This window comes from Salmo salar, chromosome ssa21, assembly GCF_905237065.1.
Source record: "Salmo salar chromosome ssa21, Ssal_v3.1, whole genome shotgun sequence".
In the NCBI taxonomy this organism is placed as follows: domain Eukaryota; kingdom Metazoa; phylum Chordata; class Actinopteri; order Salmoniformes; family Salmonidae; genus Salmo; species Salmo salar.
In genome coordinates, this window is record NC_059462.1 from 10,237,957 (window position 1) to 10,526,314 (window position 288,358).

General features: G+C 41.9%; 1 protein-coding gene and 1 pseudogene across 1 annotated transcript; both read right to left on the minus strand.

Moving 5' to 3' along the window:
* Positions 1-11,041: 11,041 nt before the first annotated feature.
* Positions 11,042-218,467, minus strand: LOC123729587 (inactive dipeptidyl peptidase 10-like). Its single transcript, XM_045704877.1, has 23 exons — positions 218,444-218,467; positions 217,583-217,694; positions 216,833-216,928; positions 196,770-196,861; positions 194,907-194,981; positions 126,601-126,653; positions 126,410-126,491; positions 95,332-95,452; positions 94,766-94,920; positions 46,833-46,930; positions 46,584-46,707; positions 46,442-46,480; positions 46,054-46,161; positions 45,543-45,634; positions 44,029-44,076; positions 26,465-26,586; positions 26,312-26,359; positions 17,322-17,391; positions 16,385-16,579; positions 16,200-16,254; positions 15,940-16,039; positions 15,308-15,366; positions 11,042-11,176 (listed from the first exon to the last, which is right to left on the minus strand). Exons 1-23 carry the CDS (start codon positions 218,465-218,467, stop codon positions 11,042-11,044), a joined length of 2,103 nt encoding a protein of 700 aa, XP_045560833.1.
* A 36,236-nt stretch (positions 218,468-254,703) lies between these two features.
* LOC106581718 (desmin-like) lies at positions 254,704-256,008 on the minus strand (annotated as a pseudogene).
* Positions 256,009-288,358: the final 32,350 nt, after the last annotated feature.

Consider the following 288,358-nt stretch of genomic DNA (forward strand, 5'->3'; position numbering starts at 1 on the left):
GTTGTTCTACTTCCACGAGTACATCCAATGTTAGCATCAGTAATTCTACATTTGTTCTTAGCCCAGCTAGCATGGACACTGACAGTTGTGAATCTGATGCAGCCGAAGAGCTACTGCCCCCTTACCCGGGAAAGCACCGAACAACAGACAGGGACATTGGACCATCAAAGAGGCACAAATATGACGAGAACTACATTGATTTGAGCTTCACTTATATTGGGAGTAGTACCTACCTCCTCAGCCACAGTGTGTTATATGTGCAAAAGTACTATCTCACAACTCGATGAAACCTTCACTCTTGCGCAGACATTTAGAAACAAAGCATGCCAATTTTAAAAATAAGCCACAGGAGTTTTTTGAGCGACAATTAAGACGACTTTCGAGTAGTAAGACATGTATAAAAGTTACAGATACCATTAATAAGAGTGTTTTATATGGTGAGCTACCGAGTGGCTAGGACAGGCAAGCCCCATACTATTGTGGAGGACTTAATTCTTCCTGCTGCCACAGATATGACTGGGAAAATGCTGGGGGAAAAGGCCCAAAAAACTGTACAGACAATTCCTTCATCAAACAACACTGTTTCACAACGCATTAGTGACATGGCAGGAGATGTTTTGAAACAATTACTTCTTCGCGCACAACACAGTGAATTCTATGCGTTACAGCTGGATGACTCAACAGACATGGCGGGTCTGGCACAGCTCCTGGTATATGTCCGTTACGTTTCTGGGGGGTCAATAAAGGAAGACATCCTCTTCTGCAAACCACTCGAAACCAGGACAACAGGAGAGAATATTTTTAAAGTACTGGACAGCTTTGTGACATCAAATGGACTTTGGTGGTCAAGATGTGTTGGCATCTGTACTGATGGTGCAAAAACCATGACAGGGAGACAGTGGGGGCGGTAACGCGCAGGCAAGCAGTTGCTCCCGACGCCACTTGGGCCCACTGCAGCATCCACCGAGGCTCTTACTGCCAAAGGAATGCCTGACAGCTTGAAAGACGTTGTGGACACTATAGTGAAAATGGTTAACTTTGTTAAAGCAAGGCCACTGAACTCTCGTGTATGTTCTGCACCATGCAATGATATGGGCAGCGACCATGTAACACTTTTACAACATACAGAAGTGCGCTGGTTTTCAAGGGGCAAAGTATTGGCACGTTTTTTTCAATTGAGAGATGAGCTTAAAGTTAAATTTACTGACCATAAATTTCACTCGATTGACCGCTTGCATGATGACGAGTTTCTCACACGACTGGCCTATCTCGCCTGAATGATCTGAATCTAGGATTACAGGGACTCTCCGCAACTACACTGCTCAAAAAACTAAAGGGAACACTTAAACAACACAATGTAACTCCAAGTCAATCACACTTCTGTGAAATCAAACTGTCCACTTAGGAAGCAACACTGATTGACAATAAATTTCACATGCTATTTGTGCAAATGGAATAGACAACAGGTGGAAATTATAGGCAATTAGCAAGACACCCCCATTAAAGGAGTGGTTCGGCAGGTGGTGACCACAGACCACTTCTCAGTTCTTATGATTCCTGGCTGATGTTTTGGTCACTTTTGAATGCTGGCGGTGCTTTCACTCTAGTGGTAGCATGAGACGGAGTCTACAACCCAAACAAGTGGCTCAGGTAGTGCAGCTCATCCAGGATGGCACATCAATGCGAGCTGTGGCAAGAAGGTTTGCTGTGTCTGTCAGCGTAGTGTCCAGAGCATAGAGGCGCTACCAGGAGACAGGCCAGTACATCAGGAGACGTGGAGGAGGCCGTAGGAGGGCAACAACCCAGCAGCAGGACCGCTACCTCTGCCTTTGTGCAAGGAGGAGCAGGAGGAGCACTGCCAGAGCCCTGCAAAATTACCTCCAGCAGGCCACAAATGTGCATGTGTCTGCTCAAACGGTCAGAAACAGACTCCATGAGGGCCCGACGTCCACAGGTGGGGGTTGTGCTTACAGCCCAACACCGTGCAGGACGTTTGGCATTTGCCAGAGAACACCAAGATTGGCACTGGCGCCCTGTGCTCTTCACAGATGAAGCAGGTTCACACTGAGCACATGTGACAGACGTGACAGAGTCTGGAGACGCCGTGGAGAACGTTCTGCTGCCTGCAACATCCTCCAGCATGACCGGTTTGGCGGTGGGTCAGTCATGGTGTGGGGTGGCATTTCATTGGGGGGCCGCACAGCCCTCCATGTGCTCGCCAGAGGTAGCCTGACTGCCATTAGGTACCGAGATGAGATCCTCAGACCCCTTGTGAGACCATATGCTGGTGCGGTTGGCCCTGGGTTCCTCCTAATGCAAGACAATGCTAGACCTCATGTGGCTGGAGTGTGTCAGCAGTTCCTGCAAGAGGAAGGCATTGATGCTATGGACTGGCCCGCCCATTCCCCAGACCTGAATCCAATTGAGCACATCTAGGACATCATGTCTCGCTCCATCCACCAATGCCACGTTGCACCACAGACTGTCCAGGAGTTGGCGGATGCTTTAGTCCAGGTCTGGGAGGAGATCCCTCAGGAGACCATCCGCCACCTCATCAGGAGCATGCCCAGGCATTGTAGGGAGGTCATACAGGCACGTGGAGGCCACACACACTGCTAAGCCTCATTTTGACTTGTTTTAACCTCTATGGGCTAGGTGGGACGCTAGCGTCCCCCCCGTGGTGCACTCCATCAACAGCAGGTGCATTTCAAGAGCGGCAAATTTGAAACCAAATAAATGTCAAAATTCAAATTTTTCAAACATACAACTATCTTACACCCTTTGAAAGATAAACATCTCCTTAATCTAACCACGTTGTCCGATTTCAAAAAGGTTTTACGGCGAAAGCATAAAGTTAGATTATGTTAGGAGAGTACATTGACAATAGCTGTGTGTAATGTTTTGTCAATTCAAAGACAGGGTCACCAAAACCATAAAACCAGCTAAAATGATGCACTAACCTTTTACAATCTCCATCAGATGACACTCCTAGGACATTATGTTAGACAATGCATGCATTTTTAGTTCTATCAAGTTCATATTTATATCCAAAAACAGCGTTTTACTATGGCATTGATGTTGAGGAAATCGTTTCCCTCCAATAACCGGCAGTCAAGTCAGCACCACAAATTAAATAATTAAAATTAGAAAACATTGGTAAAATATTATATTGTCATTTAAAGAATTATAGATTTACATCTCTTGAACGCAATCAACTTGCCAGATTTAAAAATAACCTTACTGGGAAATCACACTTTGCAATAATCTGAGCACTGCGCCCAGAAAAATACGCGTTCGCGATACAGACTAGCCGCCATGTTGGGGAGATCTAAAATCGAAAATACTATGTAAATAATCCATTACCTTTGATTCTCTTCATCAGATGTCACTTCCAGGTATCACAGGTCCATAACGAATGTAGTTTTGTTCAAAAAAGCTCATCATTTATGTCCAAAAATCTCCGTCTTGTTAGCACATGATCTAAGCCCGCCGGACTTCACTTCATGAACGAGGGGAAAAAATATATTTACGTTCGTTCAAACATGTCAAACGTTGTATAGCATAAATCATTAGGGCCTTTTTTAACCAGAACATGAATAATATTCAAGGTGGACGAATGCATTCTCTTTTATAACGTATTGGAACGAGGGTACCCAACATGAACTCGCGCCAGAGTCTAATCGGCCATCACCGTTCCATGGCTCTTGTTCGGTCAGATCTCACAGTAAAAGACTCAAAACACTTTGTAAAGGCTGGTGACATCTAGTGGAAGCAATAGGAAGTGCCAAAACATTAACCAACCCCTGTGTGTTTCAATGGCATAGGCTTAAAGGTAATTCAACACATCAGGTATCCACTTCCTGTCAGAAAATGTCTCAGGGTTTTGCCTGCCAAATGAGTTCTGTTATACTCACAGACACCATTCAAACAGTTTTAGAAACTTTAGGGTGTTTTCTATCCATATATAATAAGTATATGCATATTCTAGTTACTGGGTAGGATTAGTAACCAGATTAAATTGGGTACGTTTTTTTATCCAGCCGTGAAAATACTGCCCCCTAGCCCCAACAGGTTAAGGACATTACATCAAAGTTGGATCAGCCTGTAGTGTGGTTTTCCACTTTAATTTTGAGTGTGACTCCAAATCTAGACCTCCATGGATTGATAAATAGGATTTCCATTGATTATTTTTGTGTGATTTTGATGTCAGCACATTCAAGTATGTAAAGAAAATAGTATTTAATAAGATTATTTCATTCATTCAGATCTAGGATGTGTTATTTTAATTTTCCCTTTATTTTTTTGAGCAGTATATATTCAATGTGCGGGACAAAATTGAGGCTATGATTAAGAAGTTGGTGCTCTTCTCTGTCTGCATTAACATGTACAACACAGGTCTTTCCATCATTGTATGATTTTTTTGTGTGCAAATGAACTCAAGCTTACGGGCAACGTCAAATGTGATACAGCGAAGCACCTGAGTGAGTTGGGGGCGCAATTACGCAGGTACTTTCCCGAAACAGATGACACAAACAACTGAATTCGTTATCCCTTTCATGCCCTGCCTCCAGTCCACTTACCAATATCTGAACAAGAGAGCCTCATTGAAATTGCAACAAGCGAATCTGTGAAAAATTATTTTAATCAGAAGCCACTGCCAGATTTCTGGATTGGAATGCGCTCAGAGTATCCTGCCTTGGCAAATCGCGCTGTTATTGTATATTGTGTGTGGCAGACTTACAATGATGGAGAAAAAAAAACATTTGAGAGTGCGCTGACCCTAGTGCAAGAAGGGGGTACGCAGGTTAAAGGTTTGAAGGGATCGGGACTATAAAAAGTTTGGGAACAACTGATATACATGATTAACAATTAGTAAAGCTACACCATAATAACATTAGAATTGTACATAATTTATTCAGGGATATACATGTTGACCGAAAGTTGTGTGTTTTGTATAGGATTCATACATTTAGGCCGGGATTTAGTGCTGGATTCAATCCGTATCACTGAAGTATCGAGGAAGAGTCACATTATAAAGTCGCTATGGATAAGAGCGTCTGCTAAATGACTTAAATGTAATGTAAATGTAATTATAGTTCGATTGAAAATTAAAGGCAATGTGCCCGCATTCGCCGAGACTGCATTTACGGTAAACGCTACGTGCCGGCTCAATCGGAAATTACCTGCGGCTCTTCCGCGTTACGGATTGAGTCCAGCCCTAACGTTTACAAGGAATGTGATTTCTGCAAACGACGGGGAAATAGCCTTTAGCAGGCGCATTTTTCTCTCTATAGTGTACTGCTCTATAAATCCTGGCCCTACTGTCCACCCTGACCCTTTATTTACATTATTTGAAAGCCATATATCTTTTCAACTCTTCTCATACTCTTCAACCAAAATATATTCATAACTTCCACTATATAAGAGACACGGGGGTCAAGCAAGTGGTACTGCTAAGTAACTAAAGAAATTGACATTTGATAGGATCTTTATGTGTACTTCAATATAGCATGGACCTTCGTGGACTGAAGGACTGAGGTCAGGTGGAGTGGACTGTCAGTATCTGACTTGAGTGTTTGACGACTAATGAAAGGGTTGCCAACACAAAGGCTAGATTAGGATTGCAAAATGTGTAACTTTCCCCAAATTCACAGGATTTCTATTTTGGATTCTCTGCTTATTCCCTCCTGATTCTAGGAGCCTTCCAACCGGGTTCTCGAAAACCTGGGTATTTTGGGAAAGTAACGGGAATTTTTGCTAACCTGTGTGTGATCACAGACAAATATCCAGAGGCAAAAGTCACAGACAGGAATCTAAAGAATTATCTTATTGCTTCCCCATTTTAATTGCTTCTTGGATGTACCTGTTCTACCATTGTGCTATCATACAGGTCATGCTCATCTAGTTGTAGGCCTACCCCACACTTTGTGTGTCCTATTAACTGGTGAAGAGTGATCAGAATTAATCTTTGTCATACTGTATATAAATCATATTCATCAATTAATTTATGTTACAATGAGTTCAATCATGCTATACGATTAACCATTCTAAACATTATTCTGTTTTCATAACACTTAATTAAAATGGAAATTACATGCATGGATATCAAGTTAGGATTCCACCCTACAATGCCATCATTATTAATGATCTGTAATTCTTTTCTATTGTGGAAATATGATTTGAGTTTGCTAGTGCAATTTCAATTTCTTTGTTTCGTAGTGATGACTGGAATGAGGTAAAGGCCCCTGTACTATGAAATAGAGGCCCAGTTGGTAAAGTAGCAATGGTCATCAAAATTGTGAAAAGGTTTTAAAAACAATTCTAAAAATGCAACAGTTGGACAATGGATTATTTTTTTCAGTTATTGACTGAATTATAGCTCATGCAATTGTTTACTGACACGGAGAAATAATGAATGAAGTTCGTTTTTTCTTAGAACGCACTTATATATACACTGACTGTACAAAACATTAGGCAAAAGCTAATATTGAGTTGCACCCTCTTTTGCCCTCAGAACAGCCTCAATTCATCGGGGCAAGGACTACAAAGTGTCAAAAGCACTCCACAGAGATTCCCTGTGGCTCAGTTGGTAGAGCATGGTGTGTGCAACACCAGCGTTGTGGGTTCGATTCCCACGGGGGGCCAGTACAAAAAAAAAATCCACATTAATGCCCATGATTTTGGAATGAGATGTTTGATGACAGGTGTCCACATACTTTTGGTCATGTAGTGTATGATAACATTTCAACTGTAGCAAATTATAACTGTTTTCAATTCCACAAAAAAACATAAAGACAATGTATCCTATTGAGCCCATTTCAGCCATAACCGGGGTGTGTTTGACAGAACTTTCCATGGTCGTAACGTTAGCGGGAAAAAACGACAGGCTCAAGCAAGAGAATGAAAGAAAGTGTTGCAGGTTAAAGCAATAAATCCAGGGAGAAGTGAAAAGTGGATATTTTCACCACTCAAAAACAGGAAATTAATGGCTGAAAAAGACAGATCCTCAGGTTGGAGGGGCATGCATGTTGCTAGGTAAAGCATGGCGCTTTGAACATCAGGTTTGTGGGTACGATTCCTACTGGGGCCACCCATACCAAAATGTATGTATGATCTACCTTAAATTGCGTTTGGATAAAGCGCCTGCTAAATGGCATATATTATGAAAGCTGAATAGGTATCTAGGTATCAAATTCACAGTAGATCACAGCAGTCTGAAAATAACAATATTCTTCAAAAGGAAAAATAAATACATATCTTTCTTTCACACTCTGAAACAGTAAAGACAACATACCTCGCATACAAAGAGCTAATCCAAACAAGTTTAATCACATTTTTATTTTGGGGATTTGTGTGTATTGTTCGGTATTACTGCACTGTTGGAGCGAGAAGCATAAGCATTTCGCTGCACCTGCGCTAACATCAGCAAAATATGTGTAAGCAACCAATACAATTGTATTTATTCTCGTTTCACCACGGTACTGAAACGCTAGCATGCTACAGTATGCTTTTTATATTTGGAGCACACTGGTAGACCTTAATAACCCCCTAAATGTTCCTAGATACACTGTTGTTTGATCACAGCATTAAGAAAAATTACACATCCCTGTACTTTTTTAAATTTTATTTATTTCACCTTTATTTAACCAGGAAGGCAAGTTGAGAACAAGTTCTCATTTACAATTGCGACCTGGCCAAGATAAAGCAAAGCAGTTCGACAACATACAAAAACACAGAGTTACACATGGAGTAAAACAACATACAATCAATGATGCAGTAGAAAAAAATATAAGACTATATACAATGTGAGCAAATGATGTGAGATAAGGGAGGTAAAGGCAAAAAAGGCCACGGTGGCAAAGTTAATACAGTATAGCAAGTAAAACACTGGAATGGTAGATTTGTAGTTTGAAGAAAGTTCAAAGTTAAAATATAAATAATATGGTGCAAAGGAGCAAAATAAATAAAATAAATAAATACAGTAGGGGAAGAGGTAGTAGTTTGGGCTAAATTATAGATGGGCTATGTACAGGTGCAGCGATCTGGGAGCTGCTCTGATAGCTGGTGCTTAAAGCTAGTGAGGGAGATAAGCGTTTCCAGTTTCAGAGATTTTTGTAGTTCGTTCCAGTCATTGGCAGCAGAGAACTGGAAGGAGAGACGACCAAAGGAGGAGTTGGCTTTAGGGGTGACCAGAGAGATATACCTGCTGGAGCGCGTGCTACAGGTGGGTGCTGCTATGGTGACCAGTGAGCGGAGATAAGGGGGGACTTTACCTAGCAGGGTCTTGTAGATGACCTGGAGCCAATGTGTTTGGCGACGATTATGAAGCGAAGGCCAGCCAACGAGAGCGTACAGGTCGCAGTGGTGGGTAGTATACGGGGCTTTGGTGACAAAACGGATGGCACTGTGATAGACTGCATCCAGCTTGTTGAGTAGGGTATTGGAGGCTATTTTGTAAATGACATCGCCGAAGTCGAGGATTGGTAGGATGGTCAGTTTTACGAGGGTATGTTTGGCAGCATGAGTGAAGGATGCTTTGTTGCGAAATAGGAAGCCAATTCTAGATTTAACTTTGGATTGGAGATGATTGATATGAGTCTGGAAGGAGAGTTTACAGTCTAACAAGACACCTAGGTATTTGTAGTTGTCCACAAATTCTAAGTCAGAACCGTCCAGAGAAGTGATGCTGGACAGGCGGGCAGGTGCAGGCAGCGATTGGTTGAAGAGCATGCATTTAGTTTTACTTGTGTTTAGGAGCAGTTGGAGAGTTGAATGGCATTGAAGCTCGTCTGGAGGGTTGTTAACACAGTGTCCAAAGAAGGGCCAGAAGTATACAGAATGGTGTCGTCTGCGTAGAGGTGGATCAGAGATTCACCAGCAGCAAGAGCGACATCATTGATGTATACAGAGAAAAGAGTTGGCCCAAGAATTGAACCCTGTGGTACCCCCATAGAGACTGCCAGAGGTCCAGACAGCAGGCCCTCCGATTTGACACACTGAACTCTGTCAGAGAAGTAGTTGGTGAACCAGGCGACGCAATCGTTTGAGAAACCAAGGCTACTGAGTCTGCCGATGAGGATGTGGTGATTAACAGAGTCAAAAGCTTTGGCCAGGTCCAATGAAAACGGCAGCACAGTATTGTTTCTTATCGATGGCGGTTACGATGTCGTTTAGGACCTTGAGCGTGGCTGAGGTGCACCCATGACCAGCTCTGAAACCAGATTGCATAGCGGAGAGGGTGCGGTGGGATTCGAAATTGTCGGTAATCTGTTTGTTGACTTGGCTTTCGAAGACCTTAGAAAGGCAGGGTAGGATGGATGTAGGTCTGTAGCAATTTGGGTCAAGAGTGTCACCTCCTTTGAAGAGGGGGATGACAGCAGCTGCTTTCCAATCTATGGGAATCTCAGACGACACGAAAGAGAGGTTGAACAGGCTAGTAATAGGGGTTGCAATAATTTCGGCAGATAATTTTAGAAAGGAAGGGTCCAGATTGTCAAGCCCAGCTGATTTGTAGGGGTCCAGATTTTGCAGCTCTTTCAGAACATCAGCTGAATGGATTTGGGAGAAGGAGAAATGGGGGAGGCTTGGGCGAGTAGCTGTGGGGGGTGCAGTGCTGTTGAATGCAGTAGGGGTAGTTAGGTGGAAAGCATGGCCAGCCGTAGAAAAATGCTTATTGAAATTCTCAATTATAGTGGGCTTATCGGTGGTGACAGAGTTTCCTATCCTCAGTGCAGTGGGCAGTTGGGAGGAGGTGTTCTTATTCTCCATGGACTTTACAATGTCCCAGAAGTTTTTAGAGTTTGAGTTGCAGGAAGCAAATTTCTGTTTGAAAAAGCTAGCCTTGGCGTTTCTAACTGCCTGTGTGTATTGGTTTCTAACTTCCCTGAAAAGTTGCATATCGCGGGGGCAGTTCGATGCTAATGCAGAACGCCACAGGATATTTTTATGTTGGTTAAGGGCAGTCAGGTCTGGGGAGAACCAAGGGCTATATCTGTTCCTGGTTCTAAATTTCTTGAAAGGGGCATGCTTATTTAACCTCTATGGGCTAGGTGGGACCATGTACAGTAGGCTACAGGCAATATGTTCCTCCACTGTGTGAGTCATAGAAATTATGATCTTACATTCGGGTCTTTCTGACAGTGTTCAGGGTTTTTATATGCGGGTGGCATAAATTGTACAATTAATTAAGATGGTGAGGAAGGCATTTTTTTAAAAATAACCAGGCATCCTCTACTGACGGGATGAGGTCAATATCCTTCCAGGATACCAGGGCCAGGTCGATTAGAAAGGCTTGCTCGTTGAAATGTTTCAGGGAGCGTTTGACAGTGATGAGTGGAGGTCGTTTGACCGCTGACCCATTACGGGTGCAGGCAATGAGGCAGTGATCGCTGAGATCTTGGTTGAAAACAGCAGAGGTGTATTTAGAGGGCACGTTGGTTAGGATGATATCTATGAGGGTGCCAGTGTTTGCGGCTTTGGAGTTGTACCTGGTGGGTTCATTAATAATTTGTGTGAGATTGAGGGCATCAAGCTTGGATTGTAAGATGGCTGGGGTGTTAAGCGTGTCCCAGTTTAGGTCACCTAGTAGCACGAGCTCTGAAGATAGATGGGGGGCAATCAGTTCACATATGGTGTCCAGAGCACAGCTAGGGGCCGAGGGGGGTCTATAGCAGGCGGCGACGGTGAGAGACTTGTTTTTGGAGAGGTGGATTTTTAAAACTAGAAGTTCAAATTGTTTGGGTACAGACCTGGATAGCAGGACAGAACTCTGCAGGCTATCTCTGCAGTAGATTGCAACACCGCCCCCTTTGGTCGTTCTATCTTGTCTGAAAACATTGTAGTTAGGGATGAAGATTTACAGGAAAAATACATCTTCAATCTCATCTTGGTCTATCTTCACCCTTCATAGAGCGCAGCAACATTGTCCGACCCCTCTCTCCTCCACATCGTCTCGCCGTATCTCACCACTTCTCACTGGTGGCTCCTCAGACAAGCAGCTTTCCAGGAGCAACATCTGCTACAAAACAGAGTTATGGTCATGCTAGTCGTCCTCAGACACAGGAGGAGCTTCAGGGATTTCCTCTAGGAAGCATTTCCTGAAGAAGGTCAAGACAGAGTTCAGCATGTACTGTCGACTCTTCAAAGAGTCAATGTTGTGGCCTTCATCTGGGAAAATCTAGGGAATAGAGAAATAAATAATTGTTCATTATGGTTATATTGAATTCTATAGCAGAGCAGCTTTACTAAGGGTGTTAGGTGACGCGATAAACAATGGACACGATGCGAGAATATAAATTTTAAAATGCAGTAAACTTCCAAAATGTGGTCATCAAAATACATAAATCCTTTGAAAACATGTGGCAGTTATGATATTTATGTGATATGAGCCCAAATGTAAAGCAAATCTGTGGGATAGCTCTTTTTGTGAAACCTGCAAAATCGGTACGTTTATATTGGCTCTTTGCTATAGGTATTCCTTAACCTACCAGTAAGATCGATGTGAGATTGTATTGCCAAGAAGTACGGGAAAGTCCTGAGAGTGTTTCACGATCATCTGACATCTCTTGAATAAAATATTAGGTAAAACGTTATTCCTTCGCTACCGTCATTCGGATGTTTTCAGAGACAAAAAAAAACTAACAGGTTACAACGTAGAGCTTCGTAGCTACGTTTTGATGTATAGGTTGTCAGGGATTGGTCCAAATTCACATTTCACCACCCCCATTTCCATGACGAGTGCTAGCTTGATAGCTGTGTGCGAGTGCCTGATGCTGTTCACTGAGGCAACGAGCCAGGCGAGATGCAGCCCCGCTCGGGGTTGGCTGTATTGTGCACCAGCTGCAAATTTTGTGATTGATGTTTTTATTCTTTCAAGTATATACTAATAGAATTCAGTGGCTAAAACCCTACAATTGATTAAAAAAAAAAACATAGGTAAATACCAGTGATTGAAAATGTGTCCCATCTATCTTTCTGTGCAGCTGGCTAGCGGGAGGCTCACACCTTCTCTACTGTGCCTAGGCAAATTATTTGCTGCAGTTTATCCTCCCATCACCAGAGTAACTCATCAACACCAAAAATAACATTACAATGTATCCCAACTCAAGTGTAAACCTACTTTAGAAGTAAGCTATGTTATTAGATTAGTAGCCTTCTGTGTTACAGTTCAGATTTAGTGAGAAGTGTGCATCTATGTTAGGCTGTGTGTGTCTGTGTTAGGCTGGGTGTGTCTGTGTTAGCTATGTGTGATGTGGTGGGGGTACTGAGAAGTGTGTCTGTGATAGGTTGTGTGTGTCTGTGTTAGGCTTGGTGTGTCTGTGCTAGGCTGGGTGTGTCGGTGTTAGGCTGGGTGTATGTGTTAGCTATGTGTGATGTGGTGGGGGTACTGAGAAGTGTGTCTGTGATAGGTTGTGTGTGTCTGTGTTAGGCTTGGTGTGTCTGTGCTAGGCTGGGTGTGTCGGTGTTAGGCTGGGTGTATGTGTTAGGCTGGGTGTGTGTGTTAGGCTGTGTGTGATGTGGTGGGGGTACTGAGAAGTGTGTCTGTTAGGCTGGGTGTGTCTGTGTTAGCTATGTGTGATGTGGTGGGGGTACTGAGAAGAGTGTCTGTGTTAGACTGTGTGTGTTTGTGTTAGGTCGTGTGTGTCTGTGTTAGGCTGGGTGTGTCTGTGTTAGCTATGTGGGATGTGGTGGGGGTACTGAGAAGGGTGTCTGTGTTAGGCTGTGTGTGTCTGTGTTAGCTATGTGTGATGTGGTGGGGGTACTGAGAAGTGTGTCTGTGATAGGCTGTGTGTGTTGGTGGGGAGGTATGTGAGTGTGTGTATTAAGTATCACATTTTCATAAAGGTGTATTCTAATTTCAGAAATTGTTTCAAATTGTTCCAAACTCTTAGTTTTGCATAAAGCATGAAGATTTGTTATAATATGACCCCCCTACCTTTTATTATTGGGCATAAATTACTGTAATTATGTATTCCTAATTACTGCCTGATTTGCATATTAAGTACCCAATTTTCATAATATAGAATTTTAATGTAACAATTTTGTATTTTATTTGAATAGTTTCTGTGTTCTACATCAACCCTGAAAATGTCAAAACAATATGACCTCCCTAACTTGAGATATTGGACAAAACGTGTTGAATTGACTAGGGATTAACATTGATCTGTCCGCGACCCTGTTGACCTTTTCTGATAACTCGACAATACGATACCTCAGCAATGGTAAGTCCTACCCTCATGAAATAAAGTGTTGTGTTCATGAGAAGCTTCTCATGAACACAAAGTATAACACCAGAACCAACGTTTATTGTTGTCCCCTAACACCCTAGCTTTACAGCTCATATTATTACGACTTAGATGAAAATACTTCTATTTGACCTCTTCCCATTATCACTCCACTATTACTTTCTTGAATTCACCCTCTCCCAGTTACTTTTAAATGTAGGCCTTTTTTATGTATCAGACAGACTTTCCTCGAGTCAGGTTTGGCACAACGCAGCAGGTAATCATTTTCAAACTCGAAATAATAAATGATTCAACACCGAGGGAGGAGGCCAGCTTGAATTATAAATGTATCACTAAGGCCTCCTTTATCAAGGGCACACAATTACACTTGGTATAGGAACGGAGAACATAACTGGTCACCTGCAGAGTGTAGTTAACATTTGATATTGACAGCAGTTTCACCAGCTCCGCGGAATGCTGAAAATGAACAGTGGCTGAAAGAGAAATAATAAGTGAATCGTTGAAGTCCTTGTTCGACAGGCAATTTCATCCAACATTACTATTGTAGGCAATTTTGAACAATGGAATTGCAACGTGTGCTGCTCAGTTCGATTTTGTTAGTGTCTGACATTCATACCGTACAAATTTCATAAACAATAGTCTGAAACATCTATCTTTGAATCACCACTTAAGGCTAACAATCAGTTCTACTGAACACACTTCGACAGTAAGCCCATTGTTTGTCCTACAAACTGTCTGACAGATTAAACACTCATTAGATGACTGATTGTCTCCCATCTTTTTTATTAATCTTACAAAGAGCTCCACCTTGAAGTCCAACAATGGCGTGCAACCACTGTCTAGAATAGCTACTAGAAGAACTAGAACTCACCATCTGCTGTTCCATGGATGATGAGAAACCTCAGATGACTTGTGCCTGTGATGTTAGTCAACAGTCTTGAGAGCTGTTAGAGACACAATGCAAATGTTATATAACTGAGAGAAACTGAAAACATAAATAAAAACTATATTGAACAAAAATAAATGCAATGCAAGAATTTAAAAGATTTTACTGAGTTACAGTTCATATGCATCTGTTGGTCACAGATACCTTAAAAATAAAGGTAGGGAAGTGGATCAGAAAACCAGTCAGTATCTGGTGTGACCACCATTTGCCTCATGCAGTGCAACACATCTCCTTCGCATAGAGTTGATCAGGCTGTTGATTGAGGCCTGTGGAATGTTGTCCACTCCTCTTCAAGGGCTGTGCGAAGTTGCTGGATATTTGCGGGAATTGGAGCAAGCTGTCGTACACGTCGATCCAGAGCATCCCAAACATGCTCAATGGTTGAAATGTTTGCGTATGTAGGCCATGGAAGAACTGGAAAATGTATAGCTTCCAGGAATTGTGTACAGATCCTTGCAACATGGGGCTGTGCATTATCATGCTGAAACATGAGGGGATGGTGGCAGATGAATTGCACGGCAACGGGCATCAGTATCTCGTCATGGTATCTCTGTGTATTCAAATTGCCATCAATAAAATGCAACTGTTTTCCTTGTCCGTAGCTTTTGTGACAAAACTGCACATTTTAGAGTGGCCTTTTATTGTCCCCAGCGCAAGGTGCACATGTGTAATGATCATGCTGTTTAATCAGTTTCTTGATATGTCACACCTGTCAGGTGGATGGATTATCTTGGCAAAACAGAAATGCTCACTAACAGAGATGTAAAAAACAATTTTGTGCAAATGGAAAAATGCATTTTGTGCATATGGAACATTTCTGGCATCATTTATTTCAGCTCATGAAACATGGGACCAACACTTTACATGTTGTGTTTATATTTTTGTTCACTGTTGTATTCTCAAAGATTTCACAGAGAAATGCATTCAAGCACAGATTGCTGTACTTTAACAAGGGTCTTGCCATGAGAGAAAAATCAATATATATGAGGCTATTGCACTGTAACAGGTGTTTATTGAATCAGTTGCTATGCCAAGATTAAATTTAGAATTTTCTAAGTGCTTCCACCTTCACCACCTCTCAATATTCTTCATAAAGACCATGGAAAGTCAATCATACTTGGTATTTATGCTCATCCTTGACTGGGAATCCAAAGTATCGCTCAGTGAAGGCCGAACCTTTACAAAAAAAGAACACAAAACATCACACTTAAATGTGTGAACATCTTAAGTCTTTGAAAAATGACAGGTAGGAAATATGGAGATTGATACCGTCAATGAAATATCCAAAATGCAGGTGAAATGAAAAGTGAGAAAAAGATTACAGTAATTGAATAGACAGAAATCAGGTATATTTTTCCTTATGATTACCTCTGCATTCCCTGTACTATCAAATTAACTTTATGCCACTGTGTGATGAAGATATTCAAATGTAGCTCTAAAGTAGTAGGAAACACTATTTCCTCCCATATGGAGGACACAGTGCCTGCCATATATCTATAGAGTAATAGTGCATGCTGGCCTAACCATTTACATGAATGGTATAGTCAACAACATACATCAGCCTTAGTGGATGGGGCCGGACATTCCAAGTCAATGGATGATTGTCACATCTGCCTGCCGTATTTGACAGACCCTGATGTATTAAGTAAATGGCCATCAGTATAACTCCTCAGCCCTATTGAGCAGGACCTGACAATCTGTATTAAATGAATGGCCGCTGAAAGGATTTATCTTAGACTGGTAAATTACCATAGAGTCTCCAGTCTGTCACGGGAGCGACAGCAACCCCACACTTGAACATGGAGCCAGAGGAGAGGAGAAGAAGAGAGCTCAGGAAGCCCCCATAAGCCTGGGGAAAACAGAAAAACATATTGGACATGCAATGTCGAATGTTGGTAGAAACCTATGTAAGTAAGAATACTAAAGACAACACGATTTGAAAGGTTATAGCAAAAATATATATACACAAATGCATATATCTTCAAATATAATAAATTACACTTCTTTACCTTTCCATAAACTGCCACCTTGTTTTTATCTACATATGGCAGCTTGGTCAGGTACCTAATAAAATATGAGGGTATAAGTCAAAGATTTCTGAAATGCAATTGAAACAACTCCCCACAAATCTATTGTTTTCTAAGTATCTACTAAGTCCCATGTGATAGCTTTCAGATCATGCTCCAGTACATACTCTACTGCTGTGATCTGGTCCTGGACCTCCACAGTTCCCAAACGCTGATGGACTTCATGTAGAACCCTCTGGCCCAGGAACCTACTCCCCCTGCCATCCAGACGAGCCACAATGACGTTATCTGAGCTGACCAGAACTGAGTCCCAGTCCAGAACAAACTGGTCACTCACTGCATGGCCACCAGGTGCACTGTCACTGTGGAACACCATCAAAGTTGGTCAAACTGAATTTACCAACAAGCTTTAAAATGAGTGACTTCTCTACGTGTTCAAATGATCCTTGGAATCTCGTATTTCCTAGTTGGTCAAGTTGGAAATACAACATGAGTCTGTTCAAGTGTTTATGAATGCTTCACCACTGACATATCAGCTAGCTAACTAAGCTAGCTAATAATGAGTTAGCTAGATTGCTAACATTCACAATATGGTCAAACTAGCTACATTGTTCACATTTTTAAGGTTGTAAATGGCTTTATTTTATCATCCTGTGTTTGAAAAAGTGAAAGGTCAGTGATGAAATATCTCACATCATACATTTGGTTAACAAATTCTGGGCAAAGTTTCCAACTTTGGAGCATCTTTTAAGTGGTTATTTCCATGTCGGAATGTCTGATTTCCAAATTTCCAACAGTACTTGAAGACACCATTCATCCCATATCTCAGATAAAGAAATATGAGCTTTTAGGAAATCACTATTTGGATAAGCACAATACACTTATTTTCTAAATCCCTGAAGAGATATAATAAATGACAATAATCTTTATCTTGATCCCTCAATCATCTCAGGAGAAATGCTGATCCGAAACTTTGGTTCCACTATTGCTCTCATACAATATTCAATCTGAAGCTAAGGATTGATAAAGATAAGGGTTTAAGAAATGACATACAGTACACTCCGAGATAAGGATGCAGAATTGGTAAAGGGGAAGGATACGTACAGGATCAGCAGAAGTGGATGCGCAGTGTTCTCATCAAAATCTATTGGCAAGGTCAGCTCCAGACGGAGCGCTATAAAATAAATTCACAATTCCCTTACACCTCAGCGGTCCATATTATGCAGGCAATAAAAATGCACATTGATTATGCTGAGTACCAATCAGCCTGCCAAATGCAGAATCTTAACATATCATGTTTATTTCTACAATGAGAATCTTGAGAGAATCTTTATATGTTAACCTGGTATGATTGCATGAAATCATGATTTGACAAATTACATATCACATACAGTAGCTCAACAAATGACCTAGCAACTGATTACATTGCAGACAGAATTACATCAAGACATAAGAGGAAAATAGGGTGGAAAAACATAGACAAAAGGCAAGCCTAGAAATTGAGGTACAGTCTCCATTCAGAAGCCTTAACAAAATGTAGCACATTGTGTCTAATTGCACACATGGACCGGAGTGGAGAAACCATATGGTGACCCTTCCCATTTAATTGGATCAGTAGATTGGCAAGCTTCTCATTCCAGAGCTGATTCACAATCACCTCACACAGCTGTGCACCTGTTCCATTAATTGTGTTTATCCCTGACCATGTCTCACACTCTACAGCTAAAAACCATACCTGTAGCACATGTCAACAGCTAACATATGTTTCCTGTAACTGTGCCTTTATTCCATGTGGATGAACCACAAGAGGGATAAGGATGATGATTCATGATGACGATAACAACTATAACTTTGATTACGATGACAGTGGTGATGGGGATGATGGTAATGATCATGACGATGCCCAAAGACAGGGGTTAAAGTTATCTGTTACTGCAACTGATTTCGGTCATATGGATTCTGGAGAGGTCGTTTTTGAGATCAGAGTAAGGGATGTAATTTTCCAGTGCTACTATTTTTGCCATGTAATGTTGTTGTTCGCTTACCTATTTACCTAGTTGGCTTATTGTTGTTTGTTCTATGTGAGATAAATATTCCTCTCGAAGCGCATTAAAGTTGTGAGAGCAACTTGTTATGAAATAGGGGAATCCTAGTTTTACATTGCTACCATATTTATTTCTCTACTTCAATTGTGCGTCTGGCATCATTTTACAAATTCAGTTTTACTGTCACGTCCTGGCCAGTATATAAGGTTAATTGTTTTGTAGTTTGGTCAGGGCGTGGCAGGGGGTATTTGTTTTATGTGGTTCGGGGTGGTGTGTTTGTGTAAAGGGTGTTTGATTTAGTATTTCTGGGTTTTGGTTTATGTTTAGTTAATTCTATGGTTAGTCTAGTGTGTGTGTTTCTATGTTTGGTTGATTGGGGTTGGGACTCTCAGTTGAAGGCAGGTGTTGTCTATCTGCCTTTGATTGAGAGTCCCATATATTAGGGTGTGTTTGTATGTGTGATTTGTGGGTGATTGTTCTGTGTTGAGCTTTGCTTTGCCAGACTGTTTGTTAGTTGTTCGTTTTTCGGTTTTGTTATTTTGTATGTTCATTTTTGAAGATAATTAAAAATCAAGATGAGCATTCACGTACCTGCTGCGTTTTGGTCCTCATTCACCGACAACAACCGTGACATTTACAGAGTCTTAAACCTTGGTTTAGAAACAGCTGCGCAAAAGAGCTCTGAAGGGAGCAATGACATACTTTGTAATAGAAACAAAATAATACTTTTGAGTTAATAATAATTTATATATTTATAATAATTTATAACAAAACCCCATTGGACACAACTTATTGTGTCCAATTGGGTAAATACATAAGAACAAACCCCATGCTTCAGCCTATGTAACTTTTATAGTCACTATGCTGCATCAGTTGGGCTACAGGTAATAATGATTATTGCTAATAGCACATAATATAGACCAGGGATCATCAACTAAATTCAGCCGATTTCTTTCTTGAGCGAATGACCAGAGGGCCGGAATGGAATTACAAATAATGTGTAGAATGCAAATTGAACGCAAGAAGCCCAAACATATGTTTGACTAAAACATAATCAATACAAACCTTCCATTTGTATATGACCACGTGTCTCTCTATTATGTGTGAAAATACTTGGGAACAGATTTCTTAAATTAAAATCACTTGGAGATGATTTCCTGGTGTTTTTACACCCAACAATGAACATTCCAGTTGGGGAATCATAATATATACCATGTACAGGATATATGCATGGTCCAATATGTTAAAATAATTTTAACAATTTTTACCAATATGTTATTGAGCAAACTTCTGGAGGTGGACATATTTTAGATGGTGTCAGCTTCATTTTAGTTTCATACATTTTGGAGTAGAATGTCCTTTTAAAACGTCACCAGAACTGAGCTTCTCACTCCTCCCCGGACCCCATATGCAAGGGGAATGAATTGGTTAAATTCACAGTTTAATACATGTACAAAATTATCCTCTTTCCCTAAAAGAATGATGGGCATGACCTTCTTACATGAAACGGGAGGTTAACTTGGCCTCAGAAAATCGATCTGAGATCGACTTATGTTTCAGTCTTTTGCGTTAACCTATATCCCAAATATGATTATGAAGATGATGGTCAAGATGATAGAATTCATGATAAAGGGAATGTCATACCGAAGTTGTTGATTTGTAGAGTTCTGATGTCTCTCCGAGGTATATTCCTATATATCAGCGCATCACTTAGTGCTGTGTTCTTCTCCAACATGTAATTCTCTATTTACAGTGAAGGAACAATACATAAACAAATAATTGGATTAACCAGACACATCAAAAAACGATCTCTTAAAATTGTCATGAGAAAGTACTATGTTTACATATCTGCATAAACTCCTAATTGCATATAATGTTTTTAATGTATTTGCATTTATATGATGTGCTATAATGTTCTGATATTCTAAAAACACATCTATGGTTGAAATTGAAACCCATATCACTGAAATGAGCAGCATAATCAAATCATATGATAGAACATGATCCTTTAATTAATCACATTACCATATCTATGTTCATACACATTTTCCAAACACTCCCACTCACCCAATGCACTCAGCTGCTTTAGGATGCATTTAAAGACTGTACAAGCTCCACATCTAGCTTAATGAGGATCAAATTGCTAGGAAACTGATTCAGCGATATACATTTGTTGTAGGCCCACAGAGGATATAATGATGCAACTTTAATGAGTGAATTAATCAACATCACTCATGCAATGTGCCTGCAGAGAAGGAAGAGGTTGATCATTTATCTACTGCAGTATCCTAGTGTATGTCTCAAATGGCAGCCTATTCCTTATTTAGTGCACTATTTTTCACCAGGGCCCATAGAGCCATTTGGGACGCAGGCCTAAAACTTCACTGCTTGAGGCCCTTGTATACACTGGTGTTCATTTAAACTGATTTATAATGCTTTAATTGGTCCAAGTGTATATTTACTGTTGTATTGTATTGTCAGTGTTGAGCATTTGCAGTTGAATGGTGGGGCATTGTGGATCACGTACAGCGTCTTCAGAAAGTATTCACACCCCTTGACTTTTACACATTTTGTTGTGTTACAGCCTGAATTTAAAATAAATTAAACATAGATGTTTTGTCACTGGCCTACACACTTTATCCCATAATGTCAAGGTGGAATGATGTTTTCCCAAATTTTCCTAAATTAATGAAAAATGAAAAGCTGAAATGTCTTCAATCAATAAGTATTCAACCCCTTTGTTTTTAATTTTTAATTTATTTCACCTTTATGCTAGTTGAGAACAAGTTCTCATTTACAACTGCAACCTGGCAAAGATAAAGCAAAGCAGCGCAACACAAACAACAACATAGTTACACATGGAATAAACAAACATACAGTCAATAATACAATAGAAAAAGTATATATACAGTGTGTGCAAATGAGGTAGGATAAGGGAGGTAAGGCAATAAATTGGCCATAGTGGTGAAATAATTACAATATAGCAATTAAACACTGGAGTGATGAGTGCAGAAGATGAGTGTGCAAGTAGAGATACTGGAGTGCAAAGGTGCAAAATAAATTAAATAAATAACAGTATGGGGATGAGGTAGTTGGATGGGCTATTTACAGATGGGCTATGCACAGGTGCAGTGATCTGTGAGCGGCATCCCACCTAGCCCAGGGAAGGTAAGAGCAGTTGGAGGCCATGGAAGGAGAGTTGTATGACATTGAAGCTCGTCTGGAGGTTGGTTAACTTCTATAGGCTACGTGGGACGCTAGAAAATGTATTCCCACCAAAACTCCGGTGAATGTGCACATCAATTTACAAAAATACCCATCATAAACGTTGACAAAATAGATAACAATTATTTAAAGAATTATAGATAGACTACTCCTGGATGCAACCGCTTTGTCAGATTTTAAAACAGCTTTACGGAGAAAGCACATTTTTCAATATTCTGAGTACATAGCTCGCAATCACAGCAAGCTATACAGACACCCGCCAAGTTCAGGGTCACCTAAACTCAGAATTAGTATTAGAAATATGCTCTTACCTTTGCTGATCTTCGTCAGAATGCACTCCCAGGACTGCTACTTCCACAAGAAATGTTGTTTTTGTTCGAAATAATCCATATTTATGTCCAAATACCTCTGTTTTGTTCGTGCGTACAGATCACTTATCCAAAAGCATAATACGCGAGCGCGGTACCAGAGACAAAGTCAAAATGTTCCATTACCGTACTTAGAAGCATGTCAAACGCTGTTTAAAATCAATCTTTATGGTATTTTTAACGTAAAATTGCGATAATATTCCAACCGGACAATAGCATATTCATTCAAGAAGAAAAAGAAGGAACGGCGCTCTCGCGGGACCGCGCATATCCAATCCCTTTGTCCACAGGCAGTCCACTGATTGACTGAGCTCCTATTATCTGCCCAGTGACAGGAGAATGCTGAAAGAACTTTCTGAAGGCTGTTGACAGCCAATGGAAGCCTTAGGAAGTGCAATGTGACCCCACAGAAACTGTAGTTTCGATAGAGAATCAAAAGAAGAACTACAATTCTCAGACTTTCCACTTCCTGGTTGGATTTTTCTCAGGTTTTTGCCTGCCATATGAGTTCTGTTATACTCACAGACACCATTCAAACAGTTTTAGAAACTTCAGAGTGTTTTCTATCCAAATATACTAATAATATACATATTCTAGTTTCTGGGCCAGAGTAGTAACCATTTTAATTTGGGTACGTTTTTCATCCGGCCGTGAAAATACTGCCCCCTACACCCCAACAGGTTTAACACAGTGTCCAAAGAAGAGGCAGAAGTATACAGAATGGTGTCGTCTGCGTAGAGGTGGATCAGAGAATCACCTGCAGCAAGAGCGACATCATTGATGTATACAGAGAAAAGAGTCGGACTGAGAATTGAACCCTGTGGCACCCCCATAGAGACTGCCAGAGGTCCAGACAACAGGCCTTCTGATTTGACACACTGAACCCTGTCTGAGAAGTAGTTGGGAAGCCTAAAAAAGTTCAAGAGTAAAAATGTGGTTAACAAGTCATATAAGTTGCATGGACTCACTCTGTGTGCAATAATAGTGTTTATCAGGATTTTTGAATGACTGAGTCATACCCCACACATAAACTCAGCAAAAAAAGAAACGTTCCTTTTTCAGAATCCCTCCGCAATAGGCTGAGGGAGGCTGGACTGAGGGCTTGTAGGCCTGTTGAAAGGCAATTCCTCACCAGATATCACCGGCAACAATGTCGCCTATGGGCACAAACCCACTGTCGCTGGACCAGACAGGACTGGCAAAAAGTGCTCTTCACTGACGAGTCGTGAATATGTCTCACCAGGGGTGATGGTCAGATTCGCGTTTATCATTTAAGGAATGACCATTCCACCGAGGCCTGTACTCTGGAGAGGGATCAATTTGGAGGTGGAGGGTCTGTCATGGTCTGGGGCAGTGTGTCACAGCATCATCGGACTGAGCTTGTTGTCATTGCAGGCAATCTCAACGCTGTGGGTTACGGGGAAGACATCCTCCTCCCTCATGTGATACCCTTCCTGCAGCCTCGTCCTGACATGACCCTCCAGCATAACAATGCCACCAGCCATACTGCTCATTCTGTGCGTGATCTCTTGCAAGACAGGAATGTCAGTGTTCTGCCATGGCCAGCGAAGAGTCCGGAGTTTACAATTATCTGTAAGGTCCCTCAATCGAGCAGTGAATTTCAAACATAGATTCAACCACAAAGACAATGGAGGTTTTCCAATGACTAGCAAAATGGGCACCTATTGGTAGATGGGTAAAAAAAAAAAAAGCAGACATTGAATATCCCTTTGTGCATGGTAAAGTTATTAATTACACTTTGGATGATGTATCAGTAAACCCAGTCAATACAAATATAGAGGCGTCCTTCCTAACTCAGTTGCCGGAGAGGAAGGAAACCGCTCAGGGATTTCACCATGAGGCCAATAGTGACTTTAATGGCTATGATAGGAGAAAAATGAGGATGGATCAACAACATTGTAGTTACTCCACAATACTAACCTAACTGACAGAGTGTAAAAAAAGGTAGCCTGTAGAGAATACAAATATTCCAAAACATAAATCTTGTTTGCAACAAGGCACAAAAGTAATACTGCAAAAAGTGTGGCAAAGCATAGTGGTGGCGGAATCCTGTTATGGGTATGCTTGTAATCGGAACTGGGGAGTTTTTCAGGATAAAAAATAACTTGAATGGAGCTAAGCACAGGTAAAATCCTAGACAACCTGGTTCAGTCTGCTTTCCACACTGGGAGATGAACTCACCTTTCAGCAGGACAATAACCTAAAACACAAGGCCAAAGCTACACTAAATGTACTTACCAAGAAGACAGTGAAAGTTCCCGAGTTACAGCTTTGACTTATATATATATATATATATATACTGCTCAAAAAAATAAAGGGAACACTTAAACAGCACATCCTAGATCTGAATGAAAGAAATAATTTTATTAAATACTTTTTTCTTTACATAGTTGAATGTGCTGACAACAAAATCACACAAAAATAATCAATGGAAATCCAATTTATCAACCCATGGAGGTCTGGATTTGGAGTCACACTCAAAATTAAAGTGGAAAACCACACTACAGGCTAATCCAACCTTGATGTAATGTCCTTAAAACAAGTCAAAATGAGGCTCAGTAGTGTGTGTGGCCTCCACGTGCCTGTATGACCTCCCTACAATGCCTGGGCATGCTCCTGATGAGGTGGCGGATGGTCTCCTGAGGGATCTCCTCCCAGACCTGGACTAAAGCATCCGCCAACTCCTGGACAGTCTGTGGTGCAACGTGGCGTTGGTGGATGGAGCGAGACATGATGTCCCAGATGTGCTCAATTGGATTCAGGTCTGGGGAACGGGCGGGCCAGTCCATAGCATCAATGCCTTCCTCTTGCAGGAACTGCTGACACACTCCAGCCACATGAGGTCTGGCATTGTCTTGCATTATGAGGAACCATGGGCCGACCACACCAGCATATGGTCTCACAAGGGGTCTGAGGATCTCATCTCGGTACCTAATGGCAGTCAGGCTACCTCTGGCGAGCACATGGAGGGCTGTGCGGCCCCCCAAAGAAATGCCACCCCACACCATGACTGACGCACCGCCAAACCGGTCATGCTGGAGGATGTTGCAGACAGCAGAACGTTCTCCACGGCGTCTCCAGACTCTGTCACGTCTGTCACGTGCTCAGTGTGAACCTGCTTTCATCTGTGAAGAGCACAGGGCGCCAGTGGCGAATTTGCCAATCTTGGTGTTCTCTGGCAAATGCCAAACGTCCTGCACGGTGTTGGGCTGTAAGCACAACCCCCACCTGTGGATGTCGGGCCCTCATACCACCCTCATGGAGTCTGTTTCTGACCGTTTGAGCAGACACATGCACATTTGTGGCCTGCTGGAGGTCATTTTGCAGGGCTCTGGCAGTGCTTCTCCTGCTCCTCCTTGCACAAAGACGGAGGTAGCGGTCTTGCTGCTGGGTTGTTGCCCTCCTATGGCCTCCTCCACATCTCCTGATGTACTAGCCTGTCTCCATGGTAGCGCCTCTATGCTCTGGACACTATGCTGACAGACACAGAAAACCTTCTTGCCACAGCTCGCATTGATGTGCCATCCTGGATGAGCTGCACTACCTGAGCCACTTGTGTGGGTTGTAGACTCCGTCTCATGCTACCACTAGAGTGAAAGCACCGCCAGCATTAAAAAATGACCAAAACATCAGCCAGGAAGCATAGGAACTGAGAAGTGGTCTGTGGTCCCCACCTGCAGAACCACTCCTTTATTGGGGGTGTCTTGCTAATTGCCTATAATTTCCACCTGTTGTCTATTCCATTTGCACAACAGCATGTGAAATTTATTGTCAATCAGTGTTGCTTCCTAAGTGGACAGTTTGATTTCACAGAAGTGTGATTGACTTGGAGTTACATTGTGTTGTTTAAGTGTTCCCTTTATTTTTTTGAGCAGTGTACTTACAAATCTATGGCAAGACATGAAAATGGTTGTCTGGCAATGATCAACAACCAATTTGTCAGAATATTGGGCAAATGTTGCACAATCCAGGTGTGGAAAGCTCTTAGAGACTTACCCAGAAAATTGTACAGCTGTAATAGCTGCCAAAGATGTTTCTACAAAGTATTGACTCCTGGGTGTAAATTAGATATCTGTATTTTATTTTCAATGAATTAGCAAAAATTTCTAAAAACGTGTTTTTACTTTGTCATTATGGGGTATTGTGCGTAGATAGGAGAGAGAATATTAATATTAAATACATTTTGGATTCAAGCTGTAACAACAAAATGTGGAGTATGTCATGGGGTATTGTGTGACATTTTTTCAAACCACTGACGCAGTTTAAAGACTAAGGGGCATCCGGGTGTATTCCTACAAACTATAAAAACCTTGACCTGCTGAAAAATGTCCTTTCTTCCTTTCTTCTCACTGTTCTTAATTTCTTATGCAAGCAAGCAGCATACACCCAGTGCCATGATCATGGTTGTTTGAATTGTTCATGTTCTTGTACTTACTGCTCATGTCATTCAGTTTGTGAATGGTACTTCTGGGTATGCCAGGACCTGCAGAAAGGAGACCAAGCATAAGACATTTTGTTCATGTAAGTATTTATAATCATTTGTTGAGATTGAATGGACTCTGATTAACTATATTGAACTATTTATTACCTCTACAGTTCAGCAGGACATACTGACAGTCTGGGCTGAAGGCTGCATCATAGTAGGAGCACTGTGGTTTGAACAGGGAGCAGGTCAGGCATTCACGTTGAGATGGATCCATTGCCGACACCCTGATTGAAAAAACAACAGAAAATATTGACCTCTAAACAAATATTTGTCCAGAGTTGATATCTGTTCTATTTTCTACTCTACAGTTTCTATTTGTAAAGAGCTACTGAACTTATCGATTCCCCATGTGTTTTTCTGTTGCTAATTAAGAAAAACGAGATTTCAGTCTTGAGGGTGTGGTTCGATGTGGTTTGATGTGGGTGTGTTACCGTATCTTGGCAGTTACTGTTGTTTATCGCTCCTGAGACACCGTAGCAGCAACATAGCCCCTAGACCACCACTTCCTCAAGATAGTTTGGATCTTTTCTTTATTTAACCTTTATTTAACGAGTAGTTATACATTAACGTTATCAAGTCTGCTGCTACGCAGGAAAGCTGTCACACTATCATAAATAAAGCACAAGCTAATAAATACAAATAATAAATAAATACAAATACAAGCTACACGCTGTTTATCAGGGCCCAAAAATCACTAGCTAGTTAGCTAGCTTAGCTCCATCTGTGTTTGTAAATGAAGCTAGCTAGTAGTATGTAGCAGGCAAATTATCTAGCAGACATGCTAGCTAAATCAGCTTATCAAGTCACTGGCAAGTTTGACGTGTGTGCTTCAGCGCCATTATGTTTTTACAACTGTCTCACTATCTATTACCAGAGTGTGTTTCTGTCTGGCACGGTTTCATAGCAAATCATGTTACAAAACAGGTTGCTGCAGGACACAAGATCATTGTGAATGGGTTTACAATATTAGCAGTTGGGATACAAGTAATTCATCGTTTCAATTCCAATTTCACCCAAAACAGAGGCAGACTCAGTGCTTGAATTGGGCAGGAGGTCATAGTAACAGGGTACTGAAACCTCAACTTTTTCTACTGGTTGATTTCTCTTTCAAATACTAATTTCAATGTCTCACTATGGAAAATTGCATCACAAGCAATTCTGTAACATCAGCAAGACAAAGGAGCTTGTGAACTACAGTAAACGGTCTACAGGAAATGGAGGGCCGAGCCCGCCCCCTTTCACATCAATGTGGCAGAAGTGGAGCGGGTGGAGATCTTCAACTTCCTCAGTGTGCACATCACTAAGGATATATCATGGTCCAAACACATCCACACAGTCATGAAGACGGCACGGCAATGCCTGTTCCCCCCCAGGAGGCTGAAAAGATTTGACATGGGCCCTCAGATCCTCAAAAAGTTATACAGCTGCACCATTGCAAGCATCTTGCTGGCTGCACCACTTGGTATGGCAACTGCTTGGTATCTGACCGCAAGGCGCTACAGAGGGTAGTGCGTACGCCACAGTACATCACTGGGGCCGGCTCCTTGCTATCCAGGACCTCTATACCAGGTGGTGTCAGAGGAAGACCCAAAAGACTCCAACCACCCAAGTCATAGACTGTTCTCTCTGCTTTAGCGGGTTTGAGGAGGAGTCTCAAACCTACCTCGAATTCTACCCCCCAAACTCCTTCCCCTCACTGTCTGACAATGTGGTGTCAGGGGAAGGCGAGGTAGGGGATGACAAGGATTCATCTCTTGGGTCTCCTCGACTTCAAGGCCGAGATAGAGGGTGAAGACCCCGTTCTTCCAGCAAGATTATTGCTAGGGGCTCGCTTAGCCAGGAAATGCAGGACATGGAGGTATCTGGGTTTTGCAACCCCCCCACGGTGGAACCCTTGATGGCCAACCATCTCCACCCCACGAGTCGTGTTGCTAACACTACCGCTACCTCTCTCCCTGGAATGACAGAGCGATTTACTGCCTCCATTTTCCAGAAAATGTATAAAGCCTCAGACACTTGGGCACTTTGGTTAAAGGTTCCACACAGTCATCCTATTTCCCAATTAAAATTAGCCTTTGAATGACTTAAACATCACCCATGATATTTTTACGCCATTGAAATGCTCAGAATTTCTCTCAGCTCTAACTATCAGGAAGCCTGAAAGAACAGGCTGAGTGGGAGGGAGCTTATATTCATGAGCTTGCCTTGCCTGACAGCTCTTTGAAATGCCCTTGTGGTCGTTGCCAGGTAAGAAGGTAAACAATGGGCCACGTTATAGATTTTTTTTAAAAACTTTTTTTTACCTTTATTTAACTAGGCAAGTCAGCGAAGAACAAATTCAGTGGGTTAACTGCCTTGTTCAGGCAGGGGCATATAACAACAGATTTTTACCTTGTCAGCTTGGGGATTCAATCCAGCAACCTTTTAGTTACTGGCCCAACGCTCTAACCACTAGGACACCTGCCGCCCCTGACAACGTGGTGTCAGGGGAAGGTGAGGTCGGGGATGACAAGGTAAACTATGTGCCACATGTCATTCAGAGCCTAACTAGTATGCCTCAACCCATTTTCTCTGTAAAATGCTCTCATGGTCAACAGAGCTGGTTATGGACTGTTGGATATCAGACAAAGAGCAGCAATACACAATTGCATTTCTATTGTTTTGTAACTACAGTTCACTGATATACTGCTTTACAATAATTAGTCAAGCCTGACTCACCTTGGACATATGGGGATGTACATGAAAACAGTTTACTATAAGTGTACTGGACAATTTATTGGTGCCTCTGCATTAGCATCATACTGTCACGTCCTGACCAGTAATAGGGGTTATTTTGTTATTATAGTTTGGTCAGGACGTGGCAGGGGGTGTTTGTTTCATGTGGTTTGGGCTATGTATTTAGGTAGAGGGGTGTTTGGTTAATGTGGTCCGGGGTTTGTTAGTCTATGTTCTATGTTAGTATTTTTCAATGTTCTATCTAGTCTATTGTAGTTCTTTGTTTAGTTAATTGGGGTTGGACCTTCAATTGGAGGCAGCTGGTTATTGTTGCCTCTGATTGAGGGTCCTATAATTAGCAGTTTGTTTTCATGGGTTTTTTGTGGGAGATTGTGTTTGTTTAGCTGTGTGCCTGACAAGACTGTCCAGTTCGTTTGTTTTTCTGTATATGTATTTGTGTTTTCCTTCTTCACCAATAAAAAGATGAGTATATATTCTCCCGCTGCGTCTTGGTCTACAACACATGTGACACACATTACAATATGTTCAGAATTGTATTTATTTTGTTCAGAATTAATTAATTAAAAAAATACAAATACAAATAGGCCAGCATAGCCGAAATATTGATGAACATGAACACTCATGAGAAATAAGGTGACAAATAATGGCGAAACATCATTTGACCCCAAAAATATATACACTGCTCAAAGAAATAAAGGGAACACTTAAACAACACAATGTAACTCCAAGTCAATCACACTTCTGTGAAATCAAACTGTCCACTTAGGAAGCAACACTGATTGACAATAAATTTCACATGCTGTTGTGCAAATGGAATAGACAACAGGTGGAAATAATAGGCAATTAGCAAGACACCCCCAATAAAGGAGTGGTTCTGCAGGTGGGGACCACAGACCACTTCTCAGTTCCTATGCTTTCTGGCTGATGTTTTGGTCACTTTTGAATGCTGGCAGTGCTTTCACTCTAGTGGTAGCATGAGACGGAGTCTACAACCCACACAAGTGGCTCAGGTAGTGCAGCTCATCCAGGATGGCAAATCAATACGAGCTGTGGCAAGAAGGTTTACTGTGTCTGTCAGCGTAGTGTCCAGAGCATGGAGGCGCTACCAGGAGACAGGCCAGTACATCAGGAGACGTGGAGGAGGCCGTAGGAGGGCAACAACCCAGCAGCAGGACCACTACCTCCGCCTTTGTGCAAGGAGGAGCAGGAGGAGCACTGTCAGAGCCCTGCAAAATGACCTCCAGCAGGCCACAAATGTGCATGTGTCTGCTCAAACGGTCAGAAACAGACTCCATGAGGGTGGTATGAGGGCCCGACGTCCACAGGTGGGGGTTGTGCTTACAGCCCAACACCATGCAGGACGTTTGGCATTTGCCAGAGAACACCAAGATTGGCAAATTCGCCACTGGCGCCCTGTGCTCTTCACAGATGAAAGCAGGTTCACACTGAGCACATGTGACAGACGTGACAGAGTCTGGAGACGCCGTGAAGAACGTTCTGCTGCCTGCAACATCCTCCAGCATGACCGGTTTGGCGGTGGGTCAGTCATGGTGTAGGGTGGCATTTCTTTGGGGGGCCGCACAGCCCTCCATGTGCTCGCCAGAGGTAGCCTGACTGCCATTAGGTACCGAGATGAGATCCTCAGACCCCTTGTGAGACCATATGCTGGTGCGGTTGGCCCTGGGTTCCTCCTAATGCAAGACAATGCCAGACCTCATGTGGCTGGAGTGTGTCAGCAGTTCCTGCAAGAGGAAGGCATTGATGCTATGGACTGGCCTGCCCATTCCCCAGACCTGAATCCAATTGAGCACATCTGGGACATCATGTCTCGCTCCATCCACCAACGCCACGTTGCACCACAGACTGTCCAGGAGTTGGCGGATGCTTTAGTCCAGGTCTGGGAGGAGATCCCTCAGGAGACCATCCGCCACCTCATCACGAGCATGCCCAGGCGTTGTGGGGAGGTCATACAGGCACGTGGAGGCCACACACCCTACTGAGCCTCATTTTGACTTGTTTTAAGGACATTACATCAAAGTTGGATCAACCTGTAGTATGGTTTTCCACTTTAATTTTGAGTGTGACTCCAAATCCAGACCTCCATGGGTTGATAAATTGGTTTTCCATTGATTATTTTTGTGTGATTTTGTTGTCAGCACATTCAACTATGTAAAGAAAAAAGTATTTCATAAGATTATTTCTTTCATTCAGATCTAGGATGTGTTGTTTAAGATTTCCCTTTATTTTTTTGAGCAGTATATTTACAGCCATAAGCCTAATATAGTCACCCGGCCACCCAGGTCCCGTTGATTCATACAATTTCTAACACTCATCTCTCGTCCGAATGCTTGAAAAAAATTATACAAAAGTAACAAAATGTGATATCATATCACATAAATGTTAATTACTTAGGCTTTAGGAAATGTACCCCGCTTCAAGCAGACTTCAGTCAGCCCTAAGATTGAAGCGGGAGAAAAATCCAGCTCAGGCCTCTCACACTGGGCAGACAGGGGTCCTAGAATGGACAGCTCTCACAGCTTCCCCCACTGGATCAAGGGTAATGTCCTGGAAGAGGAAATCCAGGAGCCTGTCTACGTAGCCTGTAATGTTTTTGAAAAGGGAAATGCTTGTTAAATGTCTAGTTAATTTTATTTACTGTTCTGAGTTATGATATATATTATTGATGTAGTGATCTACTCATTCTACAGTGTGTTTTCTTGTGATTTAAGTACTAAGTTTGAAATATGCAATATTTGATCGTGCACCAGCTACAGTATTTTACCAAACTTGGTTCAGCCTACTTTGAACTGTTTTCATCCAAATAGCATCTCCTTGTTACGCTACCAGGGGTGCCATCACCCAAGGTGAGCGAGGCAAGAAAACCTGCTAACACTCTCCCTTTTCTTAAGTGGATTCCTGCTGCTTGAGGGCAGTTCACCCCCAGGTTGTGTGTTTGGTTTCCAAGGGAGCATGCTATCTTGACTCACTACAAAACTCCCTCAGCACAGACGCTTTTTTTTAGCGGGGGGGCAAGCCTACGGCAACTCAGCTCAATTGATGGAGAACCCTCTCTCTGAGGAAGTGGAACAGTGTAGTGTTGGCCTGTGTGCCTGCCACTACGCCTTGGTCTCTTTTTCCGAGACGTTAACAATAACTCCTTCTCGAAACTCCATCTCGATGCTCCATTCTTACTCTACCCTTAACACTTACACAGCGCCAGTTAGAGAAAAGGAGACATTCTTTGCCACAGGGTTGGGGGACAGTCCAAGAAGACTGAGCTAGGTTTTCAATAAAAATAACTCTACTCATATGCCTTGGACTCATTAGGAGGCTTCTCCATTACTGGGACACACTCTCTGCCCCCTCTGCTGCATTGTTGCAACCTGGGGTGCGCATGACACGCTAGCACTGGCTGTTTACAACCTCCAGGGCTGTGCCTGCTCTTTTCACCTGTCCAGATTGATTCCCAGACTGTTAAAAGCGACAAGCATCTTCCTCTTTAAGATCTATGGCCAGGATAGTGCTCCTTTGCGTTACACTACCTGTGCACAGCCCTGGCGGCTCCGTTTGCAACTACAAATGGAGGATTTCCCATCCTTGTTCGGGCGCCCCGTGGCAGTAGGAATCCTATTGCGACAAGCCGGATACTCAGACTTTTCTGGATTTCCAGGACCCCTTCAACGCATTTTTCATTCTACGAAAATGCATTAACAGATGGTATAATTTAATTGTCACTAGAGCAAGTTTAGGGTTTACCCTATTGGCTCAATGCGTAGGGTGTTTGCCTTTCACGTCAGAGACCCAGGTTCACTTCCTGCACTCTCTGCTGGTTTTACATATGCTTTGGTATACCGTTAGCATGGAGACAAGCTTCCCCACCGGTCAGGTGGATGCTAGCTGTCATCTCTGCCTCGACAGGCAGCAACACTGAACAGAGAATTTCCACAATCTCTGTGTTGTATTGCTTAGGGAGGACATATGTCACGCCCTGACCAGGTGAACTCGGGTATTTTGGGTCAGGGTGTGTCATGTTGGGTATTTTTCCTGGGTTTGTTTTCTATGTTTGCGTTATAGCCTTGTGTTGGCTCTATGGGGTTTATTTCTATGTTGGGTTCTGTGGATTCCCAATCAGAGACAGCTGTCGCTAGTTGTCTCTGATTGGGATCACATTTAAGTTCCTTTTTTCCCCCACGCTGTTTGTGGGGTGTTGCCTCTTTGTGTTTTGAGCAGTTAACGTATCGGCATTTTCTTGATTTTGTGTACGTGTTTATTTCAGTGTGAAGAATAAACATGTGTTCACTCCCAGCTGCGCTTTGGTCCGCTTCCTCATCACCCGACGACGATCGTTACAGAACACCCCACCAAACCAGGACCAAGCAGCGGGAGGATAAGGAGCGCGAGAGATGGGCTCGCGAGGGGAAGGAGTTCTGGACCTGGGAGGAGATCATGTCGGGGAAAGGACCCTGGCGGAAGGATTCCCAGGTCGAGGAGGTAATGCCAGCCGGTGGACGGAGTCGCAGGCGGCGGTCGAGGAGGCCCGGAAGACACCCCCAATAATTTTTTTTGGGGGGGGCTAATGGGGTGGTCCAGAAGGGCAGAGGAAGAGCCCAGACCACTGCTCTCGTGGGGGATGACGGCGGAGGAGGAGACGAAGATGAGGCGGTTGATTGAGGACCTGCTGAGGGAAGATCTGGAGGAGGAGCCATGGGATGCGGAGTTGCGCGCTGTGTCGCCAGTGCGCCTGCACAGCCCTGTGCGTCCGGTGGACATGCCCAGCACATGCCGTGCTAGGATGGGCATCCAGCCAGGACGAGTGGCTAAACCGGCTCCACGCTTCAGTTCACCAGTGCGTGTCCACAGTCCTGTCCGGCCCGTCCCTGCTCCCTGCACCAAGCCATGGGATGCGGAGTTGCGCGCTGTGTCGCCAGTGCGCCCGCACAGCCCGGTGCGTCCGGTGGACATGCCCAGCCCATGCCGTGCTAGGATGGGCATCCAGCCAGGACGAGTGGCTAAACCGGCTCCACGCTTCAGTTCACCAGTGCGTGTTCACAGTCCTGTCTGGCCCGTCCCTGTTCCCCGCACCAAGTCAGTGGTGCGTGTCCCCAGTCCGGCCCGGCCCGTTCCTGCTCCCCGCAACCAAGCCCACGGTGCGTGTCCACAGTCCTGTCCGGCCCGTCACTGCTCCCCGCACCAAGCCCACGGTGCGTGTCCAGAGTCCTGTCCGGCCCGTCCCTGCTCCCCGCACCAAGTCAGTGGTGCGTGTCCCCAGTCCGGCCCGGCCCGTTCCTGCTCCCCGCACCAAGCCAGTGGTGCGTGTTCCCAGTCCGGCCCGGCCCGTCCCTGCTCCCCGCACCAAGCCCACGGTGCGTGTCCACAGTCCTGTCTGGCCCGTCCCTGCTCCCCGCACCAAGCCCACGGTGCGTGTCCACAGTCCTGTCCGGCCCGTCCCTGCTCCCCGCACCAAGTCAGTGGTGCGTGTCCCCAGTCCGGCCCAGCCCGTTCCTGCTGCCCGCACCAAGCCAGTGGTGCGTGTTCCCAGTCTGGCACGGCCCGTGTCCGGTCCACCGGTGCCCAATCCTGTTCCGGTCGACGGCTCCGCTCCGGAGCCTGAGCATGCCGCTCCACAGTGGTCCAGTCCGGGCCAGAGGGGTAGGGCTAAGGTGGAGGCGGGGGAAAGAACACGCCCGGGGCCAGAGCCTCCACCGAGGGTGAGTGGTGCGCCGGGAGTACGCACCGTTGGGGAGGGGTACTGTCACGCCCTGACCAGGTGAACTCGGGTATTTTGGGTCAGGGTGTGTCATGTTGGGTATTTTTCCTGGGTTTGTTTTCTATGTTTGCGTTATAGCCTTGTGTTGGCTCTATGGGGTTTATTTCTATGTTGGGTTCTGTCGATTCCCAATCAGAGACAGCTGTCGCTAGTTGTCTCTGATTGGGATCACATTTAAGTTCCTTTTTTCCCCCACGCTGTTTGTGGGGTGTTGCCTCTTTGTGTTTTGAGCAGTTAACGTATCGGCATTTTCTTGGTTTTGTGTACGTGTTTATTTCAGTGTGAAGAATAAACATGTGTTCGCTCCCAGCTGCGCTTTGGTCCGCTTCCTCATCACCCGACGACGATCGTTACAACGTATGGTATGTCGCTTATGCCCAGTCTCCTAGCGGTGGCCCTGTTCAGGGTTTGCTATGGGGCTCTACTGCTGGACAATGCTGTAATACAGTGGGGTCCAAAATTATTAACAACCTTGATAAAGATGAGAAAAAAATTACTGTATACAATAAATAATTCAAATACTGAGTTTTATTGAATGCACATATTATATTATTTTATACTAATACAATTGCTCAGAGAAAGAGACTGTGTTTAGGAAGTAATAATGTTTTTTTCTCAAAAATTGTTGACACCCCTCTTTGCAATACCTTTCAATACCTCACCTCGCAAGGATAATGACACTGAACCTGGGAGCGATCTTAAACCATTCCTCCATGCAGAATCCTTCCTCGATGGCCTTGGTCTGTGCCCTCTTCAATTCATAACACAGGTTTTTAATGGGTTTCAAGTCCGGAGACTGAGATGGCCATTGCAAAATGTTGATTTTGCAGCCAATTAACAATTTATTTGTGGATTTTGATGTGTGCTTGGGGTTACAGTCTTGTTGGAAGATCCACCTGCGGCTAAGTTTCAGCCTCCTGGCAGAGGCAAACAGGTTTTTGGCTAAAGTTCATGATGCCGTTGACATTAACAAGGGCCCCAGTACCAGTGAAGCAAAATAGCCCCATAACATCAAAGATCCACCATCATATTTCACATTAGGTATGGGTTTCTGTTCTGCGTATGCATTTTCATTTAGACGCCAAACCCACCACTGGTGTGCGTGGCCAAAGAGCTCTATTTTCATGTCATCCAACAAATGTAAACCGCTGGAGTTTGCTAAACGACATTGGCACTTGGATTGTAACTGGTGCTTTGGTCAGATAACATGAAAATATAGCTCTTTGGCCACGCACACCAGTGGTGGGTTTGGTGTCGAAATGAGAATGCCTGAGCAGAAAAGAACTCAATGCGGCATCATGAACTTTACCCAGTACCAAGATATTTTAGCAAAAATCTGGTTGTGTCTACAGGGGGCTGAAACTTGGCCGCAAGTGCTCACCTCACCACTCGAGCTGTCTGTCTCCGCCAGACGTTGTGTGACTGGTACTTTCCGTACTGAATCACTTGTGATGCAATTAACCATAGTTACACATCTCACTCATATTCTCAGAGAACCGGGGTTATGAAAGTATTATAGTGTTCCTGCACCTAATTATACAACGGGTGGGTCTAATCCTGAATGCTGATTGGTTAAAACCGCATTCCAGCCAGTGTCTTCTCCACAAGTTTCCACTGGCCAAATCTATGACGTTAAAATGCCTATTTACTCTGTTCCATCTGACTGCGCAATCCACTGTCTCATCAGCCCAGCCAGGCCATTTATGAAGTTGATCTCCACCATAAACAGCATCTACACATTATCTCACATTCCTTTCACACTAAAATGTTGTTTTCAACAGCGGAGATTTGTATAAACCTTGCTGTTGTCTCTCCGATATTTGCTGTCGGATAGTAATGAAAGTGTCAGGAGACGGGATGAGAGACCGACAGGCAGACAGCGTTTCTCAGCCAGTCGAAATCATGAATCGGCATAATTTTATGGATATAAAGTGCATTCATAAAGTATTCAGACCCCTTGACTTTTTCCACTTTTTGTTACGTTACAGCCGTATTCTAAAATGGTTTAAATAAAAATATGTCCTCATCAATCTATACACAATACCCCATAACAACAAGGCAAAAACAGGTTTTTAGAAAAGTTTGCAAATGTATTACAAATAAAAACAGAAATACTTTATTTACATAAGTATTCAGACCTTTTTGCTACATGACTCAGAACTGAGCTCAGGTGCATCCAGTTTCCATTGATCATCCTTGAGATGTTTCTACAACTTGATTGGAGTCCACCTGTGGTAAATTAAATTCATTGGACATGCTTTAGAAAAGCACACACCTGTCTATATAAGGTCCCACAGTTGAAAGTGCATGTCAGAGAAAAAAATCAAGCCATGAGGTTGAAGGAATTGTTTGTCGAGCTCCAAGACAGGATTGTGTCAAGGCACAGATCTGGGGAAGGGTACTAAAAATGTTTTTCAGCATTGAAGGTCCCCAAGAACACAGTGGCCTCCATTATTCTTAAATGGAAGAAGTTTGGAACTAATAAGACTCTTGCTAGAGTTGGCCGCACGGCCAAACTGAGCAATCGGGGGAAAAGGGCCTTGGTCAGGGAGGTGAACAAAAAACGGATGGCCACTTTGACACAGCTCCAGTGTTCCTCTGTAGAGATGGGAGAACCTTCCAGAAGGACAATCATCTCTACAGCACTCCACCAATCAGGCCTTTATGGTACAGTGGCCAAATGGAAGCCACTCCTCAATAAAAGGCACATGACAGTCCGCTTGGAGATGGCCAAAAGGCACCTAAAGGACTCTCAGACCATAAGAAACAAGATTCTCTGGTTTGATGAGACCAATATTGAACTCTTTGGACTGAATGCCAAGTGTCACGTGGAAGAAACCTATGGTGAAGCATGGTATTGGCAGCATCATGCTGTGGGTATGTTTTTCAGCGGCAGGGACTGGGAGACTAGCAAGGATTGAGGGAAAGATGAATAGAGCAAAGTACAGACAGAGCCTTGATGAAAACCTGCTCCAGGGCACTCAGGACTTCAGATTGGGGTGAAGGTTCAACTTCCAACATGACAATAACCATAAGCACAAAGCCAAGACAACACAGGAGTGGCTTTGGGACAAGTCTCTGAATGTCCTTGAGTTGCCCAGCCAGAGCCCGGACTTGAACCCGATCGAACATCTCTGGAGAGACCTGAAAATAGCTGTGCAGCAACGCTCCCCATCCAACCTGAAAGAGCTTGAGAGAATCTGCAGAGAGGAAAGGGAGAAACTCCTCAAATACAGGTGTGCCAAGCTTGTAGCGAGAAGACTCGGTGTTGTAATCGCTGTCAAAGGTGCTTCAAAAAAGTACTGAGTAAAGGGTCTGAATGCTTATGTTAATGTAATATTTCCATTTTTTCTAAAAACCTGTTTTTGCTTTGTCATTATGGGGTATTGTGTGTATATTGATGGGGGGGGGGCAATTCAATCAATGTTTAGAATAAGGCTGTAACATAACAAAATGTTGAAAAAGTCAAGGGGTCTGAATACTTTCAGAATATATTGTATACAAAGAAATATCAATAGATAACAGGTCAAATGAAAAGAAATGCAGCTAGTTTCAGTCTTTCCAGCTTCAGTGTGAAGTGATTGTGTTAGCTGTGTTGTTGGCTAGCTCCTTTGAACCACAGTGTCCTGACGAGAGATCACATTTTCTATGGCAGGATCACTTTGTTATGAATGTATCCAAATAAATGTCACTAGAAAACAGCTAAAACAAATAAAAAAATCAGCTATTTTGTTGTTATTCTGGCAACACTGTTTGACGTGATTGTAAATTAGCCATAGTTAGCAAGCAAGGGATAAGAACATTGCCAGCTAGGGCCTCCTGAGTGGCGCAGTGGTCTAAGACACTACATTGCAGTGCTAGCTGCGTCACTACAGATTCTGGTTCAATCCCAGGCTGTGTTGCAGCAGGCTGTGACTGGGAGACCCATGAGGCGGTGCACAATTGGCCCAGCATCATCTGGCCAGGTTGTCCCTGTCCCATCGTGCTCTATCGACTCCTGTGGCGGGCTGGGCACAATGCACACTGACACAATCGCCAGGTTAGTGTTTCCTCTGACACATTGGTGCTTCTGGGTTAAGCAAGCATTGTGTCAAGAGTCAGTGCGGCTTGGTGAGGTCCAGAGCACTCAGGCGAAGGTTGCTACCTTTGTTGTGGCTTAACCAACAAGGCTCGTAATTTAACAATTTTATTCCTATTTACAGACCGCATACAAATTTGTTAATAAGGCACATGAAAGTTCACATGTTCGAGAAGGCATTTCTGCCAAAAAAACGCATTTTGATAAAAACATATTTTTTTACGTTCAAGTGGCTCGAAAATCTGTGAAGTCGTGACTTGCGACATACGCCTAGTTTCCTGAATCGGGTCACTTGTCATTTCATAGTTTTGGTGTGTTCACTATTATTCTACATTGTAGAAAATAGTAAAAAATAAAGAAAAACACTGGAATGAGTAAGTGTGTCCAAACTTTTGACTGTTACTGTATGTTAATAGATATTTGAATATGTTGGTAGCCCGTTGTATGAAAGTGATAATGCCATCGAAGCCAGTGTTTGGAGGATATATTGTCATGGTTTGCCGGTCCTCGACTTAGTCTCAGGCATAACAATATTTGTGCCAATATATCCTAAAGGTACATTTTTTAATTTTTTATTTAACCTTTATTTAACTAGGCAAGTCAGTTAAGAACAAATTCTTATTCACAAGGACAGCCTACTCAAGGACAGCTTGCTCGCACACGCTTTTGCAGTTCTGCCCACAAATGTTCTATAGGATTGAGGTCAGGGCTTTGTGATGGCCACTCCAATACATTGACTTTGTTGTCCTTAAGCCATTTTGCCACAACTTCGGAAGTATGCTTGGGGTCATAATCCATTTGGAAGACCCACTTGCTACCAAGCTTTAACTTCCTGACTGATGTCTTGAGATGTTTCTTCAATATATACACATCATTTTTCTACTTCATGATGCCATCTATTTTGTGAGTGCACTGGTCCCTCCTGCAGCAAAACACCCCCACAACATGATGCTGCCACCCCCGTGCTTCACAGTTGGGATGGTGTTCTTCGTCTTTTTCCTCCAAACATAACAATGGTCATTAAGGCCAAACAGTTCTATTTTTGTTTCATCAGAACAGAGAACATTTCTCCAAAAAGGACGATCTTTGTCCCCATGTGCAGTTGCAAACCGTAGTCGGGCTTTTCTTTTGGCAGTTTTGGAGCAGTGGTTTCTTCCTTGCTGAGTGGCATTTCAGGTTATGTTGATATAGGACTTGTTTTACTGTGGATATGGATCATTTGTACCTATTTGCTCCAGCTTCTTCACAAGGTCCTTTGCTGTTGTTCTGGGATTGATTTGCACTTTTCGCACCAAAGTACGTTCATCTCTCGGAGACAGAACACGTCTCCTTCCTCAGTGGTATGGCGGCTGCGTGGTTCCATGATGTTTATACTTGCGTACTATTGTTTGTACAGATGAACGTGGTACCTTCAGGGGTTTGGAAATTGCTCCCAAGGATGAACCAGACTTGTGGAGGGCTACAATTATTTTCCTGAGGTCTTGCCTGTTTTCTTTTGATTTTCCAATGTCAAGCAAAGAAGCACTGAGTTTGAAGGTAGGCCTTGAAATACATCCACAGGTACACCTCCAATTGACTCAAATTATGTCAATTAGCCTATCAGAAGCTCCTAAAGCCATGGCATCATTTTCTGGAATTTTCCAAGCTGTTTAAAGACACAGTCAACTTAGTGTATGTGAACTTCTGACCCACTGGAATTGTGATACAGTGAATTATAAGTGCAATAATCTGTTTGTAAACAATTGTTGGAAAAATGACTTGTGTCATGCACAAAGTAGATGTCCTAACCGACTTGCCAAAACTATAGTTTGTTAAAACCTGTTGGGGCTAGGGGGCAGTATTTGCACGACCGGATAAAAAGCGTACCCAATTTAAACTGGTTACTACTCTTGCCCAGAAACGAGAATATGCATATAATTAGTAGATTTGGATAGAAAACACTCTAAAGTTTCTAAAACTGTTTGAATGGTGTCTGTGAGTATAACAGAACTCATATGGCAGGCCCTGTCTGACAATTTGTTCTCCTTCTGTGGCATCTCTATCAAAAATACAGCATCTCTGCTGTAACGTGACATTTTCTAAGGCATCCATTGGCTCTCAGAAGGCGCCAGAAAGTGGAATGACGTCTCTCCAGTCTCTGGGCGAAAAACAGCAGGAGATTTTGTGAGTGGTCAGGCTGAGAACAGTGACACTGGAGATGCGCGTTCATGTGAATTCTCCATTTTTTTCTTTCAGCCTTTGAATGAATACAACATCGCCCGGTTGGAATATTATCGCTATTTTATGAGAAAAATAGCATAAACATTGATTTTAAACAGCGTTTGACATGCTTCGAAGTACGGTAATGGAATATTTTGACATTTTTTTGTCACGAAATGCACTCGTGCGTCACCCTTCGGATACTGACCTGAACGCACAAACAAAACGGAGGTATTTGAATATAACTATGGATTATTTGGAACCAAAACAACATTTGTTGTTGAAGTAGAAGTCCTGGGAGTGCATTCTGACGAAGAACAGCAAAGGTAATCCAATTTTTCTTATAATAAATCTCAGTTTGGTGAGGGCCAAACTTGGTGGGTGTCAAATTAGCTAGCCGTGATGGCCGGGCTATGTACTCAGAATATTGCAAAATGTGCTTTCGCCGAAAAGCTATTTTATAATCTGACACCGCGATTGCATAAAGGAGTTCTGTATCTATAATTCTTAAAATAATTGTTATGTATTTTGTGAACGTTAATCATGAGTAATTTAGTAAATTCACCGGAAGTTTGCGGTGGGTATGCTAGTTCTGAACATCACATGCTAATGTAAAAATCTGTTTTTGATATAAATATGAACTTGATTGAACAAAACATGCATGTATTGTATAACATAATGTCCTAGGAGTGTCATCTGATGAAGATCAAAGGTTAGTGCTGCATTTAGCTGTGGTTTTGGTTTTTGTGACATATATGCTTGCTTTGAAAATGGCTGTGTGATTATTTTTGGCAGGGTACTCTCCTGACATAATCTAATGTTTTGCTTTCGCTGTAAAGCCTTTTTGAAATCGGACAATGTGGTTAGATTAACGAGAGTCTTGTCTTTAAAATGGTGTAAAATAGTCATATGTTTGAGAAATTGAAGTTATAGCATTTGAGGTATTTGTATTTTGCGCCACGCGATTCCACTGGCTGTTGACTAGGTGGGACGCAAACGTCCCACCTTGCCCAGGGAGGTTAACAAGAAATTTGTGAAGTGGTTGAAAAACGAGTTTTAATGAATACAACCTAAGTGTATGGAAACTTCCGACTTCAACTGTATGTGTTCAGCCATAGGCTACAATTGGATAGAGCGCACCACCACAACTGTTTAACCGTGCATGACAATTCTCCCTAGGCGTTACAATCCTGTGTTAGTGGGCAAGTGGGTATGACCGAAATCCAAACCCAACCCCATGTAAGTCGTGATGAACTCAGTTAACCTGTTGGGTCTAGGGGGCAGCATTTGCACGTCTGGATAAAAAAAATGTACCCGATTTAATCTGGTTACTAATCCTACCCAGTAACTAGAATATGCATATACTTATTATATATGGATAGAAAACACTCTAAAGTTTCCAAAACTGTTTGAATGGTGTCTGTGAGTATAACAGAACTCATTTGGCAGGCAAAACCCTGAGACATTTTCTGACAGGAAGTGGATACCTGATGTGTTGTATTGACTTTAAACCTATCCCATTGAAAAACACAGGGGTTTAGGAATATTTTGGCACTTCCTATTGCTTCCACTAGATGTCACCAGCCTTTACAAAGTGTTTTGAGTCTTCTGGAGGGAGATCTGACCGAACAAGAGCCATGGAACGGTGATGTCCCATTAGACACCTGGCGCGCTACTTCATGTTGGGTACCCTCGTTCCAATACGTTATAAAAGGCTATGCATTCGTCCACCTTGAATATTATTCATGTTCTGGTTAAAAAAGGCCCTAATGATTTATGCTATACAACGTTTGACATGTTTGAACGAACGGAAATATATTTTTTCCCCTCGTTCATGACGAGAAGTCCGGCTGGCTTACATCATGTGCTAACGAGACGGAGATTTTTGGACATAAATGATGAGCTTTTTTGAACAAAACTACATTCGTTATGGACCTGTGATACCTGGAAGTGACATCTGATGAAGAGAATCAAAGGTAATGGATTATTTACATAGTATTTTCGATTTTAGATCTCCCCAACATGACGTCTAGTCTGTATCGCAACGCGTATTTTTCTGGGCACAGTGCTCAGATTATTGCAAAGTGTGATTTCCCAGTAAGGTTATTTTTAAATCTGGCAAGTTGATTGCGTTCAAAAGATGTAAATCTATAATTCTTTAAATGACAATATAATATTTTACCAATGTTTTCTAATTTTAATTATTTAATTTGTGACGCTGACTTGACTGCCGGTTATTGGAGGGAAACGATTTCCTCAACATCAATGCCATAGTAAAACGCTGTTTTTGTATATAAATATGAACTTGATAGAACTAAAAATGCATGCATTGTCTAACATAATGTCCTAGGAGTGTCATCTGATGGAGATTGTAAAAGGTTAGTGTATCATTTTAGCTGGTTTTATGGTTTTGGTGACCCTGTCTTTGACTTGACAAAACATTACACACAACTCTTGTAAATGTACTGTCCTAACATACTCTAAATGTATGCTTTCGCCGTAAAACCTTTTTGAAATCGTAAAACGTGGTTAGATTAAGGAGATGTTTATCTTTCAAATGGTGTAACATAGTTGTATTTTTGAAAAATTTGAATTTTGACATTTATTTGGATTCAAATTTGCCGCTCTTGAAATGCACCTGCTGTTGATGGAGTGCACCACAGGTGGCACGCTAGCGTCCCACCTAGCCCCAAGAGGTTAAACAAATCTCACAAAATTCAAGTTTGGAATATACTGACTTTATGACCAAAACTATCCTACTAACACTTTGTAGTACATTTTGGCAATGGAATAAATGTTTCTGACTAATATCGATGACCCATAGACTGTTTTCAACCAGAAGTTGTTATTGTGTTCAGTTCCCCTTTAAATGCATGTATACAGTACCTGTAGAGTTGTCTTTGGGTTGAACCATCTTCTGTGCTAAGGAAGTAACTAGAGAAAGACATAACAAAATATTATGTTAACGTTGGTATGACTTTCCTGAATATTATATTGCAAATGAATTCAGCTCTACATCGAAGGCATATCATGTCAGAGTAAGGTTGTAAATTCCTGGAAACTTTCCCAAAATTATCAAGTTTTCCAAAAATCTTGGTTGGGGGATTCTGGATTTCCTGCTTATTCCCTCCTGATTCTGCGAATGTTCCAGGTGGGATTTCTGGAAAACCTGAGAACTTGGGAAAGTTAATGGAATTTTGCCACCTTATGTCAGAGTATGGCCTTCAGAACATATTCAGACCCCTTAACTTTTTGTATATATTGTTACGTTACAGCCTTATTCTAACATGGATACAATATCATTATTATCTCAGCAATCTACACATAATACCCCATAATGACTTAAGTATTCAGACCCTTTGCTATGGATTCGAAATTGAGCTCAGGTGGATCCTTTTCCATTGATCATCTTTGAGATGTTTCTACAACTTGATTGGAGTCCACCTGTGGTAAATTCAATTGATTGGGCATGATTTGGAAAGGCACACACCCATCTATATAAGATCCCACAGTTGACAGTGCATGTCATAGCAAAAACCAAGCCATGAGGTTGAAGGAATTGTCCATAGTGCTCCGACACAGGATTGTGTTGAGGCACAGATCTGGGGATGGGTACCAAAACATTTCTGCTGCATTGAAGGTCCCCACGAACACAGTGGCCTCCATCATTCTTAAATGGAAGAAGTTTGGAACCACCAAGACTCTTCCGAGAGCTGGCCACCCAGCCAAACTGAGCAATCAGGGAGGTGACCAAGAACCAGATGGTCACACTGACAGAGCACTAGAATGACTCTGTGAAGATGGGAGAACCTTCCAAAAGGACAAACATCTCGGCAGCACTCCACCAATCAAGCCTTTATGGTAGAGTGGCCAGACGGAAGCCACTCCTCAGTAAAAGGCACATGACAGTCCGCTTGGAGTTTGCCAAAAGGCACATTAAGACTCTCATACCATCAGAAACAAGACTCTCTGGTCCGATGAAACCAAGATTGAACTCTTTGGCCTGAATGCCAAGTGTCACGTCTGGAGGAAACCTGGCATCTTCCCTACGGTCAAGCAGGATTTTGGCAGCATCATGCTGTGGGGATGTTTTTCAACAGCAGGGACTGGGAGACTAGTCAGGATCGAGGGATAGATGAACAGAGCAAAGTACAGAGAGATCTTTGATGAAAACCTGCTCCAGAGTGCTCAGGACCTCAGGCTGGGGTGAAGTTGCACCTTCCAACAGGACAACGACCCTAATTACACAGCCAAGACAATGCAGGAGTGGCTTCGGGATAAGTCTGAATGTACTTGAGTGGCCCAGCCACAATACATTTTTGAACAAGGCTGTAACGTAACAAAATGTGAAAAAAGTAATGGGGTCTGAATACTTTCCGAATGCACTGCATGTCACTCACACTGTAACTGCTCTCTCATCATACTCCAGGATCTGAGATACCTCCCAGTTACCAGAGGTCAGGTGGCGCATGTTGACCTCATCACCATTGAACTGGGCAGACACGAGATAAAAAAATAAAAAATAAAAGAAACGCCATTGTAGATGTAACCGATGTGAAATGGCTAGTTAGTTAGCGGTGGTGCGCGCTAATTGCGTTTCAATCGGTGACGTCACTCGCTCTGAGACTTGAAGTAGGGTTGCCCCTTGCGTTGCAAGGGCCGTGGCTTTTTGTGGCGCGATGGGTAACGATGCTTCGTGGTGTCAGTTGTTGATGTGTGCAAGGGTCCCTGGTTCGAGCCCAGGTTGGGGCGAAGAGAGGGACGGAACCTACACTGTTACATAGACTTAACATCAACTGCAGCTACACTCTAGACGCAACATAACCTTTCATTGAATAACAAAACCTAACCTAATTGCGTAAATGATTTGACTTCCTATATTACCACAACTATGACAGCTGAGCATCCTACCTGGTCAGATATCATGGCGATATGGTGGAATGACCCTTGTTCGCCATGTCTTATTGGCATGGTTAGGAAGAATGTATTCCCATCCTTGGAAAACACTGGCTCTTCATTCTGGAGGAAAAACGAGTGTAAACAACTGGTCAGACCAACAACTAAAAAGTCTTACATTTAATAGGCAGATTTTCTGGATTTGTTAGTTAGGCCCAAAAACTGAGACAAACAACTGGATAAGGCATTGCACAGTTGAAATGGTACTTCCCCTGTATCCCTTTCCAGTGAAAAAAGTATTATACAATAGGGAGCTAAAGAAAACATAACATTTTCTATGGATTGCACTGAAATTGTGAAATACCCGTGTAATAACTATATAATGAACCTTATGCAGGCTTACCTGACAATCAAGCCACTTCTCTGATGTCATCACATGTTTCTGAGGAGGAAGGGTATGTGTGACTGTGCTTTTCAAGCCATTAACTGACATGGACAACCCATCTGACCTCTCACAGTGCAAAGACAGTAACGTGTATGCAAACCTTTACACACGCCCCCATAGCGACCTCACATAGAGAAAGTATGGAGGTGTTCTGGGCTCGGTTCAACCAGCGCACCGCGATCTTCTCCTCTGTGACCCATTTTACCATGGTAATGTAGTAGTCACTAAGGGGAAAGACAAGAAACAACGTTTCATGTAGCAAATTCTAAATTACACGTTGTATTGGAGTTGCATTTTTTATTTATTGTTGTTCTTTTCAGTGTACAAGTGAACAGTGTTAGACAGTTACCTTTTCTCAAAGCTATTGGGAGGTCGCAGTTCAGTTGTCTGGGATCCCCCATCCAAGGTGACAACGTAAAGTTTAACTGTGGGATTGACCTTCCCCACCTAAATCACAATAGAAAATTCACATGCACTATTACACATTGTTAGGTTCTTATATTTCAGAGTAAATAACTCACGGACACTAGAGAAGCTTTAACCAAGTTTAATTCTTCCCAAAGGGTTGACACAGCTGTATTCAGACAGAAAACCATTTCTCACTATCACAGTTATATACATCCCACTTAAGACACTCCTCCTTCTCTCCAATCCTTACATTTTATGGTTCATCAGGAAGAAGGTAACCAGATACTAAACCCTGATTAGTCACTTAAAGGGGAACTGACCTCACCTCCTGACCTCAACCCCTCCTTCCCCTAGTCCACAGATGTCCATCTGTCTCCCCTATCTCAACCTGTTGCTCTCCTCCCTTCCACCCAACACATTCCAAAGTCTTCCTACAGAGAACCCTTTACTTCTGACATAAAAACCAGTCTCTTTCACCCTTCTATTCTAGGCTTCTTCTCTATCATTTGTAACCCTCTCACCAAGCTCGAATATGACTCTTACAATATTAACTTATGTAGAGTATCTCAACAGCATGGGATGTTAGGTGAGAAGGACATCTCCGATAAGAATTCCTATTGTAAACTATCAAGGGTTATGACAATAGGGTATTAACTTCAGATTAAATGATTATAGGTTTCTGTTATTGAATAAGGATAAACTATCCCATGCATTAAATTAAATTGAACCAATTAATGACTCCACCAAGGCAACATACATAAGGTTCCATATGTGTATTAAAACATTTTCAAACACATTTTCAGACACAACATCAAAAGAAATAAAAAATAATAAACCCCAATGAGTCGTGCACAACCCGTGTCCAAATTATTTCAAGTTTGCTTAAATAAACCGTTGGCGTGCATTGGAGCTAAAAAAAAAATGAGGACACCCAAAAATATCCAGAAGCAGCTCACGTTGTGGTTACTCACTACTTAGTAGATATACCCTCAGCGAAGTATGGCAGTTCCATGCAGGTTTCCTCACAAAGTCCAAGGCAAGCACAGCTACCCATACAGACAATACTCCTTAGCCGTAACCGATATCCCATGGGAACATGAACTTGTTAACCTCTATGGGCTAGGTGGGACGCTAGCGTGCCACCCGTGGTGCACTCCATCAACAGCAGGTGCATTTCAAGAGCGGCAAATTTGAATCCAAATAAATGTCAAAATTCAAATTTTTCAAACATACAACTATTTTACACCCTTTGAAAGATAAACATCTCCTTAATCTAACCACGTTTTACGATTTCAAAAAGGTTTTACGGCGAAAGCATAAATTTTGAGTATGTTAGGACAGTACATTTACAAGAGTTGTGTGTAATGTTTTGTCGATTCAAAGACAGGGTCACCAAAACCATAAAACCAGCTAAAATGATGCACTAACCTTTTACAATCTCCATCAGATGACACTCCTAGGACATTATGTTAGACAATGCATGCATTTTTAGTTCTATCAAGTTCATATTTATATCCAAAAACAGCGTTTTACTATGGCATTGATGTTGAGGAAATCGTTTCCCTCCAATAACCGGCAGTCAGCGTCACAAATTAAATAATTAAAATTAGAAAACATTGGTAAAATATTATATTGTCATTTAAAGAATTATAGATTTACATCTCTTGAACGCAATCAACTTGCCAGATTTAAAAATAACCTTACTGGGAAATCACACTTTGCAATAATCTGAGCACTGCGCCCAGAAAAATACGCGTTGCGATACAGACTAGACGTCATGTTGGGGAGATCTAAAATCGAAAATACTATGTAAATAATCCATTACCTTTGATTCTCTTCATCAGATGTCACTTCCAGGTATCACAGGTCCATAACGAATGTAGTTTTGTTCAAAAAAGCTCATCATTTATGTCCAAAAATCTCCGTCTTGTTAGCACATGATCTAAGCCAGCCGGACTTCTCGTCATGAACGAGGGGAAAAAATATATTTACGTTCGTTCAAACATGTCAAACGTTGTATAGCATAAATCATTAGGGCCTTTTTAACCAGAACATGAATAATATTCAAGGTGGACGAATGCATACTCTTTTATAACGTATTGGAACGAGGGTACCCAACATGAACTCGCGCGCCAGGTGTCTAATGGGACATCATCGTTCCATGGCTCTTGTTCGGTCAGATCTCCCTCCAGAAGACTCAAAACACTTTGTAAAGGCTGGTGACATCTAGTGGAAGCAATAGGAAGTGCCAAAATATTCCTCAGCCCCTGTGCTTTTCAATGGGATAGGTTTAAAGGTAATACAACACATCAGGTATCCACTTCCTGTCAGAAAATGTCTCAGGGTTTTGCCTGCCAAATGAGTTCTGTAATACTCACAGACACCATTCAAACAGTTTTAGAAACTTTAGAGTGTTTTCTATCCATATATAATAAGTATATGCATATTCTAGTTACTGGGTAGGATTAGTAACCAGATTAAATCGGGTACATTTTTTTTATCCAGACGTGCAAATGCTGCCCCCTAGCCCTAACAGGTTTTAAAAGCTTCCCAAGCAATTATCTCCCGGTGTCACACGATGCTAGGCTAACCACAAGGCTGGCAAATACCTCCACGACGAGACCGTAGCTTCAGTCTTTACTAAGTTAACAAAATTATAACAGCTCTTTTCTCAAATAAAATTGGTATTTCCCTTCATGTCTTAGTAGGTATGGGTTTTGTTCTAGTTCTGTCGTCTTCTTTTATAATTTTTCTTCACCAATGGTCCTAATGTAAAACGTCCATCCTCTTATCAACGTCTTTTTCCCTCTCTTTTTTTCCAGGCCTCCCGTTAACCAGGTCAACTCCCATTGGCCACAACTTATCAAGCGACCTTATTGGTCAAAACTTAAACTTCAAAGTAAACCAAACTATTCACTTATACATTAAATACATATTTCTTCAAAAAGCATAATGCATTAACAACATTACAGTTTAGGAGCAATTAAATCATCTTTTAAATATAATACCAATTAATTATAACAAATAAACTCAATACTTGGTTTAAACAAGAATAAACTCAATACCTAGTTCAAACAAGGGTATTACACATTTATTTAATATCTCAATGTTCAAAGTTTAGCCGATTCCAACAATGTCTTATAAGGATTATTGTTATACTGTACTGAATACTGTACTTTACAATAGAATTTGTGCTCCTCTAAGCTTAAAGCAGTCCGAGATTTCAGTGGTTTTCTCAAGAAACCATTTTCAAAGTGCTCAACCACCATTGAGAGCATGAAAAGCATGGACATGGTACATACCGTGGACATATTCTATACCTAGAAGGCATTTACAGTACGTGGTATACATCCCCTTATCTACAATATTCTGCCATAAATTTGTCATGTTTTGAAATGCCAGCATTCATATAAAGCACCTAAAATAATATAATGACCAGGGAGAGAGACAAATAGAGCAAATAACCACCTGGGCGCAAACTGATTTGATCAACGTTGTTTCAAAGTAATTTGTCAACGTGTAGTGAGGTTGAGTCTATATTTGAAACACCTTTGGATTTGCAAAAGTCAACAACCAGTACTGTATTAATTTAATTTCAGTCAGCGTATAAAACATTGAAATTAGGTTAAAACCTCAACTTTCAAACAATGACTTAACCTGACTAACAGTTTGTCACATCAATGAAATTTCAACGTAATCATCAAAACTACAGTATGTATAGGTTCAAATTGTGTTAAATTCCACTTAAAATGGCTCAGAACCTCACATACAATCCAACACAATTCATGTCATGTGGTGTTGTAAATAGGTTGAACATGTAACATCAGATCCATGTCACATTTTCATTATGTATTAGATTTGGAGATTTTTGCATATTTTCACTGTTTAAATCAACATATGTTTTTCATCCTTTATTCAAAATATATTGGGTGGTTGAAATTGTTTAATTTCATATTTGATTAGATATATTTTACTTGACCTTGTGTCAATGTTGATAGTAAAATGGTATGTGTGAATCAACATCAAATCAAATTTATTTATATAGCCCTTCGTACATCAGCTGATATCTCAAAGTGCTGTACAGAAACCCAGCCTAAAACCCCAAACAGCAAGCAATGCATGTGAAAGAAGCACGGTGGCTAGGAAAAACTCCCTAGGAAAAACTCCCTAGAAAGGCCAAAAACCTAGGAAGAAACCTAGAGAGGAACCAGGCTATGAGGGGTGGCCAGTCCTCTTCTGGCTGTTCCGGGTGGATATTATAACAGAACATGGTCAAGATGTTAAAATGTTCATAAATGACCAGCATGGTCAAATAATAATAATAATCATAGTAGTTGTCGAGGGTGCAACAAGCACGTCCGGTGAACAGGTCAGGGTTCCATAGCCACAGGCAGAACAGTTGAAACTGGAGCAGCAGCATGGCCAGGTGGACTGGGGACAGCAAGGAGTCATCATGCCAGGTAGTCCTGAGGCATGGTCCTAGGGCTCAGGTCCTCCGAGAGAAAGAAAGAAAGAGAGAAAGAGAGAATTAGAGAGAGCATATTTAAATTCACACAGGACACCGGATAAGACAAGAGAAATACTCCAGATGTAACAGACTGACCCTAGCCCCCCGACACATAAACTACTGCAGCATAAATACTGGAGGCTGAGACAGGAGGGATCAGAAGACACTGTGGCCCCATCCGATGATACCCCCGGACAGGGCCAAACAGGCAGGATATAACCCCACCCACTTTGCCAAAGCACAGCCCCCACACCACTAGAGGGCTGTCTCCAACCACCAACTTACCGTCCTAAGACAAGGCCGAGTATAGCCCACAAAGATCTCCGCCACGGCACAACCCAAGGGGGGGGCGCCAACCCAGACAGGAAGACCACGTCAGTGACTCAACCCACTCAAGTGACTCACCCCTCCCATGGACGGCAAGGAAGAACACCAGTAAGCCAGTGACTCAGCCCCTGTAATATGGTTAGAGGCAGAGAATCCCAACGTCATATCACAACCTAAATAGATACCTACGTATATTGAAATGAAATCTGAGGCCACAATTTACCTGTGGTAAATTCAATTGATTGGGCATGATTTGGAAAGGCAAACACCTGTCTATATAAGGTCCCATAGTCGACAGTGCATGTCAGAGCAAAAACCAAGCCATGAGGTCGAAGGAATTGTCCGTAGAGCTCCGTCCCAGGACTGTGTCGAGGCACAGATCTGGGGAAGTGTACCAAAACATTTCTGCAGCATTGAAGGTCCCCAAGAACACAGTTTTTGGCTTGGTTTTTGCTCTGACATCCATCAATCTTAAATGGAAGAATTTTGGATCCACCAAGACTCTTCCGAGAGCTGGCCACCCAGCCAAACTGAGCAATCGGGAGAGAAGGGCCTTGGTCAGGGAGGTGACCAAGATCCCGATGGTAACACTGAGTAACACTGAGGTTGGGAGAACCTTCCAGAAAGACAAACATCTCGGCAGCACTCCACCAATCAAGCCATTATGGTAGAGTGGCCAGAAGGAAGACATTTCTCAGTAAAAGGCACATGACAGCATGCTTGGAGTTTGCCAAAAGGCACATTAAGACTCTTAGACCATGAGAAACACAACTCTCTGGTCTGATGAAACCAAGATTGAACTATTTGGCCTGAATGCCAAGTGTCACGTCTGGAGGAAACTTGGCATCATCCTTATGGTGAAGCATGATTTTGGCAGCATCATGCTGTGGGTATGTTTTTCAGCGACAGGGATTGGGAGACTAGCCTACCTGTCTAAAATGGCACCGGAGCCGAAGGCAGACGTTTTACGTGCCCCCAACCGATTGTGTTTTTTTGTTCGTTTATCTGCGTTGTTTGTAACTTATTTTTGTAAATATTTTTGTACATAATGTTTCCGCTACCGTCTCTTATGACCAAAAATAACTTCTAGACATCATAACTGCGATTACTTACCACGGACTAGCAGAATCTTTTTTCTTCTGTCATGACTCTGACGAACAGTCCCCGACCCCAGTGACCTGCGTGAAGAGGAGGTTGAGAAAGAAAGGTCGAGGGGCGGGCGGCCTTCTGAGGAGTACGAGGCGATCGAATAAACCCCAATTCAACCTCAATTCTGCTCGCAAACATGCAATCTTTGAACAATAAAATGGACAGAGTTATGGGAAGATTAAACTACCAACGGGACATTAAAAACTGCAACATCTTATGCTTCACAGAGTCGTGGCTGAACGACGACAATATCAACATACAGCTGGCTGGTTATACGATGTACCGGCAGGATAGAACAGCGGCGTCTGGTAAGACAAGTGGCGGAGGTCTATGTATTTTTGTAAACAACAGCTGGTGCACGATATCTAAGGTAGTCTCAAGCCATTTGTCACGTCCTGACCAGTATAAGGGTTATTTGTTATTGTAGTTTGGTCAGGACGTGGCAGAGGGTATTTGTTTTATGTGGTTCGGGGGGGTGGTTTATTTAGTAGGGCGTTTGATTTATTATTTCCAGGTTTTTGGGTAATGTTCTATGTTTGTATTTCTATGTGGTCTCTGGTCTTTTGTATTTCTATGTCTGGTTTATTGGGGTTGGACTCTCAATTGGAAGCAGGTGTTTTCACGTTGCCTCTGATTGGGAGTCCTATATATGGGTATGTATTTGGTTTAGTGTTGGTGGGAGATTGTTTCTTGTTTTGCGTGTGTGAGCCTGACAAGAATGTTTTGTTGTTTGTGAGTTCTTCTTTTGTTATTTTGGTGTTTTCTTGGTTTTAAATAAATACAAGATGAGCATCCACATTCCTGCTGCGTTTTGGTCCTCCATTCCAGACGACAACCGTTACACCATTGCTTGCCTGAGGTAGAGTTTCTCATGATAAGCTGCAGACCACATTACCTACCGAGAGAGTTCTCATCTATATTCTTTGTAGCTGTTTACATACCACCACAGTCAGAGGCTGGCAGCAAGATAGGATTGAATGAGCTGTATTCCGCCATAAGCAAACAAAAAAACGCTCACCGAGAGGCAGTGCTCCTAGTAGCCGGGGACTTTAATGCAGGGAAACTTAAATCGGTTTTACCTAATTTCTATCAGCATGTGCAACAAGAGGGAAAATAACTATGGACCACCTATACTCCACACACAGAGATGCATAGAAAGCTCTCCCTTGCCCTCCATTTGCAAATCTGACCATAATTCTATCCTCCTGATTCCTGCTTACAAGCAAAAATTAAAGCAGGAAGCACCAGTGACGAGATCAATAAAAAAGTGGGAGATGAAGCAGATGCTAAGCTACAGGACTGTTTTGCTAGCACAGACTGGAATATGTTCCGGGATTCCTCCAATGGCATTGAGGAGTACACCACATCTGTCATTGGCTTCATCAATAAATGCATCGATGACGTCGTCCCCACAGTGACCGTACGTACATACCCCAACCAGAGATCATGGATTACAGGCAGCATCCACACTGAGCTAAAGGCTCGAGCTGCCGCTTTCAAGGAGCGGGACTTATAAGACCCGAAAGCTTATAAGAAACCCAGCTATGCCCTCTGACGAACAATCTAACATGCAAAGCATCAATGCAGGACTAAGAACGAGTCGTATTACACCAGCTCTGATGCTCGTCAGATGTGGTACGGCCTGCAAACCATTACAGACTACAAAGGGAAGCACAGCTGAGAGCTGCCCAGTGACACGAGCCTACTGGACGAGCTAAACTACTTCTATGCTGCTTCGCAGAAAATAACACTGAAACATGCATGAGAGCACCAGCTGTACTGGAAGACTGTGTGACCACGCTCTCCGCAGCCAATGTGAGTAAGACCTTTTAGACAGGTAAACATTCACAAGGCCACAGGGCCAGATGGATTACCAGGACGTGTACTGCGAGCATGGGCTGACCAACTAGCAAGTGTCTTCACTGATATTTTAAACCTTTCCCTGTCCGAGTCTGTAATACCAACATGTTTTCAGCAGACCACCATAGTGCCTGTGCCCAAGAACACTAAGGTAACCTGCCTAAATGACTACCGACACGTAGCACTCACGTCTGTAGCCATGAAGTGTTTTGAAAGGCTGGTCATGGCTCACATCAACACAATCATCCCAGAAACCCTAGACCCACTCCAAGTTGCATACCGCCCCAACAGATCCACAGATGATGCAGTCTCTATTGCACTCCACACTGCCCTTTCCCAACTGGACAGAAGGAACACCTATGTGAGAATGCTATTAATTGACTACAGCTCAACGTTCAACACCATAGTGCCCTCAAAGCTCATCAATAAGCTAAGGACCCTGGGACTAAACACCTCCCTCTGCAACTGGATCCTGGACCTCCTGACAGGCTGCCCACAGGTGGTAAGGGTAGGTAACAACACATCCACCACGCTGATCCTCAACACAGGGGCCCCTCAGGGGTGCGTGCTCATCCCCCTCCTGTACTCTTTGTTCTCTCATGACTGCACGACCAGGCACGACTCCAACACCATCATTAAATTTGGAGATGACTCAACAGTGGTAGTCCTGATCACCGACAACAACAAGACAGCTTATGGGTCCTCAGATCCTCAAAAGGTTCTACAGCTGCACCATCGAGAGCATCCTGACTGGTTGCATCACTGCCTGGTTTGGCAACTGCTCGGCCGCCGAGGGTAATGTGAACGGCCCAGTACATCACTGGGGCCAAGCTTCCTGCCATCCAGGACCTCTATACCAAGCGGTGTCCGAGAAAGGCCCTGAAATTGTTGAAGACTCCATCCACCCTAGTCATAGACTGTTCTCTCTGCTACCACACAGCAAGCGGTGCTGGAGCGCCAAGTCTATGTCCAAGAGGCTTCTAAACAGCTTCTACCCCCAAGACATGACTCCTAAATATCTAGTCAAATGGCTACCCAGACTATTCACATTGCCCCCCTCCCCTCTCCACACCTGCCACTCTCTGTTGTCATCTATGCATAGTCACTTTAATTAGCTCTACCTACATGTACATACTACCTCAACTAACCGGCACCCCCGTATATATTGTTATTATTTACTGCTCCTCTTTAATTACTTGTTACATTTATCTCTTATTCGTATCTGTATTTTTTCAAACTGCACTGTCGGTTAGGGGCTCGTAAGTAAGCATTTCACTGTAAGGTCTACACCTGTTGTATTCGGCGCATGTGACTAATAAAATTTGATTTGATTTGATTCATCAGGTTCAAGGCAAAGATTAACAGAGCAAAGCACAGAGATCCTTGATGAAAACCTGCCCTAGAGCGCTCAGGACCTCAGCCTGGGGCAAAGGTTCACCTTCCAACAGAACAACAACCCCAATTACACAGCCAAGACAATGGGACAAGTCTCTGAATGTCCTTGAGTGTCTAAAAACCTGTTTCAGCTTCGTCATTATGGGGTATTGTGTGTAGATTGATGAGGAAAAAACAACAATTAACAACATTTTGGAATAAGGCTGTAACGAAACAAAAAGTGAAAAGGGCAAAGGGTCTGAATACTTTCACTGTGAGAGCAAGTCTACCATCAAAATACTTACATGTATGTACCCTGCTTATCTTCGGAAACAAGCTGTGTTTGTTTCTGCTGAGCTATCATGTCAACACATTTGGATACTCATCAGCTTCCATACACATTTTTGTAGGTATGATTTACCTTAATAACACTGAGTAGTTGAAAGTATCTCCTCTAACTGTTTAAACAAGCTATGTGAAAGTAAATTCGGAGTGAGGTTGGGTTTATGTAGGCTACATTCAATGTAGTACATTGACATCTGATTTTCCCAAAGGACACTGCCATTTCAACGTATAGCTAGGTATAATATCATTGATTCATGATTGACCTTTAGAAGTAGTTGCCATTAGCCCTATAAATAGGATGCCAAATAGTAATAATAAAGTTTACCTTTGGATATTGTCTTTTATAAATATGTTATTCATAATTGTCACGTTCGTTTGTAGAAACGGACCAAGGCGCAGCGAATGTTGAGTTCCAAATTATTTATCAGAAAGTGAAACTTAGCAAAATACAAAACAATAAAGAATAAATGAACCGTGACTACAGAGAATGCTATGTGCACTAACTCAAATCATACAAACAATATCCCATAACCCACAGGTGGAAAAAATGCTACTTAAGTACGATCCCCTATTAGAGACAACGATAACCAGCTGCCTCTAATTGGGAATCATACAAATCACCAACATAGAAAATCAAACCTAGAACCGCACATAGAAATAAATAAACTAGATCAACCTCCAGTCACACCCTGACCTACTCTACCATAGAAAATAAGAGCTTTCTATGGTCAGGACGTGACAGTACCCCCCCAAAGGTGCGGACTCTGACCGCAAAACCTGAAACAAAAAGGGAGGGCTGGGGGGGTGTCTAGTGTCGGTGGCGGCTCTGGTGCAGGACGAAGAACCCTCTCATCCTGCGGATCCGCCAGCATTGGAGGCAGCTCTGGTGCAGGACAAAGAACCCCCCTCATCCTGCAGATCCGCCAGCATTGGAGGCGGCTCTGGTGCGGGACAAAGAACCCGCTCATCCCGCGGATCTGCCAGCTTTGGTGGCGGCTCTGGTGCGGGCCAAAGAACCCGCTCATCCTGCAGGTCCAGCCATGGACCCAGGCTGAACACTGTGCCTGGACTGGGCACCAACGCAGAAGAAGACTCTGGCCTTGGAGCTGGACTGGACGCTGTGCTTAAACTGAACATCGGCGCAGGGGAAGGCTCTGGCCATGGAGTGGGACTGGACGCTGTGCCTGGACTGGGCACCAACGCAGAAGAAGATTCTGGCCTTGAAGCTGGAGGTTCCGGGCCGTGGACCGTCTCAGGAGGTACCGGGCCGTGGACCGGACTGGGGACCGTCGCCGGAAGCTCTGGACTGGGGACCGTCGCCGGAAGCTCTGGACTGGGGACCGTCGCCGGAAGCTCTGGACTGGGGACCGTCGCCGGAAGCTCTGGACTGGGGACCGTCGCCGGGAAGCTCTGGACTGGGGACCGTCGCCGGAAGCTCTGGAATGGGAAGGCGCACTGGAGGCCTGATGCATGGGGCCGGCACAGGTGGCACTAGACTGGTAACACGCACCTCAGGGCGAGTGCGGGGAGCAGGCACAGGACGTACCTGACTGAGGACACACACTTCAGGAAGAGTGCGAGGAGGAGGCACAGGATGTACTGGAATGGGAATGCGCACTGGAGGCCTAGTGCGTGGAGCCTGCGCAGGTGGCGCCAGACTGGTGACACTCACTTCAGGGCGAGTGCGGGGATCAGGCACAGGACGTACCTGACTGAGGACACGCACTTCAGGAAGAGTGCGAGGAGGAGGCACAGGATTACTGGAATGGGAATGCGCACTGGAGGCCTAGTGCATGGAGCCGGCGCAGGTGGTGCCAGACTGGTGACACTAACTTCAGGGCGAGTGCGGGGAGCAGGCACAGGACGTACCGGACTGGGGACACGCACTTCAGGGAGAGTGCGAGGAGGAGACACATGACGTACCGGACTGGAGAGGCGCCCTTGAGGCCAGAAACGTGGAACCGGTACAGGTTGCACCAGAATGCTAACCGGATCCTCTGGTCGGATGTTGAGCAGAACACACTTGCACAACATCTCTCTCATCTCACTCTCTCCCAACTTCGCCATTGCCTCCCTGACAGTCTCTGGCTCCTTCCTCTGCTCAGTCGCCAGCTCCATGTGCACCCCCCCAAAAAAACTTGGGGTTGTCCTTGAGCTTTCTGTAGCCGCAAACCCTGTCGTCGTCGCTGTCCTCCATTATCTCCTTCCCATGTCCATAAAGTCCTCCACTCCATTTTCTCCCGTGCCCAGAATCCCTGCTCCTCCTGGACACGCTGCTTGGTCCTGGTTTGATGGGATATTCTGTCACGTTCGTTTGTAGAAACGGACCAAGGCGCAGCGAATGTTGAGTTCCACAATATTTATTAGAAAGTGAAACTTAGCAAAATACAAAACAATAAAGAATAAACGAACCGTGAATACAGAGATTGCTATGTGCACTAACTCAAATCATACAAACAATATCCCATAACCCACAGGTGGAAAAAAATGCTACTTAAGTATGATCCCGAATTAGAGACAACGATAACCAGCTGCCTCTAATTGGGAATCATACAAATCACCAACATAGAAAAATCAAACCTAGAACCCCACATAGAAATAAATAAACTAGATCAACCTCCAGTCACGCCCTGACCTACTCTACCATAGAAAATAACCACATCAAATCAAATTTATTTATATAGCCCTTCTTACATCAGCTGATATCTCAAAGTGCTGTACAGAAACCCAGCCTAAAACCCCAAACAGCAAGCAATGCAGGTGTAGAAGCACGGTGGCTAGGAAAAACTCCCTAGAAAGGTCAAAACCTAGGAAGAAACCTAGAGAGGAACCAGGCTATGAGGGGTGGCCAGTCCTCTTCTGGCTGTGCCGGGTGGAGATTATAACAGCACATGGCCTAGATGTTCAAATGTTCATAAATGACCTGCATTGTCAAATAATAATAATCATAGTAGTTGTCGAGGGTGCAACAAGTCAGTAACACAAGAGTAAGTGTCAGTTGGCTTTTTCATAGCCGATCTTTGAGAGTATCTCTACCGCTCCTGCTGTCTCTAGAGAATTGAAAACAGCAGGTCTGGGACAGGTAGCACGTCCAGTGAACAGGTCAGGGTTCCTGCAGGTCTGGGACAACAGCAGGTCTGGGACACGTCCGGTGAACAGGTTAGGGTTCCATAGCTGCAGGCAGAACAGTTGGAACTGGAGGAGCAGCACGGCCAGGTGAACTGGGGACAGCAAGGAGTCATCAAGCTAGGTAGTCCTGAGGCATGGTCCTAGGGCTCAGGTCCTCCGAGAGAGAGAAAGAAAGAAAGAGAAAGAGAGAATTAGAGAGAGCATATTTAAATTCACACAGGACACCGGAAAAGACAAGAGAAATACTCCAGATGTGACAGACTGACCCTAGCCCCCCGACACATAAACTACTGCAGCATAAATACTGGAGGCTGAAACAGGAGGGGTCAGGAGACACTGTGGCCCCAACCGATGAAACCCCCGGACAAGGCCAAATAGCTTTCTATGGTCAGGACGTGACAATAATATCCACTGAGTGTACAAAACGTTTAGAAACTGTTGAGTGTGAAAACCCAGCAACGTTGCAGTTCTTGACACAAACCGGTGGACCTGGCACCTACTACAATACCCCATTCAAAGGAACTTAAATAATTTGTCTTGCCTTTTCACTGTCTGAATGGCACACGTACACAATCCATGTCTCAATTGTCAAGGCTTGAAAATCCTTTAACCTGTCTCCTCCCCTTTATCTACACTGGTTGAAGTGGATTTAATATGTGACATCAAAAAGGATCATAGCTTTCACCTGGATTCACCTGGTCAGTCTATGTCATGGAAAGGTCAATGTTTTGTACACTCAGTGTATATGGATAAGACAATATCTAAATGTAAATGTTACCTATATCAATATCATGAATTCTGTTTGGTAATTTACATCTGCGTCTTGTCGACCTGTTCGCGACGTCATCTGACAGCTGCATCCGATTGGCCTGATTGCCTTAGTATGGGTAGCCTACGATAATTAGCATGGAGCACAACCAATTTCAAGCTAATCAAACCCTGTGGAGAAGAAAACAATCGCTGAAGAGGTACGACGCAATCATTTTGTCACTTATAAATGAAAATGGAATTTGGGTGGTACATGTGTGGAGCTGGCATCTTGGGCTAATGAAAACAACCTCACCAGGGGTGCAGTAAGTAGTTTATATGTAATTCTCAGAGAAGGGGGGCGTAGTGTTCCACACACTATGCATACACCCAGAGAGCACACTGTTGAGAAATGTAAGGGTAACTATGCATATTTTGGTGTTGAGCAGGGTATGGTGAAGACTGGTAGAGCGTCCAGATTTCATTGAGGATTTAATAGATTTGAAAATCAAAGTTGGTGGTTCCTCTCTTCTAGCTGCCAACTTTGGCTTGTTTTATGCAGCTTTAATGATTTACATCCCTTTGTTGTTGCCTTATTCTCTGGAGAGGCTAAGCCAGTTCCGGTGGATGATTACCTGAGTGATGTCCTATTTGTGTTGAAGGTGATCCTGGATTCAGGTATCAATCTCACAAATTATCATTACCATGACACAATCAAAGCTTTTCTTTGTGATGTACCAGTGCGAGCCATGCCAAAATCCATCAAATCCCATACTGGATATTTTGCTTGGATTTCAGGGTTTCCATTAGATTATATGCATATGATGTGCCTAGGTGTCATGAGGATGTTGATTTTCCTTAAATCAGGCCCACACAGTGATTCTTGGTAGTCTTAAACAAATCTACTTTGAAACAAAGTATACACCTCACATGTGGTTATGGACTTTAAAAAATGAAGGCACCTGTACCAAGTCAGAGTTGAAATCACAGAAGACTGATAACAAAACTTTGACATAGAAACACTGGATTTATGTTGGGTTTTTAAAATAATCTTTATTAAATATGAAAATTATGAAAAATATGATTTACATATGTGGTGGAATTATTCTAATCAAAAGGAGAGATTTTTTTAATTTCTCCTAATCAAGTAAACGTTATTATGTAATTACTGCAATAATGGAGCTTTTGTTGAGAGCCCAACCAGCAGGACTAAGCCACAGCATTTTATAGCACAGTCCATCCTCCTGGATGTTCATTTCAAATCACAGACGAGAGAATTTATACAAAAAGGTACATTTTGCTCTCATATCTGCCTCGTAAATGTACGCTTCCTTGTACAAAAATACTAATGCAACCAAGAGTACTAAATCTCTTTCTTTAACCTGTTGGGGGTAGGGGGCAGTATTGACACGGCCGGATAAAAAACGTACCCGATTTAATCTGGTTACTACTCCTGCCCAGTAACTAGAATATGCATATATTTATTGGCTTTGGATAGAAAACACCCTAAAGTTTCTAAAACTGTTTGAATGGTGTCTGTGAGTATAACAGAACTCATATGGCAGGCAAAAACCTGAGAAGATTCATTACAGGAAGTGGCCTGTCTGACAAGTTGTTGTTCATTGAAGACTGAGGATATTTGCTGTAACGTGACACTTCCTACGGCTCCCATAAACTCTCAGAGCCCGGGAAAAAGCTGAATGATATCGAGGCAGCCCCAGGCTGAAACACATTTACGCTTTTGGCAAGTGGCCGATCAGAGGACAATGGGCTTAGGCGCATGCACGAGTCGACCCCGTGCTTTATTTTCTTTCCTCTTTTTACCTAAACGCAGATTCCCGGTCGGAATATTATCGCTTTTTTACGAGAAAAATGGCATAAAAATTGATTTTAAACAGCTTTTGACATGCTTCGAAGTACGGTAATGGAATATTTCGAATTTTTTTTGTCACGAAATGCGCCATGCTCATCACCCTTATTTACCGTTTCGGATAGTGTCTTGAACGCACGAACAAAACGCCGCTATTTGGATATAACAATGGATTATTTGGGACCAAACCAACATTTGTTATTGAAGTAGAAGTCCTGGGAGTGCATTCTGACGAAGAACACCAAAGGTAATCAAACTTTTCTAATAGTAAATCTGACTTTGGTGAGTGCTAAACTTGCTGGGTGTCTAAATAGCTAGCCCTGTGATGCCGGGCTATCTACTGAGAATATTGCAAAATGTTCTTTCACCGAAAAGCTATTTTAAAATCGGACATATCGAGTGCATAGAGGAGTTCTGTATCTATAATTCTTAAAATAATTGTTATGCTTTTTGTGAACGTTTATCGTGAGTAATTTAGTAAATTCACCGGCAGTGTTCGGTGGGAATGCTAGTCACATGCTAGTCACCTGCTAATGTAAAAAGCTGGTTTTTGATATAAATATGAACTTGATTGAACAGACATGCATGTATTGTATAACATAATGTCCTAAGATTGTCATCTGATGAAGATCATCAAAGGTTAGTGCTGCATTTAGCTGTGGTTTGGGTTTATGTGACAAAAATGGGTGTCTGATTATTTCTGGCTGGGTACTCTGCTGACATAATCTAATGTTTTGCTTTCGTTGTAAAGCCTTTTTGAAATCGGACAGTGTGGTTAGATTAACGATAGTCTTGTCTTTAAAATGCTGTAAAATAGTCATATGTTTGAGAAATTGAAGTAATAGCATTTCTAAGGTAATTGAATAACGCGCCACAGGATTCCACTGGCTGTTACGTAGGTGGGACGATTTCGTCCCGCCGGCCCTAGAGAAGTTAAAGAAACTGGAGATTGTTTCTCCCTGTTACCGACAGACAGGCACACAGACACTAAGCATGGAATGTTGTCTTATCACCAATCCATCGTAAACCTACTGTCAGTGTTGAATCTCCCAGAGGCCCATCTTCAGTCCACACACACTGATGAGTGTCCTAAAAAAAATATGTATTCTGTTGCATAAAACCATTTTATGCAATAACAGTATTATAACATAATCTTGTAATTTCTGTTCTCACACATTCCACCCATGAGGCCAAAGATGGTTATTTTGGTCATTGACTGCAGGAAAGGGCTACACGAGGCCCTATAACATGCAGACTGTCTTCCTTTCAGAAAACCAAGTTGTCATAGGCTCTGACCTCTTTTCGAGGCATATTGCCAAAAGATTTTGCCCTACAACCTCGGTCACTGGCAGAACTTGACCGATGGAAGGCAACTGAGTAAAGGCAGTTTGTTATACACAGGTCCCATAGTATTGAAGGATGCTGTTTACAAAAAAGTCTCACTACTTTGTTCCTCAGTGTAGTCATGTTCATTTTGCTATATTCAAATGATGAAAGAAGGAGGCATTACTTTGATTATGCCAAACAGCTGCTGATTCACTTTGTTGAGATGAGCAAGAGTATCTATGGTGATACATTTACAGTGTCACTTGGCAGATTGTTGAATTTCACAACTGCTCACTCAATTACCTTAATTGCTTTGAGTATGAGAACCCTTTGCAGTCGCTTAAATGTGCCATCAAAAGCCCACAAACCATTGGTACAAGTGATGAGGCGACTGTCTGCATCAAGCCAAGTGAAACATACTGCCAAGAACACCCAACCATACATGAAGAATAAAATGTGAGATGGTTGCTTCCTCCTGGACAAATATGCATTTGTCAAAGAAAAAGGAGACAATGGATACCTTGTCTGTGATGTCATTCATCATACTCAAACTGACAACTTTATTTTTCCATTTGCGTCCAAAGACTTCAATATCGCAAGTATCTCAAATGTCCGCAAATGCGAAATAATTTTTATCATCCCGAGGACCTCATCAGCAAGGCTGTGTCTGCCCTATCATAGGCACTACATAGTGATCCCTATATTGCACAGTTTTGCCAAGTAAAACCATATGTATTTGAATAGTTTGGTTTGCAATTATGAATGAAATGCAGTGTGGATGGACAATGAGAAAGAAGTAGGTGTTATTCCAAAGCACTGGATCAAAGTCCAAACTGTGGTGGCCCCCAAATAAATATGACGCAATAAAGGATTGGTCCGCACCCTCTCTGAAATGGAAGTCATTTCAGCTTCTGAGGATTAAACCAATATCCGGTAAATAGCAGATACATTATAAACTGAACAAAAATATAAACGCGACAATTTCAAACATTTTACAGAGTTACACTTCATAGAAGGAAATCAGTCAATTAAATTCATTAGGCCCTAATCTATGGATTTCACATGACTGAGCAGGAGTGCACTCATGAGTGTGCCTGGGAGGGCATAGGCCCAACCACTTGGGAGCCAGGCCCAGCCAATCAGAATTAGTTGTTCCCCACAAATGGGATTTATTATGTACAAAAATATTCCTCAGCCACCCCCCCCCCCAGGCCCTGGACTACCTGTGCTGGTGTGATGACATGTGGTCTGCGGTTGTGAGGCTGGCTGGATGTACTGCCAAATTCTTTAAAACGGAGGCGGCTTATGGTAGAGAAATTAACATTCCATTATCTGGCAACAGCTCTGGTGGACATTCCTGCAGTCAGCATACCAATTGCACACTCCCTCAAAACTTGAGACAATATGTAGCTTTTTGATATGCCACACCTGTCAGGTGGATGGATTATCTTGGCAAATGAGAAATGCCCACTAACAGGGATGTAAACACATTTGTGCACAATGTGAGAAATAAGCTTTTTGTGCATCTGGAGCATTTCTGGGATATTTTATTTTAGCTCATATTGCATTTATATTTTTTGTTCAGTATACTTAAATGCAATAAATAAAAACCTGTGGTTGTTAAACATGACTGTTCACTTGTTCGAACCCTCACCCCAACATTCAGAATCAAAGCGGCAATGTGAAGACGTAGAAATCACTGTAGCCAGTGAAGTGGAGATCTCTAAGAGAAACCGAAAGATCTACATTCAAAGGATTTATAACTGGTATGTTTAAACACACATTGACAGTTTTTGACCATTAAAAATACTTTTGCATGGTTTTTATTCTGTATATCGTTGTGTGTTTACAATCGCATGAGGAATGTGATCTCCAGCCATTACTGCCTCCAAGTTATATAAGTATGGTAACCTGCCATGCTGATTACTGTGTCCCTAAATCCTAGCCACTGAATTACCACGTTGCCTTTAAAAAGACTTCAAGGACCTTTTACCGTATTACTTTAACTTATCCTTTCAAATCTACAAGCGTATGGCTAGTGGGAAGGTAAACTTAACCCAGATGGAGTCACCTCTTTCACCATTGTTAGTGTACTGAAACTGAGCGGAAATTTTTCATGTTGTAGAATTTTGGTTTATGGTTTGGTAATGTATTTGGGTTGACTTTAAAAGTCTTCTTCCACTTCAACAAAATGCAATGGGCCTGCAGAAATGTGTGTGTGTGAAGGGGCAGCTAACTTCATACAATTCTACACATTTTGCCATGAGGCTGAGAGAAGTTAGTATTTTACTTTTAAATAGGTGTGTTGACTAAGGCTGGGTGATATCAAATTAATTTGAATTCATGTATTAGCGCAATGTTCCAAATGCCTGTATTGCAAGAAAATGTATAATTTTATTAGTGTTTGTCTTTTTAATCTCATCTCCTTCACTCCTGTGCTGTGTGCACTGTGCACCTTCTGACTAGCACACAGATACCAAGCCCCTCCCCCTGCCACTCACAACAACAAAGATGAAAGATCACTTCTTATCTTCTGACAACAGCAGTTTCAACTCACTATTTGATGTTTGGCCCAACAGAAATCGGTCTATTTTTTTCCCCTTCTAACGATAACCTTTTTTTATGTTTCAACTCCCAACATGTAGAACAGAGCAGACCCTACTGAAACGAGAGTATCAATGAACATGACTGTGGAAAATTAATGCTCAGTTTGTCGCTCGCGGCATTGCGGCACCACAACATTACATCATTTTGCCACACATTGTTATGTGATCACTGTCTAGTCTGTGTTTTATGCAATTAGCATAAAAATACGCATTTATATAAATAATTGGCAACTCATTCTGAGAAATAACCATCTTAACCAGGTAGGCCACTTGATTAATATCTAAACAAATTGAACAGGCTGTGCTTACACAGTTGGACAGGTATTTTGGTATTTTATTAGGATCCCCATTAGCTGTTGCAAAAGCAGCAGCTGCTCTTCCTGGGGTCCACACAAAACATGACATAACACAGAACATTAATAGACAACAGCTCAAGGACAGTACTACATAAATAAAATAAAAATGACAAAAGGCACACAGCCTAAATATCGAGGTCAAATAGGGGAGAGGCGTTATTTTATCTGTTTTTTGAAACCAGGTTTACTGTTCACTTAAGCAATATGAGATGGAATTGAGTTCCATGCAATAACGGCTCTATATAATACTGTACTCTTTCTTGAATTTGTTCTGGATTTGGGGACTGTGAAAAGACCCCTGGTGGCATGTCTGGTGGGGTGTGTATGTCAGAGCTGTGTGTAAGTTGACTTTGCAAACAATGGGATTTTCAACACAATGTTTGTTATAAAAATAATTGATGCAGTCCGTCTCTCCCCAACTCTTAACCAAGAGAGACTGGCATGCATAGCACTTAAATCAGCCCTCTGATTACAATGAAAAGCAAGACATGCTGCTCTGTTCTGGGCCAGCTGCAGCTTAACAAGGTCTTCCTTGCAGCACTCGACCACACGACTGGACAATAATCAAGATAAGAAAAAAACTAGAGCGTGCAGGACTTGCTTTTTGGAGTGTGGTGTCAAAAAAGCAGAGCATCTCTTTATTAAGGACAGATCTCTCCCCATCTTCACAACCATTGAATCGATATACTTTGACCATGACAGTCCAAGCAATTTAGTCTAGAACTTAAGGAATGATTTGTACCAAATACAATGCTCTTAGTTTGAGAGATGTTCAGGACCAGTTTATTACTGGCCACCAATTCCAAAACAAACTGCATCTCTTTGTTAACCTGTTGGGTCTAGGGGGCAGCATTTGCACGTCTGGATAAAAAAAATGTACCCGATTTAATCTGGTTACTAATCCTACCCAGTAACTAGAATATGCATATACTTATTATATATGGATAGAAAACACTCTAAAGTTTCCAAAACTGTTTGAATGGTGTCTGTGAGTATAACAGAACTCATTTGGCAGGCAAAACCCTGAGACATTTTCTGACAGGAAGTGGATACCTGATGTGTTGTATTGACTTTAAACCTATCCCATTGAAAAACACAGGGGTTTAGGAATATTTTGGCACTTCCTATTGCTTCCACTAGATGTCACCAGCCTTTACAAAGTGTTTTGAGTCTTCTGGAGGGAGATCTGACCGAACAAGAGCCATGGAACGGTGATGTCCCATTAGACACCTGGCGCGCTACTTCATGTTGGGTACCCTCGTTCCAATACGTTATAAAAGGCTATGCATTCGTCCACCTTGAATATTATTCATGTTCTGGTTAAAAAGGCCCTAATGATTTATGCTATACAACGTTTGACATGTTTGAACGAACGGAAATATATTTTTTCCCCTCGTTCATGACGAGAAGTCCGGCTGGCTTACATCATGTGCTAACGAGACGGAGATTTTTGGACATAAATGATGAGCTTTTTTGAACAAAACTACATTCGTTATGGACCTGTGATACCTGGAAGTGACATCTGATGAAGAGAATCAAAGGTAATGGATTATTTACATAGTATTTTCGATTTTAGATCTCCCCAACATGACGTCTAGTCTGTATCGCAACGCGTATTTTTCTGGGCACAGTGCTCAGATTATTGCAAAGTGTGATTTCCCAGTAAGGTTATTTTTAAATCTGGCAAGTTGATTGCGTTCAAAAGATGTAAATCTATAATTCTTTAAATGACAATATAATATTTTACCAATGTTTTCTAATTTTAATTATTTAATTTGTGACGCTGACTTGACTGCCGGTTATTGGAGGGAAACGATTTCCTCAACATCAATGCCATAGTAAAACGCTGTTTTTGTATATAAATATGAACTTGATAGAACTAAAAATGCATGCATTGTCTAACATAATGTCCTAGGAGTGTCATCTGATGGAGATTGTAAAAGGTTAGTGTATCATTTTAGCTGGTTTTATGGTTTTGGTGACCCTGTCTTTGACTTGACAAAACATTACACACAACTCTTGTAAATGTACTGTCCTAACATACTCTAAATTTATGCTTTCGCCGTAAAACCTTTTTGAAATCGTAAAACGTGGTTAGATTAAGGAGATGTTTATCTTTCAAATGGTGTAACATAGTTGTATTTTTGAAAAATTTGAATTTTGACATTTATTTGGATTCAAATTTGCCGCTCTTGAAATGCACCTGCTGTTGATGGAGTGCACCACAGGTGGCACGCTAGCGTCCCACCTAGCCCCAAGAGGTTAAGAGTTTCAATGACTTCATTAGCGGTGGTTGCTGATGCATAGATGGTTCATTCATCAGCATACATGGACACACATGCTTTGTTTTGTCAGTGGCAGGTCATTGGTAAAAATAGAAAAGAGTAGAGGGCCAAGAGAGCTGCCCTGCGGTACACCACACCTTACATGTTTGACATTAGAGAAACTTCCATTAAAGAAAACCGCCTGAGTTCTATTAGATAGATAGCTCTGAATCCACAATATGGCAGAGGTTGAAAAGCCATAGCACGTACATTTTTTTCAACAACAGGTTATGGTCAATAATATCAATGGCTGCACTGAAATCTAACAGTACAGCTCCCACAATCTTCTTATCATTTTCTTTCAACCAATCATCAGTAATTTGTGTCAGTGCAGTACATGTTGCGTGCCCTTCTCTACAAGCATGCTAAAAGTCTGTTGTTAATTTGTTTACAGAGAAATAGCATTGTATTTGGTCAAACACCAAGAGCTGGCAGAAAGCTTATAGGTCTGCTGTTAGAACCAGTAAAGGCCGCTTTACCACTCTTGGGTAGTGGAATTACTTTGGCTTCCCTCCAGGCCTGAGGACAAAGACTTTCCTGTAGTCTCAGATTAAAAATATGACAGGTAGGAGCGGCTATAGTCAGCTACCATCCTCAGTAACTTTCCATCTAAGTTATCATTGTCAGGAAGTTGGTCAGTATTGATCGATAACAATTTTTCCACCTCTCCCACACTAACTTTACAGAATTCTAACTTGCACTGCTTTTCTTTCTTTTTGTTTTTTTATGCATGAATAAGATGGCTCACTGTTCATTGTTGGCATTTCCGGCCTAAGTTTGCTCACTTTGCCAATGAAATAATCATTAAAATAATTGCCAACATCAAATGGTTTTCTGATGAAGAAGCCAACTGATTCGATTTCTTTCTGCCCATAATTTAATTTACTCTTTCCATCATTCTTTATCATTGATCTTGGCTTCATAATGCAGTTTTCTTTTTGAGTTTACTCTCATAATTTCTCAATTTACAGCGTCAACCAGTCAGATGTGCAGCCAGACTTATTAGCCACTCCTTTAGCACCATCTGTCAACCATACAGTTTTTCAGTTGCTCATCAATCCATGGAGCCTTAACAGATCTGTCAGTTTCTTAACAGGTGCATGTTTATCAATAATTGGAAGAAGCAATTTCATAAATTCATCAAGTGCAGTGTCTGGATGCTCCTAATTAATCACACCGGACCAACAAATATTTTTAACATCATCCAAATAAGAGTCACAGCAAAATCTTTTGTATGATCTCTTACACACTATTTTAGGCCCAGCTTTTCGAACTTTGGCTTTCCTGGATATAGCCACTATATTGTGATCACGGCGTCCAATGGGTATGGATACAGCTTTCGAACAAAGTTCTATAGTATTAGTAAAAATGTGATTAATACATGTGGATGATCTTGTTCCTGTAGTTTTGTAAACACCCTGGTAGGTTGATTAATAACCTGAACCAGATTACAGGTACTGGTTACAGTGAGAAGCTTCCTCATGAGCGGACAGCTTGACGGAATCTAGTCAATATGCAGGTCCCCAAGAAATTAGACCTCTCTGTTTACACTATCAAGCATTTCACCCATTATTTTGCTACTGACTGTTAGCACTTGGTGGCCTAAAAGAAAATGCTTCAATACAACACTTCAATAACACTTGACTTAAGATCTTCTTAAGGTAACATAACAAGATTCAACTGAGACAAACTGAACCAGTTCCACACTAACAGAAATTGAATAATGTGTCCCTGAACAAAGGGGAGGGGGGGTCAAAACCAAAAGTAACAGTCAGCATCTGGTGTTGCCACCAGCTGCATTAAGTACTGCAGTGCATCTCCTCCTCATGGACTGCACCAGATTTGCCACTTCTTGCTGTGAGATGTTACCCCACTCTTCTACCAAGGCACCAGCAAGTTCCCGGACATTTCTGAGGGGAATGGCCCTAGCCCTCACCCTCCAATCCAACAGGTCCCAGACGTGATCAATGGTATTGAGATCCGGGCTCTTCGCTGGCCATGGCAGAACACTGACATTCCTGTCTTGCAGGAAATTATGCACAGAACAAACAGTATAGCTGGTGGTATTATCATGCTGGAGGGTCATGTCAGGATGAGCCTGCAGGAAGGGTATCACATTAGGGGGGAGATTGTCTTCCCTGTAACGCACAGCGTTGAGATTGCCTGCAATGACAACAAGCTCAGTTCGATGATGCTGTGACACACCGCCCCAGACCATGACGGACCCTCCACCTTCAAATCAATCCCGCCCCAGAGTAGGCCTATAAGCCCTCTGTCCAGCCTCTTTCAGCCTATTGCGGACAGTCTGAGCACTAATGGAGGGATTGTGCGTTCCTGATGTAACTCGGGCAGTTGTTGTTGCCATCCTGTACCGCATGTGTGATGTTCGGATGTACCGATTATGCACAGGTGTTGTTACACGTTGTCCTCGCAGTGGCAGACCATCAGCTGTCCGTCCTGTCTCCCTGTAGCGCTGTCTTCTGCGTCTCACAGTAAGGACATTGCAATTTATTGCCCTGGCCACATCTGCAGTCCTCATGCCTCATTGCAGCATGCCTAAGGCACGTTCACACAGATGAGCAGGGACCCTGGGCATCTTTCTTTTGGTGTTTTTCAGAGTCAGTAGAACGGCCTCTTTAGTGTCTTAAGTTTTCATAACTGTGACCTAAATTTCCTACCGTCTGTAAGCTGATAGTGTCTTAACGACTGTTCCACAGGTGCATGTTCATTAATTGTTCATGGTTCATTGAACAAGCATGGGAAACAGTGTTTAACCTCTATGGGCTAGGTGGGACGCTTGCGTCCCACCTACTCAACAGCCAGTGTAATCCCGTGGCGCGATATTCAAATACCTCAAAAATGCAAAAACTTCAATTTTTCAAACATATGACTATTTTACACCATTTTAAAGACAAGACTCTCGTTAACCTGTTAGGGCTAGGGGGCAGCATTGACACGGCTGGATAAAAAACATACCCGATTTAATCTGGTTACCACTCCTACTCAGTAACTAGAATATGCATATACTTATTACATATGGATAGAAAACACCCTAAATTTTCTAAAACTGTTTGAATGGTGTCTGTGAGTATAACAGAACTCAAATGGCAGGTCAAAACCTGAGAGATTCCTTTACAGGAAGTGGCCTGTCTGACCATTTCTGGAACTTCTTTGCCATCTCTATCATTTACTAAGGATCTCTGCTCTAACGTGACACTTCCCACGTCTTCCATAGGCTCTCATAGCCCGGGAAAAAAGAGAATGTCGTCATTCCAGCCCCAGGCTGAAACACATTATCGCCTTTCTCAAGTGGCCCATCAAGAGACACTAGCTTATGCGCGTGACCCCGACCGCCCCCGCCTTTGGGATTTTTTCCTCTGTTTGCCGAAAAGGAGATTCCCTGTCGGAATATTATCGCTTTTCTACGAGAAAAATGACGTAAAAATTGATTTTAAACAGCGGTTGACATGCTTCGACGTACGGCAATGGAATACTTTGAATTTTATTGTCGGGAATTGCGCCAAGCCGCGACACTTCTTTACTATTTCGGATAGTGTCTGGAACGCATACGAACAAAACGCCGCTATTCGGATATAACGATGGATTATTTTGGACCAAACCAACATTTGTTATTGAAGTAGACGTCCTGGGTGTGCATTCTGACGAAGACAACAAAAGGTAATGACATTTTTATAATAGTAAATATGATTATGGTGAGTGCTAAACTTGCCGGGTGTCTAAATAGCGAGCCCGTGATGCCTGGGCTATGTACTTAGAATATTGCAAAATGTGCTTTCACCAAAAAGCTATTTTAAAATCGGACATATCGAGTGCATAGAGGAGGTCTGTATCTATAATTCTTAAAATAATTGTTATGCTTTTTGTGAACGTTTATCGTGAGTAATTTAGTAAAATGTTAGCGAATTCCCCGTAAGTTTGCGGGGGGTATGCTAGTTCTGAACGTCACATGCTAATGTAAAAAGCTGGTTTTTGATATAAATATGAACTTGATTGAACAAAACATGCATGTATTGTATAACATAATGTCCTAGGGTTGTCATCTGATGAAGATCATCAAAGGTGAGTGCTGCATTTAGCTGTCTTCTGGGTTTTGGTGACATTATATGCTGGCTTGAAAAATGGGTGTCTGATTATTTCTGGCTTGGTACTCTGCTGACATAATCTAATGTTTTGCTTTCGTTGTAAAGCCTTTTTGAAATCGGACAGTGTGGTTAGATTAACCTCTATGGGACCGGCGGGACGAATTCGTCCCACCTACGTAACAGCCACTGCCAGCCTGTGGCGCGATTTTCAAAATCTTCAAAATCCTATTACTTCAATTTCTCAAACATATGACTATTTTACAGCCATTTAAAGATGTTTGAGAAATTGAAGTAATAGGATTTTGAAGATTTTGAAAATCGCGCCACAGGCTGGCAGTGGCTGTTACGTAGGTGGGACGAATTCGTCCCGCCGGTCCCATAGAGGTTAATCTAACCACACTGTCCGATTTCAAAAAGGCTTTACAACGAAAGCAAAACATTACATTATGTCAGCAGAGTACCCAGCCAGAAATAATCAGACACCCATTTTTCAAGCTAGCATATGTCAAATAAATCCAAACCACAGCTAAATGCAGCACTAACCTTTGATCTTCATCAGATGACAACCCTAGGACATTATGTTATACAATACATCCATGTTTTGTTCAATCAAGTTCATATTTATATCAAAAACCAGCTTTTTACATTAGCATGTGACTAGCATGTGACTAGCATTCCCACCGAACACTGCCGGTGAATTTACTAAATTACTCACGATAAACGTTCACAAAAAACATAACAATTATTTTAAGAATTATAGATACAGAACTCCTCTATGCACTCGATATGTCCGATTTTAAAATAGCTTTTCGGTGAAAGCACATTTTGCAATATTCTCAGTAGATAGCCCGGCATCACAGGGCTAGCTATTTAGACACCCAGCAAGTTTAGCACTCACCAAAGTCAGATTTACTATAAGAAAAATGTTATTACCTTTGCTGTTCTTCGTCAGAATGCACTCCCAGGACTTCTACTTCAATAACAAATGTTGGTTTGGTCTCAAATAATCCATTGTTATATCCAAATAGCGGCGTTTTGTTCGTGCGTTCAAGACACTATCCGAAAGGGTGAAGAAGGGTTACGAGCACGGCGCATTTCGTGACAAAAAAATTCTAAATATTCCATTATCGTACTTCGAAGCATGTCAACCGCTGTTTAAAATCAATTTTTATGCCATTTTTCTCGTAAAAAAGCGATAATATTCCGACCGGGAAATCGTTTTTTATTACAAAGAGAGTGAAAGTAAAAGCATGCTATCCCCTCATGCACGAGCCTCAGTCTAATGGCCCTCTGATAGAGCACTTGCCAAACGCGCTAATGTGTTTCAGCCTGGGGATGGAATTACATCGGTCAGCTTTTTCCCGCCTTCTGAGAGCCCATGGGAGCCGTAGGAAGTGTCACGTCATGCCAGAGATCCCCTGTATTTGTTAGAGATGATCAAGGAGGGCAAGAAATGGTCAGACAGGCCACTTCCTGTAAGGAATCTTCTCAGGTTTTGACCTGCCATTTGAGTTCTGTTATACTCACAGACACCATTCAAACAGTTTTAGAAAATTTAGGGGTGTTTTCTATCCAAAGCCAATAATTATATGCATATTCTAGTTACTGGGCAGGAGTAGTAACCAGATTAAATCGGGTACGTTTTTTTATCCGGCCGTGAAAATACTGCCCCCTAGCCGACATCGTAACCGCCATCGATAAGAAACAATACTGTGCTGCCGTTTTCATTGGACCTGGCCAAAGCTTTTGACTCTGTTAACCTGTTGGGTCTAGGGGGCAGCATTTGCACGTCTGGATAAAAAAAAATGTACCCGATTTAATCTGGTTACTAATCCTACCCAGTAACTAGAATATGCATATACTTATTATATATGGATAGAAAACACTCTAAAGTTTCCAAAACTGTTTGAATGGTGTCTGTGAGTATAACAGAACTCATTTGGCAGGCAAAACCCTGAGACATTTTCTGACAGGAAGTGGATACCTGATGTGTTGTATTGATTTTAAACCTATCCCATTGAAAAACACAGGGGTTTAGGAATATTTTGGCACTTCCTATTGCTTCCACTAGATGTCACCAGCCTTTACAAAGTGTTTTGAGTCTTCTGGAGGGAGATCTGACCGAACAAGAGCCATGGAACGGTGATGTCCCATTAGACACCTGGCGCGTACTTCATGTTGGGTACCCTCGTTCCAATACGTTATAAAAGGCTATGCATTCGTCCACCTTGAATATTATTCATGTTCTGGTTAAAAAGGCCCTAATGATTTATGCTATACAACGTTTGACATGTTTGAACGAACGGAAATATATTTTTCCCCTCGTTCATGACGAGAAGTCCGGCTGGCTTACATCATGTGCTAACGAGACGGAGATTTTTGGACATAAATGATGAGCTTTTTTGAACAAAACTACATTCGTTATGGACCTGTGATACCTGGAAGTGACATCTGATGAAGAGAATCAAAGGTAATGGATTATTTACATAGTATTTTCGATTTTAGATCTCCCCAACATGACGTCTAGTCTGTATCGCAACGCGTATTTTTCTGGGCACAGTGCTCAGATTATTGCAAAGTGTGATTTCCCAGTAAGGTTATTTTTAAATCTGGCAAGTTGATTGCGTTCAAAAGATGTAAATCTATAATTCTTTAAATGACAATATAATATTTTACCAATGTTTTCTAATTTTAATTATTTAATTTGTGACGCTGACTTGACTGCCGGTTATTGGAGGAAACGATTTCCTCAACATCAATGCCATAGTAAAACGCTGTTTTTGTATATAAATATGAACTTGATAGAACTAAAAATGCATGCATTGTCTAACATAATGTCCTAGGAGTGTCATCTGATGGAGATTGTAAAAGGTTAGTGTATCATTTTAGCTGGTTTTATGGTTTTGGTGACCCTGTCTTTGACTTGACAAAACATTACACACAACTCTTGTAAATGTACTGTCCTAACATACTCTAAATTTATGCTTTCGCCGTAAAACCTTTTTGAAATCGTAAAACGTGGTTAGATTAAGGAGATGTTTATCTTTCAAATGGTGTAACATAGTTGTATTTTTGAAAAATTTGAATTTTGACATTTATTTGGATTCAAATTTGCCGCTCTTGAAATGCACCTGCTGTTGATGGAGTGCACCACAGGTGGCACGCTAGCGTCCCACCTAGCCCCAAGAGGTTAAACCATTTACAATGAAGATCTGTGAAGGTATTTTGATTTTTACGAATTATCTTTGAAAGACATGGTCCTAAAAAAGGGACGTTTTTTTTGGCTGAGATAGATATATCTATATACACACATAGAAACACCTCCCCATAAGCATTTCTGTCTCTTCTATATATGTTATATCCTTGCTGTATCATCAAATGAATTATCTAAGTGAGTCTCAAATGGCTAATATCTGAATGTTATCAAGTTATTGATTTCATGAACCTTACACCTAAGGCTACATACACTGCTCAAAAAAATAAAAGGAATACTTAAACAACACAATGTAACTCCAAGACAATCACACTTCTGTGAAATCAAACTGTCCACTTAGGAAGCAACACTGATTGACAATAAATTTCACATGCTGTTGTGCAAATGGAATAGACAACAGGTGGAAATTATAGGCAATTAGCAAGACACCCCCAATAAAGGAGTGGTTCTGCAGGTGGTGACCACAGACCACTTCTCTGTTCCTATGCTTCCTGGCTGATGTTTTGGTCACTTTTGAATGCTGGCGGTGCTTTCACTCTAGTGGTAGCATGAGACGGAGTCTACAACTCACACAAGTGGCTCAGGTAGTGCAGCTCATCCAGGATGGCACATCAATGCGAGCTATGGCAAGAAGGTTTGCTGTGTCTGTCAGCGTAGTGTCCAGAGCATGGAGGCGCTACCAGGAGACAGGCCAGTACATCAGGAGACATGGAGGAGGCTGTAGGAGGGCAACAACCCAGCAGCAGGACCGCTACCTCCGCCTTTGTGCAAGGAGGAGCAGGAGGAGCACTGCCAGAGCCCTCAAAATGACCTCCAGCAGGTCACAAATGTGCATGTGTCTGCTCAAACGGTCAGAAACAGACTCCATGAGGGTGGTATGAGGGCCTGACGTCCACAGGTGGGGGTTGTGCTTACAGCCCAATACCGTGCAGGACGTTTGGCATTTGCCAGAGAACACCAAGATTGGCAAATTCGCCACTGGCGCCCTGTGCTCTTCACAGATGAAAGCAGGTTCACACTGAGCATGTGTGACAGACGTGACAGAGTCTGGAGACGCCGTGGAGAACATTCTGCTGCCTGCAACATCCTCCAGCATGACCGGTTTGGCGGTGGGTCAGTCTTGGTGTGGGGTGGCATTTCTTTGGGGGGCCGCACAGCCCTCCATGTGCTCGCCAGAGGTAGCCTGACTGCCATTAGGTACCGAAATGAGATCCTCAGACCCCTTGTGAGACCATATGCTGGTGCGGTTGGCCCTGGGTACCTCCTAATGCAAGACAATGCTAGACCTCACGTGGCTGGAGTGTGTCAGCAGTTCCTGCAAGAGGAAGGCATTGATGCTATGGACTGGCCCGCCCGTTCCCCAGACCTGAATCCAATTGAGCACATCTGGGACATCATGTCTCGCTCCATCCACCAACGCCACGTTGCACCACAGACTGTCCAGGAGTTGGCGGATGCTTTAGTCCAGGTCTGGGAGGAGATCCCTCAGGAAACCATCCACCACCTCATCAGGAGCATGCCCAGGCGTTATAGGGAGGTCATACAGGCACGTGGAGGCCACACACACTACTGAGCCTCATTTTGACTTGTTTTAAGGACATTACATTAAAGTTGGATCAGCCTGTAGTGTGGTTTTCCACTTTAATTTTGAGTGTGACTCCAAATCCAGACCTCCATTGGTTGATAAATTGGATTTCCATTGATTCTTTTTGTGTTCTTTTGTTGTCAGCACATTCAACTATGTAAAGAAAAAAGTATTTAACCTCTTACATCTAGACGTTCCGCTAGCGGAACACCTGCTCCAATATCCAATGATAGGCGTGGCGCGAATTACAAATTCCTCAAAAATACAAAAACTTCAATTTTTCAAACATATGACTATTTCACAGCATTTTAAAGACAAGACTCTCCTTTATCTAACCACACTGTCCGATTTCAAAAAGGCTTTACAGCGAAAGCAAAACATTAGATTAGGTCAGCAGAGTACCAAGCCAGAAATAATCAAACACCCATTTTTCAAGCTAGCATATAATGTCACAATAACCCAGAAGACAGCTAAATGCAGCACTAACCTTTGATGATCTTCATCAGATGACACACCTAGGACATTATGTTATACAATACATGCATGTTTTGTTCAATCAAGTTCATATTTATATCAAAAAACAGCTTTTTACATTAGCATGTGACGTTCAGAACTAGCATACCCCCCGCAAACTTCCGGGGAATTTGCTAACAATTTACTAAATTACTCACGATAAACGTTCACAAAAAGCATAACAATTATTTTAAGAATTATAGATACAGAACTCCTCTATGCACTCGATATGTCTGATTTTAAAATAGCTTTTTGGTGAAAGCACATTTTGCAATATTCTAAGTACATAGCCCAGCCATCAAGGGCTAGCTATTTAGACACCCGGCAAGTTTAGCACTCACCAATATCAGATTTACTATTATAAAAGTTTGATTACCTTTTGTTGTCTTCGTCAGAATGTACTCCCAGGACTGCTACTTCAATAACAAATGTTGGTTTGGTCCAAAATAATCCATCGTTATATCCGAATAGCGGCGTTTTGTTCGTGCGTCCCAGACACTATCCGAAATGGTAAATCAGGGTCGCGCGCATGGCGCAATTCGTGACAAAAAATTTCTAAATATTCCATTACCGTACTTCGAAGCATGTCAACCGCTGTTTAAAATCAATTTTTATGCAATTTATCTCGTAAAAAAGCGATAATATTCCATTTACATTTACATTTAAGTCATTTAGCAGACGCTCTTATCCAGAGCGACTTACAAATTGGTGCATTCACCTTATGATATCCAGTGGAACAACCACTTTACAATAGTGCATCTAAATCTTTTAAGGGGGGGTTAGAAGGATTACTTTATCCTATCCCAGGTATTCCTTAAAGAGGTGGGGTTTCAGGTGTCTCCGGAAGGTGGTGATTGACTCTGCTGTCCTGGCGTCGTGAGGGAGCTTGTTCCACCATTGGGGTGCCAGAGCAGCGAACAGTTTTGACTGGGCTGAGCGGGAACCGTGCTTCCTCAGAGGTAGGGGGGCCAGCAGGCCAGAGGTGGATGAACGCAGTGCCCTTGTTTGGGTGTAGGGCCTGATCAGAGCCTGAAGGTATTCCGACCGGGAATCTCCTTTTCGGCAAACAGAGGAAAAATCACAAAGACGGGGGCGGCCAGGGCACACGCCTAAGTTTACAGTCCCTTGATCGGCCACTTGAGAAAGGCGATAATGTGTTTCAGCCTGGGGCCGGGATGACGACATTCTGTTTTTTCCCGGGCTCTGAGCGCCTATGGAAGACGTAGGAAGTGTCACGTTAGAGCAGAGATCCTTTGTAAAAGATAGAGATGGCAAAGAAGTTCAAGAAATGGTCAGACAGGCCACTTCCTGTAAAGGAATCTCTCAGGTTTTGACCTGCCATTTGAGTTCTGTTATACTCACAGACACCATTCAAACAGTTTTAGAAACTTTGGAGTGTTTTCTATCCAAAGCCAATAATTATATGCATATTCTAGTTACTGGGCAGGAGTAGTAACCAGATTAAATCGGGTACGTTTTTTATCCGGCCGTGAAAATACTGCCCCCTAGCCATAACAGGTTAATAAGATTATTTCATTCATTCAGATCTAGGATGTGTTATTTTAGTGTTCCCTTTATTTTTTTGAGCAGTGTATATTAATATGGCTATTTTCAGACCTTTCCTGGGTAGCTTATTAGAGATGGACGTAATATGGAAAACAGCAAACAAAGCAAGAGAAAAAAATACATTCAGCAGTCAATTGTTCTGTGTGCTGCGGGGTTGAAGATACAAACCCATAGGCTTGGCTCACTCATCCCTTCCAGGCTTCTGGGTTGGAGGGTGGACAATGAGCCTGTCATGGTGGATGTAATTAATGTCCCCACGCGCTCTGGCAGCTTTCATAGCTGGGATCAGTTCTTTCCTCTTCTGGCGCAGAGCTTCAGGGTAGTCCTCCTTGGGGCAGATATACGTTCCTCAAGTTCTTGGCTCTTTCCAGAACAGCTCCCTTGTCCTTGAACCTCAGGAACTTGACCACTATCAGCCTAGGCCTGTCACCTGGGCCAGAGGTGGGTTTTCCAGTCCTGTGGGTGCGCTCCACCTCAATCTTCCTGTGGTCCAGACTCCGTCCAGGTTTCGTGGAGATTCTGCAATTCAGTCCACAACAATGTTATTCTGCCTTGATTGTCCCCCGAGATAATCTGATTTATCCGTCATTGTTATCATGGATTCACACACAGAACTGATGTACTCTCCCAATTACTTACAAATTGCTGTCATCTTGCCATTCTCGTTTCAACCCATCAAGCTGACTCTGGGAGAACTGCAAGCTGTTCAGGTCCTGGACCTCTCCGGTCAGGTCGAACATTCTTTTATTAGTTGAATCCACCAGCATGTGGACAAAACATGTAACTAGTTTCTTGTTGTTGTAACAATGCTTTAGAACTCTTTGTTTGTTTTTAAAAGATCCTTCACCTGTGATCGAGAGACATCACTGTCCTCAACGGTACTCCTGCCGGCTTTGGTATTTGTCATGGTAGTTAGCAATGTAGGTTACACTCCTCGCAGTTCCAGACAAGGCAGGTCACAGGGAAGATTTAAAACAACAAAAAGTGAGGGATCTAGACAGCCACAAACCCAGGACAATATGCATTAAAAAGTTTGGTGTTTTAATACATTTATTTATTTCAATCAAATGTATTTATAAATCACTTTTTACATCAGCTGATGTCAAAGTGCTTATACAGCCTAAAACCCAAAACATCAAGCAATGCAGATGTAGAAGCATGTCACATGCACAAGTACAGTGAAATGCCTTTCTTGTAAGCTATAACTCCAATGCAGTAATCAATGTAATACAAAAAAAGGTAGAACAAAAACACAGATATAAAAATAATAAGCACACGATAAAGTAAGTATGCATACTATATACAGGGTCAGTTCTAGTACAATATTTACAATGTGCAGGGATACTGGATCGATAGCGGTAGATGCAGTATGTGTAGGGGTAAGGTGACTAGGTATAAGGATATGATAAACGGTAACTGCAGTGTATATGATGATTGCATGTGAGTGGGTATGTGTAGAGTCAGTATAAATGTTCTGTATGTGCATATTATGTGTGTGTGAGCAAATTATTGAGTGAGTGTTTGTGTGTTCGTATCAGCGTGCGTAGTGTGTAGGACCTTGAGTGTGCATAGAGACAAAAACAAACTCAGTCTGTGCAGCCATTTAGCAGTTTATTGCCGTACCAATCAGTGATGCAGCCAGTCAAGATGTTCTCACTGGCACAGTTCTCTTATCGTTGCCAGTGATCAGACCTACCACCGTCGGGTCATCAGCAAACTTGATGATGGTGTTGGAGTCATACGTGGCCCCTCAGTTGTGGGTGAACATGGAGTACAGGAGGAGACTAAGCACACATCCCTGTGGGGCCCAGGTGTGGCGAAGATAATGTTGCCTACCCTTACCACCTGAGGTGTGCCCGTCAGGAAGTCCAGGAACTAGTTACAGAGGGAGGTGTTCAGTCCCAGGGTCCTAAGCTTGGTGACAAGCTTGGAAGGGACAATGGTGTTGAACGCTGAGCTGTAGTCAATGAACAGTGTTCTCACATAGGTATTCCTCTTATCTAGGTGGGCGAGGGCAATGTGGAGTGTAATTTGTCTATGGATCTGTTGGGGCGGTATGCAAATTGGGTGTCTGGGATGATGGAGTTGATATGTGCCATAACCAGCCTCTTAAAGCACATAATGATTACAGATGGGAGTGCTACAGGGCAGTAGTCATTGTGGCATGAAGCCTTAGCTCTTTGGAAAAGGAATGACGGTGGTTATCTTAACATTGGAGTTATAGACTGGGACAAGGAGAGGTTGAAAATTACTGTGAATATACCTTTCAGCTGTTCTGCGCATGCTCTGAGAACACTCCGTGGAATACCATCTGGCCCCCATGGTCTTGCTGGTATTGACCTGATTTACTCACTTCGGCCTCGGAGAGCATGATCATCCAATATTCTGATAAATGGTCTGACAGTGAATACTACTCGGTATTCATGTCCCAAAAGAAAGAAATGATCTCACTACAATGCAGTAATAGAAAGTTAGCCAAATTAGTTAAGGTTTTGCTACTATGGAAAGGACAACCACATAGCCATTTTCCAACCAACCACATGCATCACAAATAACCAAAAAACAGCTAAATGCAGCACTAACCTTTGACAATCTTCATCAGATGACACTCCTAGGACATCATGTTACACAATACATGCATTATTTTCTTCGATATAGTTCATATTTATATATAAAAACAGCATTTTACATTGGCGCGTGACGTTGACTAACTATTTTCCCTCAAATGCGTCCGGTGAAATAGCGCTACAATTTACTAAATTACTATTCGAAAACATTTTTAAAATTTAATATTGTCATTCTAAGATTTATAGATTAGCATCTCTTGAAAGCACCTGTAATGCCAGATTTAAAAATAACTTTACTGGGTAATCACACTTTGCGATAAAAGGGGATGCGATACTCAGAAAAATAGGCTAGCAATACAGGTCGCGCCATCTGGGAACAATCGCATATCAAATCTAGTCTTGTATACTATTGTCAATAATCCCTTACCTTTGATTATCTTCATCAGAAGGCACTTCCAGAAATCCCAGGATCACAACAAATGTATTTTCGTTCGAAAAAGTTAATCCTTTATGTCTTCTTGTTAGCGCGTTCTGAAGGCTGCACCAAAAGTACCGTCGTGCGCGGGACTCCTCTCTTACCAAAATGGATTTTTTTTTTATTTAAGTTCGTTCAAACATGTCAAACGTTGTATAACATAAATCTTTAGGGCCTTTTTCAACCAGAGCTCCAATAACATTCAAGGGGGACGATTGCATTGTCTTTCAAAACATTTCGAAAGGGGAGGGTAGCCAGGGGCGCCGGCGTCATAATGGTGATTGCCCTCCCCATGTGACCACGTTCCACAGACTCTCATTCTGTCAGTTTTCACAGTAGAAGGCTCAAACCACTTTGTAAAGACTGGGGACATCTAGTGGAAGCAATAGGAAGTGCTCAATGAACCATAGCTCACGGTGTGATTTATAGGCAAAGTGATGAAATTGAGTGCGCAATTCAGAATTCCACATCCTGTTACGATCTGTCTCGGTGTTTTGACTGCCATATGAGTTCTGTTATACTCACAGACACCATTCAAACAGTTTTAGAAACTTTAGGGTGTTTTCTATCCACAAGTATTAATTATATGCATATCCTAGCTTCTGAGTTTGAGTAGGAGGCCGTTTAAAATGGGCACGAATTTTTTCAAAAATCGCTGTAGCGCCCCCTCTCCTAGGCGACCGTCAAGAGGTTAAGCATCAGTATAGAGACAAAGTAGAGTCGCAATTCAATGGCTCAGACACGAGAGGTATGTGGCAGGGTCTACAGTCAGTCACGGACTACAAAAAGAAAACCAGCTCCGTCGCGGACCACGATGTCCTGCTCCCAAACAAACTAAACAACTTCTTTGCTGCATTTGAGGTCAATACAGTGCCAACAACACGGCTCGCTACCAAAACCTGTGGGCTCACCTTCACCGCTGCCAACATGAGTAAAGCATTTAAACGTGTTAACCCTCGCAAGGTTGCCGGCCCAGACGGCATCCCGGCTGGCTGGTGTGTTTACGGACATATTCAATTCATCCTTATCCCAGTCTGCTGTTTCCACATGCTTCAGGAGGGCCACCATTGTTCCAGTTCCCAAGAAAGCTAAGATAACTGAGCTAAATGACTATCCCCTCGTAGCACTCACTTCCGTCATCATGAAGTGCTTTGAGAGACTAGTCAAGGATCATATCACCTCCACCCTACCTGACATCCTAGACCCACTCCAATATTCTTACCGCCCCAATAGGTCCACAGATGACGCAATCACACTGCACACTGCCCTAACCCAACTGGACAAGAGTAATACCTATGCAAGAATGCTGTTCATCGACTACAGCTCTGCATTTAATACCATAGTACCCTCCAAACTCGTCATTAAGCTCGAGACCCTGGGTCTCAACCCCACCCTGTACAACTGGGTCCTGGACTTCCTGACGGGCCGCCCCCAGGTGGTGAGGGTAGGAAACAACATCTCCACCCCGCTGATCCTCAACACTGGGGCCCCACAAGGGTGCATTCTCAGCCCTCTCCTGTACTCCCTGTTCACCCATGACTGCGTGGCCATGCACGCCTCCAACTCAATAATCAAGTTTGCAGATGACACTACAGTGGTAGGCTTGATTACCAACAACGACGAGACGGCCTACAGGGAGGAGGTGAGGGCCCTCGGAGTGTGGTGTCAGGAATATAACCTCACACTCAATGTCAACAAAACAAAGGAGATGATCGTGGACTTCAGGAAACAGCAGAGGGTGCACCCCCCTATCCACATCGACGGAACAGTAGTGGAGAAGGTGGAAAGTTTTAAGTTCCTTCGGCGTACACATCACGGACAAACTGAAATGGTCCACCCGCACAGACAGCGTGGTGAAGAAGGCGCAGCGTGGTGAAGAAGTTTACATACATTCAATTAGTATTTGGTAGCATTGCCTTTAAATTGTTTAATAACTTGGGTCAAACGTTTTGGGTAGCCTTCCACAATAAGTTGGGTGAATTTTGGCCCATTCCTCCTGAAAGAGCTGGTGTAACTGAGTCAGGATGTAAGCCTCCTTGCTCGCACAGGCTTTTTCAGTTCTGCCCACACATTTTCTACGGGATTGAGGTCAGGGCTTTGCGATGGCAACTTCAATACATTGAATTGTTGTCATTAAGCCATTTTGCCACAACTTCGGAAGCATGCTTGGGGTCATTGTTCATTTGGAAGACGCATTTGCGACCAAGCTTTAATTCCTGACTGATGTCTTGAGCTGTTTCTTCAATATATCTACATCATTTTACTTCCTCATGATGCCTTCTATTTTGTGAAGTGCACCAGTCCCTCCTGCAGCAAAACACTCCCACAACATGATGCTGCCACCCCCGTGCTTCACGGTTGGGATGGTGTTCTGCGGTTTTTTTCCTCCAAACATAACAATGGTCATTATGGCCAAACAGTTATATTTTTGTTTCATCAGACCAGAGGACATTTCTCCAAAAAGTACGATCTTTGTCCCCATGTGCAGTTGCAAACCGTAGTCTGGCTTTTTTTTGGCGGTTTTGGAGCAGTGGCTTCTTCCATGCTGAGCGGCATTTCAGGTTATGTCGATATAGGACCCGTTTTACTGTGGATATAGATACTTTTGTACCTGTGTCCTCCAACATCTTCACAAGGTCCTTTGCTGTTGTTCTGGGATTGATTTGCACTTCGCACCAAAGTACGTTCATCTCTAGGAGACAGAACACGTCTCCTTCCTGAGCGATATGATGGCTGCGTGGCCCCATGGTGTTTATACTAGCGTACTATTGTTTGTACAGATGAACGTGGTACCTTCAGGCGTTTGGAAATTGCTCCCAAGGATGAACCAGACTTGTCGAGGTGTACAATTTTTTTCTGGGGTCTTGGCTGATATTTTTTGATTTTCCCATGATTTCAAACAAAGAGGCACTGAGTTTGAAGGTAGGCCTTGACATACGTCCACAGGTACACCTCCAATTGACTCAAATGATGTCAATTAGCCAATCAGAAGCCTCTAAAGCCACAACATCATTTTCTGGAATTTTCCAAGCTGTTTAAGGTTCAGTCAACTTAGTGTACGAAAACCTCTGACCCACTGGAATTGTGATACAGTGAATTATAAGTTAAATAATCTGTCTGTAAACAATTGTTGGAAAAATTACTTGTCATGCACAAAGTAGATGTCCTTACCAACTTCCCAAAACTCTAGTTTGTTAACAAGACATTTGAAGAGTGGTTGAAAAATGAGTTCTAATGACTCCAACGTAAGTATGTAAACTTCCAACTTCAACTGTATACACACACACACACAGTGCATTCAGAAAGTTTTCAGATTATTTGACTTTTTCCACATTTTGTTACATTACAGCTTTTCTAAAATGTATTAAATTGTTGTTTTTTCTCTCAATCTACACACATTAGCCCAAAATGACAAAGCAAAAACAGATTTTTTGAATAAATAACATTTACATAAGTATTCAGACCCTATACTCAGTACTTTGTAGAGCCTTGAGTCTTCATGGGTATAACACTACAAGCTTGGCACACCTGTATTTGGGGAGTTTCTACCATTCTTCTCTGCAGATTCTCTCAAGCTCTGTCAGGTTGGATGGGGAGCATCGCTATTTCAGGTCTTTCCAGAGATGTTCAAATCGGGTTAAAGTCAGGGCTCTGGCTGGGTCACTCAAGGACATTCAGAGACTTGTCCCTTGCCACTACTTCATTGTCTTTGCTGTGTGCTTAGGGTCGTTGTCCTGTTGGAAGGTGAACCTTCGCCCCAGTCTAAGTTCCTGAGAGCTCTGGAGCAGGTTTTTACCAAGGATCTCTGTACTTTAATCCGTTCATCGTTCCCTCGATCCTCACTAGTCTTCCAGTCCCTGCCGCTGAAAAACATCCCTACAGCATAATGCTGACACCACCGTGCTTCACCCAGGTTTCCTCCAAACTTGACACTTGGCATTCAGGCCAAAGAGTTCATTCTTGGTTTCATCAACCCAGGGAATCTTGTTTCTTATGGTCAGAGTTCTATAGGTGTAGCCAGGCTGCATCACATCCGGCTGTGATTAGGAGTCCCATAGGGCGGCACACAATTGGCCCAGCGTCATCCAAGTTTGGCCTTGATAGGGTGTCATTGTAAATAATTTCTTGGTAACTGACTTGCCTTGTTAAATAAATGAATAAAATGGTCCCTTTCGGCAAAGTCAAAGTGGGCTGTCACGTGCCTTTTACTGAGGAGTGGCTTCCTTCTGGCCACTCTCCCATAAAGGCCTGATTGGTGGAGTGCTGCAGAGATGGTTATCTTTCTGAAAGTTTCCCCCATTTCCACAGAGGAACTCTGGAACTCTGTCAGAGTGACCATCGGGTTCTTTTTCACCTCTCTGACCAAGGCCCTTCACCCCCGATTGCTAAGTTTGGCCATGCGGCCAGCTCTAGGAAGAGTCTTGGTGGTTCCAAACTTAATCCACTGTGTTCTTGGGGACCTTCAATGCTGCAGAAATGTTTTATGCACCCTTCCCCAGATCTGTGCCTTGACCCAATCCTGTCTTAGAACTCTACGGACAATTCCTTCAACATCGTAGCTTGGTTTTTGCTCTGACATGCACTGTCAACTGTGAGACCTTATATAGACAGGTGTGTGCCTTTTCCAAATCATGTCCAATCAATTCAATTTACCACAGGTGGACTCCAGTCAAGTTGTAGAAACATCAAGGATGATCAATAGAAACAGGATGCACCGGAGCTCAATTTCGAGTCTCATGTCAAAGGGTCTGAATACTTATGTAAATAAGGTATTTCTGTTTTATTTTTAATGTGCAAACATTTCTAAAAACCTGTTTTTGCTTTGTCATTATGGGGTATTGTGTGTGTGTGTGTATTGAGGGGAAAAAACAATTTCATCCATTTTAGACTAAGGCTGTAATGTAACAAAATGGGTAAAAAAGTCAAGGGTTCTGAATACTTTCCGAATGCACTGTATATAGGGGATACAGTGCTGCATATTTTCCTGCGAAGAGACAGCATCATTAGATCACTTGTTTTGGTATGTAGCCTGTTTTTTGTCAAAGGTTCAGGAATGGCTGAAAAAAAATGAACATTTACTTGGAGCTAACAATTAAAATAATACTGCTATGTGATTTGATAAGTCATAGTCAATTGATCAATAATATACTTTAAGAATACTCTTAGCAAAGGTGTTTATATTTCATTGACAATATACATAAACTATGAGAAAAGAGGTTCAGAACTTTGTGAAATATCACAATGGAAAAATATATGGCAATTAGAAATCAAAACTGGGTGTCTTCAGAGATACAGTGAGGGGGAAAAAGTATTTGATCCCCTGCTGATTTTGTACGATAGCCTGCTGACAAAGAAATGATCAGTCTATAATTTTAAAGGTAGGTGTATTTGAACAGTGAGAGACAGAATACCAACAAAATCCAGAAAAACGCATGTAAAAGATGTTATAAATTGATTAGCATTTTAATGAGGGAAATAAGTATTTGACCCCCTCTCAAGCAGAAAGATTTCTGGCTCCCAGGTGTCTTTTATACAGGTAACGAGCTGAGATTAGGAGTACACTCTTAAAGGGAGTGCTCCTAATCTCAGCTTGTTACCTGTATAAAAGACACCTGTCCACAGAAGCAATCAATCAATCAGATTCCAAACTCTCCACCATGGCCAAGACCAAAGAGCTCTCCAAGGATGTCAGGGTCAAGATTGTAGACCTACACAAGGCTGGAATGGGCTACAAGACCATCACCAAGCAGCTTGGTGAGAAGGTGACAACAGTTGGTGCGATTATTCGCAAATGGAAGAAACACAAAATAACTGTCAATCTCCCTCGGCCTGGGGCTCCATGCAAGATCTCACCTCGTGGAGTTGCAATGATCATGAGAACGGTGAGGAATCAGCCCAGAACTACATGGGAGGATCTTGTCAATGATCTCAAGGCAGCTGGGACCATAGTCACCAAGAAAACAATTGGTAACACACTACGCCGTGAAGGACTGAAATCCTGCAGCACCCCCGCAAGGTCCCCCTGCTCAAGAAAGCACATATACATGCCCGTCTGAAGTTTGCCAATGAACATTTGAATGATTCAGAGGACAACTGGGTGAAAGTGTGGTCAGATGAGACCAAAATGGACCTCTTTGGCATCAACTCAACTCGCCGTGTTTGGAGGAGGAGGAATGCTGCCTATGACCCCAAGAACACCATGCCACCGTCAAACATGGAGATGGAAACATTATGCTTTGGGGGTGTTTTTCTGCTAAGGGGACAGGACAACTTCACCGCAAAGGGACCATGGACGGGGCCATGTACCGTCAAATCTTGGGTGAAAACCTCCTTCCCTCAGCCAGGGCATTGAAAATGGGTCGTGGATGGGTATTCCAGCATGACAATGACCCAAAACACACGGCCAAGGCAACAAAGGAGTGGCTCAAGAAGAATCACATTAAAGTCCTGGAGTGGCCTAGCAAGTCTCCAGACCTTAATCCCATAGAAAATCTGTGGTGGGAGCTGAAGGTTCGAGTTGCCAAACGTCAGCCTCGAAACCTTAATGACTTGGAGAAGATCTGCAAAGAGGAGTGGGACAAAATCCCTCCTGAGATGTGTGCAAACCTGGTGGCCAACTACAAGAAACCTCTGACCTCTGTGATTGCCAACAAGGGTTTTGCCACCAAGTACTAAGTCATGTTTTGCAGAGGGGTCAAATCCTTATTTCCCTCATTAAAATGCAAATCAATTTATAACATTTTTGACGTGTTTTTCTGGATTTTTTTGTTGTTATTCTGTCTCTCACTGTTCAAATAAATCTACCATTAAAATTATAGACTGGTCATTTCTTTGTCAGTGGGCAAACGTACAAAATCAGCCGGGGATCAAATACTTTTTTCCCTCACTGTAGATGGGAGGGGTTGAGAGTAGCTGAAGGCTGGGACTAGAAACAAACAGAATATAACTAATGTAAAATATACTGTCAGTGAGATGTATGTACGTATAAGCTGAAAGTGGAAGCCTAAGTATTGTTGTCCACTAGTTTACTCCAATTAGGGGAGGGGTGGTAAGGTTAAATAATATAAATTTAAAATAATAATATTGGAAATGATGCAGACATTTACATTGATAGAAGCCATAATCTATCTCCAAAATTAAAGCTGATCTACCTCCTAATTTTTTTTTTCAATGGACTTAAATGGCTGTCTAGCAATGACCAACAATCAACTTAACAAAGCTTGAAGAATTTAAAAAGAATGGGCAAATATTGTACAATACAGGTGTGGAAAGCTTTTAGATTTATCCAAAAAGACTCACAGCTGTAATTGCCATCAAAAGGTATTGACTCGGGGTGTGAAAACTTATGGAAATGAGCTGTATTTCGTTTCTTGAATAAATGTGCAAACATGTCTAAGAACTCTGTCATTATGGGGTATTGTGTGTAAATGGGTGAGAAATGTTAAATCTATAATGAACAAAAATATAAATGCAACAATTCCAAAGATTATACTGAGTTACACTACTGAGTGTAACTGAGTTTGTAACTGAGTTTGCTACTTTTCTCTACATTGATGCCTTAAATTTAGCAGCCGCTATCGACAGATCAGTTGGAAAAAGTGATGGGCTACTTTCTGCACACACTACGATCAGTGTGAACTGGAGTGACTTGACACAACGGCGCTGGCCAAATAAGATGTAGCTACAAAGAAAACACAGTTACTGTAACTGGTTCCGGTCTGCCATGAAGCGTTCATCCATGTATACAGGTAAGAGTCTAGCTACATTCAGATATTATATGGTTCTACTTTTGTCAGAAAGTCGTTTAAATTGCAAGATAAAGCGTGCTGTTAGCTAGCTAGTGAATGTTAGCTCGCTAGCTAACATTACGTGTATGATCTGTGTAGTAATATTCAAATCAGAAAACCATTTGCATTGCTAGTTATAGCCTAATTTTTGCTAGCTAACATTGAACCTAGTTGGTTAGCTTTTTAGCTACCTGCAGATTCTACAGTTATGACTATCTGTATTGGTAGCAGTATAAATTGGGATTATGCGGGTTAATTTTTTTTAGCTAGCTACATGTCTAAACAAAAGACTCCACTTCGCTAGATGATTGCATGACCCATCAAGTAAGCCAGGTGTGTCTGGGGTTGATTACGGCCATCTGTTGTATTTCATGTTTACATGTCTAGAGAATAGTGACCCATCTACCTAGTTTGATGTGGCTGGGGGGGTGGTTATTGCAGTTCCTTCACATGACCCATGAATTTAGACAAGTGTGCCAGGTAAGCATCATAATTATAAAATATTTATACAATATTTTTCTGGACACTTTGTTTTTGATATTGCTACTATGCAAGTAACCATTTCACTGTACCGTTTACACCTTCTGTATCCTGTGACAAATAAATGTACATTTTATTTGATATAGTGTGTGTGCGTTTACCAGAGACAGTAATCTGGTACACTACTCACTGTTTTTAGCACATGGCCTCACATGTGAATCCTTAAAAAAAATGGTGGGACTAAGGCTTAAGAGGGTGTGAACAATGCTGAATGTGTGTAGACAAATGAGCTCTCCAGTAGATGTACCAAAACATTGAAGGGGCAATTTCTGAAAGTTTCTCAACTTTCAAAGCAGAATTACTTTCCCATTGTTCCTCAACTGCAGTGTATGATGTACCATTGTCTCTCCTTTTATCCAATGTAAAAGAAACACAATTTCAAATGTTGCTACATAAGATTGAGATGGTTGGTTACAAATTCTCTAAAACAACCTTTGAGGCACCTTATGGTAGAGAAATTAACATTTAAATCTATGGCAACAGCTCTGGTGAGCATTCCTGCAGTCAGCATGCCAATTTCACGCTCCCTCAAAACTTGAGAAATCTGTGGCTTTGTGTTGTGACAAAACTGCACATTTTAGAGTGGCCTTTTTTGTCCCTGCACAAGGTGCACCTGTGTAACGATCATGCTGTGCAATCAGCTTTTTGATATGCCACACCTGTCAGGTGGATTGATTATATTGGCAAAAGGAGAAATGCTCACTAATAAGGATGTTATCAAATTTGTGCTCCAAATTTGAGAGAAATCAGCTTTTTGTGCATATGGAAAATGTGTGGGATTTTTTAATGAAAGATTCCATGAAACATGGAACCTACATGTTGCGTTTTATATTTTTGTTCAGTGTGTTTTTAATTCAGGCTGTAACAACAAAATGTGGAATAAGTCAAAGGGTATGAATACTTTATGAAGGCACCGTATATCGTGACTCGGCCATATCGCCCTAGTTAACTCTGATAAAGGCACTGGATTATGAGCGGTCTTGTTTGTTAAATGAAATAGGCAGTGGCATGGTGCATACAGCTATAAAAGCACAGTGGCACATGCCTCAATGCAGTGATTTGCGGCTTAATTGGGGTGTGGCTTTCCGTTAGTTCTTTTTGGCAGCCTATCCCGTGAGACTGAATGTCATTCCAAGTCATCTGTTCTGTTATATTTCATCAAATCTGACTAACACAGTGCACAGATTGCTATGAATCTGATGGTGTTTGCATATTTGGGTAAAAAGGCAAATAATGTCCCGTTTTGGAACACTGACAAGAGCATAAAATATATCTGATTGGGCCCGCCTATGCCCCTGCAGTGGAGTCCAAATCATGACAAAGTATTTGTTTTCCCCTTTTACAGCAGGTCTGAGTCTTGGCAAATCAAAGGCTACAGAGGCAGAAATGCTACAGGCAATGTCAACCTGCCTGAAATATGCACCTGACTGCAAGGGAGGCAGTGGGAGGGCCAATGAGTAAGGAGATGAAAGAGTTCAAGTTAAAATCAGCAAAGCCCGTTCCGACAGTGCCTTTTTTTTGGGGTTTATTGTACATCCAATTTGTGTTTCAAGAAGCTTGTGCCAGAAATATTTTAGGCTTTTTATAAATTTGGGCTTGTACATCTATTTTGTGGCGCAATACATTTATTTAAACTGTTTTTGAATAATAAAGAAATGCATAACAGTTTTGACATGGACAAAGGTTTACACAATTCTGTTCCAAGTTACTGCTCTAATTGTGTTGCACAGAATGACAACAGCTAAGATGAGTATAGACCCTAAGTCTGGAAGATACATTTTTGCACCATGAGTAGAATTCTATTCTACATACAGTATCAGGGTGCTTTTCAAGAGTGTGCAACATCAGAAAGGTCCTTGTTGATACATTTTGTTTTCCTATTCTTAGCTCAGGCTCATCCTTTTAATGTAAAGAAGCTTACGTCACAAAATGGCAACTACTTTTAAACGTCTCACACTTCATGGAATGGTGTGTTGAATTCATGGTGTGTTTTGGTCAAATCAGATCAATGTGTTCTCAATCCAATATTTAAATGTACTGTAATTTAATAGTCAAGTACAGTTTTCAAACTCTGTTCCGAAATTAAGAAATTACTGTTGGCTGTCTTTTTGAGTGGGTGAACAAAGGTTTAAATGTCATTGAATGACGTCTCAACCAAATATAAACGCATTTCCATGTTGAAATGACATGGTGTGCCCAGTCGGAAGAGCTGTGTTGAGCAGCAGCTCTCGAGGCCCATCGTAACTAGGCTATTGCTTTCTCCCAGCTGAGCTCAGGCCTCCCCTTTAAAACATACAGTTCATTAGTCTAACATGGCTAGATGAGTCCCGTACCACAGATCCCAAACCCGTTATAGACCTGCTCTACCATGACCTTTTTGGCATAATCGGGTCTCTGGATGGCACTGTTATATTGATGGTTGGTTGCTTCGTATTAGATCACAGATGAGAACTACAAGAACAGATGCAGTAGAATGGCATATCACAGGCAAAATACAGTACACCAACTCTTATTCTGAGAAAAAAGGGTGAAGGCAATTCATTAGCTTTTTCGTCAACTCCCTCTATTAGCCTGCCTCTCATGCGGGTATGGGCAAGATTCTCATTGTGTGTCGCGTGCGATCAGAACTTGATGTGGTTTATTAATAAGATGACCTCCTACAAACCTCTGACTCTCATTCTTGGTCTAGGCGAGGCGAACATTCGGCTACCCCACCACTCCCTCGCCTCTCCGAGGGTTAGCTCCACTCCAACCCTTTAGATCAGAGGATGGGAGAGCATTACCTCCCCTTACCATGGCATATCACAGCATTCCCGCCCATCACGCTACAGATCTCTACAACCACCATTGCCGTTCTCTTCAAAGGAAGCCCGCCCGCGTCTATGAATAAAACAATAAAAGATTTAACCAGGATGAAAAAGCTAAACCCCAAAAGCCCTGTGCAGGTTGAATTATTAATTGCACCTGTGATATGAAGCTATTTCTACTTTATGCCCCCTGAAAGAGTTTGGTTGTAGCCAGGAGAGGGCTTTGGGTACAAGGCTGCTCTAGGGGATGTTCTCATCAACAGAATTTGAATTTCACAGTCAGTGCTAATAGCTGTGTGCATCCTGTTTCTCGGTACAACAGTAGGACCCTCTATGGACAGCTGTTTGTGTCCTTACATGCTATACATCCTTGAAGTGGTAGTATTGCTTGAACACTACACTGGAGTAAAGATAATGCAGGGATCGATCATTTAGGTAGCCTAGTGGTTGAGTGTTGGGCCAGTAACTGAAAGGTCGCCGGTTCGATTCCCTGAGCCGGCAAGGTGGGAAAAAATGCACTTCTGCCCTTGAGCAAGGAAAGGAAATTAACCAACAACTGCTCCCTGGGCGCCGATGACGTGGACATCTAAGGCGACCCACCTGTCTGATTCAGAGCAGTTGGGTTAAATGCGGAAGAAACATTTCAGTTGAATGTATTCAGTTATGCAACTGACTAGGTATCCCCTGTTAGACCCAATACTGATTAGACCATGTTAGACTAACTTATATTGGGGTAAGGGCACTGTTGGCCCAACTCTTACCTAGGGTTAAAAGTGTATTGTTGGCTAAACTCTTACCTTGGGGTAAGGGTACTGTTGGCCCTTGGGGTAGAGGGAGCCAGTGAAGCGAGGCAGGATCATGTTGAGTACCAGGGTGTTGTTAAGGGTGAGGTAGGCTAGTCGGGACCCGTCAGGAGACCACCAATGAGCCACTTGAGAGTGCAGCACTTCCTCTGTAAAACAATAAAATGATTTTTTTTTAACCAGTTTATACCAAGTGGTAAATTTACTCTAACTCTGCCAATATTGCAGATGACACAACAGTGGTAGGCCTGATCACCGACAATGGCAAGACAGCCTATAGGGAGGAGGTCAGAGACCTGGCCGGGTGGTGCCAGAATAACAACCTATCTGTCAACGTAACAAAGACTAACTGCTCTAAAAATACTATCTTTGACGATTGTGTGTATGAATCCTGTTCTATGCTTGACACCCATGAATTCCTTTTACTATCCGTGGTTACAAAAGACAAGACTCAGGACAAAAAGGAAGCCATTTCAGAGTAGTGGATTGCGCATATATTGTCATTTATGGACATTCTTAACCATTGTTGACCATAATTATCAGAACAGTGGCCGTCTTACCTTCATATAACCAATCAGCGATCCCATTAAAGACCACTCCTTCTTGTCCCGAGGACGTCAGTCTCCAAGAGCTTCTTTTGACATCCGTCTGGTAGTAAATGTTATTTTCAAAGACATACACCTGAGGAGGAAGACAGATGGTTCACTAATAGGCAGATATCAAATCTACTACCGGCACCTAAATTTCGTTTAGGTTCCTGATTCATAATAAGAGCATTGCTCATCACTATAACACCTTTGTGTGGAGGCGTTTGTGTATAACACACACACCGCTGCAGGGCTTTTCTAGATAACTGATTACATGGGGGCCAGGTATAAATACTGCAGAAAGTAGAAAAAGATGTTATCATACGGTTAATTACTTGTCTACACAGTCAAATCGCAAGAGTAAATTCAACTCTTATGCAGTCAAATTGAACACTATTTTGAGGTTTTAAATGTCCCATTACCATTTTGTGTTAACTACTCTGGTCATGGTGTTATTTTTGGAGTTAAAACTACACTAAATGGAGTAAATATCCAACTCGCAGAGTTTTACTTAAATGTACAGTACCTTCAGAAAGTATTCACACCCCTTGACTTTTTCCACATTTTGTTGTTACAGCCTGCATTTAACCTCTATGGGCTAGGTGGGACGCAAGCGTCCCACCCGTGGTGCACTCCATCAACAGCAGGTGCATTTCAAGAGCGGCAAATTTGAATCCAAATGTCAAAATTCCAATTTTTCAAACATACAACTATTTTACACCCTTTGAAAGATAAACATCTCCTTAATCTAACCACGTTTTCCGATTTCAAAAAGGTTTTACGGCGAAAGCATAAATTTAGAGTATGTTAGGACAGTACATTTACAAGAGTTGTGTGTAATGTTGTGCCAATTCAAAGACAGGCGTCACCAAAACCATAAAATCAGCTAAGATTATGCACTAACCTTTTACAATCTCCAACAGATGACACTCCTAGGACATTATGTTAGACAATGCATGCATTTTTAGTTCTATCAAGTTCATATTTATATCCAAAAACAGCATTTTACTGTGGCGTTGATGTTCAGGAAATCGTTTCCCTCCAATAACCGGCATTCAAGTCAGCACCACAAATTAAATAATTAAAATTAGAAAACATTGGTAAAATATTATATTGTCATTTAAAGAATTATAGATTTACATCTCTTGAACGCAATCAACTTGCCAGATTTAAAAATAACCTTACTGGGAAATCACACTTTGCAATAATCTGAGCACTGCGCCCAGAAAAATACGCGTTGCGATACACACTAGCCGCCATGTTGGGGAGATCTAAAATCGAAAATACTATGTAAATAATCCATTACCTTTGATTCTCTTCATCAGATGTCACTTCCAGGTATCACAGGTCCATAACGAATGTAGTTTTGTTCAAAAAAGCTCATCATTTATGTCCAAAAATCTCCGTCTTGTTAGCACATGATCTAAGCCCGCCGGACTTCACTTCATGAACGAGGGGAAAAAATATATTTACGTTCGTTCAAACATGTCAAACGTTGTATAGCATAAATCATTAGGGCCTTTTTTAACCAGAACATGAATAAAATTCAAGGCGGACGAATGCAAAATCTTTTAAAACGTATTGGAACGAGGGTACCCAGCATGACCTAGCGCGCCAGGTGTCTAATGGGCCATCATCGTTCCATGGCTCTTGTTCGGTCAGATCTCCCTCCAGAAGACACAAAACACTTTGTAAAGGCTGGTGACATCTAGTGGAAGCAATAGGAAGTGCCAAAATATTCCTCAGCCCCTGTGTTTTTCAATGGCATAGGTTTAAAGGTAATACAACACATCAGGTATCCACTTCCTGTCAGAATCTGTCTCAGGGTTTTGCCTGCCAAATGAGTTCTGTTATACTCACAGACACCATTCAAACAGTTTTAGAAACTTTAGGGTGTTTTCTATCCATATATAATAAGTATATGCATATTCTAGTTACTGGGTAGGATTAGTAACCAGATTAAATCGGTACATTTTTTTATCCAGCCGTGCAAATACTGCCCCCTAGCCCTAACAGGTTAACCTCTATGGGCTAGGCGGGACGAATTCGTCCCACCTACGTAACAGCCAGTCTTATCCAGTGGCGCGATTTTTGAATCGTTTGAAATACTATTACTTCAAGTTCTCAAACATATGACTATTTTACAGCTATTTAAAGACAAGACTCTCGTTTATCTAACCACACTGTCCGATTTCAAAAAGGCTTTACAACGAACGCAAAACATTAGATTATGTCAGGAGAGTGCCCAGCCAGAAATAATCAGACACCCATTTTTCAAGCTAGCATATAATGTCACCAAAAACCCAAACCACAGCTAAATGCAGCACTAACCTTTTATGATCTTCATCAGATGACACACCTAGGACATTATGTTATACAATACATGCATGTCTGTTCAATCAAGTTCATATTTATATCAAAAAACAGCTTTTTACATTAGCATGTGACGTTCAGAAAAAGCATACCCCCGCAAACTTCCGGGAATTTACTAACAGTTTGCTAAATTACTCACGATAAACGTTCACAAAAAGCATAACAATTATTTTAAGAATTATAGATACATTACTCCTCTATGCACTCGATATGTCCGATTTTAAAATAGCTTTTCGGATGAAGCACATTTTGCAATATTCTAAGTACATAGCCCAGCCATCACGGCTAGCTATTTAGACACCCGGCAAGATTAGCCTTCACCATAATCACATTTCCTATAAGAAAAATGTTCTTACCTTTCTTGTTCTTCGTCAGAATGCAGTCCCAGGACTTCTACTTCAATAACAAATGTAGGTTTGGTCCAAAATAATCCATCGTTATATCCGAATAGCGGCGTTTTGTTCGTGCGTTCTAGACACTATCAGAATGGTAATCCACGGTCGCGCTCATGGCGCATGGCGTGACAAAAAATGTCTAAATATTCCATTACCGTACTTCGAAGCATGTCAACCGCTTTTTAAAACCAATTTTTATGCCATTTATCTCGTAGAAAAGCGATAATATTCCGACCGGGAATCTGCAATAAACTAAACAGCCGAATTAAAATACTCCATGGGGGCTAATCGCGCACGCGCCTCATTCCATTGTCACCTAATGGGACACTTGAATAAGGCGATAATCTGTTTCAGCCTGAGGCTGCCTCATCAACCTTCAGGATTTTCCCGCCTTCTGAGAGCCTATTGGAGCCCTGGGAATTGTCACGTTACAGCTAAGATCCTTACTCTTCAATAAACAGATGCAAGACGCACGACTCCTTGTCAAACAGGGCACTTCCTGCATGAAACCTTGTCAGGTTTTTGCCTGCCATAGGAGTTCTGTTATACTCACAGACACCATTCAAACAGTTTTAGAAACTTTATGTTGTTTTCTATCCAAACCTGAACAATAATATGCATATTCTAGCTTCTGAGTTGGTGTAGGAGGCAGTTAAAAATGGGCACATATTTTTTCCAAAATTCTCAATACTGCCCCCTAGCCCAAACAGGTTAAAAAGGAGTACATTTAGATTTGTTTTGTCACTGGCCTGCCTACACACAATACCCTATAATGTCAAAGTGGTATCGTGTTTTTCTAAATGTTTACAAATGAATTAAAAATGAAAAGCTGAAACGTATTGAATTATGACAAGCCTAAATAAGTTCAGGAGTAAAAATGTGCTAAACAAGTAATAATAATTAGCATTTTTATTTTTTGGACTACCTCATCTCTGTACCCCACACAATCAAATGTATTCGAATGCATTTATAAAGCCCTTCTTACATCAGCTGATGTCAAAGTGCTGTACAGAAACCCAGCCTAAAACCCCAAACAGCTAGCAATGCAGGTGTAGAAGCACGGTGGCTAGGAAAAACTCCCTAGAAAGGCCAGAACCTAGGAAGAACCCTAGAGGAACCAGGCTGAGGGGTGGCCAGTCCTCTTCTGGCTGTGCCGGGTGGAGATTATAACAGAACATGGCCAAGATGTTCATAGATGACCAGCAGGGTCAAATAATAATAATCACAGTGATTGTAGAGGGTGCAACAGGTCAGCACCTCAGGAGTAAATGTCAATTGGCTTTTCATAGCTGATCATTCAGAGTATCTCTACTGCTCCTGCTGTCTCTAGAGAGTTGAAAACAGCAGGTCTGGGACAAGGTAGTAAGGTCCCAAAGTCGAGCAGTGAACTTCAAACAGATTCAACCACAAAGACCAGGAAGGTTTTCCAATGCCTCGCAAAAAATGGCACCTATTTGTAGATGGGTAAAAATAAATGACATTGAATATCCCTTCGAACATGTTGAAGTTATTAATTACACTTGTGATGGTGTATCAATACACCTAGTCACTACAAAGATACAGGCGTCCTTCCTAACTCAGTTGCCGGAGAGGAAGGAAACCACTCAGGGAGTCCAATGGGGACTTTAAAACATTTAGAGTTTAATGGCAGTGATAGGAGAAAACTGAGCATGGATCAACAACATTGTAGTTACTCCACAATACTAACCTAATTGACAGAATGAAAAGAAGGAACGTTGTACAGAAAAAAATATTCCAAATCATGCATTCTGTTTGCAAAAAGGCACTAAAGTAATACTGCAAAGCAATTCACTTTTTGTTCTAAATACAAAGAGTTATGTTTGGGGCAAATCCAATACATTAGTGAATACACCATAGTACCACTCCCCATATTTTCAAGTATAATGTGGGCTGCATCATGTTATGGTATGCTTGTAATTGTTAAGGATTGGGGAGTTTTTCAGGATAAAAAAGAAACCGAATGGAGCTAAGCCCAGGCAAAATCCTAAAACACAAGGCCAAATCTTCACGGGAGTTGCTTACCAAGAATACAATGAATGTTCCAGAGTGGCCAAGACTTAAATCAACTTGAAAATCTATGGTGAAAATGGTTGTCTAGCAACTACCAACTTGATAGACCTTGAATTTCTTACAGAATAATGGGCAAATGTTGCACAATCAAGGTGTGGAAAGCTCAGCTGTGATCGCTGCCAAAGGTGGTTCTACAAACTATTGAATCAGGGTTGTGAATACTTATGTATATTAGATTTCTGTATTTAATTTTCAATAAATTAGCAAACATTTCTAAAGTATTTTCACTTTTTCATTATCGGGAATTTTATGTAGATGGGTGAGAAATGTAATACATTTTTAATTCAAGCTGTAACAAAATGTGGAGTAAGTCAACGAGTATGAATACTTTCTGAAGGCAGTGTAACTCCAATTGCCATTTGACTATTTTCAGTGTCTTTTAATTGACTCCCGTGCCATTTTACACGTGTGTGTGTGTGTGTGTGTGTGTGTGTGTGTGTATTGTTTAGAATTAACAATCAACTCCAGCCGAGTACATTTCTATTTTGGGTTACTTTGAGTTATAAGGGTGAAAAAGCCTTATTTGAATATTTCTTAATGTGTCACTTTATGGTGGTTTGAAATGTGATTTCCAATCTGTTGGATCCAACTTAAAGGAAGATATCCAGAAATGTTACGTCACCCACAGCTTGCATTTAGAATGCCTGCAATAGTAGGGAAGAAAATACAGTTCATGGAAACTACGTACACAATGTAAAATGGAACAACTCTCACACAACGGTTGCTATACAGTAAATCCAACCACTTACAGATTGAATTAGTTTAGAAAAATGTATGTTTACTATCTTTGTGTAGCATAAGAAACAATGTACAGTTGAAGTCAGAAGTTTACATACGCCTGAGCCAAATACATTTAAACTCAGTTTTTCACAATTCCTGACATTTAATCCCAATAAAAATTCCCTGTCTTCGGTCAGTTAGGATCACCACTTTATTTTAAGAATGTGAAATGTCTGAATAATAGTAGAGAGAATGATTTCAGCTTTTATTTCTTTCATCAAAATCCCAGTTGGTCAGAAGTTTACAAACACTCAATTAGTATTTGGTAACATTGCCTTTAAATTGTTTAACTTGGGTCAAACGTTTCGGGTAGCCTTCCACAAGCTTCCCACAATAACTTGGGTGAATTCTGGCCCATTCCTCCTGACAGAGCTGGTGTAACTGAATCAGGTTTGTAGGCCTCCTTGCTCGTACACACATTTTCAGTTCTGCACACACATTTTCTATAGGATTGAGGTCCGGGCTTTGTAATGTCAACTCCAATACCTTGACTTTGTTGTCCTTAAGCCATTTTGCCACAACTTTGGAAGTATGCTTGGGGTCATTGTCCATTTGGAAGACCCATTTGCGACCAGGCTTTAACTTCCTGACTGATGTCTGGAGATGTTGCTTCAATATATACACATCATTTTTCTACCTCATTATGCCATCTATTTTGTGAAGTGCACCAGTCCCTCCTGCAGCAAACCACCCCCACAACATGATGCTGCCACTCCCGTGCTTCACGGTTGGGATGGTGTTCTTCGGCTTGCAAGCATCCCCCCTTTTCCCTACAAACATAACGATGGTCATTATGGCCAAACAGTTCTATTTGTGTTTTATCAGGCCAGAGGACATTTCTCCAAAAAGTACAATCTTTGTCCCCATGTGCAGTTGCAAACCGTTGTCTGGCTTTTTTATGGCAGTTTTGGAGCAGTGGCTTCTTCCTTGCTGAGCGGCCTTTCAAGTTATGTCGATATAGGACTCGTTTTACTGTGGATATAGATACTTTGTACTTGTTTCTTCCAGCATCTTCACAAGGTCCTTTGCTGATGTTCTGGGATTGATTTGCACTTTTAGCACCAAAGTACGTTAGTCTCTAGAAGACAGAACGCCTCTCCTTCCTGAGCGGTATGATGGCTGCATGGTCCCATGGTGTTTATACTTGTGTACTATTGTTTGTACAGATGAATGTGGTACCTTCAGGCGTTTGGAAATTGCTCCCAAGGATGAACCAGACTTGTGGTCTACAATTTTTTTTTCTGAGGTCTTGGCTGATTTCTTTTGATTTTCCCCTTGATGATAAAGCAAAGAGGCACTGAGCTTAAAGGTAGGCCTTGAAATACATCCACAGGTACACCTCCAATTGACTCAAATTATGTAAATTAGCCAATCAGAAGCTTCTAAAGCCACGACATCATTTTCTGGAATTTTCCAAGCTGTTTAAAGGCACAGTCAACTTAGTGTATGTAAACTTCTGACCCACTGGAATTGTCATACAATTAATTAGAAGTGAAATAATCTGTTTGTAAACAATTGTTGGAAAAATTACTTGTCATGCACAAAGTAGATGTCCTAACCGACTTGCCAAAACTATAGTTTGTTGACAAGAAATTTGTGGTGTGGTTGAAAAACGAGTTTTAATGACTCCAACCTAAGTGTATGTAAACTTCCAACTTCAACTGTATCACCTTGACTAACCAGTGCCCCGCACATTGACTCTGTACAAGTACCCCTGTATATAGCCTCACTGTTATTTTACTGCTGCTCTTGAATTATTTGTTACTTTATTTCTTATTTTTTTTAGGTGTTCATCTTAACTGCATTGTTGGTTAGGGACTTGTAAATATGCGTTTCACTGTAAAGTCTACACCTGTTCGGTGCATGTGACAAATAACATTTGATTTACAGTGTGAAAATTAAAGTTCATTTACATAATCTGATAAATCAGAAACTATAAAACAAATCAAGGTCAATGACACACACTACTGGTCCTCAGATGGCTGCTGTTCAGTTAATTGTTTGGTGTGGGTATGGCGTAGTGGAGGCTGCTGAGGGGAGAACGGCTCATAATGGCTGGAATAGAGCAAATTGAATACAATCATTCCAGCCATTATTAAGAGCCATCCTCCCCTCAGCAGCCTCCACTGGTATGGCGGCCATCTTAATATGGTCAGATGGTGACCACATGACCCATCAGGTGACTTGGCAGCTATTTTGGAGGGGCACTTTTTCACTGTGATAGTGAGTTTGATAGTGGACTGGGGATTTACTTCAGAATATCCGCAACACCATGCTTACTCTTTCGGTGGATTGAATTACTCAAAACAACATGTCTTAGAGCAATGGCTTGATTAATTGTACTGTTTCTTTTTTTTCTTCCATGATAATTGGTTCCTTTTACGGCTTTTGTTTACACGTTCTCTCATGTCAAAAAAAAACCTTCAATCATTCACATTTGAGCAAAGGGGGTCTGAATGATTTCTACATAATAACGTTACATAGGTGTGATTGAAAATGAGAGTCAAAGCAACGCATTTGGTTGGCAAAACACAGAATAAAATATATTGGAGACATACTTGCAAACAAAAGCAACCATTTACATTTTCTCCAGCTCAAAATGCATATCGACTAATTAAAATCATCAATTTACTAGCTTGTGACAACGCTAAATTGTAGCTGGTCCCATCAGATAACATGGCACACAGTAGCCACCATTTTTGGTGACGCCCCAAGCCGACACCAAAAATGCTCTCAAAGCTCTTCATTGGACCCTGAACAAACTGGAGACCACATTTCCGGAAGCAACGTTCATTGTTGCGGGGGACTTTAAAAGTAATTTGAGGACCGTGCTTCCGAATTATTAACACAGACTGTCTAACTCGCGGAAATTCTACTCTTGACAACTGCTAAACGCCTTTTCAATATGGGTATAAGGTCTTCTCCCATCCTGCTTTTGACAAATCCAACCATGACTCCATCTTGCTTCTCCCAAGTGGTGCAGCGGTCTAAGGCACTGCATCTCAGTGCTAGAGGTGTCACTATAGACCCTGGTTCGATCCAAGGCTGTATCACAACTGGCCGTTATTGGAAGTCCCATAGGGCGGCACACAATTGGCCCAGCTTCGTTAGGGTTTGATCGGGGTAGGCCGTCATTGTAAAAAATACTTTTTTTCCCTGACTTGCCTAGTTATATAAAGGTTAAATAAAATAACCTACAAATACTCAAGAAGGAAGTTCTGGTGGTGAGCTCTGTACAACGTTGAACCGACCAATAAGATTTCATGCTCAAGACTGTTTTGATCGTGGACTGTAATATATTCCGGGTCGCCTCTGGAGATAAATGAATACGCCGATTCAGTCAACGTGGACTACATACGCAGTCTCCCCCAGTCTCCACTGAGGATGTATGTTAGTCATTCAAACATAAACCCTCGCAAGGCTACCGGCCCAGACGGCATCAATAGTCGTTCCCTCAGAGCTTGTGCAGACCAGCTGGCTGTTGTGTTCTGACATTTTACATCTCTAACTCAGGCCGCTATACCTACCTGCTTCAAGATGTCCACTATCATCCCTGTGCCCAAGAAAGGGAAAGTAACTACTGAATTATTACCGACCAGTAGCACTCACTTCCGTCATCATGAAGTGCTTAGAGAGGCTAGTCAAAGACCATATCACCTCCTCCCTCCCCGACACACTCAACCCTCTGCAGTTCGCCTACCGCCCTGACAGATCCACGGATGACGCAATTGCCATTGCATTGCCCTTACCAACCTGGACAAAAGGAATGCATATGTGAGGATGATGTTTAGACTACAGCTCTGCCATTAGTACCATAGTGCCCTATAAGCTAATTAAAGTTCACGGCCCTGGGTCTGAACTCCTCCCTTTGCAACTGGGCCCTGGACTTCCTGACGGGATGCCCCCAGGTGGGGAAGGTAGGTAACATTACTTCCGACACTGATTCTCAACACAGGAGCCCCACAAGGGTGCTTCCTCAGCGGGGCCTCTGTGGAGCCAGTCAATAACTTCAAATTCTTCGGTGTACACATCTCAGAGAAGCTGAAAAAGTCAAACCACACGGACACTGGTGAAGAAGGCACTACTGCAACTCTTAAACATCAGGATGATAAATAAATCTGCCCTGTCCCTGAGGGCCCTCAGTGTTCTACAGGAGCACCATCAAGAGCATACTGTCGAGCTGCATCACAGCCTGGTATGGCAACTCCACCACAGTGGACCACAAGGTGTTTCAGAGGGTGATACGTGCAGCCGAACGCACCATTGGGTGCACACTGCATGTCCTCCAGGACACATGCATACAAGATGAAAACATATAAAGCGTTGGTACCATGTTTCATGAACTGAAATAAAATATCCCACAAATGTTCCGTACGCACCAAGAGCTTCTTTCTCTCAAATTGAGCACACATTTGTTTACATCCCTGTTAGTGAATATTTCTCCTTTGCCAAGATAATCCATCCACCTAACAGGTGAGGCATATCAAGAAGGTGATTTAAACAGCATGATCATTACACAGGTGCACCTTGTGCTGGGGAATAAGTCAAGGGGTATGAATATTTTCTGACGGCACTGTGCTTGGATATATCCATGATAATGACGATGTGTGATTTTGCATGGCTTAGAGAAAGTTAATCTCGTCTAGGCACTGTTCAATCTTTATGTATGGTACAGAGATGCGGTCAGACAGGCAGACAGTGAGGTGTATATTAACCCCCACTACCAAACCAAATGCTAGGCTAGAAACAAGGGGAAATAATGTGCAAGTTGAGATAAATACAATATATGATTTAGACAGCAACATGAATATTATTATGAAGGCGTACTGATAATTCAGATGGAACTGTTATCATGCATAGCGTGACGGCCAATACAGTACGGCTTGGAACACTGCTCGTCCAATCAGCATCCAGGATCCCAAAAAACATTTAATAATCATAAATTAATTATGCACTGCAAATGGACCGCAAGCACAACAAAAATTGTTTTCAACCTTGATTTACATTGAGAAACAAAGTAATTGTTACACTATTTTTTTTAGGTGATCATGGTGACAGTCTTATCACAGAGATGGGTGACTGGTCCTCAGAATGCAATTAGGTTAATTAGGTGTTTTAGCTGGGTCTGTGGAAAAAGTGTGACACAGAAGACAAATACCACGATGAGGATGACCAGATCGAAATGGAATCAACAGACTCGACGCAAGATACAGCATGATCTGAGAGTCCTGGAGAGTCACTGTCTTGTAGCTTTTCTCCAACCTTAATCTAGTGCACCCGATTCTAATAACTAGCTGGTTGATGAGCTATAGGAGGGTAATTTTCCAGGAGATCTCAACCTCCACCTATTCCCCCCACCCTTTTCTCTTATAACCTCTCCCTCCAGTATAGCCGTCTCTGTTGATTGGACTGAGAGGGATGCAAACACAGACAGCTTGCAGCTACCACGTTTAACAATTTGTGATTCATTCACCATTACATAATTTAAAATAGAGTAAATAATCTTTGTTTCATGTTCTTGTACTAAGGAGGTCCAGTAGGTTAATATGAATAGTACTGATGACTGTATTACATTCATGTTGGTAAGGTTGGCTTAACATTTCACTTATGTTTTTTTAAATGTTTTGGTATTGTAATGTTTTCTGTAACTGGTCTCATCACCTGCTGCTTGCATTTCAATAGCTAAGTTGTTTATGAATTACACAATTGTCAGGCTAATATGCTGCAACATCAGTCAGCCATCTTAATGCAGAAAGACATTGCATTGACACATATTATTTGGGGTGAGACTCAATATTTTAGATAATGGGTAGAGTAACTAATACAGACGATCAAGGTAAGAACAGACATAGCTATAACTTCAGTTTGATGAAAGTGTCGCGGCTTTATGCTATTGTATGTAATTTGAGCATTGCTTTGATTAGCTAACAAGCTAGCTAGCAATGGTGGAGATGTCGATTTGATGCAACAAAATGAATGTTTGTAGCCGATCTGAGGTCATGCCTGTTAGTTAATCTGCCTTGAATTTGGTTGTGAATGTGGAGAAGGTTATTGAACAAAAAAAATATGTTGAGGGTGTTGTCAACGTAAAACAAGTTAGCTAGCCAGTTTGTGCTATAGCTTGGTTGCTCAGATGAGACATTAACCCGGGTCTGTTTTGCATTAGTGGAAACCAAGACTGTTCTCAGGGCAGGTTTGCTGGTTTTGACTAGCAGAAGTTAATTTTTATAGCACAGGTTAGAACTTAAGTAGCAGGTTAGGAGAATTAGGTTAAGGTTAGGAATAGGTTTAGGGTTAGCTAAAATCCTACAATTGTCCCCTATGTGACTCAAACATATCTAGCTACAACCAGGCCTGCCCTGAGGACAGTCTTGCTGCGAACCTGGCTAATGTTACAATGTCAACTAACGAAGCAGATACAATTTCAATAATGCTATCTGGCTGAGAACAAAACTATATTGAGCAATAATGTTGTTGGGATATAATGTTAGCTAGCTACTGATGCTAAGATACAAGAGTGGACATGCTCCTATGAGGACATGCTGCATTTCTCACTTTGATCTGTAATCCTAATTATGTTTCTTGTTCAACAAATATTAGCCTGTTAGTCCATGTAATTCGTTTGCTATCTTTTACAGCAAACAATGAAGGAAACAGTGGGTGTAGATTTAAGACGGAATTGCTGGGATATGATGTAACAACATGTTAAAGGTATAAAAAAAGTAAAGTGTTTTAAGCCTGTGTTAATAAAGATGGTTAAAAGGCAAAAGTGATTGTTTCATTTTGTTTGGGAAATAAAGATGGTGGCATTATTTCATTCAGTACCGAAATTTGTACGCGGCCCAACTTACCCAATACTTTTTTTGGACAAGCTGTGTTTTCAAAACAGTAATGATTACATATGTTCTGATTATTTCCATGGATACATAACATGCTGAAAAAATAAATAAATAAATAAATATATATATATATATATCTTTGTTAGAAAGAATACTATATTTCCCTTGACGGAGTGATGCTGAATGTAAAGAAATGCTCAACTTACCCCACACTCCCCTATAGGCAGTGAACAAAGAAAATGCAATGTACAGTAGTAGATATTTGACTGAGCTATGTGAAGAATAGTTTATGAATACAGTGTGAAAAATGGTATGAAAGAAACAGGAAGTGTCCAGTGTTTAATGTCTCTATATATGGGACAGCAACGTTGGTGGTGTACGTGTGTTTGTGTGTGTGTGTGTGTGAGTACAACTCACACACATACACTATGTGACCAAACGTATGTGGACACCGGCTCATCGATGATCTCATTCCAAAATCATGGGCATTAATATGAAGTTGGTCCCCCTCTTTGCTGAAGTTGGTTCCCAGAAAGCCTTCTTCTAGGAAGGCTTTCCACTAGATGTTGGAACATTGCTGCGGGGACTTCCATTCATTTCCGTTCAGCCTCAAGCATTAGTGAGGTCGGGCGATTAGGCCTGGCTTGCAGTCGGTGTTCCAATTCATCCCAAAGGTGTTCGAAGGGGTTCAGGTCAGGGTTCTGTGCAAGCCAGTCAAGGTCTTCCACACCGATCTCAACAAACCATTTCTGTATGGACCTCACTTTGTGCACGGGGCATTGTCATGCTGAAACAGGAAAGGGCCTTCTCCAAACTGTTGCCACAAAGTTGGAAGCACAGAATCGATTAGAACGTCATTGTATGCTGTAGCATTAATATTTCCCTTCACTGGAACTAAGTGGGCTAGCCCGAACCAGGAAAAAGAGCCCAAGACCATTATTCCTCCTCCACCAAACTTTACAGTTGGCGCATTGGGCAGGTAGCGTTCTCCTGGCATTCACCAAACCCAAATTCATCCGTCAGACTGCCAGATGGTGAGGCGTGATTCGATTCATCACTCCAGAGAACGCGTTTCCAGAGCTCCAGAGTCCAATGGTGGTGAGCTTTACACCACTCCAGCCGACACTTGGTATTGGGCATGGTGATCTCAGGCTTGTTGTGCGGCTGCTCGGCCATGGAAACCCATTTTATGAAGCTCCCAACGAACAGTTCTTGTGCTGACATTGTTTCCAGAAGCAGTTTGGAACTTGGTAGTGAATGATGCAACCGAGGACAGACGATTTCTACACACTATGCACTTCAGCACTCGATGGTCCCAATCTATGAGGTTTTGTGGCCTACAACTTTGCGGCTGTGCCGTTGTTGCTCCTAGACGTTTCCACCTCACAATAACAGCACTTACAGTTCACCGGGTCAGCTGTAGCAGGGCAGAAATTGTACAAACTGACTTATTGGAAAGGTGGCATCCTATGACGGTGCCACATTGAATATCACTGAGCTCTTCAGTAAGGCCATTTACTGTCAACGTTTGTCTATGGAGATTGCATGGGTGTGTGCTTGATTGGACACATCTGTCAGCAACAGGTACGGCTGAAATAGCCAAATTTACTTATATGAAGGGGTGTCCACATACTTTTATGTATGTGTATATATATTGCGTATATAGTCACGATCAGTTTCATATTTCATTTCAGGTGAACTTAGATTGGCTTGATAGCGGCATTGATGTTGTTGGTTGGCTAGCAAGTAAAACTTGATATTACACATCGTTCACTTTTGTTCACAAAATGATACTAAGATGAAAGTGCAATTCTAAACTAAAGTATAAACTCACCATAATCATGTCGGTGAAGTAGTTATGAATGAGGTCCCAGGTGGAGGGTTCTCGTTTGAAAGTGGACGCGCATAGGACAGTCCTTGCACTTTGAAACCCACTGCCCACTGTGACATAGCACTTCCCAAAAACGGTTCAAAAGCGTCCCACACCCGGAGAGCTGTTGTTTCCGAGGTAAAACATGTAAGTAATCAAAAATGTAATCCCCAAAATTAATTATTCATCATGAGGGCCATAAACAATAACTAGTAATGCTGCATATTCAAAGGTTTAAATCTCACCTTGTACAAATAGTCATAAATTGCTGAGGTGTAGTCACTTGAGGACACCAGCTCAAGTACACAGTACAAATATGAAACATTTTATGATTAATTTCCTATTCAACAAAACGGTATGAATAAGACTTCAAATGACTTGTGCGTTCTAAATTTAGCATAATCAAATTGTAAAAAGACTTCAGCTTCCTTATAACTAAAATACATTTGTATGTCTAAAATGTGCATCTTTTCTAAAGGTGTCTCTTGATCAAAACATCTGCCCCCATCGCTGTGAACGTTTCACAGAGCTCTAGCTTGGCTTCCTGAACTCATTAGGAACTCACCTTTCATCTCATATTAATCTTGTCCATCTATGACAGTGGACCTTACATCTACGAGGTGAAGTGCCTTGCTCAAGGGCACAACAGCAGGCATTTGCATCTAGGATTTTTATACCAGCAACCCTCCGGTTCACTGCCGGTCCTTGATGCTTGATTCAAAATGCATGTGACGAAGTATATAAACAAAGTGCATATAAATGTAACAATTTAAAACTAAAACAATCTGAACAACATAATAGGATATTGCACAATATCAAAGAAAAGTAAATAATATGAAAAACTGCAGCATCCCATTTAAAACATTAAACTGGTCCCTCTTTTCGCTCTTCTTTATTGCCGCCATGTTATAACGAGCACGCCACAGCAATGCTGACCATATTTTGCTTTTATGAGAGATTTTCATTCAGAAATGCAAGTTGCCTCACTTTCGAGGGGCTGATGCGGTTTCTTCTCTCGGTAATTATTTGTCCCGTTTTCGAGAAGACCTTCTCAGAGGGAACGGATGTGGCCACTATGCAGAGTTTCCTTGTCATGATTTTAGTAAGCTGTGGGTAGACAGAGGCCTTGTTCTTCCACCAGCTCAGAGGATCTGCAGATCCTCAAAATAGGATCAGACATCCATTATGGCATCTGCTGAGGGATTCCTTCGTGCTGCATCCCCAGTTGCTCTCTCGTCAAACAGCATCCAAACAGCAGACGTTTGTGGCACTACTGCTGGTGCTTCTGCTTCATCTGATCCCTCTTCTTCCTGTTGCCTTGGTGCCTGAGCCAGCTGACTGCTGTGGCTGTCCCTCCCTGCTGCTGAGGTTATTCTTTGAAGAGCCTCATCAATCGCTGGCATCACTGAAGGCTAACTTCTTAAACCTGGGGTCAAGTGCAGTGGTTTCTGATAGCACGTGTTTATATTCCATTCTGTGGAACTTTCTGTCCATTGATGAACATAGGGTGGTTACATTTGCTTCTCTCTGGCGGCTGGCTGTGAGTTCCTGCAGACCCTTACACAGGAGTATCATTTTTGAGGCTGTCACATAGCTGAAAAGAGAACAGTAACTTATTAGTTCCTGTTTTGTCTACTGGTACTACATTCTCATCTACTGCTCATACACATATACAATACTGGATTAAATAATGATGTAGTAATAGCTGCTTACTGTACCTCTCTCCACTGATCTCCAGTGACCTGCTCAAAGGGTTCCAGGACTCTGCACACCTCCTCCACCACCTCCCGTTCCTCTTGGGTCAGAGCATCAACAGGCGCATTGACAATGGCCAGGGTAGAGATGATGGCATCCTTTGACTCAAGAAACCGCTTCAACATATAAAATGTTGAATTCCACCTTGTAGTGCAGTCTTGTTTAGGCCTCAGCTCAGGCATCCCCATCTGGCGTTGTGTATTTCTTTAGTTTTTCAGCACCTACTGTGCTCCTGTGGAAGTATTTCACAGCTGCTTTCACTTTGTCCACAGTGGGCTTCTTTAAATTCAGATCATCTCTTACAATCAGGTTGATTGTGTGGGCAAGACATGGATGATGGGTCCATTTTATAATGTATGGCTTTGGTTATGTTAGCTGCATTGTCGCTAACACAACAGACCACTTTTCCATTTACTTGCCATTCTCAACAGTTCCTCTGCTAAGTTCTGAGGTGTGTCTGTCGCTGAACTCAAAGCAGTCCAGAAGACAGCTAGACATCAAAACCTTCAATGAAGTGACATAACTGACATGTAAGAAGTGGTTACCCTTGATGTCCAGCAGTCAGTGGTAAGGCTAACTCCAGTAGCTTTTTCGACAATTTCCCGCGCTGAAGACTGTGCTCTCGTACAGTTGTGGAATAAGTGATTTTGAAAGGGTTTTCCTGCTTGGAATTGTGTACATTGGATTTAAACTATTGCTATAATTTCTAAACCCTCTGTCCTCCATGATCGAAAATGGCTGGAAATCAGTGGCAATCATTTTAGCCAATGCAATATCAATTTGACCTTGTTTTGCTACAGACAGACTTTGGCATAAACTGGTCCATAGAAGACTGCATTGCTGTGGGTCGCAGAGTAGGCCTACTTGACTGAGGGGATACATCTCCACATGTGGAGGTGCTGGCTCCACCACTATCACTAGCAGGCCCGCTAGTTTCTCGAAGCTCCGCTACAGCTAGCTTCACAGTTGGGTGCACAGTTCGCATATGCCGGTGTAGGTTGTGCGTAGAACAGGCTTTATGTTGTTTTGGCAAATTATACAATGTGCACTAACACTGTCTACATTATTAAAATGCATCGAAATGCTACTGTGCTTCCGACTCATTTTCCAGCTGTTTTCACAGCTGTCCCTTCCTCTCTCTCCTCGGCTGCTAAGTGTGTGACTGGTTGAGTTGGCTCAGCCCTCCCTCACGCATCTTTGGTTGACACTGCGTGTCTGATTGAAAGGAACAACAGGTGAGGCTGTTAGTCTGAGCAGACAGAACAAATGTGTGTTTGCGCTTGAGCATTTAGTCCAATACTCTTATTTTTTTTTGTTCTTTGAATTAGTTAATTCTATTCATTTAAATCTTTTGATTATTCATATCGTATTTTTTTATAATTACATTCGGCTCTTCTGATATGCGAGCCACCTCCCAACGTTCGCCTACAAGAGCCGGCTCGTTCGTGAACCACCCATCACTACCGGACCCCCCCCCAAAAGAATCTGAGCATTTCTTATTTCTCTTTAAGTGTTGTAAAACCACTATGTACAGCTTCAGGTTCTTGCAAAATCATACTCAACCAGATCCCTGAGAAATGCATGTTCATCTGAAGTTACTGCACTGAATTTTATTGCTGGATCCATTGTCTGAGGTGATCATGACGCAAAAATTCAGCCAACCACCTAGCTAGCTGGCTAGGTTTCATCAACAAACCATAGCTACATACTGTCATGTTAACAATGTGCACATCTAGGTTTTAGCTAGCTTGCAAATAGTTGAAACAAAGCATTAGGGCATCTTGTGAGGTTCATGCATTTTAGATTATGTACAGATGTCAGACCTTTACTTGATCACTCTTGTTGGAGAATTTTTCCTGCTGCATCAGGAAATTCAAACGAGGCTTGTGAATCCCTGAAAAATAGCACTTTCTCCAGGCGGGGGCAGTAGAGTCATTGGGATAAGGGCTTGCTATCAAAATAATTTTCTCTCTCGCTCACTCAAATGCTAGGTTTAGGTCTCATTACTGCAACATTCAAATGTACAAAAATATATGAAATGCAGCCATACAAATCAACAACCATCGTTTTATATATGTAGCTTAACACAAGATAGACATTAGTCTCCACTAGGCTACAACATACAAGTGTCAAGTGTATGCTAAGGTCAAAATTGAGTTCAATCATGGCCTGGGTGGTCTAGTGGTTAGGGCTGCTGCTTTCAGCACGGTCATCCACATATAGGCTTACCGTGCTGGTTCGGGTTCAATTCTGGCCCAAGCCCTTGTGGTACAAATAACTCAAATCCCCGATGACTTGATTTAGTTTCCGAAATGTGTAACTATCTTTTGGTATTTGTTTCATTAGTACGTTGTTGACACATCCCAAAATGTTCTGCTCGTCAGCAATCAAGTTAAGATATGTAACTTTCAAAATACAGAACTCAACCCCGTATGATGCACTTTGGGACTGTGTCAACAATGGACTACTGAAACAAGTACTAAAATATTGTTTTTGGGTGGAATTTTCCTTTAATCACTGGGAATTAATGCCTAAACTGTGAACCTTAGTTGTTTCTGTTTTAACACTGTAACCATGAGGAATTAATGCATACAAATATATGCATCCATGAGTCCAAGGACAGTGGTAGACTTTGGTGATATATTGTTTATACAGTATACCGACGGTATGATTTTTACTACCTTATTAAACCTTTTTTTGCAGGGGTGTGTGCTACGCCACTGCTTATAAGTTAAGTATAACTTTTAGAAATCTAAGACAAAGTTGTGTTCCAGCTATGAATTTGGCTTGCTAACTTGCTAGCTAAGTGGCTAGATGTCAAGATCAGCAAAGACCTACTGTATCAAGATACCTGTTGCCTAAATTGTTTTGTGCATGAATATATTTTTTAAATAGCACCCCTTGTTACATTAGTTTTTGTACCATACGGTATTACCAATGACAGTGGGCCAGATTTGAACCCATGCTGACCATGGCATACTGTATGTGTGCCGGGGTCAGTGGCTGTAACCACTGGACCACAAAGGCACTGAGGACACCAATAAGTTATTCTGCCTACATATAAGGTACAATGTAGATACAGTGTACAGTCGTGGCCAAAAGTTGAGAATGACACAAATATACATTTTCACAAAGTCTGCTGCCTCAGTGTCTAGATATTTTTGTCAGATGTTACTATGGAATACTGAAGTATAGTTACAAGCATTTCATAAGTGTCAAAGGCTTTTATTTACCATTACATGAAGTTGATGCAAAGAGTCAATATTTGCAATGTTGACCCTTCTTTTTCAAGACCTCTGCAATCTGCCCTGGCATGCTGTCAATTAACTTCTGAGCCACATCCTGACTGATTGCAGTCCATTCTTGCATAATCAATGCTTGGAGTTTGTCAGAATTTGTGGGTTTTTTGTTTGTCCACCCACCTCTTGAGGGTTGACCACAAATTCTCAATGGGATTAATGTCTGGGAGTTTCCTGGCCATGGACCCAAAATATCAATGTTTTGTTCCCCGAGCAACTTAGTTATCACTTTTGCCTTATGGCAAGGTGCACGATCATGCTGGAAAAGGCATTGTTCATCACCAAACTGTTCCTGGTTGGTTGGGAGAAGTGGCTCTCGGAGGATGTGTTGGTACCATTCTTTATTCATGGCTGTGTTCTTAGGCAAAATTGTAAGTGAGCCCACTCCCTTGGCTGAGAAGCAACCCCACACATGAATGGTCTCAGGATGCTTTACTGTTGGCATGACACAGGACTGATGGTAGCGCTCACCTTGTCTTCTCCGGACAAGCTTTTTTCCGGATGCCCCAAACAATTGGAAAGGGGATTCAGAGAAAATTACTTTACCCCAGTCCTCAGCAGTTCAATCCCTGTACCTTTTGCAGAATATCAATTTGTCCCTGATGTTTTTCCTGGAGAGAAGTGGCTTCTTTGCTGCCCTTCTTGACACCAGGCCATCCTCCAAAAGTCTTCGCCTCACTATGCGTGCAGATGCACTCACACCTGCCTGCTGTCATTCCTGAGCAAACTCTGTACTGGTGGTGCACCGATCCCGCAGCTGAATCAACTTTAGGAGACGGTCCTGGCCCTTGTTGGAATTTCTTGGGTGCCCTGAAGCCTTCTTCACAACAATTCAACCGCTCTCCTTGAAGTTCTTGATGATCCGATAAATGGTTGATTTAGGTGCAATCTTACTGGCAGCAATATCCTTGCCTGTGAAGGCCTTTTTGTGCAAAGCAATGATGACTGCGCGTGTTTCCTTGCAGCTAACCATGGTTGACAGAGGAAGAACAATGATTCCAAGCACCACCCTCCTTTTGAAGCTTCCAGTCTGTTATTCGAACTCAATCAGCATGACGGAGTGATCTCCAGCCTCGTCCCCGTCAACACTCATACCTGTGTTAACAAGAGAATCACTGACATAATGTCAGCTGGTCCTTTTGTGGCAGGGCTGAAATGCAGTGGAAATGTTTTTGGGGGATTCAGATCATTTGTATGGCAAAGAGGAACTTTGCAATTAATTGCAATTCATCTGATCACTCTTCATAATATTCTGGAGTATATGCAAATTGCCATCATACAAACTGAGGCAGCAGACTTTGAAAATGTATATTTGTGTCAATCTCAAAACTTCTGGCCACGACTGTACATTGTATAAAAACACCACTTCCAGCTGCCACCTGAAGGCAATTCCAAATATTTCTTCAGATATTAAAATCCTCCTGCTGCAGGATTATTTCCCTCCTGCGACAAAGTGTCAAACTAACATCCGACATATGTAGCTATACTGAACAAAAATATTTTTAATGAGCTGAAATAAAAAGATACCACACATTTTCGGTACACACAGAAAGATGATTTCTCTCAAATTTGGTGCACAAATTTGATAACATTAGTGAACATTTCTCATTTGCCAATATAATCCATCCACCTGACAAGTGTGGCATTCCAAGAAGCTGATTAAACGGCATGATCATTACATAGGTGCACCTTGTGCTGGGGGCAATAAATGGCCACTACAATGTGCAGTTTTGTCACACCACAATGCCATAGATGTCTCAAGTTTTGAGGGAGTGAGCAGTTGGCATGCTGACTGCAGCAATATCCAACAGAGCTGTTGCAAGAGAATTTAATAAATATACACTGCTCAAAAAAATAAAGGGAACACTAAAATAACACATCCTAGATCTGAATGAAATAATCTTATTAAATACTTTTTCCTTTACATAGTTGAATGTGCTGACAACAAAATCACACAAAAATAATCAATGGAAATCCAATTTATCAACCCATGGAGGTCTGGATTTGGAGTCACACTCAAAATTAAAGTGGAAAACCACACTATAGGCTGATCCAACTTTGATGTAATGTCCTTAAAACAAGTCAAAATGAGGCGCAGTAGTGTGTGTGGCCTCCACGTGCCTGTATGACCTCCATACAACACCTGGGCATGCTCCTGATGAGGTGGCGGATGGTCTCCTGAGGGATCTCCTCCCAGACCTGGACTAAAGCATCCGCCAACTCCTGGACAGGCTGTGATGCAACGTGGCGTTGGTGGATGGAGCAAGACATGATGTCCCAGATGTGCTCAATTGGATTCAGGTCTGGGGAACGGGCGGGCCAGTCCATAGCATCAATGCCTTCCTCTTGCAGGAACTGCTGACACACTTCAGCCACATGAGGTCTAGCATTGTCTTGCATTAGGAGGAACCCAGGGCCAACCGCACCAGCATATGGTCTCACAAGGGGTCTGAGGATCTCATCTCGGTACCTAATGGCAGTCAGGCTACCTCTGGCGAGCACATGGAGGGCTGTGCGGTCAAAGAAATGCCACCCCACACCATGACTGACCCACCGCCAAACCGGTCATGCTGGAGGATGTTTCAGGCAACAGAACGTTCTCCACTGCGTCTCCAGACTGTCACGTCTGTCACATGTGCTCAGTGTGAACCTGCTTTCATCTGTGAAGAGCACAGGGCGCCAGTGGCGAATTTGCCAATCTTGGTGTTCTCTGGCAAATGCCAAACATCCTGCACGGTGTTGGGCTGTAAGCACAACCCCCACCTGTGGACGTCGGGCCCTCATACCACCCTCATGGAGTCTGTTTCTGACCGTTTGAGCAGACACATGCACATCTGTTGCCTGCTGGAGGGCATTTTGCAGGGCTCTGGCAGTGCTCCTCCTGCTCCTCCTTGCACAAAGGCGGAGGTAGCGGTCCTGGTGCTGGGTTGTTGCCCTCCTACGGCCTCCTCCACGTCTCCTGATGTACTGGCCTGTCTCCTGGTAGCGCCTCCATGCTCTGGACACTACGCTGACAGACACAGCAAACCTTCTTGCCACAGCTCACATTGATGTGCCATCCTGGATGAGCTGCACTACCTGAGCCACTTGTGTGGGTTGTAGACTCCGTCTCATGCAATCACTAGAGTGAAAGCACCGCCAGCATTCAAAAGTGACCAAAACATCAGCCAGGAAGCATAGGAACTGAGAAGTGGTCTGTGGTTACCACCTGCAGAACCACTCCTTTATTGGGGGTGTCTTGCTAATTGCCTATAATTTCCACCTGTTGTCTATCCCATTTGCACAACAGCATGTGAAATTTATTGTCAATCAGTGTTGCTTCCTAAGTGGACAGTTTGATTTCACAGAAGTGTGATTGACTTGGAGTTACATTGTGTTGTTTAAGTGTTCCCTTTATTTTTTTTGAGCAGTATATATATCCATACACGCATGCATACATATACCTACATAGACATACATACTTTTTAAAGAATATACCTTAATTATTCCCTGCAAACCCTACCACCGATCCCGAATTGGAGTAAACTAATAAACACTTCGGCTTTTACCTTCAATTTATTCATCTTATACACATTTTACAGACAGTCTATTTTACAATAGTTATTTTTTTGTTTGTTTTTAGTCCTTCCTCTATTTCTGATGTCCATCCAGTTTGATTTCTATTTGTAACTGTGCTATTTGACAACATTTCTGAACCTATATACATTTTCCAGAGCCCGTATGTTTACAATGTTTATCTTGTTATTAGTCCCACCCTTCAGCTCCATTCAACCCCTCCCATCTATCTCTCAACATCATCCATTTCGAATTTCTATTTGCCATATATTTTTCAACTGTGCTGTGATGCTTCACAAAACAATTGAACCTTTCTATTCTCATAGCTTCCACAGATTGCAAATCAAAAATAAACATTTTTGCTTAAATAAATAATTATTATATTATTGATTGATTGACTATGGCTTTTCAAATCACCCAGTATTGCTATCTGCAGCGTTAGTTCTAGGCAATTGTTGCAATTCTTCGGCCATTCCTGGACCTGTGACCAAAAACGAGCTACATATGGACAATCCCAAAATAAATGATCTAATGACTCTGCCTCCGAACAGCAGAATCTGCAGAGCTGGGAAGATTGTATCCCCCATATATATAACATTCTATTAGTTGCAAGAATTTTGTATAGCAATTTAAATTGAAAAGTTCGAAGTTTTGAATCTGGCGTTGTTTTGCATATCAATTCATAAACCATGTGCCATGGAATGGGTACATCGAAAATCTCCTCTCAACCATTCTGCAATTTATATGGCACAGCTGTCAGTTTTTTGGTCCTTAAATGATTTTTTTTTTTTTTTATCACACTTTTCTTTAACCATTTATGTTCTTTAATACAGGGCCGACATACAAGTTCCTTACTTTTTTCCCCTTTTACCTGCCTGTGATAGTTTGTAGTGTGATTTCCTTTCCGGTCCAGAGAGGTATTTAAGACCGTATTAAAATCTCCCACCATAATAATAGAGTCTAGTGTTGCTTGTAGAGTTGATAAATTCTTATATATATTTTCAAAGAAGCTTGGATCATCATTATTTGGACCGTATAGGTTAATAAGCCATATCTGTTTATTGTCCAATAACATATTTAAAATAATCCATCTACCTTGATAATCTGTTTGGACAATTTGCACATTTGGATCAAAATTACTGTTAGTTAAAACCATCACCCCTTTTGAATTTCTTTGCCCATGGGAGAAATATATTTCGCCCCCCCAGTTCTTTTTCAACAAAACTTCATCTAAAATTGTTGAATGGGTTTCCTGTAAACAATAGATAGTATATTCCTTCTCTTTTAACCAGGTAAATACTGATTGTCTTTTCTTATTATCTGCTAGGCCATTACAATTGTAACTGGCTATACTTATTTCACCACTTACCATAATGAGACAACTTTAAATTCTATTTATGGGAATATGTTTGTAAACGTACCATTAAAAAGTAACATGATGATTGAGTGTCTATATAGCTGTACCATGATATTTGCATTGCTACTAAGTAAACCTCCAATTGGTCCCTACTATTCCACCCGCTAAAGGCCTTCCTCATCCCTAGTTGGGTTGTCATCCCAATGCCTGGCAGACCAGCTCCGTATCCCATAGCCCTGGACAGACTGGGTTCCATCCTTCGAAAAGAGCACACAGTGCCATTTACCGAATTTAAGTAAATCAATTGCCAAATGCATTTCCATCGCCCTCACCTCGATTTGTATTATATATAGCTGTGGATCATCCTCTATTGTCCCTAACATCTTTTACTCCTTCGCAACAGTTGTGGGATACACACATACACACACACACACACACACTCAACCCTTTCCCCCCACACAACCATAAGCTCACATTCTCAAGTTGCACCATCCCAGAGCCCAACTCAAGAAAGGTCTTGATTTACAAATGCATTTACAGTTGCAGCTGCACTAGAAGGCCTGCAAGATCGCACAAAAAAGGGCAGAAATTGAGAGATTTTATTAACCATTGTCACATCCTAGATGATGGAGGTCAAATGTACACCTTGTCCCCTAAACCCCTTGTCCCCTAGAGAATTTAATGTTAATTTGTCGACCGTAAGCTGCCTCCAACATTAAATATGGCAGTACATCCAACCGGCCTCACAACCGCAGACCACGTTTAACCAGGACCTCCACATCCAGCCTCTTCACCTCATCTGAGGAGGGGGGGGTGATTGGCTGGGCCTGGCTCCCCAGTGGGAGGGCCTATGCCCTCCCAGGTCCACCCATGGCTGCGCCCCTGCGCCCCCAGTTACGTAAATCCATAGATTAGAGCCTAATGAAGGTTAGCAGCTAATGTTAGATAGCAAGTAGCTAGCAGGCTAACTTGATTATAAAGGTAACAATGTCAACACTGACCTGAACAGGAGAATGTTGGTCATTTATTTGTGGCTTTGTCACTTGTCAGTGTGTGTCGGCTGAGTCTGCTGTGTTTGAATCTGATGGCAGTAGTAGCAGCTAGAGACTCCACTGGCTCCCAGAGCGAAGCAAAATGAAGATTGTTCAAGTGTGCGGGATTTAGAACAGACACACCATTCCCCAAGGCCAGCCCAGCGGCTATGGCCAAACCCCCATGTTTTTGTTCAAACTATTTTTTTCTCTCAACACAAGCAGTGCCTTCCGTTGGGGAAAGCAATTCTGGATCCAGGCTTCAAGAGGTTACCGTGCATTTCACAATAACTTAATGGAAGTTAGTTGGCTGGAAGTTGCTGTGAATTAGTTGCCAGTAGCTCACTGTATCTTCACTGAACTTATCTGATTACAAGATTGCTTAGTAGGTGTCAACTAATGCTATAAGCTTTCTTTGTTGTGAGCACACTTGGGACCTAGCCTCACTTGGCCTCAACCTCTTGGTTGGCAGAAAACTGACCTTCCTTCCACACCATCAGGTCAGTGAGCGTGACAGTGATAAGCCACAGTAAGTTATTGTGAATTTTATAACTTCTTGCAGAAAGCTGACACTAAGTTATTGAAAATCAAACATGAACTTCCCAGTAGCCAACTGTCATTGTTACTGGAAAATAGACATTAACCAGTGCAGCTCTTGATTTTCACAAGCTCTTACAAAGATTGTAGAACTGGGAGTGGACGAATGAGGAGCTCAAACCTTCAACACTTAAACTCGTACAACACTTCCACTACTGGTTGGCTCCCGAGTGGCGCAGTGGTCTAAGCCACAACATCTCAGTACAAGAGGCATCACTGCAGTACCTGGTTTGAAGCCAGGCTGCATCACATCTGGCTGTGATTGGGAGTCCCATAGGACGGTGCACAATTGGCCGGGCTATGGCCGTCATTGTAAATAAGAATTTGTTCTTAACTGACTTTCCAGAATAAAATTGGTTGGCACATTTTAGACCATGCCCCCAAATATGCAAATGTTCCCCTCCTGCACATTGGTAAAAAACATTTTACAACAATAACGCCTTAATACAACTGTAAAAATACTGTATTTCTACTGCCATGCAGCCAGTAACTTATTGTCAAATTACAGGTAATTATTAACAGCATGTGCCATAAGCACATCTGAAGTATCCTAAAAGTATAACTGTAGAACCTGTTATTGATTCTAACTGGAACCAGAGGGTACTTCATGAGGGCTCTAAATGGAACTCAAAAGGGTTCCCCTACAGGGACAAATGACAGAACTCTGTATCCAAAGGCTACTTCATGACAGGGTTCGATGTCAACAACTACAGACCAGTATCCCTTCTTTCTTTTCTCTCCAAAACTCTTGAACGTGCCGTCCTTGGCCAGCTCTCTTGCTATCTCTCTCAGAATGACCTTCTTGATCCTAATCAGTCAGGTTTCAAGACTGGGCATTCAACTGAGACTGCTCTTCTCTGTGTCACGGAGGCTCTCCGCACTGCTAAAGCTAACTCTCTCTCCTCTGCTCTCATCCTTCTAGACCTATCTGCTGCCTTTGACACTGTGAACCATCAGATCCTCCTCTCCACCCTCTCCGAGCTGGGCATCTCCCGGCGCGGCCCACGCTTGGATTGCGTCCTACCTGACAGGTCGCTCCTACCAGGTGGCGTGGCGAGAATCTGTCTCCGCACCACGTGCTCTCACCACTGGTGTCCCCCAGGGCTCTGTTCTAGGCCCTCTCCTATTCTCGCTATACACCAAGTCACTTGGCTCTGTCATATCCTCACATGGTCTCTCATATCATTGCTATGCAGATGACACACAATTAATCTTCTCCTTTCCCCCCTTCTGACAACCAGGTGGCGAATCGCATCTCTGCATGTCTGGCAGACATATCAGTGTGGATGACGGATCACCACCTCAAGCTGAACCTCGGCAAGACGGAGCTGCTCTTCCTCCCGGGGAAGGACTGCCCGTTCCATGATCTCGCCATCACGGTTGACAACTCCCTTGTGTCCTCCTCCCAGAGTGCTAAGAGCCTCGGCATGACCCTGGACAACACCCTGTCGTTCTCCACTAACATCAAGGCGGTGACCCGATCCTGTAGGTTCATGCTCTACAACATTCGCAGAGTACGACCCTGCCTCACACAGGAAGCGGCGCAGGTCCTAATCCAGGCACTTGTCATCTCCCGTCTGGATTATTGCAACTCGTTGTTGGCTGGGCTCCCTGCCTGTGCCATTAAACCCCTACAACTCATCCAGAACGCCGCAGCCCGTCTGGTGTTCAACCTTCCCAAGTTCTCTCACGTCACTCCGCTCTCTCCACTGGCTTCCAGTTGAAGCTCGCATCCGCTACAAGACCATGGTGCTTGCCTACGGAGCTGTGAGGGGAACGGCACCTCCGTACCTTCAGGCTCTGATCAGGCCCTACACCCAAACAAGGGCACTGCGTTCATCCACCTCTGGCCTGCTCGCCTCCCTACCTCTGAGGAAGCACAGTTCCCGCTCAGCCCAGTCAAAACTGTTCGCTGCTCTGGCACCCCAATGGTGGAACAAGCTCCCTCACGACGCCAGGACAGCGGAGTCAATCACCACCTTCCGGAGACACCTGAAACCCCACCTCTTTAAGGAATACCTGGGATAGGATAAAGTAATCCTTCTAACCCCCCCTTAAAAGATTTAGATGCACTATTGTAAAGTGGTTGTTCCACTGGATATTATAAGGTGAATGCACCAATTTGTAAGTCGCTCTGGATAAGAGCGTCTGCTAAATGACTTAAATGTAAAATGTAAATGTAGGTAGAACTTAAAATAGTTCCCCTACAGCAGTGTTTCCCAACCTTTTTCAGTTACTGTACCACCAACCTGAATTCTGCTCTGCCCAGAGTAAAGACACTAATGTACTTTTCCTCTTGCTCAGTTGGGCACCGGGGCCTCCCACCCCTCTTTCTATTCTGGTTAGAGACAGTTTGCGCTGTTCTGTGAAGGGAGTAGTACACAGTGTTGCACAAGATCTTCAGTTTCTTGGCAATTTCTCGCATGAAATAGCCTTCATTTCTCAGAACAAGAATAGACTGATTCAGAAGAAAGGTCTTTGTTTCTGGCCATTTTAAGCCTGTAATTGAACCCACAAATGCTGATGTTCCAGATACTCAACTCGTCTAAAGGCCAGTTTTTTTTATTGCTTCTTTAATTAGGACAAGTTTTCAGCTGTGCTAACATAATTGCAAAAGGATTTTCTAATGATCAATTATCCTTTTAAAATTATAGACTTGGATTAGCTAACAATGTGCCATTGGAACACAGGCCTGATGGTTGCTGATAATGGGCCTCTGTACGCCTATGTAGATATTCCATAAAAAAAATCTGACATTTCCAGCTACAATAGTCTACTACATTTAGTTTAGCTTACTACATTAACAATGTCTATATATAAACACAGGAAATCACATTTTTGACAGCACTGGGCTTTACCTATTTAATAGGATCCCAATTAGCCGATGCCAATTGCGACAGCTACTGGGGTCCGACACCATGAAAAAATACATTACAGACAAAATACTTTACAATTTACATACATTTAAAAACATTAACATGTAGTGTGTTCATCTATCAGTACATACACACAAGGTCACATGGGGGAGAGGAATAGTGCCGTGAGATGTTGCTTTATTTGTTTTTTGAAACCAGGTTCTCTGTTCACTTGCGCTATATAAGATGGAAGGGAGTTCCATGCACTCATGGCTCTGTATAATACTGTATGTTTCCTTGAATTTTTGCTGGACCTGTATGTCCGTGCTGTGTGTAAGTTGACTATGCAAATAACTACGAATTTCCAAACACATTGACTGCGTCACTTGTTTTTATAAGAAACAGTCTTTCCTCAACTCTTAGCCAAGAGAGACTAGCGTGCATAGTATTAACATTAGCCCTCTGAGTGCAAGCCATGCGGTGGCTTTGTTCTGCGCCAGCTGCAACTTAACCAGGTCTTCCTTTGCAGCACATGACCTATGACAAGACAGAAATCAAGATAAGATAAAACTAGAGCCTGCAGGACTTGCTTTGTGGAGTTTGTTACTGGCCACCCATTCCAAAACAGACTGCAACTCTTTGTTAACTTCTATGGGCTACGTGCGGGACACAGCCAGTGAAATATCAGGGCGGCAAATTCAAAAACAACAAAATGTCATAATTGAACTTTCTCAAACATACAACTATTTTACACCATTTTAAAGATACACTTCTCCTTTATGTAACCACATTGTCCGATTTCAAAAAGGCTTTACAGCGAAAGCAAAACATTAGATTATGTTAGGAGAGTACATAGACAAAAATAATCACACAGCCATTTTCCAAGCAAGGACATGTGTCAATAAAACCCAAAACACAGCTAAATGAATCACTAACCTTTGACGATCTTCATCAGATGACACTCTTAGGACATTATGTTACACAATACATGTATGTTTTGTTCGATAAAGTTATTTATATCCAAAAACAGCATTTTACATTGGCGCGTGATGTTCAGATAATGTATTTTCACAAAAACCTCCGGTGAATGTGCACTTCAATTTACAAAAATACTCATCATAAACGTTGACAAAATATATAACAATTATTTATAGAATTATAGATAGACTACTCCTGGATGCAACCGCTTTGTCAGATTTTAAAATAGCTTTACGGAGAAAGCACATTTTTCAATATTCTGAGTACATAGCTGAGCCATCACAGAGAGCTATACAGACACCCGCCAAGTTCGGGGCAATCTAAACTCAGAATTAGTATTAGAAATATTCTCTTACCTTTGCTGATCTTCGTCAGAATACACTCCCAGGACTGCTACTTCCACAAGAAATGTAGTTTTTTTTCAAAATAATACATTTCTATGTGCAAATACCTCCGTTTTGTTTGTGCGTTCAGAGCACTATCCAAAGGTGAGCGCGGTACCAGAGACAAAAAGTCAAAATGTTCCATTACCGTACTTAGAAGCATGTCAAACGCTGTTTAAAATCAATCTTTATGGTATTTTTTACGTAAAATTGTGATAATATTCCAATAGAGTATTTATTCAAGGAGAAAAAGAAGGAACGGCGTGCTCGCGTGACCGTGCATATCCAATCCCTTTGTCCACAGGCAGTCCACTCAGTAACTGAGCTCCTATTATCTGCCCAGTAACAGGAGAAGGCTGAAACAACTTTCTGAAGGCTTTTGACAGCCAATGGAAGCCTTAGGAAGTGCAACGTAACCCCACAGATACTGTATTTTCGAAAGGGACTAGAAAGAATAACTACTATTCTCAGATCCTCCACTTCCTGGTTGACTTTTTCTCAGGTTTTTGCCTGCCATATGAGTTCTGTTATACTCACAGACACCATTCAAACAGTTTTAAAAACTTCTGAGTGTTTTCTATCCAAATCTACTAATAATATGCATATTCTAGTTTCTGGGCCAGAGTAGTAACCTGTTGTTTAAATTGTGTATGTTTTTCATCCGGCCGTGAAAATACTGCCCCCTAGCCCAGACAGGTTAAGGGTTTCAGTGACTTCATTGGCTGTGGTTGCTGATGCATAAATGGTTGAATCATCAGCATAAATGGACACACATGCTTTGTTTAATGCCAGTGGGTGGTCATTGGTAAAAAAATATTTTAAAAACTCATACATCTACTAAGTCCTAAATGAGTAAAGGACATCAACTCAACGTGATTGAGTACACTACTCACCAGCTGTTGATCCCGGATGCCCCAGGAAGCAAATTGCAGGACAGAGTCTGACACTTCTGGAGGGTTCAGCTCCTGTACCTCCCTGGTTCAAAACCCAACATCATTATACAGTCTCCCGTATAGAAACGGCCATTATGGAATAATTGCTTTCTGTTTATTAGTCTACATACATCTTGACAGGTGATACATACCTTGTATGCAGGTTGTATATCAAGTAAGATGCCAGGAAAGAATGCTGGTACACCTAAGGAAAAATCCATATCAGAGAATGTGTTATCATTACATTCATAATCTGTTATTTCTGGTGATGAAAGAGTCTGATTTATTTACCATTATAAAATGTCTTTGCACATCGTATATCTAATATTGTTTTCTTTGTCACAGTTCAACTGTGACCTAAATGGAAAGCTGGACAGGGAATTATTGCATAACTACAACACCATTAAAACTCAATCTATATCCATTGACAGAGCTTTTGGTTGTCATTATGTAAAGAGAGAATGGCTGAGTGGTTCTGTGTGGGTAATCAGTGAGTTAATTTGCATAAAAATCATACATTATGCTGACCCTCGAGCCTATTGATGAATACAGTGGAGACGCTCCACTCGCCTTAACCAGAGCTCAATTGCCCATGGAAATGGAGTCTGCTTAGCTGCTTGTACGAGTCACCCAGCCTTCAATCTTAATTTGGGCTCTCCTGTTTGAGTCGCCCGAGAGAATTTTCACAGAAAAAGATATTGCATCGTCACTGGTCACTCAGACTCACACTCCGATGGCTGTCTACTCTGACACTGATGGGTGACATTTAGCAATGATTTGTTGATAAGATTGTCAATATTTGGCTAGAATGGCTGTGTTAGAGATGTGAGGATAGGCCTCTCAGAGTAACAAAGCCTCTTAACGACTTTGATATGTTTGAGTGAAGGGGAGAGGGGTAAGATTTTGAATTTGTGTGTGGTAGGAGTGGGTTGGGTGTGATAAATGTGAAAGATTACAGTGAGATGAAGAGGTGTATTTGAGCTTTGAAGGAATACTTTAATTTATATTTGACCTGATGAATACTTTGCCTGGAAGCAGGAGTAACACTTCATGTTCAAAATGTCAGTTTTCACCAATGGAAGGACAGTGTAATGACATTTTCTCTGGACGAGTATGCATGAGGATATGAAAAATGTATTTCCATCTTCGACTCAATAAGCAATCCAATAGATATTCACATCTTACTGCTATTATTGCAAAATTGGTGTATTGTTTTAAGTCTATAGGCGTAGCAGGAACACATTTGCATTCAAACTTTGCCTGAATGATTTACTAACCCCAGAAATTGACAATGAACAATAAAAACACACAAGGGAGCAATGTACACTTCACCATGGTAGGTGAGCCATACATGTTTCATAATAGTGAAAATCATTGCTACTCATAGCTCTTAAAATTGGTTTTGCTACATTAACTGCCAAAAAATAGTAATTGTAACAGATATTCAGAGCTTCGAATTCTCAATTCTAAGGGGAAGTATTCAAGTCATGCAAAACATGCATAACACAAGAGGAGAGGTATAATATTAAGATAGGATTTCAGCTTGAAGCAAATGTCCACTTCCTGCTGTTAAAACAGGCAATACTTATCGCTTGGCACAAGCTATCATACTGAGCATGGAGGCTATTACTGCTGCATAGCAGTAGCACTATTATGATGAATTCATAAGACAACTGGAGATGGTGGTGCAAGGGCCAAGCTATAACACTCCATAGACAGGGTGTCAGTGTGATGATAAACACATCTGGCAACATCATCTCAGTGGATATCAGTTCCAGTCTCCATCAAACTATTGTCTCAGGCCTCTTCTCATTATGATATCTTCTATCATGCATGAGGCATCGCAAGTTTGAATTTCACCAAGTAGAAAGAAGTTGAAACGATGCTGCGGTCTCTTTGTGATGAAATGTCACTAGGTACAGATCATCTTGATGACACATTTCTTAGAGCTTTAGCCACAATTTGTCACATTTTAAATAAGTGCTTGATTTGTATTTATATGTATTATGGATCCCCATTAGTTTCTGCCAAGGCAGCAGCTACTCTTCTTGGGGTCCAGCAAAATTATGGCAGTTTATACAATTTTTAAAACATAATACATTCACAGACATCACAACACACTGTGTGCACTCAGGCCCTTACTCCACCACCACCACATATCTACAGTACAAAATCCATGTGTACGTGTGTGTTTAGTGTGCATGTTATCATATGTATGCATGTGTCTGTGCCTATGTTTGTGTTGCTTCGCAGTACCAGCTGTTCCATAAGGTGTATTTGTATGTTTTTTTTTTTCAATCATTTTTTTTTTTACTTGATGTGGAATAGAGTTCCATGTGGTCATGGCTCTATGTAGCACTGTGCGCCTCCCATAGTCTGTTCTGGACTTGGAGACTGAAGAGACCTCTTGTGGCATGTCTTGGGGGGTATGCACGGGTGTCTGAGCTGTGTGACAGCAGTTCAAACAGACAGCTTGGTGCATTCAACGTGTCAGTTCCTCTCATAAAAACAAGTAGTGAAGAAGTCAATCTCTCCTCCACTTTGAGCCAGGAGAGATTGACATGTATATTATTAATATTAGCTCTCTGTACACATCCAAGGGCCAGCCGTGCTGCCCTGTTCTGAGCCAATTGCAACTTTCCTAAGTAATTTTTTTGTGACACCAAACCACACGACTGAACAGTAGTCCAGGTGCAACAAAACCAGGGCATGTAGGACCTGCCTTGTTGATAGTGCTATTAAGAAGGTAGAGCAGTGCTTTTTATTATTGATATACAGTTTACAATCCAGGGTTACTTCAAGCAGTTTAGTCACCTCAACTTGCTAAATTTCTACATTTATTACAAGATTTAGTTGAGGTTTAGTGAAGTATTTGTCCCAAATACAATGCTTTCAGTATTATGAATATTTAGGACTAACTTATTACTTGCCACCCACTCTGAAACTAACTGCAACTCTTTGTTAAGTGTTGCAGTCATTTCAGTCACTGTAGTAGCTGAAATGTATAGAGTTGAGTCATCCGCATACATAGAAACTCTGGCTTTACTCAAAGCCAGTAGCATGTCATTAGTAAAGATTGAAAATAGTAGTCGGCCTAGACAGCTGCCCTGGGGAATTCCTGATTCTACCTGGATTATGTTGGAAAGGCTTCCATTAAAGAATACCCTCTGTTCTGTTACCTGTCTAACTCTATCCACAGTATGGCAGGGGGTGTAAAGCCATAACACATACCTTTTTCCAGCAGCAGACTATGATCAATAATGTAAAAAGCCACACTGAAGTCTAACAAAACAGCCCCCACAATCTTTAGCAAATGTATTTATAAAGGCCTTCTTACATCAGCTGATGTCAAAGTGCTGTACAGAAACCCAGCCTAAAACCTCAAACAGCAAGCAATTCAGGTGTAGAAGCATGGTGGCTAGGAAAAACTCCCTAGAAAAGGCCAGAACCTAGGAAGAAACCTAGAGAGGAACCAGGCTATGAGGGGTGGCCAGTCCTCTTCTGGCTGTGCCGGGTGGAGATTGTAACAGAACATGGCCAAGATGTTCAAATGTTCATAGATGACCAGCTGGGTCTAATAATAATAATAATAATCACAGTGGTTGTTGATAGTGCAACAGGTCAGCACCTCAGGAGTAAATGTCAGTTGGCTTTTCATAGCCGATCATTCAGAGTATCTCTACCGCTCCTGCTGTCTCTAGAGAGTTGAAAACAGCAGGTCTGGGACATGTAGCACATCCGGTGAACAGGTCAGGGTTCCATAGTCGCAGGAAGAACAGTTTAAAACCTCTTGACGGGCTCGTCCCGTATGCGGGACGGACATCCAGCGAAAAAATCCTATCGCCATTAGCATAACGAAATGTAATATATATATTTTTTCAAATATAGGACTATGTCATATCGTTTATAGATACACCTCTCCTGAATCGAACCACGTTGTCCGATTTCAAAAAGGCTTTACAGCAAAAGCAAAACATTAGATTATGTTGGAGGAGTATATCGTAAAAGTAGCCACATAGCCATTTTCCGACCAACCACATGCATCACAAATAACCAAAAAACAGCTAAATGCAGCACTAACCTTTTACAAACTTCATCAGATGACACTCCTAGGACATCATGTTACACAATACATGCATTCTTTTGTTCGATAAAGTTCATATAAAGTTCACGTTGACTAACTATGGATTATTTGGAACCAAACCAACATTTGTTGTTGAAGTAGAAGTCCTGGGAGTGCATTCTGACGAAGAACAGCAAAGGTAATCCAATTTTTCTTATAGTAAATCTGAGTTTGGTGAGTACCAAACTTGGTGGGTGTCAAAATAGCTAGCCTGTGATGGCCGGGCTATCTACTCAGAATATTGCAAAATGTGCTTTCACCGAAAAGCTATTTTAAAATCGGACACTGCGATTGCATAAAGGAGTTCTGTATCTATAATTCTTAACCTGTTGGGGGTAGGGGGCAGTATTTACACGGCCGGATACAAAACGTACCTGATTTAATCTGGTTATTACTACTGCCCAGAAACTAGAATATGCATATAATTATTGGCTTTGGATACAAAACACCCTAAAGTTTCTAAAACTGTTTGAATGGTGTCTGTGAGTATAACAGAACTCATATGGCAGGCAAAAACCTGAGAAGATTCCTTACAGGAAGTGCCCTCTCTGACCATTCCTTGAGCTTCTTGTCTCTGTTTATTGAAGACTGAGGATCTTTGCTGTAACGTGACACTTCCTACGGCTCCCATAGGCTCTCAGAACCCGGGAAAAAGCTGAATGATATCGAGGCAGCCCCTGGCTGAAACACATTATCGCCTTTGGCAAGTGGCCGATCAGAGGACAATGGGCTTAGTCGCTTGCACGAGTCGACCCCATGCTTTATTTTCTTTCGTCTTTTTACCTAAACGCAGATTCCCGGTCGGAATATTATCGCTTTTTTACGAGAAAAATTGCATAAAAATTGATTTTAAACAGCGGTTGACATGCTTCGAAGTACGGTAATGGAATATTTAGAATTTTTTTGTCACGAAATGCGTCGTGCTCGTCACCCTTCTTTACCATTTGGATAGTGTCTTGAACGCACGAACAAAACGCCGCTATTTGGATATAACTATGGATTATTTTGAACCAAACCAACATTTGTTATTGAAGTAGAAGTCCTGGGAGTGCATTCTGACGAAGAACACCAAAGGTAATAACATTTTTCTTATAGTAAATCGGACTTTGGTGAGTGCTAAACTTGCTGGGTGTCTAAATAGCTAGCCCTGTGATGCCGGGCTATCTACTGAGAATATTGCAAAATGTGCTTTCACCGAAAAGCTATTTTAAAATCGGAAATATCGAGTGCATAGAGGAGTTCTGTATATATAATTCTTAAAATAATTGTTATGCTTTTTGTGAACGTTTATCGTGAGTAATTTAGTACATTTTTAGTAAATTCACCGGAAGTTTGCGTGGGGTATGCTAGTTCTGAACGTCACATGCTAATGTAAAAAGCTGGTTTTTGATATAAATATGAACTTGATTGAACAAAACATGCATGTATTGTATAACATAATGTCCTAGGGTTGTCATCTGATGAAGATCATCAAAGGTTAGTGCTGCATTTAGCTGTGGTCTGGGTTTATGTGACATTATATGCTAGCTTGAAAAATGGGTGTCTGATTATTTCTGGCTGGGTACTCTGCTGACATAATCTAATGTTTTGCTTTCGTTGTAAAGCCTTTTTGAAATCGGACAGTGTGGTTAGATTAACGAGAGTCTTGTCTTTAAAATGCTGTAAAATAGTCATATGTTTGAGAAATTGAAGTAATAGCATTTCTAAGGTATTTGAATAACGCGCCACAGGATTCCACTGGCTGTTACGTAGGTGGGACGATTTCGTCCCGCCGACCCTAGAGAGGTTAAAATAATTTATTTTTTTTGTGAACGTTTATCGTGAGTAATTTAGTAAATTCACCGGAAGTGTTCGGTGGGAATGCTAGTTCTGAACGTCACATGCTAATGTAAAAAGCTGGTTTTTGATATAAATATGAACTTGATTGAACAAAACATGCATTTATTGTATAACATAATGTCCTAGGAGTGTCATCTGATGAAGATCATCAAAGGTTAGTGCTGCATTTAGCTGTGGTTTTGGTTTTTGTGACATATGCTAGCTCGAAAAATGGGTGTCTGATTATTTCTGGCTGGGTACTCTGCTGACATAATCTAATGTTTTGCTTTCGTTGTAAAGCCTTTTTGAAATCGGACAGTGTGGTTAGATAAAGGAGAGTCTTGTCTTTAAAATGGTGTAAAATAGTCATATGTTTGAAAAATGGAAGTTTTCCGATTTTCGAGGAATTTGTAATTCGCGCCACGCCCTATCATTGGATATTGGAGTGGTGTTCCGCTAGCGGAACGTCTAGATGTAAGAGGCTAGAGCTAACCGCTTTGCGGAATCCACACCAAAACAAGTTCTGTATTCGTATTTAATGAATAGCGGTTTTGTTTTAATCAAAAACAACAAACCGAGTGTTTTCCATCAGACATTGATGTGTGGGGTGTGTCCATAAATCTGGAAAGAGTCAAAGGTCATTCCATCCCCTATGGACCATCAATCACTGGTCCTAAAAGTAGTCCTTTAAGCTTGCTGCCTCAGGCACTCCAGCAATTCTGTTAAAAAGACAATATTCCACAAATATAAACTGTAATGTAAAGTGGTTGCTCAACTAAAAGTTTAGCGATTATGCTGCCGGACATTTTGGTTTAGTACGGTACCCTGTGTCCCTACTTCATTGCTCCAGACCATTGCAAAGGGGAGTTAGAGCACTGATTATGTCAGAGACGTCGTAAGAATTGGACCAAGGTGCAGCGGTAACGTGTATGCACATCTTCTTTATTAAATAAAAGAAGGAAAAAACAAACAAAACACGTATACAAACGCAACGAACGACACTAACAGACCTGTCAGACGAACATACACTAAACAGGCGACAACTACCCACAAATCCCAATACAAAAACATCCCTATACATAGGACCTTCAATCAGAGGTAACGAGGAACAGCTGCCTCCAATTGAAGGTCCATCAAAACCCTAAACATAGAACTAAAAGGACTAGACTAGAACATAGAAATAACTAACATAGAACATAAACCAACAAACCCCGGAACACAAACCAAACACCCCTCTACCTAAATACATAGCCCGAACCACATAAAACAAACACCCCCTGTCATGTCCTGACCAAACTACAATAACAAATAACCCCTTTACTGGTCAGGACGTGACAGATTATGCTTTTGGGTCACAAGGCACTACTGTGTCTCTAACTGACAATGAATGGGGGACATAAACCAAATAGAAACTGATAATTGTGCACGACTTCAAAATTAAATTTAAATTAACTGAATGATGATGATGAAGGTGATTGAATTTAGAACAATAGTCTAAGAATTGCGATTCCTCTGTCCTGCACGCGCACACCCGGAAAAACAATTATTTTTTGGTTTCTACTCGTCAGTATTACTTACTTAAGCTGTTACACTAAGGTTTTTAGAGACACTTAGACTACAATTAGTTGTGGAAATGTTAGGATTTTTTTTGCTCTTACTGTAGTAGTGTAGCCTACTCCCGACCAATCATGTTGTAAAGCACCCGAGTGGCGCAGCGGTCTAAGACACTGCATCGCAGTGCAAACTGCAATACTACAGATGCTGGTTCAATTGCCCCCCCCCTTAACATGTAGTTTTAACCTCACACTTGATGTTAAGGAAATCCCCAAGTTATGGAAATCTGCTTTTGTACTGGCTCTCCTGAAAGGTGGAGATCCTTCGCTACTTGACAACTATCGACCCATATCAAAATTGTCTGTACTGTCAAAGGTACTGGAGTCCTTAGTAGGCAGCTAAAGGCCTACTTCCAAGAAAACAACATCTTAAATTGAATGCAATCAGGTTTTAGGTCTGGCCACAGTACTTGTTTCAGCAACATTGAAGGTTTTAAATGACATCCACTGTGCTCTTGATAAGAAGTTACATTGTGTGTCTGTCTTTATTAATTTGTCAAAGGCTTTTGACACCGTGGACTATGCTGTGTTAGTGCAAAGTTTAAGTTGTTGTGGAATTACTGGTCATGCTCTAGATTGGTTTATAAATTACCTATCAAATCGTACACACTGTGTAATGGCAGATGGTTGTAAATCCATAGAGGTGTGCTCAGGTGTTCCGCAAGGTTCTATTTTTGTACCACTGTTCATTTTGCATATCAACAACATTGGGGATCTTATTGAAACAGTGGATGTTCATTTTCATGCAGATACTGTTCTTTATTCAAGTGGTAGTAGTTTATCTTTAGCTTTTGAAAATGCCCAAAGAGCATTTAACGTCACACAGCAGAATCTGTATGATTTAAAGCTGGTTCTAAATTCAGGTAAAACAAAATGCATGGTATTTTCAAATGCCAGGCATGTTACTAATCATGTCATTGCTACATTGGCTGGACATACTATAGAGCAAGTTAAAGTGTACACATTTTTGGGTGTATGGGTTGATAAGCTGAGCTTCACTGTGCATGTAGAGAACTTGATAAGGAAGCTCTTGCTGAGAATAGGTTTTTATTACCGGCATAAGTCTTGTTTTTCTTTTGCGGCCAGGAAGGAGCTAGTACGATGTACATTACTGCCGGTTTTCAATTTTAGTGATAATATATATATGCAGACCTCAGCCACTACCATGAGAGCACTTGATTCAGTGTATCATGCAGCCCTCCGGTCCATTACAAATCAAAAATGTCTAACACATCATTGTGATCTCTACAGCGCTGTTGGCTGGTTGTCATTGACCTTGCAAAGGCTTAAACACTGGTATACACTGATTTATAGGGCCATATTGGGTAAAATGCCATTTTATCTCTGTTCTTTTTTTAGTCAGGTCGGTAAATAAATATTAATTCCGGTCCCATTCTCATTTGCTTCTAACATTACCAAAAACTGGAACAGGTCATGGTAGAAATAGTTTTAGTTACTTAGCTCCGTGGTCCTGGAATTCTCTCCTTTAACATTTTCAAATTTGATCTAGTTTCGGTGGAGTTCAAACACTTGATCTGTGTGTGTATCTATCTATCTATCTATCTATCTATCAGATATATATATCTATATCTCTCTCTCTCTCTCTCTCTCTCTCTCTCTCTCTCTCTATATATATATATCTATCTCTATATATCTATCTCTATATATCTATATATATATATATCTATCTCTATATATCTATCTCTATATATCTATCTCTATATATCTCTATCTATATATCTATATATCTATCTCTATCTATATATATATATATATCTATCTCTATCTATCTTCTATATATCTATATATCTATATATCTATCTCTCTCTCTATATATATATATCTATATATCTATCTCTATATATCTCTCTCTCTCTCTCTCTATATATATATCTATATATCTCTCTATATCTATCTATCTATCTATCTCTATATATCTATATATCTATATATCTATCTCTCTCTCTATATATATATATATATCTATATATCTATCTCTATATATCTATCTATCTATCTATCTATATATATATATATATATATATATATATATATATATATATATATATATCATAGAAGAGTGTAATTGTCTTTGGGCCAGCTGTTTTTAGTCAAAACTTTTGTGTTTAACGTAAAAAAAAAAATGTTGTGCTGTATGTGTGTTTCTAGTTTAGTTTAATGCTGAGTTAGTGTACGTAAGTTGTTTTGTCTCAAACGTTGTTCCCCCTGCTGCTATTGGACCAGGTCTCTCTTGGAAAAGAGATGTTAACTCAATGAGAAAAACCTGTATAAATAAAGGTAAGAAAAATAAAAAAAATACACGTGCCGGCCGCGACCGGGAGACCCATGAGGCGACAGGTAGGCTTTTGGTTTCTCTCTCTAAAAACAGAAAAATAATTCTAATAAATAAACCTGCTTTATTTACAAATTAGTAACAATGTCTCACCCCATGTTCAAGAATGGCCTTTTTCCTCGCTGACTTTAGGTTATTTGAAAACTAAATCTCCTAAATATCGTAATTTTTTTTAAACAAGCCATAGAAAGTTGGTTGTAATTTCAGTTTAATCCACCAGAAGACAGAACAAATAATACAACAAATATTGTGGTTAAACTCAAATATACTAATTGATAAAAAAAACTATCAATTGGAACCTTTAACAAGTGGAAGGGGGAAGTATTATTATTATTATTAACCCTGTTTTTCACAAGCGTAGCAGGCTGTGAATTCCGCAAACAACATTTCTAGGATGGGCTATTAGCAGGACAATATATAGGTCATATTGATCATGGCTCCCGAGTGTTGCAGTGGTCTAAGGCACTGCATCTCCGTGAAAGAGGAATCACTACAGTCCCTGGTTTGAATCCAGGCTGTATCCAACCGTGATTGGGAGTACCATAGGGCTGCGCACAATTATCAATTAATTTAGATTTATATAAAAGCCCCTTTAGATATACTCACAAATCAAATCAAATCAAGATTTGCCCGAACAAAAAATGACCCTTAGGATTATAAGTTAATATCTCCAATCCCCCGAATCTAATTATTGGCGGAGTCACGTCATTGAGAAAAATATTTTTCTATATGTTGTCTACGGTAGGCCTACAGTATGAGTTTCACTAGTGTTGAGTAATGTGCTGTTAAGTGCTGTTAAGTTGTGTAATCATATTGAAGTTAGAAGCAATAGGATTTGAAGCAATTGCCTACCCACGTATGGGCAACTATTTCAGCACCGTTTCACACTCTAAGACAAGCATGGGGACTGTTCTTGATAAATCAATGAGATTTTTATTTTCACTGTATCTCCGTTTGGGTATTGGTTAGAATACAATTAGGTTGAACACTGAGCTGATGAGCAAGCACCAACCTTTTGAAGGTCTTAGCAGAATTGTTGAACAACAGGGTTTTATATTTTGACTAAGTTGATGTCCCAGGGAGAGTTAGTTCAAAAGTTTGGGGTCACTTAGAATTTCTTGTTTCTGTCTTCTAATGGCACGTTGGGTTAGCTAATCCAAGTTGATCATTTTAAAAGGCTAGTTGATCATTAGAAAACCCTTTTGCAACACCAGTCTCAACGTCAACAGTGAAGAGGCGACTCCGGAATGCTGGCCTTATAGGCAGAGTTCCTCTGTCCAGCGTGTGCTCTTTTTCCCATCTTATTTTTGTTGGCCAGTCTGAGATATGGCTTTTTCTTTGCTACTTTGCCTAGAAGGTCAGCATCCCGGAGTCGCCTCTTCACTGTTGATGTTGAGACTGGTGTTTTGTGGGTACTATTTAATGAAGCTGCCAGTTGAGGACTTGAGGCATCTTTCTCAAACTAGACACTAATGTACTTGTCCTCTTGCTCAGTTCTGCACTGGGGCCTCCCACTCATCTTTCTATTCTGGTTAGAGCCAGTTTGCGCTGTTCCTTGAAGGGAGTAGTACAGTGTTGTATGAGCTCTTCAGTTTCTTGCCAATTTCTTGAATGGAATGGCCTTCATTTCTCAGAACAAGAATAGACTGTAATCAAACCCACAAATGCTGATGCTCCAGATACTCAACTAGTCTAAAGAAGGCCAGTTTTATTGCTTCTTTAATCAGTACAACAATTTTCAGCTGTGCTAACATAATTGCAAAAGGGTTTTCTAATGATCAATTAGCCTTTTAAAATGATAAACTTGGATTAGCTAACACAATGTGCCATTGGAACACAGGAGTGATAGTTGCTGATAAATGGGCCTCTGTTCGCCTATGTAGATATTCCATTCAAAATCTGCCGTTTCCAGCTACAAGTAATTTACTACATTAACAATGTCTACACTGTATTTCTGATCAATTTGATGTTATTTTAAATGGACAAAATAAATTCCTTTTCTTTCAAAGGACATTTCTAAGTGACTCCAAACTTTTGAAGTGTGGAAAGAAATATGGAAACAATGGCTAACATTGAGAGATTTATTCACCTCTGAATCTACTGTACAGATCTGTTGAGAATGTGTGTATTTTTGATACTCACTCCAATTAATAGAAATATAACCTTTTATCATTATAGTATTACCATACAAAGTGGATTGTACAACCCAGAATGAAGGGTTTGAAATGAAGTCTTTTTTTGTTTTGATTTCCCTTACTTTAAAAGAGTATAGAATATTTTGATAGAAGCTAAAATCTAAATGCGTACATTAAAATGTAATGATTATCACCCAAGTGATAAGAGGATGGAATGTAATGGTAATGTTAATGTTTGTGCTTTTCTTTTAACTAATTTCTGTCTTCTATTCATGTGCTTTTCTAATAACCAATTTCTGTGTTCATGCAATTGACTGATTTAACAAATCCTCACTATCAGTATCTGCAATTTGGCAGTATGCCCAGACCTTGTTTTGAGAACGAACTAAATACATCTAAGTTTCAAGGTCTCAACTTAGTCTCAGCTTAGAGAGACATTGACTCCACACTAATTAATGATCAATATACTGAAGTGCCATACAGACTGGGGTTGCTTCCTTGTGGGGCTATAGCACATCTATCACTCCAATGCCAATTGCTAAATTGTAATTACTTCACCACTATGGCCTATTTATTGCCTTACCTCCTTACTTAATTTGCACACACTGTATACAGATTTTCTATTGTGTTATTGACTGTACGTTTGTTTATCCCATGTTTAACTCTGTTTTTGTCGCACTGCTTTGCTTTATCTTGGCCAGGTCGCAGTTGTAAATGAGAACTTGTTCTCAAAACGCTATTACACATTGGCAATCATTGTCTACTGTCAGTATTCCTACTGTAGCAGCATTGTGTAGAATATAAGACATCTCACAGACACGTTAGTTGCTATCTACAACAGGTATAGGTATCTTAAGACTAATATGAGTCAAGCCAAAGTCATTCCTTTACTCTACGCATAAAAACATTTCTCCAGTTTTGCTCATAATGAGGCACTGAGGCTAGTTAGGCTTCACTAGCTAGCTATAACGTTAGACTACTGTACATTTTAGGTATAGCAAGCACAGCTAGCTAACTAGGCTTGTAGTGGTTCTAGCCAGTCCTGTTATGGAGGAATCCATCACCAAATTGTACTGTACAACACTGCCTTGATTAAAAGAGCTTATATTGCTAGCTAGCTACTGACAGCCAAACAACTTACTCGTTTGTAATTTATCATCCTGAGTCCAGGTCCAGCTGGTCTAGGCTGCCACCCACCACTGCTTGCTGGTCTTGCGATTTATTTTCTCGGCATCACAACTCCTCTCCAATGTATTCATGCTCAAATAAACCTCTAAACTAGTACCGCCCCCTTTGTGAAAACCCTGCCTTCTAAGGGGGGAACAAGGAAGTATGACTCCCGTCAAGCTGTAGTCTTTATAAACCAGGGTCAACAACGACCAGAGTCAACAACGATAAGAACATGGTTGAGACAAGTCCAATGGCTCTATTGAACAAGGACAACCATATCTACTCACATGATTGTGCAATCAGGGAAACAAAGGCCACAACAACTGCTACAAAACATGACTCAAATCATTTTTAGATCAGACAGCAGGCTCAATCAACCAGTGACGTCATTGGTTGGTCTCTCCCGGCACAAATTCTAAAATACAGCTATAGTGCATAATTATGTCTGAAACACCCTCTCATCACTCATAATTATGTAGATAGACTGGAAATACACCCCAAATAGTGTCTAGCAGTGAAGGTTCCCTTTAACTGGAACAGAACATGGAAAAATATGACCTTGGCATCCTGTAATCCAAACCAATTTTATACATTTTTAATTTGTTCACAGACTGCATTTAAGACCAAGGAAACGTTTTACGATGAAATTGGCCCCAACTTCCAACTATTCACTGTGTCCCCTAAATCAGGTAGGCACATTCTTCACATGATCTGTGAGTGTCCTGTAGTTAAATGCTTCTTGGGAAAAGCTACAAAATTAATTTTGAAGTGCATGAATTTACATAATACGCATCCTTCCTGGTAGTCCAAAAAAGTAAAATGCATTAACATTCTGAGACCCATAAGATTTTCAGAGTTCCACAGTGTCATATCATTACTGGCACCTCAATGAAAAAGTTGACATGGCACTGTAACATGGTCAGGATATATAATGTCCCTTTAGCTCTTAGGGGACCTTCTCTCAGGACAGCAAGCACATATGCCACAGGCTCTTGAATATTTCATAAAAGTACAGCAAACTTTAGCAATTGTTATTTCCTGCAGTGCCATCACTAGTCAGTAATGAAGACTATATGCTGGCTTCATACAGAATGTTCTGCTCAACTACTAACAACCTGTTTCCCACTTTAGAACTGAAGTCAAGCAAAGACAGAGGACTTGACAAAGCACAATGTGGATACGCTAAGCGTTTAGGTCAGAATCCTGACTTGAGATCCACTTGGTAAGTAGAGTTTTTGCACATCTTCCATTTAAATAAATGCATGTTTTATTTAACACTAAACCAACTGGGCCTTGTGGCTCAGTTGGTAGAGCATGGTGTTTGCAACGCCAGGATCGTAGGTTCGATTCCCACGGGGGACCAGTACGGAGAAAAAAATGTATTAAATGTATCAAATCAAAATCAAATCTCTTTATATAGCCCTTCGTACATCAGCTGATATCTCAAAGTGCTGTACAGAAACCCAGCCTAAAACCCCAAACAGCAAGCAATGCATGTGAAAGAAGCACGGTAGCTAGGAAAAACTCACTAGAAAGGCCAAAAACCTAGGAAGAAACCTAGAGAGGAACCAGGCTATGAGGGGTGGCCAGTCCTCTTCTGGCTGTGCAGGGTGGATATTATAACAGAACATGGTCAAGATGTTAAAATGTTCATAAATGACCAGCATGGTCAAATAATAATAATCATAGTAGTTGTCGAGGGTGCAACAAGCACGTCTGGTGAACAGGTCAGGGTTCCATAGCTGCAGGCAGAACAGTTGAAACTGGAGCAGCACCACGGCCAGGTGGACTGGGGACAGCAAGGAGTCATCATACCAGGTAGTCCTGAGGCATGGTCCTAGGGCTCAGGTCCTCTGAGAGAAAGAGAGCATTAGAGAGAGCATATTTAAATTCACACAGGACACTGGATAAGACAAGAGAAATACTCCAGATGTAACAGACTGACCCTAGCCCCCCGACACATGAACTACTGCAGCATAAATACTGGAGGCTGAGACAGGAGGGATCAGAAGACACTGTGGCCCCATCCGATGATACCCCCGGACAGGGCCAAACAGGCAGGATATAACCCCACCCACTTTGCCAAAGCACAGCCCCCACACCACTAGAGGGATGTCTCCAACCACCAACTTACCGTCCTAAGACAAGGCCGAGTATAGCCCACAACGATCTCCGCCATGGCACAACCCAAGGGGGGGGCGCAAACCCAGACAGGAAGACCACGTCAGTGACTCAACCCACTCAAGTGACGCACCCCTCGCATGGAAGAACACCAGTAAGCCAGTGACTCAGCCCCTGTAAAAGGGTTAGAGGCAGAGAATCCCAGTGGAAAGAGGGGAACCGGCAAGGCAGAGACAGCAAGGGCGGTTCGTTGCTCCAGCCTTTCCGTTCACCTTCACACTCCTGGGCCAGACTATACTTAATCATAGGACCTACTGAAGAGATAAGTCTTCAGTAAAGACTTAAAGGTTGAGACTGAGTCTGCGTCTCTCACATGAATAGGCAGACCATTCCATAAAAATGGAGCTCTATAGGAGAAAGCCCTACCTCCAGCCGTTTGCTTAGAAATTCTAGGGACAATTAGGAGGCCTGCGTCTTGTGACCGTAGCGTACGTGTAGGTATGTACGGCAGGACCAAATCGGAAAGATAGGTAGGAGCAAGCCCATGTAATGCTTTGTAGGTTAGCAGTAAAACCTTGAAATCAGCCCTTGCCTTAACAGGAAGCCAGTGTAGGGAGGCTAGCACTGGAGTAATATGATCACATTTTTTGGTTCTAGTCAGGATTCTAGCAGCCGTATTTAGCACTAACTGAAGTTTGTTTAGTGCTTTATCCGGGTAGCCGGAAAGTAGAGCATTGCAGTAGTCCAGCCTAGAAGTAACAAAAGCATGGATACATTTTTCTGCGTCATTTTTGGACAGAAAGTTTCTGATTTTTTGCAATGTTACGTAGATGGAAAAAAGCTGTCCTTGAAACAGTCTTGATATGTTCTTCAAAAGAGAGATCAGGGTCCAGAGTAACGCCGAGGTCCTTCACAGTTTTATTTGAGACGACTGTACAACCATCCAGATTAATTGTCAGATTCAACAGAAGATCTCTTTGTTTCTTGGGACCTAGAACAAGCATCTCTGTTTTGTCCGAGTTTAAAAGTAGAAAGTTTGCAGCCATCCACTTCTTTATGTCTGAAACACAGGCTTCTAGCGAGGGCAATTTTGGGGCTTCACCATGTTTCATTGAAATGTACAGCTGTGTGTCGTCTGCATAGCAGTGAAATTTAACATTATGTTTTCGAATGACATCCCCAAGAGGTAAAATATATAGTGAAAACAATGGTGGTCCTAAAACGGAACCTTGAGGAACACCGAAATTTACAATTGATTTGTCAGAGGACAAACCCTTCACAGAGACAAACTGATATCTTTCCGACAGATAAGATCTAAACCAGGCCAGAACTTGTCCTTGTAGACCAATTTGGGTTTCCAATCTCTCCAAAAGAATGTGGTGATCGATGGTATCAAAAGCGGCACTAAGATCTAGGAGCACGAGGACAGATGCAGAGCTTCGGTCTGACGTCATTAAAAGGTCATTTACCACCTTCACAAGTGCAGTCTCAGTGCTATGATGGGGTCTAAAACCAGACTGAAGCGTTTCGTATACATTGTTTGTCTTCAGGAAGGCAGTGAGTTGCAGTGCAACAGCTTTTTCTAACATTTTTGAGAGGAATGGAAGATTCGATATAGGCCGATAGTTTTTTTATAATTTCTGGGTCAAGATTCGGCTTTTTCAAGAGAGGCTTTATTACTGCCACTTTTAGTGAGCTTGGTACACATCCGGTGGATAGAGAGCCGTTTATTATGTTCAACATAGGAGGGCCAAGCACAGGAAGCAGCTCTTTCAGTAGTTTAGTTGGAATAGGGTCCAGTATGCAGCTTGAGGGTTTGGAGGCCATGATTATTTTCATCATTGTGTCAAGAGATATAGTACTAAAACACTTTAGTATCTCCCTTGATCCTAGGTCCTGGCAGAGTTGTGTAGACTCAGGACAATGGAGCTTTGGAGGAATACCCAGATTTAAAGAGGAGTCCGTAATTTGCTTTCTAATGATCATGATCTTTTCCTCAAAGAAGTTCATACATTTATTACTGCTGAAGTGAAAGCCATCCTCCATTTGCGAAGGCTGCTTTTTAGTCAGCTTTGTGACAGTATCAAAAAGAAATTTCAGATTGTTCTTATTTTCCTCAATTAAGTTGGAAAAATAGGATGATCGAGCAGCAGTGAGGGCTCTTCGATACTGCACGGTACTGTCTTTCCAAGCTAGTCGGAAGACTTCCAGTTTGGTGTGGCGCCATTTCCATTCCAATTTTCTGGAAGCTTGCTTCAGAGCTCGTGTATTTTCTGTATACCAGGGAGCTAGTTTCTTATGACAGATGTTTTTAATTTTTAGGGGTGCAACTGCATCTAGGGTATTGCGCAAGGTTAAATTGAATTCCTCGGTTAGGTGGTTAACTGATTTTTGTCCTCTGACGTCCTTGGGTAGGCAGAGGGAGTCTGGAAGGGCATCAAGGAATCTTTGGGTTGTCTGAGAATTTATAGCACGACTTTTAATGCTCCTTGGTTGGGGTCTGAGCAGATTATTTGTTGCGATTGCAAACGCAATAAAATGGTGGTCCGATAATCCAGGATTATGAGGAAAAACATTAAGATCCACAACATTTATTCCATGGGACAAAACTAGGTCCAGAGTATGACTGTGGCAGTGAGTAGGTCCAGAGACATGTTGGACAAAACCCACTGAGTCGATGATGGCTCCGAAAGCCTTTTGGAGTGGGTCTGTGGACTTTTCCATGTGAATGTTAAAGTCACCAAAAATTAGAATATTATCTGCTATGACTTCAAGATCCGATAGGAATTCAGGGAACTCAGTGAGGAACACTGCATATGGCCCAGGAGGCCTGTAAACAGTAGCTATAAAAAGTGAGTGAGTAGGCTGCATAGATTTCATGACTAGAAGCTCAAAAGACGAAAACGTCATTGTTTTTTTTTTGTAAATTGAAATTTGCTATCGTAAATGTTAGCAACACCTCCGCCTTTGCCGGATGCACGGGGAGTATGGTCACTAGTGTAACCAGGGGGTGAGGCCTCATTTAACACAGTAAATTCATCAGGCTTAAGCCATGTTTCAGTCAGGCCAATCACATCAAGATTATGATCAGTGATTAGTTAATTGACTATAACTGCCTTGGAAGTGAGGGATCTAACATTAAGTAACCCAATTTTGAGATGTGAGGTATCACAATCTCTTTCAATAATGGCAGGAATGGAGGAGGTCTTTATACTAGTGAGATTGCTAAAGCGAACACCGCCATTTTTAATTTTGCCCAACCTAGATCGAGGCACAGACACGGTCTCAATGGGGAAAGCTGAGCTACTGTAAGTAAGTATGCATTCACTACTGTAAGTCACTCTGGATAAGAGCGTCTGCTAAATGACTAAAATGTAATGTAATGTAAGCTAATGAACAGTCATTTTATTTGGTAGCATTGCCTTTACATTGTTTAACTTGGGTCAAACGTTTCAGGTAAGTTGGGTGAATTTTGGCCCAATTCCTTCTGACAGAGCTGGTGTAACTGAGTCAGGATTGTAGGCCTCCTTGCTCTCCCACACATTTTCTATGGGATAGAGGTCAGGGCTTTGTGATGGCCACTACAATACCTTGACTTTGTTGTCCTTAAGCCATTTTGCCACAACTTTGGAAGTATGCTTGGGGTCATTGTCCATTTGGTAGACAAAATTTGCGACCAAGCATTAACTTCCTGACTGTCTTGAGTTGTTGCTTCAATATATCCACATAATTTTACTTCCTCATGATGCCATCTATTTAGTGAAGTGCACCAGTCCCTCCTGCAGCAAAGCACCCCCACAACATGATGCTTCTACCTACGTGCTTCACAGTTGGGATGGTGTTCTTCGGCTTGCAAGCCTCCCCCTTTTTCCTTCAAACATAACGATGGTCATTATGGCCAAACAGTTATATTTTTGTTTCATCAGATCAGAGGACATTTCTCCAAAAAGTACGATCTTTGTCCCCATGTGCAGTTGCAAACAGTAGTCTGTCTTTTTTATGTCAGTTTTGGAGCAGTGGCATCTTCCTCGCAAAGCGGCTTTTCAGGTTTTGTCAATATAGGACTCGTTTTACTGTGGATATAGATACTTTTGTACCCGTTTCCTCCAGCATCTACACAAGGTCCTTTGCTGTTCTGGGATTGATTTGCACTTTTCGCACAAAAGTACATTCATCTCTAGGAGACAGAACACATCTCCATCCCGAGTGGTATGACGGTTGCGTGGTTCCATGGTGTTTATACTTGCGTACTATTGTTTGTACAGATGAACGTGGTACTGTCAGGGGTTTGGAAATTGCTCCCAAGGATGAACCAGACTTGTAGAGGTCTACAATTCTTTTCTGAGGTCTTGGCTGATTTATTTTGATTTTCCTATGATGTCAAGCAAAGAGGCACTGAGTTTGAAGGTAAGCCTTGAAATACATCCACAGGTACACCTCCAATTGACTCAAATGATGTCAATTAGCCTATCAGAAGCTTCTAAAGCCATGACATCATTTTCTAGAATTTTCCAAGCTGTTTAAAGGCAGTCAATTTAGCGTATGTAAACTTCTGACCAACTGGAATTGTGATACAGGGAATTATAAGTGAAATAATCTGTTTGTAAACAATTGTTGGAAAAATGACTTGTGTTATGCACAAAGTAGATGTCCTAACCGACTTGCCAAAACTATAGTTTGTTAACAAAACATTTGTGGAGTGGTTGAAAAATGAGTGACTCCAATGACACCAACCTAAGTGTATGTAAACTTCTGACTTCAACTGTAGCCTTGTTATTGTTATGTTATTGTTACTTTTTATACATTTTTTTGTTTAGTTTATTTGGTAAATATTTTCTTAACTCCTCTTGAACTGCACTGTTGGTTAAGGGCTTTAAGTAAGCATTTCACAGTAAGGTCTACACTTGTTGTATTTTGCGCATGTGACAAATAAAGTTTGATGTCCATTTCACAAACAACGAAAGCTGGTGAGTTCATTGCTGATGCTTTTGTGCTTGAGATTTAGGGCCTGCTCTCTCAGCGATTACATTTTGTGCTGATAATCGTCCCGTAGCATTATCACCAGTTCGTTCTCTCTAACCGGTGCCATCCCTTCCTCTCTCCTGTCTTGCTGTTTCATTTGGTATCAGCGTAGGGACCTCGCTCAGTGCGCACTGTTCTGGCTATTTTGCACTTTTTTGCCTCGGAGGTGTAGTTTATTCAGGCTGAGGCTCCGACTCAGAAGAATAATCTATCAGAGATGTCATGATTCATTTCTTTCCTGCCATCTGAGTCATTTTTATTACGATCTTGTAGCACTGCTAACACAGCATGCGTATCCTCTTCATCTTCTTGCCATTTTAAAATATGCATGCTCTCACTGTCTACTCCAAGTAGGTCAGAGTACACTGATAAAACTGCTTGGATTTGGTGGACTGATACAGGGTACATACCATTGAGATTAGAATTAGAATATACTAATATATTAGAATGGCACACCCTCTTCTTCATTCACAATTGGTGATTACATAATTATGCATCATTTGCTTCCCTCAGTCATCAACTAACCCATTCTCCCCGATCATGCTTTACATCATTAATTTAATCTGTTATATGTGTGAAATTAGTTTCGGTATAATTTAGGTTCAGTTTTGAGACAATTATCGGGGCGATAATCATCTAACATTAAACTGTCAGGAGAAGGAGCGGAGCAGGCTCTACTGTCAGGAGAAGGAGCGGAGCAGGCCCTACTGTCAGGAGAAGGAGCGGAGCAGGCCCTACTGTCAGGAGGAGGAGCGGAGCAGGCCCTACTGTCAGGAGAAGGAGCGGAGCAGGCCCTACTGTCAGGAGGAGGAGCGGAGCAGGCCCTACTGTCATGAGAAAGAGGGGCAACGGGTGAAAACTGGTTATTTAAAACACCAGTTCTGTTTGTGAGATTAAGAGTCTAACAACGGTAGTCTGTTATATAGACTTATTTAAGAAAAGTAAAAGACAGGGAGCATGACTAAAAATGGTAGCGTAATAAACCAATTTAATTAATGAGATGTCTAAATGACTGCTTTAGTGGTTCTAGTGTTAATCATTGAGGTAAGCATGCATATCTGGAATTGAACATTAGTGATGTACATTATACACAGCTTTAATGTTATGTGCAGTATAATACCTATAATAAGTTGCAGTATCAAATACATATGAGGCCTTGAATCATTTACATTTAAGTCATTTAGCAGACGCTCTTATCGAGAGCGACTTACAAATTGGTGCATTCACCTTATAATATCCAGTGGAACAACCACTTTACAATAGTGCATCTAAATCTTTTAAGGGGGGGTTAGAAGGATTACTTTATCCTATCCCAGGTATTCCTTAAAGAGGTGGGGTTTCAGGTGTCTCCGGAAGGTGGTGATTGACTCCGCTGTCCTGGCGTCGTGAGGGAGCTTGTTCCACCATTGGTGTGCCAGAGCAGCGAACAGTTTTGACTGGGCTGAGCGGGAACTGTGCTTCCTCAGAGGTAGGGAGGCGAGCAGGCCAGAGGTGGATGAACGCAGTGCCCTTGTTTGGGTGTAGGGCCTGATCAGAGCCTGAAGGTACGGAGGTGCCGTTCCCCTCACAGCTCCGTAGGCAAGCACCATGGTCTTGTAGCGGATGCGAGCTTCGACTGGAAGCCAGTGGAGAGAGCGGAGGAGCGGGGTGACGTGAGAGAACTTGGGAAGGTTGAACACCAGACGGGCTGCGGCGTTCTGGATGAGTTGTAGGGGTTTAATAGCACAGGCAGGGAGCCCAGCCAACAACGAGTTGCAGTAATCCAGACGGGAGATGACAAGTGCCTGGATTAGGACCTGCGCCGCTTCCTGTGTGAGGCAGGGTCGTACTCTGCGAATGTTGTAGAGCATGAACCTACAGGATCGGGTCACCGCCTTGATGTTAGTGGAGAACGACAGGGTGTTGTCCAGGGTCACGCCGAGGCGCTTAGCACTCTGGGAGGAGGACACAAGGGAGTTGTCAACCGTGATGGCGAGATCATGGAACGGGCAGTCCTTCCCCGGGAGGAAGAGCAGCCCCGTCTTGCCGAGGTTCAGCTTGAGGTGGTGATCCGTCATCCACACTGATATGTCTGCCAGACATGCAGAGATGCGATTCGCCACCTGGTTGTCAGAAGGGGGAAAGGAGAAGATTAATTGTGTGTCATCTGCATAGCAATGATATGAGAGACCATGTGAGGATATGACAGAGCCAAGTGACTTGGTGTATAGCGAGAATAGGAGTGGGCCTAGAACAGAGCCCTGGGGGACACCAGTGGTGAGAGCACGTGGTGCGGAGACAGATTCTCGCCACGCCACCTGGTAGGAGCGACCTGTCAGGTAGGACGCAATCCAAGCGTGGGCCGCGCCGGAGATGCCCAGCTCGGAGAGGGTGGAGAGGAGGATCTGATGGTTCACGGTATCAAAGGCAGCAGATAGGTCTAGAAGGATGAGAGCAGAGGAGAGAGAGTTAGTTTTAGCAGTGCGGAGAGCCTCCGTGACACAGAGAAGAGCAGTCTCAGTTGAATGCCCAGTCTTGAAACCTGACTGATTAGGATCAAGAAGGTCATTCTGAGAGAGATAGCAAGAGAGCTGGCCAAGGACGGCACGTTCAAGAGTTTTGGAGAGAAAGGAGAGAAGGGATACTGGTCTGTAGTTGTTGACATCGGAGGGATCGAGTGTAGGTTTTTTCAGAAGGGGTGCAACTCTCGCTCTCTTGAAGACGGAAGGGATGTAGCCAGCGGTCAAGGATGAGTTGATGAGCGAGGTGAGGTAGGGGAGAAGGTCTCCGGAAATGGTCTGGAGAAGAGAGGAGGGGATAGGGTCAAGTGGGCAGGTTGTTGGGCGGCCGGCCGTCAGAAGACGCGAGATTTCATCTGGAGAGAGAGGGGAGAAAGAGGTCAAAGCACAAGGTAGGGCAGTGTGAGCAGGACCAGCGGTGTCGTTTGACTTAGCAAACGAGGATCGGATGTCGTCAACCTTCTTTTCAAAATGGTTGACGAAGTCATCCGCAGAGAGGGAGGAGGGGGGGAGGGGAGGAGGATTCAGGAGGGAGGAGAAGGTAGCAAAGAGCTTCCCTAGGGTTAGAGGCAGATGCTTGGAGTTTAGAGTGGTAGAAAGTGGCTTTAGCAGCAGAGACAGAAGAGGAAAATGTAGAGAGGAGGGAGTGAAAGGATGCCAGGTCCGCAGGGAGGCGAGTTTTCCTCCATTTCCGCTCGGCTGCCCGGAGCCCTGTTCTGTGAGCTCGCAGTGAGTCGTCGAGCCACGGAGCAGGAGGGGAGGACCGTGCCGGCCTGGAGGATAGGGGACAGAGGAAATCAAAGGATGCAGAGAGAGAGGAGAGGAGGGTTGAGGAGGCAGAATCAGGAGATAGGTTGGAGAAGGTTTGAGCAGAGGGAAGAGATGATAGGATGGAAGAGGAGAGAGTAGCGGGAGAGAGAGAGCGAAGGTTGGGACGGCGCAATACCATCCGAGTAGGGGCAGAGTGAGAAGTGTTGGATGAGAGCGAGAGGGAAAAGGATACAAGGTAGTGGTCGGAGACTTGGAGGGGAGTTGCAATGAGATTAGTGGAAGAACAGCATCTAGTAAAGATGAGGTCAAGCGTATTGCCTGCCTTGTGAGTAGGGGGGGAAGGTGAGAGGGTGAGGTCGAAAGAGGAGAGGAGTGGAAAGAAGGAGGCAGAGAGGAATGAGTCAAAGGTAGACGTGGGGAGGTTAAAGTCACCCAGAACTGTGAGAGGTGAGCCATCCTCAGGAAAGGAACTTATCAAGGCGTCAAGCTCATTGATGAACTCTCCAAGGGAACCTGGAGGGCGATAAATGATAAGGATGTTAAGCTTGAAAGGGCTGGTAACTGTGACAGCATGGAATTCAAATGAGGAGATAGACAGATGGGTCAGGGGAGAAAGAGAGAATGTCCACTTGGGAGAGATGAGGATTCCAGTGCCACCACCCCGCTGGCTCGATGCTCTAGGGGTATGCGAGAACACGTAGTCAGACGAGGAGAGAGCAGTAGGAGTAGCAGTGTTATCTGTGGTAATCCATGGTTCCGTCAGCGCCAGGAAGTCTAGGGACTGGAGGGTAGCATAGGCTGAGATGAACTCAGCCTTGTTGGCCGCAGACCGGCAGTTCCAGAGGCTGCCGGAGACCTGGAACTCCACGTGGGTCGTGCGCGCTGGGACCACCAGGTTAGAGTGGCAGCGGCCACGCGGTGTGGAGCGTTTGTATGGCCTGTGCAGAGGGGAGAGAACAGGGATAGACAGACACATAGTAGACAAGCTACAGAAGAGGCTACGCTAATGCAAAGGAGATTGGAATGACAAGTGGACTACACGTCTCGAATGTTCAGAAAGTTAAGCTTACGTTGCAAAAATCTTATTGACTAAAATGATACAGTACTGCTGGCTGGTGGAGTAGGCTAGCTAGCAGTGGCTGCGTTGTTGACTTTGAACGTGTAGCTGGCTAGGTAACCTCGATAGTTTCAGTACTACACCATGTCATGATACAAAGCAACTTTGTAGCTAGCTAGCTAACATAACACTAATCAAGACGTTCCTTGTAATGTATTTAGTTTCTACAATGCTGCTCGTCGGTAATAGTTGGCTGGGTTAGGAAAAATGGCGTCGCGGGGGACGGAAATAGCTGGCTAGCTAACCTCGATGGCTGGCTAGCTAACCTCGGTAATTACTAGACTACACAATTATCAAGCTATGACAAAGACAACTAAGTAGCTAGCTAGCTAACACTGCACTAGTCAAATCGTTCCGTTGTAAAGTATTAGTATCTACAGCGCTGCTAGTCGGTAACGGTTGGCTAGCTGGCAGTGGGTTAATGATGACTAGGTGTGTTGACTAAGTCTGGCTAGCTCATCTCGATAATTACTTAAACTACACAATTATCTTAGATACAGAGACAGCAAAGACAACTATGTAGCTGGCTAACTAACACTAATACCACACTAATCAAGTCGTTACGTTGTAATGTAATAGTTTCTACAGTGCTGCTAGTCGGTAGAGGTTGGCTAGCTAGCAGTGATGACTAGCTAGCTAGCAGCTAGCAGTGTTGACTGCGTTAGGAGGACGAAGATAGCTAGCCTCGATAATTACACAATTACTCTATACTACACAATTATCTTTGATACAAAGACGGCTATGTAGCTAGCTAAGAAGAATTGCTCAGATCAAACAACTCAAGCTGTTGTAATGTAGTGAAGTGTAATATTACCTGTGGAGCGAAGCGTAGTGCGACTGCTCGCTCCAAACCGGAAGTCTGATAATAAGAATTGTCACGTCCTGACCAGTAAAGGGGTCATTTGTCATTGTAGTATGGTCAGGGCATGGCAGGGGGTGTTGTTTTGGGGTTGGTTTATTTAGAGGGGATTTGTTCTAGTTTTCATTTTCTATGTTTGTTTTCTATGTGTGGCCGAGTATGGTTTCCAATCAGAGGCAGGTGTCTTTCGTTGTCTCTGATTGGAAGCCATACTTAGGCAGCCCTTTTATCCTTTGTTTTTGTGGGTGGTTGTTTTCTGTATAGCCGTGTGCCTTACGGAACTGTTTGGTCGTTTGTTTATTTTGTTTGAGTGTTCACTCTAAGTAAAGAAAGAAGATGAGCACTATACCCGCTGCGCCTTGGACTGTCCCTTACGACGCGTATGACAAGAATAAAATGCAATATATCTTATTGGTGAACTCAGAAAATGTCCACAGCTTTATTACTTTTATATACACTTGCTTCTATTCTATACTAAAAACAATAAATGATATGTTTCAGTGAGAAGCAGGCATTGGTCTGAAACCGAAAAATAAATGAAATTCACATGAGCACCACAATGCCTACATCCACGCATTCTCTACCAAGGTTTTCCAGCACACAACTTTTACCTACTAAAGTAGCTGTTGGTCTATGTACTTCAAACAATGTGAATGAAGGTTGCTTAGGATTCAAACCTTCTCAAACAGCCTTAGAAAAAGGAGTACTCACAATATGATTTGTACCGCATACAAGTTAAAGTATTGTATTTTTCACACCGTTTCAAGCTTTTTTTTTATTATATAAAAGCAAGCTTTGCTATTATACTTACAAGACGATCATGCTTAATTGAGCCCAACATAACAGGTGGTGTTTTTTTGGATACAGTCACTCAGAGGTCTATAAAGCCTGTCTCCATACCTGATTTCTGTTACCGTTAGCTTATCTGTGTAATATCGACATGAGCGCAGAAACACTTGTTCTGTTTTATTACTTGCTTTGCAGATCAATGGGCAGTTCAATACCTCTGTCAAATGAATATGAAGCTTAAAGTTGTGTGTATATGAATTTCTTATTGCAAAAAAGATGGTGTCGCTACAATACACATTTAGAAAAGGCCTTTCTAAAAATACATACAGCCTAATGAAAGAGAGAATATATACAGTTGAAGTCAGAAGTTTACATACACTTAGGTTGCAGTCATTAAAAATAGTTTTTCAACCACTCCACAAATGTATTGTTAACAAACTATAGTTTTGGCAAGTCGGTTAGGACATCTACTTTGTGCATGACACAAGTCATTTTTCCAACAATTGTTTACAAACAGATTTTTTCACTTATAATTCACTGAATCATAATTCCAGTTGGTCAGAAGTTTACGTACACTAAGTTGACTGCCTTTAAACAGCTTGGAAAATTCCAGAAAAGGATGTCATGGCTTTAGAAGCTTCTATAGGCTAATTGACATCATTTGAGTCAATTGGAGGTGTACCTGTGGATGTATTTCAAGGCCTACCTTCAAACTCAGTGCCTCTTTGCTTGACATTGGAAAATCAAAGGAAAACAGCCAAGACCTCAGAAAACAAATTGTAGCAAATCTGGTTCATCCTTGGGAGCAATTTCCAAACGCCGGAAGGTACCACGTTCAACTGTACAAACAATAGTACGCAAGTATAAACACCATGGAACCACGCAGCCGCCATACCGCTGAGGAAGGAGACGTGTTCTGTCTCCTAGAGATGAACGTACTTTGGTGCGAAAAGTGCAAATCAATCCCAGAACAACAGCAAAGGACCTTGTGAAGATGCTGGAGGAAATGGGTAGAAAAGTATCTATATCCACAGTAAAACGAGTCCTATATCGACATAACCTGAAAGGCCGCTCAGCAAGGAAGAAGCCACTGCTCCAAAACCGCCATAAAAATTCTAGACTACGGTTTGCAACTGCACATGGGGACAAAGATCGTACTTTTTGGAGAAATGTCCTCTGGTCTGATTAAACAAAAATAGAACTGTTTGGCCATAATGACCATCGTTATGTTTGGAGGAAAAAGGGGGAGGCATGCAAGCTGAAGCACACCAACCGTGAAGCACGGGGTGGCAGCATCATGTTGTGGTGGTGCTTTGCTGCAGGAGGGACTGGTGCACTTCACAAAATACATGGCATCATGAGGGGAAATGATGTGGATATATTGACACATCACAAGATATCAGTCAGGAAGTTAAAGCTTGGTCGCAAATGGGTCTTCCAAATGGACAATGACCCCAAGAATACTTCCAAAGTTGTGGCAAAATGGCTTAAGGACAACAAAGTCAGGGTATTGGAGTGGCCATCACAAAGCCCTGACCTAATCCTATAGATAATGTGTGGGCAGAACTGATAAAGTGTGTGCGAGCAAGGAGGCCTACAATCCTGACTCAGTGACACCAGTTCTGTCAGGAGGAATGGGCCAAAATTCACCCAACTTATTGTGGGAAGCTTGTGGAAGACTACCAAAACGTTTGACCCAAGTTAAACAATTTAAAGGCAATGCTACCAAATACTAATTGAGTGTATGTAATCTTCTGACCAACTGGGAATGTGATTAAAGAAATAAAAGCTGAAATATCACTACTATTATTCTGACATTTCACATTCTTAAAATAAAGTGGTGATCCTAACTGACCTAAGACAGGGAATTTTTACTAGGATTAAATGTATTTGGCTCAGGTGTATGTAAACTTACGACATCAACTGTGTGTATATATGTGTATATACACACAGCATTCGGAAAGTATTCAGACTCCTTGACTTTCCACATTTTGTTAAGTTACAGCCTTATTCTAAAATTGAATAAATCTATGTTTTTCCTCATCAATCTACACACAATACCCCAAAATGACAAAGCAAAAACAGGATTTTTTTAAACGTTTGCAAACGTATTAATAAAAAAACAGATACCTTATTTAAATATGTCACGACCGTCGTATGAATAAGTGGACCAAGGCGCAGCGTGAGTAGAGTTCCACATTTTAATGAAAGTGAAACTTCCAAAACAACAAAGATAACGATTGTGAAATACGTAGCGCACATAGGCACTCATACAAAACAATATCCCACATAGCAGGTGGGAAAAAGGGGATCATACTTAGAGTGTCCAATTAGAGGCAACGATATTCAGCTGCCTCCAACTGGGAACTATACACACACACCAACATAGAAATGTAATACCTAGAAAACCCCCTAGTCACGCCCTGACCTAAAACACCATAGAGAACCGAGGGCTCTCTATTGTCAGGGCGTGACAAAATAAGTATTCAGACCCTCTGCTATGAGCCTCAATTGTGCTCAGGTGCATCCTGTTTCCATTGATCATCCTTAAGACATTTGTAGAACTTGATTGAGTACACCTGTGGTAAATTCAATTCATTTGACATGATTTGGAAAGGCACAACCCTGTCTAAATAAGGTTCCACAATTGACAGTGCATGTCAAAGCGAAAACCAAGCCATGAGGTCAAATGAATTGTCCGTAGAGCTCCACGACAGGATTGTGTCTTAGGAAAAGGTCCACAAGAGTGGCCTCCATCATTCTTAAATGGAAGAAGTTTGCAACCACCAATATTCTTCCTAGAGTTTCAGAGTACATCAGTGGAAATGGAGACCATTCTAGAAGGACAACCATTTCTGCAGACAGAAGCCACTCCTCAATAAAGGCACATGACAGCCCACTTGGAGTTTGCCAAAAGGCACCTAAAGGACTCTGACCATGAGAAACAAGATTCTCTGGTCTGATGAAACCAAGATTAAACTCATTGGCCTGAATGCCAAGCGTCACTTTGAGGAAACCTGGCACCATCCCTACGGTGAAGAATGGTGATGGCAGCATCATGCTGTTGGGATGTTTTTCAGTGCCAGGGACTGGGAGTCTAGTCAGGATCGAGGGAAAGATTAACTTTACAAAGTAGAGAGATCCTTGACGAAAACCTGCTCCAGAGCATTCAGGACCTCAGACTGTGGGAGAAAGTTCACCTTACAGCAGAACATTCAACCCTAAGCACACAGCCAAGACGTTGCAAGAGTGAATTCGGGACAAGTCTCTGAATGTCCTTGAGCGGCCCATCCAGAGCCTGGACTTGAACCCAATCGAACATCTCTGGAGAGACCTGAAAATAGCTGTGCAGCAGCGTTCCCCATCCAACCTGAGTGCGTGAGAGGATCTGCAGAGAATGGGAGAAACTCTCCAAAAACAGGTGTGCCAGGCTTGTAGCATTATACCCACGAAGACACGAGGTTGTAATGTTATAATTGTTCTTTTTTTTATGCAAAAAAATCCTAACTCTTTTTGCTTTGTTAATATGGGGTATTGTGTAGACTGAGGATTTTTTTTAAGGCTGTAATGTAGCAAAATGTGGATGAAGTGAAGGGGTCTGAATACTTTACTTATCTTGTTTTTAGTCCCACCCTCCATTCAACCCCTCCCATCTATCGATGAACACCATCCAGTTTTGATTTCTATTCGCCATATATTTTTCAAATCTGCTGTGATTTTCCCCAAAAGTTCAAGACCTTTCTATTCAGTTTCTACAGATTGTAAATTAAATACAACATTTTGCTAAGAGTATTATCTTATTGATCGATTGAAAAATAATTGAAGTCACCCAGCAGTGCTATTTGCTAAGTTCGCTCCAGGTAAATGTTGCAATTCTTCCGCCATTTCTGAACCTGCGACCAATAACAAGCTACATATGGACAGTACCAAACCAAGTGATATAATGATTCGGTCTCTTCGCAGCAAAATCTGCAGAACTGCGATGTTTCTATCCCCCATATATATAACATTGCACCTACAAACGCTATAGTCTTGGCTATTGACCCCACGATGTGTTCATACTTCTGTTCTGTCCTTTATGGCTAATCCTTGTTGTTAATATTCAAAGTTATGAATAGAAAGTTGGACTAGTAGATTTATAGATTTGTTTTTGGGTGTTAGAGTATGTCGGTTGTACAACATTCTCCAAAGCACGAAACACAGAAGAAAATTCACTGCCTGTACACCTTGCACTGGAGACCTTGTTTTTAGATCTTGTCCCAGAATATGTTGTCAAGTTGTGATATTAGCAGTTTGTCCCTTTCTCTGCAAATGCAACCAAAGATGCTGCACCTAGTGATCTTTGAAAGTCTGTAGTGCATTTCTGACAGAAGTTAACAAATGCCCTTCTCTATTCTGCAAAGCTAATGAGTCTTCAGCGAGTGTGAGCAGCCTGTTTCTATATTTAGTCCCTTATCTTTGCAGCGTGGATAACCCATCTCAACCATGATTACAATACCGCCACAGAGGCTTTAAGATGGGGTAAAGTCAGTTGTACTAAGTGCATAAGGCATTCATATGCTACATTCTTCAAAAATCTAAACAAAAAAAAACATTAAACAGCAAGAAATATTACAGATTATGCCTTTAAGGATTTTACCATTTAGAAATCATCATGACAGTGTAAGTAAAGACACTGCATTCAGATTCGACTCTAGAGCAAAGACATTCTAAAGATAGCCCAAACAGCAAATGACAAGGTCACACAAGCCACATATCTGACTTTTGTCATGTACTATTTTTAGGCTCTAAATCTTTTGGAGTGTGTCATGGTTTTGTTGTAAGAGAAACCATGACTGGTCATTTCTACCCAAACGCTTGGCATTTTTAAAAGAAAGGTTTGTGACTGCTTGTTTTAGTAGCTTCTTGTTTGAGATGCTCCCTAAAAGACATGACATTAAAAACTGAAAAATATAACCTGTGTTTTCAGATAGTTTCCCATAAACTGAATCCCATGGACATGAGACAAGCCATGTTTCTACATTATGCTGTAATGAAAAGCTGCATAAAGTACAGCCCTGGCATTAAAAACATATGCCAAGTGGGGACAGTATGGAAGCTGTGTTAATGGTTTTATTTAGCTGAAAGGGTATTTGTGTACATATCTTTCGACACACTTTTCCTCTAGATCATTAAGAATAATTGACATATGGTAACTTACATTGCTAGTATGCTCAAGAGATCAAGTAGAGGCAATGCAACAGCTGAGTAATGTATAATACTGTGTTTCTATAAACATGTGCCAGGAGTGATGTAATAAAACAATTAAAATCAGCTCAAAATGTTATTTATGAATCGAGTGGGCTGGCCCCCGGCTTGAGCCTTGTGGAAATGTATTTTCAAATAGCCAATAGCGTCTGACAGACTAAAGCTCATTGTGAGTTCATATTGATCGACGGAGAATGATGGAGCTCTAAAATCGATGTGAGCAAACACTGCAAACATCCAACAGCAAGCTATGCGCCACACCATATGAGTTCATATTGCAATTTTAGTCAAACTTGAATTTGGGCCAAATTCTGTTTTTCTAGCCATTTACCCACATCATTGAGCGCTGGAAAGTGGGATGTTTATTATAGCTCAGAGCACAGCATTCTGGGAACACCAAGCAGTAAGCCGTTTGCCTTGCATGGTTGTAACAATATTCAGGGTTCATACAGTCATGAAAATCCATGAAATTTTAAAACTGTTTTCCAGGTTTTGGAAAATGATTCAAATCTGAAAAGTTATGGAACATTTTTATAATTTCTGTTAATATAATTTATTAGGCACAGTTTTTAAATATTGTATCAATCAAATAAAAATCTACATATCAGCCAGGATCGGAATGACACTAGCGCGTCTGTTTGCGCACATCACCTGCATAGTGCGAGACTAGTGGAGAAAAAGACTGTCTGACATTAAAGCAGCAGGTGGGTCTAGTTTATAAAATATGATCAAGAACAGACTAACTAGGTAGCCAATTCAAAACATCTCTTGTACCCTCTAGTTAACTGATGAGCTATTATTAGCATGTAATGTTTTTGTAATTTCCCCTTATTTTAGCGAATAAGGACATAACGTTGATTTACTTTGAATGATTCAAATTATTCATTTAAACTTTTTTTAGACAAATGATTCACCACGCCATTGTATTAGTTTGGATTTGGTTCAATCGCGGTTCATTGAATCATGTAAACCAAAATAATTTGTGAAACGTGAACCTTAATTGTAGGAATAAAGAATAGATGTAGCCTTTCGTTTGGATTATGTGGCTTCAGAATGTGTTTTGTAGATACTTCCAGTTGATTTGGGCATCCAATGTATGGGACATTGAAATTCAATAGCCTGCAAAGTAAACACTTCTAAAGGTAGCTAAGATAAATTACTAAACTAGAAAAGGTACATTTCCTGAAAATGTGTGGGCTTGCTTCAGCTGAATAAAAATATTTGCAACCTACCATAGCCATTTGATCTTTGATATATTGAATGAGCAAATTATTTAGAAAATGCATAAAACTTATTTGGTTGTAATGTTGCAATGTTTTACATCAAGGATGGTCAACCATCCTGTTGCCTAACAGTATTCTACTTTATGTGGAATACGACAGGAGATGGTACATGGGATCAGAGAGCAGAGACGCCACATTCCACTTTTTAATACGTACATAGACGCTGTCAATTTAGTTCAGAGTCAAGGAGAAGTAAAGGAATTCCATATGTCAAAATGTGTATGAACCCTAAATATCAATAAATTGATTAATGATTATAGCACAACAGCTGTCAGTCAAACCTTTTACTATGGAGGATCAATCAACCATACTGCAAGTATTGATACCAAGGGAATTGAGATATGCTGCAGCTTGTGGCTAAACTTACTTCAATAACAATATTGACAAGCCTCATTCATACACCTGTCTAGCCAAACTTAAAAGCTAAGTCAATCTATGAATGGCATGTTGGTAATTATGGTAAGTGGATTTGGAAATCAGTGTCATGTGTTAGAAGATCAGGACTAATTCTCCATATCATGCGTCGGTATTTAAGTGATTAAAGCCGCTGGAGCTTTTATAGTTAAATTATAAAGCCTCACTGACAGACTCAGATATTATTGTAGTACATTAGAGAACTGACATTTTCACATTTGAATTCTAAATTGATGGCAATTGCCGTATTGCTGTCATCTTAAAATTGCATAATGTACTTTGTAGTTTGTGGGAGAGGGAGTATAACCCTACTAAAAAAGCTACCCTGAACAGCTTCTATCCCCAAGCCATAAGACTGCTACATAGCTAACAAAATGGCTACGGTCTATCTGCATTGACCTTTATTTTTGCAATGACTATGCACTCACAGGACTCTACACACTCACACACATACTCCAACACACACACTTAATTTGATCACACATAACATGCACACACATTCATAATGACTATACACACATGCACTCACAAACAATCATAATTTACGCTGCTGTTATCCTGTTTGTCATATCCTGATGCATATTCACCTTACCACTATACACTATCTAACCCTACCACTCCAGTATCCCTGCACATTGTAAATATGGTATTGGCACTGATCCAGGAATTGACCCTGTATATAGCTCACTTGCTTTCTCTTGTTCTTATTTCTTGTTTTTGTTCTACTTACTTTTTTTATAGTACTATTGATATTGATTACTGCATTGTTGGGAAAGAGCTTGCAAGAAAGGCATTTCACTATACTTGTCCATATGACAACTAGAACTACTGCTCAACTTGTCAAAATAAAGTGACATGACATTAAAAGTTAATTCTATAATTGATCATACTATCGCAACACATTAAAGGGGTAGTTAGGGATTTTGAGTCAGATTAACTTGTGGATACCTTTATCTGCGTCCAGTATGAAGGAAGCTGAAGGTAGTTTTGCGAGCCAACCCTAATTGGGCGTTGGCGCAATGACAGTCTGGCTCCCAACTCCGGTCCTCGAGTACCCCCAACAGTCCAAATTGTTATTGTAGCCCCCGAAAAGCACACCTGATTCAACTTGTCAAATAATCATCAGGCTCTCAATGAGTTTGAATCGGGTATATTTGTCAGGGGCTACAACAAAAATGTGTGCTGTTGGGGGTACTCAAGGATCAGAGTTGGGAACCACTGGTCTACAGAAACAGCTAGCATGCTAACTTCCAGTCATTGTGCTACAGCTAGTTAGCCCCCTAGAGCGGAGCTCTCCATCCCTGTTCCTGGAGAGCTGCCCTCCTGTAAGTTTCAAATCTAATCAAATTTTATTGGTCATATACATATATTTAGCAGATGTTATTTCGGGTGTAGCGGAATGCTTATGTACCTAGCTCCAACAGTGCAGTAGTATCTAACAATTCACAACAATACAAATTATTTGATTGAACATTGCATTTGGCCTTACTGCTTGCTATTAACCCATCGAAACACATTGAATAACATTCATATGTGGCGAAACAGTAAAAAAAAATAATCAAAAGTATGTTTCTGAGTCTGTCCTAGATCTGAGAGATGAGAAAGCTCAGGAAATTATTAATGTATTCTTTTACTCATATTTAACCCCTTTTTGGCACTAAAGTACTTCAAAACTTACATTTAAACTGTAACTGGGTTACTTTCGATTTTCGGGATGTCTCCTGGTCTAACAAACACAGCTGCAGCTCTGCCACCTTCCACCGCAGATGCGGAAGGCCAACATTGGTGGATGCAGTGGATTGAGATGCAGCCCATGCAAAAACATCCATCTTAGCAAATGCGCTAATGCAAGTTAGCAACTTACTTCAAACTGAACGGAGAGACAAAAATGGTATCCACAAGTTCATCTGATTCTAGGGAAGCAGATAAAGGCCCTCTTTTCCAAAATTCCAAACCATCCTTTAACTACTCTTAAAAATAGATTTTGAAGGTCTCACACATTTCAGCAAAATGTTATGTCTGTGCTGGAAATAAAACTTGTATAGCTCTCCGTTACCAAGGTTGATGACCACTATTGAAAAGTCTTATCTGCTTGAGTGAGTCGGTCATACAACCACTCATCCAAGAAGGAAAGTTGAAATAGTCAGAATCATGAGCATGCAAGCTGCTACAACTTACCCTCAACACAAACACACTCTCCAGCCTTCTGTGCAAACACAATGTTAAACAGTAGTGCAAAACAGGAGCAAGTGGCTAGGCTAAGAAGTGGTGTAGTGGTGCCTGGAGAAGCAGGTATACTCTAATTTTGCACAAAAAAATCCAACGGCCCTCCCAGCAAAGGACCGGCACCCCGGTCGAAAAATTCTATGACAAACAATGACACACTCTGAATGACCTAAAATGATATCCCATATTGGTCTTTCACAATCAGGCCAATTCAAGTGTTGTGACTTAAAATACTTTAACATTAATCTGAACAATGTTATCTAATGAACTATGTTGAATTGTTACCCGATTAAATGAATCATGTAACTCATTAGGATCTGCGGCACCACAAGCGTGGTTCTTTAGAGTTACCATCTCCTGAATTAAACTCTAAAAGGTCTTTACCTATCACATCTATAAACAGTCGACTTAATCATAACCTTGTATCATATCATTCTGAACAGTCGTAATCTCCTTGCATCTGCAAAAACCAGAGCCTTATTTAGATTCAGTACTACACAAATTGGTTTATTTATTTACTAGCTATTTAAATGGGAACACAGGAGAAACACTCTGCTGCGGTTATTGACTGGAGACTTAATACGTTATAACAGGTCCCAAATGGAATGACAACATGGCTGCTTGTTACAAAAGAGATGGAGGGACAGAGACAATTAACATTGGTACATTCAGAAACTGCTCACCTACAGTAAGCATATACTTTGCACACAAACCACCGCCCGCTTTGAGCAAGTAATCATGAATGCATTTACATGAAATGCCTGGGTTCGCCTGGGATCTCTCTCGGTGAACAGGGCAGCCTTGGAAAGGGAGTTGAGCCTTTTTGTGACACGCTTGTAAGGCTCTGATTGTCCAAAATGGTTCCAACAAGTCTTGTTGTCATTCTCTGTAGTTGTCCAGTATCCGATGACTTGTGTAGTCTCGAACAGAACTACAGAGTTGACTTTCCTTCCATTCACTCTTCAAGATGCTTCTTTGAAGATAGGCTAGCCAACCGTATCGATTGTTTCCCAGTGGGGTGATGAGCAGCGTAATACGATGGTTTGAGCAGGGTAACAGAACGGTCCTACTTAAATTCCCTTTCAAAGATACTTTACTTAGGACAGCTAATCAGCCGTACCAGTGATTGTCCGGAAGGTGATTTTTTTCGTCTCTACCTCATGTTGAGATTCAAAGTTCAAACCACTTTGGTGCAGCTTCACATTTTTCTAGTCTAGTATGTTAATTTCTTAACCCATCATTTATACAGTTTGCAGGAAAGGGACTCTTTCGGCAGGCTGACACGCTCTCTGACCTCACTCATGGGTGGTGACTATTTACTGTGCACAGTTATAAAAACAATTGTCTCTTATAGCTTCTCAAGTCACATCCCACTCTTAAAAACACAAATTATTTTTCATATTACATGCACAACACATAGTATGGAAACTCCATACATGTAGTGCGTATACTTTCCAAGTTACAGTATTTCCTTTATAACATTTAATGACATCACTAAATAAACAAAATTGGTGTTTTATAGATCCCTCACACCATTACCCAGGTTCTATGTTACAAATATTGTTCCAGTATTTGCTTTTGAACGTGTTAGTTTCAGCGGCAAAAAGGTGTGTTGAGACAAAGCACATTCCTTAAAGAGCACAGGCCTGGATCTTCTCCCTTGATTTACAACAGGACGTGTGTCAATCCCAACTAGTTCTTTCCTCCCCCTCTACGGTTGAAAGGGGGTCTGATTGAAGTTATTCATTGCAAACCAGATCTAACCTATTTGGATATTCGTGGACAGTCATGACACAAGCTGTACTGTGTACAGTACGTAAGCTAACAGTAGGCCTATTATTGAAATGGATAAATGAGGCAGTAAACGGAGTCAGAAATTCACAAGTTTCAGATTTGTCAAATTCAGTTTTTCGCTCTGTCACACTTTAATAGGAAAAAAAACCTAGCCATCTACCATTAGACGGTTAGGCCCATCATTAGCGTCGCTATATTTTTCCTGTTTGTTAAAACCTGTTGGGGATAGGGGGCAGTATTTGCACGGCCGGATAAAAAACGTACCCGATTTAATCTGGTTACTACTCCTGCCCAGTAACTAGAATATGCATATAATTAGTAGATTCGGATAGAAAACACTCTAAAGTTTCTAAAACTGTTTGAATGGTGTCGGTGAGTATAACAGAACTCATATGGCAGGCCAAAACCTGAGAAGATTCCATGAAGGAAGTGGAAATCTGATTTGTGGAATCACCTTCAACACTTTGCCTATGAAACACACCGTGAGTTAGGATTCATTTAGCACTTCCTAAGGCTTCCACTAGATGTCAACAGTCTTTACAAAGTGGTTTGAGTGTTCTCCTGTAAAAACTGACCGAACGAGAGGCCTGGAAAGTTGGTCATAGGCGGATGGCCATGTCTACTATGACGCGCATGCGTGTGGGGACCCTTTCTTTCCGAAACGTTTCATAAGACAATGCAATCGTCCGCCTTGAATATTATTGAAGTTTTGATTGAAAAAGGCCCTAAAGACTTATGCTATACAACGTTTCACATGTTTGAACGAATGTAAATATAATTTTTTTGCTCTTTCGTGGCGACAAGTCCCGCAGGCTTCGGTACATTTTGAGTAGCCTACAGAACGTGCTAACAAGAAGGAGCGATTGGGACATAAATTATTAACTTTTTCGAACTAAACTACATTTGTTGTGGACCTGGGATTCCTGGAAGTGCCTTCTGATGAAGATAATCAAAGGTAAGTGAATATTTACAATAGTATATTTGATTTTAGATGGTTCCAAGATGGCGCTAACATGTATCGCCTAGCCTATCTTTCTGAGCATAGCACCTCGTTTATTGCAAAGTGTGATTTCCCAGTAAAGTTATTTTGAAATCTGGCAATGCGGTTGCATTCACGAGATGTTATTCTATAATTCTTTGAATGACAATATTATAATTTACCAATGTTTTCTAATAGTAATTTTGTAAATTGTAGAGCTGAGTCACCGGCAGCATTGGAGGGAAAATATTTTCTGAATTTCACCGCCACTGTAAAATGCTGTTTTTGGATATAAATATGAACTTCATAGAACAACAAATGCATGTATTGTCTAACATAATGTCCTAGGAGTGTCATCTGATGAAGATTGTCAAAGGTTAGTGCATCATTTTAGCTGGTTTTCTGCTTTTGGTGACGCCTGTCTTTGCATTGACAAAACATTACACACAGCTATTTTTAATGTACTGTCCTAACATAATCTAACTTTATGCTTTCACCGTAAAGCCTTTTTGAAATCGGACAACGTGGTTAGATTAAGGAGATGTTTATCTTTCAAAGGGTGTAATATAGTTGATTATTTGAGAAATGTAAATTATTCGATTTATTCTGTTTTGAATTTCGCACGTTGTATCTTGTCAAGCAATCCCATTAACGGGATCCGAACAGGAAGGGTTATCCCCAACAGGTGTAATTGTTTGAAACCTGGACGTTTTACGTCATACTATGAGGCATGTCTTACCTTGCTTCAAAGTAGCCTATAGTCACAATCCCACCATAGAAAAGTGGAGGTAATTATTTTATAAAGACTTCCTCATATGCTCTCTCCTGTTCTATTGGTTTTCTTTCATTGTCTAGCAGCCAAAGACATTATCCTAGTCATATTAGCAACCCAGGATAGTTGTTGCATCTTAAGATCTCCCTTCTTCCTAAATTTCTAACATATTTCCATCTCCATGAAACTGCTTGCATGTGCGGGGTGCTCATTTTAGAACTGTGTTTTCCACAAGTTGCGTTTTGGAACATTTGCGTATATCCCTACCGCCATGTGCACATAGCTAAGCTTAAAATGTGAATAGTTATCAACATTTTAAGCGAAACATTCTGATATTTTCCATCAGCCTTATTAATTGATATGGCGTATACCTCCACTAGACTACTTTGATGCGCATTGTGGGTATTAAGTAGTGAGTATACGCAATAACATAAGTGGGTGTGTGTCATATATATGCATATACCCTCCACTACACAAGACAAAAGACCAGACAAAAATACTTTTGTTTTGGGATATTGCATTTTTGGGGTAAGCCACCATGCACCACGGGAAGGCATGAGAACACAGATAGCTTGAGCTCTTTCTAGACTCTGCTCTGTGCGAGACTATGGAGTAATCACCACACCCGACTGTGTAGCAGCGGTCCTCAAGCCTGTTTTAAAGGCCCACTGATTTTTACAGCCTTTTTGTATCATTTAAACTAATGATACACCCAGTGAGTCTTTAGAATTTGAGTGATTGCATTTCTCCAATTCCCTTCCATCAGCTTTTATATAAATCAAATGGTAGGGATGCCGTTTTGTTGTTTTCAAATTAAGGAGCGGGCCTTTGGTAACAGCCGTGCAGCTTCAATGTGTTTAAAGAGAACGTATGCAGCGGTTCATATCAATGGTCTCAGTGTGACACTGATAAGGCAGGAGGAGTGTAAATGTTCATGGTTGCAACACTAAAGTTGCTACCCATAGGAAAGGAAAATAAATAACGAGATCTATCACCTTTATGTCTCCTAATCACAACTGAGTACTATTCAACACCGAAGAGATTTGTTCCTGAGAAATAACCATGAATTGGTCTCACATTGATCAATGTATGAGATCTATAAATTCTCTTAAGTGTCTCCTTTCAATTAAATCCGCACACCGAGTTTCTCCCTGCAACTTCAGACTATAGGCATACACTAGTGGCATAGTGTGTTAACCCATAACACAAAAACTGTTGGCACTGCACTGTCACTGAATGAAGAGTCAGTCTGCCCTCCGAATTTGCTACAACGTTCTGCTGTGTATCCTATTGGCGAACACCTTGCGGAGCCAACTATAGTAGCTTAGAGTGTCTAACAGCTAGGCCTATATGGCAACTATATTTCTACCGTCTGTAGCCTACATGAGTACACCCAAAGAAACAAATTATCTTGGGATCCTGGGGGCTATATGTGTGTGCAGGCTCCAAATTCTCTACATCATTTTGCAGACCATTGTCTATACAGCGGCCCACTTGATTGAGTAGCCTACCCTAACCTGTAGGCTAATAGTATGCCTATGTTACATTGGGCAAGTGAAAGTAAATTAGACTATAGCCTATTCAAATTTTAGGCCTATATCAAACTGCTGCGGGAGGAGTGAATTTGTTTACACAAACGTGTCTGTGGGAGGAGAGGCAACACTTGCATGCGCACAGCAGCTAATTAGGCGCTGTTTGACTAGTCATGGACGGATTCTCCTTTTTCTTGAAATAATAATTGATCTAAGAGAGCCTATTAGACCAATCATGCTCAATGATCATAGGCTATGTATAAAAAAATAATCACTAATCTGATATGACTTGGTTGAAAGGAGATATTAAGCTATAAGCTTTCACCTATACATCTACAGGTGATGTCTTCAAGGAAAGGAATGAAAAATGCATAGGCACTGGCATTTAAAACAGTTTCTCTGGACCCCCCCCAAAGTCAGAATTCGCCCAGATTTGAAAATGTACACTACCGTTCAAAGGTTTGAGGTCACTTAGAAATGTCCTTGTTTTTGAAGAAAAGCAATTTTTTTGTCCATTACAATAACATTAAATTGATCAGAAATACAGTGTAGACATTGTTAATGTTGTAAATGACCATTGTAGATGAAAACGGCTGATTTTTTTATGGAAATTCTACATAGGCGTACAGAGGCCCATTATCAGCAACCATCACTCCTGTGTTTCAATGGCACGTTGTGTTGGCTAATCCAAGTTTATCATTTTAAAAAAGGCTAATTGATCAATAGAAAACTCTTTGCCATTATGTTAGCACAGCTGAAAATTGTTCTGCTGATTAAAGGAAAAAAACTGTCCTTCTTTAGACTTTAGATTACAGGCTCAAAATGGCCAGAAACAAAGAACTTTCTTCTGAAACTCAGTCTATTCTTGTTCTGAGAAAATGAAGGCTATTCCATGCGAGAAATTGCCAAGAAACTGAAAATCTCGTACAACGCTGTGTACTACTCCCTTCACCATACAGCGCAAACTGGCTCTAACCAGAATAGAAAGAGTGGGAGGCCCCGGTGCACAACTGAGCAAGAGGACAAGTACATTAGTGTCTAGTTTGAGAAAGACTCCTCAAGTCCTCAACTGGCAGCTTCATTAGATAGTACCCGCAAAACACCAGTCTCAACGTCGACAGTGAAGAGGCGACTCCGGGATGCTGGCCTTCTAGGCAGAGTTCCCTCTGTCCAGTGTGTTCTTCTGCCCATCTTAATCTTTTTTTATTGGCCAGTCAGATATGGCTTTTTCTTTGTAACTCTGCCTAGAAGGCCAGCATCCCAGTGTCGCCTCGTCGCTGTTGACGTTGAGACACATACAAAAAATAAAACAAAATGTTGGTCCCATGTTTCATGAGCTGAAATAAAAGATCCCAGAAATGTTCGATGTGCATAAAAAGCTTCTCAAATTTTGAGCACAAACTTCATCACATCCCTGTTAGTGAGCATTTCTCCTTTCACAAGATTATCTATCCACCTGACAGGTGTGGGATATCAAGTGCACCTTGTGCTTGGAATAATAAAAGGCCACTGAAATGTGCAGTTGTCACACAACACAATGCCACAGATGTCTCGAAGTTGAGGGAGTGTCCATTTGGCATGCTGACAGCTTAAATGTCCACCAGAGCTGATGTCAGAATTTAACATTAATTTCTCTACTATAAGCCGCCTCCATAATCTTAGAGAATTGGCAGTACGTCCTACTGGCCTTACAACCACAGGCCACATGTATGGTGTCCTGTTGGCGAGCTGTTTGCTGATGTCAACGTTGTGAACAGAGTCCTCCATGGTGGGGTTATGGTATGGGCAGGCATAAGCTACTGGACAATGAACACAACTGCATTTTATCATGGCAATTTGAATGCACAGAGATACCATGACAAGATCCTGAGGCCCATTGTTGTGCCATTCATCCGCCGCCATCACCTCATGTTTCAGCATGAATGCATGGTCCAATGTCACAAGGATCTGTACACATTTCCTGGAAGCTGAAAATGGCCCAGTTCTTCCATCGCCTGCATACTCAGATATTACACCCATTGAGCATGTTTGGGATGCTCTGGATCGACGTGTACGACAGCGTGTTCCAGTTCCCGTCAATATCCAGCATCTTCGCACAGCCATTGAAGAGGGACAACATTCTACATGCCACAATCCGCAGCCTGATCAGCTATATGCGAAGGAGATGTGTTGCGCTTTATGAGGCAAATGGTGGTCACACCAGATACTGACTGGTTTTCTAATCCACGCCTTTACCTTAAGGTATCTGTGACCAACAGATGCATATCTGTATTCTCAGTCATGTGAAATCCATAGATTAGTGCCTAATGAATTTATTTCAATTGACTGATTTCCTTATATGAACTGTAACTCAGTAAAATCTTAAATTGTTGCATGTTGCGTTTATATTTTTGTTCAGTGTATATATAGCGAAGGGCAGCCTGACAAGGACTGATATGCAACTCCATGTCTCTTCGCAGTCAGCTACCAAGAGTGTCGTTAGAGTCCTGACAATGCACCAAGGCCATTAGAATGGTAGCGTATATAGCATTGCTTCGGGGATACTGTGTTTGTGTGTGTCTTCACCTCCAAGAGGATGACATTAGCTGATTTGTGTCAAAAGTTACATTGTTTACAGTGAATAGAATAGAATGTTGGGAATGATGTCACAATTGGACCTTTAAAATGCTGAGGAAATTCCATGAAAGTGGATGACGACAACAAAAAGGACAAAAGTGTAATAGTTTATAAAGTATAAAAGATACCAAAAAGTTGTATGCAAGCACATTATTACTGACCAGTCTACATGCTTTAAAGTTTGAACAACTTTTTTAGCTTAAAATTGTATAAGAGTACTAGCGATTTAAAGAATATTAACTATAAATCTGAAATAATTGTTACAATATCTAAAGTGTGTGGCTGCTGCACAAGCCACAAATTATTATATTGTTCAATTTCAGCGAGTATATTAGATCAACCCACTGCACAGAGCTAGTACAAATGACCACACTTGTTTAGATCGCGGCACCTAATTGGACAAATCGACCACCCACCCCACCAATATCATTCTCTGTGATTTGGACTATGCTCAACTACCAGAATCAAGTCTTGAAGGAAAAATAAATTGGGATGTTGGATTGGTGAAGAGGAGAAGACAGAAGTAATCTGAACGCAATAAAATGTCTCTTTAACATACAGACATGCATTTTCCAGTGCTCTTTATCTACCTTTTGCCTCGTTTCTTGCTTGCTTATACTCTTATATCATTTTAAGCTAGAAAAGTCCTCCATCAGCACCAGCCTGTAACCTACCTGCCCTCTCCTGGCCCCTTACACTAAGTCTGAATTTGTCCTGCTTGGTGACCTAAACTGGGACATGCTTAACCTTTTCATGCGTGAGTTCCAAATATCTCTAACGGTCAGCCCAGCGTGAGTTTTTTTATGCACGTGATGTTAGAATGTTACGCAACAGTACATTTAATACATGCTGCCCTCAAACCAGGGCACGCAGCCTGTTATTGTTTATAGGCTGTTTTCAACTTCTCAATTTCAATTGATTTTCTAAGAACAGTTTGAATTGAGGTGTGTTCTGCCTCATTCATTCCTATAAAAGTCGTCCTTTTCACTTTTGTGGACAATTACATTTTTTGACATTTCTGACCCGGACAAAATTCCCCATGCACTTCCCAATTGCTTGTGCAGTTGAAGTCTGCAGATATTTGCGCATCTCCCCTCAGAACAGGATCTGCACACACGTATTCATATTTACCGTCTCTTGCCCGCATCGCAGTCATTATTGTTTTTGTTACCAATAATAACTTTGGAAATGTGAGCGTTTCTATCTAAGTGCCTTATTACGTTATAATAGTTTGTGTCATGTTATGTCATTTCTACGGTAGCTTACTTTATGTATGTTGCATAATATATTTGTGAATATTCCTTATAACCGCGGACAAGCGAGGTAACGTTATGCATTTCAAAACCTTTATGGTGTTACAGTTGAAGTCGGAAGTTTACATACACCTTGGCCAAATACATTTAAACTCAGTTTTTCACAATTCCTGACGTTTAATCCTAGTAAAAATCCCGTTTTATGTCACTTTATTTTAAGAATGTGAAATGTCAGAATAGTAGGGATTTATTTCAGCTTTTATTTCTTTCATCACATTCCCAGTGGGTCAGAAGTTTACATACACTCAATTAGTATTTTGTAGCATTGCCTATAAATTGTTTAACTTGGGTCAAACGTTTCAGGTAACCTTCCACAAGCTTCCCACAATAAGTTGGGTGAATTTAGGCTCATTCCTCCTGACAGAGGTGGTGTAACTGAGTCAGGTTTGTAGGCCTCATTGCTCGCACATGCTTTTTCAGTTCTGCCCTCACATTTTCTATTGGATTGAGGTCAAGGCTTTGTTATGGCCACTCCAACACCTTGACTTTGTTGTCCTTAAGCCATTTTGTCACAACTTTGGAAGTATGCTTGGTGTCATTGTGCATTTGGAAGACCCATTTGCAACCAAGCTTTAATTTCCTGACAGATGTTGCTTCAATATATCCACATAATTTTCCTTCCTCATGATGCCATGTATTTTGTGAAGTGCACCAGTCCCTCCTGCAGCAAAGCACCCCCACAACATGATGCTGCCACCTCTGTGATTCACGGTTGGGATGGTGTTCTTCGGCTTGCAAGCATCCCCCTTTTTCCTCCAAACATAACGATGGTCATTATGGCTAAACAGTTTCATCAGACCAGAGGACACTTCTCCAAAAAGTACGATCTTTGTCCCCATGAGCAGTTGCAAACCATAGTCTGGCTTTTTTATGGTGGTTTTAGAGCAGTGGCTTCTTCCTCGCTGAGCAGCCTTATAGGTTATGGACTCGTTTTACTGTGGATATAGATACTTTTGTACCCATTTCCTCCAGCATCTTCACAAGGTCCTTTGCTGTTCTGGGATTGAGTTGCACTTTTCACACCAAAGTACGTTCATCTCTAGGAGACAGAACACGTCTTCTTCCTGAGCGATATGATGGCTGCGTGGTACATTTACAACAGCATTCAGACACTTTGCTATGCAACTCAAAATTGAGATCAAGTGCATCCTGTTTCCATTTATCATCCTTGAGATGTTTCTACAATTTGATTGGAGTCCACCTGTGGTAAATTCAGTTGATTAGACATGATTTGGAAACGAACACACCTGTCTATTTAAGGTCCCACAGTTGACAGTGCATGTCAGAGCAAAAACCAAGCGATGAGGCCAAAGGAATTGGCCAGACAGAAGCCACTTCTTAGTAAAAGGCCCATGACAGCCCACTTGGAGTTTGCCAAAAGGCACCTAAAGAGTCTCGGACCATGAGAAACAAGATCATCTGGTCTGATAAAACCAAGATTGAACACTTTGGCCTGAATGCCAAGTGTCACATCTGGAGGAAACCTGGCATCATCCCTACAGTGACGCATGATGGTGGCAGCATCATGCTGTGGGGATGTTTTTCAGCAGCAGGGCCTCTGAGACTAGTCAGGATCGAGGGAAAGATAAAACAGAGAGATCCTTGATGAAAACTTGCTCCAGAGCTCTCAGGATCTTAGACTGTGGAAGAAGGTTGACCTTATAGCAGGACGACATAGGATTAGCTTCGGGACAAGCCTCTGAATGTCATTGTCATTGCAAGCCACGATTAGCTGTCCTCAGCTATCCATTAGCTCGAAAAGCTATCGCCAGTTTTTGTACAGTGCGACTCAGACCAGAGCACACCGGACCTATTCTCTCTCCTTTCCCCGATTTCTACCGCAGGCTCTGGACATTTACACCTGGATCTTGCAGCTAACTAACTGCTACCTGAGTGACTATTGGCAACGTCGGTCCCGGAATTATCATACATTATCCCGGAGATAGCCAGCTGAAGAGTTCCGTCAGCCACTCGTGGGCTTTTCCTGAGCTAGCCAGCTGAAGTGTCCCCTGGGCTACAATCACCTATCCTGACCCGCTTTACTGCCGATGCGGAGCCCCATCGGGCCTTCACGACTGGACCACCGACGTTATCTGCCCGAGGGAGTTATCCAACTGGCCCCTCTGTCGCGACGTAACCTGATCGCCCATCTGCGGCCCACTAATCGTTAATCGTTAGCTGTCTTATCGGCTGCGATCTGAATAGGTCTATCGGACACTTTTCTTGGGCCACTATAACTAACTATTTTGCCAACTTGGACTGGTCCCCCCTTCCACACGGAACCCCACTAACCCACAGACGGAAACGCACGAGGTGTCTAAAAACAGACCTCCCTCCATCTTCCACCAGCTTGCTACCTATGGCCCGGCTAGCTGTCTGAATCTCACTGGACCCTTTGATCACTCGGCTAAGCATGCCTCTCCTCAATGTCAATATGCAATGTCCATTGCTGTTCTGGTTAGTGTTTATTGGCTTATTTCACTGTAGAGCCTCTAGCCCTGCTCATTATACCTTATACAACCTCTCAGTTCCTCCACCCACACATGCTATGACATCTTCTGGTTTCAATGATGTTTCTAGAGACAATATCTCTCTCATCATCACTAAATGCCTAGGTTTACCTCCTCTGTATTCACATCCCACCATACCTTTGTCTGTATATTATACCTTGAAGCTATTTTATCGCCCCCAGAAACCTGCTCCTTTTTCTCTCTATTCTGGACGTCACAGACGACCAATTCTTATAGCTTTTAGCCGTACCCTTATACTCATTCTTCTCTGCTCCTCTGGGGATGTAGAGGTGAATCCAGGCCCTGCAGTGCCTGGCTCCACTCCTACTCCCCAGGCGCTCTCTTTTGATGACTTCTGTAACCGTAATAGCCTTGGTTTCATGCATGTTAACATTAGCAGCCTCCTCCCTAAGTTGGTTTTATTTACTGCTTTAGCACACTCTGCCAACCCAGATGTCCTAGCTGTGTCTGAATCTTGGCTTAGGAAGTCCACCAAAAACTCTGAAATCTTCATCCCTAACTACAACGTTTTCAGACAAGATAGAACGACCAAAGGGGGCGGTGTTGCAATCTACTGCAGAGATAGCCTGCAGAGCTCTGTCCTGCTATCCAGGTCTGTACCCAAACAATTTGAACTTGTACTTTAAAAATCCACCTCTCCAAAAACAAGTCTCTCACCGTCGCCGCCTGCTATAGACCCCCCTCGGCCCCTAGCTGTGCTCTGGACACCATATGTGAACTGATTGCCCCCCATCTATCTTCAGAGCTCGTGCTACTAGGTGACCTAAACTGGGACATGCTTAACACTCCAGCCATCCTACAATCCAAGCTTGATGCCCTCAATCTCACACAAATTATTAATGAACCCACCAGGTACAACCCCAAAGCCGCAAACACTGGCACCCTCATAGATATCATCCTAACCAACGTGCCCTCTAAATACACCTCTGCTGTTTTCAACCAAGATCTCAGTGATCACTGCCTCATTGCCTGCACCCGTAATGGATCAGAGGTCAAACGACCTCCACTCATCACTGTCAAACGCTCCCTGAAACATTTCAACGAGCAAGCCTTTCTAATCGACCTGGCCCTGGTATCCTGGAAAGATATTGACCTCATCCCGTCAGTAGAGGATGCCTGGTTATTTTTTTAAATGCCTTCCTCACCATCTTAAATAAGCATGCCCCTTTCAAGAAATTTAGAACCAGGAACAGATATAGCCCTTGGGTCTCCCCAGACCTGACTGCCCTTAACCAACACAAAAATATCCTGTGGCGTTCTGCATTAGCATCGAACTGCCCCCGCGATATGCAACTTTTCAGAGAAGTTAGAAACCAATACACACAGGCAGTTTGAAAAAGCTAGCCTTGGCGTTTCTAACAGAAATTTGCTTCCTGCAACTCAAACTCTAAAAAGTTCTGGGACACTGTAAAGTCCATGGAGAATAAGAACACCTCCTCCCAACTGCCCACTGCACTGAGGATAGGAAACTCTGTCACCACCGATAAGCCCACTATAATTGAGAATTTCAATAAGCATTTTTCTACGGCTGGCCATGCTTTCCACCTAACTACCCCTACTGCATTCAACAGCACTGCACCCCCCACAGCAACTTGCCCAAGCCTCCCCCATTTCTCCTTCTCCCAAATCCATTCAGCTGATGTTCTGAAAGAGCTGCAAAATCTGGACCCCTACAAATCAGCTGGGATTGACAATCTGGAACCTTTCTTTCTAAAATTATCTGCCGAAATTATTGCAACCCCTATTACTAGCCTGTTCAACCTCTCTTTCATGTCGTCTGAGATTCCCATAGATTGGAAAGCAGCTGCTGTCATCCCCCTCTTCAAAGGAGGTGACACTCTTGACCCAAATTGCTACAGACCTATATCCATCCTACCCTGCCTTTCTAAGGTCTTCGAAAGCCAAGTCAACAAACAGATTACCGACCATTTCGAATCCCACCGCACCCTCTCCGCTATGCAATCTGGTTTCAGAGCTGGTCATGGGTGCACCTCAGCCACGCTCAAGGTCCTAATCGACATCGTAACCGCCATCGATAAGAAACAATACTGTGCTGCCGTATTCATTGACCTGGCCAAAGCTTTTGACTCTGTTAATCACCACATCCTCATCGGCAGACTGAGTAGCCTTGGTTTGTCAAACGATTGCATCGCCTGGTTCACCAACTACTTCTCTGATAGAGTTCAGTGTGGCAAACGGAGGGCCTGCTGTCCGGACCTCTGGCAGTCTCTATGGGGGTACCACAGGGTTCAATTCTTGGGCCAACTCTTTTCTCTGTATACATCAATGATGTCGCTCTTGCTGCTGGTGAATCTCTGATCCACCTCTACGCAGACGTCACCATTCTGTATACTTCTGGCCCTTCTTTGGACACTGTGTTAACAACCCTCCAGACGAGCTTCAATGCCATACAACTCTCCTTCCGTGGTCTCCAACTGCTCCTAAATACAAGTAAAACTAAATGCATGCTCTTCAACCGATCGCTGCCTGCACCTGCCCGCCTGTCCAGCATCAATTCTCTGGACGGTTCTGACTTAGAATTTGTGGATAACTACAAATACCTAGGTGTCTGGTTAGACTGTAAACTCTCCTTCCAGACTCACATCAATCATCTCTAATCCAAAGTTAAATCTAGAATTGGCTTCCTATTTCGCAACAAAGCATCCTTCACTCATGCTGCCAAACATACCCTCGTAAAACTGACCATCCTACCAATCCTCGACTTCGGCGATGTCATTTACAAAATAGCCTCCAATACCCTACTTAACAAGCTGGATGCAGTCTATCACAGTGCCATCCGTTTTGTCACCAAAGCCCCATATACTACCCACCACTGCGACCTGTACGCTCTCGTTGGCTGGCCTTCGCTTCATAATCGTCGCCAAACACATTGGCTCCAGGTCATCTACAAGACCCTGCTAGGTAAAGTCCCCCCTTATCTCCTCTCACTGGTCACCATAGCAGCACCCACCTGTAGCACGCGCTCCAGCAGGTATATCTCTCTGGTCACCCCTAAAGCCAACTCCTCCTTTGGTCGTCTCACCTTCCAGTTCTCTGCTGCCAATGACTGGAACGAACTATAAAAATCTCTGAAACTGGAAACACTTATCTCCCTCACTAGCTTTAAGCACCAGCTATCAGAGCAGCTCCCAGATCACTGCATCTGTACATAGCCCATCTATAATTTAGCCCAAACTACTACCTCTTCCCCTACTGTATTTATTTATTTTATTTATTATTTTGCTCCTTTGCACCATATTATTTATATTTTAACTTTGAACTTTCTTCAAATTATAATTCTACCATTCCAGTGTTTTACTTGCTATACTTTATTTACTTTGCCACCATGGCCTTTTTTTGCCTTTACCTCCCTTATCTTACATCATTTGCTCACATTGTATATAGTCTTATTTTTGTCTACTGTATCATTGATTGTATGTTGTTTTACTCCATGTGTAACTCTGTGTTTTTGTATGTTGTCGAACTGCTTTGCTTTATCTTGGCCAGGTCGCAATTGTAAATGAGAACTTGTTCTCAACTTGCCTACCTGGTTAAATAAAGGTGAAATAAAAAAAATATAAAAAAATGAAAAAATTGAGTGGCCCAGCCAGAGCCCGGACATTTCTGGAGAGACCTGAAAATAGCTGTGCAGCAACACTCCATCCAACATGACAGAGCTTGAGAGGCTCTGCAGAGAAGGGGATAAACTCCCCAAATACAGGTGTGCCAAGCTTGTAGTGTCATACCTAAAAAGACTCAATGCTGTAATCACTGCCAAAGGTGCTTCAACAAAGTACTCAGTAAAGGGTCTGAATTCTTATGTAAATGTGATGTTTCGGTATATTTTTAATAGATTAGCAAAAATGTATAAAAACCTGTTTTTACTTGTGTAGGAATTGTGTGTAGAAAAAAAACGATCTAATACATTTTAGAATAAGAAAGTAACGTAACAAAATGTGGGAAAAGTCAAGGCGACAATACTTTCTGAAGGCACTATAACATTATATTGAATGTGTCACTGTCTGTCCATGTGTCACGGTCTCAAATTGTTCTCACGACCTGTGTGCAACTACATTTGTAAACTTCTATTCATAGGCTAGGTTGCAACATCCTCATGATGGGTATAGGGAAAATGGGTCTTCCCTCATCTTAAACGACACCAATTGTCACTAGTGTGCATGCAGGCAGAAAGACTGGCTCTGAAATCCCGCTCACGTTTTTTGACTAGAGTAGGAAGCAAGGCATTTTCAAATTTGTTTTTTACCTCAGGCATTCTTGATCAAATTGTAACCCAATTTGATGATTAAATGCAAGTTTTACTGTGCATGATCTTTAAAAAATATATATATATTTAATCTTTCTTTCAGGATTGTTTGCCTTTGTCAGATTTGAAGTTGATGGTTGACCTGCAAATATGTTCACAGCTTGTGATATTCTTAGAGAGGATGACCCCCGTTGGCAGTTTGGATGTCCTTCGGGCAGGAGAGTTAATCCTTGCAAAATTGTCAGATGGAAAATTTTAGAGCTCAAGTGGAATACGTCGAGCAGGATCAATAGAGTAAAAAAGAAATGATGCAGCCGCAGACATGTTTTATAACCAAGAGCAAAGTATTTCAACGCCAAGGGAGTCATTACTCCGTCCTTCAACTTCATCCTCAGCTAATACTAAGATATTTGACTGGAGCCCCTTGTCAGAACACATACCACACCTTCCCTGGGATTGATGCTAACAATGGACAAAGTGAAGCATGCCCCCCCCGTCCGTCCGTGGGCGGAGTGAAGCATGCCCCCCCCCCGTCCATGGGCGGAGTGAAGTATGCACCCCCGTCCGTCCGTGGGCGGAGTGAAGCAGGCCCCGTCTGTCCGTGGGCAGAGTGAAGCGGCCCCCCCGTCCGTGGACAAAGTGAAGCGGCCCCCCCCGTCCGTGGACAGAGTGAAGCAGGCCCCCCCGTCCGTGGACAGAGTGAAGCAGGCCCCCCGCTGTCCGTGGACAGAGTGAAGCAGGCCCCCCCGTCTGTCTGTGGACAGAGTGAAGCAGGCCCCCCCCGTCTGTCTGTGGACAGAGTGAAGCAGGCCCCCCCGTCTGTCCGTGGACAGAGTGAAGCAGGCCCCCCCCGTCTGTCCGTGGACAGAGTGAAGCAGGCCCCCCCGTCTGTCCGTGGACAGAGTGAAGCAGGCCCCCCCGTTTGTCCGTGGACAGAGTGAAGCAGCCCCACCGTCCATCCGTGGACAGAGTGAAGCAGGCCCTGCCATCCGTGTACAGAGTGAACCTGGCCCGAGTGCACCAGTAATAGAATGGCAACCATGTGAGGCAAGTTAACCTCTCTAGGGTAGGGGGCAGTATTTTCAGGGCCGGATGAAAAATGGGAATATGCATATTATTAGTAGATTTGGATAGAAAACACTCTGAAGTTTCTAAAACTGTTTGAATGATGTCTGTGAGTATAACAAAACTCATATGGCAGGCAAAAACCTGAGAAGAATCTAACCAGGAAGTGAGAATTCTGGTGCTTGTAGTCCTTTCAAGTCATTGCCAATGGAACACACAGTGAGTTAGGGTTCATTTTGCAGTTCCTAAGGCTTCCACTAGATGTCAACAGTCTTTAGAAAGTTGTTTGAGGCGTCTATGATGAACAGAGACCGAACAAGAAGGCTGGGAAGCTGTAGACCCATCAGTTCATTGGTGCGCGTTCATGTGAGAAGGGACCTGTGTTCCAAAACGTTTTTCAAGACACAGAAACTGTCCAGCTGGAATCTTACTGAAGTTTCATGTTCTAAAGGCCCTAAAGATTGATGCTTTACAACGTTTGACATGTTTGAACGAACGTAAATAGATAATTTTTTTTGTTGTACTTTTCTTTTCGGCGCGCTTCCTACATTTGGAGTAGCTGAACTGAACGTGCGAACAACAAGGAGCTATTTGGACATAAATGATGGAGTTTATCGAACAAAACAACATTTATTGTGGACCTGGGATATCTGGAAGTGCCTTCTGATGAAGATTATTAAAGCATAAATTATTGTGGAGAAGAGAAAAGTGTAGGAAATTTTCAAGAATACGTCAATAATTCTCTGTCAACACAGACACACAATATAGGCAACTGTGAAAGGACCACCAGAGGGCAGGCTGGACTCACGGATAGTAGCCCAACTTGGCATGTGAGTCAAGGGGACCTGAGGCAATTAAGCACAGCTGGTGGTACTAATGACCTATTATCTTTTCCCTACAAGAGAGAGGAGGGAACCAGCAAGAAAGGGGAAAAACCTCTCTCTGGAAGATGGCTACCAAGAGAGAGAAGCTAACCACAAAGAACCATTAAGACGGTGACAAACCTGTGACTTTTGTTGTAGTTTAAAGATAATCGTATTGTGTTCCTGTTTCATCTGGAGAAGAAGATGTATGTTTTTCCTTGGGAGATTTTCATTGATTATGTTGGAGTGTTTGTATTGACCAAAATCCATCAACAGAGAACTGTGTTCAATCAAGAAAACAACTCCTGACTCGTTTACATTTATTCCAACTTTCTGCTTTTGAGTGACGCCAAATTACTTTGTCCGCTCACATTGGTGGAGAATGCGGGCATTAGGTGGACGAGTGACACGGATAAGTGAGTAAATTCTTCCAGTAGACAGAGGAACCATTCAAGAACGATGGACAACGCCTTACTACATCAGTTGATCACGGCACAGCAGACAACCATAGAACTCCTGCAACAACAGCTGAGCCGGCGAGAAGAACCTAGAGTTGAGCCAAGAGCGGCTGCTCTCGCCATCTTACCTCGTCTCTCCAAGGAGGATGATAGAGGCCTTCCTCATGACCTTCGAAAGGACGGCCACCTTGGAAGAGTGGGTGAGCGCATTAGCCCCTCTTTTGACCGGGGTGGCCCAGGAAGCCTATTTTGACCTGGATTCCTGCGAAGCTGCGGACTATGGGCGACTAAAAACAGAGATCCTGTCCCGGTACCAGCTGACTGCCAGAGATAGAGCCGTAAAGTTCCATCAATGGACCTATACGGCTGACCAACCCGTCCGTGTCCAGATCTTCGCACTAATATGACTGCCAAAACAGTGGCTGGAACCTGGAAAGGGGGTAGGACATGTAATCGAGACCCTCGTAGCGGACAAGATATTGAGGGAATTACCCAGTGACTTAAAGGGTCGTGGGGCAAGCCAACCCGTTGTCAGCCGACGACATAGCCCAGGCGGTGGAAACATATCGATCTACAGGGGAGTTGTTAAAAGGTGACAAGGAGGAACGGAAGGATTCTACAATTCCCGTACTACGACTCACCCCGGCGCGTCCGCCACCGACGCGTCCAAACCCCATCCGGAGGTGGGCGAAGTCGTCCCCCACCCAGCAGGGTTGGTGTTATAAATGTCAGTCTTCAGACCATTATGCCCCACAATGTCCTAGCAAGGACGAGTCCATGGTCACAGAGTCATCGCTGCCCATCCCCACGCATCCCGGTTCGAGAGGGCAGGTTCAACACTGTTGGTTAGCAGAAATAGCCCCAGCCCCAGAGATTCCGGTTCGAGTAGAAGGACAAGATGTGGTAGCCATTCTCGACTCGGGAAGTATGGTTACGTTAGTAGAGGAGCGGATGGTGACCTCCACAACACTGCTACCAGACAAAGTAGCCGTGTCCTGTATCCATGGAGACACTCACTATTACCCCACCGTGAATCTGTCTATTCTCACTCCGAAAGGAAGGTGTACAGTCAGGGCAGGGAAAGTACCCCAGCTGAAGGTGCCATTATTGATCGGGAGAGACTGTCCCCTATATAAAGAGCTTCGGCAGATGATGTTATGCACGGGAAGAAGGGGGACAGGAAGGAAGAAAAAAACAATCCAAGCTCAAGGTAGTAGTCCTACAAGGAGACGTAGCCTCGACCTCTGGAGCAGAGGAAGAAATAGCGACCCAACATTTACGACAGATATTCCAGGAAACCACCCATGAAGACACCTGCGAAGGGTTATACACAACGCAGGAAGGAAGGAGCAACCAGGTGCTAAGGGATATATTTGAAGCCCCATCCGAGGAGGGAACCTGGAAGGGATTCTCCTCGGTCACCCCTGGCGGGGATGGGGAACCACCTCACCCCTCTACCGAGGTTGACCTGCCCCAGGAATTAAAAGGGACAGTTCGGCACCTCGCAGCATAGAGACCCGGACCTAAGGGAGGCCATGAGGAAGGTGAAGGTGATCGACGGGAGGAACGTCGACGGATCAGGTGAGCCCCCTCTTCCTTACTATGCAATCAGGCGGGGGTCTCTATTATTGGGTTGTGCAACGAAGGGGGGAAAACCAGGAATTACTAATGGTGCCTAGACCATACAGGGATACAGTCCTACAGTTAGCCCATTCCCACGTCCTCGGAGGACACCTGGCATGGGACAAAACTATCGACAGGATCATGCTGAGATTCTATTGGCCCCGTGTCACCCGGGATGTGGCCAGGTATTGCAGGACGTGTGATCAATATCAGCGTACACCCCCACGGCCACACCTACGTAACCCTTTAATTCCTCTCCCCATTAGAGACCCCCTTTGAACGCATAGCTATGGACCTCGTGGGACCCCTCCCAAATGCCTTCCCTAGACGATCCTAACTGATCAGGGAACCCCGTTCATGTCCCGGTTCATGGACTTGTCGGTTATATCAGGTTCAACAGATACGTACAAGCATAATCCACCTTCAAACGGACGGGTTGTGCGAACGCTTGAACAAAACGATTCAAAGCATGTTGAGAAGAGTGGTGTCAAGAGACGGGAAAAACTGGGACATGCTTCTCCCACACTTAATGTTTGCCCTGTGAGAAGTACCCCAGGCGTCCACTGGATTCTCCCCATTTGAATTGCTCTATGGCAGACCTTGTCAAGGGATCCTTGACTTAGCCAAGGAGACCTGGGAGACCCAACCATGCCCCTTTCAGTCCATAATAGAACGTTACCCTGATGAGAGACCACCTGTCGGCAGTGTGGCCCACTCCGCTTTAGAGTGACACCAAATTACTTAGTCTGCTCACAGAAAATGTCACACTAGATTTTATTGTACGGTCCACAGTGATCGATTGAATGCTTTTATTTCCCCATTTTTGTCTGAATCAACAACCTGGGACACCACATCTCACCAAAAGGGACAGGAATTATATCCAAATAGTGGCCTATACTGTCCCCGTTTTGCTTGGCAGCGATGCACCAGGCCTCCAAGCATAGCTGCCTTCGACTGTTTCATATCCTTTTTGATAGTTCTTCTCTGAGAAAGAATGCATCAATGTATTGGCATTAGGAATAAAGGAAGGAAAATCCCAGAGGGAAAAAAAGTTCTGGACTGCCAGAAAGAGAATGGCATCATGAGTAAGTCTCCAATGCTGTTAGTAGAATATTATACATGTATCACTTGTAATGGCAGGCATGCCATAATTCTAATGCTTTGACCATTTGTTTTCTTATTTGTCAGACTTAAATCAGTTATTTATCTGTGCCATCTCTTTCAATCTGCTTTTGTGTTGCAGCCTACGTCCTGCGATTTGTCACGTTGGAGGGCTGGACCCCGATCGATGACAAATCTAAAGGCGGCAGTGATAAGTGTCAAACACACACACATGCACCCCTTGGACAGTGTGAAGCAGACACATTCTTCATTGTGTTGGTACCACATTGGCACATTATTCCTGGCCTTTGTTTGAATTCCAATGCAAGATACTGTGAATATTGAGAGATAAAGTTAGTTCTTAAATGTATGCGAACAAGCTTGGTTAAATTATATGTTGTTTTTTTTCTAGAAAAATAGGATTGGCTAACTTAACACTCGATAGATTGTTCTGGGTGCAGAGAGAGTCTGACGTCACAATTTAAGTTAAACGTAACGGCATCATAGCCTCTGGAAGTAAGTGTTCTGAGGGTGCTTGCAACACCCCCTGAAAAATCTGAATGAAAGAAACATGAAACAAAAGTGCGCTGGGGCCTTTACTATTCCTTCATTAGCAATAGCCTTGGCTTCATGCATGTTATCAGAAGCCTCCTCCCTAAGTTTACTTTATTCACTGCTTTAGCACACTCCACCAACCCTGATGTCCTAGCCGTGTCTGAATCCTGGCTTAGGAAGGCCACCAAAAATTCTGACATTTCCATCCCAAATTACAACATTTTCTATCAAGACAGATTTGATAAAGGGGGCGGAATTGCAATCTACTGTAGAGAGAGCCTGCAGAGTTTTGTCATACTATCCAGGTCTATGCCCAAACATTTCAAGCTTCTACTGTTAAAGATTAATCTCTCCAGAAATAAGTCTCTCACTGTTGTCGCTTGTTATAGACCCCCCCTCAGCTCCCAGCTGTGCCCTGGACACCATATGTGAATTGATTGCCCCCCGTCTATCGTCAGTTCGTACTGCTAGGTGACCTAAATTGGGATATGCTTAACACCCCGTCTGTCCTACAATCTAAGCTATATGCCCTCAATCTCACACAAATTATCAAAGAACCTACCAAGTACAACCCCAAATCAGTAAACATGGGCACCCTCATAGATATCATCCTGACCAACTTGCCCTCTAAATACACCTCGTTTTCAACCAGGATCTCAGCAATCACTGACTCATTGCCTGCGTCCATTATGGGTCCGCGGTCAAACGACCACCCCTCATCACTGTCAAAAGCTCCTAAAACACTTCTGCGAGCAGGCCTTTCTAGTCGACCTGGCCCGGGTATCCTGGAAGGATATTGACCTCATCCCGTCAGTAGAGGATGCCTGGATGTTCTTTAAAAGTGCTTTCCTCACCATCTTAAATAAGCATGCCCCTTTCAGAAAATGTAGAACTAAGAACAGATATAGCCCTTGGTTCACTTCAGACTTGACTGCCCTTGACCAGCACAAAAACACCCTGTGGTTTACTGCACTAGCATCGAATAGTCCCCGCGATATGTAACTTTTCAGGGAAGTCAGGAACCAATACACACACAGTCAGTTTGAAAAAGCTAACCTTTGCTTTCCTAACAGAAATTTGCATCCTGCAGCACTAATTCCAAAAAGTTTTGGGACACTAAAGTCCATGGAGAATAAGAGTAACTCCTCCCAGCTGCCCACTGCACTGAGACTAGGAAAACCTGTCACCACTGATAAATCCACGATAATCGAGAATTTCAATAAGCATCTCTCTACAGCTGGCCATGTTTTCCACCTGGCTACCCCAACCAACAGCTCTGCACCCCCCCGCAGCAACTGGCCCAAGCCCCCCCCCCCGCTTCACCTTCACCCAAATCCAGAAAGCTGATGTTCTGAAAGAGCTGCAAAATCTGGATCCCTACAAATCAGCTGGGCTAGACAATCTGGACCCTCTCTTCCTAAAATTATCTGCAGCCATTGTTGCAACCCCTATTACTAGTCTGTTCAACCTCTCTTTCGTATCGTCTGAGATCCCTAAAGATTGGAAAGTGGCCGCGGTCATCCATCTTCAAAGGGGGAGACACTCTAGACCCAAACTGTTACAGACCCATATCCATCCTGCCATGCCTTTCTAAAGTCTTCGAAAGCCAAATGAACAAACAGATGACCGACCATTTCAAATTCCACCGTACCTTCTCCGCTATACAATCTGGTTTCTGAGCTGGTCACGGGTGCATCTGTGCACCTCAGCCACGCTCAAGGTCCTAAACAATATAACTGCCATTGATAAAAGACCGTACTGTGCAGACGTCTTCATCAACCTGGCCAAGGCTTTTGACTGTCAATCACTGTATTCTTATAGGCAGACTCAACAGCCTTGGTTTCTCTAATGACTGCCTCGCCTGGTTCACCAACTACATCTCAGATAGTTCAGTGTGTCAAATCGGAGGGCCTGTTGTCCGGACTCTTATCTGTATATATCAGTGATGTCGCTCTTGCTGCTGGTGATTATTTGATCCACGTCCACCATTCTGTATACATCTGGCCCTTCTTTGGACACTTAAACCTCCAAACAAGCTTCAATGCCATACAACACTCCTTCCATGGCCTTCAACTGCTCTTAAATGCAAGTAATCGACCCGCCCGCCCGACTAGTGTCACTACTCTGGACGGTTCTGACTTAGAATATGTGGACAACTACAAATAATTAGGTGTCTGGCTAGACTGTAAACTCCCCTTCCAGACTCACATTAAGCATCTCCAATCCAAAAATAAATCTAGAATCTGCTTCCTATTTCGCAACAAAGCCTCCTTCACTCATGCTGCCAAACTTACCCTCGTAAAACTGACTATCCTACTTCGGCAATGTCATTTATAAATTCGCCTCCAACACTCTGCTCAGCAAATTGGATGCAGTCTATCACAGTGCCATCCGTTTTGTCACTAAAGCCCCATATACTACCGACCACTGCGACCTGTATGCTCTCGTTGGCTGGTCCTCGCTACATATTCGTCACCAAACCCACTGGCTCCAGGTCATCTATAAGTCTTTGCTAGGTATATCCCCGCCTTATCTCAGCTCACTGGTCACCATAGCAACACCCACCCATACCACACGCTCCAGCAGGTATATTTCACTGGTCATCCCGAAAGCCAACACCTACTTTGGTCACCTTTCCTTCCAGTTCTCTGCTGCCAATGACTGGAACAAATTGCAAAAATGAAGTTGGAGACATGTCTCCCTCACTAACTTTAAGCGTCAGCTGTCAGAGCAGCTTACTGATCACTGTAGCTGTAAATAGCCCATCCTACCAACTACCTACCTCATCCCTATATTTGCTTTTGTTTTTCTGCTCATTTGCACATCAGTAGTTCTACTTGCACATCCTCATCTGCACATGTCACTCCAGTGTAAATTTCTAAATTGTAATTACTTCGCCACTATTGACCTATTTATTGCCTTACCTATTGTGTTATTGTTTATCCCATGTAACTCTGTTTTTGTCACACTGCTTTGCTTTGTCTTGGCCAGGTCGCAGTTGTAAATGAGAACTTGTTCTCAACTGGCCTACATAGTTAAATAAATGTGAAATAATAAAATAAAAAATATTAGCTAAGCAGAACCTAACTTCAGGCTGGTACAGTAAAAACACGTTAAGGATAGCATCTCAGGATAACATCTACATCAGCCAGACATTTCTTCCCCAGTTCTATGTATCCATAGAAAAAAAAAGCATAGACTATCACAACATATACCCTCATCAGGTCCATATCATCCTCTGCATTCTGAATAGGTTCTTGGGTTATCCACTTCTCTACCCTACTCACCATCTTCTGGTCCTTGGTTCTATCGGTCCACAAATCTTAGGATGTAGACTACTTTATGCAAACCAGTATCTGAATGAATACAACTCGTGTGTGAATGTGTGTGTTGCAGAGCTTCTCTCATGTTCCCCGTTTGAAGTTCATGTTCCACGGTTTTGAAAGTTGGCTCCACACCAAAGAGCCTGAAAGGAAGGGCTTTTATGCGCTCCAAAAGAATGAGAGAGAGAGAAGCAATATAGACAGCGGGAAAAGATTTGTGGAGTGCTGAAACCAAGTTGTGTTGTCATGGACACACTGAGAGACATAGGAAAGAGTATGCATTCAGACTGAATAAACATTCATATTTTAATAGGTTTTGCTGTAAGGTCATGCTTTTTGACAGCAATTTATTATATTCCATCAGTGCATTCATTTTGATGAAATGTGTAAGTGGCATTGGTGTCGAAGCTGTCCCTGTTTATTGGGTATTCAAATGTTATTCAATGTTGGGTTTGGAGACTTTATGCCTGTGGTACGCTATGACATACACTTCAAGTGAAGTATCGGGAACAGAAAGTAGGTGGTTATTCCATTGAAATACCTGATTCGACTGGGGGGTCATGTTTTAGTGAAACACCCTTAACCCTGAAGAAATACCAAATAATTTATACAACAGCTTTTTAATAAAGTTAGATCATTAGAGAACCATCAACAGTTTCCAGATTGCATTCAGAAGATCAATCTGTTGCTAGCGTTTAGCCGACAAACTATTTTTGTTTGCAACCAAACTATTGGATAAGCGGCCGTTTGAGTTCAAGGTTTCCCCTGGATACCACCTATATTTTCTTTCACCTGAGCCTCTTGCTATTATGAAAGAGAGAATCACTGAACACAAGAATGGGAAATGGTTTCTGATAGAGAAAGTGCATATTGGCAGAAACTAAATATTGCAAGGTATTTCATATCATTGCATGCTGTTAATTATTCAACCAAGTGGAACATTTAAATTGCACATATCAAACAAATACAATTTTGATTAGATATTAAACGATAATTGCTTTCTCTGAACAGTTGTTTTTGTAAAATTCTGGAAAACGTTTATTGGATTGTTTACCCCAATTACTTGCAGAGACAATACAAACTTGAAGATAAGTAAAGGTTTGATTGGATTGACCAAAACAGCTTATAATAAATAAACAGCCTCATTTTCAAAACTCTTAAACAGGGCAAAAACATGTATTTTCGCTCTAGTCAAATCACAATGAAAAATCACAAGATTGAGAACAAAAGAACCTTCAGTGTGCATACCATTAGCCCAAAATTGCCAGAAGTAATCCCGGTAAAATGGACTTAACTTCCACCATCATGTGAAGCTCTATGGTCAGGAATGTACATCTACTGTCAAGTGTGGGCCCACCAAAATCCACCGTCTCCCCGTTGTGCCTGAGTCCTGGACATCAACACATGCCTGCCTTCTATACTGAAGTGTTGCTACAAGTAAAACATTTTTTTAAATCCCATCAAAATCCATCAGTTTAAGCTTGAGATGTTTTTTTGCATTGGATGCGTTTCAATCCACGGGACTCGGTGTTGAAAGGTGGCAGAGCTAGAGCAGTGTTTGTCAGACCATGTGACATCCCGAAAATCAGACTTAATGAAAATGTCTGAAGCGGCCAAATAGTTTGACATACAAACTATTATGACCATTAGATGGAAAGGGGAGACTCTCGCAAACAAGATGGGGTTCTACGACTCCCACAAGTGTCACAGGACTCGTCTGAAGGTAACTGGTACCAGTTTAACAAAACTAATGGAAGTATGAAGGTAGTATTATGCCTAGCCCAAAAAAGGGTTAAATATGTGTAAAATACAAAATTACATACATACATTTTAGTGCAGTCGGGAAAGTATTTAGAACCCTTCACTTTTTCCACATTTTCTTACATTACAGCCTTATTCGAAAATGATCATTTCTCTCATCGATCTACACATACCTCATAATGACAAAATGAACAAGTTTAGAAATGTTTGCACATTTATTAAAAATAAAAAACAGAAATGATTTACATTAGTATTCAGACCCTTTGCTATGAGATTTGAAATTGAGCTCATGTGCATCCTGTTTCCATTGATCATCCTTGAGATGTTTCTAAAACTTGACTGGAGTCCACCTGTGGTAAATTCTATTATTTGGATATGATTTGGAAAGGCACACATCTGTCTATATAAGGTCCCACAGTTGACAATGCATTGTGGAGCAAAAATCAAACAGCGAGGTCGATGGACTTGTCCGTAGAGATCTGAGGCATGATTGTGTCGGAGGGCACAAATCTGGGGAAGGTTACCAAAACATTCTGGCAGCATTGAAGGTCCCAAAGAACACAGTGGCCTCCATTCTGATATGGAAGAAGTTTGGAACCACCAAGACTCTACCTAGAGCTGGCCGCCCGGCCAAACTGAGCAATCGGGGGAGGTGAACAAGAACCTGATGGTCACTCTGACAGAGCTCCAGAGTTCCTCTGTGGAGATGGGAGAACCTTCCAGAAGGACAACCATCTCTGCAGCACTCCATCAATCAGGTTTTATGGTGAGTGGCCAGATTGAAGCCTAAAAGTCACCAAAAAGAACTCTCACCATGAGAAACAAGATTCTCTGGTCTGATGAAACCAAGATTGAACTCTTTGGCCTGAATACCAAGCGTCACGTATGGAGAAGCATGGTGGTGGCAGCATCATGCTGTGGGGATGTTTTTCAGTGGCAGGAACTGGGAGACTACTCAGGATAGAGAAAGATGAACAGATCAAAGTACAGAAAGATCCTTGATGAAAACCTGCTCCAGAGCACTCAGGACCTCAGACTGGAGCAAAGGTTCACCTTCCAACATGACAACGACCCTAAGCACACAGCCAAGATAACGCAGGAGTGGCTTCGGGATAACTCTCTGAATGTCCTTGAGTGGCCCAGCCAGAGCCCACACGTGAACCCGATCGAACATCTCTGTAGAAATGTTTAAAAGCTGTGTGTTCAGACAAGGGACTCCCCATCCAACCTGACAGAGCTTGAGAGGATCTGCAGAGAAGAATGGGAGAAACTTCCCAAATACAGGTGTGCCACGCTTTTAGCGTCACACCCAAGACTCCAAGGCTGTAATCGCTGCCAAAGGTGCTTCAACAAAGTATTGACAAAAGGGTCTGAATGCTTATAATTTTTAATACATTTGCAAAAAAAAAAAAAACTTTATGGGTTATTGTGTGTGTATATTGATGAGGAAAAAACATTTTAATACATTTTATAATAAGGCTGTAACGTAACAAAATGTGGAAAAAGTCAACAGGTCTACACTTTCCAAGTGCACTGTTTATACACACACACACACGACCAAAAGAATGTGGACACAAGCTCATCGAACATTTCATTACAAAATCATGAGCATTAATATGGAGTTGTTCCCCCCTTTGCTCTTATAACAGTCTCCACTCTTTTAGGAAGGCTTTCCACTAGATGTTGGAACATTGCTGCAGGGACTTTGCATTCAGCCAAAAGGTCGGACACTGATGTTGGGCGATTAGGCCTGTCTCGCAATCGGCATTCCAATTCATCCAAAAGGTGTGCGATGGGGTTGAGATCAGGGCTCTAGGCAGGCCAGTCAAGTTCTTCCACACCAATCAACAAACCATTTCTGTATGGACCTCACTTGTGCACAGGGCATTGGCATGCTGAAACAGGAAATGGTCTTCCCCAAACTGTTGCCACAAAGTTGGAAGCACAGAATCATCTAGGACCATTGTATGCTGTAGCATTAAGATGTCCCTTCACTGGAACTAAGCGGCCTAGCCTGAACCATGAAAAACAGCCCCTAACCATATTCCTCCACCAAACTTTACATTTGGCTTTCTGCATTGGGACAGCGTTCTCCTGGCATCTGCCAAATCCAGATTCTTCCGTTGGACTGCCAGATGGTGAAGCATGATTCATCACTCCAGAGAACGCGTTTCCAATGGCGGCAAGCTTTACACCACTCTAGCCAACGCTTGACATCGCGCATGGTGATCTTAGACTGTGTACAGCTGCTTGGCCATGGAAGCTCCCGATGAACAGTTATTGTGCTGACGTTGCTTCCAGAGGCAGTGTGGAACTCTGTAAGGAGTGTTGCAACAGAGGACAGACAATTTTTATGCGCTACACACTTCAGAACTCTTCTGTCCTGTTCTGTGAGCTTGTGTGGCCTACAACGTCGCGGCTGAGCCGTTGTTGCGCATAGACGTTTCCACTTCACAATAACAGCACTTAGTTAACCAGGGCAGCACTAGCAGGGCAGAAATTTGACAAATTCACTAGTTGGAAAGGTGGCATCCTGTGGTGGTGCCACGTTGAAAGTCACTGAGCTCTTCAGTAAGGCCATTCTACTGCCAATGTTTGTATATGGAGATTGCATGGCTGTGTGCTCTTTTTTATAAACCTGTCAGCAACGGGTGTCCACATACACTATATACAAAGGTATCTACCTTAATTTCCTTATACTCTTGCACATCAACTCGGTACTGGTAACCCGTGTATATAGCCAAGTTATCATTACTCATAGTTTTTTTTCCTTTTGTTATTCTATTTCTATAATTTTCTCTACTTTTCTCTCTGCATTGTTGGGAAGGCAGAGGCATTTCACTGTTATTTCACACCTGTTCTTTACAAAGCATGTGACAAATACAATTTGATTTATCAGCATTTCATAACATGGCACAGCTCCAAATCAGTTAACATGGCACAGCTCTTTGCTAATCTCACCAGGAAGCAGTGAAGACATCTTGGCACAACTTCTGCAGCCAATTAAAACCATAGAAGTGATCTCTTGTTCATGGAAGCCTCCTTAACATACCTCAGTCCAACAGCACATTCTGATCATTAAAGCAACTAGGCCAGCATGTGTATTTGACTGACTGGTCAAATTGCTCTCTGTATGAAGTGCCTGTAATTGTTGCAAATTGTGGCAAAGGTTCAAATCTCACATGAGTTAATACCCCCCACCATTTGAAATGTAGATTTATATTGGGTTAGTGTGTTGAAAAGGGATTTAGCCTAGAGCGAACAGCTTGAAAATGAAAAAGTTATTTAATTTCAGCCTTGTACAAACCCTGCTACTGCCTAAAAATCATATTGCATAGGCCATATTACATGGACGTGTACACTTAATGTAGGCTTATGTTTTGTATGCATTTTTGTAATCTGCTTTGTTTTGTTTTATTTCACTCGAGTATAATCCAAAATTCAAAAGGCACTCGCACATCTGAGCAATCTTTTTTGCAGGTGCATGGTAACAGTTGAACAAGATGAAGGAAAAGGAAACCGCACACTGCTCTTGATAGCATCACTGATCTTTAATAAGCTTACGTATCTGCCGCACGGCCTTCGTCAGAGCTTTGGAGGATAATCCAAAGTTTACCGTAGAAATAGTTTGCAATCGGTGTCATCCTACAGATGGCAGTATTTCAGCTTGAATTGACAGTCTTAATGTAGAAAGACACTTGGCTGTCGTTACTATATTCTTATGTAGGCTACACTTACATGCAGGCCTACAATTTTTTATAGTTTATGCATCATTATAATAGACTTTTTGAATCGAGCATCAAGGACCGACATTTAATTTTTCCTCACCAAAAAAGCTTGATGCGATGTGGGCTCGAACCCACGGTTAAAAAGCACTATCAATTACAAGGCAACCGCTTTAGCAGTGTGTGCCACCTAGAAGTATTGAATATATTTGACGAATCAATAATCCTATTCATTTTTTTTGACAATGTTCGATAAACTCTTATGACCTCTTATCGTTTTCCATAAAAGCATGCGTGTGACACAAACAAAAATTTTGATTTTGTCATGTGGGAAAACTTGAAAATGTTGTCTAAAGTTAGTAGTAGCTAGTAGCCTAGCCAAGGATGCATCAGTGCAATAATGGCACACAACATTTGGATACATATGTAACTACTGCCCAGTTATATAGCCAAGTGCTGCAAAGAATGACATAGGTAAATTCCAGTTGGCCCGAACAGAGCAGCACGGCTAGCCCTTAAATGTACACAGAGGGCTAATATCAAGAACATGCATGTCAATCTCTCTTAGCTCAAAGGAGAGATTGACTGCATCACTACTTGTCTATGAGAAGTATTGATATGTTGAAAGCACTGAACTGTCTGCTTAAACAGCTAACACAGCTCAGACACCCATACATACCCCACAAGACGTGCCATCAGGGGTCTCTTCAGTCCCTAACTTCAAAACAGTGAGAAATGTACAGTATATAAAGCCACGACTACATGGACCTCCCTTCCACATCAGATAACAAGCTAGCAGTGAAATAAAAAAAAAAGAACACACCTCACGGCACAATGTGGACTGTAACGAGACACACAGTAATATTGTACATTTGTATAGTGCACAATATCTTGTGTGATGCATGTTATTTATAATGTAGACCAGGGGTATTCAACTCGTACCCTACGACAGGGTTTCTCAAACTCTGTCCTCGGGACGCCAAGGGGTTCATATTTTGTTTTTTGCCCTAGCACTACACAGCTGATTCAAATAATCAACTAATCATCAAGTTATAATAATTTAAGTCAGCTGTGTAGTGTTAAGGCAAAAAACAATACGTGCACAACGTTTGGGAAATGCTGCCCTACAAGGTCGGGAGCCTGCTGGTTCTGTTTTACCTGATAATTACACATCTGGTGTCCCAGGTCTAAATCAATCTGTGATTAGAGGGGAACAATGAAAAAAAAAAATCGAAATGGCTTCGATGTCCAGAGTTGAGTTTAAGGGACGTAGACTGTTTTGTTGGGATGTGTTTTGTTCCTGTTTGGACCCTATGAAGAGTAGTGGCTGCCTTGCAGCAGCTAATGGGGATCCTAATAAAATACATTAAGGCCTCTTCTAGAACGCGCTGTCCTTGTTCTCTATATTTGTTGTGTATCTCAGGGAGAAATCAAGAAGAATGCATTACGGAAACACAGGAGACCAGAGACACAGGCCCAAAACCATTCAGTCTCATTAATGTAGGGAAAGTGTGTTATACAGTACCTCAGCTAAACGTGTTATCATGAACTTTATCAGGTTTTCAAGTATAATCAAGGGTTGGAACTGGTTCACAGAACAGAAAAACAGAAAATAACGATATTTTTCAAGAAACAGACCCGGGAACGAAAGTGATCGATACTTTTCCAGAACTTAAAAGCATGGAAAATGGTTAACGTTATTTTACGTTTCAGGCATTTTTTTTGTCCCACAAAGAAATGCAACAAAGCACCTATGCAAAGCCCTTAAACTTACTCGTGTCTGCTTGCAAGCTTTCGCCAGTGTGTGTGCATGTTTAGGCTACCTGCCCCTTCCAAATCATAAGCTACTGTACTGACGTTACAAGCATGATTCAGAAGATGGGAAGAGAGATTTTTAATTAACTTCAGAAGAATGGATGAACTTTTTCAATGCTAGTTAAGGATACTATGGGACTAGTCATCACGTTTCACAATGGATTTATTAACTACAAAAAGGTAAGACGTGTTTTTAATTCTGGGGCCGCTCTGCACACTCAAGCTTGTTAGCTCAAGCATGTTAGCTAGCTTGCTCAAGCTTGTTAGTTAGCTAGCTCAAAGGACATTCAAAGTTGCGCCATAGAAGCCGCTCCTCCTAGGTATAATTCTGTGGACTTACTTCAGACAATGCATGCCATAAGATGCCCTGCGTTTCAAGCCTCAACCCTCTCTAGCCCTTTCCCCACCCGCAAAATTTCAGTCACATTTTGAGCCATACATTACACTTGTCTGTCCATCACACATGTACACATGTAAACAACTAGCTTGCCTGCTCTAAAAAAAAAAATCTCTAGCCGCACTGATTGGTGAAGTAATATATTGAGTTAAATATAACAAAAAAAACTATTACACAGGTTTAAAAAGGAACAGAAAGGAACAATATTAACCAGTACTTTTTGGGAATTGAACCAGTTTAGAACGTTATTTTGCTGGAACGGAACAAAAAAGAAAGTGATTCTGTTCAGAACGAAACTATCGGAAAATATCAATATCAACCAATGTTGGCTTTACATCACAACCAATCTGGGACCAGGCTCCAGATGTGTCTTATTTTGACGATCCTCAGCACATTAACAAGAGTCACTTACCTCTTTAATATCATAACCCAGAAGAACAAAGTTGAGATCTGGAGAAACCCCAAACTTGGAAGCCTTAAACGTTGCCTAAAAAAAGAACGGAAACACGTGAACAAAGAGATACTGTGACTGTTCACTTACAGTTTGTTACATTCACCAACAAGAAACCCCAAACTGTTGCGCAAACAGAAGTAGAAACTAACAACCAAAACGAAATAGGTGGGGTTCTATAAGACACTGTAATAGGGGTCGTTGAATGGAGACCAAGACGCAGCGTGTATAGTGCTCATTCTGTTTCTTCAATGAATACACTTAAATAACAAAACAACAGTCCCTTCAGGTACTCTAGACTAAACGGAAACAACCACCCACAAAACCCCATGAAAAACAGGCTGCCTAAGTATGGCATCCAATCAGAGACAACTAAAAACACCTGCCTCTGATTGGAAACCATACCCGGCCACAACATAGAAAATACAACATGGAACGACAATCTAGACAACCCACATAGAAAACAGAAAACCCAAAATACATAGACAAAAACACCCCCCTGTCACGCCCTGACCAATCTACTATGGAAAAATGTGACAGACACTCATGGGGGTGTTCACTGAATGTTGACTAGCAACAAGAAACTCATTACATTTGCCCCAGACAACACAAACCAAAATAAAAACCCACACCAACTTATAATATGGAGTAAAAAATAAGTGCCGCAAACCAAACCCAGGGAGATACAAGACAGAAAGGCTTTGTTTATCAACTTAAAGATGCAGAACTACAAAGAGTTACAGCTTTTCCAACATTTCTCATGGCAACTGGCGCACTGGGCCAGCCGCTCTTAAATATCACCTGTGCCAGCACAGGTTAAACACCTTCTGACTAACGGGATGGCAAGCCAGCACAGGTGTAACTGAATAACGAGGTGGCAGCAATCAGTGCACCCAATGCGGTAACGTCCAACCTCAAAATTTAAATGGAAAAAAACAAAGCCCATAACAAGTAACATTTCATGTGGGAGTAGAGGGGTATGAGACGGTGGATGTTAGTGCCAAGCAGGCTCTTAAACATCTTAATATTGAGATCGAATTGTCAATCAGTAAAGCAGAAGCCAAGGGATTGATAAAAACAGTGGTTAAAAACAAATGACAAGAGTTGTGGAAAAGGGAGGGTAAGGGAAGACACCTGTTTAAGATTCAGGAAAAATGGGGGCAGGGCGGTCATCAGGCTGAGAGAGAAGGGAGGAAAGTGTAATCACAAGGCTGGGACTAGGATACACATGGCTCAATAGTACATTGAAATTGGTGGGGAAAATGGGAGGTGTGATCATTGTCAGGAGGAGATGGAGACAGTGGAACACGTTATGTAACAGTGCCAGAAATATGGGAGGGAAAGGGAGCGATTGTTATTAGATTTGAGGAGTAATGTGGTTGAAGAGCCAAGATCAGCGGGATGTAGTATTTAATTAGGTATTTCGTTTCCTTAAGGAGATGAGAATATTGGGTAGGATTTAGACCTTGCCTGTCACTGGTCCACACTCCAGTCCAGTTGGGGGCGATAATGCACCTTAAAGGTGGCTGCCAACCTCCATAAAAAAATCCACAGAAAAAGAAGTAACATTTCAGTATTGCAAAAAAGCATGCAAAAAAACTTTAATGGTTAATATGATCATTTGTTGGGTAAGCATCAACTACGCAAGTATTCCAACGTGTATTCCTGCAGTACATAATATTTGGCAAAGCAAACAAGATGGCAAGGTGTCACTGGAGACAACCACTTGCCGAATGGGGCAGGATGTTTCCCTAGAAAAATGTAAGTTATCTGGGAAGTGAAGTTGGTATGCAGCTCTCACCAGCTGAGACTGTAAGTACTCACGAAAGTGGTGTTTTTCAGTAGACGGTCTGTCTCATTGCTCTGCATGTTGGCTTTGAACACGTCACCATCCCAGGTCCTGAAAATGATCTCATCTGTCATAGAGAGAGAGGGAGCGAGTGAGAGGAGGGTGGTGAGAGAGAGAGAGAGAGAGAGAGTGAGAGGAGGGTGGTGAGAGAGAGAGAGAGAGAGAGAGAGAGAGAGAGAGAGAGAGAGAAAAAAAGTGGGTGGAGGGGGAGAGACAGAGGACCCCGTGAGTGTTAACCTCTCTAGGGCAGGTGGCACCAAATCGTCCCACCTACGTAACAGCCAGTTGAATCCTGTGGCGCGATTTTCAAATACCTTAGAAATGCTATTACTTCAATTTCTCAAACATATGACTATTTTACAGCTATTTAAAGACAAGACTCTCGTTAATCTAACCACACTGTCCGATTTCAAAAAGGCTTTACAACGAAAGCAAAACATTAGATTATGTCAGCAGAGTACCCAGCCAGAAATAATCAGACACCCATTTTTCAAGCTAGCATATAATGTCACAAAAACCCAGAAGACAGCTAAATGCAGCACTAACCTTTGATGATCTTCATCAGATGACAACCCTAGGACATTATGTTATACAATACATGCATGTTTTGTTCAATCAAGTTCATATTTATATCAAAAAACAGCTTTTTACATTAGCATGTGACGTTCAGAACTAGCATACCCCCCGCAAACTTCCGGGGAATTTACTAACAATTTACTAAATTACTCACGATAAACGTTCACAAAATGCATAACAATTATTTTAAGAATTATAGATACAGAACTCCTCTATGCACTCGATATGTCCGATTTTAAAATAGCTTTTTGGTGAAAGCACATTTTGCAATATTCTAAATACATAGCCCAGCCATCACGGGCTAGCTATTTAGACACCCAGCAAGTTTAGCCTTCACCAAAATCAGATTTACTATTACCTTCGTCAGAATGCACTCCCAGGACTTCTACTTCAATAACAAATGTTGGTTTGGTCCCAAATAATCCATCGTTATATCCAAATAGCGGCGTTTTGTTTGTGCGTTCTAGACACTATCCGAAATGGTAAATCAGGGTTACGCGCATGGCGCATTTCGTGACAAAAAAATTCTAAATATTCCATTACCGTACTTCGAAGCATGTCAACCGCTGTTTAAAATCAATTTTTATGCAATTTATCTCGTAAAAAAGCGATAATATTCCGACCGGGAATCTGCGTTTTGGTAAACAGAGGAAAAAAAAGAAAGACGGGGGCAACCAGTGCACGCGCCTAAGCCCACTGTCCCTTGATCGGCCACTTGACAAAGCGATAATGTGTTTCAGCCTGGGGCTGGAATGACGACATTCAGCTTTTTCCCGGGCTCTGAGAGCCTATGGGAGCCGTGGGAAGTGTCACGTTACCGCAGAGATCCTTTGTTTTGGAAAGAGATGTCAAAGAAAGCCAATAAATGGTCAGACAGGCCACTTCCTGTAAAGGAATCTCTCAGGTTTTTGCCTGCCATATGAGTTCTGTTATACTCACAGACACCATTCAAACAGTTTTAGAAACTTTAGGGTGTTTTCTATCCATATCTAATAAGTATATGCATATTCTAGTTACTGGGTAGGAGTAGTAACCAGATTAAATCGGGTACGTTTTTTATCCAGCGGTGTAAATACTGCCCCCTAGCCCTAAGAGGTTAATTGAACTGCAGTGTCCAATTTACAGTAGCTATTAGTACCAAAAAATGCCATGCTGTTATTTGAGGATAGTGCACAACAACAAAACACTTTTAGCATGGCAACTGGTTTGATACATTTACCTCTGAAGGTTAATAATGTACTTCCATTCAGTATTCTTGCTCTGATCTGTCATCCTGAGGGTCCCAGAGATCAAATGTTGCATAGTTTTGTTTAATAAAATCAATTTTTATATTCAAATGTAGGAACTGGGTTCGAGAGTTTGACCCCACTGCTGTCGTCTCCTACATTAATTTCACATTTCCAGAAACCACAAAGTGGTATCAAGAATATGCATATTCTAACCAACAAGCTTTTACATCCATGAATGTGTATCAATAATTTGTCACTATTGCTGAGGCTATATGACGTATTGTTCAGCAGATTAACTATGTAATATTAATTTATTTCTTTTTATCTCATGATTTATTTTACATGCTATCAGACTACCGGGGGGGATTTAAAAAAATATATCTATATCTATAAATGTATGAATTGAAATAATAAAAACTTGAGGTAAAAGAAAGAATATCCATATCGTTGCTTCAGATACTGAGCTACAGGCAGTTTGATTTGGGTATGTCATTTTAGGCGAAAATTGAAAGAAAGGCTCCGATCCTTTACTTCATTCATTCAGCAAAGTGTTCCAGTGCGCAGACACAATGATGAGGATGGTGACAAAAATGTCTTTAATCATGGGCAGTTGTCTCATACATCCTGTATAATGACATCCCATTTGAGACATCTCTTGAATGAAGCACCAAATAAGACTTGTCATTTCAATGAGAAATTACAACTGCACAAAGACGACTTGGTTACACAATCACACACACAGACACGCACACACGAATCAGATCAGCAGCACAACAGTCAGATGAAGGGGACTGTACCCCCTGTTCACCCACAACTACGTGGCCATGTATTTTCCAAGACCATCATCAAGTTTGCTGATGACATAACAGTGGTAGGACTGATCACTGATGACGATGAGGAAGCCTATAGGTATGGTGCCTGGACAACAACCTCTTCCTCAACGTCAGCAAATCAAAAGGTTGCTGATGATCGTTTACTACAGGAAACGGAGGGGGGGTTGTAATGTAGCGGGTCGAAAGCTTCAAGTTCCTCGGTGTCCACATCACTAAGGAAATAACATGGTCCACATACACCCTGACAGTCAACGCTTTTTCCCCATCAGGAGGATGGGGTCCTCTGATCCTCAAAAAGTTCTACAGCTGAACCACTGAGAACATCTTGACCGCCTGCATCACAGCTCCGTACAGTAACTGCAAGGCATCCAACCGCAAGGCGCTATAGAGGGTGGTGTACGGCCCAGAACATCACTGGGACTGAGCTTCCTGCCAGCCAGGACTTCTACAGTGCATTTGGAAAGAATTCAGACCCCTTGACTTGTTCACATTTTGTTACATTACAGTCTTATTCTAAAATTGTTTTTTCTTCTTCATCAATCTACACACATTACCCCATAATGACAAAGCAAAAACTGGCTTTTAGAAATTTTTACAAATGTATTAAAAATTAAAAACGGAAATATTCAATTTGCATAAGTATTCAGACATTTGACTTAATACTTTTTTGAAGCACCTTTGGCAGCGATTACAGCCTCGAGTCTCCTTGAGTATGACACTACAAGCTTGGCAAACCTGCCTCAAGCTCTGTCAGGTTGGATGGGGAGCGTCACTGCACAGTCAAGGATATCCAGAGACTTGTTCCGAAGCCACTCCTGTGTTGTCTCGGCTGTGTGCTTAGGGTCGTTGTCCTGTTGGAAGGTGAACCTTTTCCCCAGTCTGAGGTTCTGAGCACTCCGGAGCAGGTTTTCATCAAGGATCTCTCTGTACTTTGTTCCGTTTATCTTTCCCTCGATCCTGACTAGTCTCCCGGTCCCTGACGCTGAAAAACATCCCCCCCAGCATGATGCTTCCAACACCGTGCTTCACCGTAGGGATGATGCCAGGTTCCTTCCAGACATGACGCTTGGCAATCAGGCCAAAGAGTTCAATCTTGGTTTCATCAGACCAGAGAATCTTGTTTCTCATGGTCTGAGATTCATTTAGGTGCCTTTTGGCAAACTCCAAGCGGGCTGTCATGGGCCTTTTACTGAGGAGTGGCTTCTGTCTAGCCACTCTACCATAAAGGCCTGATTGGTGGAGTGCTGCAGAGATGGTTGTCCTTCTGGAAGGTTCTCCCATCTCAACAGAGAAACTCTGGAGCTCTGTCAGAGTGACCATCAGGTTCTTGCTCACCGCCCTGACCAAAGCCGTTCTCCCCCGATTGCTCAGTATGGCAGGGTGGCAAGCTCTAGGAAGAGTCTCGGTGGTTCCTAACTTCTTCCATTTAAGAATGATTGAGGCCACTGTGTTCTTGGGGACATTCAATGCAGCAAAAAATGTTGGTACGCTTCCCCACATCTGTGCCTCGACACAATCCTGCCTCGGAGCTCTACGGACAATGCCTTCGACCTCATGGCTTGGTTTTTGCTCTGAAATGCACTGTCAACTGTGGGACCTTATATATATAGACAGGTTTGTTCCTTTCCAAATCATGTCCAATCAACTGAATTTACCAAAGGTGGACTCACATCAAGATGTCGAAACATCTCAAGGATGATCAATGGAAACAGGATGCACCTGAGCTCAATTTTGAGTCTCATAGCAAAGGGTCTGAATATTTATGTAAATAAGGTGTTTCTGTTTTTAAAATGTTGGTTTATTTGAAAACATTTCTAAAAATCACCAGGCGGTGACAGAGGAAGGCCCAAAGATTTGTCAATGATTCTAGCCACCCAAGCCATGGACTGTTCTCTCTGCTACCGCACGACAAGCGGTACCAGTTCACCAAGTCTGTAACCAACAAGACCCTGAACAGCTTCTACCCCCAAGCTAAATTGCTAAATTATCAAATCGCTACCCGGAAGACCTGCATTGACCCTTTTTTGCACTAAATCTCTTTCACTGACTCTATGCACACACACTGGACCCTACCCACACACTCACACTTCCTTACACTGACACCACAACACACACACACTACATATATGCCCACACACACACATAACATGCATACTGAAGGCACACACATATAGGCTATTGCTACTGTCTATGATCTATTCTGTTGTCTAATAACTTTACCCTACCTATATGTACATAGGTAACTCAATTACCTCATACCCCTGCACATCGACTCGGTACTGCTACACTCTGTATATAGCCATGTTATTGTTATTCGTTATTCACTGTTTATTTATACCTTGTGTCACTTTTTACTTTTTTTTATTGAAAAAAAATGTCTTTATCTTTAACTCTGCATTGTTGGAAAAGGACCCTTAAATAAGCATTTCATTGTTAGTCTACACCTGTTGTTTACGAAACGTTATAATAACGTTAATGTTATTTTAATTGACCCTGATCATCCCCTTCTGAAGAATAAAGACTCTCATCAGGCACAAGAACCTACTGACTCAGAGAGTATCAGTGACAACTTGGCTCAGTGAGATTAGGCCTACAGATTAACAGGAGAAAGTATGACGGGAGCGTTGGCCAATAACTTTTATCTAATCTCTGGCCAAATTTACAATCCGGGATTTCATGAATACTTTTGACAGGTCTAAATCCTTCCAAAGCCCTAATCTCATATAAATGTCAATGAGCTCTAAGGCGTCAATCTTGGGCCGGTGGGCTGTAAAACAGAGACGCCTCAGGATGCATTAAAGCACAATGACAGGCAAATAAACATAAAGAGTGATGGATGGTTGACTGATGATCAATAGGAGAAAGAGGGTACACGAGAAGAGAGCGGACCCGAATGTTATTAAGTTAGATTTTTAGAGAACACTTGTTTTATATGAGTACTTTATGAGAATGTATAAAACTGTCATTGTGATTCATAGTTTGTTTGCAGTAAGTGACATTGTACAGTAGCATACTGAGGGTGCGTTCGTAAATTCACTCTGGCTATCTACTCCAATTTCAGAGCACTCTCGTCAGAGCGCAGAATAACTGATACATTTATGAACACTCAACACCCGTTGAATATGGCCGGTGTCAGTAAACATCAGTAAACTTAATTAAATTGTTGCCAGCAGCACAGGTACAGTCACCAACGCTCTGGATAACATGAAAACAGCCTAACCAGCTCTGCTAGAGCAAGTAAAATGATCAGAGTGAGGTGTTCTCTCATTTATGTCTGGAAGTAGCTAGCAAGCTACCTAACTTTATCCAGTAGCTTGGGTGCTTAACTGCCATTGTGAGGTCAGAATGCTCGGATACACCCTACTACTCGGTCAGAGCGTCTAGTGTGCGCTCTAAATGCTCCGAGAGCGAAAAGCTCTGAATTTATGAACAGACAATCTGACAAAGCTCTGAATTGATGGTTTTTGCGACTAAACTTGAAGAAACGTTAAAAGTTAAAAGTTCTACCACAAAAAGCTGGTTGAGAGAATGCCAAGAGTGTGCAAAGCTGTCATCAACGCAAAGGGTGGCTACTTTGAAGAATCTCAAATATAAAATATATATTTATTTTTATTAACACTTTTTTTGGTTACTACATGATTCCATATGGTTATTTCATAGTTTTTAGTTGTCTTCAATATTAGTAAAAATAAAGAAAAACCCTGGAATCAGTAGGTGTGTCCAGTTTTCTCTATGCTGAAGCCATGGGTGCACGTTTCAGTGCACTTTTCAGTGCCCAACAGGTCGTAGATCTGATTTTTTCAGATGTCCAGGTGGAACAAGAGAACAATGACTTAGAAGAGGAGGAGGTATCTGAAGAAGAAGATGGGGAATAATACAACCCAGGGCACTATGCATCATCTTCAGATGAAGAAGAAATCCCCCAAGCTGAAAGGGAGACATTTTTGTTAAAGAACAGCAAAATAACATGGTCCTTGTCACCATATGACAACCAGGGCAGGATGGCAGCACAAAATATCATAAGGATGACCCCAGAGCCCACAAGACGTGCAGTTGCCCATGCCCAGTACATCGCCTCAACATTTTATATGTTCATCACACCAGCCATCGAAAAAATCATCCTGGAGATTACAAATTTGGAGGGTTTCCGTAAATATGGAGACATCTGGAAAATGATGGATGAGATTGACCTGTGTGCCTACATAGGGCTGCTAATCTTAGCGGGTGTGTATAGGTCCCGATGCGAGGCTGCATGTAGTCTCTGGGCTGGAGAGAGTGGAAGGGCGATTTTCCGTACCACGATGCCACTGAAAGTCTTTCATACTTTCTCAAGAATGCTACGATTTGATAACTGTGAGTCAAGACCTGCAAGACGTGTGAGAGACAAACTGGCGGTCATAAGAGAGGTCTGGGAGAATTGGGTGGAGCGTCTGCCATACCTCTACAACCCTGGGCCTGAAGTAACAGTAGATGAGCAACTGGTTCCATTCAGAGGTACATTTTTATTTTCATATCTGTAATGTAAGTGATATTCACAGTTCATTTTATTATGCATTTAACATAATATCATTGATTTATGTGATTGGTTTCTGTGACACTGATACAAATTACTGATAATAATCTCTTTTGTCAAAAGGTCCCTGTCCTTTCCGACAGTATATGCCCAGCAAGCCAGCAAAGTATGGCATCAAGATATGGGTGGCCTGTGACGCACAATCCAGCTACGCTTGGAAGATCCAAGTCTACACAGGGTAGCCGACCAGTAGAGGCCCGGAGAAGAACCAGGGGATGCGGGTTGTGCTTGATGTGACAGATGGACTGAGGGGGCACAATGTCACATGTGACTATTTCTTCACCTCTTATGAACTCAGACAGCAGTTCCTGAAGAGGAAGATCACCATGGTTGGCACAGTTAGAAAGAACAAGCCTGAGCTCCCCCTGCACTCCTCGCAACAAGGGGCAGAGAGGCCTTCTCATCAAAGTTTGCCTTCACCCCCACCACCAAAGAGGAAGAGGAACAAGAATGTGGTCCTCCTGAGCACACTGCACAAAATGGTTGAGATCAGTGATCGTGAGGACAGGAAGCCAGCCATCATCCTGGACTACAACCACAACAAAGGAGGCATGGACAACCTGGACAAGGTGATTGGAACTTACAGCTGCAGGAGGATGACTGCCCGCTGGCCCCTGGTCATCTTCCATAACATCATTGATGTGTCCTCATACAATGCCTTCGTGATATGGAACAAGATCAACCCTACCTGGATGCCTGATAAGCGGAACAAGAGGAGGGTGTTGGGAAATGCACTTGCAACCCCACACATTCAAAGTGAGCACCTCCCCCACACAGCAGCCTCTACAGTGCTTGTGAAAGCTGTTCAGGGGGCTGAATCTTGTCCTGATCCACCTGAGGCTACAGCTGGGGCAGGCAAGAGGAGGAGATGCCAATTTTGCCCCCCAAAGAAGGACTGTAAAACAAATACATCTGCAAAGTTCATTCACACACACTTGCATACTGTCCAACATGTCCTAATTATAGTTTATTGATTTATGTTCTTCACGTTTTTGTTTCGTATCTATTATCTTATTTTATTCTTATTTATTGTTGTTGTTTAAACAGTACACCTTGTGGGTGGGGGCAATGGTTCAAAAACATGGGAGAAGACTAGTATTTTGTAGTTGAATTCCTCATTGTACAGTAAATAAGAATAGATCACTATGTTGCCAAATAAGTTCGAGACTGTTATTGTTTCCCTTCAACAAAATGCATTCCAAACTACTTTCTGCACATTTCTGCTACTTTCTTAGGCTATACAAGTGCTACCTCTTGCTAAAAAAAATTATGTTTACACCTATGCAGTACCTTTAGCAATAATAATAATAAACCTCTACTTTAGTAAAGAAAACAATTATGACAGGTGTGTTGTAATAAAAATTAGTGGTCTCCACTGATTAAATGTAGTCTTTCTGCATTGTGAAGAGGGAAAAGCCAGATATTCACCAAGTTTGTGATGAATGACAGGTTGTTTCTTCATGCAAAATAGATTTGGGGTTTAAAATTCAATTAAGCTGCTTTATTTCAGGGGTTTAGTGAAGGTGGGTAATTTTGGACCCTTAGGACAAGGGGAGTATATAGAATGTTAAGACTACACAAGGGTTAAGTCTGCATAGCCTGCCCTGGGACGTCTTCCTGCAGGCTTGGGAGAAGCCTTAGATCTCTCTGCAATTCTCAGAGTACCTGGACCTCCGGGAGGTCTTCAACAAGGCCCGCGCTAGGTCTCTCCCTCCGTATCGACCCTACGACTGCATCATTGACCTTCTCCCAGGCGTCACCTCGGAGGCAGGTTTACTCCCTGTCGGGTCCGGAGACCAAGGCTATGGAGGAGTACATTGAGGACTCTCTCACTGCAGGGAGTATTTGTCCATCTGCTTCTCCCGCCTGCTCAGGGTTCTTCTTGGTGTATCGACTGCCGGGGTCTTAATGACATCAGTTAAAAACTGTTACCCTCTACTACTCATCTCCTCGGCTTTCGAACCTCTTCAGGGATTGACCTTCTTCTCAAAGTTGGACCTTCGAAATGCCTACCATCTGGTTCGGATACGGGAAGGAAATTAATGGAAGACAGCCTTTAACATGGCTAGCAGACACAAAGAGTACTTGGTTGTGCCTTCGGGCTGTGTTCCAGGCTCTTGTCAACAATGTGCTTCGGGACATGCTGAACTGGTGAGTGTTTGCCTACTTCGATGACATCCTTGTCTATTCCCGTTCAGCTCAAGAGCACGTACGACAGGTCCTTCACGTCTCCTGGAGAATCAGCTTTTCCTTAAAGCTGAGAAGTGTGAAATACATCGCTCCACAATCTTCTTCATAGGATACGTCATCGCTGCAGGACATACAGATGGAGCCAGAGAAGGTGAGGATGGTGGTGGATTGGCCTCAACCCACATCCAGAGTGCAGTTGCAATGTTTCCTGGGTTTGCTAACTTTTACCGCCGCTTCATCCGGGATAACAGCACCCTGGCTTCCCCCCTCTCAGCACTCACCTCTCACAATGTTACATTCATGTGGTCTCCAGCAGCTGACCAGGCGTTCTCAAACCTCAAACATTGATTCCCTACAGCCCCATCTTAATCCATCTGGACCCGTCCTGTCAGTTTGTGGTGGAGGTCGATGCCTCGGATGTCGGAGTGGGGGACGTCCTGTACCAGCGTTCTGCCCAGGACCATAAGCTGCACCCCTGTACTTTTCTTTCCCATCGTCTTACCACCGCTGACAGGGAAATCGAGAACTCCTCAAGATGGCGTTGGATAAGTGGAGGCACTGGTTGGAGGAGGTGGAACACCCATTCTTAGTGTGGACTGACCATAAGAACCTGGAATATCTCCGCACCGCCAAGAGCCTCAACTCTAGGCAGGCTCGTTGGAACCTGTTATTCACCAGTTTCAATTTCACTCTCTCCTACTGCCCAGGGTCCAAGAATGTGAAGCCTGGCGCACTCTTACTTTTGTATAGGCCCAGGGCTACTCCGTCTGCCCTCGAGACCATCCTCCCTACCTCCTGTCTAGCGGCTGCATTCGTCTGGGGTATAGAGAGCCTGGTCCGTAAGGTGCAGCGTTCAGCTAACCAGATGTTTGTCCCAGTGCTGGAATGGGCACATTCCTGGAGACTGACCTGCCATCCAGGCTCCCATCGGACCCTGGCTTTCATCCAACAACGCTTTTGGTGGCCTTCCATAGTTCCTGATGTCTCGGCATTCGTCACCGCCTGCACTGTGTGCACAAAATAAGACTCCGCAGCAAGCTCCTGCTGGCCTTCTTCAACCACTCCCTGTTCCTCACCACCCCTGGTCCCATATTCCCTTGGGCTTTGTTTCTGGTCTTCTTCCGATCCTGACTGTGGTGGATAGGTTTTCTAAAGCCACCCATTTTATTCCCCTTCACCCATTTTATTCCCCTTCCCAAGTTGCCCTCAGTCAAGGAGACGGCTCAGGTCATGGTGCAGCACATCTTCTGGATCCATGGACTTCTGGTCGACATGGTCTCCAATCGTAGTCCTCAGTTCTCGTCCTGGTTCTGGAAGGCGTTCTACACTCTTATTGGGTCGTCGGCCAGCCTGTCGTCTGGTTTTCATCCCCAATCTAACTGCCAGTTGGAGCGTGAAAAATCAGGACCTGGAGACAGCTCTTCGATGCCTCGTCTCCGCCAACCCCACCACCTGGAGCCAGCAACTTGTGTGGGTGGAATACACTACCCTTCCCTGCTCGGCCACTGGTCTCTCGCACTTTGAGTGTTCCTTAGGATATCAGCTCCCGCTCTTCCCTGAGCACGAGGAAGAAGTCAGCATACCCTCTTCCAAGATGTTCGTCCACCGCTGATGGTGGAGACATTATGTACAAAAAACAGCATAAAAAACTCACAAAATAGCAGCTTTGGTCAGGAGCCCATAAAACGGCCACTATCCACTGCAGCGACATCTTTTAATGTGATATGGTTTAAAGCCTTTGCCGTGTTTTGAACATTTAAACTAGTGTAAGACAACTTCTGCATCTGCAAGAGCTTTGCTATGATATTTTTTGCAATTTGGTCTGTAGTCTCAAAGTCTATGAACTAAAGCTCAAAGCAAAATGCATGGTTGCTGTTTTAGACAGGCGTGATATACCTTAGCTAGATGGGTCAAGGTATGGCTATTGGCAAAGTCAAACTCAAGCCTCGATCAACAACGAAACCTAAATTGTTGAATACACAGAGAATTCACAGAGAATTCTTAACAAGGTTTCACTTTCCAGCAATAACTCATACATGTTTTATAGTGTGCTCTTCTTTTGTGCCTTTAAGAAAATAGAGACCTTTTTTGCAGGAAAACAAACTTTTTGAAACTGCATCTGTCACGACTTCTGCCGAAGTCGGTCCCTCTCCTTGTTCGGGCGGCGTTCTAGCCATCGGCCTTCTAGCCATCGCCGATCCACTTTTCATTTTCCATTTGTTTTGTCCTTGTCTTACACACCTGGTTTCATTCCCCCAATTACTTGTTCATTATTTAACCCTCTGTTCCCCCATGTTTGTTTGTGAGTGATTGTTTGTTTGTAATACGGTCCGTTATTGTGGGCTCGAATTATTGCATTGTATTTGTGAATATTTGAGTAAATTACGTTTATTACTCATATCTGCAGTCCTGCGCCTGACTCCTCTACACTGAGCCACACGGGTGGTCCCGTGTGGCTCAATTGGTAGAGCATGGTGTTTGCAACGCCAGGGTTGTGTGTTCTATTCCCACGGGGGACCAGTACGAAAAAAGAAAAAAAAAATGTATGAAATGTATGTATTCACTACTGTAAGTCGCTCTGGGTAAGAGCGTCTGCTAAATGACTAAAATGTAAATGTAATATTACAGCATCGTGCATTAAAATGAACTCTGAATCGGCTAAGAATGTAATAGTACATCAGGGGTTTACACTCAGGTTGCCGTGAGTTGTGCTCTTTGGAATTGAAGGATGAATAGTAAGGCCCCATCTTTTAGGAGTGGAGAACAGAGCGTGACTGCAAGAAGACAGCAGCATTCCTAGCCTGTCAGAAGACTGAGATACTGACTAAAGTGACAACCTGACAGCCAAGCCAAACTCAAACTCTTAGACAGACTCAGAAGGGGAGGAGTGCTTTGTCATGAAAGATGGTATTCGTGATGCTTTATTCATTATATTTTGGGAAGAAAGTCTCCTTCAGAATCCGCATGAAATTATACATACATTTGAGAGTGTTATAAATTGGTTTGACATTTTTCATATCTGCAATATTGCTTCCAACACTTGCCATAGCCTGACAGTGCTAAAATACAGTACTTCAGCAACAACAGTCTTCACATACTGTAAACACAAACAAACAAAAGCAGCAGTGATTTGCAAGCTTGAACATAATGAATGAAATCCCTTTCTGATCTTCTGGACATGAGTTGTTAATTGTTGCAGATGGTGCATCCCATACTGTTCTGGCTACGGTGTACCGAATGTATGCGCAGGGAACGATTCACAACTGAGTGCTGGTTCCCAACTGATCAAGAATTCCCATAGATTACTGTATTCTAACATTGTTCTCTGCTGGTGGTATGATTAATTTACACTCCGCTGGTGGTATGTAAACAGTGATTGTATCAACGTTACCTTATCATCCATCATCTTTCAAGACTCGGTTTTGCCTTTAAGGCTTCAATAGGGCTTGAATTGAATCTGTTTCAGGATATAAGGTTAAAATTAGTGTAATAGAGTTTATTTTCTTTCATGTTTTTGCTTAGCTGCCGGAGCAGCTTAAGTATTTCATGCCCATGTGGAGAAGATGAACCACTCCTGGCCCCTCTGGATGATTTAAATGAACGCCCCAGGCAAGCTAACCACACCAGCACAGCTGGCGGGCTGCCACAGAATTCTATGGCACATTATTTAAGTATCAGCCATTGTTTCCATTAATGCTAGTTAGTGCTAGTTTGACCTCCAGAGGGAGTCTTTGAAAAACATTTGACTGTTTTTAATATTGGCTGTACTAGAGAATTTAAAACCTTTTTTTGTAAGAACATAGTATATGAGATTGATTTTAAGAAATGTAACTTAATTCATCTGATTAATATTATGGTGTTTCTATTCCAAGAAAAATGAAAAACAAAACCCAAGGGGATTTTTTGTTAGGGAAAATATGGCACGGTAGATTTTGACCCCCCTTTTGTTCAGGGACATTATTCCATTTCTGTTGGTCACTGTCTGTAGAACTTGTTCAGTTTATGTCTCAGTTGTTGAATCTTGTTATGTTCATACAAATATTTACACATGTTAAGTTTGCTGAAAATAAACGCAGTTGACAGTGAGAGGATGTTTCTTTTTTTGCTGAGTTTATATGGCACAGCTGTCAATTGTTTTGTCCTTAAACGAAACTGGTATATATCGTTGGATGACAGGGCGGCAGGTAACCTAGTGGTTAGAGCGTTGGGCCAGTAACCCGAAAAGTTGCTAGATCGAATCCCCGAGCTGACAAGGTTAAAATCTGTTGTTCTGCCCCTGAACAAGGCAGTTAACCCACTGTTCCTAGGCAGTCATTGTAAATAAGAATTTGTTCATAACTTACTTGCCTAGTTAAATAAAAATATCTAATTTATTTATCACCATTTTCTTTAAAACTTCTTAAGGCTAGGGGGCAGTATTCGGAAGTTTGGATGACTGAGGTGCCCAAAGTAAACTGCCTGTTACTCAGGCCCAGAAGCTAGGATATGCATATAATTGGTAGTATTGGATATAAAACACTCTAAAGTTTCTAAAACTGTTAAAATTATGTCTGTGAGTATAACAGAATTGATATGGCAGGTGAAAACCTGAGGAGAATCCATCCGGATTTTGTTTTTTGCGCTCACCACTCATTATAATGGCTGTATATGGGAAAATCTAAGTAATGCCTCCCAGATTGCAGTTCCTAGGGCTTCCACTGGATGTCAACAGTCTTTAGAAAGAGTTTCAAGCTTTTTTTTTTTTTAATGATCTAGAATTTGTAGTTTTTCCAGGTGGCTCCCATTTTGACTGTAGTATTGTGGCGTGCTTGGATGAGATTCGCACACTTCGTTATTTATCTTATTTATAATGAAAATACTTTTCTCCATCTTAAATTGTATCATTTATTTACATATTAGGGTACCTGAGGATTGATTAGAAATGTTGTTTGACTTGTTTGGACAAAGTTTATTGGTAACTTTTGGGATTCATTTGTATGCATTTTGAACGAGGGAAACTGGTGGATTACTGAATCAAGCGTGCCAATTAACTGACTTTTTGGGGATATAAAGAAGGACTTTATCGAACAAAACGACCATTTGTGATGTAGCTGGGACTCTTGGGATTGCAAACAGAGGAAGATCTTCAAAGGTAAGTGATTTATTTTATCGCTATTTCTGACTTTCGTGATGCCTCTGCTTGTTTGGAAAATGTTTGTAATGCTTTTGTACGCGGGGCGCTGTCCTCAGATAATCGCATGGTATTCTTTCGCTGTAAAGCCTTTTTGAAATCTGACAAAGCGGCTGGATTAACAAGAAGTTAAGCTTTTAAATGATCTAGGACACTTGTATGTTCATGAATGTTTAATATTACTAATTTTGTATTTTGAATTTTGCGCTCTGTAATTTCACAGGATGTTGGCTAGTGTCCCACCTAGCCCAAAGAGGTTTCTTTAACCAATTTTGGTCTTTAATGCAGGGCCGACAGACAAGTTCCTTACTTTTCCCCCTTCCACTTGATAAAGGTTCAAATTGATGAAGTAATTTATAATCTCTTCCCTCCGAATTCATATTCATTATATAAATAGGCCCTTTTAATTTTGTCTAGCTTGCCATTCCAAATGAAATTGAATATTTGTTGCTCATATAATTTAAATAGGTCGCTAGTTGTAGGCAAACCCATAAACAAATAGGTAAACTGTGATATGACTAAAGAGTTATTCAGGGTGATTTTTCCACAAATAGACAAGTATTTTCCTTTCCATTGTAGCAAGATCTTAACTATTTTTGATAACTTTATATTAAAATGTAGTAAGAAATTGGAGTAAGATAATTTATTGTATTTGTATACTGAGTATGTATACTGAGTATGTCCACTTCCCCGTCAGTCCATTCTATTGGTAAACTACATGGTAATGTAAAAGTTATATTTTTTGTGATCCAATACATAATATAGTAAGTAAAAAAAAAATCAAGCTTGCAGCACGCATCTGATTATACATTATGAAAAGGATTTTTTTCTGGTCTGTGAGAATATATAAGTGGCTTTTATATAATTATAATGCAGGGTTCATAATAACAATAATAATAATTGTTGGATAACAGATCGGCTCTCGGAACTCATTAAGAGGCGGCTTCTGTCTTCAATATGCTGTAAAGCTTTATTGTCCAAATGTTTAAAGTGCATGTGGGCGACGGAGGGAATGCATTTAACTGATTTTAATATTAGGGCTTTCAGGAGGAATGGAAAATTGCGTATCAATTCATAAACCATGTGCCATGGAATCTGTACACGAAATCTCTTCCCAACTTTTTTGCAATCTATATGGCACAGCTGTCAATTTTACAAACAGATAGTCAATTTGTGCCACAGTTTAGACTACCGATAGATCAGCGTTCTAACTCCCCGTTGTGATAGTGTGGTGCAATGACAGAATGCCATCATCTACCACTAACGGTCTAGTTTAACCTACATTTGTTCATTTGTGTTAACTAGACCGACTGGCTAGCCTCACGGCTCTGCGGTCGTGGGAGAATACCTTCCCGAAGTCGAACTGTCCCCACGTGGTTTCCTTCAGATAGCATACCGTAGCTGCTAGCAAGCTTGCACATTTGTATTTGTATTTATTAAAGATCCTGTTCATGGGGTCCAGCAACATAGGCAGTTTATTACACTTTAAAATATTACATGACATTACATTTCATAAAACTTTTCACAACACATTGTGTGTTCCCTCAGACCACTACTCTACACTACCACATATCTACCATACAAAATCCATGTGTATGTGTGTATAGAGTGTGTGTCTTATCATGTGTATTTGTGTCTGTGCCTGTGTCTCTTCACAGTTCCCACTTTTTCTTAAGATGTATTTGTATATGTTTTTTAAATCTGATTCTATTGCTTGCATCAGTTACCTCATGTGGAAGAGAGTTCAGTGTAGCCATGGCTCTACATATGTAGTACTGTGCACCTCCCATAGTCTGTTCTTGACTTGGGGATTGTGAAGAGACCTTTGGTGGTGCTAGTCATTTAAACAGACACCTCGGTGCATTCAGCACATTACAATGTCACCCTAGCTAGCATTAGCTGCGAGGCTTCTAACAAGCTAGCTTATGGTGACTGGCTCGCTGGAAAGTAAGCTATTCCTACCTGCACATACGGTTACATTAGTATGGCTAGATAACTCGGGAACTAGTTCCCTACATGCCCAGATGATAGTATTGCTAGCTCCCTTTATTTAGTTTAACCTACGTTCACTTGTTTGTGTTGACTAAACTGACCATTTGAGCCTCACAGCATTAGGGTCATGGGAGATTTTTCAGCCCAAATTCTAACAACGCACTGGAAGATAGCTAACGTCACCTCAAGCCTCACAGCTATAGCGTTTATTCACAGTGCTCACTTCAGCTAGCCTTTAGCCATGAGAAATCTAATGACCTAGCTCAGGCAGCAATGCTGAAAAGCCAGCTACTACTGGCCAGCTTTCATCTCTCATTTAGTAACCTAACGTTCACATGCTTTTCATTGGCTAAACTGACCAGCTAAGCTTCATGGTTGTCTTTGGCTAATGTGGTGCTAGCTAGTTAGGCTATTAGCCAGCTAGTTGAACACTGGCTAGCTAACACCAAAATACTCATTGCTAAGCATTGACTAGCACATGCATACCTGTTCAAGCAATGCTTTTCCCCTGGAGTTATGGCCCCTTCAATCGGAAACTAACATGCTCATGCAGCTCTCTAATGAGTCTCGTGAGTGTTGTGAGGTTTTACAGAGTACCCACTTGTGCTAAGCCTAGGCCACGCAACTGGTCCTCATGACTAACACCAGCTAGCTAACAAGACTGTCTATTTTGTGCTTACTTATCCAAGTGCCCTCCAAGTTACAGCTCACTCCTCTGCACCTTTTCTATGTTTAAAGTGAGGCTGAATGAGTTAAATGTCAGTCGCAAACAAGTACTGTCCCCACTCCGTGCCTGACAGCACTGTGCCTCCAGAAAGACATCACTCTCTGTCCCCTCGTAACAGGAGCACAGGGCTGATATTTCGATAAAAGTGTCTCTCTTTGATGCCAGCTCTTTCTCATAGCGGAGAATTCATGTGCGTGCGTGGTTACACACTTATGGCTGTCTATTTTTACGAGAGGAGACAAGCTTCAGTTCGCTATAAAATCACCCATTTTCTACTGGGTTCTATTTTTAATAGCCAACGGCGACTAGTCAAAACTCGCCACCATGTGGTAGAAGTGTGACATGCGCAGAAAGAAAGTGAAGCCTTCAACTTCTACCCACCCTGCAGACCTGGGACCTGTGGCAGCCCATTGGTTCCTGCATCTCACCAAATCACAGCTGGGAAGGGGCAACAAGCTGGCCTTGGGGATCCCCTGCAGCGCAGCAATCTGCCAAAACTCAGGTTGGGCCCCTGAACCAGGCCAAACTTGTAGAGATGCAGTCTTACGCTGCAGCCGAACCTAGGGCGCAGGCCTTGCGACTGAGGAGAATAGTATGCAGGGCTTACTATTCACAGCAGTGGGAAGGCAGGGCTGTGTTAAGACAAAACCATATTCTCTGTGCAGCAGCTCACTGTCATGACCATGCTCACATGAGAAAATATACAGTTGAAGTCGGAAGGTTGGAGTCAATAAAACGTATTTTTCAACCACTCCACAAATATTTTGTTAACAAACTATAGTTTTGGCAAGTCGGTTAGGACATCTACTTTGTGCATGACACAAGTAACTTTTCCAACAATTGTTTACAGGCAGATTATTTCACTTATAATTCACTGTAACATAATTCCAGTGGGCCAGACTTTTACATACATTAAGTTGACTGTGCCTTTAAACAGCTTGGAAAATTCCAGAAAATGATGTCATGCTTTAGAAGCTTCTGATAGGCTAATTGACATCATTTGAGTCAATTGGAAGTGTACCTGTGGATGTATTTCAAGGCCTACCTTCAAACTCAGTGCCTCTTTGCTTGACATCATGGGAAAATCAAAAGAAATCAGCCAAGACCTCAGAAAAATAATTGTAGACCTCCACAAGTCTGGTTCATCCTTGTGAGCAATTTCCAAACGCCAATTCCCCCACCTCTTTAAGGAATACCTGGGATAGGATAAAGTAATCCTTCTAACCCCCCCCCAAAAAAAATAGATATAGATGTACTATTGTAAAGTGGTTGTTCCACTGGATATCATAAGGTGAATGCAACAATTTGTAAGTCGCTCTGCTAAATGACGTAAATGTAAAATGCCTGAAGGTACCACGTTCATCTGTACAAACAATAGTACGCAAGTATAAACACCATGGGACCACTCAGCCATCATACCGCTCAGGAAGAAGATGGATTCTGTCTCCTAAAGATGAACGTACTTTGGTGCGAAACGTGCAAATCAATCGCAGAACAACAGCAAAGGACCTTGTGAAGATGCTGGATACAAAAGTATCCATATCCACAGTAAAGCGAGTCCTATGTCGACATAACCTGAAAGGCCGCTCAGCTAGATTTTCAGCCACCACTCTGAGAAACAGAGGATAGTAAAGTTCTTCAAATCACGGTGATAAGATAGTCTCGAACGGAACTTGTCCAGTTTATTCACTAGTGATTGCACGCTCACCAAAAGAACGGAGGGGAGAGGTGGTTTTTCCACTCGTCAACTCTTCTTCGAGTGTCGGGGATTTGGGCCTGGACCTATAATCCTAAATCAAATCGAGGTTAGTGATTGCTGTTCTGATGTCCAGAAGCTATTTTTGGTCATAGGAAATTATAGCTGAAACATTATGTACAAAAAAAGTTCAGATCAGGGGGAAAAAATTGACAAAATAGCACAGTTGGTCAGGAGACCGTAAAACGGCTGCTATAAAAAGCTGGCAAAAGGTGTTTTATTGCACTGAGATTCTGATGACTATAGATGAATGATGATGACTTAAGCATAATTATTTTAACACTGTGTAAATGGCGTTTATTGTATTGTATTCATTTTCTTTTGTCATGTTTGTGGTTTTGTCTCTACTGCTGTCTGACACTGAATATCGGATCGGAGATCTATCTATTAAATATTTTTTATCATAGTTCAATCTGATACAATTTTTGACAAATACTACACTGTCAGAGGCAACCGGCTTTGTTTAATTGTTGTGAATTTTATCGATGCACACCTGTTCTCGCTGCACACCTGTTCCCATAACAGGTTTTATTTCCTTTTATTTTTATTTTGGGATGAGTTGGACGGCAGAATGAAGGCAAAGCAGCCAACAAGTGCTCAGCATATGTGGGAAATCCTTCAAGACTGTTGGAAAAGCATTCCAGGTGACTACCTCATGAGTCTGGTTGAGAGAATGCCAAGAGTGTGTACAACTATCAGTAAGGCAAAGGGTGGCTATTTGAAGAATCTCAAATATAAAATAGATTTTGATTTGTTTAACACTTTTTTGATTACTACATGATTCCATGTGTGTTATTTCATAGTTTTGATGTCTTCACTATTATTCTACAATGTAGAAAATAGTAAAAATAAAGAAAAACCCTTGAATGAGTAGGTGTTCTAAAACTTTTGACCGGTATTGTAGATATGTATGTATATGTTTAACATATCAAACATGATTAACATTAGTTATATAGAGTTATGAATATGTGGGGTGCACTACATAAACCTACCATTGATCCACTTGGCATCAGGGTCATGCACCTGGAACTCTCGCTGAAAGAGGTCATCTAGGGTCAACTGGGTGCCTAGAGACTTGGAGCCGTCATCTGCGAAGAAATTGCACAAAATGGGTCTGAAAGTTGACATGCAAATGACTTGTACTCAAATGCTTAGTAAATGGCCCTAAAGATTTTCAAGTGACTCACACAGCAACAATTACTACTAAGGACATTGATACAATCCAAGGTTGGAATTTATATTGTGAATAAAAGTGGTAAGCAAAAGCAGGTATGATAATCCGAACCTCAAGGCAAGTCCTTCATCTGAATCATAATTTATATGAAATCAACCATTTAAATGGTCTAATGAATTAAGAGGACGGACAGGGGAGAGACAGCTTGACCTTAATCAAGTCCAGCAGTAATAATCAGAAGTTGTGACAATATTTATATTTAATTACCTATGCAAATATTCACATCAAGCATTCAAATCCTGTCATGTGCAAGGGCAATGGAGTGTTACACTTTTAACTTAGATATTTTTCATGTCAATGGGGATTAAATGAAAGGTGTTAGTTTTAAATTGGAAGACTAAATTCTAAGCAGGTAGCTCTTGGTCTGTTTTGTAAAACTGCATTAATTGAGAATGGTGAGAAGATAGAACCAAGGTCTTTTAAAATTCAGTTAATAGTAAATGCTTAAAAAAATACTGCAAGTTTTGATGATTTTCTCAAAAAACAATGTTTTACTCCAGGCGCTTACTTTTGGACAGAAGAACAATGGCCAGTCCAATGAGCGACAGCACGACCACAATGACCAGCAGAGAGATGGCAATACCTTTCCAGTTCCTGTCTGGCCCTAAATCCGGTACACCCTAGAGAGAGGGAGGGAGAGAGAGAGAGAGAGATAGAGGTTAATGTTCAAAAAGTTATGAGGGAGATATACAATAGATTTGTAGCAAAGGTAGAAGGGGAAACAAACAAGATACACATCTCCCAACCCATCAATCTGGCCATGATGCCAAATAGTACAGACCCCTAGGCAGGGTAACAGAGCACAGGTGGGCAACGAGCAGTGTCATTTTCCAGACATAAGTTTAGAAAATATTACAAGTCCCACCCACTGGGTAACCAGGCCCAACCAATTAGATTGAGCCAAAAAATATTATTTTTTATTTTTTGAATGCTCTTTACTTGTCAGTTTTCCAAACAGAACATTATTTGTCTTTTTACCTAAATATGCAAACACCATCAGATAGAATTCATAGCAAGCAGTGCACTGGGTTAGTCAGATTTGGTGAAATATAACAGAACAGATTCACTGGAATGACATTCACTATCAGGGGAATTAACTAACTGAAAGCCACACACCTTTTAAGCCATGAATATGACTGCATAAAACCTAGCGGTCAAAAAGGGAAATGGTTTCAATCATTTTTCCCTTAGGGGATTTTAGAAACACTTCAAATAAGGGCTTGTTTTGTGTAGGCTTACCGTGGCGTGACGTTTTGATAACCATGTGAATCTCTCTTGGTCAAGGTGATTTATCAATATATTTTGCTCTATTTACTCTCAGAATCTAAAAATGATAATTAGCATCAAAGAAGACATCATGCAAAACTACAAATCCCTGCAAGCTCATGCACATCATCTCGAGCTGATACCTTTGCTAACAGGTATTGTGTCAATTTAAACCTGCATAAGACAGTTCACAGAATTGTCCATTTAAAGAAATGTAGCCAATTTATACATTACTACATTTAGCTAACATTAAATAGTTAATCCAGAGATTCTTAGCTTTGGCACGATTTGGCAGTCTTGTCCAGATCATCATGGCATTTGTAGTTCTTCATGATAGCTTCATTAGCAGCTAATTTAGCATTTCATTTTTGGGGGGTAAATACAGGCGAATATATTGATAAAAGTCACCTTGTCCCAGAGAGATTTACACAGTTATCAAAAGGTCACATCAGGGTAAGCCTACATGAAACACAGCCCTTATTTTAAGTGTTTCTAAAATCCCATAAGGGAAAAATAAATGTTGGAACCATTTTCCTGTTTGACCGCTAGGCTTTATGGGTATTACGACTCATACTGTGGTACTCTATAGAGGCATATGCCACTGTGCTTCTATGGCTATATGCACCAGGCCACTGCCTATTTCATTTGTTCGTTTAGAAAACAAGACAAGCTCATAATCCAGTGTCTTTATCACAGTCAGAGTCAACACTCCTATATTTTAGCTTTAATTAGAATAAAAAATGCTAACTTTTGTCTCAGCCCATAGCAAAATGTGTAAAATTGCAGGAAGTTAGCTGCTTTTTTGGGGGGATCCACCCAAATTTCTGCAAGCCTGCCCACCAATGAATTTTTGGCTACGCCACAATATTATGATACTCCAATACTTATTCATTTCAAAAAGGTACGTGAGAAATAATGAACAGAATTTCAGAGTCTGGTGAGCATTGTGACCTAAAAGGTATTCCGTTGTTAGCCACCTGGTTTATCTTCTGCCAATGCCTTCTTCAAGGGCTTTGGATGTTTGTTTGGAGTTAGCGCGCTCGCTATCTAGCTTAGCATCGTACTGTAGATTCAGCAGGTAGCCTAGCGGTTAGAGTGCTGGGCCAGTAAACAAAATGTTGCTCGTTCGAATGTCCGTGCTGACAAGGTGGAAAAAATCTTTTGATCTGCATTTGAGCAAGGCACTTAACCCTAATTGCTGCAGGGTCACCATCATTAATGGCTGATCCCTGGCCATGACCCCAATCCCAGAGGGTGTCTCAGGGGGAGTTGGGATATGCAAAAACATACTTTTCCATTTCACACCTCACACTTGTACAGGTTGCCAACTTGTACAGTGGCTTGCGAAAGTATTCACCCCCTTGGAATTTTTCCTATTTTGTTGCCTTACAACCTGGAATTAAAATATATTTTTGGGGGGTTTGTATCATTTGATTTACACAACATGCCTACCACTTTGAAGATGCAAAATATGTTTTATTGTGAAACAAACAATAAATAAGACAAAAGGAACTCTTGGGGGTATGTCTCTATAAGCTTGGCACATCTAGCCACTGGGATTTTTGCACATTCTTCAAGGCAAAACTGCTCCAGCTCCTTCAATTTGGATGGGTTCCGCTGGTGTGCATCAATATTTAAGTCATACCACAGATTCTCAATTGGATTGAGGTCTAGGCTTTGACTAGGCCATTCCAAGACATCTAAATGTTTCCCCTTAAACCACTCGAGTGTTGATTAGGGTCATTGTTCTGCTGGAAGGTGAACCTCCGTCCCAGTCTCAAATCTCTAGAAGACTGAAACCGGTTTCCTTCAAGAAACCGTATTTAGCACCATCCAACATTCCTTCAATTCTGACCAGTTTCCAGTCCCTGCCGATGAAAAGCATCCCCACAACATGATGCTGCCACCACCATGCTTCATTGTGGGGATGGTGTGCTCGGGGTGATGAGAGGTGTTGGGTTTGCGCCAGACCTAGCATTTTGATGGCCATAAAGCTCAATTTTAGTCTCATTTGACCATGGTAACTTCTTCCATATGTTTGGGGAGTCTCCAAATGCCTTTTGGTGAACACCAAACGTGTGTTCTTATTGTTTTCTTTAAACAATGGCTTTTTTTCTGGCCACTTTTCCGTAAAGCCCAGCTCTGTGGAGTGTACGGCTTAAAGTGATCCTATGGACAGATACTCAAATCTCCACTGTAGAGCTTTGCAGCTCCTTCAGGGTTATCTTTGGTCTCTTTGTTGCCTCTCTGATTAATGCCCTCCTTGCCTGGTCCATGAGTTTTGGTGGGCGGCCCTCTCTTGGCAGGTTTGTTGTGGTGCCATATTCTTTCAATTTTTTTAATAATGGATTTAACAGGGCTCCGTGGGATGTTCAAAGTTTCGGATATTTTTTAAAAACCCAACCCTGATCTGTACTTCTCCACAACTTTGTCCCTGACCTGTTTGGAGAGCTCTTTGGTCTTCATGGTGCCGCTTGCTTGGTGGTGCCCCTTGCTTGGTGGTGCCCCTTGCTTAGTGGTGTTGCAGACTCTGGGGCCTTTCAGAACAGGTGTATATAGACTGAGATCATGTGACAGATCATGTGACACTTAGATTGCACACAATTGGACTTTATTGATCTAATTATGTAACTTCTGAATGTAATTGGTTCCACCAGATCTTATTTAGGGGCTTCATATCAAAGGGGGTGAATACACATGCACACACACCTCTCCATTTACATTTGTTTTGAATTTTATATTAAAACAAGTCATTTTTTTATTTTCATTTCACCATTTTGGACTATTTTGTGTATGTCCATTACATAAAATCCAAATTAAAATCAATTTAAATTACAGGTTGTAATGCAACAAAATAGGAAAAACACCAAGGGGGTGAATACTTTTGCAAGGCATTGAACATGCAGTGAATCTGGACAAATATACACTAAGCAACCCCTATTTGCAGTGGTGTAAAATACTTTAAAGTACTACTTAAGTCGTTTTTTGGGGTATCTGTACTTTACTTTACTATTTATATTTTGGACAACTTATACTTTTACTTCACTACATTTCTAAAGAAAATCATGTACGTTTTACTCCAAACATTTTCCCTGAATCCCAGAATTACTTTTAGAATTCTTAACAGGACAGGAAAATGGTCCAATTCATCCACTTATCAAGAGTTGCTCTGTGCCCCTGGCTATCCATAAATAAAAAATAAAAAAATAAATGGTGCCGTCGGGTTTGGAAGGAATTTAAAATTATTTATGTTTTTACTTCTGATACATAAGTATATTTTACCAATTACATTTACGTTTGATACTTAAAAAGTATATTTTAAACCAAATACTTTCAGACTTTTACTCAAGTAGTATTTTACTGCTTGACTTTCACAATTGGGTACTTTTTCCACCACTGTCTATTTAACCTTTGATGATAATGAACCTCCAATTGAGTCCTTTCTCTGCAAGCGCCTGTCACAAATCAGAAAACATGAGGGCAGCTGTTTTAATGGATCAATACCAACCCCTCCTTCTCAACACCATCCTACCCTGCAGTAGCTCAAGGCTGGATGACACCACCATTGACAGCCCACTTTAAAAGTGAAGAACCACCAGCACCTCCATCTACTAGTAGTAAAATTCCAAAGACAAAACAGTTGCTGGCGTCAATATTGTTTTTAAAATTGTATAACTGCCTTAATTTTGCCTCATTTTTGCTGGACCCCAGAATGCACAATAAATACAAATGCAATCGGATCAGTAATGCTTTATTTTAGAGTAAGCCTTCTCAGAGACAGAACAGCCCAGAGGGCAGGAGCATATCTCCTATTTCTGCAGTGTGAGGCATCTTTGATGTTCAAGTACAGCCCCTGGACAGGAAGCTACATAGTTATTTTCAGTTTTTATTAACCTGGGAAATATAACCACTCTCAAATTCATTGATGGAGCTATGGAGTCCATGAGTTCAACAATATAGTCTCCCTATTTTGAGAGAGCAGATATGACACACAGCAGATGTGGGCTGGGTGACTGGGTCCATTACAAATACTCTGACCACTGAAAGACAAAAACCCACTTTAAGGTACAGCACACTAAATGTCAGGTCCTCTGAGGTCCTGGCATCCATTACATGGCGCGATTTGATTTCCAGTGACAGAGCAGGAATAATAAATAATCCCTCTCGCACACTAAGGCCTGAGCAACCAGGAAACCATCTGCTTATAAGTGGTGCTGTTTGCCTTTCAAGTCCTTTAATTGTGAATGTAATTTAAAGATACATATATTTCAGGCAATCCAAGTCTACCTTCTCTGACTTTCCCTCACTTCCCTCCATCTCCCTTCTAGTCGTTCATTGCAGTGGGTTATTAATATGCTGGATCAGTCACAGGGGGAAAAAATAGCTCCTGAGGGAGGAGTTTCCCTCCTGTGTAAAATCAACATAGTTTTGCCGTCATGTTGTTTGTGTTTCTATGGCTCTCCGTAGCCTCATTAACCACACCAAACCCTATCTTGTACCTCTGGGAATGTTATTTGTTTCCTAGTCTGCTTTTTCAGGAGGAAAGGTTGTTATTCAGTCTCCCACATACTTTGTCAGGCAGGATGTGTGGTTGTTTGGCTTGGTGTCTGTTTCCCCATTCTGGTGTTGATGTGTGATATTATAGTTTTAGTATAGGTTTGGCATTTATGTATGTTCTTTACATTGGTGCACCTGCTCTGTCAACAGACACCTGCAGATGATATTGTTCAAGGTCGCTCACAGACCCTGTAGGTTATATTCAAATAATTTGTCATGTGAAAAGTTACATACAAACACAAACTCACCTATTTGGTGATTCAAAGCTTTTGTCATCCCAGACATTACATATCACCATGAAGGTTAAAGAGAGGCTAGGCTATCACAGGCTAGGTAAACATCAGTAATACTCAGGCAGTAGTTCAAGAAAAAAGACAGAGGATTTTTAAAGTGAAATCTTAATCACTTTGAGGGGAGAAATGTAATCTCCTTATCCTATTGTCTACACCCACTAAGCCGTTTGCCCTTGCTCCTTAATGCAAGGGTATGAGGAGAGAGCGTGTGTGTGTGTGTGTGTGTGTGTGTGTGTGTGTGTGTGTGTGTGTGTGTGTGTGTGTGTGTGTGTGTGTGTGTGTGTGTGTGTGTGTGTGTGTGTGCCGCACGCATTTGGGTGTCATCTCTTGGTCTTCTGTACTCGATAAAAAGGAAGAAAGGTCAATTTTTCGACAAAAACATTATGCCAAGCCCTGCTCTTTGTGTTTGTCAGCACAGGGCTGGAGGGCTCCTCACATAGAGGGAAACATCATAAATTCAACACACTAAATATAGTGCTCCCTCTTTATTTTCCTCTCTCCATCAAATGTCGGACCATCTTGACCAGACCAATCTGGCCTATCGGGGTACCCAAGGCCTCTTATCCTTTGACGTCCATGGTGGGAGATACTATTGATTGCATAATAGGAATATTTAACAGAATGTGCTCGCTAGTTTTGGAAATAAAACCTGTTATGGGAACAGGTGTGCAGCGAGAACAGGTGTGCATCGATAACAATTCACAACAATTAAAGAAAACCGGTTGCCTTTTACAGTGAAGTATTTGTCAAAAACTGTATCCGATTGAACTATGATAAAAAATATTTAATAGATAGATCTCCGATCCGATATTCAGTGTCAGACAGCAGCAGAGACAAAACCACAAACATGACAAAATAAAATGAATACAATACAACAAATGCCATGTACACAGTGTTAACATAATTATGCTTAAATCATCATCATTCATCTATAGTCATCAGAATCTCAGTGCAATAAAACACCTTATGACAGCTTTTTCTTTTTTTGTGAAAAGATTCCGCTGGAGGGTATAGCAGCCGTTTTACGGTCTCCTGACCAATTGTGCTATTTTGTCCATTTTTTCCCCCTGATCTGAACTTTTTTTGGTGTCCTTTAGTAGTGGTTTCTTTGTAGCAATTCGACCATGAAGGCCAGAATCACGCGGTCTCCTCTGAACAGTTGATGTTGAGATGTGTCTGTTACTTGAACTTGTGAAGTATTTATTTGGGCTGCAATATGAGGTGCAGTTAACTCTAATGAACTTATCCACTGCAGCAGAGGTAACTCTGGGTCTTCCTTTCCTGTGGCGGTCCTCATGAGAGGCAGTTTCATCATAGCGCTTGGTTTTTGCGACTAAACCTGAAGAAACTTTAAAAGTTCTAGACATTTTCCGGATAGACTGACCTTCATGTCTTAAAGTAATGATGGACTGTTGTTTCTCTTTGCTTATTTGATCTGTTCTTGCCATTATATGGACTTAGTCTTTTACAAAATAGGGCTATCTTCTGTTTACCACCCCTACCTTGTCATAACACAACTGATTGGCTCAAACCTGTTGGGGCTCGGGGGCAGTATTGAGACATTTTGAAAAAAATATGTGCCCATTTTTAACTGCCTCCTACACCAACTCAGAAGCTAGGATATGCATATTATTAACACATTCGGATAGAAAACACTCTGAATTTTCTAAAACAGTTTGAATGGTGTCTGTAAGTATAACAAAACTCATATTGCAGGCAAAAACCTGTGAAAAATAGATCCAAAAAAATGTGAATTTTGTGACTGTACTATTTAGTGTCATTGTTTTATAGATACCATAGTGAGAAAGGATTCATTTCGCAACACCTACAGCTTCCACTAGATGTCAACGATCTTTATAAAGTTGTTTGAAGCGTCTATGATAAACAGAGAGCAAATTAGAATCCAAGGAAGTTGACATGTCATCACTTCATTTTTTTGCGCCTGCGCATAAATCTGAGAAGCGTGAGTTTGTCATCATTGTTTATCTAGACATAGGATAGGTTGTGTGAAAATATTACTGATGTTTAACGTTAAAAATGGACCAAAAGATTAATGCTAAACAAGGTTTGACATGTTTGAACGAACGTAAATAGATTATTTACTAGGTTTTTTAGCTTTTCGGCGTGATTTTACACCCCCCCACCACGTTTTGTGGGAGCATAATGAACGCTAAGTACTTGGTGTTATTTGGACATAAATTATGAACTTTGTCAAAAGAAACCACATTTGTTCCGGACCTGGGATATCCTGGCAGTGCCTTCTGATGGAGATAATCAAAGGTAAGGGGATATTTACAATGTTATTATCGATATTAGATGATGCTAACTGTATAGCATAGCTTATTGTTCTTAGCATAGCACCCCGTTTATTGCAAAATGTGATTTCCCAGTAAAGTTATTTTGAGATCTGGCCATTCGGTAGCAATTACGAGATGATAATATATTATTCTTTGAATGACAATATTATAATTTACCAATGTTTTCGAATAGTAATTTTGTTATGTTCACCGGAAGCATTTCAGAGAATAAAAAATCTGAATTTCACGCTACTGTAAAATGCTGTTTTTGGATATAAATATGAACTTGATGGAACAAAGAATGCATGTATTGTATAACATAATGTCCTAGGAGTGTCATCTGATGGAGATTGACAAAGGTTAGTGCATAATTCTAGCTGGTTTCTGCTTTTGGTGACGCCTGACCTTGAATTGAAAATGGATGTTTGTACTTTTGTGGCTATGTACTGTCCTAACATAATCTAACTTTATGCTTTTGCCGTAAAGCCTCTTTGAAAATCGAACAATGTGGTTAGATTAAGGAGATGTTTATCTTTTAAATTGTGTAAAATAGTTGATTGTTTGAGAAATTGAAATTATTAGATTTTTGATGTTTTGAATTTCCAGCCTTGTTAGCAATCCCGACTCGGGGTTCATTGCTAACCTGTAGCCCCAACAGGTTATTAAGAAGGAAAGAAATTCCACAAATTAACTTTTAACAAGGCACACATGTTAATTGAAATGCATTCCATGACTACCTCATGAATCTGGTTGAGAGAATACCAAGAGTTTGCAAAGCTGTCATTAAGGCAAAGGGTGGCTACGTTGAATAATCTCAAATATAAAATATATTTTGATTTGTTTAACACCTTTTTGGTTACTACATGATTCCATATGTGTTATTTGATAGTTTTGTAGTTATTCTACAATGTAGAAAATAGTAAAAATGTAAAAAATACCATGGAATGAGTAGGTGTGTCTAAACAATTGACTAGTACTGTACATGTTTCAAGCAGACCACCATAGTCCCTATGCCCAAAAATGCCAAGGTAACATTTCTTAATGACTACCATCCCATAGCACTTACATCTGTAGCCATGACATTTTTTGAAAGGTTAGTCTTGGCTCACATCATCACCATTATCGCAGACTCCCGGGACCCACTACAATTCGCATACTGTCCCAACAGATCTACAGATGACAAAATCTCTATTGCCCTCCACACTGCTCTTTCCCACTTACTCCACTCCTATACTCCCTGTTCACCCACGACTGCATGGCCACGCATGACTTTAACGCCATCATTAAAGGTCCCGAACAGTCATTCTGATTCCCATGTAAAATAACCTTTTGAGTGAGTAAAATATCACCAATACATTTTTTCAGATAGAACAGGGCCTTCCTTGGACACCGCCTTGTATAGAGGTCCTGGATGGTCCTGGATGGCAGAGAGCTTGACTCCAAGGATGTACTGGTCTGTACGCACTACCCTCTGTAGCGCCTGACGGTCAGATGCCAAGCGATTGCCATACCAAGCTGTGATGCAGTCAGTCAAGATGCTCTCAATGGTGCAGCTGAATAACTTTTTGAGAATCTGAAAGCCCATGCCAAATCTTTTCAGCCTCCCGAAGAGGAAGAGGTGTTGTCGTGTCCTCTTCACGACTGTGTTGGTGTGTTTGGACCGTGATAGGTCCTTAGTGATGTGGACACCAAGGAAGCTCTGGACTCACTCCTCTACAGCCCCGTCGGTGTGAATGGGGGTGTGCTCTGCCCTCCATTTCCAGTTGTCCACGATCAGCTCATTTGTCTTGCTGACATTGGGGGAGAGGTTGTTGTCCTGTCACCACACTGCCAAGTCTCTGACATCCTCCCTATATGCTGTTTCACTGTCGTCGGTAATCAGGCCTACTATCGTCGTGTCGTCGGCAAACTTAAAGGTAATGAACAGTAAAAAATCATATTTTTCATGAAATTGGATGATATTGGGATGAAACCATTTCAAAGTATGATGACCAAAGTATGAAAAATGACTGTTGCATTTACATTGATACTGGTCCCCTCCCCAATGTCAAACACTTGGATTCACGATGCGTGATTATTAAGGGGATAGGGTGACATCACCCTATCAGTCATTGTATATACCAATGGTAATGTGATTTTATCCTACATAATTATTTTACCTAATTTAAGTACCTCCTTGTAACCAACATCAGAGAAGGCGTGTTTGCAGAGGGGCGTGGTTTATATAGCTAGATATCTACCCTACCGGTGGCAACATTTTACTGTAGGGTGTGAGCAAATATAATTAAACATTTATATTATTCATCTATGGCAAAGATACTTATATGTTTCCCCTTTCATCTGTGTCTGGTGTTAGCTCGTTGCTGCCTAGCTAGGTCTTTAGCCAGCATGGAACAAAAGGGTGGGAGTGTTGTGAAACACTCTGACGCAGTTGTCATGACAACACATCCATCAGTGCTGTTGTGAATCATTGATGCACTTTCAATGTTGTTTGAGTTGCTTTTTGTATCACCAAATTAGCTTGAGAGGAATTTACTGCAACACTGCATCCAAGTTTCTTGATATAGGCGTTTTAAAGACCTGTCAGTCAAGGTGAGCTCATGAATATAAGCTCCCTGCCTACTCAGCCTGTCTTTTCAAACTCCCTAGTAGTTAGCCATGAGAGAAAAAGTACTTTAAAAAAATGCATAGACTGTTCTCTCTGCTAGCGGAGCGCTAGCGGAGCGCCATGCGGAGTGCCATGTCTGGGACCAAAAGCGCTAGCGGAGCGCCATGTCTGGGACCAAAAGCATCCTGAACAGCTTCTACCCCCAAGTCATAAGACCGCTGAACCGTTAATCAAATCGCTACCCTGACTATTTGCATTAACCCCCTTTTTATTTTCACTGAGAGTCAACATGCACCGTCGCTATGCACACCAACTGGACTCTACCCACACACTCACACATACTACACCGTCACTCCAACACACACGTACACACACAAAGACTACATGCTCCCGAGTGGCACAGCGGTTTAAGGCACTGCATCTCAGTGCTAGAGGCATCACTACAGACACCCTGGTACTAATCCAGGCTGTATCACACATACACACACATGGACTACATGCGACTACATACTCTGACCAACACAAAACACACACACATGCGTATTGACGCCACACACACTCACACACTTTCACACTGTTTTACTCTTCACATACGCTGCTTCTACTCAGTTTATTATTTATCCTGATTGCCTAGTCACTGTTACCCTTACCTAAATGTACATATTACCTTAATTATCTTAACTACCTTGTACCCCTGCACATTGACTCTGTTCCGACCAGTGCATTCGGAAAGTATTCAGACCCCCTTTTCCACATTTTGTTACGTTACAGCCTTATTCTAAAACAGATTAAATAAAAAATCATCATCATTTTTGCAAATGTATTAAAAATAAAAAACACCTTATTTGCATAAGTATTCAGACCCTTTGCTATGAGACTCGAAATTGAGCTCAGGTGCATCTTGTTTCTATTGATCATCCTTGAGATGTTCCTACAACTTGATTGGAGTCCACCTGTGGTAAATTCAATTGATTGGACATGATTTGAAAAGCCACACAGATCCACACAGATCCACACAGATCTGGGGAAGGCTACCAAAACAATTCTGTAGCATTGAAGGTCCCCAAGAACATAGTGGCATCCATTGTTCTACCTCTTAAGGATTGGACCCTTTTTTTAAATTTTCGCCTTAAACGACTTGCCCAAATCTCACTGCCTGTAGCTCAGGACCTGAAGCAAGGATATGCATATTCTTGATACCATTTGAAAGGAAACACTGAAGTTTATGGAAATGTGAAATTAATGTAGGAGAATATAACACGTTAGATCTGGTAAAATAAAATGCACACCAAAAAACATGCATATGTTTCTTTCATCATCTTTGAAATGCAAGAGAAAGTCGATAACGTAATATTGTAGTTTAGGCGCAATTTATATTTTGGCCATTAGATGGCAGCAGTGTGTGTGTGCAAAGTGTCAGATTGATGCAGTGAAGCATTGCAATACTGGACAATATTTTGTGTCAAGTCTGCCCAAATCTGCCAAATTGGTCAATTGATACCTTTTCAAGTACATAACTATAGAGAACATACACAAATTATATGGTAACACAAAATTGTAGTTTACAGGAATGTCCTACATGATGAGTCATTAGCTTATACACTAACTTTCACACATCTAGATGGCCGGGCGGGGTGCGTGTGGAGCCAGGCACAGCAGGGGTTCAAACTGTAGAACCCAGTTCCTACATTTGAATATAAAAATGTATTTTATCAAACAAAACAATGCTACATTTTATCTCTGGGACCCTCAGGATGACAAATCAGAGCAAGATGAATGAATGTAAGTACATTATGTACCTTCAGAGGTGAATGTATCAAACCAGTTGCTGTGATAAGTTTTTTGTGGTTGTGCACTCTCCTCAAACAATAGCATGGTATTATTTCACAGTAATAGGTACTATAAATTGGACAGTGCAGTTAGAGTAACAAGAATTTAAGCTTTCTGCCCATATAAGACATGTCTATGTCCTGGGAAATGTTCTTGTTACTTACAACGCCATGATAATCACAATAGTTCATGTTAGCTCAACCATGCCGTTAGAGGGACACCGATCCCGTAGAGGTTTTAAATGGAAGAAGTTTGGAACCAACAAGACTCGCCCGCACAAACTGAGCAATCGGGGGAGAAGGGCCTTGGTCAGTGATGTGACCAAGTACTCGATTGTCACTCTGACAGAGCTCCAGAGTTCCTCTGTGGAGATGGGAGAACCTTCCAGAAAGACAACCATCTCTGCAGAACCACCAATCAGGCATTTATGGTAGAGTGGCCAGACGGAAGCCACTCCTCAGAAAAGGCACAACAGCCCGCCTGGAGTTTGCCAAAAGTCACCTAAAGGATTCTCAGACCATGAGAAACAAGATTCTCTGGTCTTTGGCCTGAATGCCAAGAGTCACGTCTGGAGGAAACCTGGCACCATCCCTACGGTGAAGCATGGTGGGGGAAGCATCATGCTGTGGGGATGTTTTTCAGCGGCAGGGACTGGAGATCAGATAGTTGCTTGATGAAAACCTGCTACGGAGCACTCAGGACCTCAGGCTGGGGCAAAGTTTCACCTTCCAACAGGACAACGACCCTAAGCACACAGCCAAGACAACACAGGAGTGGCTTTGGGACAAATCTCTGAATGTCCTTGAGTGGCCCAGCCAGAGTCCGGATTTGAACCTGATCGAACATCTCTGGAGAGACCTGAAAATAGCTGTGCAACGACGCTCCCCATCCAACCTGACAGAGCTTAAGAGGATCTGCAGAGATGAAAGGGAGAAACTCCCCAAATACAGGTGTGCCAAGCTTGTAGTGTCATACCCAAGAAGACTCAAAGCTTTAATCGCTGCCAAAGGTGCTTCAAGAAAGTACTGAGTGAAGGATCTGAATACTTATGCAAATATATTATTTCAGTTATTTATAAAAATAAAAAAAATTGCAAACATTTATAAAAACCTGTTTTTGCTTTGTCATTATGGGGTATTGTGTGTAGATTGATGAGGGGGGGAAAAACTATTTAATCAATTTCAGAATAAGGCCGTAACGTAAAAAAAATTGAAAAATGTGAAGGGGTCTGAATTCTTTTCAAATGCATTGTAGAGCCTCATTATTGTTATTTTATTGTGTTACTATTTCCTTTTTTTTATTTAGCAAATGTGTCTGACTTTTTAACTTTGCATTGTTGGGAAAGGGCTTGTAAGTAAGCATTTCACGGTAAAGTCTACACCTGTTGTATTCGATGTATGTGACAAATACATTTTGATTCGATTTAATGTGAGGTAACAGTGTACCTGCTGTTTTGCTAGTTGTCGATTGGTGTGAATACAGCGATGCAGGACTGCAATCAATCAGTGTCACACTCCATCAACCAAGAGGCCTGCACCCATCCAATTCAAGTCTTTTCACTTGCCTGTTCATCTGTAATGGAGAAAACTACCTTTTGGTCTAACTGTTATAGGCTACTCTTTTTCTAGGGAGTTTAGTTACAGTACATCACACATACTAATAATAAAATATTTAAAAAAAAATATTAATACATGTAAAGCGCCTTTCAAAAAACCGAAGGACACTGTACAGCAAAGAGTGTAAAAACAAAATCAAGAATAAACAATTAAAATTAAAATGAATAAAAGCAACTTAGCTTAAGCGAGGGCTGAGTAAAGCTGAGGGGAAAGCCAGACTGAACAGGAGGGAGAGCCTTGTAGATGAGCAGTAGGATCTTATAGGTGATGCGGAATTTTACTAGGATCAACTGAAGGTGATTCAGAGTGGGGGTGATGTGTTCCCAAGGTTTGGTGTGTGTGAGGACTTACTGGAGCCTATCCAGAGCTTTTCTGGACACCCCGAATAGGACTCCATTGCAGTAGTCAAGATGTGAATGAACAAAGGTGTGTATGAGGGTGTCCGCTACCGGGTCCGTGAGGGATGGTCAGAGTCGGGAGAGGTTACGGAGGTGGAGGAAGGTGGATTTGGTGATGGACTTGGTGTGGGGCTCGAAGGAGAGTGTAGCGTCCAGGATGACATGTGAGGCTAATGTGAGGCTATGAACAATTTAAACATGAGATCTTTGGATTGACAGGCTACGACTACGTTAAAGAGTCTTAACTACCATTATTCCATAACCTAATTATCAATTTATAACCAATATAACTTCTTACAACCTATATACCTTCTTACAAACTATACTTTATCGGTGTCAATAATAGTGCATTGTGAACTTAAATCAATATCACTTTCAATAATTTACGATAGATTACAGTATATACTTGAGCCTCTGTTACAGAAGGACAGTATTTTGCCTGATGTTCATTCTGTTATTCTGTTATTACATTCAGTGCAAATCTCGACTTTTACAGCATCCTTATTTCAACTTCTCTAACTTATAAGACCTCTCAAGTTAATTTAACTTAATGGAGCTTTACCATTTCCTTACTGTTGGTCAGCATTATCTGTTGAAGAATGTTAATACTTCCCAGTAAATTCAAACTCAATTTGGTTTTGGCCCCCAAAAGATTGCTACATTGCATAGAGTATCTAACTGTACAGGGCCCATATTTTGTGGGGACTTAGATGGATGTGTATGTAGGTAGATGATGAATTGACGGAATACAGAATGCTAATAAATATCCCAGGAGCTGAATTTGAGTGATAATAAATCAATTGGTTTGAATCAGGACTGCTTGACATTTCTGTCATATTAAGCAGAGATGAATGCTGTGCTTCAGTAGCTATCCAGGACACCACATATTGAACAGAAAGGGGACTGCAGGAGGAGATGTCTTTTGGTTGCTTATAAATCTATTCATGGTCTGTTTGTGATTGTAATCTTAGTGTCTGAACTTAGAGATAAAACACACTTTGGTGCCCCTAAAGTAAGTGCATTATTCATCGTAGTCAGGGACGATGACTAGGCTACATCCCATGCATACAACCAATGTGTCACGTCCTGACCATAGAAAGCTCTTATTTTCTATGTTAGAGTAGGTATGGGCGTGACTGGGGGGGGTTTTCTAGTCATTATTTTCTATGTGGGGTTCAAGTTGAGTTTTTCTATGTTTGGTTGATTTGTATGATTCCCAATTAGAGGCAGCTGGTAATCGTTGTCTCTAATTGGGGATCATACTTAAGAAGCTTGTTTTTCACTTGGGGGTTATGGGATATTGTTTATGTGTAGTTGCATTGTAGTCATGGTTCGTTTATTCTTTATTTGTTTTGTATTTTTCTAAAGTTTCACTTTCTAATAAATTATGTGGAACGCTGCTCACACTGCGCCTTGGTCCGATCATTATTATGACGAACGTGACACAATGACCAAAAGTGATGTTTTGTATTAATTGTGTAGTCATTATTTAAAGTGAATTTGCATTTAAACCTGATTCATGTCTATAGAAAATAACTTTTCACGCTTATGAAGTGAGTGGGGATGAAATCCAATCATTAATTATGGTAAATGACGTAACATTAGTCTGATAAATCATAAAAAGGTTTGGGGGAAATAATTAGTGTCCTCATTTAACTCCTATGACTCCCAGCTTACTCTATCCAATCTTCCCCAAACTGGGCCAATCACTCCTAGCCTCTCTGCTGTGATGAGTCATGCTGGCACAACATGGCTGCCGCTCACCATCCAGATGCATGCTACACATTGATGATAGATGGAGAGAGTTACCTCTATTTAATGCTAATTCTTTTGAGACAGTGAAAAGCAAGTACATAAATGTAATCCATTATCATTATTTAATTCCAGACCAAAATGCTTCTAAACAATTCACACAATCTTAAACTGATCTATTTGAGTTAAAACTGTTGAAGAACAACAGCAGTTCACCTCAAAGTGCAGCTGTAGGAGGCCGCTATACCTCACTGACTGCTGAGACGTGAATTGATGCATGCTGAGTTTCCCTGGCCCACTAACACCTCTCAATTTAATTCATGGAATCCAAAAACCTGACTACAGCAATGACTGAAAGTAATCGTGCCAGCCAAGACTAGAAACTGGTCTTAAATGATTAAATCTATATTAACCCAGAGCCATAGATATGTAATAAAAAAAGTACAAAGTTGAAAGGACTTGTCCTTTTTCCTCTTGCAATAGCATTAATGAGCATTGCGAAGACAATGACTGAAGAACCTAGTAGTGTCAGATAAGTCAAGCAGGGATGTAATTCGTATTAGCGCCGGTAGCTGTGTGCATGGTTGATGCACTACAGACTCACTGTACGTTCTAAGGCCTTATCATAGAGGTGCAGCTTGCGTCATGTGTAAAATGGTGGAAGCTATGGCAGGAGGGTAAAACCAACCTGCACAACAGGAGGGGAAGGGCAAAGATGCTCCAAGGAGTGTTACTTTAATAACAATTCAAAAGGGATTTGGGTGTTACATGGATCAATCACTTTCAGCCCACCTATTTACATAGGATGCTATCTTTTAGCCTACTGCTCCTCTTTATTTTTGAAAATTTTAATTTCACCTTTATTTAACCAGGTAGGCAAGTTGAGAACAAGTTCTCATTTACAATTGCGACCTGGTCAATATAAAGCAAAGCAGTTCGACACATGGAGTAAAACAAACATACAGTCAATAATACAGTAGAAAAATAAGTCTATATACAATGTGAGCAAATGAGGTGAGATAAGGGAGGTAAAGGCAAAAAAAGGCCATAAAATAAAATAAATACAATATAGAAAGTAAAACACTGGAATGGTAGATTAGCAGTGGAAGAAAGCGCAAAGTAGAAATAGAAATAATGGGGTGCAAAGGAGCAAAATAAATAAATACAGTAGGGGAAGAGGTAGATGTATGGGCTAAATTATAGATGGCCTATGTACAGGTGCAGTGATCTGTGAGCTGCTCTGACAGCTGGTGCTTAAAGCTAGTGAGGGAGATAAGCGTTTCCAGTTTCAGAGATTTTTGTAGTTTGTTCCAGTCATTGGCAGCAGAGAACTGGAAGGAGACGGCCAAAGGAGGAATTGGCTTTGGGGGTGACCAGAGAGATATATCTGCTGGAGCGCGTGCTACAGGTGGGTGCTGCTATGGTGACCAGTGAGCGGAGATAAGGGGGGACTTTACCTAGCAGGGTCTTGTAGATGACCTGGAGCCAGTGGGTTTGGCGACGAGTATGAAGCGAGGGCCAGCCAACGAGAGCATACAGGTCGCAATGGTGGGTAGTATATGGTGCTTTGGTGACAAAACGGATGGCACTGTGATAGACTGCATCCAGTTTATTGAGTAGGGTATTGGAGGCTATTTTGTAAATGACATCGCCGAAGTTGATGGTCAGTTTTACGAGGGTATGTTTGGCAGCATGAGTGAAGGATGCTTTGTTGTGAAATAGGAAGCTAATTCTAGATTTAACTTTGGATTAGAGATGTTTGATGTGAGTCTGGAAGGAGAGCTTAGAGTCTAACCAGACACCTAGGTATTTGTAGTTGTCCACATATTCTAAGTCGGAACCGTCCAGAGTAGTGATGCTGGACGGGCGGGCAGGTGCAGGCAGCGATCGGAGAGCATGCATTTAGTTTTACTTGTATTTAAGAGCAGTTGGAGGCCACGGAAGGAGAGTTGTATGACATTGAAGCTCGTCTGGAGGGTTGTTAACACAGTGTCCAAAGATGGGCCAGAAGTATACAGAATGGTGTCGTCTGCGTAGGGGTGGATCAGAGACTCACCAGCAGCTAGAGCGACATCATTGATGTATACAGAGAAAAGAGTTGCCCCCAGAATTGAAACCTGTGGCACCCCCATAGAGACTGCCAGAGGCCCGGACAACAGGCCATCCGATTTGACACATTGAACTCTATCAGAGAAGTAGTTGGTGAACCAGGCGAGGCAATCATTTGAGAAACCAAGGCTATTGAGTCTGCCGATGAGGATGTGGTGATTGACAGATTCGAAAGCCTTGGCCAGGTCAATGAATACGGCAGCACAGTATTGTTTCTTATCGATGGCGGTTACAATATCGTTTAGGACCTTGAGCGTGGCTGAGGTGCACCCATGACCAGCTCTGAAACCAGATTGCATAGCGGAGAAGGTGCGGTGGGATTCGGAATGGTCAGTAATCTGTTTGTTGACTTGGCTTTCGAAGACCTTAGAAAGGCAGGGTAGGATAGATATAGGTCTGTAGCAGTTTGGGTCAAGAGTGTCCCCTCCTTTGAAGAGGGGGATGACAGCAGCTGCTTTTTAATTTTTTGGAATCTCAGACGGCACGAAAGAGAGGTTGAACAGGCCAGTAATAAGGGTTGCAACAATTTCGGCAGATCATTTTAGAAAGGGTCCAGATTGTCTAGCCCGGCTGATTTGTAGGGGTCTAGATTTTGCAGCTCTTTCAGAACATCAACAACTGGATTTGGCAGAAGGAGAAATGGGGAAGGCTTGGGCGAGTAGCTGTGGGGGTACAGTGCTGTTGACCGCTGTAGGGGTAGCCAGGTGGAAAGCATGGCCAGCCGTAGAAAAATGCTTATTGAAATTCTCAATTATAGTGGATTTACCAGAGGTGACAGAGTTTCCTATCCTCAGCGCAGTGGGCAGCTGGGAGGAGGTGTTCTTATTCTCCATGGACTTTACAGTGTCCCAGAACTTTTTTGAGTTTGTTTTGCAGGAAGCAAATTTCTGCTTGAAAAAGCTAGCCTTTGCTTTTCTAACTGCCTGTATATAATGGTTTCTAACTTCCCTGAAAAGTTGCATATCACGGGGGCTGTTCGATGCTAATGCAGAACGCCACAGGATGTTTTTGTGTTGGTTAAGGGCAGTCAGGTCTGGAGAGAACCAAGGGCTATATCTGTTCCTGGTTCTAAATTTCTTGAATGGGGCATGCTTATTTAAGATGGTGAGGGAGGCATTTAAAAAAAATAACCAGGCATCCTCTACTGACGGGATGAGGTCAATAGCCTTCCAGGATACCCGGGCCAGGTCGATTAGAAAGGCTTGCTCGCTGAAATTTTTCAGGGAGCGTTTGACAGTGATGAGTGGAGGTTGTTTGACCGCTGACCCATTACGGATGCAGGCAATGAGGCAGTGATCGCTGAGATCTTGGTTGAAAACAGCAGAGGTGTATTTAGAGGGCAAGTTGGTTAGGATGATATCTAATGAGGGTGCCCGTGTTTACGGCTTTGGGGTGGTACCTGGTAGGTTCATTGATAATTTGTGTTAGATTGAGGGCATCAAGCTTAGATTGTAGGATGGCTGGGGTGTTAAGCATGTCCCAGTTTAGGTCACCTAGCAGCACGAGCTCTGAAGATAGATGGGGGGCAATCAGTTCACATATGGTGTCCAGAGCACAGCTGGGGGCAGAGGGTGGTCTATAGCAGGCGGCAACGGTGAGAGACTTGTTTTTAGAGAGATGGATTTTTAAAAGTAGAAGTTCAAATTGTTTGGGTACAGACCTGGATAGTAGGACAGAACTCTGCAGGCTCTTTCTGCAGTAGATTGCAACACCGCCCCCTTTGGCCGTACTATCTTGCCTGAAAATGTTGTAGTTAGGGATGAAGACTTCAGAGTTTTTGGTGGACTTCCTAAGCCAGGATTCAGACATGGCTAGGACATTTATCTGTTTCTGGTTGGACAATGTCTTCATGCCCTCACAATAGGTTCTTGCTATCCCTTCTTGCATGTGTCAGAGGATGACCAAAGAGTGTTATGCCAGGCATAACGCTGCCATAAACTGGCACAACGGCCAACTCATCCGATGCAGATTTGTAGAATATTAATTTCCCAAAAAGTTGTCATCCTTAAGTAGTCATCCTTAGGAAAACTGTTCCCCTCATGATTTGTGGCTCAATTTGCAGACTTTGTGATAATTTCACGTCTCCAAGGGGAAATGTTTGCTGAACTCCATTATTTGAATGTGTCTTTTGGGAGAATATTGCATACAGTACAGTGTATCTGAGATACAGTCTGGACTAATGGCTTTTTAGAAGCAAAGTAATTTCATGGTGAAGTGCTCTGTTTTTTGGCTACTGCAGTTCCTCAATCATAGTCTGCAATTAAAAGGTTGCACAGTCACATAGCTTGGCTCTGACAGTGACTTTGACCGCCACAGTGTACAGACAGGCTGTCAGCGTGATTCAAGACTGCACAAGCCCACTAAGCTACTGTAGCTCTGGGACCTAAAACCAAAACACTTCACCTACAGCTACCAAACCACTTTAGTTACTTGTATGTGTAAACAAGTGACCGAAACACCAAAGACAAAAAAATAGACCAAAAAAGCACTCTGTCTCTCTGCAACATTGGTTTAGTAGCTAGTTCAGAATAATGTACAATGCCAACTTCTAAAGCCATCTGTTTACCCTAACATAATCTGTCAAGTCAACTAAGAAAATAGGCGTTGATTCCACTAGATGTGGAGACACAGATCAATCTCCAGGCAGTGCATTTCAGAAAATGTTCAGAACATAAGAAGAAGAAAACACCTGACTCAGACAGAGGTAGTCTAATTAATTCAACTGGAGTTACACATTTTTTTCCATATTTTTATGGCCCCAAAAAGTTCACTAGACTCATTTGGGGAGGCTAACGGAGCAAAATCGAGTTCAAGAACAAACCGGCCATGTTATCGGCCAATTCATCTCTGTGGCAACATAGCGTTTATGTCACGTCCTGACCAGTAATAGGGGTTATTTGTTATTTTAGTTTGGTCAGGACGTGGCAGGGGGTATTTGTTTTATGTGGTTCAGGGTGTGTTTGTGTATGTGTTCATGTAGAGGGGGTATTTGGTTTATATGGTTCGGGGTGGTTGTTTATGTAGAGGGGTATTTGATTTATTAGTTAGGGTTTTGGGTTATCGTTCTGTATGTTCGTTTATTTCTATGTTCTGTCTATGTGTTTGTATTTCTATGTTTTGGTAATGGGGATTGGGGCCTTCAATTGGAGGCAGCTGTCTATAGTTGCCTCTGATTGAAGGTCCTATATTTAGGAGTGTGTTTTGTCATGGGATTTTGTGGGAGAATGTTGTTGTGTATAGCTTTGTGCCTTATCGGCCGGTTCTTTGTCGTCGTGTTTTTTTGTATATGTGTTTATTTTGGTTTTCCTTCTTTGTCCTTTAATAAAAGAAGATGAGTATACATTTTTCCGCTGCTTCTTGGTCTAAACCCTACGACACCCGTGACAGTTTAATTAAGAGCAAATGAAAAGAGAGTAGCAAGTTGTCTGTCTGTCCATCTATCAAAGACTGACGCAGAAACAGCATGCTATTGCACTGTAGCAGAGAATAATTGTGGATGTTGCTTCTTAATTCAGTTAATTCCTAGATTGGTTGTTGTGGTAGAACTACTGGATTTCTTAGCATCACACGGCAAATGTTTTCTTCATGTTTTTTTTTTAACTCTCCGAGGCCTTAGTTCATGGACAAGAGAATGAATAAGTGAATAACATGAAAGCTATTCATTTCATGTCCATTAGCTGTGTACAATTTAAGTTTTGGATACTCAATTTGTTGATGGTGTCTAGGGCTGTTTCATCGATTTGTGTCTGTGCCTATGGGCAACTTCGACCCAGAGCTTGGTGCTGAAGCGTCTACAAAGCTGTTTATCCCTGTGGCAAGATGTAGCCTGCTGAAACCTGCTAGTGCCTGCTGTGCCACAGCATACTGCCATCAAATTATCCCCCAACCCCAAGAGGAAATAAGAGATATCAGATACCATTAAAGCTTAATGTGGCCACCCAGACCTGCTTCACGTAGCCTTGATGTGTTCTTCTGACTGCTGCTGCTGACAAGCCCAAGATGCATGACTCTGTCAATTTGGGGGAGGAAATGAACTGCTACTTGACTTCTTACACTGCTTCAGAGTTGATATGAATGGGTTCCTAGAAATGATCAATCCAGGAGACGTTCTATCATCTCCCTGTGCTGCTAGAGAGCGTGTTTCAATTGTTACGCTTTACATTATTTACCTTAATTTGAGGTCATTAGTCTAGCTGGCGTATGAACAACCATGAATCCTCTCCTTTACGGTACATAATATTTACTGTGCATGTAACCTACAGGCCCTAAAGTGAAATGTCAGGTGAAGGCTTCAGCTTCATATGTAGTTTAAAGCAAAGCGACGATACTCATTACCATAGCGACATTCAGGACTCGACTTTGAAAATATCCCCGTCTCAGACACCAATTCATCAAAGTTGCCAACGTTGGAAGAAGCGGCCCACTTTAACCTTGAGCTGTGGACATTAGTGCAGAGATGTGAAATTTTAAGTTGGGAGAAAATATGCTGATCTCGTTGAAGACTTATGATGGTTGCATTTTTCCCTACACAGGAATTCCAACAGTATGTTTCAAACAGACATTATTCGACACACAACCCTTCTGTGGCGTTGATCATTAAAATTGTCTTTCTCAACATTTTGGCCTTCAGTCCCTAATTGGTATGTTAATTTTCAAAATACCACATTGATGCTTATGGGTGTAACGTACTAAACCTTCTTGCTTTTTTCCACAGTTACAGCAGTTACTGTAACTAATCTGTCTTTATTTTGGGAATGGTTTTGAATTACTGCCTTAGGGCCCGTTTCAATGTGATTCTCCATGTATGCAGACTTTGAGAATACTTAAAAGTATCTGTTATCTGCTTTGTACATCCTTAACAGGCCTCGCAAACCTTTCTATATCCAGAAAGATTAAGCTGAAATACTTGGAAATTCTAAGTCACAATCAAGTGATCTTACTCCTGTTGTTCTGTGGGAGAGAGAGAGAGAGGTTCCAATGTATGACGCGAAATCAAAACATAAGCTCCAGCTACAATCATGACGAGCCAACATAATGATGCAGTGCTTTCAATCTCCTCAAGACCAAAGGCCCACTGCAGTCAAAAACACGATGATCCTATTTTTTATACCCTGAACAAAAATATAAACTCAACATGTAAAGTGTTGGTCCAATGTTTCATGAGCTGAAATAAAAGATCCCAGAAATGTTCCATACGCACAAAAAGCTTATTTCGCTCAAATTTTGTGCAAACATTTGTTCACATCCCTGTTAGTGAGTATTTCTCCTTTGTCAAGATAATCAATCCACCTGAAAGATGTGGCATATCAAGAATCTGATTAAACAGCATGATCATTACACAGGTGCACCTTGTGCTGAGGGCAATAAAAGGCCACTCGGAAATGTGCAGTTTTGTCACACAACACAATGCCGCAGATGTGTCAAGTTTTGAGGGAGCGGGCAATTGGCATGCTGACTGCAGGAATATCCATCAGAACTGTTGACAGAGAATCTAATGTTCATTTCTCTACCATAAGCCGCCTCCAACGTCATTTTAGAGAATTTGGCAGTATCTCCAACCAGTCTCACAACCGCAGACCACGTGTAACCACGCCGGCCCAGGACCTCCACATCTGGCTTTTTTTTACCTGTGGGATCATCTGAGACCAGCCACCCGGACAGCTGATGAAACTGTGGAGTATTTCTGCCTGTAATAAAGCCCTTTTGTGGCGAAAAACTAATTCTGATTAACTGGGCCTGGCTCCCAAGTGGGTGTTCCTATGCCCTCCCAGGCACACCCATGGCTGCGCCTCTGCCCATTTATTTCAATTGACTAATTTCATTATATGAACTGTAAATCTGTAAAATCGTTGAAATTGTTGCATGTTGTTTATATTTTTGTTCAGTATATATCCAGTATATTTCCACTTTGAGGTTGGAATAATACTATGAAAATTATGATTATGCCCTTTTAGTGTAAGACCTGTTTGAAAAGACTTCCTAAAATGTCAGCCTGTTTTGCTGGGATGGAGACCAATAAGAAAGAGCTCCATACCTCTTTGCCAATAATAGCTACAGTAGTTTTCCCTACTCAGACTACTCCCAGACAGTCCAAGCAAAATCATTGCTTAAGAAATGTCTCTTTGCTAAGAAACAATTTTTTTCAATTTTTGACCATTTTAATTGAAAACAATCACAGTAAGGTACATACTTTTTCCCCCAGAAATTATCTGATATTGAGATAACATCTGCATTGAACATTCAACAAAATCCAATGATTTCAGGAAATCAGGTAATTACACATCAGACACAGCAACAGGCGGTCTCTGTGAGGAGGGGAGAACTTAAAGTTGCAAAGTTAGTGGATAAACAAGAATTGCGATTAACCAGTACCATTATTGTGGTTAGACGACAAGTCCAAGGCTAGCGATGCAGGTCCAGTTCAGCGACTGAAATACTGTATGTTTTAAAGATATCATATTTCTTGACGTGTATCCATGGGTTTAGAAAAAATAAAAAGGTCGTGAATGAAAAATAGAGTAGCAGGTTTCAAAACATTAACAGATTATCAAGAAGGAAAACATACACTTCAGTAGCATCAAAGAGAGAATGAATAGAGCCTGAACGTTATCTGCCCGAAAGGTGAAGAGGCAGCCTAAAAATAGAAGTGATATCTTTATAACCTAAACCTCAAGACTCGATGACGATGTTGAAAGCTTTGAGAGAGCCTTGCAGCCTTTCGTCTTTGTGAGTGTGACAAGAAAGCAGTCTTTGAGGAAAATGACTGCTACTTTGTGATTATGTCTTATCATATAAACTTAAGTAATTTACATCAGATAGCTGAGACCCAGTTTGTAAAAAATGTCAAACATTAGAACAAGTTTAAGTTTAAGCATCAGCCAATTAAAATCGTCCACGTAGTTGCACTTGATCAAAGGCTACATGTTAGCTGTTTCCATCACATTACCTGGTACATTTAGCCCTATGCTAACCTCACCAGGTGGCCTTGATTATTTCCTGTAACAATTTCTGCATCAGACTATGAAAGATTTTTTACTTTTTCTCCACAAACCAATAGCATTTCTTAAAATAAGTCAACCTGGCCACTAAAGGAATATACTGTATCTAAACCTCCAAACTCAAGGATGACTTTTGTTCCCCTTCACTTGGTCTCAAGTGTAGAGTGACAATATTGCATGATTATTTCATCCATAACTAGGCTACTTACTAACATTACCAATTCATAAGGCTCATTTTCACATATGACTAAATCCCAAATAAGTTTAACTAAATACATTTTTGCTAATCCGTTTCAATAATATCAATGTGCTTTTATGGAGAAAAGATAAAGGAGGTCTCTATACAACATTCAAGTTTATTGTACAAAAATTAAAAATTAAAGATCCTTATGGACTATTAGAATCATCATTGCTTTCCTGGTGGCACACACTGTTAAAGTGGTTGATTGAAAACAACAATGTTCATTAACTGTGGGTTCAAGCCCCTTTCGCTTCAAGCATCTTTGTTAAGGAAAACATTGTTCACTGCTGGTCCACGCATATGTGACTAAGTGGGTGATTATAATAATGCATATAGAACATTGTACATGTACGTAAGTGTAAGCCTACACCTCTATGTAATAAAGCCTTTACCCCTCAAACTCAACTCTGGACCTCGAAGCCAGTTCCACTGACTGCATTGTTTCATTGTTCAGGGACTGATTTAGACCTGGGACACCAGGTGTGTGCAATTAATTATCAGGTAGAACAGAAAACCAGCAGGCTCCAGACCTCGTAGGGTAAGTGTTGAATACTTCTGGCCTGTACTATAGCAGCGAAGATGATTTATGTAGCAGTGACAGTAACCTATGTGTCGGTCTGCAACAGGGACTCCAACAAGAATCTCCTCATTAAATGTATTCGCAATCTTCATTTACAAGGTTTTGGCTGCACTTCTCTTGTCTTCACAACACACTAACACAATAAATGTAATTCTACATTTCAAAGAAAAAAATGATATTCCAGCTGGGGTTCGAACTTGCCGCAAACAGCAAAACTCACCAGGAGCAAGGTGAACACTGTGAGCAACTCTGTAAGCTAATCATTCATCTGAAAACTGGTGCGTGTTTTAGTAACTTTAGTTAGCGGATGGTGCCATTTGACTGCTTTTAAGGACGCTCTAATGGAAAAGTGTTCTATCATGTCATACTACCAGTGTTGTGTTTGAGACCAACTAAAGCCAAGACCGGAGCAAATCGAGTCCGAGTCAAGACCAAGAACGAGGGGTGGGGGCAACACCGAGTCAAGACCGAGACCGGGAATGGGGACAACAGGTCTGAGACCGAGTCAAGACCGAGACCAGAAATGCGAGTCCAATTCAAGACCATGATTGTAATTATGTCAAATCACCACCATAATAAGAGATCAAAATGTCCAGTATTTCTGTGTTCATATTTCAGAACAACAGATTCTTTAGACGTTCAAAATAGTGAAAAAATGCATGCTGAGGGAAAATAGAGCCACTCTACAAATTAGTACTTAACCAAAGACAGTGGGGAACCTTCATAGAAGGGCTAAGGATTTATAAAATAATGGTTAAAATAATATAATAATAATGTTAACTATATTATTATTTTAAAGTATGTTATGATTTAATCTCTTCAGTTTTTGTTGAAAATTAAAGGGTTAACACTGAAGAGAAAAATGGATCCAATCAGGATTCTTCTATGCTGGTCTCTGCAGAGATAAATCTAGCTAGCTAAGTCAGCCATTGGCTAGGCTAGGCCATCAGAAGTTAGATAAAGGCGTCTGCCATTCAACTGTATTAGGGCAACATTTTCGAGTGACAGTGGAATCAACCAATCACATTTTTACTTAATGGGTGGAACCATTTTTACAAAAACGTATTGAAACTTCTGTCTTCTTGAAGGCCAACAGGTCACTGCGTGATAGCGAGCAGTAGTTTTCCCACGGTCTCGCTAGCTAGCTTTGTTGTCGGATTGTTTGCAGCTGCTGTAGCAGGTGTTATCAAAGAGGATGTTGTTGCTAATTTTTTAGCTTCTCCCTTTTCAAGAATAACTTTCAACAAGAAGTTAAGTTTGAAATGATCATCTGGTGAGTGGAACTGTGTTTTTTTTATAGCAGTGCAGTTGCTGTTGAGAGACGAGAGTGCTCTGAAATCGGAGTAGATAGCCAGAGTGAATTTGAGAGTGCAAGAGATATGCTAACTGGATAACAGTCGTTCAAGTTCTTGCTAACTAACCAAATGACACCTACACCTACACAACTCTCTAGTTGTGTATGGCCACCGAAAAACAATATAAGGGGAAAAAGTCAGTCAGTCACACGTGACTTGTGCCTTTCCACAACTTTATCTCGTAAATGTTTTGAAAGTACCTCTCCGCCCATAGTGGTTGGTTATACCTCAAGTTTGCAATTGCAATTTTAAGGGAGGTGTTCACTTATCCCAAAGGGTATTTTACTGTTTTACTTTTCAAAGTTTTTTTCCTGTTTTTTTTTCACTTGGATATTGTGGGTTACTGTTTGCAAATAAAGCCGGAAAAAGTCAAATTTGATGTGTTTTCATTTCAGGCTGAAGGCAACAACAGGTGAACATTTTGAAAAGGGGTGGTAACTTTCTATACCCACTGTGTGTGTGTGTGTGTGTGTGTGTGTGTGTGTGTGTGTGTGTGTGTGTGTGTGTGTGTGTGTGTGTGTGTGTGTGTGTGTATATACACTGCTCAAAAAAATAAAGGGAACACTAAAATAACACATCCTAGATCTGAATGAATGAAATAATCTTATTAAATACTTTTTTCTTTGCATAGTTGAATGTTTTGACATCAAAATCACACAACAATAATCAATGGAAATCCAATTTATCAACCCATGGAGGTCTGGATTTGGAGTCACACTCAAAATTAAAGTGGAAAACCACACTACAGGCTGATCCAACTTTGATGTAATGTCCTTAAAACAAGTCAAAATGAGGCTCAGTAGTGTGTGTGGCCTCCACGTGCCTGTATGACCTCCCTACAATGCCTGGGCATGCTCCTGATGAGGTGGCGGATGGTCTCCTGAGGGATCTGCTCCCAGACCTGGACTAAAGCATACGCCAACTCCTGGACAGTCTGTGGTGCAACGTGACGTTGGTGGATGGAGCGAGACATGAGGTCCCAGATGTGATCAATTGGATTCAGGTCTGGGGAACGGGTGGGCCAGTCCATAGCATCAATGCCTTCCTCTTGCAGGAACTGCTGACACACTCCAGCCACATGAGGTCTAGCATTGTCTTGCATTAGGAGGAACCCAGGGCCAACCGCACCAGCATATGGTCTCACAAGGGGTCTGAGGATCTCATCTCGGTACCTAATGGCAGTCAGGCTACCTCTGGCGAGCACATGGAGGGCTGTGCGGTCCCCAAAGAAATGCCACCCCACACCATGACTGACCCACCGCCAAACCGGTCATGCTGGAGGATGTTGCAGGCAGCAGAACGTTCTCCACGGCATCTCCAGACTCTGTCACGTCTGTCACATGTGCTCAGTGTGAACCTGCTTTCATCTGTGAAGATCACAGGGCGCCAGTGGTGAATTTGCCAATCTTGGTGTTCTCTGGCAAATGCCGAACGTCCTGCACGGTGTTGGGCTGTAAGCACAACCCCCACCTGTGGACGTCGGGCCCTCATACCACCCTCATGGAGTCTGTTTCTGACCGTTTGAGCAGACACATGCACATTTGTGGCCTGCTGGAGGTCATTTTGCAGGGCTCTGGCAGTGCTCCTCCTGCTCCTCCTTGCACAAAGGGGAGGTAGCGGTCCTGCTGCTGGGTTGCTGCCCTCCTACGGCCTCCTCCACATCTCCTGATGTACTGGCCTGTCTCCTGGTAGCACCTCCATGCTCTGGACACTACGCTGACAGACACAGCAAACCTTCTTGCCACAGCTCGCATTGATGTGCCATCCTGGATGAGCTGCACTACCTGAGCCACTTGTGTGGGTTGTAGACTCCGTCTCATGCTACCACTAGAGTGAAAGCACCGCCAGCATTCAAAAGTGACCAAAACATCAGCCAGGAAAGCATAGGAACTGAGAAGTGGTCTGTGGTCACCACCTGCACAACCACTCCTTTATTGGGGGTGTCTTGCTAATTGCCTATAATTTCCACATGTTGTCTATTCCATTTGCACAACAGCATGTGAAATTTATTGTCAATCAGTGTTGCTTCCTTAGTGGACAGTTTGATTTCACAGAAGTGTGATTGACTTGGAGTTACATTGTGTTGTTTAAGTGTTCCCTTTATTTTTTTGAGCAGTATATATATATATATATATATATATATATATATATATATATATGTATGTATGTATGTATGTATGTATGTATGTATGTATATATATATATATATAACATTTTATATATATATAACATTTTATGGTCTAAGTTCACAACAATGCTTAAACCACATCAATCTGATTGAGTGGGCCTGTCAGGGTCTGGCTCCCCAGTGGGTGTGCCTCTGTCCACCAGGCCCATTCATGTGACCCATCCATGTCTACGCCCCTGATACAAACAGTGCATGATGACAATTGCACATCACAAATAGCCTACTAACGAACACTTCAGACTAAACTTTTTCAATACCTGGTTTGCATACCCATTGTTGCCTTAGTTAGCATTTACTGATAGATATCATACGTTGAAAAGTCTTTCCTACCCTACCGGCTACCGATGTCATTCTTTTGTGAGCTGCTCCATGCCAAAACCAGTTGAGAGCTGCACATTCTTGCTGTCTGCAGATTACATTCTGTTTAAAGTTGGCAATATGTGCGGCGCGCATGTGAATATATTTCACGTGCTTTGCACTTGTGTAGGCTGCTTTGTGCATGATTTCTCTATTGTACTACATAATTGATCAATCCTATACCTCCACTATATCACTTTGATATATGTCAGTACACACACTAGGGATGAGCATTTGAAATTATTTCACTATTCACATAAAATATATTTTTCCGGATAGTCATATAGTCAAAATTAGATATAATAATCTTTACTCTCTTGACCAATCAGAATTAGAGGTCGACCGATTTAATTAGGGCCGATTTCAAGTTTTCATAACCATCGGTAATCAGCATTTTTGGATGCTGATTACATTGCATTCCATGAGGAGACTGCGTGGCAGGCTGACCACCTGTTACAAGAGTGCAGCAAGGAGCCAAGGTAAGTTGCTAGCTAGCATTAAACTTCTCTTACAAAAAAACATAATTAATAGTTAACTACACATGGTTGATGATATTACTAGGTTAACTCGCTTGTCCTGCGTTGCATATAATCAATGCAGTGCCTGTTAATTTATCATCGAATCACAGCCTACTTCGCCAAACGGGGGATGATTTAACAAAAGCACATTCGCGGAAAAAAAACTATCGTTGCACGAATGTACCTAACCATAAACATCAGTCTTTCTTAAAATCAATATACAGAAGTAGATTTTTTTAAAACCTGCATATTTAGTTAAAAGAAATTCAGGTTAGCAGGCAATATTAACTAGGGAAATTGTGTCACTTCTCTTGCGTTCATTGCACGCAGAGTCAGGGTATATGCAACAGTTTGGGCTGCCTGGCTCGTTGCGAACTGTGTCAATACCATTTCTTTCTAACAAAGACCGTAATTAATTTGCCAGAATTTTACATAATTATGACATTGAAGGTTGTGCAATGTAACAGCAATATTTAGACTTAGGGTTGCACTGAAAGAATAAATGTTTTACTTTCGAAATGATAGTTTCTGGATTTGACCATATTAATGACCAACGGCTCCTATTTCTGTGTTTATTATAATGAAGTCTATGATTTGATAGAGCAGTCTGACTGAGCAGTGGTAGGCGGCAGCAGGTTCGTAAATGTTCATTCAAACTTTACTGCGTTTGCCAGCAGCTCTTAGCAGTGCTTGCTTCACAGTGCTGTTTATGACTTCAAGCCTATCAACTCCTGAGATTAGGCTGGCAATACTAAAGTGCCTATTAGAACATCCAATAGTCAAAGTCCTGTGTGGCTCAGTTGGTAGAGCATGGTCTTTGCAACGCCAGGGTTGTGGGTTCGACTCCCATGGGGGACCAGTACGGGGGGGGAATATATATGTTTGAAATGTATGCATTCACTACTGTAAGTTGCTCTGGATAAGAGCGTCTGCTGAATGACTAAAATGTAAAAATGTAATGTAAATGTATATGCATCAGTAAGGATTAAGAAGTGAGTATACACAATACCCATTGAAAAAATAGTGGGTATATGGTTTATACCTACGTATAGCCTACACTACTGGCCCTTTGTGTTCTACAAAAGGTTCACTCTCCTACATGAGTGCGCTGGTATTACGGTTGCTGTCCTTTTAGAATCACAAACCTGTCACACACTGAAGGCCGAGATCCAATAGGTTCACAACTGCGCAAACATGTCTATAATAGATATAAAGGCTGCTAAGATACTGTTTTAATGTTTCAAGAAAGGAGTGTATATATTTTGCCTGGTTTTATGTGCTGATATTTTAGTTTTTTTACTCCGCTGGTCTCTGCTGGTCTCACTGTCTGAGACCTAGACAAGACCAAGACAATCAAGGCCGGACTGAGTATGACAACACTGCCTACTATGTCAACGATTTTAATTCTCTGATATGGAACTTGAACCGGATATAATCATAGCAACCTAGTGAAATTAGCATAGGGATAAATGTACCGGGATATGTGATGGCAACAGCTACATATAGTCTTTGATCAAGTGCAACTACAGTGGTTCCTCAATTATAAGTTGTGTAATACCTCAGTTTAGTGCGCTTACCTTTAATGCTCATTCGAGCCACCAGAAGGCATCTTTGAGCACTTCTACTCCATCTACTACATAATATGACCGCTGCAGTTTGAGATGATGTATTTTCTTGATGAAAATAAGGTGATCCTGGCCTTTATTACCAACCATTTATTTTTGGTATTTTAGCTTAATTAAATTGATTCATTTCATGGTGTTTCTATTGCAAGAATAACGAAAATGCGTTTTACAGTAGCCTATGTAGGACTATAGCCGACCGTATCCAAAACATCCGTTAATACAAGTTCTTTAAAAATAGAAATATGGGCAGAAAATTGTATACTGAACAAAAATATAAACACAACATGCAACAATTTCAATGATTTTACTTAGTTACACTTCATAGAAGGAAATCAGTCCATTTATATAAATTCTTTAGGCCCTAATCTATGGATTTCACATAGATTGGGTGGGCCTGGGAAGGCATAGACCCTCCCACTTGGGAGCCAGGACCACCCACTGGGGAGCAAGACCCAGCCAGTCAGAATGAGTTTTTTTCCAACAAAAGGGCTTTATCACAGACAGAAATACTCAGTTTCATCACGTGGTCTGCGGTTGTGAGGCCGGCTGGACGTACAGCAAAATTCTCTAAAATGACGTTGGAGGCGGCTCATGGTAAAGCAATGAACATAATCTGGCAACAGCTCTGGTAGCCATTCCTACAGTCAGCATGCCAATTGCACGCTCAATCAATACTTAAGACAACTGTGGCAATGTGTTGTGACAAAACTGCACAGTTTGGAGTGGCCTTTTATTGTCCCCAGCACAAGGTGTACCTGTGTAATGATCATGTTGTTTAATTAGCTTCTTGACATGCCAAACCTGTCAGGTGGATTGATTTATCTTGGCAAAGGAGAAATGCTCACTAACAGGGATGTAAACACATTTGAGAGAAATAAGCTTTTTGTGCGTATGGATATTTTAGCTCATGAAACATAGGACCAACACTTTACATGTTGCGTTTATATTTTTGTTCAGTATATAAAATGTTCAGATGGTTAAAGGCTAGCATTTGGTTGTTTCACACTATACCACAATGTACCAGCAATAACCTCTAAACTTTTTTAATTGAGTAATCGCAGAACATCAACCATTTTAAATGGGCCTGGGAAGGCATAGACCCTCCCACTTGGGAGCCAGGACCACCCACTGGGAACCATTTTAAATGGATGATGCTTAAACTAAAATGTAATTTTTTACTAATGTTCCCAGTGTGTTTTGACTCAGTGTCTGAGCCTCCGGTGTTCAGTTAAAGATTCTCAAATTCTTCATTATTCAAACCCAACTCTTTAAAAAGTCACCTCTTCCAGTGGGGAGACTTTACCCACGTACAAGGTGCCATTGTTCAAGACAATGACTAAGATTGCATATGATCAAGTACTCACCATCGCCCCAATCTGAATTTACCAATACGAACAAAAGATGGGCCATGAAGGTCTTTATGTGAAAGTCAGGGAGAAAACAGAGAAGTGAAAAGGGAACAAATTATGAGAACTTTGTTGAGGAGGATGACTAAGGTGACATAAATAACACACATTAACTAAGTCTTTGACTGATTGTTTTGCTTCCTCCTCCTTGCTGTAGAGAAAGCTCTGAAATGAGAGAGAGGGAACAGAGACTATTCCAAGGCTCTGCGAGGGAAATAGGCAGAAAGAACTTGTGTTCTGCATAGCAAGTATGAATGGGTGACCAAATAAAATACATCCTTCATCTTAGCCAAAATGATTGACCACTTTTGTAAACATGGAACATATGGTAAGTAAAGAGCTCTGTCTTTAACAGAGGACGAACACTCCCAGGGCCATCCGCGACTTCACCATTTCCAGAATGTTGTATTAGTGTTCTGTTAATATTCCACACCTCACATTATTAGTGTTCCCACCTGTGTTTACTTCATCTCTTGTTTCTCCTCGCCATTTGCCATTGTGAATAGTGGAACGTGAGGGTGGACCTTTGGGAAGTGACAGTGTTGACATGATAGTGAATGTGACGGGGGTGATGTGTCGCCTTGCCATTCAACTCATCCCATTACTTCAGCCACCCTGTCGCTGGAAGGATCATAATTCATCTTCATTGAGCCATAGGGCTGTCTCTGTGAGAGGCTAAATGATCGGGGCGGATAACAAGGTCCTCAGATGCGGCTCTCAAGTGAAATTCAATGGAGTTTATTAACGGTAGAACCGCGAAGCAGTGTCGGCTAGCCTTGGCTTGCACTGACTGTCAGGTCACAATGGGAGTAGAGGATATAGCTACAGTATAGATAGTTTTAAAACTGTGGAAATGGGTTGGGGGTGGCATTAGGTTTACGGTTGTTTCATTTGAATACGTACCTAATTCCATATATTGCCATAAAGGACTATACTGAATATGTCTATGTATTTGGTATTATTGTGAAATGATACCTCATATGCTTGTTTTACACTAGTATGGCATCTTCCCTGCCCAAAATGATCTGTTTTTCCCTGCTCTATTGTCGTTTACTATGGATTTAAATGCACCCTATTTTGCTATATTGACATAGTTCACGAATGCCATGAATCTTGGAGCTCTCGGTACCAAACAGACAGCGTTTAGTTAACCTACTGGCTGTGTTGTCTTTGCTTGAAAGTGATCAATTGTCTAATCAATCCTGACTGTGTTTGTGCTCATTGGTTTAACAACACTGAACTTCTCAGGGAGAGTCGGTTTATTCCGCCAATGAGGACAAGCATGTGGTTAAGTCTGATTTACAATCAACTGGGTTTCAGCTATAATGTCATCCTATACAAACTTAGCCATGTGCTGAATTGTGAATAATGATATTGTGTCCATATGTATCATGCTCCATCATGTAATCAATTCCATTCCAAGTGCTCTTAGTAGTGTACCACTATAGAACACATGAATAGAACCCGAACCAGCAGTAACTCCTTAATTAGGGAGCTAAAGAAACCGGAGGTAAGAACCTTTCAGAATGCTTCATTAAGTCCAAATAGGCAACCGGATAGTTGGGTTGGATCCCAACACACCATACAGACATTAGGCAGAATTCATGCACAAACACATTAGTCTTTTGTTGTTTGCTCTTTCTCTCAAAACGGATGTTAAATTGTATAATCATGACAATTGTTAATTCACGGCCCATCAAGACCACATCAAAATCACAGCCCGCAGATGGCCAAATCCATCCGTGACTGCTGAATTTTTTTTACAAAGTCTTGCACAATTGTATTGAGACAACAACCTTCCACCCTTCGGTCTGGCATAAGCTTCTTGACAAACAATTGAACATATTTATCATTGTACGTAAGACATTTCCACACTATTTTAGGTTAATTTGCTCTCTCAATACCAATCTTTAGTTGAAGTCAGTTTCAGTTAGTTGGTACCATCACTGCTCCATGACTGTTGGTCAGTGTTTGAAGGCCAACATCAGTCCAGATTAGTGTAAATCATCACAGACGTTTTTATTTTAATGTTCAGTATCTTGCACTTGCACCCCATTGAATACGCTCCAGCTCAGCCATCCCCTTGTATATTTAGGTATGGCATTGGCTTGAGGTATAGTAAAAACAGTCGCCTATTTTTTGACACATCAACCAACACCATAATATATCCCTCCAACAAGGAGTCACACACAAGCCCTTTATTCTAACAAGTTTCTGCCTCTTTGCATCTCAGAGATCCTAGTCTTTTATTAGCCAAATGCTCATCTTATCTGCCACTCTAGACATATGCTAATCTTTCCTCTCCTGATTCTCTCTAATTATTAATCAGAGAGAGGGTTATGAAAACGGCTCCATCAGCCCGTGCACACACACTGACATGCGTAGACACTCTGGCATTGAAGTCTCTATGCCAAACGCCCATTGTCTTTTTAATACTGAGAATTTTATTTGTTTCTTAAGCAAATTGAAGGCACACAAAGGCACACTTTACATAGTTACAGGGGCAGTTCATGGTCTCATGTCCAGGTGACAGACCAGGCATGGGTCCTCATTGCAAAGCTCTTGGGACGTAAGGGTTTAATAAAAGATTGAGAAAAGGTCACATGATCGTTCAGTTGTTCCTCATCCATCACATCTGCTGCACCTTCAACAGTGTAGCTCTTCTCTTGGATGTTGCTCTCCAGCATGTCGTCCTCTGTTTTCACGGTTCTGATGAGGACCGTATTCTTCTTAGTCGCTTCCACTGCCTGTACCTCATGGGTGAAGATCGCTCGAATTCCACCTGCACCGTTTCCCTTTCCATTGCCCCCGACCATTTCCGTTGACTTTACCATTTCCTCCACAGTTTCCATTACCTCCACCATTTCCGTTGCCTCCAACAATTCCACTCAATGCCACTCCTCCAGCCACACCTCCAACCACACCCACACTCATTCCCAGTGTTAGGGGTAATGCGTTACGTAATCAGATTACTTTCATGAGTAACAGAGTGAAGAAACTTTTTCAAATTGGATAATATTATTACAGTTACTTTGTCTAACAACGCGTGCGTTACTTTCAGAGTCATATCTCTACCGGCAGCGTGTTTCCATGATCCGATCTCGACTCGTTTCCTCATTTAGTTCACGAGCGAGTGGAGAAAGGCTGTTTGGAGAAATGTCATATGCTCTCCATAGAAATGTATAGAGGACGTACCTCTGATCTTTGCCATTGATCGCTTCTGTGATAGCAAATCCCATAGAAGGCTTTCCCGTCTAGTGGCAAGTGTGCCCTCTATACGTCTCTATAGGTCCCTGTACGTGCGGTCTATAACCAGAACTGGCAGCTCGAGAGAGATTTTGAATGAAAAGATAGCCATATGTTCTGTACAGATTTCCTAATTAAACAGCCCATATGATAGTGCAGCACTTGTAGACTAGCACAGGAAATCATCACCACAAATGAAAGGAGAAACTAGTGATCAAACCTGAGTTACTATGTAGCCTATTTCTGGTAGAGCATGCACAGCTCGCCTTGCTCCCTCGAACAGTTAAACTAACTGTGAGATTTATACATTTTTCATGAAAGTAAAGTAATAGCTAGTAAAGTAACCAGTTACTTTTGTTAAATGTATCGAGTAATATGTTATATTACTTTTACAAGTAACTAATCCCAACACTGCTTATTTCAGAGCTCATCGCACTCATTCTGCCACTCATCCAAGACAGGTTCTTGACCATGCTGCTGAGTCGCAAGTCCTCGCTTTCAATCAGCTTCCAGTAAGTTGTGATCTCAATCTCCAGAGCCATCTTGATGTTCAGAAGGTCCTGGTACTCGCGCAGGTGGTGAGCGATCTTCTCCTTTGTGGTTTCCAGCTCAACCTTCAGGGCCTCGATCCTCACCTGCAAGTCTTCCAGTTCCTTCTTGTACCTCTCCGTTGCTCTCTGCTTCCAGAGCATCATTCAAAGCATCCTGGTCACGCTCTTTGTTTTGGATATCCTTCCTGGTGCTTGTAATTTCTTCTCTTACACTTCGGGCCTTGTCGATGTGCTTTGTTGTCTTGTTGGTTATGTCTTCTATTTTGATTTGTACCAGGAATCCATTTCAGCCAAGTTTTTGGCTGCAATTTCATTGTACTGACTTTGGATTTGTTTGAGAGCAACCGATAGGTCAGGGAGGGCGAAGGAGCTCTGGGATGAGGAATGACCAGAATAGACCTGAGCCATCAGCTCTTCAATTTCCTGTTTTTGCACCCTCTGGAGGAACTTGAGCTCCACCTCCAACTGCTCCAGCTGTTTCTCTAAAGCCATGCGCGCAGAGGTGGCCACGTCGACATCCGGACGGAATGCTTCGATTTCCAGCTCGGCCACCTTCCTATTCTCAAGGGCCTCCTCGTATTTGGCTTTGATCATCTCCAGTTGGCCGACCATGGCCTCCTTAGCAGCGAGGGCCAGGTCCCACTGGACTTGCATCTTATCTGCGATCTTCATCAGCTCCCTCAGTTGCTGCTTGTACAGCAAGTGCAGGCCAGACGGCTTCACAAAGCGATTCTGGAGGCCTTCGACCTCCATCTCCAACTGCTTGTTCTGCTGCTCCAATGAGTGAACCTTGTCGATGTAAAGAGCCAGCCTGTCGTTAAGGATGACCATCTCCTGTCTCTCAACGCTGCGTGTGCTGAGGAATGCTTGGTTCTCAGTGGCGGCTGCATCCAAGTCGATGCCACCCTCCATACCAGCACACATTGTCCCACCCGTCGCGCCAGATCTTTGTGTGGAGGACATGGTCCTTCGGGCCACTGTGCCACCTCCTGAACCACCGTGGGTGAAGATGGCGGATCGGGTACGGGCATCTCGTCAGGTGGGGGAAGGGCTGGACACCCTGACCTGGTAGGATGTAGAGCTGCTGCTGATGTCTTCAAAGTGGCAGCGGTAAGATGACATCCTATCTGGGCTATGACTCATGATGACGATGAGTTGGTTTTTTGATCTCTGTGTCTGAAGGAGGACCTCTGGTTGGCTGTGCACCTCTGCTCTCCAACTCTCATCGTATGGACCTCTTTATACCCAGACAGCCGGGCCAATCCCTACCCGACTCCTGAGCAAAGTACTCTGTAATTTCTAACCTCTAAGACAAAGGACCTGACCTGCCTCATAGACATCTGTCATGCCCCTGTGAGGTGCGGAGTTAGGGCTATGAACCAGTGAGGCAGTCTGGCCCATAAAGAAATAAAAAGAGACATAGGCATTGTTTATCAAGCCTGTAATTATGGATTTACTGCATTTTCATTCCCAAGATTCTTCCCATTCACGAGGCTGCAGTGATGTGAACAGAAGCTAAGTCTGCTCAAAAGCCCTATTCCGCCTCTAATCAAATTACACTACATCATACGTTACTTGCTCCCTCCTATGCGCAAAGACACATTGTTCTAAAGACGAAGTCAATACATAAAAATAATTAAATTCTACATTTTTGTTGATATATGCATTCAAAACCCTCATTTAGTTAAACACTTTCATTGATCCAAATAAATGAAGATAAGCTGAAAGACATTTTGTGTTAGTATGACCATTGGTAGACTTAAATTCTGTCCGCAGGGGTGTTTATGTTGAGGTGAACACTTGGTGGATTCACCCAATAAAGTTAAAGGGGCAATCTGCAGTTGTTACATAAATTGTTGGACTTAATTATATGTACCCATTGATTCTTGAAGAATATAACATATAAATGCTTCATGACTGTCATACCCCATCAGAACGCAAAATATAAGCTTCTTTGTATACAAAGTAAATACAAACGAACACTATATAGCCTCAAAACATGGTCGAAGCTATAACTTTAATATCAAATGCAAGGATCAGTCCATGCATCCAAAGCTCTGTTTATGAATTTGAGGGTGGTTACATTTCTCCAGCCCCATCCCTCATCTTTTTACCAAAACAGGGGCAGGGATGCTGCTTTGTTAATTTTCAACTGCTGATTGCCCAGTTGAAAGGCCCTGTGTCCTGTACAAAACATGCAGGGCTTACTCCTTTGTCCCATAGTTGAAACGGGTGGGATATATCAGTAACTTGTAACATCATAAGGTCCTAATCATTTTGGTAAACCAGTGATAAAATGTGTTCATAATGTATTTTTCCTCCCTTTTAATCTGGTCATGTCTCCAGAGTTGGAATCATGCTTCCAAAGTTTGCATGTTGAAGTTTTCTAGTTTGTAGCTAACTATATAAAGCTTAATTTGTTCAGAAGTAACTAAACTAAAATGCAATAGTATCTTGCTGCAGCCACACATGCTGCATACATCCATGTAGAGACATGCTGTAGGCAGCATTTTTCAAACAATAATGTATAGCACAAATTAGATGTCAGCGGGGACTAAATCACCTGACTGTGCCACATATACTGTATGCAGCAGAAAGACTATGTTCACATGCCAATTTGCCAGTACATTTGGCACATCTATCACACTTTCGATGACATAGGAACTTGCTCATTTCTTCTCGAGGTTAAGGGACAAACTCTGAAGTGATTGTTTGAAAAGGTTATGAATATTGCACTCCACTGCACCAGGGCTTTATCTCAATTAGTCTTTCTTCGATTCCTTGCATCCTCTTGCTTTCATCTCAAAGCCCATTGGAGAAGAACATCCATGGTTCCTAACCCTGACCTTCTCCTCCCATGAATTTTGGAAAATGATGTGAGGAGAGAGGTTGCAAGGTACCGAAGAAAGACAATAAACAGCCCAAGTTTCTCCCTGACAGAGATTAATCACTTTTCATTAAAAATACCCTTTACTTTTGTCTTAGTCCCCAAAAAATTCAACATCTAGTTGACTTTGCCCAATGGAAGCAGAATGACCATTTCCAAAAAGTTAGTTCACAATCACACTGGAATAGTGAAAACCATGTCCCATAGTACTCATACACTGAGTATAAAGCATTTTACTTTGGAAATCTTATAAAGTTTCATACAATGCTTGCCTTACACAATAAGCTTCAGGCCCTTTCTAAGTAAAACCCCAAACAGCAAATACAAGATGAAAATCTAAGACTGTCTACGGTGCCAGCTGACCTCGAATGGGACCTACTGCTTTCAGCAGAGCACCTGTGGCGTCTGACTAATCTATCACAGCCTCACACGAACAGGTGGGCACCACAGCCAGCTCGTTAGTACCCACAATCCACAGCATCAGCACTTTGGGATTGAGCTCTGTTCATGAATATTCATCCGCTCTCTTCTCTCTGACAATGTGAAGAAGGTTAACGCTATGGTTCTATTCAACATACTGTATGTGATTGGAGATGGATCCGTGTTTCTCTTTTCTTCTCACCCCCCCCCCATTTTTAATATAAGGTCCATTTTATGAACGAAGACTTGTAATACGTCTTTGAGCATAATAGACTTGTATAGGCCAACACATGAAGTCTGGTAACCAGTCACCAGTTCGGGAGCCAATCGGCTAAAAGGGCGGGACAAAGAAGTGACGGACTTCACTAACCACACTGTCACTCACTCTGCCCTGAATGGCGACAAAGCCGTCCCCACAGACACAGGCGTCAAAAGCAGGCCTCAACTTTGTCAGTCTGCCTCTTCCTTATTTTGTTTCCTGTTAAGTTAATCTGCCCGCTTCTTGCCTTCCTGGGTCTGCCAAGCTCCAAGAAGCCAATCAGGCAGCAGAGCTTTGTCACTGTAGCCCAGCCCCAGACACAATTAACTGGACAGATTATCCTAATGTCGTCACTTCCCGGGAGCGGTGTAAACCTCCGCTCAAAGATAGGGCCACATCACCTAGTCGGAGTATACAGCAGACAATTAATTTCTAGTTCAGGATCGACTGTTATTTGTCAGACACGTTTCCCAGAGCTTAAATGGATTCATAATCCACCCGTGTGATGGAGAAATCACTGTCCTTGAACATTGGTGTGCTTCTTGGGAGGTATGAGTCACAGGCTAAAGTAAGAAACCACCACCAACAACAATACCTCACAAACATTGTGTGGTCAGCTGTAGCATTTCTCAAATTATTTACTTAAGGTATACTAGATCAGCTTTGTAACTGCTTTGCTCACCTTGCCTGTTTTGTTACGCAAGGACGACCCAGGTTCAATTCACTGTCAGTCATTTTATGAAATAAAGATAGACACCCGCACACTGATGAATGCAATGATCGAAGCGCTTTGACCCGAAGGTCTTCGTCAGGCTTCTAGTTTTATTTCACTGGTTTATGTTTTTGTACCCATCACCTGCAAGTTAATGGATGTGTGTACTCTGTTTGAAATGGGTCGTTCTTTGCCATTTTCACTTACCCTTACCTAGAACTCAACACTCATCTCTCTCCATTTCCAAAAGTAAATGGCCTCAATTAACTTACAACCAGCCGCTCTGTGTCAAGTACCCATTTAGTTTGAACAAGAGTGTGATAAACACAAACCCAAATCAGAGGTCCATTAACCTTACAGACATTCATTACTGCTAAGGACTTTGACACAAACACCCATCTATCTGAGGGCACACAGTTTCCAGGAAACCATCAAAAGAAAGGTTTCCATCTGAATTTCTGGGAAAAACTAAGCTGCAGAGGCCTCTGATGCTGAGCTCAGGCCATTGGTAACTGTGACTCCTACAAAAGCATCACGTCCTTGATTCCTTGGAAGGCTTTTAAAGCATGCTCCCACATATGAAAACATGAACATAGCTTTGTATCTTACCACAACCATACAGGTATAAGAGAAAAGGCACAATCCATCCCTGATATTAATGGTTTGATTGAATAAAGGGGTTATTTACTAGACCAAGACAAGGATTGAAGGGCACTCTAGGTTAGTTGACAGAAGAGCCCACAAGCAGAAGAGCCCACAAAGGGAAGATACATAAACATTTAATCATGTTAATGGAACATGACAAAGCCAAGAGACTGAGGAACATAACAGTATCTTCAAAAGTTTCCATTCATTATTTCTGAGCAGAGTAAAATAGTGATTCATGAATGGTCCACGACTCATTTGAACGGTCCTTGACTAAATTGTATATCACAACTTATTGTATTTTATGAATGGTGTATGCTTATTAACATACCTAAGTGTTGTTTACCTGATTTGGAATGTACCTCGGTGAGTAACTTGTTTACACCCTTAGAGGTATGTGAGATTATACTCTAGCCATGTTTATTTCATTAACAACAATACCAGCATGCCCAAGCTCTAAATCCCCAGAGCTGTTTCAGACCATGCAGCAGTAGACATGGTCTTAGCGCCTCACCACTGGGTATGAGAGGGGCTCACTCAGGGATTCACACCCATTGTTACTGTTGTTCTTCCTGCGCATATCACCAGCCTCAGCTGCACACAGGCAACCCAACCAATTCATTGGAAATTAAGAGAATTTGGCACCCAGTAAATAGCCATATGAAAACACTCTGTTTTGAATAAGTTGGAGGGCATAATTAACCAAGAAAGCCAGGATGCCTCTGTTTTCTTTGGTAAGCACAGTCAACTGCAGCTGCCCAGGAGACAAACTAAGTTCAAAAGTTATTTTTGAAGATCTTCCTCATAGAAACACGAGACTCCCATTTTTTGTTCACTTTTTGTTTCATCATTCATTTATTTGCTTTGATGCCTAGTCGGAGCGTAATGAGTCGTGAGGGAAGCGATTGAGTCATCAGTGGAAAGATGTGGCTTTCAACGCCGACTGCAAAGACATAAAATCATAAAATCGTATGTATGGGTGTTTATTAAAGATGCAGTCCGGGACCTTAAGCACTTACAATTTCATAACATATTGTACAAATTGGACAAACATTTATTTTTTTTTGCAAATAGTAACGTTCATATGAAATGGATGATGTAGGACACAATTGTCCACAATTTTCGGGGACCGTTTTGGCTTGTGAGCACTACTTTCAAAACTAATGGCAGGAATTATACAAAACTTTAGGAGCATGACTTTAACTGGATTAATATTAATGCCCCCAGATACATGGGTTCGCTCCCAGAGTACACCCTTCGATTCACTACTTTCTTTACTATGTTTCCTCTCGCATTCGTTTCACTATCTTTACTTCTTTCACTTGCTTTCCGGTTGTGAGAGAGGCAAATAATATTTCACCCATGGACAACGCACGTGGACAACGCACGTCCTGATATTGCCAAGTTGGAATGGGCAACATATAAAATAGGATATGTAGGTAACTTGCTCCTAAAAAATGTGGGGGCCTTTTTGATGAACAATAATTTGACAGAGCCTTGTCTTTCATTCTTCACTCTCCAAAGTTAGTTTGTTTCTGGATAGACTTTGTATTATTTAAAGCATACAGCACCAGCTGATAGTAATCCTACAGGAGTGGGTATACCATACATCAACTGTAGTTAGCCTTGTCTCACCACTCATTAAACATTTAGCCGGGAGTCATTTGGGCTTTGGCCTTGTACTCTGTTTCGAATGTTGCTCCTGCTCTGATTTGGGCTTTGATGTTCCCCAACAATTTCATGGCTCTTGTCGAACCGGTTTCTCCCTTCCACACTTTTCATTGCATTTCGGCTCGTTTTTCCTGTACTGTAGCAGGGTTCGACCTCACATAGTGCCAGTATACATTTTAAGGAGCTCAAACCAACTGCTCCATATTGCTCAATGGCCCTCTCAGTGGAGACTTGGTTTGAAGGCAAGACAAGGGCAAATTCTGGGAAGTACTGAGAAGAGAGCGTTACTTTCTGTTTCTCAGGAAGAATCAAAAGTGGTGTCCATGTAGACAAAGGTGGAAATTAAAGAAATAAGGGAAAGAAAGTTGACACTATACATATTAAGTTGTAATTGTACAGTCGGCTATAACCTACAGGGCATAATATAGTGCCATAACAAGCTAAACTTCTTTATTTTAGATCTTGCTCTGTCTTAGATCTTGATACAGCCACGCACTGTATATGAATGTGATTTGTGGGTGAGAGAAGTCCCTCAGATGAGCTAAAGCAAGAGAACCTCGGAGCAGAGGTACTCAATATTTCATTGCACCCCCTCCCCAACCTTCTCCACACACAGACCAAAACATGCATTGATATTTGCTTGCAAAACAATAGTCTACGTGTATGTGAATTGAGTGTCCATTTTCAGCAGGTCTTTATAATGATCTACAATTGTTGGTAAGGATACTGTACCCACAAAAAAAACTATCCTCCTAGTACCAGAAACAGAAGTATTACATGTAAAAGTAATAGGATCTATAAGAATACTCTTTATTTCCACAGTAGCAAGTGTAACCCCAAGCCCCATTCGAATAAGTACACAGCCGATGTGTGCTCAGAAACAGGGAGGTCGGCGTGGAGAGTCCTTGAGGAGAGGATCGTGGAGGCAAGACCTTACTACCCTGACTCACTAGGAACACAAGGGAATGGAGGAGGGACAGTTCACAGTGAGAAGTATCGAGACTGCACTTTCTCACTCTGCTTCTCACACATGAGATGAATAATATACACTACATGACCAAAAGTATGTGGACACCTGCTTGTTGAACATCTCATTCCAAAATCATGGGCATTAATATGGAGTTGGTCCCTCTTTGCTGCTATAACAGAATCCACTTTTCTGGGAAGGCTTTCCACTAGATGTTGGAACATTGCTGTGGGGACTTGCTTCCATTCAGCCACAAGAGCATTGGTGAGGTAGGGCACTAATGTTGGGCGATTAGGCCTGACTCGCAGTCGGCATTCCAATTCATCCCAAAGCTGTTCGATGGGGTTGAGGTCAGGGCTCTGTGCAGGCCAGTCAAGTTCTTCCACACCGATCTCGACAAACCATTTCTGTATGGACCTCGTTTTGTGCATGGGGGAATTGTCATGCGGAAACAGGAAAGGGCCTTCCCCAAACTGTTGCCACGAAGTTGGAAGCACAGAATTGTCTAGAATGTCATTGTATGCTGTGGCATATGCTCTGTCTGGGCTCCCGAGTGGCGCAGAGGTCTAAGGCACTGCATCCCAGTGCTTGAGGCGTCACTACAGAAACCCTGGTTCAAATTCAGGCTGCATCACAACTGTGATTGGGAGTCCCATAGGGCGGCGCACAATTGGCCCAGTGTCGTCCGGGTTTAGGTCGTCATTGTAATTAAGAATTTATTCTTAACTGACTTGCCTAGTTAAATGTAAAAAATAAATAAATGTGGCTTTAAGATTTTCTTTCACTGGAACTAAGTGGCCTAGTCTGAATCATGAAAAACTGCCCCAGACCATTATTCCTCCTCCACCAAACTTTACACTTGGCACTATGCATTCGGGCAGGTAGCGTTCTCCTGGCATCCGCCAAACCCAGATTCCTATGACGGTGCCACGTTGAAAGTCACTGAGCTTTTCAGTAAGACCCTTCTACTGACACTGTTTGTCTATGGAGATTGCATGGCTGTGTGCTCGATTTTATACACTGGTCAGCAACGGGTGTGGCTGAAATAGCCGAATCCACTCATTTGAAGGGGTGTCCACATACTTTCTATTTATAGTGTATCTCTACTTCAAAGAAGGGGATTCTTTCTGCAGGAGCTTTTAATGCTGGGGGCTTGAGTAGCCCAGCTTTGCACATTTCTCTCTCCTTCCCTCCTTCCCTCTCCGCTCTGTCTGGGCAAGGCTCTCTACTGCTCAGCAGTAGAGACTGCCTCTCGCTGGCATGTTATCAATGTTTAATTAGCAACAGAGGAAGAGCAACCCTAGCACAAACATGCATAAGGATGTGAAACAGGTAGCTAGAAATCACATGTTCTGTGTGTGTGTGTGTGTGTGTGTGTGTGTGTGTGTGTGTGTGTGTGTGTGTGTGTGTGTGTGTGACTTCGGTAGACACAAAACACATGCCAAGGAATGCACACACACTGCAGCAGAGTTAATGCGTTTATAGCCTTCTAATGAATGTTTACAGCCACTCAATGAATCACATGAGGAGTGTGAAAATTATAGCACTGTAAACTGCGTCTGAGATCCCAATTGGAAATGACAGTGCACTGCAGACCTTCATCTGTTTGAGAAAACAAGTCATGTATGGACTGGCTGTTTAGAGAGAGAGGTATTGATTGCAATACAAACTCAAGACTCCGACCATCACCTTTTGGTTAATGTGGGGATATTGATTGAACGAGGCTAGCTGGCATTTAGCAGGAGGATATGTCTGTATATGTCAGTGTAGTTTTGACTCAATTCAAAGCACATTAGGATGATTTACATAGTATCTCCCTCATTTCCAAGAGGTTGTCAAGGAAATGTTTCTCCTGATAAGAGATACATGCCCACACAAATGTAATTTAGCAGGAGGAGTAACATGTAATAACATGCAAAGTCAATGTTACTACAAGTAATACGTTTTAAGTATTTGAATGTCATCACATATTATGGGCACTGGTTATATTAGCTGTTATACTTTATGAGCTCACAATGGCTATCATGACCAATTTTGTTGAAGACAGTATGTTCTTCAAGAAACTCGCTTCCCATAACTTTGACATACTTATTCTGAGGCACTATACAATATGTTATTTGAGGTTTTACAGTATATTAGGCCTATCTGATCTAAAGCAACCATTTCCTTCTTTAGTACATCTCTCTATAAAGACCCATCTTCTGATAGCAGTGGCCTTAAAAGCCACTGTGACAGGACGGGGGACAACAGGGATCTCGTTTTGGATTTCAGTTGATATTTTATTAGTCGTTGTCGCCCTCCCGCTAAGGCGACCTCAAATGACTCTAATTAGAGTCAGGCAGAAAGAGGAAGAGATCCACAATGAGAGGCTAAAACGCCTCAGAGTGAGCTTCGCTACTGCACTCTTCTGATCATTTTAATGGGAGACCTTTAAACCATATATATCTTAACTCTATATTTAACTCTGACACATACTGACAAGCAAGCACAAGGACTGTAATCAATTGCCTGTTTCACAATTTTCCTATTCGTTTATGTTAGGCTGTATCTAAAACTTTTAATTCACAATTTGAAGCATGCTCAATGACTAGCTATAGATTTTTCTTGACTCTTACAAAATTCGACATGATGAGTATAGATACAAATAACTTCATGTGGCACTTTTTCCTCACAAGTAAGTTTGTTAAATGCTGTCAAAACCACGTGGCGAATGGATGGCTGGATACTTATGAAAACTGGTTTTTCTACAGTTCTTTCTCATCTCACTGTCTGAAGAATTTTGAAGCTTTGGCTCTGTATAGAAGCTAACCATCAAAGCCCATTCACTATTCACCTCTGAGGTCTAGACGCTGCACTGAAAATAATTGAGAATCTTGGTTTCAAAGAGAAAATACAAGAGAATGTGGCTGGTTGGCCGAAATAACTATTCCTCCAACTCCTATTTCTCATAATAAATTGTTTGTCCGAAACAACACCTGAGAGAACATTAATTCTATCATCTAGCCACATGGAGAGATTTGCAGTTATAGCAAATTGCCATTACTCACCAAGCGATCATAACCAGGTAACAAGCATAATGGCTATGTGATACATAATGACACTGTAATGAGATCATTTTGATTATTAGTGGACACCTCATTGTGGCAACACCTTGTGATGCTACTGGCGATAATGTCCCTTCAATTACATGGTGATGAACTACAAGTCCCTGCTTCAACGATCTGAAGGCTCAGGTAGGTCTAATGAACATGACATGATGGATAAAGATGTGGGTGGAATCAACATTTCACTGACTTCTTGGAATGATTTTCCTACCCTCCCTTTTTGGAGTGAGTTATAGGGGCCCAAGGAACAGATAACAGGAAGGCTAGCATTTGTCTGACTTCTCCACGGGGAGCAGTTCATGTATTTGATCTGTTCCAGAGCTACCACACTTGATTCAATTCTTCAAGCCTTTGACTTGTTGAATCAAGTCTGCTAGATTAGGACTACAACAACAAAAAAGGTCTGGGAAAGTCATGAAAATTTCATGGCGAATTCTCAAAGAAACACACACTGATGCCCTGATACCTGCCTCACAGCTCGTCTGAGGTGAACATGATGGAGACGAGAAACATCCGTGTAGCAGAAATCCTTGACCAAGAGACATATACAGTGTACATTTCCATAAATATGAGCAGTTCTGTCTTTGATATTTAATACATATTTTCTTTCCTATTTGATTTTTATAAGATTAGGATGGAGCAGCCAGATGGGGCATCAGCCTGGGTAAATATCCCTTTGCGTACCACAGCCAGAGATTTTATTATGGTTGGCAGATGACTGCTCATATGCAAGTCCAAAACAAAAACGCCAGGAAGCGTATGCAGACGAGGTCAGACTAATACCCCGCCTGAGGAGAAGGTAAATAATCACCTCATAGAGGGGGTGGATTGAGGTAACTGGCCTCTGTCACACCGCCATGTGGGAAAAATAGGTGAAGTATGTACGATTCTCATCAAGCACATGAGGAGATCAAAAACAGCTAGCTGTAGCTATCTGCTGTAGTGTTGCAGCATGGAGTAGCATGGGAATGTTGAATCTACTCCCTTTCCATATGGAGGGGCGGAGGACAAAACTGAATACAATGGTTTTCCATTGAGGGAAGACTAAACTGAATACAAAACACAACGGCAAGAAGGCATTGACAAGATGGTGTCATACAAGCAATAGTCAATGTTACAGAGATCACTAACAAACCAAAGTAAGGTTGAGGAAAATGGAGGCTTTGCATCAGTCAATCAAATATTATATCTCCCAATACCTGTATGATAGTTTGAGAAAGCACTATGATGCAAATATTTGAGAGCTTAAAACCAGCTGAATTTTTATCAAAGATGCTACACAGGGAGCTCAAAGTGTCATATATGGCCATGAAAAGTTTGAGCACCACAGCTGTCTAATATAGACTTCCTAAAACTATTTCATATATAACTGCAGCACAACAAGCCGTTTTCCCTGCCACATCTACACTGGTCATACAGCATAGACTAGAGTGTTCCTTCCTTTCAGTGAGGATAGATAGAATGTCTTAACGCAAGGAGGCTGCAGGATACAGATGGTCTATGAAGACTCTCGCTGTAGTCCATCATGCCAGCGAAAGCAGAATAGCGCCCTATGGCCATGAATGGCCTACCACGTCGTGACAGAAAATAGAAAAATAAATAGAGCCAGATGAACAGGCTGAGAGTGTCTCAGCTGCATGTCGAAAGAAAAATACTGGGCCGTGACAAAGGATATAAAGATGCTAAGTTACTAAGCATAGACAGCTAGTTGCTACAGTGTGCACTCCAAACAGGGGTGCACTTATTTTTTATGAGACAGGAAGGTCCCAATTGGCCAAGGATACATTTATATTTTACTTTTGGCAAAGTGTCACTCTCCTAAGGGAATAAGTCTAGGGCTATGACGGTATTTTATATGGTTGCAGGTTAAGGAAAATCTATGGATACAACAAATTCCATTGCAGCACAATGGATGGTGAGTTGGACCTGAAATAATAGCTGGGTGGGCTATATCCTACAAGATTATTTTCCAAGCAATATTGATGGAAGCAATATGAAATATGATTATGTTATGTGAGGATTTCCCAAACTTGGTCTTCGGGACCCCAGGGGTGCACGTTTAGTTTCTTGCCCTAGCACTACACTGCTGAATCAAATTATCAACTAATCATCAAGCTTTGATCATTTGAATCAGCTGTGTAGTGTTTGGGCAAAAACCAAAATGTGCACCCCTTGGGGTCCCGAGAAACACGTTTGGGAAACACTGTGTTTTATGATTATAGACCCAAAACTGTAATGTTGTGTATTAGAGTAATGTACAGTCACGTCACCTCGAAAATGATTTGCACCTTTGATAAAGACTGTCTAAAATAAATAATTCAAATACTGAGCTACAGTATATTGTACGCTCAGACTTTTTAGAAAATTACATTATGTTATACCAGCACAATTGTTCAGAGAAAGAGATTTTGTTTAACAAGTAATATATACATATTTTAAGATCATTTGTTCACCTATCGGCACCCCTGTTTTAAATACTCCAGATACTGAGCCTTTTTCTAAAATGCTTTATGAGATTGGAGAACACATTGGGAGGGGTCTGAGACCATTTCTTCTCCAGCACCAGTTCCCAGTGTTGTGTTCAAGACAACCTAAAGCGAGACCAATTCAAGACCAAGACCAGAGCAAATTGAGTCTATAATGGATAAAAATACCAAATATGTTACAATTTCCCACAGTCTCCCCTTACTAATAGTGAGTGCACAACTTTCAAACAATTTTCCCCACTCCTCCATAATTTCCCCCACTCTGCCCGTTCCCTATCAAGGAAATTCTGATATTTTTCAAAGAACGTAAAGGACAGTAATGTTACCAGTGAAGTAGAAGGCCCAGGTTTCAAAAGGTGATAACAACTGTATGTGTCATGAAAGGAGTGTGGCCTACAGAAGTGGTTTCAAGCGCTGACTGAATGAGAGCTGATAATTGAGTTTTTTTCACTCTGCATGTCTCGGCTGGTCTCGGGAAGAAATTACATCAACACCGAGTAAAACTGTATCTGACACCTAGACAAGAACAAGACACTCAATATGTGGTCTCGAGACCGGACTCAATGGACTCAACATTGCCAGTTCCAATCCAAGTGCCAATGCCGGTTAGCAAAGTCCAAGCCGTGATGTTGTAAGATTATATTCAAATAGAGCTCTTTGGCCACGCACAGCAGTGGTGGGTTTGGTGTCGAAAAATGGAAGCACATGCAAAGAAGTACTTCATATGTGCTGTACAATATGGTGGTGGATCTTCGACGTTAAGGGGCTACTTTGCCTCCAATGGTCCTGGACCTTGTTAAGGTCAACGACGTCAATAACTTTACCAAGTACCTGGACATTTTAGCCAAACATCTGGTTTCCTCTGCCAGGAGGCTGAAATGTGGCCCGCAGTGGATCTTCCAGCAAGACTATAACCCCAAGCACACATTAATATCCACAACGAAATGGTTAATTGACCACAAAATCTACATTTTGCAATGGCCATCTCAGTCTCCGGACTTGAACCTCATTAAAAACCCGTGGTTTGAATAGACGAGGGCAGTCCTTAAGAGCAGACAAAGGATATCAAGGATCTGGCAAGATTCTGTATGGAGCAATGGACTAGGATCCCTCCCAATGTGTTCTCCAATCTCATAAAACATTTTAGAAAAAGGCTCAGGGTTGTTATCCCCGCAAGTAAAGGGGGCAAGAGTATACTTTTGACACCTATCTTTTTGAGAAAAAAAGTTAAACAAAATCTATTTCTCTGAGCAATTGTGTTAGCATAAAATAATATACTTTTCCCAATTTGATGAGCATACAATTATAGCTCAGTATTTGAATTGTTTATTCTATACAGTCTTTTTTGCTCATCTTTAAAGAGAGACAGTATTTGTGGAGGTGGCACTTGTAGTAAATACCCAACCCAAGGGAAAGGATTTATTTAAAGTTGACCTTAAATTGGGATGTAAAGCTAAACCATTAGCAAAACTGTGTTAAATGAAAGCTCAATTTCCAATATATTCCATAATGATCCTGTATTATTCATTTTTTTGTTAGAAAATGAACTTAATGCGGGGAGGCATACTATTATAAGGATTATAACTATATTTCCCCAGTGACATTTTTCAATCACACCCATAAGTGTGTACAACTAGTACTGCCCAGGGCCTGTTTTCCCAATTGCGATGGAATCTAGGCTTACGAGTGTTTTAACATGCACCTTTCCTAAAACGGCTGAATGCACGCATTTCCCAAAACACCACTCATAGAAAACGGTCACTAAGTTGTTGTTGGAGCATGTGTCAATACTGATAGGATCAAAAGAAAGGGAAGCACTGCTCTCAGATCAGCATTCTTTATTAAATGTTTTGCACCTATTTCTCAAGGCCAGAAACTCATATACTAGTAACTTAGAGCACTAATAGTAAAATGCTCCCAAATTACAAACTCTTAAATCAATTGTTATAATACGCAAAATGCAGAAAACCAGCGTGTTCATGAGTCTCATCTTTCAATAGAGTGGTCATAATAGTTTGTAGGCCGTTCGGACGCTACAGACATTTTTGTGAAAAGACCAATTTTCGGGATGTCTCATGGTCTGACAAACGCCGCTCTAGCTCTGCCACCTTTCATCGCAGATGCGGAAGAGCATTATCGGTGGATGTGGTGGATTGAGAGGCAGTCCATGCAAACTCCATATCTCTTGCTTAAACAGCCACACCTCAATATTAGGAAGGTGTTCCTAATGTTAAGTTTACTCAGTGTATCTGCATGTTATGTGTGAGCAAATGATGATGAAGTGGGTGTTTGTGTGTGTGGAGTGTCGGTGTGTGTGAGTGTGCATAGAGACAAAAATAACATTAAATACAAGTGTCAACTCAGTCTGTGTAGCCATTTTGTTAGCTATTTAGTTATTTTGTAGTCTTATGGCTTGGGGATAGAAGCTGTTCAGGAGCCTGTTGGTGTCAGACTTGAGTCTATGGTTTGGGTGTAGAAGATGCTGTCGCACTTCTGTGTGGACCATTTTAAGTCCTTACACACGTGTATAGTCCCACAACGCCCTGCGGTCAGCATCACATGTGATACATTTGTGAGAATGAGGCGGGCGAATTGGGTGTCTACTTGTCAATCTGAAAACTTCTACAGCTATCAACAATGGAAGGAGGGCTTCAGAAAGAAGTTGCTTCTCAAAGTGGATGCTATCCCTATCATTAACGTGGCTTTTAAAGCATCTCAAACAGCCAGAAGCACCAGCAGAGACCAAGTTTTTCCATATGTAATTGATGAAATTAGATTTGTATTCTAAAGAGATTGGAATTGTCTCAATACAGTACGTTGTGAATATTGTAGAAAAATCCTCGCAGCCATTTTCCACTTGATGCACACCAGTTTACCATGTACAGTAGGCTACAGGCAATATGTTCCTCCACTGTGTGAGTCATAGAAATTATGATCTTACATTCGGGTCTTTCTGACAGTGTTCAGGGTTTTTATATGCGGGTGGCATAAATTGTACAACTAACCTCTATGGGCTAGGCGGGACGAATTCGTCCCACCTACGTAACAGCCACTTGAAGCCTGTGGCGCGATTTTCAAAACCTTAAAAATCCTATTACTTCAATTTCTCAAACATATGACTATTTTAAAGCTATTTAAAGACAAGACTCTCGTTAATCTAACCACACTGTCCGATTTCAAAAAGGCTTTACAACGAAAGCAAAACAGATTATGTCAGCAGAGTACCAAGCCAGAAATAATCAGACACCCATTTTTCAAGCCAGCATATAATGTCACCAAAACCCAGAAGACTGCTAAATGCAGCACTCACCGTTGATGATCTTCATCAGATGACAACCCTAGGACATTATGTTATACAATACATGCATGTTTTGTTCAATCAAGTTCATATTTATATCAAAAACCAGCTTTTTACAAACTTCCGGGGAATTCGCTAACATTTTACTAAATTACTCACGATAAACGTTCACAAAAAGCATAACAATTATTTTAAGAATTATAGATACAGACGTCCTCTACAGACCTCCTGCACTCGATATGTCCGATTTTAAAATAGCTTTTTGGTGAAAGCACATTTTGCAATATTCTAAGTACATAGCCCAGGCATCACGGGCTAGCTATTTAGACACCCGGCAAGTTTAGCACTCACCATAATCATATTTACTATTATAAAAGTTTGATTACCTTTTGTTGTCTTCGTCAGAATGCACTCCCAGGACTGCTACTTCAATAACAAATGTTGGTTTGGTCCAAAATAATCCATCGTTATATCCGAATAGCGGCGTTTTGTTCGTGCGTTCCAGACACTATCCGAAATGGTAAAGAAGGGTCGTGCGCATGGCGCATTTCGTGACAAAAAAATTCTAAATATTCCATTACCGTACTTCAAAGCATGTCAACCGCTGTTTAAAATCAATTTTTACGCCATTTTTCTCGTAGAAAAGCGATAATATTCCGACAGGGAATCTCCTTTTCGGCAAACAGAGGAAAAAATCACAAAGCGGGGGCGGTCGGGTCACGCTCCTAAGCCCAGTGTCCCTTGATCGGCCACTTGAGAAAGGCGATAATGTGTTTCAGCCTGGGGCTGGGATGACGACATTCTGTTTTTTCCCGGGCTCTGAGCGCCTATGGACGACGTAGGAAGTGTCACGTTAGAGCAGAGATCCTTAGTAAAAGATAGAGATGGAAAAGAAGTTCAAGAAATGGTCAGACAGGCCACTTCCTGTAAAGCAATCTCTCAGGTTTTGACCTGCCATTTGAGTTCTGTTATACTCACAGACACCATTCAAACAGTTTTAGAAACTTTAGGGTGTTTTCTATCCATATGTAATAAGTATATGCATATTCTAGATACTGGGTAGGAGTGGTAACCAGATTAAATCGGGTATGTTTTTTATCCAGCCGTGTCAATACTGCCCCCTAGCCCTAACAGGCTAACAAAGAATTGATCATTTTAGAACCCATGTATATTACTTAATATACAGCACCAACTACACTGCCTTCAGAAAGTATTCATACCCCTTGACTTTTTTCCACATTGTTGTGTTAGTCTGAATTTACAATTAATTAAATTTCCTGTGAAATGCTTGCTTACGAGCCCTTCCCAACAATGCAGAGTTTAAAAATAAAATAGTAACACAAGCAGAATAAAATAATATGTAAAAGTGTGTGTAGTGTGTTTGTGTGTTTGTGTTGTGTCGCTAATAGAGTAAACAGCTTATGGCTTGGGTGGCTGGAGTCTTTGGCAATTTTTCGGGCCTTCCTCTGACACCGCCTGATTTAGAAGTCCTGAATGGCAGGGTGCTCGGCCCAAGTGATGTACTGTGCTGTCCGCACCACGCTCTGTAGCGCTTGGTCATACCAAGCGGTGATGCAGCCAGTCACGATGTCTTCCCTGTGGCTCAGTTGGTAGAGCATGGCGTGTAAAACGCCAGGGTTGTGGGTTTAATTCCCACGGGGGGCCAGTACAAAAACAATTTTTTTAATGAAATGTATGCATTCACTACTGTAAGTTGCTCTGGATAAGAGCGTCTGCTAAATGACTAAAATGTAAATGTAATGTTCTCGATGGTGCAGCTGTAGAAGTTTTTGAGGATCCGAGGGCCCATGCCATATCTTTTTAGCCTCCTGAGGGGGTAGAGGTGCTGCCGTGCCCTCTTCACGACTGTGCAGGTGTGTGTGGAACATGTTAAGTCCTTAGTTGTGAACACCAACACACTTGTAGCTGTTGTCCTGGCACCACACTGCTAAGTCCGTGACCTCATCCTTATAGGCTGACTCATCACCGTCAGTGATCAGCTTTGATATATATACACTGCTCAAAAAAATAAAGGGAACACTTAAACAACACAATGTAACTCCATGTCAATCACACTTCTGTGAAATCAAACTGTCCACTTAGGAAGCAACACTGATTGACAATAAATTTCACATGCTGTTGTGCAAATGGAATAGACAACAGGTGGAAATTATAGGCAATTAGCAAGACACCCCCAATAAAGGAGTGGTGACCACAGACCACTTCTCAGTTCCTATGCTTCCTGGCTGATGTTTTGGTCACTTTTGAATGCTGGCGGTGCTTTCACTCTAGTGGTAGCATGAGACGGAGTCTACAACCCACACAAGTGGCTCAGGTAGTGCAGCTCATCCAGGATGGCACGTCAATGTGAGCTGTGGCAAGAAGGTTTGCTGTGTCTGTCAGCGTAGTGTCCAGAGCATGGAGGCACTACCAGGAGACAGGCCAGTACATCAGGAGACGTGGAGGAGGCCGTAGGAGGGCAACAACCCAGCAGCAGGACCGCTACCTCCGCCTTTGTGCAAGGAGGAGCAGGAGGAGCACTGCCAGAGCCCTGCAAAATGACCTCCAGCAGGCCACAAATGCGCATGTGTCTGCTCAAACGGTCAGAAACAGACTCCATGAGGGTGGTATGAGGGCCCAACGTCCACAGGTGGGGGTTGTGCTTACAGCCCAACACCGTGCAGGACGTTTGGCATTTGCCAGAGAACACCAAGATTGGCAAATTCGCCACTGGCGCCCTGTGCTCTTCACAGATGAAAGCAGGTTCACACTGAGCACATGTGACAGACGTGACAGAGTCTGGAGACGCCGTGGAGAACGTTCTGCTGCCTGCAACATCCTCCAGCATGACCGGTTTGGCGGTGGGTCAGTCATGGTGTGGGGTGGCATTTATTTGGGGGGCCGCACAGCCCTCCATGTGCTTGCCAGAGGTAGCCTGACTGCCATTAGGTACCGAGATGAGATCCTCAGACCCCTTGTGAGACCATATGCTGGTGCGGTTGGCCCTGGGTTCCTCCTAATGCAAGACAATGCTAGACCTCATGTGGCTGGAGTGTGTCAGCAGTTCCTGCAAGAGGAAGGCATTGATGCTATGGACTGGCCCGCCCGTTCCCCAGACCTGAATCCAATTGAGCACATCTGGGACATCATGTCTAGCTCCATCCACCAACGCCACGTTGCACCACAGACTGTCCAGGAGTTGGCGGATGCTTTAGTCCAGGTCTGGGAGGAGATCCCTCAGGAGACCATCCGCCACCTCATCAGGAGCATGCCCAGGCGTGGTAGGGAGGTCATACAGGCACGTGGAGGCCACACACACTACTGAGCCTCATTTTGACTTGTTTTAAGGACATTACATCAAAGTTGGATCAGCCTGTAGTGTGGTTTTCCACTTTAATTTTGAGTGTGACTCCTAATCCAGACCTCCATGGGTTGATAAATTGGATTTCCATTGATTATTTTTGTGTGATTTTGTTGTCAGCACATTCAACTATGTAAAGAAAAAAGTATTTAATAAGATTATTTCATTCATTTTAGTGTTCCCTTAATTTTTTTGAGCAGTATATATATATATATATATATATATATATATATATATATATATATATATATATATATATATATATATATATATTGTGGCTTCTATCAATGTAATTGCCTGCATAATTTCCAATCCCCCATGTCCATATCCAGTTCCTTGTAAGAGGTAGATCTAGCCTTTAGCCCAGCGCGGATATTGCCTGTAATCAATGTTTTTTGGTTTGGATACGTTCTTATAGTCAATGAGGGGATGACTTCGTCTATGCACTTATTGATGAAGCCTGTGACTGTTGTGGTAAATTCCTGAATGCTATATGATGAATCCCAGACAAATCAAATTGAATCAAATCAAATGTTATTGGTCACATGCACATGGTTAGCAGATGTTATTGCGAGTGTAGCGATATGCTTGTGCTTCTAGTTCCGACAGTGCAGCAATATCTAACAAGTAATCTAACAATTCTACAACAACTACCTAATACACACAAATCTAAGTAAAGGGATGGAATAAGAATATGTACATATAAATGTATGGATGGGCCATGTCCGACCAGCATAAACGAGCTGTAATAGATGGTATAAAATACAGTATATATCTCGGATGAGTTGTGCAAGATATGTAAACATCATTATTAAAGTGGCATTAAAGTGACTAGTGATCAAATTGTTAGAGTGGCCAATGATTTCAAGTCTGTAGGCAGCAGCCTCTCTGTGTTAGTGATGGCTGTTTAACAGTCTGATGGCCTTGAGATAGAAGCTGTTCTTCAGTCTCTCGGTCCCAGCTTTGATGCACCTGTACTAACCTCGCCTTCTGGATGGTAGCACGGTGAACAGGCAGTGGATCGGGTGGTTGTTGTTCTTGATGAACTTTTTGGCCTTCCTGTGACATCGGGTGCTGTAGGTGTCCTGGAGGGCAGGCAGTTTGCCCCCGGTGATGTGTTGTGCAGACAGCACCACCCTCTGGAGAGCCTTGCGGTTGAGGGCTTAGCAGTTGCCGTACCAGGCAGTTACACAGCCCGACAGAATGCTCTCAATTGTGCATCTGTAAAAGGTTTTGAGGGATTTAGGTGACAAGCCAAATTTCTTCAGCCTCACTATCTGTGTGGGTGGACCATTTCACTTTGTCCGTGATGTGTACGCCTAGGAACTTGAAACTTTCCACCTTCTCCACTGCTGTCCTGTCGAAGGAGATAACACCCTCTGCTGTTTCCTGAAGTTCATGATCATCTCCTTTGTTTTGTTGACGTTGAGTGAGAGGTTGTTTTCCTGACACCACACTCCGAGGGCCCTCACCTCTTACCAATAGGCTGTCTCGTCGTTGTTGGTGATCAAGCCTACTACTGTTGTGTCATCTGCAAACGTGATGATTGAGTTGGAGGCATGCATGGCCACACAGTCATGGGTGAACAGGGAGTACAGGAGGGGGCTGACCATGCACCCTTGTGGGGCCCCAGTGTTGAGGATCAGCGAGGTGGAGATGTTGTTTCCTACCTTCACCACGTGGAGGCGGCCCATCAGGAAGTCCAGGACCCAATCGCACAGCGCGGGTTTGAGACCCAGGGCCTTAAGATTATTGATGAGCTTGGAGGGTACTATGGTGTTGAATGCTAAGCTGAAGTCAGTGAACAGCATTCTTACATAGGTATTCCTCTTGTCCAGATGGGATAGGCCAGTGTGCAGTGTGATGGCAATTGCATCGTCTGTGGACCTATTGGGTCGGTATGCAAATTGCAGTGGGTCTAGCGTGACAGGTTAGGTGGAGGTGATATGATCCTTGACTAGTCTCTCAAAGCACTTCATGATGACAGAAGTGAGTGCTACGGGGCGATAGTCATTTAGTTCAGTTACCTTTGCTTTCTTGGGTACAGGAACAATGGTGGCCATCTTGAAGCATGTGGGGACAGCAGACTGGGATAAGGACAGATTAAATATGTCTGTAAACACCCCAGCCAGCTGGTCTGCGCATGCTCTGAGGACGCGGCTAGGGATGCCAGCAGCCTTGTGAGGGTTAACACATTTAAATGTCTTACTCACGTCGGCCACGGAGAAGGAGAGATGGTGCCCACTGCCCTTGGTAGCGGGCCCCGTCGGTGGCAGTGTATTATCCTCAAAGCGGGCAAAGAAGGTCTTTAGTTTGTCTAGAAGCAAGACGTTGGTGTCCATGACGTATTCTTTTTGTAGTCAGTGATTGCCTGTAGACCCTGCCACATACGTCTCGTGTCTGACCCGTTGAATTGCAACTCCACTTTATCTCTATACTGACGTTTCGCTTGTTTGATTGCCTTGCGGAGGGAATAACTCCACTGTTTGTATTCGGCCATATTCCCGGTCATCTTTCCATGGTTAAATGCGATGGTTTGTGCTTTCAGTTTTGCGTGAATGCCGCCATCTCTCTAGGGTTCTGGTTAGGGAATGTTTTAATAGTCAGAGTGGGAACATCTCCTATGCACTTCGTTATAAACTCACTCACTGAATCAGCGTATAAATCTATATTATTTTCTTAGGCTACCCGGGACATATCCCAGTCCGCGTGATCAAAACAAACTTGAAGTGTAGATTCCGATTGATCAGGACAGCATTGAATGGTCCTTGTCACGGGTACATCCTATTTGAGTTTCTGCCTATAGGAAGGGAGAAGCAAAATGGAGTTGTGGTCGGATTTGCCGAATGGAGGGCAAGTGAGGGCTTTGTATGCATCGTGGAAGTTAGAGTAGCAGTGATCCAGGGGATATACACTGCAATGACAATAACCGACGAGAATTAACTTGGGCGATAATACAGACGGCATTTGATTGAATTCTAGGTCCAGTGAACAGAAGGACTTGAGTTCCTTTATGTTGTTACAATTACACCATGAGTCGTTAATCATGTAACATACACCCCTGTCCTCCTTCCCTGAGAGATGTTTATTCCTGTCGGTGCGATGCACAAAGAATCCCGGTGGCTGTACCGACTCCAACAGCATGTCCCCAGAGAGCCATGTTTCCATGAAACAAAGTATGTTACAATCCCAGGCGTCTCTCTGGAAAGCAACCCTAGCCCTAATTTTGCCTACCTTGTTATCTAGAGACTGGCAATAGCGAGTAAAATACTCTGAAGTGGTGGGTGGTGTGCGTGCCTCCGAAGTCTGACCTGGAGGCTGCTCCGTCTACCTCTCCTACGGCGACGTTGTTTTGGGTCAGCCTCTGGAATCAGTTTGAATGCCTTGGGTGGTTCGAGCAAAGGATCCACTTCGGGAAAGTCGTATTCCTGGTCATAGTGCTGGTAACCTGACATCGCTCTGATATACAATAGTTCTTCCCGGCTGTATGTAATAACACTGAAGATTTTCTGGGCTAACAATGTAAGAAATAATACATAAAAAAACGAAATACTGCATAGTTTCCTAACGACTAGAAGCGAGGTGACCATCTCTGTCGGTGCCATCTTGCTCTGTACTAGCAAAACAGTCTTGTAACCTTGCATCTGCTTCATCCGACCACTTCCGTATTGAGCGTATCACTGGTACTTCCTGTTTGAGCTTTTGTTTGTAAACAGGAAGAAGGAGATTGCATTCAGATTTGCCAAAGGGAGGACGAGGGAGGGCTTTATATGTGTTTCTGTTGGTAGAATAAAAGTGGTTTTAGCGGCCCTAGTGGCACAGGAGATGTATTGGTAGAAGTGAGGTAGGACGGTTTAAAGTCTTCCTGCGTTAAAGGCTCCGTCCAACAGAAATGCTGTTTGTTGAGTGCCAGAGTGATGTTAGCTTGTGGAGGGATGTAGACAGCCGTGATAATTATGGATGACAACTTTCTTGGTAGATAAAAGGGTCTACCAGGAGGCATTCTATATCAGGTGAGCAAAAGCTCTAGGTTTTCTTCACACTTGAAGCAGCACACCAGCCTGCAGGATTTTGGTAGCCCATGGAACAAAGGAAAAGTGTCCAGTAGGAACAGTGGAACAGCTGAGTCAGAGTTGAAGTCAAAATCGAGGTTAGTAACTGTCAATCTGATGTCCAGTAGTGATTGGCGATCTTATGTGATAATAGTATGAAAGTTGGGTTGGAACTCATAAGATGTCGCCCATCTCCGTTGACGCCATCTTGTCTATTTGATAGAGCTTGACAAATTTTGAAAATAATAATGACAAAATGTTGCACAATCCAGGTGTGGAAAGCTCTTGGAGACTTACCCAGAAAAACTCACTGCTGTAATCGCTGCCAAAGGTGATTCTAACACCTTCGGGGAGGACGGCTCATAATAATGGCTGGTATGGAGTGTAAAGGCTAATTGATCATTAGAAAACCCTTTTGCAATTATGTTAGCACAGCTGAAAACTGTTGTGCTGATTTAAAGAAGCAATAAAACTGGCAATAAAACTGGACTAGTTGAGCATCTGGAGAATCAGATTTTGTGGATTCGATTACAGGCTAAAAATAGCCAGAATCAAAGACCTTTCTTCTGAAACTCGTCAGTCTATTCTTGTTCTGAGAAATGAAGGCTATTCCATGCGAGAAATTGCCAAGAAGCTGAAGATCTCATACAACACTGTGTACTACTCCCTTCACAGAACAGAGCAAACTGGCCCTAACCAGAATAGAAAGAGGAGTGGGAGGCCCCGGTGCACAACTAAGCAAGAGGACAAGTACATTAGAGTGTCTAGTTTAAGAAACAGACGCTTCACAAGTCCTCAACTGGCAGCTTCATTAAATAGTAACCGCAAAACACCAGTCTCAACGTCAACAGTGAAGAGGCAACTCCAGGATGCTGGACTTCTAGGCAGAGTTCCTCTGTCCGGCGTGTGTTTTTTTGCCCATCTTAATCTTTTCATTTTATTGGCCAGTCTGAGATATGGCTTTTTCTTTGTAACTCTGCCTAAAAGGTTTTATTTTTATATTTTTCTTCCACTTTGACATCAGAGTATTTTGTGTAGATCATTGACAAAAAAAATTACAATGAAATCCATTTGTCTCACTTTCTAACACAACCAAATGTGGAAAAAGTCAAGGTGTGTGAATACTTTCTGAAGATACTGTACATAAATATGTGCTAATTAAGAGTCTATTGAAGTGCGTCAATCTAATGAACATAATAAAAAAAATCCCCATCAAAATCCATCAGTTTAAGCTAGATACATTATCTGGATAGGCTGCGTTTCAATCCACCACATCCACCTGTCACCCTTACGCATCTGCGGTGGAAAGTGGCAGCGCTACAGCCAGGAGACATCCAGAAAATTGTTCTACTCACGAAAGCATCTATAGCATCTGAACGGTTTGGCCTACTAACTCATATGGAAAGATGAGACTCTCACAAGTCTGAAGGTAACCCATACAAATTAATGGAAGTATGGAGGTAGTTTTCTGCCAACAAATATAAGGTGTTAAATATGTGTTAAACAAATCAAAATCTTTCCTGACCTTTATTATGTCCTAGATATAGGACAGACACTTCAAAATCGTATTCCTTATGATTCATTGTTTTACTGTCTTTTTTGCCATTTACAGTGCCTTCAGAAAGTATTCATACCTGTCACGCCCTGATCTGTTTCACCTGTCTTTGTGCTTGTCTCCACCCCCTCGAGGTGTTGTTTATTATCCCCGCTGTATTTATCCCTGTGTTTCCTGTCTCTCTGTGCCAGTTCGTCTTGATTGTCAAGTCAACCAGCGTTTTTGTATCTCAGCTCCTGCATTTCCCAGTGTCTCTTTTCTCGCCCTCCTGGTTTTGACCCTTGCCTGTCCTGACTCTAAGCCCGCCTGCCTGACCACTGTTTGCCCCTGACCTCGAGCCTGCCTATCGTCTTGTAGCGTTTGTACTCTGACCTGGTTTATGAACTCTCGACCTGTACCAGGCCTGCCTTTTTCCTACCCCTTTTGTTACAATAAATATCGGAGCTCAACCATCTGCCTCCTGTGTCTGCATTTGGGTCTCGCCTTGTTGTGTTGCAGCCTGAATTCAAATGGATTAAATAAAATAGAAATCTCTCATAAATCTACATAAATTACCCCATAATGACAAAATGAAAGCATGTTTTTAGACATTTAGGATTTTGGGGGGGGGGAAATGAAATACAGAAATATAAAATTTACATAAGTATTCACACCTCTGAGTCAAAACATGTTTAAAATCCCCTTTGGTAGCAATTACAGCTGTAAGTCTCAAACAGCTTTGCACAACTGGATTGTACAATATTTGTCCATTATATAAAAATGTAAATAAAATGTATTCTTCAAGCTCTGTCATATTGGCTGTTAATCATTGCTAGACAATCATTTTCAAGTCTTGCCATAGATTTTCAAGCAGATTTAAGTCAAAACTGTAAATCAGCCACTCAAGATCATTCACTGACTTCTTGGTAAGAAACTCCAGTGTAGATTTGGCTTTGTGTTTTAGGTTATTGTCCTGCTGAAAGGTGAATTAATCTCCCAGTGTTTTCCTCTATGAATTTGCCTCCATTACATTTCTTTTTTATCCTTAAAAATTCCCAAGTCCTTAATGATTACAAGCATACCCATAACATTATGTCGCAACCACTATGCATGAATATATGGAGAGTGGTACTCAGTAATGGGTTGTATTGCTTTACCATATTTTTGCAGTATTACTTTAGTGCCTTGTTGCAAACAGGATGCATGTTTTGAAATATTTTTGTTCTGTACAGGCTTCCTTCTTTTCACTCTGTCAATTCTGTTAGTAATGTGGAGTAAATACAATGTCAGTCAGTTTAAGCTAGAGATACAGTATCTGTTTTTTGCATTGGATGAGACTCAATCCCCCATATCACACCATGAGACATCCCGAAAATCGGTCTTCTCATAAAATTGTATGTAGAGTCTGAACAGTATACACTACCGATCAAAAGAACACCTACTCATTCAAGGGTTTTTCTTTATTTTTACTATTTTTATATTGTAGAATAATAGTGAAGACATCAAAACTATGAAATAACACATGTGGAATCATGTAGTAACCAATAAAGTGTTAACAAATCAAAATATATGTTATATTTGAGATTCTTCAAATAGTACCCTTTGCTTTGCACACTCTTGGCATTCTCTCAACCAGCTTCACCTGGAATGCTTTTCCAACAGTCTTGAAGGAGTTCCCACATATGCTGAGCTCTTGTTGGCTGCTTTTCCTTCATTCTGCAGTCTGACTCATCCCAAACCATCTCAATTTGGTTGAGGTCAAGGGATTGTGGAGGCCAGGTCATCTGATGCAGCACTTCATCACTCTCCTTCTTGGTAAAATAGCCCTTACACAGCCTAGAGCTGTGTTGGGTAATTGTCCTGTTGAAAAACAAATAACCCCAAACTAGATGGGATGGCATATCGCTGCAGAATGTTGTGGTAGCCATGCTGGTTAAGTGTGCCTTGAACTCCAAATAAATCACAGATAGTGTCACCAGAAAAGCACCCCCACACCATAACACCACCTCCTCCTTGCTGTACGGGGGGAAATACACATGCGGAGATCATCTGTTTACCCACACCACATCTCACAATGACACGGCGGTTGGAACCAAAAATCTCCAATTTGGAATCCAGACCAAAGGACAAATTTCCAAAGGTCTAATGTCCATTGCTCATGTTTCTTGGCCCAAGCAAGTCTCTTCTTGTTATTGGTGTCCTTTAGTAGTGGTTTCTTTGCAGCAATTCGACCATGAAGGCCTGATTCACACAGTCTCCTCTGAACAGTGGATGCTGAGATTTGTCTGTTACTTGAACTCTGTGAAGCATTTATTTGGGCTGCAATTCCTGAGGCTGGTAACTCTAATGAACTTATCCTCTGCAGCAGCGGTAACTCTGGGTCTTCCTTTCTTGTGGCAGTCCTCATGAGAGCCAGTTTCATCATAGCACTTCCAGGTGACTACCACATGAAGCTGGTTGAGAGAATGCCAAGAGTGTGCAAAGCTGTCATCAAGGCAAATAGTGGCTACTTTGAAGAATATCAAATATAAAATATATTTTGATTTGTTTAACACTTTTGGTTACTACATGATTCCATATGTGTTATTTCATAGTTTTGATGTCTTCACTATTATTCTACAATGTAGAAAATAGTAAAAAAAAAAAAAACCTTGAATGAGTGTCCGAACTTTTGACTGGTACTGTACGTATGGAGCAGTGGAGGCTGCTGAGGTCAGGACGGCTCATAATAATGTCTGGAATGGAGTGAATATAATGGCATCAAACTATGTGTTTAATGTATTTGATAACATTCCACCTTGAATGCTCCACCTTGATTGCCACGATCCGTCCTCCCCAAATCAGGTGCCACCAACCTCCTGTGATATGGACACAAATATTAGGGGTTAAAAACTTGTAAATAAATGTGTTTCCTGATCTTTCTTATCTCTCAGATATAGGACAGTCACTTCAGAACAAACTTCATTTTGATTACTACAGTATCTGTTGTTTCATGTAGTGAATTTTGTATGGACTAAGAACAGTAAGGCCAATAAATGTTTTCATCAAATCAGATTTTTTTTTTTAAATAAATGATACCTCAAGGAGTCTTGAAATTCAAAATGATCCTTGGTATGACCTTCTTAAAACAATTCCATATAATTTAGCTTAGAAGAACCCCCCTTAGACTGTAATGGGTTAAACTCTTTAACTGTTTAAGTCACTTTTGGCTTATTCTAATGCTTACCCAATAAAAATGCAAGTCATCTCGGTTTTCATTTTATGCATATTTTTATACTTCACTTGTTTGTATCAATTGCAAAGACATTGGCAACTTTGTATTTGTAGTCAACTTTGTTCTGACGCTATCTGTGTCACAGAGAGATGGAGAAACCATGTGATTATATGTTTTGGCTCCCGAGTGGCACAGCGGTCTAAGGCACTGCATCTCAGGGCTAGAGGCGTCACTACAGACCCTGGTTTGATTCCAGTGTGTATCACAACTGGCCGTGATTGGGAGTCCCATAGGGCGGCGCACAATTGGCCCAGGTAGGCCGTCATTGTAAATAAGAATTTGTTCTTAACTGACTTGCCTAGTTAAATAAAGATAGTGGAGATCTTCTGTGTATAACGTGACGCATTAGGGCAAAAAAGCCTCTGACGCACTTAGCTGTTCTACGAGCAGTTTGAGGCAGGCGTTAGATTACGAGCATTTTCCAAGGATCTACCGATGCACTTAGCCTTAAAATGCTTTTGGGAAACCGGGCACAGGCATTTTCAGCAAAACACAGTCATGTATGTCCCAAGATAAAAACAGAGTACGTCATACAGTACCTGCTGCTTGCTGTGTAGGATCCAATACTAATTTCCCTCGAGGGATATACAATTAAGGTATACTAACAAACTACAGGCATGTGTTTTACAATTCACCCCGCTTTCCTCCCTCTCAACACTATCCCTGTAAGATTCTTTCCCTCTCTATCTCCCTCCCTCACTAAATATTGATTTGATCCACTTGATTTGGTATTCCCATCAGATACTGAGATTTATATGATATGCATGGAGCCTATCTGATGGACCTGGTTTCCACTAGATAACACGGCCACAAACAAAATATTCTATTCACTGATATATTAAATTCACTGATCTAAGGTCAGTTTATAGTTTTTCTCCATAATGGTGTATGGTTAGGATTTAAGGGGAGGGGGAGGAGAGGAGCTGATCCTAGATCAGTAAATGTTAGGGACAACTTCTACTGTATTACAGCATCTAAGATCAGACTCAGTTATGTCAGAGTGCCCACTGGTGGTGAGGGTACACAATCACTCCTCCATCCATAGAAATAGAATGACTAGAACGGAGCAAAGCCTGTCCATTGACTTGAATGGGGATGTCCATTCTACAGACTATATTTCTATGCCTCTATCCCCAGAGAGATATAAGACAGGAGTCTCACTCATCCCAGCAGGCAGACTGACAGTATGATTCATGAGCAGTACTTAGGCCACTGACTCAGGCATCAATCTGATTTCAGTTCACTCTTTTTCCCATGGATTAAGCAACAAAGTGTCACATATCTGGGCAGGGGTGCATGGCTGTATTACAAAACATTGGGATATGCATAATCATACTCTGAGGGATGAAGGGAATGTATATCAACTGCCAATTGCAGCATCTTAGAACACACTGATGGATTGGCTGATGCAGAGGAATGTGATGTGTTAAGGCTGGTTTACAGTTGGTTTTATCGACATGTCTGTAGACAGTTGTCGCAGTGACACCATGAACATTCTATTGTTGTCCGACATCGTTGTCGTGATGAAAAAATAAAAACACTAAAACGACAGGCTGCATGACATTAGCTGCCTCATGGTCCAAATAGCACAACTGCTGTATGTTACATCAATAATGACCAGAGCATAGCTGACAACATCTTAACTTTAGCACAGTTTTATTTATTATTAATCATTATAACTCAAAACAATATAATTTACAAGTTAATGGCGAGCTGATGGAGGAAGACATGTTTGTGTCATCAGTGATGTGAGGCCCATTGTTTAGCTTAGCAATGACCACGAAGGGTAAAGAAAGCTTCAGAACATTGAAAAAAACCCATGTGTGAAATTAACATATTGAAATTAACATGTTATGTTATTAGGCTTAAGGCATTTTCATGCCAGGTTAACTGGCTGCACTACTAACATCCAACTTCAACTTGAAGAATGTATTTTCTGTACTAGAAATATTTAGCTAGCCAGCTGACCATTGCTAGCTGTTTGGATGGGCAGCTAGGCACTGCATAGCTAGCTAGCATTACATATCGACAAACAAGGCAAAAGGTATAATGCAGGCTAGATCAAACTAGCTTACAACCTTAGCTAGATGGGTTATGAAAAATTGTTAGATAGCTTGCTGACTTTGGGTTGGTTGAAAGCTGTTACATTCAAAATGCTCAACAAGTAGCAACTTGATCATTGACCTTCGGCCGTGCAGTCCGTCCCGAACATAAAACACATGTTTAGGTTTTTACAAACCTGATCGGTCATCGACGACAACTAGCTGGCTCGGGTCTTTGAAGTGCACAGTGGTGATGTTGTTTTCTCATCAATATTTTGGGATTTATGCTGATGAAGATTGACACTGCTTCTTCCTTGCCTTGAACTATACTGTAGCTAGCTAGGTATACATGACACTTGAACAACTTTCCTCTTTTTAGTTTTGTCTCATCGAAATTATCTACTAGTAGTAACTTTGCTTAGCAGCCAGTTTCATGACTGGCTGGCTATCCGACCAGTTAATGTGCATGATAGCCACAAGAAATACACTGCAGTGGAGAAGAAGCAAAGCAAAAAACGATGATAATGTTCCCACTTACACTAGATACGGATTCAGCAAACTTGTCTGTTTTTACAATGGCACAGGACATCCGCGTGCATGCAGTTATTGCATTTAATTAGAATTGTAGCACCTCAGCTTCGTAACTTGAAATAAGTGGTAAAAGTGATACATTTTTTAATAAGACTTGCTGGCTCTGCGCATCACAGATCAGGCATCAACTCTGTCATAGATATAACACATGGCTATTTGAAAATATTATTTATAAGCCATTTAGCGCCGCAGTAGAATGAATGCATTTCAATGAGAGATTCATTTTTCCTTTACCCTTTGTGGGCGGGGCCGAATCTGTTGCTACCCGCTGGGCACAAAAGTCAGTTCAACATCTAGTTTGGTTGAATTGTTAACTAATGTGAAATCAACAAAAACATTCACCATGTCATTGGATTTAGGTTAAAAGACGAAATGCTATTACGTTGATGACTTCTTGCAAATCCAATCAGTTTTTCACATTGATTCAACATCATCACATAGATTTCTTGCCCAGTTTTTGCCCAGTGCAGTTCTAACATTTAAACCTGTCTTCCTCCATTACAGAACATTGCTTAAGGTTGTGAGTGTGACTAAATAAAAGCAAAGCATTCTACCAGAGAATTTGAGAATTGCTGTCTCAGTCAGGTAACCATGACAACGAATGCTGTGACAGGGTGGAACTTTTTTCGCCTACCTCTGCCCTCCGACAAGGAAACCGACAATCACAGCGACTGTCTACAGACATTTCACTGGAGTATAAATGATATGTAGTTTTGACCGTCATGTCTTTAGTTCAAGTATGAACCGGCCTTTAGGCCCAATCACAGAGGAGCTTCCGAAGAAAAAGTGTGAGTTGATTAAATCTAGGACTAAACCTTTAATTGAGGGAAAAGTCCAATAAATATGCATTAAGTTAGACCACAATCTATTACTACAATTTGATCAATAAAACAGTATTTTGAGCAGAGGGTCTTTGTACATGAGGTTTGAGCCTTACAATACAAATGAGTTCCTAGACACCACAGGAGGGCAGTGTGTTTGTTAAAATACCCCTCCCATTTAAGGAATCATGTGGGAATAGAGTAAAAACTGTCACAAAACTCATTTGTGTGTTGGTTTTGTGTGCTTGTGTGCATCTGCCTACATACAGTATTCACATGTGACTGTGTGTTTGTACTTGAATGTTGTTTCTGGATAAGAGCGTCTGCTAAATGACTTAAATGTAAATGTTTCTGGGAGTGTGCTTGTGTATGTGAGTGTGCATTAAAAAAAATCGCTAATTGACTATGCCTGTATTGATATTGCAGTATGGATTCTTTCCTGTTGTCACAATTAATGATTTACAATGCGCTAATGTGTTGACTACAACATTGCCAATCATCAAGGCAAGCTTTGAAGCAAGCCGCTCTCTCTCCTTTTATCCGTCTCTTTTCCTCTCTCTTTTTTTCCCTCCCCCTCTCTACCTCTACCTTTATCCCCCTCTCCCCCACCCTCTCTGATTCAGAGGTGTTGGGTTAAATACTGAAGATACATTTCAGTTAAATGCATTCAGTTGAACAACTGACTATGTATCCCCCTTTCCTTTCCTTTCTCTCTCTCTCTCTCTCTCTCTCTCTCTCTCTCTCTCTCTCTCTCTCTCTCTCTCTCTCCAATTAAAGCCCTGAAGAGAATCAATTTTCGCAGAGGCTACCTCTAAATATCCAGAGGCATCCACTTTTTTACGTTACACTTGGCAAATTACATAGATTCTTCAGGTGTATAATGGGCCCTTCATCATATGACATGTGATCTGTAAACACTCTGGATTCACCGCCTCACCCAATATCTTCATGGTGTTTTACTGCCAATTCTATTTGAAGCAAGTATGCACACGTGTTCTATATGTCGCGTAGGAAGCTTAAAGGGACCAGGGGGGAGTATGGTATGGCTGAGATTGCCTTTGTGACATGAAGACCTATTCCCTGGGTGCATTTAAATGGCTGTGATTATAACAGCAATAAACTGTTCTATCAGAATTTTGGTGTCTTTCAAGGATTTTATGAAATCTATCACAAAACATCTAGTGGCGCTTTTGGGTACTTCAGATTATTTTTTTATATATTTTTTTCACAGGTTATCTGTAATTATCACAGGTTTCTGTAATTATCTCTGGCCTTCTGTGTGGCCTTATCACATGTAAAATATATTAAATAATTCAATAAGATGATTTTTAAATAAAAAAATTGAATGACAAAGCTGTAAAACATTATC

Bases quoted from the DNA above. Each gene is read 5' to 3' on its own strand.
- LOC123729587 (XM_045704877.1), bottom strand. From the start codon at position 218,467: ATGTGCATGAGCTTGCAGGGATTT. The intron at 46,708-46,832 runs GTAACTGTCTAA...CTTTCCCCTTAG, and splicing joins CCCAATAGCTTTGAGAAAAG to TGACTACTACATTACCATGG. The intron at 26,587-44,028 runs GTACTGTATACA...TTTTTCAATCAG, and splicing joins ACCCAAAGACAACTCTACAG to GGTGTCGGCAATGGATCCAT.